The sequence below is a fragment of the Drosophila miranda genome, assembly GCF_003369915.1.
Source record: "Drosophila miranda strain MSH22 chromosome Y unlocalized genomic scaffold, D.miranda_PacBio2.1 Contig_Y2_pilon, whole genome shotgun sequence".
Taxonomy (NCBI): domain Eukaryota; kingdom Metazoa; phylum Arthropoda; class Insecta; order Diptera; family Drosophilidae; genus Drosophila; species Drosophila miranda.
The window spans coordinates 9,251,344-9,539,701 of NW_022881614.1; the positions used below are offsets into that span (position 1 = coordinate 9,251,344).

At 45.3% G+C, this 288,358-nt stretch overlaps 2 protein-coding genes and 3 pseudogenes across 2 annotated transcripts; 3 read left to right on the forward strand and 2 right to left on the reverse strand.

The window, feature by feature from the left end:
• The first annotated feature begins 2,557 nt into the window (after positions 1-2,557).
• LOC117192999 lies at positions 2,558-176,845 on the forward strand (annotated as a pseudogene).
• Positions 24,024-27,385, forward strand: LOC117192469. The gene is made up of 2 exons (XM_033397160.1): positions 24,024-25,799; positions 25,877-27,385. The coding sequence occupies exons 1-2, from the start codon at positions 24,500-24,502 to the stop codon at positions 25,891-25,893; spliced, it is 1,317 nt and encodes a 438-aa protein (XP_033253051.1). The 5' UTR covers positions 24,024-24,499; the 3' UTR covers positions 25,894-27,385.
• LOC117192470 lies at positions 53,778-54,434 on the forward strand. Its single transcript, XM_033397161.1, has 2 exons — positions 53,778-54,059; positions 54,109-54,434. Exons 1-2 carry the CDS (start codon positions 53,780-53,782, stop codon positions 54,408-54,410), a joined length of 582 nt encoding a protein of 193 aa, XP_033253052.1. The 5' UTR covers positions 53,778-53,779; the 3' UTR covers positions 54,411-54,434.
• Positions 176,846-182,918: 6,073 nt separating the features above from the next.
• LOC117193000 lies at positions 182,919-188,687 on the reverse strand (annotated as a pseudogene).
• Positions 188,688-194,724: 6,037 nt separating this feature from the next.
• Positions 194,725-198,467, reverse strand: LOC117194073 (annotated as a pseudogene).
• Positions 198,468-288,358: the final 89,891 nt, after the last annotated feature.

Sequence of the window (288,358 nt, forward strand, 5' to 3'; positions counted from 1 at the left end):
CGAAAAATCTAAGCCCCCATTCCCATTCAAAAGGGTTGAAAACATGTGGAGCCCGACGAGATGGAGGGGGACCAGCAGTTTGTGAAATATATTTTTATTGCTATTGCACACTCCCCCACAAACACGCACACGCATACGAGTAGATACACTAACAAGAAGGCGACGGCGACTCCTCGGCATTGACTTTCTTTTCTATTTCGCCATGAAAGCGCTAACAAAAACAAACCAGCAGCAACAACATGCGGAAATGGCGAAACTGTAGCATACTTTTTGTCATATTTCATTGGCTACAACGAGAACCAGACAGCAGGAGGAGCAGGAGCAGCAGGACCAGAAGCTAGAGCAGCAGCAATCCCCGACACACAGCCAGGGCAAGATCAGGATACGCATGCTGCTGCGTGTGCGGGTTCGTGTGAGAGGATGCGGGCACTTCATAAAAAACACTTTCATTACAAAAAAAAAGCAGCATGAGTGGAAAATATGAAGGCGAACAGTGGAAGAAATTCGTTTTGAGTCACTCAAAACAATTTAGGGAAATTCACAGAGAAACACCTCTAAGGGCTCGAAAGTTTGACACACATTCGATCATCTCAGTGGTTCTGTTCTTAGGTTTCGATGTTTTTCTGTTTTTTCATGAGTGTTGGATATATGTTGAAAGCTTCAAAGATCATAAACTTGGACCGCAGGAGATATTCTTTTGTGATGGTTCAGATTCTTCCTCTTTCCAAGATGGAGAATGGTTCTGGTATTTATGCTGCGCTATCGAATCATTCTATTAGTCTGAGATGCATATATTTCCTCCCATGGTGCATCCATCTGTTTGGTGTTCGGTGCTCGGACTCTCTCGACTACTTAGTACTTCGAGGGGCATTATTTCATGTGCAAAAGTCGTTGCATGTTTTGTTTGCTATTAAAAATGTCAGCAGACACGGAGTGGAGTCCGTTTTACAGCTGCCATGCCACATGCCACACTCGCCAGCGTGAAGCGCGGAGTAGGGAAGTGTGCGAGGTGGAGTACAGTACACGTTTTCAACGCCGAAATGAACTTGTACGCCATGTTTACGAGCTGATAAAAAACAGTTGACCAACACTTGTGCAAGTGGAAATTGACTTTAACCGAGGGTCAAAGCGAGGCGCAGAACAGAAGCAGCAGCAGAAGTGAATATGAGATATGCCGTGTGGCATGGGTCACGGGGCACCGGGAACGGGGAATGGCGTGTCCTCCTCCTGGGAGCTCTGTCGCTGCCACAGACTCTCGATTTGGCCTAGTTCTGGGGGTCGCAGTTAACAGCAGCCATTGCCTCTCCACAGCCATAAAAAAGCTCTCGATTGTCTCAGTGTTTATTTCGGCACAGTTTTTGGCAGGACTTTTGGAATGGACTCTCTTCGGAAAGAGCACGTTAGGCTATTAAGAGAACCGTTACAGGGACTTCGGTAGAGAGATACCCGAGTGTCTGTTAGTCTGTCTGTTAATCTGAATAACAATTCATTTGTTGGATTAACAATTTCCATAGCTAAGGGAAAAAGATTCCATTTATGAATAGTCGATTTTTTCCAGTCTTTTCTGGATTGCGTCAGTTTCCCCGTGGCTTTTTCAATAACAAGGCATGGTTGCACCTGCATTGATTGACGGATCCGCCATGCAACCGGTGGGTTTTTGATTGACGTGCTATAGGGAAAGGAAGCCAAAGCTAAACCACACTAAAGGGAGATACATGTAATATTGAAGGTAGATGGATGGCAAAGGATTTGCTAGTCAAAGATCTGCCAAATAAGGCAGATTATCCACAAATTTTGTGAGCGAAATTATAATGAATGGGTATGCCCTTATTCATAAATATACTGATTTTCTATGGAATTTATCGGCACTCATCTCAAAATTCACACCCAAGTAAATTATTGTTATTCCGTGCATCTGACATAAGCAGATGTACATTTTAGTACACATAAAAACAGCTGATTTTTAGTACAAGCTGCGCAGAAGAGAGCATCACGAGAGAGAGAGAGAGAGAGAGAGAGAGAGTCCAAAGCCACGCGAGAGATTTCTGGAGATTTTTCTCTCCCAAAAGCCGAGAGCATCCGAGAGTACAAGAGAGAGCACGGAATGCCGCAGGCTAATTTGAAATGTAAACAAGATTGGACGTTTGCCATAATTCGAGCAGCAGTTCGTCTATAATTCATATTCCCTTTGGATTTGGGATCGAACTTTGAGGGTTTGATCCATCAGAAGGTGCACCTGCAGGGCAATCCCTTGGACACCAATACTTAACCGGAAATTTCTCCCCAAAAGCCTGCTATAAAAACGCTCTACTTTGAGGGTACCACTGCTAACAGAGCTCTGTTGTCCACAGCCTCCGTTTCGTGTTGCCAGCGCATCGTGCCATGCCCTCGTCAAGTCTCGTCTCGTCTCGCTCATTCACGAAGAGTGTGCTCGGCTTTTGGGGGGCCACCACTCGGGGCACACAGCATCCGTGCTTGGGTGATGCTCTGTGGCTCTGTTCCTCTGCGGCTGTCGTTCGATGCTCGGCTCTCGGGCCCGTCCGTGCCACAGTGTGTACCATAAAAGCCGTTTCAGTGAGAGTTTGCCATCCCGCGGGTACGGTCGGAACTAACGGGACTTCCTTATCAGGTTGTATCGCGAATCGGTCGCGGGTTGTGCGTGTGGCGTGTGGCAATCTTTTTGCAAAAGAAAGATCCAGCAAGAGAATGCCCCCAAAATCTGTACAAATCAAAGCCTCACAAATAGGTTATGCCGATCCGATCGGAGAATATGTGAACAGTAGCAAGGAAATGTGGAAAACGCAGCCCTCGTAGAGAACCCCCAGAAAATCCAAAACAGAAACGTGTGCGTTTCCAGTACGTTTCAAGTGCGCCTTTAGTCGCGTCAGTGTCGCGCGCTCTCATACACAAATTGTGAGTAATGTAAGCAAAGTTCTTCGTTGTTTCGTTTTTGTAATTGTTGTTGCAACAAGCAATTTGTTGTCGCTGTCATGGTTGCTGTTGCCTCATAGTGGACGGTTTTCTAAGGGTTAAACTACAAAGAGAGTGAGAGCGCTCTAACTGCGATTGCCCACTCGGAGAACGGCGTCGTTTCATGCTAGGGCGGCGTAACCTCGTCTCCGATCACCATGAAGAGTCTTCGATTGCGTGTCGACGAAATCACAACGACAATTAGCAGTTGCAGCCGGCCGCGCTTAAACCCGTATTACCCATTACATTGTACTCTATACGCGATTACGATTAAAGTTTAAGTTGATTGAAGTCCAAATGAATAAATCTCGAATTGTCTATATCGTGTAGTACATTATTAAACGCAAAGATTCCCCAGAGCATTTCTGCTCAACATTGAAATCTCGTATCGAGGATTTCACAACATTTTTGGAGGCCCATGGGGGAACCGCGTTTAATTCGTACTATACGCATATGATTCTACCTCGTTCCGCGTTCAGTTAAATGTACAAATAAAATCATATTTTACCGGCTGCAACTGTAAACGGCAAACACAACGCAAACCAACGGTTTATCCAACAGCCGCTATCTCTCGCACGAAGCAGGGACAAAGAAGACCAGACGATAGCTCTGCGCCTGGACAGTAGCCTCACTGCCGCACACAAAAAGCAACTCAAGCCGACGGTTAGACAGCAGCCTCTCTCTCGTGCAAAGCAGAGTCCAAGAGACCAACGAGCGTTCTGTTGCTGCACATCATCTCTAGACACAAGGCCTCAACTCAACGCTCACAGTAGCACAGTTTCTGCTCTCCGCTCGGACAACACCAACAACAACGACTCGCAAGTTCTCTTAAGCTACGCTTTAAGCAAAGAGAAGCACTCCCGAGTACCAGAGTAAGTGTTTCGTACAAGGTCAAAGAGAGTGCAAAGCAAAAGCTTATTTTCAAACGCTTACAAAATTTGCAACGGTTCTTAGGTGAATTTGAGCAAAATCATCAACGTTTACTAATACTTCGATGTCCAAGTACGCATAGTTATGTGTCCAGCGAAGTGGCCTTTCGCTTTGATGAAGACTATACAACGGCATTCAGCATCATATCAGAGGCCTACGAAAATGTATGTCCAAGAGCAGCACCGGTACAGCAGAATCCGGAGCCAGCAAATCCATCCATATCATCAGTGCAATTGCCCAAGCTACCTGTACCGACATTTACAGGCAAGTTTGTGGATTGGCCGGCATTTCACGATGCATTTGTTCAACTCATCCATAACAACCAGAAACTGTCCGACGTCCAAAGGTTTCATTTCCTGAAGCAAGCTCTTCCCTCGGATCGCGACGAGGATATTCAGCAGATGGCGCTTGCGGGAAATAACTATGCAACAGCTTGGAGTCTCGTCCTCAAGCGATACGACAACAAACGGCTGCAGTTTATGTACCATATGAACGGTTTGTATGACTTGCCACAGTTGACAAAGGAGCAGTCTGCTGATATAAAACATATGCTTAATGTTGCGACGGTTTGTCTCAATGCTTTCAAGAATCTAGATGTTCAGCATTGGATGGCTCATCATCTCACTTCCAGACTGCCAAGCACGACACTGCAAGCTTGGGAGCTCCATCTCGGTAGCTCTGCCGAACTTGCCACATTTTCTCAGCTACAATCATTTCTCAACGACCGTCTCGTCAGCATCGATGTGTTCGAAAATCGAGGCCACTCCACGACGCGGACACCTGTGCCGCAGCCTGTCATTCAAAGGCATCCGAAGAAGTCAGTTGGCAACGTAACATACAAGGGCAACAGTTTCCACGCCAAGACTGCGGTTGCCGAGCACACTCGCTGCCCTCACTGTAGCGACAGTCACAATCTTCGGCATTGCCCGGACCTTTTGTCCAAGCACTGCTTTGCAAGGAAAGCCATCGTCGATCATGCAAAGGCATGCCTCAACTGTCTGAGCCGTTCCCATGCACTTTCAAAATGTACCAGTAAAAGGAACTGCACGCAGTGTGGTCAAAGACACCATACACTGCTGCACTTCCCAACTCCTGCTCAGGTGGCAACACAGCCTCACGCAGCCTCCCATAGAGCTCGTTCCGGTAACTCCTGGCAGTATACAACGAGCGACTCATCTGGCAGGGCTACACCTACGCAACTCTACGCTAGGACCCCACTTCCTTCAGAGCACTGCACAGCCTCTCCCAGTTGTTTCCAACACTAGTTCCGGTGGTCATCCACAGTCTGCAGCGACCGACTCGTCTGTGAGAACACACTCTGCGCAACTAGTCTCCGCTACGGCAACGCATCACGGACCCAGCACTGTCCTTCTGGCCACTGCCCTGGTCACAATCCACAACCCCCACACTGGCCAATCAGCTGTGTTACGTGCGTTAGTGGATTCAGGCTCGGAAGGAACCCTCATTACAGAGCACACAGTGCAGGCTCTCAACCTCAAGCGGCATCCAATTTCGGCAGAAATTGCTGGAGTTGGGACCACCTCCAAGAACAGGTGTACCTACACTACAGAATTGTCATTAAGTTCTTGTACTTCGCAGTTTTGTACTACCATTGATACTGCGTTTATACTTAAAGCGCTTACATCGCAATTACCTTCAAAATCCATCAAATTGCAGCAATGTCCTCATTTGAACGGAATAGAACTCGCCGATCCCAGGTTCTACAAACCACAACGGATTGATCTTCTGCTGGGAGCGGACGTAATCCCACAGATCCTGCTTTCAGATATCCGCAGAGGAAAGGAGAACCAACCAATTGCACAGCACACCCAGCTTGGCTGGATAGTCTTTGGTCGAGCCACTTCCACACGCTCACACGCTGTCACCATTAGATGTCACCACAACAGGCTAGAGAATCTCGTCCAGAAATTCTTCGAAATGGAGCATCTCGGTTCTGCAAAACAGCTCACACCAGAAGAGCGATGGTGCGAGGAGCATTTTAAACGAACTCACATCCGTCAACGAAACGGCAAGTATTTGGTACGGTTACCACTTAAGCGTTTGTTTGACCCTTCGCAGGTGCTAGGCAAATCACGTCAAATCGCGATTAATCGATTCCAAATGCTTCAACGAAGATTCCAAAGGCAGCCGGAGCTGCAAGCCAAATATTCGGAAGTCATGAATGAGTACTTTCAACTAGGCCAGGTGACCAAAGTAACAACCAAGGAGCAGCAGCATTGCATCATTAGCAAGGAGAATGGAATCGAGGCCACATGCTGCACCTTGCCTCATCACGCAGTATTCAAAGAGGAAAGTGTAGTAGTATATGACGCCTCCTGTAAAACGTCAAACGGAAAATCGCTCAATGACGTCCTATGCACCGGACCAGCACTCCACAACGATCTAGCCGGCGTGGTCCTGAATTGGCGTTTCCATCATTTTGTTTTTGCTGCCGACATTCAAAAGATGTATAGATGCATTGACATGAATGCAGAGGATTCGCAATATCAACGCATCTTTTGGCATGACGTACACAACCAAGTAGCTGAGTATTATCTCAACACAGTTACGTTTGGAACCGCTGCAGCTCCTTACACAGCCATTCGCGTCATACATCAACTGGCGCAGGATGAACGCGACCGATACCCACTCGCGGAAAGGGTCCTTCGACACGAAATATATACTGATGACGTACAAAGCGGAGCTTCCACTCGCGAAGGAGCATTAGAAATTCAAAATCAATTGATCGGAGCCTTACGATCAGCAGGAATGGAACTTCGAAAGTGGTCTGCGAATGACGCTTCTCGGCTACAAGACATACCTCCAGACCATTTATCTCATAAGACATTATTAGAGTTTGAGTCCCAAGATCCCGTTAAAACCTTAGGCCTCTATTGGCATCCACATCAAGACTATTTTGGGTTCAAGATAAATTTTGAAATCAGTCACGCACATACTAAACGTTCTTTACTTTCCACAGTCGCCCGACTGTACGACCCATTAGGTTTCATCACGCCCTGTGTCATGACCGCGAAGGCGATACTCAAGGACTCATGGATGGCCCGCATCAAACGCAACGATGGCAGCCTAGCACAACTGGACTGGGATGAACCGCTGCCAACCGAACTGCTTGATAGATGGTAGGGATTCATACAGAACTTGCCATATGTCGAGCAAATTCAAGTACCACGATGGCTGCGCTTCAACATCCAAGAGCTTGCGTCATTACAGCTACATGTTTTCTGCGATGGATCATCACTGGCCTATGCAGCATGTGCATATATTCGTGCAGAGCTACCAAACGGAATGATTCAAACTCATTTGCTAGCTGCACGCAGTCGAGTCACACCCACGAAACCGATCACAATTCCACGAGTCGAACTTTCGGGTGCGCTGCTGGCAGTTAAACTGGCAAAATGGATCCGGGACCAACTTCGCACTGCAGGACCACCTATAGCAACCTTCTATTGGTCAGATGCTACTATCGTTTTGTTTTGGATAAATGGAGATCCCCCCCGATGGCAAACCTTTGTGTCAAATCGCGTTGGACAGATTTTAGAGCATAGTACATCAACTCAGTGGAGACATGTACCTACTGCGATAAACCCAGCAGACTGCGCAACTCGTGGCTTAACACCACAAGAGTTAGCAGTACATCCATTATGGTGGTCTGGACCATCATGGCTACAGCAGCCGGAAAGCCAATGGCCGGCAAACGGAGTTCCCAGTCAGGACATCGACAGGACTATAATCGAGGAGAAACCATCAGTTTTGTTCCAAAATGCTGTGCAAGTCTCGGAGGCTCCAGAAGCCTTCATCCAAAACTCGTCCTCATACGACAGGTTAATATCAGACATGGCATATGTTCTACGGTTTATACATAACATTCAAGCCAAAGGGGACAAACTGTCTGGACCACTGAGTGTGCAGGAGCTCGACAGCGCTTTAATTCATCTCGCTTGCAGCATTCAACAGGAGGTCTACGCGACAGAAATATTGTTATTTGGTTGAAGGGAAACAAGGCACTATCGGGCACACACAAGCTGTGTCAATTATCCCCATTTCTAGATGACCAACAAATTCTACGAGTCAGAGGTCGACTGCGAAATGCAATGCACCTTCCAATAAGCCAGCGACAACCAATGATCATTCCCAATCATCATCATTTTACCGATCTCGTCGTGCGTAATGCCCACCGTCTCGCACTCCACGGCGGCACCGAATTAACGCTGGCCACTATTCGACACAAATTCTGGATAGTCAACGGAAAACAAACTGTCAAACGCATTCTTCGTCAATGCGTCCGATGTTTTCGTCACCGACCGAAACCAGCAGCACAATTGATGGCCGATCTTCCCCTACATAGAGTCAATCCGCCAACTCGTGCATTCATCGCCACCGGAGTGGACTATACAGGCGCGTTCGAAATTCAAGCATCCAGCTTCCGTGGACACACAAACTACAAGGCGTATATCGCAGTTTTCATCTGAAACGAGAGCTACCCACAACTGTAATACCTGCTTTAGCGGCCCGAAACGTCCAATGGCATTTTAATCCACCGCATAGTCCTAATTTCGGAGGCCTTTGGGAGGCAAATGTAAAGTCTGTCAAAACACATCTCTATCGAGCCTTTTCAGGATATAAAATGACCTACGAACAACTTGCTACCGTGCTAACACAAATTGAAGCCTGTTTAAATTCCAGGCCATTATGTCCACTAAGCGCGGAGCCGGAGGACCTAGCTGTCCTCACCCCGGCACATTTTCTTATTGGAGATTCATTATTAGCTCCGCCGGATGTAACGACAAGGGATGTTCCACTCACAGTCCAATTTCTGGAAGGACAGAAAATGATCCGGCAATTTTGGAAGCGTTGGAGTTCGGATTGGCTATCACATCTTCAAGCCCGTCCAAAGTGGCGACAAGTCAGCGATCTAGTAATTGTCAAGGATGACCGACTGCCACCCAACGAGTGGAAACTGGGAAGGATAATAGAAGTTCACCCTGGAGCTGACAGTTTAGTCAGAGTCGCAACTGTTAAAACAGCATCAGTCGTATACAAACGATCGGTCTCTAAACTATGTCGGCTACCGTTGCCACAGACCTCAGAATAATCCTACCACCGTTGCTAGCTCCATTCGACCATACATGTACCATAACGAACACTTTATTTATTCACAGAGCATTCACATGTGACATCCTTTGGTTTCTAATACTGGTCCCAGTATTGGGAGCGGCATGGACGGTTTTCTAAGGGTTAAACTACAAAGAGAGTGAGAGCGCTCTAACTGCGATTGCCCACTCGGAGAACGGCGTCGTTTCATGCTAGGGCGGCTTAACCTCGTCTCCGATCACCATGAAGAGTCTTCGTTTGCGTGTCGACGAAATCACAACGACAATTAGCAGTTGCAGCCGGCCGCGCTTAAACCCGTATTACCCATTACATTGTACTCTATACGCGATTACGATTAAAGTTTAAGTTGATTGAAGTCCAAATGAATAAATCTCGAATTGTCTATATCGTGTAGTACATTATTAAACGCAAAGATTCTCCAGAGCATTTCTGCTCAACATTGAAATCTCGTATCGAGGATTTCACAACACATAGCGTACCTCAATTCCGCAAATCAAAGCATTTAAGATCCCCCACTGTGATGATCCCTTTTGCGTCTGCGTTTCTGCGTTTCAATGAAAGTCATTTTCCAGCAACAACATCAGCGGCAGCAGCAGCGGCAGCAGCAGCAGCAGCAGCGGTCAGCGATTGAAAAGTGCACGAATCTGTGAGTGGCGTCGCTGGGATTACTCTGCGTCTCTGTGTGGGATGGGATGCGAGGTTGCTCCATAGATACTTACTACACGAGTATCTGAGGGTTTTGTGTGTTTGAGAGCAAAGCCGGCAAAGCAGATAAAAGGATTTCCATGCTGAGCTGCTCTTCTGATACCCTCTTCTCAGGTGCTATCATTTTATGATCCTATAAAGCTGATATATACTTGGGGGAGCTGTTTGAGTATCATTCTGTGCGATTTTTTTTGAATATTTACTCCCAGATGGGAGAGTTCCCTTCTGTATAATGAAAGCTATCCCAAGCAGGGTATCTACCACTCGGATCGTATAGCCTAGACTTCAGTTTTGGTTTAAGAATAGTTTTTTGCATGCTTTTGTTGCTCTTCTGGTCATAAAAATTGCACGCAAAATTTGTTATTGTTGAGCATTTGAGTTGGTATTTTCTATTATTCTATTTTTCGTGACTGTTTTCTCCAGTGTCATGTCATGCAAGCGAGCGTCCTCTTCTGCTGCTGCTGCTGCTGCCCCATGTGTCAAGTGCCATCATATTTCATGCCATTCCAAACATAAGTGCAAAATTGCTGGCCCCTGACGCTGGGCTGGAGGCTGGGCTCATAGATACAATAGTGTGGCATCAGCAGGATGTGCAAAATCTGTGAATGCGAATGAATGCGAGATGAATAATCAGATTAGGAATGCAAATTGAATGGAAATTTATTTGATATTCGAGTTAAATTCAAGGTGAAATTGCTGTGCTGGAATTGTGTGCTTTCACATTGGGATAAGTGCCAGCAGGCGATTGATGGGGCAACTAGAGCACAAGGTCATCTCATTTGCACAGATATTTTGTCGAAATTATTCGATAATTTTATGGAAAATGTGCTTTAAATATGGGTTAAATGCTTTGCATGCACAATATACCTCTTATTAAATACATGCTTTCTCTATAAACCATATAGGGACATACGACTGCTTTTTTACTCAAAACTATTTATTATTATAGTTGATTCTCACTTTTAAGATCCTCTGAACTTCACATACGAATTACTTTAATGAAGATCACTTATCCTTCTGGTTTTGTAAAATTTTAAAGGCAAAAGAAAAAGTTCAAGCGAAAATACCACCATTGATCTATTAAGACGGGACCACCACTTCAACACCACATTGAAATCCCATCGAAATTCCACATTTAACCGAACCCTAGGGCAACATTCACCATTAGAATAGCTTTAGACATGATATTTATTCCACACTGCATCCCATTACCATAGGAAATGCCTCATTAATGTTCGGTTTTCGCACACTTAGGCTCTTTATATGCTTAACTTCCCAGCAAACTTATTTGGAACGCATCTGCTGATGCACTATTGATGTGTTCGGTCAAACTCCTTTAAGGAAGAAGTATTCAAAATAGAGAGCCTACGCTCACTTTTTGTATTCACTCACCATAATTGTACTAAATTCACCACTGTATTCTCTCTCTTATGCCCAGTACTCAAACACTAAGATTTGTAATAAATAGTTATTCCCTAATACTCAACTGGATCGATCGACTTTTCTCTTTCTTGTATAGACTTTGATTCGTTTGCAGAAAAAACTAACACACCCCCATCCGTGAATTAACATTAATGCGGAAAACGCTCCGTGTACAAACATTTTTGCGCCCAACGTGGGGCATGTGTGTTATGTTAATTCTTCTGTGAGCAATTAAACTAATCGCAATCTACAAAGGCAACAATTACAACATTCGCTCGTCTCGCAGCTGCAATCGAAAGTTCCGAAAACCGTATCAGAATTGTTCGTCTAGATCGCGGGATCGTTGTCCTCGCCTTGCTCTCGCCGTTCTCGCTTAATTTTATCATTCGCTTGTCACCCACAACGCATTCAACGGCGCTTGTATCTCGGTTCGTTCGCTTTGCAGCTACCTTCTTTGGTCCATCGATCAACGCATTCTTTCTATTGGAATTCCACCGCTTCACTTTCGTTTTGCTTTCGTTGCCGCTGCTGGAACTTTTGCTTTTGCTTTCACCGTTGGATTTGTGCTCTAGCTGCTGCTGCTTGCTGCGTTTTTTTGTTGTTGTTATTTTTGGAAGCTCTAGTTCTGTGTCACCGTAATTACACTACACAACAAAATGACGACGCTCGAAGACTTAAAACGCCAACGGAGCAATATAAAACGAAATATAACTCGGATCAAATCTGTGGTAGATGCTAAATTGGAAACCCCGATATGCAATGATGAGCTTCGCTATCGGTTGAACATCTTAGAAACGTATTTCAAGAATGTTTTAAATGTCCAAGCTAATATTGAAGACCTTAGTCCGAATTATGAAGGACGGGCAGATTTGGAGGATACATACATAGCAATCAAGCTAGCCATAAAGGAAACGAGGGGGAACGTTGTGAGTTGCTGCGGAGACCGCAACTCTACAGTTATACCCGATACTAAGTCAGTATGGCTCTCCTCCGGCGGACGCCGCTAATATTAAACGACACGACAAGGAGTGCGTGCGAGAGAGACAGAAAATCAGTCTGAGCGTGACGTCTGGTGCTGCGTAGCCAGTGCAAATTGATTTGTTCCTTTTGGCTATAAAAATGATCTGATCTGATCCAGATTCAGCAATCTGATAGGTATGGTCATTATCTATGACTCTGCGTTTTTAGTTTTCTCGTATCCTCAATATTGTGGATGCAACAGATTTTCGTCCTTTGTGGGGACGGAAGGGGGTGGCGCGAAATTTTGAGATATACGTTTTGTAGTGAGATCTAACAGGAGTGCGGATACCAAATTTGGTTACTCTAGCCATAATAGTCTCTGAGATTTGTGAATATCCCCAGATTTTCATCCTTTGCGGGGGCGGAAGGGGGTGTGGCGAAATTTTGAAACAAACTCGTCTCGGTCCGATATATTAGGAGTGTGGATACCAAATTTGGTTGCTCTAGCTTTTATAGTCTCTGAGATCTAGGCGCTAATGTTTTACTCTAAGCCGCCTATGCTACGTGTGTGTTAGAGAGAGACAGGGCGAGAAAAAATGAAATTGTTTTCTTGATTCTGGCTATAATAATTATACGATCTGGTTCAGATTTTGCACTATAGAAGATATATTCATCTTCTACGATTCTGCGTTTTTAGTTTTCTCGTATCGTCGAAATTGTGGATGCCACAGATTTTCGCCCTTTGTGGGAACGGAAGTGGGCGGAGCCAATTTTTGAAATATTCTTGTAGCAGTGACATATCACAGAAGTCTGGATCCAAAACATCGTTGTTCTCGCTCTTATAGTCTTTGAGCACTAGGCGCTGAAGGGGACGGACAGACGGACAGACGGACGGACGGACAGACGGACAGACAGACATGGCTCAACCGACTCGGCTATTGATGCTGATCAAGAATATATATCCTTTATGGGGTCGGAAACGATTCCTTTTGGACGTTACACACATCCACTTTTACCACAAATCTAATATACCCCAATACTCATTTTGAGTATCGGGTATAAAAATACGTTGCAAGGAATCTGCCGACCGCTTAGCGAGCCCTGCAAACTCCAGCGGCCCAAAAAGTAGATTCGTTACAACTGGCGCCCAACGTGGGGCCTACAACGACGAATAGTAGGACAAAGGGAGAACAGATATAGACGGGAGTATGGGGAAGGGACAATGGATCCACCGGTTCAGAAAGGAGGATCTTGTCCAATGCGGCCACGTCTTCGGCGTGCGGCTGGAGGGCACAGTAGACGAGATGAGAAGAACATTCAAGGAATGTCGCCGACACCCCGGGCGGACGACAAACAGGCCGCGTACGAGCACCTGGCACCCCCACCCGGCGCAGCCGCGGCGGCGCTGTGGCGGTCTCCTGTCGAAATACAACGAGAATTGATCGCGAGTCTCTCAGTGCCGATACCGGAACGCTCGCCCACAGGGACGCCTAGCAGGTCCCGCCACCAAGGAAGGGATCGAAGCCGAGAGGCCGAAAGGGGGAGAACCGAACCAGCCACCATACGGCCGGCACACCTGGACTACGCTACAGTGGCGAAACAGGTGAGAGAGTGGTCGTTCCGTTTCGACGGGACGACGAAGCCTCTCGAGTTCTTGAAGCAGGTCGAGTGGTCCGCCGAGACGTACGGTCTGGATCTGGATCTAATCCCAAGGGCGATGCCAGAGCTGCTAAAGGGGCGGGCGCTGATGTGGTTCGTGGCGAACAACCGACAGTGGAGAACGTGGAAAGAGTTCTCGTCCAGCTTCCAGGCTTACTTTCTGCCGCGGGGATATTTTGAGAAGTTGCTGCAGGAAGGGAGGATGCGGAAACAGAAATGGGGCGAGCCATTCAAAGAGTATATGGTAGAGATGCAGACACTTATGCGACCCCTGAAATGTCCCCAAGAGGAGCAAACGGAGCTGATTCGTGAGAATAGCATGCCCGATCTGAGAGCGTATATGAGGCCACACAGGTGCAGGGATCTCGACACAATGATGGAATTGGCAGACGAGTTCGAGGCGTTGGAGAGGGACCGCCTGGAGTTCCAACGGGAGAATCCAACCGTGAAAGCCCGGGCAGCGAACCCCTTCCACAAGCCAGCCGAGACGACGGCATGTCGACGGTGCAAAGACGGCCCGCTGGATGCAGCAGCACGGGAGGAAAGGGGAGCGCGTGTCCTTATGCCGACACCGACCAACGGCAATATCGAGAACGGATATGTCAAGAATCCTGCCCAGGCGTGCCGAAGGTGTGGGAGCGCGGATCATTGGAGCCGGGAGTGCAACGCCCGACCCCTCACCTATTGCTGGAGATGCGGAAAAGTGGGCATCTCGGCATGGCAGTGCTGCAGGAAGACGGTAAACGCCCCGCGACCCACGCCGCTGAGGGCCGTGCCAGGGTCGCAAGAAACGGTCCCTCAAGCCTAGTCGGCAGGCTGACCAGCGAGGAGGAGCAGTTATCCGCAGTAGTGGAGGTCGCGGGCATGGAGCTGCAAGCAACGGTGGATACAGGAGCCACCAGCAGTTTCGTGAGCCGCGAGCTGGTGGACCGACTAAAGGGTGAAGGCTGGGAGGCGGCGGCAAGGAAAAGGGTGAGGTTGGCGGATGGCCATAGCCAGGAGGTCACGCGCCAGATTGAAACGAAGGTATGCTTTGGGAAAAAGGAGATCCCAATGGTGTTACTCGTATTGCCGGGTGTGATTGATGAATTGGTTTTAGGATGGGATTTTCTCCGCGCGGTCGGGGCAGTGGTGACCTGTGCAGGACACAGGGTGGTGATCCCTGCCCAAGATCGGGAATGAGGAGGCCAGGAAGAAAGACTGTCCGTGGCGAAGGCCGAAGCGGGGGACACTGCTCCGGAGGCCGACAACAAAACGGACACGACCCTAAGAGTGGCCGCCAGAGAGGGGTCCGCGGGCATGAGGCAGGATGAGGGGGCGAGGGAAGAGCCAGTGGAGGAATTCTTAGCCCGAGAGTTGGAGGCGTTTTCCAAAATCGAGGGGTGTCTAATGTGGCGGTGCACGCAATCACCATAAGTGACCCGCAACCGATTAAGCAAAGATATTACCCGAAGAACCCCAAAATTCAGGCCGAGATTAACCAGAAAGTGGATGAACTACTAGAAATGGGATGCATAGAGCCGTCAAAGAGCCCCTACAGTTCGCCTATAGTGATGGTAAAGAAGAAAAATGGCAAGTGGAGATTGTGCGTGGACTTTCGTCATTTAAACGCGAGGTCAATAAAGGACGCGTACCCAATGCCCAGAATCGACTACATACTCGATCAACTGCGGGAAGCGAGATTCATCAGTAGCCTGGATCTGAAGGATGGATATTGGCAGATATCCCTGGCAAAGAGCAGCCGGCCGATCACGGCGTTCACGGTGCCCGGAAAGGGGTTATACCAATGGAAGGTGATGCCGTTTGGGTTAAACTCCGCGTCGGCCACCTTTCAACGGGCTTTAGACCAAGTGATTGGGCGAGAAATGATGCCGCACTCGTTCGCGTACCAGGATGACATTGTGGTCATCGGGCGAACGGAGGAAGAACACCGAAGAAACCTGAAAGAGGTGTTTCGACGGCTGCGCATGGCTAACCTGCGGCTGAACGCAGACAAAAGCGAGTTCTTTCGGAAAGATCTGCGGTATCTGGGCCACAAGGTGACCGGCGAGGGGATATGTACAGACCCCGAGAAGGTCGCAGCCATAGCCGAACTGAAACCGCCGACAAATGTCAAGGAGCTGAGACAGTATTTGGGAGTGGCCTCATGGTACCGGCGGTTCGTGCCCGACTTCGCCACCCTCGTGCAGCCACTCACCAGGCTCCTCAAGAAGAAAACGGAATGGGTCTGGACACAGGAACGGCAGGAAGCGTTCGAGGAGGTGAAAAGACAACTAGTGGCGGACCCCGTGCTGGCGTGCCCCGACTTCTCGAAGAAGTTCATCCTGCAGACAGACGCCAGTGATTACGGGCTGGGTGCGATTCTCACGCAGGAGACGGAAAGGGGCGAACGGGTAATATCATATGCTAGCAGGACGCTAAATGGACCCGAAAGGAACTATTCGGCGACCGAGAAAGAATGTCTGGCCATTGTATGGGCCATCCGCCGGTCGAGGCCATCCTTGGAAGGATATCGCTTCAAGGTGGTCACGGACCACATGGCTCTGAAGTGGTTAAATAGCATAGAAAGTCCGTCGGGGAGAGTGGCGAGATGGGCATTAGAGCTACAGCAGTACGACTTTGAAGTCGCGTACAGGAAAGGACAGCTGAACGTGGTAGCCGACGCACTCTCCCGACAACCGTTGGAGGAACGATGCCGTCGGATAGGACATGAGGAGGGAACACAACCAGTGAGCGAGCCGCCCTGCAAGTGGTTAGAGGGCATGGTAGAAAAGATCAGAAAGGAATCCCCGAAGTACCCCGACTATGTGGAGAAGGGGGGAAACTTGTATCGGCACATTCCTCACCGGGCAGGGAGCGAAGAAGTCGCCTCGTGGAAGTTATGTGTGCCGAAATATGCCCGAGAAAGGGTTTTAAAGGAAAGCCACGATAACCCGGAAGCAGGCCACGCCGGCGGAAGGAGAACCGCGGCACGGGTGGCGGCAAGATATTACTGGCCAGGGATGTACAGGGACGTGAGGGCCTACGTGCGCAAGTGCGAACTATGTCTTCGTTTTAAGCCAAGTCAGCTACAAGCGGCAGGGGAGATGTTGACTCAGGTGCCGGAAGAACCGTGGGCAACGGTATGCGCTGACTTTGTGGGTCCTCTGCCGAGGTCGAAGCATGGGAACTCGATGCTGTTGGTGCTAGTGGATCGATTCTCAAAGTGGACCGAGTTGGTGCCGCTGAGGAAGGCCACAGCCGAGGCACTAATAAAGGCCTGTCGAGAGCGCATAATAGCCCGTTTTGGGGCGCCCAAAGTCTTCATTACGGACAATGAGGTGAAGTTTACAAGCAGGACATTTAAAAGATTCCTGGAGCAGCTAGGAGTTCGCCAACAGTTTACGGTGCCATACACGCCGCAAGAGAATCCGACAGAGCGAACGAACAGAACGGTAAAGACCATGATAGCCCAGTTCACCGAGGGCGATCAAAGGTGTTGGGACGAAAAGTGGCCGGAGCTAATGCTGGCCATGAATTCGGGAGTGTCGGATACAACGGGATATTCACCGGCGTTCGTGGTGCAAGGAAGTTAACCCCGGCTGCCAAAGGCCCTATATGACGAGGAGACGGTAGGCACGGGACAAGGCACAGAGACGCCGGATGAAAATGCGAAGAAATTAAAGGAGCTGTTTCAGTTGGTTCGACGCAACTTGGAAAGGGCAGCCCAGGATCAGGCCAGGCATTATAATCTGAGAAGGAGACCGTGGAAACCCAAAGTGGGAGAGGTCGTGTGGGCCAAACAGCACCATCTTTCCAATGCAGCGGAGGGATTTGCCGCGAAGCTGGCACCAAGGTACGAAGGGCCATACCGGATAGAGGACTTTATATCCCCAGTTAACTGCCACCTAAGAAAGGAGGGCGACAGGAAGAAGAGAACGGCACACATACGAGATCTGAAACCCCAACCCGAGGAGCGAGAGACACAGGGGCGAAGGGGAATGGCTATAATGGGTCGCCCTAGAGGGTCACGCAGGACCAGTAACGGTAGAGTGACACGCAGGACACTGGGGAAGGGTGCCGCGCAGGACACGCACGAGACTCGTCAGCACGCAGGGTGATGGACTTGTGCACTTAGATTTAAAAAAAAACGAGGGGAACGTTGTGAGTTGTTGCGGAGACCGCAACTCTACAGTTATACCCGATACTAAGTCAGTATGGCTCTCCTCCGGCAGACGCCGCTAATATTAAACGACACGACAAGGAGTTCGTGCGAGAGAGACAGAAAATCAGTCTGAGCGTGACGTCGGGGGCTGCGTAGCCAGTGCAAATTGATTTGTTCCTTTTGGCTATAAAAATGATCTGATCTAATCCAGATTCAGCAATCTGATAGATATGGTCATTATCTATGATTCTGCGTTTTTAGTTTTCTCAAATGTGCAATATTGTGGATGCAACAGATTTTCGTTTTTTGTGGGGGCGGAAAAGGGTGGGGCGGAATTCTGAGATATACGTTTTATAGTGAGATCTAACAGAAGTGCGGATACCAAATTTGATTACTCTAGCCTTAATAGTCTCTGAGATTTGTGGATGCCCCAGATTTTCGTCCTTTGCGTGTTCGGAAGGGGGTGTGGCGAAATTTGGACACAAAACGGTCAAGGTCCGATATCACAGGAGTGTGGATACCAAATTTGGTTGCTCTGGCTCTTATAGGTTCTGAGATCCTTGAACTCATATTTTGCAATTGGCCAAACCGACCATGAAACCTGTGTGTTAGAGAGAGACAGAGCGAGAAAGAATGAAATTGTTTTCTTCATTCTGGCTATAATAATTATACGATCTGGTTGAAATCTTACATTCTAAAACATATAGTCATCCTCTACAATTCTGCGTTTTTGGTTTTATCGTATCTTTAAAAATGTGGATGCCACAGATTTTCGTCCTTTGTAGGGGGGAAGTGGGCGGGGCGAAGTTTTGAAATATTTTTGTAGTAGTGACTCATCACAGAAGTCTGGATACAAAACATCGGTACTCTAGCTCTTATAGTCTTTGAGCATTAGGCGCTGAAGGGGACGGACAGACGGACAGACGGACGGACGGACAGACGGACAGACAGAAATGGCTCAATCGACTCGGCTATTGATGCTGATCAAGAATATATATACTTTATGGGGTCGGAAACGATTCCTTCTGGACGTTACACACATCCACTTTTACCACAAATTTAATATACCCCAATACTCATTTTGAGTATCAGTCTGAGGGTGACGTCGGGGCTGCGTAGCCAGTGCAAATTGATTTGTTCCTTTTGGCTATAAAAATGATCTGATCTGATCCAGATTCAGCAATCTGATAGATATGGTCATTATCTATGATTCTGCGTTTTTAGTTTTCTCGAATGTGCAATATTGTGGATGCAACAGATTTTCGTCCTTTGTGGGGGCGGAAAAGGATGGGGCGAAATTCTGAGATACAAGTTTTATAGTGAGATCTAACAGGAGTGCGGATACTAAATTTGGTTACTCTAGCCTTAATAGTCTCTGAAATTTGTGGATGCCCCAGATTTTCGTCCTTTGCGGGGCGGAAGGGGTGTGGTCAAGGTCCGATATCACAGGAGTGTGGATACCAAATTTGGTTGCTATGGCTTTTACAGGTTCTGAGATCCTTGAACTCATATTTTGCAATTGGCAAAACAGACCATGAAACCTGTGTGTTAGAGAGAGACAGAGCGAGAAAGAATGAAATTGTTTTCTTGATTCTGGCTATAATAATTATACGATCTGGTTGAGATTTTACACTCTAGAACATATAGTCATCTTCTACGATTCTGCGTTTTTGGTTTTATCGTATCCTTAAAACTGTGGATGCCACAGATTTTCGTCCTTTGTGGGAGCGGAAGTGGGCGGGGCGAAGTTTTGAAATATTTTTGTAGCAGTGACATATCACAGAAGTCTGGATCCAAAACATCGTTACTCTAGCTCTTATAGTCTTTGAGCACTAGGCGCTGAAGGGGACGGACAGACGGACGGACGGACGGACGGACAGACGGACAGACAGACAGGGCTCAATCGACTCGGCTATTGATGCTGATCAAGAATATATATACTTTATGGGGTCGGAAACGATTCCTTCTGGACGTTACTCTCATCCACTTTTACCACAAATCTAATATACCCCAATCCTCATTTTGAGTATCGGGTATAAATATAAGGTCTTTGGTGCGTATGAAAGGGTATAATAATGGAAAATGGATAGTGGAATGTTTTCGCAATTAAATATGGCTTAGGCTAGCAGGTTCACCGTCTTTTTCTTAAATGCGCACTCATGTGAGAATTTAAAAAAGGAACAGGGTCATTCGATACTTTTTCTTTTAATTTACTTAATAGAAAATGTCTATGAAATCCGAGTGTCGCTATTCACGAATCGGCGTTAAAATGTCAAATGATTCTTGTCTATTTTGAGATTACTGATTCCTGTCTGACTGCTCTAGGGTTAAGGTGTTGATTATCGCGATCATACCGATAGTTTTCAACAGCAGAATGAAAGGTTTCTCGTAGAAATTTGATAGTTATGTTCTTTGATTCTCTAATTGGTGAATATTTTCTAAATAACCCATTTGCAAATCGTTCTATCGAAGCTGAAAGTAATTTTCTCTTCACCTTTTGTTGGTATCTGAAGGCCCGCATTATGTCTGCAGCACACAAATGATGGGAAATCATTACACCACAAGAGCAAAAAATTGCTGAAAAACTACATATATAATATATGTATATATGAGCAATTTATTAATACTTTATTATACCCGATACTCAAAATGAGTATTGGGGTATATTAGATTTGTGGTAAAAGTGGATGTGTGTACCGTCCAGAAGGAATCGTTTCCGACCCCATAAAGTATATATATTCTTGATCAGCATCAATAGCCGAGTCGATTGAGCCATGTCTGTCTGTCCGTCTGTCCGTCCGTCCGTCTGTCCGTCCCCTTCAGCGCCTAGTGCTCAAAGACTATAAGAGCTAGAGCAACGATGTTTTGGATCCAGACTTCTGTGATATGTCACTGCTACAAAAATATTTCAGAACTTCGCCCCGCCCACTTCCGCCCCACAAAGGACGAAAATCTGTGGCATCCACAATTTTAAAGATACGATAAAACCAAAAACGCAGAATCGTAGAAGATGACTATATGTTCTAGAGTGTAAAATCTCAACCAGATCGTATAATTATTATAGCCAGAATAAAGAAAACAATTTCATTCTTTCTCGCTCTGTCTCTCTCTAACACACAGGTTTCATGGTCTGTTTTGCCAATTGCAAAATATGAGTTCAAGGATCTCAGAACCTATAAGAGCCAGAGCAACCAAATTTGGTATCCACACTCCTGTGATATCGGACCTTGACCATTTCGTGTCCAAATTTCGCCACACCCCCTTCCGCCCCCGCAAAGGACGAAAATCTGGGGCATCCACAAATCTCAGGGACTATTAAGGCTAGAGTAACCAAATTTAGTATCCGCACTCCTGTTAGATCTCACTATAAAACGTATATCTCAGAATTTCGCCCGACTCCCTTCCGCCCCCACAAAGGACGAAAATCTGTTGCATCCACAATATTGCACATTCGAGAAACCTAAAAACGCAAAATCATAGATAACGACCATATCTATCAGATTGCTGAATCTGGACTAGATCAGATAATTTTTATAGCCAAAAGGAACAAATCAATTTACACTGGCTACGCAGCGCCCGACGTCACGCTCAGACTGATTTTCTGTCTCTCTCGCACGCACTCTTTGTCGTGTCGTTTAATATTAGCGGCGTCTGCCGGAGGAGAGCCATACTGACTAAGTATCGGGTATAACTGTAGGGTTGCGGTGTCCGCAGCAACTCACAACGTTCCCCCTCGTTTATTCTCGATTATAACGCCTCCATGTAACATAAATTAGAAGCCACTTACATTGACAACAGGCAAAAGGTAAGGGTGTCTATTTATAACATATATCACAAAGGGCAATTTGTGTAGAAAAAAATTGATTAACAATCAGCGGAAATATTTAGTTACGTTCGATTTAAGCATCCAGTGAATGTCTTAGAGGCCACTATTTAGGGGGAATGTAGGGGGACAGAAACTAAAGAAGTGGCACTCCGGATATGCCAGTTTATTTTATAAGCAAGAATTTGAAGTCATGCGGGCCATTCTCCATGCATCTTTCTCAATCACTATCACTTTTTTCTTTGTTGCAAGAATGTGTGGTACATATACAAAAATCATGTAGTGTGCCGTGGAATCAAACCGCTAACCACTATTATTATGGAACCCACTTTCACCTTTTTTGCAATCTGATAACCGATCATTAATCGACCGCACAATACAGGGCCGGATATTCCGATTCTATTTCTCGGTCCCCAAATACGATCGTTTAATCGTAACCCAAAGACCTGCCCACGTGGAAATACAATTTTGAAGGCAATTTGAAAGTCTCTGGAGGCGTGTCCCCTACAGTCATTGTTCTCGTTTTGATGTGGAAATTATAGAAAATCTCCCTGTCTCTGAAATACAATCGAAATCGAAAGTTGCCTGGACTCCACGCTGATACCGGAAATGGTTTTCTTTTTTATCGAGCGCCTCTGTGATTTATTTGTGTTTTTATGTCCTAGTTACCCAAGTGTCAGGTTACGTTTTGAGGGATAACGACAAGGACCTTCAGATAACAAAAAAAAACGAGAGAGAACGTTGTGAGTTGCTGCGGACACCGCAACTCTACATTTATACCCGATACTTAGTCAGTATGTCTCTCCTCCGGCAGACGCCGACAATATTAAACGACACGACAAAGAGTGCGTGCGAGAGACAGAAAATCAGTCTGAGCGTGACGTCGGGCGCTGCGTAACAACTGCAAATTGATTTGTTCCTATTGGCTATAAAAATGATCCGATCTGATCCAGATTCAGGAATCTGATAGATATGGTCATTATCTATGATTCTGCGCAATTTGGTTACTCTAGCGTTAATTGTCTCTGAGATTTGTGAATATTCCCAGATTTTCGTCCATTGCGGGGGCGGAAGGGGGTGTGGCAAAATTTTGAAACAAACTCGTCTCGGTCCGATATATTAGGAGTATGGATACCAAATTTGGTTGCTCTACCTTTTATAGTCTCTGAGATCTAGGCGCTAATGTTTTACTCTAAGCAAAGCCGGCTATACTACGTGTGTGTTAGAGAGAGACAGGGCGAGAAAAAATGAAATTGTTTTCTTGATGCTGGCTCTAATAATAATACGATCCAATTCAGATTCTGTAGTCTAAAAGATATAGTCATTCTCTACGATTCTGCGTTTTTGGTTTTCTCGTATCTTTAAAATTGTGGATGCCACAGATTTTCGTACTTTGTGGGGGTGGAAGTGGGCGGGGCGAAGTTTTGAAATATTTTTGTAGCAGTGACATATCACAGAAATCTGGATCCAAAACATCGTTGCTCTAGCTCATATAGTCTTTGAGCACTAGGCGCTGAAGGGGACGGACAGACGGACGGACGGACAGACGGACAGACGGACGGACGGACAGACGGACAGACAGACATGGCTCAATCGACTCGGCTATTGATGCTGATCAAGAATATATATACTTTATGGGGTCGGAAACGATTCCTTCTGGACGTTACACACATCCACTTTTACCACAAATCTAATATAACCCAATACTCATTTTGAGTATCGGGTATAAAAAGAACGAGGGGGAACGTTGTGAGTTGCTGCGGACACCGCAACTCTACAGTTATACCCGATACTAAGTCAGTATGGCACCCTCCGTCAGACGCCGCTAATATTAAACGACACGACAAAGAGTGCGAGAGAGACAGAAAATCAGTCTGAGCGTGACGTCGGGCTCTGCGTAGCCACTGCAAATTGATTTGTTCCTATTGGCTATAAAAATGATCCGATCTGATCCAGATTCAGGAATCTGATAGATATGGTTGTTCGGTCAAACTCCTTTAAGGAACAAGTATTCAAATGACCCTCGTAAAATAGAGAGCCTACGCTCACTTTTTGTATTTACTCACCATAATTGTACTAAATTCACCACTGTATTCTCTCTCTTATGCCCAGTATTCAAGCACTAAGATTTGTAATAAATAGTTATTCCCTAATACTCAACTGGATCGATCGACTTTTCTCTTTCTTGTATAGACTTTGATTCGTTTGCAGAAAAAACTAACACACCCCCATCCGTGAATTAACATTAATGCGGAAAACGCTCCGTGTACAAACATTTTGTCGCCCAACGTGGGGCATGTGTGTTATGTTAATTCTTCTGTGAACAATTAAACTAATCGCAATCTACAAAGGCAACAATTACAACATTCGCTCGTCTCGCAGCTGCAATCGAAAGTTCCGAAAACCGTATCAGAATTGTTCGTCTAGATCGCGGGATCGTTGTCCTCGCCTTGCTCTCGCCGTTCTCGCTTAATTTTATCATTCGCTTGTCACCCACAACGCATTCAACGGCGCTTGCATTCTCGGTTCGTTCGCTTTGCAGCTACCTGCTTTGGTCCATCGATCAACGCATTCTTTCTATTGGAATTCCACCGCTTCACTTTCGTTTTGCTTTCGTTGCCGCTGCTGGAACTTTTGCTTTTGCTTTCACCGTTGGTTTTGTGCTCTAGCTGCTGCTGCTTGCTGCGTTTTTTTGTTGTTGTTATTTTTGGAAGCTCTAGTTCTGTGTCAGCGTAATTACACTACACAACAAAATGATGACGCTCGAAGACTTAAAACGCCAACGGAGCAATATAAAACGAAATATAACTCGGATCAAATCTGTGGTAGATGCTAAATCGGAAACCCCGATATGCAATAATGAGCTTCGCTATCGGTTGAACATCTTAGAAACGTATTTCAAGAATGTTTTAAATGTCCAAGCTAATATTGAAGACCTTAGTCCGAATGATGAAGGACGGGCAGATTTGGAGGATACATACATAGCAATCAAGCTAGCCATAAGGGAAAAAATGGGAGGAGATCTGAACGCCAGCATTGTTGCGCCGGACTACCACCCACCGCCAGTGAAGTCATCGTTACCAAGGTTGTCGCTACCCACTTTCGACGGAACATATGCAAACTATAAGAATTGTATTCACTCGTTCGAGCAAATTGTTGTGCGTGAGTCTGGATTGTCTAATATAGAAAAGTTTAATTATTTGCTGACCTGCCTCACGGGGCCGGCATTAGATACAATTCAGGCATTCCAGGTTACAAGCGAAAACTATCCGAAGGCCCTAGCAAAACTCAAAGGCCGTTTTGATAATCCTACTCTTATATTTTTAGAAGGTATTGAGGCATTGTTTGCACTACAACCTGTGGAAAGGTCAAACAGTCAGCAGCTTCACAGCCTAGTGGATAAGGCATCCGCTATATTAAGCTCGCTGGAGTCCATCGGCAAACCTGAGAACATTGTTCACGCTATGGTTATATATATTATAATGGAAAAGTGTGATCAGCAAACTCGGAACAAGTGGAAGGAATCGCAGGACTACAAAACTCTGCCAACCTGGCTAGCATGCACACAGCTTTTGGAACGCCACTGTCAGTTTCTCCATTCGTCTGGAAACTCGGCTGCTACTTCGTCACAACGAAAGGCTGAATCCAATAAGTCAAATCGTCATTCTAATCACCAAATAAACTCGTCGTTTGCTATCACTAATCCGTCTTGTACACTTTGTTCTAGTTCTGGCCATAAGATCTCTAATTGCGCTCAGTTCAAGGCTATGAACAGCAACCAACGGTACGACAATGCAAAACGCCTCGGTCTCTGCATCAATTGTCTTGGAAATGGTCATAGAGTGACGCAATGTTCATCGACTCATCACTCTCAGCCGCAACAGCCACCCCAATCATCAGCAGGACAATCTTCAACTACTGAACCGGTACTCCAACCAGCGCAACCCTCCTGGCAAACGGCTCATCAAGCTGCTTCACATTCTCATATGGAGATCGCAGCAGATGATCAAATTTTGTTGGCAACAGCTATGGTTTTGGTAAAGGATGCCACAGGTGAATACAAACTCGGTAGAGCGTTGCTTGATTCATGCTCTCAGGCTAATTTTGTAACCGAAACCTTTGCACAAAAGCTTCGCCTTCGTCGTGAAAAACACCACATTGGAATTCGCAGTATAGGAGACTCCCTTACTAGTTTGAAGGCTCGTACGACTACCTCTATTAAGTCACGTACTTCCGGCTATCAGCTCACTCTCCAGTTTGGAATCACATCCCATATTGCCTACCAGCCAGATAGTGAGATCGACATATCGAATTGGAACCTACCAGCTAACACTCCATTGTCTGACGAATCGTTCTATAGGACTAAACGTATTGATTTGTTACTGGGAACCGAAGCCTTCTATGGAGCTCTAGCTGTTGGCCAGATTCGCATTGGTCCAAATCTTCCCACTTTGCAGAAGACTCTTTTTGGTTGGGTTGTTGCTGGGAGATACCAGCGGCAATATAACAGACAGCCACCATTGTGCTTGGCGACTGTAGAAGAGTCGATCAGCGCTAGAATGCTCCCAAATCATCGTCGCTGTGAGGACCATTTCAGGGACACAACACATCAGGATGACAGTGGGCGGATTGTCGTTCGCTTGCCATTTCAAGAAGTTCCAAGTTGTCTAGGAAGTTCCTTCAATACAGCTCGAACTCGATTTTTTGCCATTGAGAGACGTCTCGCTCGTCTACCGGAAATTCGCTCGCAGTATATCTCGTTCATGCAGGAATATGAAAGTCTCGGCCATATGTCCCTCGTACTGAATCCTAACTTGGAAGAACCGCATTATTATATACCCCACCATTTCGTTCTGAAACCAAGCAGTACCTCGACGAAGCTCAGAGTTGTCTTTGACGCCTCTTGCCGTACAACATCTCAAAGGTCACTTAACGATCCACTTTTAGTCGGCCCTACCATTCAGGATGAGTTGTACTTGCAATTGCTGCGGTTCCGCATGCATAGGTTCGGCATCACAGCCGACGTCACAAAAATGTACAGGCAGGTACTTGTGAGTAAGAAGGATAGAAAATTCCAGTACATTTTGTGGCGAGCATCTCCAAATACGGATCTTCAAACCTACCAACTCAATACAGTGACATATGGGACTGCGTCTGCCCCATTTCTCGCAACTCGTAGTTTGCATTACTTGGCTGAGGATTGTAAGGATGCATGGCCATTAGGGGCTGCTGCTGAAAAACTGCATTTTATGTTGATGACCTTTTGTGTGGGGCTGATGATATAGATACACTCTTCAAACTAAAAACTGAAATCACATCAACTCTCGCTCGTGGTCAGTTTCCATTATGCAAGTGGCATTCAAATCATCCAGGCGTTGATGGAAGACGAATCTCCCAAGGAATTAAACATTTCAGAAAACTCAGTCAGCAGCACACTCGGCTTAACTTGGCATCAACGAAGAGATGCATGTAGTTTCACATTTAATCCAAAGGAAGTCTATCCCACTACCACAAAACGAACAATTTTGTCTACTGCGTCGTCGCTATTCGATCCAATCGGTCTGCTATCACCGTTAGTCATTGTCTCTAAGATCATTCTTCAGGAGTTGTGGCTTTTGAAACTCGACTGGGACGAGTCTGTCCCCAGAATTTAAGCCACGCATGGAGCAAGTGTTTGGAATCGCTGAATTCACTGTCGTCACTAGCGGTACCTCGTTTTTGTTTGCAGCCTGATACTAGGAGCATTCAAATACATGGATTTTGCGACGCATCGATTCGGGCATACGGCTGCTGTGTTTATGTGCGCACGGAGAATTCGCTTGGACAGGTCACAGTGAAATTGTTCACTTCTAAGTCTAGAGTAGCACCAGTGAAGAAACAGTCTCTTCCGAAGCTTGAACTATGCGGCGCACATCTACTTTCTCAGTTGTATAACAAAGTCAAGGCCATATTCAGTAAACACACTATCACATCTTATTTTTGGAGCGACTCACAGCTCGTATTGCATTGGTTGCAACAACACTCAGTCACCTTATCGACCTTTGTTGGAAATCGATTGTCCGATATTCAGGATTTAACGTCTGATGGAAAATGGCGCTATGTGCCAACACATCAAAACCCTGCTGATATTCTGTCGCGAGGCTGTAACGTGAGCGAGTTGATTAAGTCTTCATGGTTTTCGGGTCCTACGTTTCTAGTCGAAGATTCACTAAACTGGCCCGCCACTGGGGGAAAACTTGATATTGACATGGACGTGGTTAACTCGGAGAATCGGAAAAGTTTGTTTGCTGCCGTACACGAGACAAATAATATCCTCAACATCGTCGATAATATCAGCTCGTACACTCACAGTCTGCGTCTCATTGCTTGGATGATTAGGTTCATAAGGAGATGTCGGAAGCAATCGACGTTTACCACAACCTCACCGACGCCAGATGAACTTCGTTTTGCTTCACATTGCCTTATTTGGAACATTCAACAAACTCATTTTGTAGAGGACATCCGTTTACTTCAGAAGCAAAAACCATTAAAAAGCAGCTTAAAGTTTCTTACTCCCTTTTTAGAAGTCGTGAACGGATTCGAACTTATCAAGGTTGGTGGACGTTTGGAATACTCAGACCTACAAGACGGTCAAAAACATCCGTTGCTGGTGCCTAGTCAGTCCAAATTTGTATGGAACTATATTCGCCATTTGCATCTTCGGAACTATCACGCTGGACCTAAAGCCCTAGTCGCTCTCATTCGTTTGGAGTATTGGATCGTTAACGCCAGAGACTTGGCACGTAGAATTGTTCGCTCCTGTGTACACTGCGTTCGCTACAGACCGAAGCTGCTACAACAACTCATGGGCTCATTACCGCCTACGCGACTCGCTCCGGCTCGACCCTTTGAACGCTGTGGAGTTGACTTTTGTGGACCCATCAACACATATCTACGCATTCGAGGAAAGGGACCTACAAAAGCATACATAGCCGTGTTCGTTTGCCTTCTCACCAAGGCCGTTCACATCGAAGTAGTCTCTGATTTGTCAACAAAGGCGTTCTTAAACGCATTGAAACGGATGGGAGGTCGTCGCAAGCTGCCGACAGACATCTTCTGAGATAATGCCACTAACTTTGTAGGGGCATCGAATCAACTGCAGGAACTAAAAAGTTTATGTTTTTAAAGCAGACCCAAGATGAAATCTATAAATTTTGCGCATCTGACTTTATTAATTTCCATTTTATTCCCCCCAGGGCACCTCATTTTGGAGTCCTTTGGGAAGCGGCAGTCAAGAGTGCAAAGGGGCTGTTAAATCGTACGCTGGCCAACAGCAGGTTCACCTTCAAAGAGTTGAGCACTGTCGTCGTCGAGATAGAATCGATCCTCAACTCGCGCCCGCTATCGCCGCTTTCGTCAGACCCAAATGACTATAGCACTCTCACGGCTGGTCATCTCTTGGTTGGCGAATCATTGCGATCACTACCTGAAAGGTCCCTCGGGAATATCAAGCTGTCAAGTATGGACCGCTACGATGCGATTACGGCCGTCAAGCAACGGTTTTGGAAGCAATGGTCTGCTGACTATGTCAACGAATTGCGATCGCGCACGAAGTGGACAGCACCCTCAACGAACCTTACCGAGGGCACGTTGGTCATCATCCATGAGGACAACCTGCCACCGCTACGCTGGAAACTAGGCCGAGTGCAGTCTACTGTGCTTGGGAAGGATGGACATGTACGGGTGGTGCACCTCCGCACTGCAAATGGAACATGTTGCAGGCCAATACACAAGTTGGCAATTCTTCCGGTGGTTTGAAAGCAGTCCTTTCAACGGGGCCGGGATGTTCGGTCAAACTCCTTTAAGGAACAAGTATTCAAATGACCCTCGTAAAATAGAGAGCCTACGCTCACTTTTTGTATTCACTCACCATAATTGTACTAAATTCACCACTGTATTCTCTCTCTTATGCCCAGTACTCAAGCACTAAGATTTGTAATAAATAGTTATTCCCTAATACTCAACTGGATCGATCGACTTTTCTCTTTCTTGTATAGACTTTGATTCGTTTGCAGAAAAAACTAACACACCCCCATCCGTGAATTAACATTAATGCGGAAAACGCTCCGTGTACAAACATGATGCTTTAATAAATTATGAAATTCTGGAACAATAACGACAGCAATCTATAAATGAAATCGGATACAGCCAAGTAAACCGGAACTATTGGGGGAATGGAGAAAAAAGTGCAACAACGAATTAAAGTCACAAATGTGCAATAGAACTGGTGTGTTTTTAAGGTCATGGCAGCAGCTGTCTGCGTTCGAGTGATACGAGTTTTAAGCGGTGTCATATGCATGCCCTTAAAACAGTGCGAAGTATGCCATGCAACGGTTAGGTACATGCCACACAATTAGCATCCTACTGGAAGAGAGCGGGGTATTAACAGCTGGCAGGATGATGACGATGTGTGCATGACGATGGCGCCAAGTCAGGAACGCTCTGATTGCTGCCCCACTCATCCCTCTCGCCATCTCTTTGCGTCTCACTCCGGCAGTATTTTTTTAGTATTCATAAAAGTGTACTTGAACATCCCCAGGCAGTCATATGACCAGCCATGCATGTCGTTTTTTATAGGCTCACTTAGCGGCCATAAACCGCAGTAAAAAAAAGCAGCAGCAACCAGAGGAGAGTGCAGGTGCAGGAGAGAGAGTTAACTCTGCTCTGAACCCTTTTTCTTCGGTTTTCTGCGCTTCACCCTTCGACATGCCATAATAATATTGTAACTCTTTGCACTTCAAATTGCATTTTAATGCAAACACACACTTCACTTCATTACATTACGAGTACGAGAGCACAAGCTGCAGGCAAAGCGAGAGGAAAAGTGAATGGATTGGTGGGGGTGGGGAGGCTTGCATGCCGGAAATGGAAAAGAGTCGACACAGTCGACACACACAGATATTTGCTGACTTTGCAAGTTTGTAAATTGAAGTGCATGTCGATCGTCGAGCTGGTTACATGCCTCAATGGCGAAAACTGGCACAATGTGCAGCTTCGCCTTCCTTCCCCGCACACGCCATAGAAAATCACCGACCTCCCATCCCACACGTACAGGCAGCAGCAGGTTACATATACGCAGTGGGGCACACAGTCTGGCTGGCATTAGCTAGTGTGAGTCACATTTTATTGGCTGCACACAAGTTCAATATTTTTTCCCAGAGTCTAAACTGATTTGCAAAGTTTTGGCAGCAAAGTAAATGGATTTTGTCTGTATGTGAGTGGGTGTGCGACACATTAAAGATACCCAGGAGGGATGGGATGCGAGACGCCACATCCACTCAAATCCAGTCCTCTGTGGGCCATACACACTCAAAAGTTTGGCATTGATTGCCGTTAAATGAAAATTGAACAATCGACTTGAACAATGATGATGTTATCCAATCGCTTCGATTGGATTGCATTCAAGTTGATTCGAGAGCTGCCACACATTAAAGCCGACTCCTGAGAGTGGAGTGCTACTCAAAATTTTTTTTATATTTTCCAATAGTTTAAGCTCCAACGAAGAAACACAGAATTGTATATTTAATCATCTCCACGTTCCAACACAGGTTTTTGGTATATTTTTCAATCGTTTCCCCGTGATTCAATCATGGACTTGCAGTGCCAATGGCACACACATGCAGACGAGTGTTTTTCGAACAGATTTTTAGATTAGATCCAAATGTTTTCGCTCCGCATATTTTTGTGTTTATTATAAAATTGTATTTTATTTTTTTATTTACAAACTATTTACAAACACTCGCCACGGGCTTTAGGTTAGGTTAGGTTAAGGCGGTAGCCGGGAGGGGGGGGGGGGATAAGAGCCTCCCGCCCCCAAGCTCACTTGGACCTATAAAAGGTCCGCTGTGTTGCCGCATGGGCAAGTGCCCTTCGCGTTGCCCGAACCGTGAGAGCATACTACTGCAGGTTAAGGGCAGTCCCATCCGGTGGCTTGGATGTATTTGGACAAGGTCCCTGGTTTGATTTCGGACAGGTCCGAAATGTCCGTGAGGAAAGCGGACCCGAGAATACGAAGACGACGATTTCCAAAAGCTGGGCAGTGGCAGAAGAAGTGGGGGACCGATTCCTCCTCCTCCTCGTCGCGACAACTCCTGCAGAAGTCGTTATGAGGGATTGACAGTCTAGAGGCATGAGTGCCGATTTGCCAGTGTCCCGTAATGGCTCTAGTAACTGCGGAGCACTGTGCTCTGCTGAGTTTATACAGCTCTGCTGAGCGCTTCTTCGATCGATGTGGCCATATCAATATGGAGACTTTACAGGAAACGGTTTGCTGCCATCTCCTATTGGCATTTTGCTCGAACAATTCGTGCGTTAGGAGCCTGCACGTAGCCAAGGGCATCGCTACTTGCTACCTCTCCGATAGGAGAGGAATCGTAGTACCCTGCCTGGCTAGCTCGTCGGCGGTCATTTACAGTCGCTGAGTTCGACGATATTGAGCCTAGAGCTTTGATAGCTACTTGACTGTCCGAGAAGACGCACACTAAGTGCGTATCTAGAAGTAGTTTGGAGACGATCGAAATGGCCTCCTTGATGGCTTCAACCTCCGCTTGGAACACACTAAAGTGATCCGGGAGCCTGAAGAAATGACTGATGTTCAGCTCGCTGCAGTAGACTCCGCCTCCCACGCGGCCGTCTAGCTTTGAGCCATCAGTGTAGAAGTGGACCGCATTTGCAGGTCCTGGTTCGCCCATCTCCCAGTCCTCCCTAGGTGGGATTGATACCTGGAAGGACGTCGAGAGGTGATCACAAGGAATACTAGGAGTCTCATCAGGATTCCCGAGTGCCCAACCGCGGATGCTTTCCACAGTCTGGCTTCTCTCATTCTGAGGGCGGAAAGTGTTGCCACCTTCTTTCCCATGAGATCCACAGGGAGGAGGTCCAGCACAGTATCCAGGGCTTCCCCTGGAGTAGTGCGTAGCCCGCCAGTTATGCATAGCTCTGCCATGCGTTGAACTCTGCTGAGTTTATTGAGGCATGTCCTTCTGTCTAAGGCTGGCCACCATACCACCACTCCGTAGAGCATGATTGGTCGTATGATGGCGGTGTAGAGCCACAGAACTATATAGGGGGTCATTCCCCATTTTAGTCCGTAAATTCCCTCGTAAATTATTTTGAGCCAGTTAATGGCTTTATGTCCCGCGTGAATCAGTTGGGCTGGTAAAATGCCGTCTGGCCCCGCGGACTTGTAGGGTTTAAAGCTTCTGATCGCCCAGGAAATGTTCTCCTGGCTTAACAGTCTCAGGATGGCATTTGAGGCGACAGAAGAAGGCGCGAGGTAGTTGGGTCTGTTTTCATCGCAGCCAGGGAAGTGGGTATTTAGGAGAAGATTTAGCGACTCATCGCTGGACGTAGTCCACGACTGGTCGGTGTTCCTCAAGTAGCCCAGGGTGGGTGTTGTCTTCGAGAGAACTCTGCGCAAGCGTGAGGCTTCTGAGTTACTCTCGATTTCGCTGCAGAACTTACGCCAGGAGGCGCGTTTGGCTTTTCTAAGTTCTTTGTTGTAGGTTGACAGACTGGCCTTGTATTCGGCCCAGTTTTGCTCAACGTTTTCAGCCTTAGCTTTATTGAAGAGTCTCCGGGAGGCTTTCCGGAGTTCACCCAGTTTCGGATTCCACCATTCAGGTTTCTTCCGGCCTCTGTTCTTGCCAGAGGGGCATGCTTTGTCGAGCGCCTTATTGCAGGCGTCGGTAAAGATCTTAAGAAGACGAGTCGTGGCCTCCGTAGAGAGCTCCTCCTCAGATGGGGGCTCAGGGAGAACACGACAGAGGTAATCAGAGTACCGAGTCCAGTTTGTCCGCCTGATGTTCCGGAATCGGACTGGCTTCGGGACTAAGAAGGAGAAGACAATTTCCACGTACCTGTGGTCCGAGAAGGAGTGCTCTTCCAGGACCCTCCAGGATACAATGTTACGCTGTATCTCATGAGAGGCAAGCGTGAGGTCCAGGACCTCCTTGCGGTTTTTAATAATAAAGGTGGGATCACGACCCGGTTTAATAAGACCATCTGAGTGGTCAGTAAGTAACTGAAAAGGTACTCACCCCTTTCGTTTGTGTCAGTGCTTCCCCACTGACAGTGATGTGCATTGGCATCGCACCCCACAATTAGGCCGATGTCCTTGGCCGAGCAGTCTGCGATTAGAGCCCGGAGAGGCGCGTGTGGACGGGGGTCTGGTTGTTCATGCCCATGTATGCGGAGCAGATCGTCAGTGAGCGCTCCTGGCCTTCGAGGCTCACTGCGGTGTGGTCTTCATTGCTGAAATTTGGGAGCAAAAATAAGTGCAGCTCTCTTTTTGCAAGAATGCAGGTACGAATTTTACCTGCGGTTTCAGCTACGTATAGCTTGTAGTCAGAAGTCCTCAGACCGGAGACCCTGTTTCCGAGGCTCCAGGGCTCCTGAATGAGGACTATGTCGGCTCCACCCTTGGCCAGGTGGAGCAGTAGAGCAGCGCATGCTGCCTTACAATGGTGGAGGTTTATCTGCAGGAGCGTCAACGACATTCCTGAGGCTCGCCTCCACCATTGTTGCTTCTAGATCGCTGTCAGGGGACTCCGGCTCCTCCCCGACAACGATGTGGCTGAGACCTCTGGCTAGGTCTCTCTCGTCGAACGCGTAGTCGTCCAACATATCGTCCGACATCATGGACGCCGCATCCGACGCCGGGTTGTCTTCCTCGCACGAGGCCCCCTCTTTCGGGATCTCCGGCAGCTCCGGGTCTGGCTCGACCTCCGCTTGCCTGCCCTTGCGATCGGACTTGTAAGTGGATATGGTGACCTTCTTGTAGCCATAATCCACTACACCGTCCGACTTTGCGAGGAGATCAATGGATTCCTCATTTAGGACGAGGATAATCTGGCGCCTCTGCCCTTGGATATCCTCCACCTTTGCCACCTTCCAATCGGCTGTAGGAAGGTGGGGGCTGCAGACCTGCAGTAACCTGAGGATCTTCTCAGGCTGCCACCCTGCGTCCTCACACTTTGGCGGTGGTCCGCCGTTCTCCTCCAGTTCCAGTAGGAACCGGTCCTGGAGCTCGTTCTCCACCAGGTGCCACTTATCGCGAGGGACATGGCCGTCCTCGGCGCCCCTGTCCAGGACACCGATCAGGGTCCTGCCCCTCGCCACCTCAGCGAACGACCGGTTCGTGAGGTGGGTCTTCACCCGCTTGGCTTGCTGGGCTTGGCCTGGCTGATTTGCGGGGTCCTCCGCTGAGCGTTGCCGCTTGTTGGCGGCCTTAGCTGCGCCCTTTCCGGCTTTGGCTGGCTGGAACAGGGGAAGGATTGAGCAGGCCCACAGCCTCTGCTCCTTTCCTTCGGCTGACGCCTTGAAGTTCGGGTCTTCGTTGGACAGGATGAAAGCCGCTCGTCTCCTGTCCTGGTACGACGGCTTTCCACCCCGTGGTGCAGAGACGCTGCCCGCCGTGGCTCCCATGGGTTCTTCGGTCCCGGTGCGCTTACCAGCCGCGATTACGCTCTGCTTGGCAGCCACCCTGTATCCGCTTAGCCCTTGGAGCCACCCGACTTGGAAGGACCCGATTGGCTTTTCGGGCCCCCCCTCGCTGCGGCTGCTGCCTGAAGACGGTGGACCGACTCAGTCTCCTTCCCCGTCTTCTTTGGACCCGATTTCCCAGGCGCTGGTGCAGAGGGATTGGCTTGTCCCTCCGGTACTTTAAGAGGAGTACCGAGCTCCTTTGCGGTTTTGTTGGTTTTTATATTTAGAGTGTTTGACATAGTAGTTCCCACGAGTAGGCGGGAAGGGGATGGTCACCCGAGGCATAGCCCGCTTGCCCCGGGAAGCCTGATTTAAACTGGAGGTCGGCAGGTATCCAGAGTCTGCATATTATCGACCGGGCACACCCCCCGGCCATGCATCCCTCGGCATATAACAGTGTCACCTTGGATTGGGGTAATTTCACTGAGAGTTTTCTTCTCTCCGCCCGACTACCATTCGCCAGCATCCTAGCAGAGACATGACCGTGCTAGGACCTGTTTCCAGCCGCTCTCACGGGGAGAGTATAGTCGCACTTCCACCGGTGTGGAAGTGTCGCAACCCTCTGTGTCCCTGTGAGACGCAGACCGCACCGGGTATTACTAACCGGAGCGGCTTCGCCTCAGTTCCGAGTTCACAGTTGTGCGAGCCGACCCGTCATCCGTTTGTCCCCCTGTAGCACCCGATGGCTGACGGCACGGGCTTTGCTTTATTGAAATTGAAAACCATTGGCCAGTGGATTAACGACATTCCACACTCCCCAATAGAAAATTGGAACTCGAAATGGATGATTAAGTGCCGAAGCACTCGATCACTCAACCACTCGCTCAAGCGTAGGGCATGAACACCGCTCCGACCTGTGCCAAAATGTTATTTACGGCTGCGGCTTCCATTTAAAAACTATAAAAAATAAACACAAAAACACAACTTTTAGTTACGTTTCGGCACAAATAAAATTAGTAGTGCGGCGAGCTAAAAGCTATCTGTCCTTCGATAAAAATCGGAGGGGGGCCAGAAGCGAGTCAATATATCATAAAAGCATGTCGATACCTCGCAGCCTCTTCCTCGAATCTGCGTCATGTGCTGGCGGTGGTGGTGGCAGTGTAGTCGTAGTTTAGAAACAGTTTCCGATTTCCGTTTTCCTGTTTATCGTTTATTGAGTTTTTTTTGCTACGCTACACAAAGGTAAAAGCAAAATCCAGACGCCATCGAGGGAAAAGAAAAACAACGCCAAATCCAAAGAGAAATTCGTACTCGTTAGCCATAACCACATGCCACTCTTCTATCTTCACGTCCATTTCCATTCCCAATTCTACCATCATCGTCAGCGTCGTCGTCATATTGAACTTTGATGGTGGCACGTTCCTTGGGCCTGCCCCACACTCACCATGCTCCTTGCTCTTTAAAGATCTACACGCGCACGAGGATACTTTGGCACATCTTTTACCATACTGGCACGCTGAAGCCTGGCATTTCCATCTTCCCTCTTTCGTGTCTACCAGCCTGCCAGCCCGCCAGGAGGCGTGTGGCGTGTGTTGTTAGTCATTTATATGGCCCACATAAATTATAACAAATATGTACGCAGACGGCATTCCAAATGCCGATTTCTCACTGCTTTCCGCCTAGTGGATGTTATAAATAATCTTTAAATAAAAGAAGCCCCTATCCTCGGGAGCAGAATATGTTTTAAAATATTGAGGTGTACGCGTACGTGACGCTGCAGTGACGCTTCTGTGTGCGGAAACGGCCTGTGATTTGTAGATGTCAAAACGTGCGAGCAGGCTTCGCCAGGAGCCCTTTAATTAGCTTTCTGAGATGCCAGTATGCCATGTGTGTTGGGATGGTGATTGGTTAAATTTACCCAACATCTTCTGATTAGGAACAGCGTTTAATCCATCGATCAGGAATAAAATTCAGAACAAAGCTGGCAAAAAGGACTCAACCCTTTCAGCGTGTCAGGACACAATGCAAAATGGATGAACCCATTTGTTTCTGGTTTTGTTCATAGCCCAAGCAGTGACCTTCTTACCGTCTCCATTTGTTTTTATCGGATTCGGTTCTTCACGTGGCTCGAACAAAGTGAAAAAAAAAGAGTTTTTCCTCTAATAGAACACCTGTAGAAATGCAATGAAATGGCTTAAAAAACCATGACAATCCATGGGACACACAATCAATTATCTTAAAGAAATCAAGTTTCCGCCTAACTCTCCATCAATCAACGCTTTAAATCCTAATCCATGAGAAACTTACACTTATATTTTGTCAGGCATTGGTTTGTGTCGTGTTGCATTTTTTTCCATAATTGGGTTTGAAAATACTATATAAATTTAACATTTCAGTCGCATAAATATCGTGCGTTACAATTGCCATAAATTCAAGAGTGAAAACAAACAAATTAACCCAATAAAATTGTACAAAAATCACATAAATTACATTTTCCCTCTGTTATGGTTGTGGCATGGGCGAATGGGGGGAAAAGTGCAATGAATTTGCTTACAAATTTTCCAAAAACCAAAAATAGAGGCAATTAAATAAATTTCTCACAATAGGATTTCCCTCAGCAGCGACAGCAGCGACAACAAACTGCAGTTATCTGTAAAATGGAATGAAATTCTTGTTTTATTTTCGGATTTTTCATTTCGTTTTACTTTATTTATTGACATGTCAACAAATGTTGCATGACGCTCTCACCCCCTCTCTCTCTCTCTCTCTCTCTCTCTCTCTCTCTCTCTCTCTCTCGCTTTCTGTCTATCTCTAACAATCTCTCCCTATGTTCTGACTATCGCTTTCTTTCACAGCAGTTGCGATAAATAAGTTGTATACCAAATTCGCGCCAAAGAATCAGCTACAGCAAAATGTTTCCGGGACAGAGAAAAGTGTGAAGAGAAGCAGAAAGGCGTTGCCACAGAGAAACTGCAGAGGAGACACAGTACACGAACTTGGACCAGGACCCACCAAAGCCGAGCCACTGCCAACCTCAAAGCTCTTCCACAGACTGCAAAGACCACACACAGAACACAGATCGAGAGCAGGGCCATCATGGGCCAGGCCTCGCTCTTCTGCTGCCACTGCTGCTGCCTGCTGGTGTGCCTCGTCCTGGCCACGCTAAATGGCCCGGCGGCTGGAGCAACACGTGTCCGTGTCAGCTCCTCCACGACCATGACACGCAACATCGAGGAGGAGAACGGTAAGTGTTGCACAAAGAACCATCCCTCCCAGTATATCTATCTATGTTTCCAGGTCGATTTGAGCGTTGCTTTATATTGATATAGACGGGGCACTGATTTCGTTAGCTTTTCCCATAAACTGATTGTGCCTAGCGGCTGCTGCTTCCACCGCTGCCCACGTTGCGCAGTGCTCTCCACTCTTTCTCTCTCGTTCTCTCTTTCTTTTCGCGTGTGTATGTGGCTCAGTAATTTAATTTAAAGTGAAATGTTTGACTGCCATTAAGGCCGTGTGTGCGGCATGTATGTGTGTGTTCCTGACGCAACTTTTATTCAATCAACATAAAGTTTATTGTGGGTAAAGAAATTGGGTTTTGCGGATCGACAAAGCGGTGCTGCGGCCTTTGTCGTTGCATTATCGAGTAAATGGAATTTTCAGGGTTTTAAGCGTGCGGAAATTATGCCGAAAATTGTTATGGATTCGAAATTGATTTCGATTTCGCTGGTTGCGACTGCGAATCTCTCCCGATGGTTCTGGCTCGAGGCTGGTCAAAAACTTTCTTCCACTGGCCATCAAATAATAAAATTCGGCCAATAAATAAGCCCTGGGGGGGAGGGCGAGGGAGAGGCACAGGCCGAAGTTCAAGTATGAAAAAAGGGCAACAAAACTTTGCCAAGTATCCAAAAAGATGGCCAAGAAGATGGAACAATGAGCAGAGCAGAACAGAGAAGACTGCATTAGCCTGGCCAGAAGTTTTCGGTAATATACGAAGCACCCTGCCCTCTCCTGCCCACACATTTTTCGTCTCAGTTAACAGGGCGTATGACCAATCTGAGGGATCACATATACGCTCACGCATACGCCCTGTGGAACATAATTTACAGAGCAGACCAGGCCAATTCAGCGGTCCAACGCCTGCGGCCTGGGGTTGCATATTGTTTAACTTCACAGGATCCCTGGCACCACAGTCAAAAGTTTTCCGAACAGAAAGGAAGGCAAGGCTGAGACTGGGGTATTCCAGGGTATAAGGGACTTCATAAATTTAGATTTTATATGTTTTCAATTGAATTTCGTTGTTGCGCCATCAGAAACTTTTTACTTTGGCATTTCCATGTTTTCCAAGGCAACCACTTCGCATCACACGCCTCCGCTGGAGGCCTCCTCCTGCAGAAGCAGAGAGAGCCGTAGACCACTTCCTTTGGTTCTCTGCTGCTACTCTGCTCTGCTCAGCGGCCTGTGGACTGCTGAAAAAGTATTTATCGCATTTCTATGAAAACAACCTACTCAACATTTTGGCCAAAAGCTTTGGAATTATGTTTGGCTTGCCGTTCCACACATACAGGAACTCTGTGGCCGAGCAAAGTTTTCCTTTTGCACCATAGCAGGAGAGCACCGAAAGCCGCATCAGACAGCCTTATAAATACTTACTTAGAGGCATATCTGATGAGTAAAGTTTGAGCTCCCCGAAAACAGTGTAAACTTCGATTCGGCTGTCCATATCTCAAGTTTTTGAAGGCGATTTAACGCCAGATTTACCGCCAGATCTGTCTTTCATGCAGCGGAGTGAGAGAGTCAGTTGTTTTGGCCAAGGGAATTTGTTGGCTCGTCAACGGGACAGGAAAGGAGTTTTTACTGGAGTTACTTTAGGCAACGGACCTTTTATAGGTCCAAGTGAGCTTGGGGGCGGGAGGCTCTTATCCCCCCCCCCCGGCTGCCGCCTTAACCTAACCTACTTTAGGCAAAGCAATTGGTTCTTCCGCGGAACAAGTTTCGTCTTGCAAAGGGTACACGAGTACATCACAAACTCGACTGCACTGATTATACCCGATTCTCAAAATGAGTATTGGGGTATATTAGATTTGTGGTAAAAGTGGATGTGTGTAACGTCCAGAAGGAATCGTTTCCGACCCCATAAAGTATATATATTCTTGATCAGCATCAATAGCCGAGTCGATTGAGCCATGTCTATCTGTCCGTCTGTCCGTCTGTCCGTCCGTCCGTCTGTCCGTCTGTCCGTCCCCTTCAGCGCCTAGTGCTCAAAGACTATAAGAGCTAGAGCAACGATGTTTTGGACCCAGACTTCTGTGATATGTCACTGCTACAAGAATATTTCAAAACTTTGCCCCGCCCACTTCCGCCCCCACAAAGGACGAAAATCTGTGGCATCCACAATTTTAAAGATATGAAAAAACCAAAAACGCAGAATCGTAGAGAATGACCATATCTTTTAGACTGCAGAACTTGAATAAGATCGTATTATTATTATAGCCAGCATCAAGAAAACAATTTCATTCTTTCTCGCCCTGTCTCTCTCTAACACACACGTAGCATAGGCGGCTTTGCTTAGGGTAAAACATTAGCGCCTGGATCTCAGAGACTATAAAAGCTAGAGCAACCAAATTTGGTATCCACACTCCTAATATATCGGACCGAGACGAATTTGTTTCAAAATTTCGCCACACCCCCTTCCGCCCCCGCAAAGGATGAAAATCTGGGGATATTCACAAATCTCAGAGACTATTATGGCTAGAGTAACCAAATTTGGTATCCGCACTCCTGTTAGATCTCACTACAAAACGTATATCTCAAAATTTCGCGCCACCCCCTTCCGTCCCCACAAAGGACGAAAATCTGTTGCATCCACAGTATTGAGGATACGAGAAAACTAAAAAGGCAGAATCATAGATAATGATCATATCTATCAGATTGCTGAATCTGGATCAGATCAGTTAATTTTTATAGCCAAAAGGAACAAATCAATTTGCACTGGCTACGCAGCCCCCGACGTCCCGCTCAGACTGACTTTCTGTCTCTCTCGCACGCACTCTTTATCGTGTCGTTCAATATTAGCGGCGTCTGCCGGAGGAGAGCCATACTGACGTAGTATCGGGTATAACTGTGGAGTTGCGGTGTCCGCTGCAACTCACAACGTTCCCCCTCGTTTTCTTATTCAATTCTGTAGAAAGTTCTCAGGGAAAACGGTATTTCGCACTCGAATGCGTGGCTGCTTGGTAGAAATCTGTTTTTTGGGGAATTGTTCACTTGGCTCCTTATAGAAAGCCGCTTTCCTGCTTTGATAATAAGCAAATTCCTTTAAATTACTGAAGAATATAATTCTTACACTGTAGACTTTTGCAGACAAATTTAGATTAATATATTATTATAATTTTGTAATATTTATATTTATTTATACTTTTTGTATATTTATATATTAAATATACATTTTTTCGCATTTTCTTTGCATGTTCTTCATTTTAAATATTTTCCTTTGATTTTACTTAAATTTTCTTTCTTTAATATTTGTTTCCTAATTTTTTTACAGCTTTACTTTTGCTTTTGGCTGGTAAGTCGTTGACCAAGTTTTCTTTTAGCCCAAAACACGCTTTTTGTGCCCAATTCTCACCCTTCTGAGCCCCTCTTTTTAGCCAGATTATCAACATATTATTGGCGTTTGAGCCAGGGATAGCCCAAACAATTTGCACACCAAATTGACCAGGCCAACAGATGTGTCCGCCACGCCCCACGCCACCACACACTCATACACACACGCACAGGAATCAAAGCGGCTTAGTCACCGTTGAGACGAATGGATGGATGGGACAAGCCAAAGTCAAGCATCAACTTGAAGGAAACTCCCCAAAAAAAAAAGAAAACTGAACAGAAAAACAGACAAAACAACTTTCGGCTGGTCAACAATCGCCCCTCTGCTATCGCATATCCTTATATTTATGTGTGTGAGTCTGTGTATGTGTGTGTGCGTGTCCAGTTGTCCAGAAAAAACTTTCGCCTCGAATGTTGTCTCGAAAATCGTTGAAAAATCCCGATGCAGCAGCAGCAGCAGCAGCAAGGAAGCCGCCGCTTGACAGCGCGTTGAATGTCAAGATTTTCCTTGCTTTTCTTTGGCTTTTCTTTGGGCTTTGCTCTCCCTGGTCTCTGCATGTCCTCTGTCCGCTGTGTCTTGTGCCTGATATGGAGTAGCCTACTTCTGTTTCTTCTTCAAAGGAAACCACCTCACTCCATTTGCTGTGACTTTTTCCCTGTTTTCCCCCATTTTCGACCCATTTTGGTGCCTTTTCTTTGCCGTTGTTTGCCTTGGGGCCGATTTGGAAATGCGTGGACATACTTCATTCATTTCATGGCTTTGCAGAGGGACATTTATCATCGGGCCCTCGAGTGCGTCACAAAAAGGCAGCGCGCGCCATCAGCTATATTGTCGGGCTCCTCTGACCGACTGACTGACAACTATTATGCTTTGTTAATCGGCTTAGAATTCCCTACTGTTCCCTATCCCTGTCTCTGGTGCTATTTCTGAGTTTTTCGGGCCAAAAGATGTAGCCATGTGCTTGCCAGCAGATTGTCATTGCCCTATGTGTGTCCTACATCCTTCAGCCTTCGTTTACGAACATTTCTGATTGTTCATTTGCCACACACGCGCGCTAAAAACTCAGACCGCAGACAGGGCTCCTGCTTACATCCATCCATCCATCCTTCCTTCCACCTGGTAGCAAGCAGATGAGGCAAGGCTTTGTCTTTGTCGGAATGCCCCCATAACCACCACCCTCCGCCCCCCACAACCGAAATTGCGGCCTCTGTCTCTGCCCCTATGTGGTGGCTGACAGCTTAGGGCTTGGGCAAAGGAGTCCGATCCCCATTTGGCTGTGGCTGTGGCATCGAAAAAATTGTTCCGTGTGTGGGTCTCTCTGCTCCTTCGTTAGCATTCCGTGTGGAATTTGATACTTGATTATTTGTTGCCGGCCTCAAGCGTGCATAAAATATCAAAGTGGCGTCAACGTCAACTCGGTTGTGCTGGGCCCCACCTCCGACCCCGCCCCCGCCACCAAACCAAACACTCATTTTGTTGCGTATATATCTCTGGAAGAACGACATGTGTAGACATCATGTTTTGGCAGGATACACAGTGCCGGGGCCCCTGATTTTAGTTACCATTTAGTGTTGGCCGCACAATAAATAAATAAGCAGTTGTTGGTCCCCAGCTTCTTGGGGCCCCCCCTCTGTTTTGGGCCTCTGCATTATCCTTCCAACTGCCTCAGGGGCCTCTCCTGTCAGCGCTCCTTTCGTGCGTTGCGTCTCGTTTTGTATGCTAAAGAAAGGAGATCTAGATATCGACGACACAGTGGAGGAGGAAGTGCTCTTTAATTCCATGCCCAAATCTCACACGCAGAAAAAAAACACACAAAATCTCCCGCAAAACTTTTTCATGAATCTTTTGATTTTTCTTGCAAATTGTTATTGTTGTTGTTTTTGTGGCAGGATTGGATTTGCATACCTAAACTGTTATTGTTGTTGCTCAAAAGAAGTCGAATTGTGGAAAACATTTGAGCTTTGGGTAAAGAAGTGACAAGAAATCTTTGAGAAATCCAAGGGAAGTTGGGGAAATGAGCTGGGAAAACCCAAATATCTAATATTTAATACTTAAGCAATGTTTCATCTTTAAATCAAAAGATATTTTGACTTTCTCTAACAAGGATTTGTTTCGTTTTTCTTTCAATTAGCATTGAAATGGGTTCTTCCTCCGGCTATTCAGAAAATTATAAAACACAACAATGGAACCTCCGTTATACCTTAACTGAGGCCATTCCCATGATTATGCTATCCTCAATTGAAGGTGCAACATATTTCAGTACTCGTTTTATTTTTCTTTCCCCGAAGTGCAAACAAACAGGCGGAAGCTTATATTTAGCAACTTTAAGCACACACCAAAGAGGGCCGAAGCTACTCCGTAGAACCCGCCCAAAAGGCAGCACACATGCTCTTGAGATGGTGCCCGGGGCGCAGAGGGGCATTCGTCATAAGGGAGATATAACGAAATTAAAAAATTGACAAACAAAAAGTTTTCATATAAAATACAAGGCGATGGAACAGCAGCGGCAGCAATAGTGGCAGCGGCAGCCGCAGCGGCATCCATGGAAAAGTTTACCCCCAGGAAAATATATTTGTGTTTCACTTAAAGTTTCTGATAGCCGAGAAAAAAAAGGAAAAAAAGAAGTAAAATCAGCGCAAAGTTTTTCAATAAATTTATATTTATGCTAAATAAACGAGAAGGAGTCGTTTTTGTCTGATTGTCGATGAAACATAAATAAATATTGATTCAAGGTTTCAAGAGTGGCTTGCACCCTGGAACATCCCCTTGCAGGGGCTCAAAGGAAGCCAAGAAACCTGGCAATTAGTCCGTGGCAAAGCCTAGTGCTTGAGGCCTAATCATAAACGTTGAGTCCTTGGCAGCACACACACTGATAGTCGTACAGGGTACGGTACGGATAGGGACCTAGAGAAACCTTAAGGACTTAGGGACGGGCCCGAATGCCACGTGCAGCCACAGCCTCTGTGCGGAGTAACCTGCAAGTGCACATGTAAGAGGGTCCTGGCTGCACGACAGGAAGCCAGGGCAAACGCACATCCGTGCATCCGGGCGGCATCCACTCGCAATTTTCATAACAATTTGTCAGCAAAAGAATGTTCCCCGAAAATCTCATTCTCTCTCTCTCTCTCTCTCTCTCTCTCTCTCTCTCTCTCTCTCTCTCTCTCTCTCTCTCTGTCTCTGTCAAAAACCCAAATTAAAAATTGAATGGACAGTGCAGCAGGCTTTTATGTGGCAGCAGCAGGAGTCCGTCCATGCATGCTACATTTCTCGCTCTCTCTTTCTCTCCCTCTCTCTATATGCTTCTATGGTCCATTGTGGGGTTATTTCTCGAATATGCTGCAATCTGCTCGACATTCCTTGCACTTTTCTAATTGGACTAGAGAGAGCGAGTGAGTGAGAGGGCAGGCATAACAGAAAGTTAATTATATTCTGGTATATCCTGGGGTGAACGCGGGTATATTGTACTCGTGCAGATGTTGTAACTTATATGAAATCTTGGATTTCGAAAGCCAAAGAGTAGTTTTATAAGAGCAATAGCTCTATTCTTTCACCTCTTCTTTGTAGTTGTATTCCAGTGGGTGGTATGCCACTGCCTTTTCTTTCGCTTTGAATCCCCGAGGGCATTTTGAAATTTGATTAATAGAGTGCTTTCCATGTGAAGCCATTGTGGACGAGATTTTGAATGCGGAAGAGCAGAATGCAGCAGCAGCGGAGCAGGATATGGCAATCATAAACGAATGCCAACCGCGACTTTCCATCCAAGGCCACGCCCACATGTACATACATGGAAGTCTTCCCGTACTGCTTCCCGGCGCACAAAATAAAAACATCGCGAAAAACTAAAACCAACTACACTTTAAAAAAATACTACTAAAAACGAGGGGGAACGTTGTGAGTTGCTGCGGAGACCGCAACTCTACAGTTATACCCGATACTAAGTCAGTATGGCTCTCCTCCGGCAGACGCCGCTAATATTAAACGACACGACAAGGAGTGCGTGCGAGAGAGACAGAAAATCAGTCTGAGCGTGACGTCGGTCGCTGCTGATCTGATCCAGATTCAGCAATCTGATATATATGATCATTATCTATGATTCTGCGTTTTTAGTTTTCTCGTATCCTCAATATTGTGGATGCAACAGATTTTCGTCCTAAGCAAAGCCGCCTATGCTACGTGACAGGGCGAGAAAAAATGAAATTGTTTTCTTGATTCTGGCTATAATAATTATACGATCTTGTTCAGATTTTGCACTCTAGAAGATATAGTCATCTTCTACGATTCTGCGATTTTTAGTTTTCTCGTATCGTCGAAATTGTGGATGCCACAGATTTTCCCTTTGTGGGGGCGGAAGTGGGCGGGGCAAAATTTTGAAATATTCCTGTAGCAGTGACATATCACAGAAGTCTGGATCCATAACATCGTTGCTCTCGCTCTTATAGTCTTTGAGCTCTAGGCGCTGAAGGGGACGGACAGACGGACAGACGGACGGTCGGACAGACGGACAGACAGACATGGCTCAATCGACTCGGCTATTGATGCTGATCAAGAATATATATACTGTATGGGGTCGGAAACGATTCCTTCTGGACGTTACACACATCCACTTTCACCACAAATCTAATATACCCCAATACTCATTTTGAGTATCGGGTATAATAAAGAGAAACGAGGGGGAACGTTGTGAGTTGCTGCGGAGACCGCAACTCTACATTTATACCCGATACTTAGTCAGTATGGCTCTCCTCCGGCAGACGCCGCTAATATTAAACGACACGACAAAGAGTGCGTGCGAGAGAGACAGAAATCAGTCTGAGCGTGACGTCGGGCGCTGCGTAGCCACTGCAAATCGATTTCTTGCTTTTGGCTACAAAAATGATCCGATCTGATCCAGATTCAGCAATCTGATAGATATGGTCATTATGTATGATTTTGCGTTTTTAGTTTTCTCGAATGTGCAATATTGTGGATGCAACAGATTTTCGTCCTTTGTGTGGGCGGAAGGGGGTAAGGCGAAATTTTGAGATACACGTTTTATAGTTAGATCTAACAGGAGTGCGGATAACAAATTTGGTTACTCTAGCCCTAATAGTCTCTGAGATGTTTGAATATCCCCAGATTTTCGTCCTTTGCGGGGGCGGAAGGGAGTGTGGCGAAATTTTGAAACAAACTCGTCTCGGTCCGATATAATAGGAGTGTGGATACCAAATTTGGTTGCTCTAGCTTTTATAGTCTCTGAGATCTAGGCGCTAATGTTTTACTCTAAGCAAAGCCGGCTATGCTACGTGTGTGTTAGAGAGAGACAGGGCGAGAAAAAATGAAATTGTTTTCTTGATGCTGGCTTTAATAATAATACGATCTGGTTGAGATTTTACACTCTAGAACATATAGTCATCCTCTACGATTCTGCGTTTTTGGTTTTATCGTATCTTTAAAAATGTGGATGCCACAGATTTTCGTCCTTTGTGTGGGCGGAAGTGGGCGGGGCGAAGTTTTGAAATATTTTTGTAGCAGTGACATATCACAGTCTGGATATAAAACATCGTTGCTCTAGCTCTTATAGTCTTTGAGCACTAGGCGCTGAAGGGGACGGACAGACGGACAGACGGACGGACGGACAGACGGACACACGGACAGACGGACGGACGGACAGACAGACATGGCTCAATCGACTCGGCTATTGAGTCTGATCAAGAATATATATACTTTATGGGGTCGGAAACGATTCCTTCTGGACGTTACACACATCCACTTTTACCACAAATCTAATATACCCCAATACTCATTTTGAGTATCGGGTATAACAATACTCATTTTGAGTATCGGGTATAAAAAGAAAGGACCAGAACAAAGCTGAAACTAAAACAACGCGGCGACAGCAAAAAAGTTGTCAACTCTCCCTTCCCTTCTCTTCCCATCCTCCGCAACATCGCTACAAGGATAAGAAGGAGCAGCACTAAAAGGGGGAAAAGAAGGAGAAGCAGTTCCGGCTAACTGTAGGCGAAAGAGCCATTAGTGTAGTGGGTGGAAACTTTATCTGTGTGGCATGGCTCAGATTCCAGTTCGAGTTCCACTAACAGTCCAAGTCGAAGTCAAGTTACGCGCGCACTACTCTGGACCATGCCACAACCGAACCGAACAGAACAGAACACGGTCGAGTAGCCTGCCGCACAGGGGACACAGGACAAGGAACTAGAAAGAAAGGGTTGCACCATGGACCAACTGTATAGATACCCTAGGAAATTGTCTAGTATATATGATAGAATTATGGGATTCTGATTAACATTTCCTAAAACGTGTGGACCTTGTGAATGGGTAGAATATTCTTTAGAAAACGGAAGAGTTTACCTACAAATATAGAACAATATGTACATGCCACAGCTATTGAGGCTAATCAGTAATACTTCTGGCGCCAGAAACGATCCCTTCTGTGGCACTAAAACATCTCTGCACAATCGCCATACCCTCTTGTAGGGTATAAACTGGAAAACAGGGAAAAGTAGATTTCAGCTTCGGCTTCGACTTCAGCTTGAACTCCCACGGCGACCCATGGGCCAAATGATATTGCCAATGTGAAAGTGTAGAAAAATTCAGGCGGCAAGGACACCCAAGGGAGGCAAGGCACTGTGCAGGGACATGGGGGATTGGCTTGAGGGACTGAACTAGCATGTGGGCTGGATGGGGGCCTGATGAGGGCGTGGCGTGCGTTTTCTTCCAGTTAAACTGTAAGGTAAACGTACAAAATGTTAAATCAAAGCCAAACATAGGAGGCGTAACTGGTGGAACTTTCTCAACACTGGTCGTCCAGTGAGCAGACACACTCTCCTCCTGTCGTCCTCCTCTCCTTCCCTCTGTATGCTTGTACCAAGGATAAAGTTTCGCCTGCACTTTTGAAGAGTTATTTGATTGAAGGCGATTTACACAGCCACCTGGGGAAAGATGATACACAATGATATATGACAATCTCCTACACACAGTGTGTATAGTGGGGTTTTGTTTACCTGTAAGATGGGTCTAAAAGGTTTATTCTTCAAGCAGTTCAAGTGAAATCAATAAAAGGATGCCCAGAATTTACTCGGCGATTATTGCAACCTCTGTCTACCCATTAAACCGATGCCATCATATTAGAAAGCCAAAAGGTACCATTTAACAATGCTGATACAAATACTTAATGAAGTTATTTTAAAATGCCATACAAGAAAGACCAATTATTTTGGGCCTTCCATTATGCTCTATCGATCTATGACTATGAATATTTTAACATGCAACACCTAATGCGCCCTCGTAACAATGGTGCGGAGGCATTATTAATGCCCCTTCATTATGGTTTGTTTTGCAAAAAATAGTTAATCGATTAAGCAAATATTTGTCAGCACTAAAAGTGTGTACTTTTCCCACACCCTTTATCTCTCTCTTTGTCTCTACAGCCCCGCCCCTTGTGCAATCGTCGTACGGTATTTTTTTTAAGTCGCAGCGGCATATGTATTTTCTGTGTGTCATCCATTTTAATATTTCAACAAAACCAGAAATGACGTTGTAAAACCGACGCAGCTATATGTCAAATATACCGCCACACCACCACCCCCTACGTCCCGCTACGTCCTGCCCGTCCCGCTCTGTCCCTGTGTTCTACTGTCCATAGGTGTGGGTGTTTCTGTTTCTGGTTGGAGTTTTTAAAAATTTGCATGTAGATTTCATCGCATACACATGAAAATATATTTTCACAGCGGGTGGGTGGCGAGGAAAAGCGGGAAAACTGGTAGCCGCTGCTGCATTTTAATAAATTTATGATTTTATTTTGCATTTTTTCTACTTTAACCACTCGTCTCTCTCTCTCTCTCTCTCGTTTTCCTCCCTACTCCCCCAAGCCACCCAACAAATGTGTGTCATTCGCCTGACAATTTTCGAACAAAAGGCAAACTAGAGAGAGACAGAGAGAGAGATGAGAGATATCGTGGGGAGAAAAAGCACAGGGAAAGGTCCATAAATAACGAAGCATTTTACTTTGTATTTGCTGGATGAGATTTATAAATGTTCTGCTCTGTTCTTTTGTTGCTTTTTTTTTATACCCGATACTCAAAATGAGTATTGGGGTATATTAGATTTGTGGTAAAAGTGGATGTGTGTAACGTCCAGAAGGAATCGTTTCCGACCCCATAAAGTATATATATTCTTGATCAGCATCAATAGCCGAGTCGATTGAGCCCTGTCTGTCTGTCCGTCCGTCCGTCTGTCCGTCTGTCCGTCCGTCCGTCTTTCCGTCTGTCCGTCCCCTTCAGCGCCTAGTGCTCAAAGACTATAAGAGCTAGAGCAACGATGTTTTGGATCCAGACTTCTGTGATATGTCACTGCTACAAAAATGTTTCAAAACTTCGCCCCGCCCACTTCCGCCCCCACAAAGGACGAAAACCTGTGGCATCCACAATTTTAAAGATATGAGAAAACCAAAAACGCAGAATCGTAGAGAATGACCATATCTTTAAGACTGCGGAATCTGAATTGGATCGTATTATTATTATAGCCAGCATCAAGAAAACAATTTCATTTTTTCTCGCCCTGTCTCTCTCTAACACACACGTAGCATAGGCGGCTTTGCTTAGAGTAAAACATTAGCGCCTAGATCTCAGAGACTACAAAAGCTAGAGCAACCAAATTTGGTATCCACACTCCTAATCCTATCTGATCCAGATTTAGCAATCTGATAGATATGGTCATTATGTATGATTTTGCGTTTTTAGTTTTCTCGAATGTGCAATATTGTGGATGCAACAGATTTTCGTCCTTTGTGTGGGCGGAAGGGGGTAAGGCGAAATTTTGAGATACACGTTTTATAGTTAGATCTAACAGGAGTGCGGATAACAAATTTGGTTACTCTAGCCCTAATAGTCTCTGAGATGTTTGAATATCCCCAGATTTTCGTCCTTTGCGGGGGCGGAAGGGAGTGTGGCGAAATTTTGAAACAAACTCGTCTCGGTCCGATATAATAGGAGTGTGGATACCAAATTTGGTTGCTCTAGCTTTTATAGTCTCTGAGATCTAGGCGCTAATGTTTTACTCTAAGCAAAGCCGCCTATGCTACGTGTGTGTTAGAGAGAGACAGGGCGAGAAAAAATGAAATTGTTTTCTTGATGCTGGCTATAATAATAATACGATCCAATTCAGATTCTGCAATCTAAAAGATATGGTCATTCTCTACGATTCTGCGTTTTTGGTTTTCTCATATCTTTAAAATTGTGGATGCCACAGGTTTTCGTCCTTTGTGGGGGCGGAAGTGGGCGGGGCGAAGTTTTGAAATATTTTTGTAGCAGTGACATATCACAGAAGTCTGGATCCAAAACATCGTTGCTCTAGCTCTTATAGTCTTTGAGCACTAGGCGCTGAAGGGGACGGACAGACGGACGGACAGACGGACAGACAGACATGGCTCAATCGACTCGGCTTTTGATGCTGATCAAGAATATATATACTTTATGGGGTCGGAAACGATTCCTTCTGGACGTTACACACATCCACTTTTACCACAAATCTAATATACCCCAATACTCATTTTGAGTATCGGGTATAAAAATCGACTAATGAAATTGCGGTGGACTGTTGAAGCGAATTTTGTTGGGATCGGCTCTCGAGCAAACTACTAATGAAACGAAAGGATATTTCCCTGCTCCCGCAAAATCATATTCAACTCGACATTGCCAATGACGACACCATAACAGTAACAGTAACAGTAACAATGACAGTTGCAGCAGCAGCAGCAGCAACGGTTATGACAGCATACCACTAACCATTATATTAAGCGTTAGAGTCGCACAACTGCGGCTGCTGCAACATTGTGTTGCGACTCCGAACATGGCAATTGGATGTGCAATTGCCGCACGAGTACGGCGGCGGCTTTTAAATTTTAATTAACTCGAGAGTCGACTCCCGGACTCTCGGGGGCAAAAACACGGAGAGTCAAAAGCAGAAAAAGTTATTATTTATTTCATGTTATTTTGTGCTGTTTCAACGCGTCCCATAAATGCCACCCCCCCCCCCCCCCCCCCCCCCCCCCCCCCCCCCCCCCCCCCCTACAGTCAGGAGAGGATGGCCACTGACTTGGCCAGAGCAGAGTCACATAGAAAGACAGAGAGCCATGGACTGACTGCATTCTAGGCTGTTGGCCTTTTTCCTCCATGTTCATTTACTTAGGAGTATTTTCCACAGCCCCTGCATATACACACAAACACACTCACATATCGGCACTCATACAGTTGCTCGGATAAAACTTGACTGAAAATGATGTAAATTTTGCAGTAATTTTTGGTAAATTCTTGCAGCCCAGAGTCAGGTGAGACGAGATTCGACTCGTTGCCCTCGTGGTCTTTAAAGGAGAGTGGCCAGGGAGATGAGAGGCGAAAGGGGTGACTGTGGCTGGGACTGGGACTCAAAAGTTCAACTCTTGTTTCGTAGGTGGCCCGGCGGCCCCTTGTCAACGCAGCTTTTGTGTCTGTGCCTAGAATATATAATACATTTTTGGCTTTTTACGACAACAAGCCCCAACATCTCTACGTCGGTTGTCGGTTGTCCTCTCCTGCGGTCTCTGGCACATTCAAAATTTGTGCCTCCAGGCCTTCGCACACCAACATACATACACACACACACACACACACTCACAGGCAAGCGATGCCCAGGATAAGACTTTATAGTGGACCCATCGGTGCCATAGGCGCCTTGGTAGGCACTATACCGCCCGTAACACCGAGACCAGTAAGGTGTTACGTACGACCCACTGGAACCCCCCTTACGTACATTAGACTGTGGGCTGACGCCGTCGGCATTCTATGACCTGAGTAGGCAGGCTGAACCCCTGTTGAAATGGCTCATAGGTTAATGTCTCCACCACCCCCGTCTCGTTAAAACCTTGGCAGGCCTCGTTTAACGCTTCCTGGCCGTCCCACTATGGTGGTTGCGTAGGCTTGGTTGATTCATATCCCAACTAGCACCGATCTGGCTCTGAACCCTGGTGCCCATAAGGCCCAGGGTCAACCCTCGCATGGACCTCACTCCACGGAAAGACACCCATGGAATCACCACGGTTACTACGTACTGCGGCCAGGAATAACGAACTCGAGTGGAGATTCTTTTTACATGGACAACACCCCTCACACACCAAACACACAGATAGAGAAGATGACTGAGGACGCAGTCTTTGGTAGGCGCAACGCCCTTACCAGATCCCCACCACCGTCAGCACCTGCGAAAGCTCAGGGCTCGAGCATGTTCAAGCCCGGCCCGGATGGCAAAGAGAAGGAGCGACCGCACTCTGACCCATTAGAGCTGCTAAAAAACCTGGGTACTCGGGCCAATGAGCTGGTCAAGAGGATGAACGACCAGCGGCACGTGGACAACGTGATGAGAGATTTAGCCCTGAGAGTGGTAACCCTTCAGGCCCTGGTGGTCAACAATTTCGAGAAGCTGCACACCAGGACAATTGAGACCGCCACTACCGGTACCCAAACAGGGGACTGCAGACGGGCATCAGGGCGGTGTCAGAAGAACTCTGCGTGGGGGTCAGGGATCTCGACAGCCTGGTCGAGAAGGTGGACATCGCAGCAGCGATAGCTGCATCGATAGACGCCCCCAGCGTGGACACCAGCGCCATTAAAAGCCTGAGGCCATCGTTCGCTGGTACGCAACTGGCAGTTGTGTGCCTGCCGCCCGTGCAGGCAAGAGCCCTGCTCATGGTGGGGGAACTTAAAGTCAGATGGACAAGCTGTAGGATCCGGGAGCGGACAGCTCAACGACGATGCTACAGGTGTCTGGAGTTTGGGCATCTAGCAATCAGGTGCAAGAGCGCGGTGGATCGCACCGGATGCTGCCTCAGATGCGGCGTGAACGGGCACAAGGCGGCAACCTGTCAAAGCGATCCGCGGTGTTTCATCTGCACCGCTAACAACAGCAATGAGACGAACCATTATGCGGGTAGCATGAGATGTCCAGCAGCCAGGAGCGTGCCCAGCTTGCCGGCCCAATAATGAAGGTTATGCAGCTCAACCTCAACCACTGCGCTGCGGCTCAAGACCTGCTGAGCCAATCCTTAAGAGAATTGGCAATTGACCTCGCCATCCTCAGCGAGCCATATCAAACTAGGGAGTCCCCTGGGTTCATCTTGGATGACACCAAAAAGGCCGCGATATGGCTATGCGGGGCCACGCCATTGCAGCTTTCCCTCTCAAGCGCTGCTGCTGGGTTTGTGCGCGCCAAGGTCGGAGGTGTGTGGCGTCTACCTTGCCCCAAGCCTGACGCTCTCCGAGTTCGCAGGTACTCTAGACAACCTAGCGGCTGATGCTAGAGGACGTCACCCAGTAGCCATTGGAGGGGACTTCTACGCGTGGGCTGAGGAGTGGGGAAGCGTGGCGACGAATGCGAGAGGTAGAGCTCTGCTGGAGATCATTGCGCCCCTGGACATCGCGCTCCTCCACGAGGGAAACCAGCATACCTTCTCCAGAGCAGGAATAGGATCGGTCATCGACCTTACATTTGTCAGCAGCTCACTTTTTAATTCATCGGGCTGGAGCATCAGCAACATCTACACAGGGAGCGACCACAGGGCAATTATATAGGACACAGGCCAACAGACGTCTAGCGTCTAGCTATCGCGCCGAAACGCTCAATACGCTTATGTCCAACCTCACGGCGAATGGAAATGCTGAATGCATGGCCAACCATGTCATGGAGCATCTGGAGGCAGCATGCACTGCCACCATGGCGCAGAGGAAGCACTACGGTCGCCACCACCAACCTGTGTTCTGGTGGAACGAGGACATTGCCGCGCTACGCCGGGAATGCAACCAAGCTCGACGAACAAGTTGGTGACGAACAAACTTTGCGCCAAGAGGCAGGCACCCCCATCGGACCCCGACACGACAAGATCCGTCGTGGAGGAACTCTTTCCGCACAGGGCTGACCACATCGGGGATGTCCGTTGCCTCACACTGCAACCGCACAGCCAGGCACACATCGAGGAGGTGTCACTCGAGGAAGTCGAACGCACAGCCAGGAGCATCAGCCCGAACAAGGCTCCTGGGCCGGACTCTATCCCGAACAGAGCCCTCTTGCTCGCCCTCTCCACGCGTCCGGACATCTTTGCGAAGCTGCTAAATCAGTGCCTTCGGGAAGGAGTGTTCCCTGTGAGGTGGAAAATACAGAAGCTAGTGCTTATTCCCAAGCCAGGCAAGCCGCCGGGGACAGCGTCGTCGTATAGGCCTATCTGCCTGATCGACACCGCGGGTAAACTGCTTGAGAAGGTGGTTTGCGCGCGACTGGAACGCTCCATCGCGGAGGCTGGCGACCTCTCACCGCACCAATACGGCTTTCGCAAGTCCCGATCCACGATAGACGCCGTTCGCAAGGTGGTGGACATTGCCTCCGGTGCAATTGCCGGCACTCGGTGGAAAGGCGGCGGGAAAGAGTATTGCCTAGTAGTCACTCTAGACATTAAGAACGCGTTCAACACGGCGAGGTGGAGCTGCATCCTAAGGGCGCTGGAGAGTTTCGACACACCCAGGTACCTGCAGCGGATGGTACAAAGCTACTTTGAGAGAAGGCTGCTTTTGTACGACCCGCAGGCTGGCACGGAGGAATACGAGGTATCGGCAGGCGTCCCGCAGGGTTCAGTGCTTGGCCCCACTCTGTGGAACGAAATGTTTGACGGCATCTTGCGACTCAGCCTCCCCCACGGAGTACACATGGTGGGTTTTGCAGACGATGTGGCTGTCCTAGTGGTGGCAAAAGACCTGTCCGTCGTGGAAACGACCTGCAACCAAACGATAGCGCGCATTCAACAGTGGCTGGATCTGGTCGGTCTCGAACTCGCCCCCCACAAAACAGAGGCAGTGTTGGTATCCAGCCGGAAGAAAGTCGAGACGGCCAACATCTCAGTGGCAGGTACCCTGGTTTCGTCTAAGCGCGCTATCAAATACCTTGGTGTCCTGGTGGACACACGTCTCTGCTTTCAGGAGCACTTGGCCTACATGGGCACGAAGGCGGCGACCACCAACGGTGCGCTCTCGAGGCTAATGCTGAACACCCGAGGACCAAAGCAATGGCGGCGACAACTGCTAACGAGTGTCACGAGATCGGTGATGCTATATGCGGCGCCAATATGGGCAAAGGCCCTTCAAACAGCGAGCTACGCACGGGGTCTGGCAGCCACGCACCGCCTCTCTTCGATTCGGATCACCAGTGCCTTCCGAACGGTCTCGGACGAGGCAGCACACGTGATCGCGGGCATAGCACCCCTGGAATTCCTGGCGGAGGAACGGTCCACATACTACCAGGAAACACATGGCAGAGGAATGGACGCATGGCGTGCAAACAGGAGAGTCTCAGAAGGTGGCAACAGCGCTGGGACACGACCACTAAGGGGCGTTGGACCCACCAGCTTATCCCGTCCATCGACGCGTGGGTAAGCAGGAAGCACGGGCAGGTCAACTTTTACCTGACTCAGCTCCTAAGTGGTCACGGCTGCTTCCGAAGCTACCTTCATCGCTTCGGGCACGCGGACTCCGCAGAATGCTCTTGGTGCGGGCACTACGTGGAGGAGGATGCCGAGCATGCGATATTTTCGTGAGGCAGGTTCGCAGCGCAGCGCCAGCGGCTAGAAGAAGCGCTGGGTGGAGCCGTAGTCAAGCAGAGCTTGGTGCCGTGCATGCTCCTGTCCCCGGAAAACTGGGATGCGACGAGATACTTCGCGGCGACCATTATGAAGGAACTGCGCGCTGTTGAGCACCAGAAAAGAGTCCAGCTAGTCTAAACGAAGCCTGCACATGTGTGAAGCATTGCTTCACGGCCGTACCACACATGTTGGGATTGTATAGCCTAACCTTTAATATAGCTTGCTTTAAGCATAAAAAAAAAAGGCAAGCGAAACCCGACAAGAGTTGACTCAAATTGCATTTGGTGTCCGGTGTCCGGTGTCCGGAATCCCGTGTCCATGTCGGGTTCCCTGCTCAGAGCCTACAAAACCCCAGCGAGCACTTGTGTAGTGGCTGTCCCACAACATCGGTATAAGCTTTATTTTTTTAACATGTTAAAGTTGTAAGTGCTTCACAGCGGATATTTCTGTGGTTAAAGCCGACAATCAGAGCCTCGTTTGTCGATTCCTTTGAAATATGAACCGCCAAAATGTTGACACTTTTACTAATTGGTTGCCCTTGCTTCTGTGGCAAGTTTAATGAAGTTTCGTTCTGCAGAAAGTTTCCTCTGAGACCAGAAAAATTAAGCCTAAACACTGGCAACCTTTGCCCTAAAACCCTTACCAAATGTTCAAAAAATACATATGTACTCAATTTACCGATTTCTCTATTCGTTTAATTTGCAATCAAAAAAAAATTACACAAATCGAAATTAGAGACGGGACAAAGGGAATGCGCCGCCCCGCATTATCAACGTTCGACCAGAAGGCCCTTTCCATGGGGCGTGTGTGTTTGCGGGGCCTAATCTGCCAAATGCAAATGCTACATCCACACACATACAAAAATGACTGGCCCATCTGTGTTTGTGTGTGCTAGCCCACACATTTAGATACAAATTATTTATTTTAAATTGCAAAATTGTCTGTGGCCAAAAGCACTCATCCTCCATTCAGCCTTTTGGCCGTGCATTTATCGTGAATGGGAAACAAAAGGGAGTGTCTTAAGAGGCCGACATTTTAGATACCCTAACGGATGCAGTAAAGATATGGCAGATAATATATAATATCATTCCATGAGGATCATTTTTCGTATGAGTGGCGATAGAAGACTGCGTTCGGTCCAAAATGAGCACTGCTTTGCTTAGAAAAAGATAAAAACATCTGTCAAAAATGCTTACTTTTCTCCATGGAAAACATGTATAATGATACATAGTAACTCCGTTTTGGTAAGGGTATGGCACAATCCGCGCCGTTTATGGTCTTTTATGTGGCTTTATTTAATGGTCTGTTGTCTCCCGCTTTTTCTGGTTTTCTATAATTTTGTGCCGTTTTATACCCGATACTCAAAATGAGTATTGGGGTATATTAGATTTGTGGTAAAAGTGGATGTGTGTAACGTCCAGAAGTAATCGTTTCCGACCCAATAAAGTATATATATTCTTGATCAGCATCAATAGCCGAGTCGATTGAGCCATGTCTGTCTGTCCGTCTGTCCGTCCGTCCGTCTGTCCGTCCCCTTCAGCGCCTAGTGCACAAAGACTATAAGAGCTAGAGCAACGATGTTTTGGATCCAGATTTATGTGATATGTCACTGCTACAAGAATATTTCAAAACTTTTCCCCGCCCATTTTCGCCCCCACAAAGGGCAAAAATCTGTGGCATCTACAATTTCGACGATACGAGAAAACTAAAAACGCAGAATCGTAGAAGATGACTATATCTTTTAGAGTGCGAAATCTGAACCAGATCGTATACGTATTATAGCCAGAATCAGGAAATCAATTTCATTCGTTCTCGCTCTGTCTCTCTCTAACACACAGGTTTCATGGTCGGTTTTGCCAATTGCAAAATATGAGTTTAAGGATCTCAGAACCCATAAGAGCTAGAGCAACCAAATTCGGTATATACACTCCAGTGATATCGGATCTTAACCGTTTTGTGTCAAAATTTCGCCACACCCCCTTCCGCCCCCGCAAAGGACGAAAATCTGGGGCATCTACAAATCTCAGAGACTATTAAGGCTAGATTAACCAAATTTGGTATCCGCACTTCAGTTAGATCTCACTATAAAACGTATATCTCAGAATTTCGCCCCACCCCCTTCCGCCCCCACATCAGACGAAAATCTGTTGCATCCACAATATTGCACATTCGAGAAAACTAAAAACGCAAAATCATAGATAATGACCATATCTATCAGATTGTTGAATCTGGATCAGATCGGATCATTTTTGTAGTCAAAAGCAAGAAATCAATTTTCAGTGGCTACGCAGCGCCTGACGTCACGCTCAGACTGATTTTCTGTCTCTCTCGCACGCACTCTTTGTCGTGTCGTTTAATATTAGCGGCGTCTGTCGGAGGAGAGTTATACTGACTTAGTATCGGGTATAACCGTAGAGTTGCGGTGTCCGCAGCAACTCACAACGTTCCCCCTCGTTTTGAATTGTCTTGATTAGCTTTTCTTGTATTTATTTTTGCACACCCTAAGCTCCGGTTTGTTTCCTTTTTATCTCACTTTTTCTTATCTAATATCTCACAGTCACTCTGCGTTTTTATATTGAAGGATTTATTCCATTAATTAATTGTCCTTCGGGTTTCGGCACGACGCAACACTTTTATTATTCGGTGCTTTTTATACAACGTCGCCCCAGGTTGGGCGCCAATTAAATAACTGCGGTAGCGGATTGCGTTTTTAAAAAGTTTTTATTTAACTTCTAAGTTTACAGATATAGATTTAAGTTGAGGGTCACAAAGAATTCCGGGCAAAGGGTTTGCGCGATCTTAGTTTTTAGCTCGACTTTTCGGTGTCGCTTCTGGATCAAGACTGACTTGAACTTTTTGATCTTTGCATCGTCGATCCCTTTCGGGAATAGTTTTTCTATAAACATTTCAATTGATTTCGCCATCCCGAGTATTGGATTTCGTCATCCAAAGAGAGAACTGTAAAATGCCTAAAGTGCAGGATCTGCAGAAAGCCGGGTGTGAGATTGTTTATGAGAAGCCGGGTGTGGGCAAACATTGGTTTTCCATTTAGGCGAGTGTCAAAGATTGGGATTGTGGCGGGAGCCATTGAGATTGTAAATCTTAGAAATCAATTAGGCGGAGGCCCAAGATTGAAATTGTTTTCGTTTTGGAAAGCCAAAGATTGTTTACAACTCGTATAAGAGCTCAATAGAATTGGGTACGTTAACTTACACTCTAACAATTCTGCGTACACGACTAAAATTCTAAGCTATTAATACTTTGTGGGATCTTAATATCGTTTTAAAACATCTGCCAGACGTCTAGGCATTGAGTCAACCAGATTCCTGGTGTCCTCGGCAGTTATTTTGCCCCATTCCTCCAGGATAACTTCCTTCAACATGTTTTTAGATCTTATGGTGTGCTTACGAATCCTGCGATCGAGTAAATCCCATAGATGTTCTATGGGATTCAGGTCTGGGGACTAAGGAGGCGATCGAAGCTCATTTTGTACATTGTAAAGCAAACAGAACTCAACATTGTGGGCAGTATGCGTCGGATCATTGTCCTGTTGGCACCAAAAGTCGTCTTCAAGCTGTAATTTTTGGGCACTCTGCTGAAGGATTTATTTCAGAATTTGAATACAACCCCACACCATTACACCATCACTTCCATGTTTTAATGTCGGTAGTAAATGTTCTTTATCCATGGCTGTTCCGCATTTTCTCCAAAAAATTTTCTTGTCTTTTATGCCCTTGCTCTCATCTGACAAATGACCCTTTTCCAGAAGCTGGGAACCTTGGAAATGTGCTCATTCGCGAAATCCATACGCTTTCCTATTAAGTTTGTTTTTTTGAATAAAAAACAAATGGAGATAGGTTTAGAAATAAGCAAAGAATATTATAAAAAACGAGGGGAAACGTTGTGAGTTGCTGCGGACACCGCAACTCTACAGTTATACCCGATATTAAGTCAGTATGGCTCTCCTCCGGCAGACGCCGCTAATATTAAACGACACGACAAAGAGTGCGTGCGAGAGAGACAGAAAATCAGTCTGAGCGTGACGTCGGGCGCTGCGTAGCCACTGCAAATCGATTTCTTGCTTTTGGCTACAAAAATGATCCGATCTGATCCAGATTCAACAATCTGATAGATATGGTCATTATGTATGATTTTGCGTTTTTAGTTTTCTCGAATGTGCAATATTGTGGATGCAACAGATTTTCGTCCTTTGTGTGGGCGGAAGGGGGTGGGGCGAAATTTTGAGATACACGTTTTATAGTAAGAGCTAACAGGAGTGCGGATACCAAATTTGGTTACTCTAGCCTTAATAGTCTCTGCGATTTTTGAATATCCCCAGATTTTCGTCCTTTGCGGGGGCGGAAGGGGGTGTGGCGAAATTTTGAAACAAATTCGTCTCGGTCCGATATATTAGGAGTGTGGATACCAAATTTGGTTGCTCTAGCTTTTGTAGTCTCTGAGATCTAGGCGCTAATGTTTTACTCTAAGCAAAGCCGGCTATGCTACGTGTGTGTTAGAGAGAGACAGGGCGAGAAAAAATGTAATTGTTTTCTTGATGCTGGCTATAATAATAATACGATCCAATTCAGATTCCGCAGTCTTGAAGATATGGTCATTCTCTACAACTCTACGTTTTTGGCTTTCTCATATCTTTAAAATTGTGGATGCCACAGATTTTCGTCCTTTGTGGGGGCGGAAGTGGGCGGGGCGAAGTTTTGAAATATTTTTGTAGCAGTGACATATCACAGAAGTCTGGATCTAAAACATCGTTGCTCTAGCTATTATAGTCTTTGAGCACTAGGCGCTGAAGGGGACGGACAGACGGACAGACGGACGGACGGACAGACAGACAGGGCTCAATCGACTCGGCTATTGATGCTGATCAAGAATATATATACTTTATGGGGTCGGAAACGATTCCTTCTGGACGTTACACACATCCACTTTTACCACAAATCTAATATACCCCAATACTCATTTTGAGTATCGGGTATAAAAATCGACTAATGAAATTGCGGTGGACTGTTGAAGCGAATTTTGTTGGGATCGGCTCTCGAGCAAACTACTAATGAAACGAAAGGATATTTTCCTGCTCCCGCAAAATCATATTCAACTCGACATGGCCAATGACGACACCATAACAGTAACAGTAAATTCTTGCAGCCCAGAGTCAGGTGAGACGAGATTCCCCTCGTTGCCATCGTGGTCCTTAAAGGAGAGTGGCCAGGGAGATGAGAGGCGAAAGGGGTGACTGTGGCTGGGACTGGGGCTCAAAAGTTCAACTCTTGTTTCGTAGGTGGCCCGGCGGCCCCTTGTCAACGCAGCTTTTGTGTCTGTTCCTAGAATATATAACCCATTTTTGGCTTTTTACGACAACAAGCCCCAACATCGCTGCGTCGGTTGTCGGTTGTCCTCTCCTGCGGTCTCTGGCACATTCAAAATTTGTGCCTCCAGGCCTTCGCCCACCAACATACATACACACACACACACACTCACAGGCAAGCGATGCCCAGGATAAGACTTTATAGTGGACCCATCGGTGCCATAGGCGCCTTGGTAGGCACTATACCGCCCGTAACACCGAGACCAGTAAGGTGTTACGTACGACCCACTGGAACCCCCCTTACGTACATTAGACTGTGGGCTGACGCCGTCGGCATTCTATGACCTGAGTAGGCAGGCTGAACCCCTGTTGAAATGGCTCATAGGTTAATGTCTCCACCGCCCCCGTCTCGTTAAAACCTTGGCAGGCCTCGTTTAACGCTTCCTGGCCGTCCCACTATGGTGGTTGCGTAGGCTTGGTTGATTCATATCCCAACTAGCACCGATCTGGCTCTGAACCCTGGTGCCCATAAGGCCCAGGGTCAACCCTCGCATAGACCTCACTCCACGGAAAGACACCCATGGGATCACCACGGTGACTACGTACTGCGGCCAGGAATAACGAACTCGAGTGGAGATTCTTTTTACATGGACAACACCCCTCACACACCAAACACACAGATAGAGAAGATGACTGAGGACGCAGTCTTTGGTAGGCGCAACGCCCTTACCAGATCCCCACCACCGTCAGCACCTGCGAAAGCTCAGGGCCCGAGCATGTTCAAGCCCGGCCCGGATGGCAAAGAGAAGGAGCGACCGCACTCTGACCCATTAGAGCTGCTAAAAAACCTGGGTACTCGGGCCAATGAGCTGGTCAAGAGGATGAACGACCAGCGGCACGTGGACAACGTGATGAGAGATTTTGCCCTGAGAGTGGTAACCCTTCAGGCCCTGGTGGTCAACAATTTCGAGAAGCTGCACACCAGGACAATTGAGACCGCCACTACCGGTACCCAAACAGGGGACTGCAGACGGGCATCAGGGCGGTGTCAGAAGAACTCTGCGTGGGGGTCAGGGATCTCGACAGCCTGGTCGAGAAGGTGGACATCGCAGCAGCGATAGCTGCATCGATAGACGCCCCAGCGTGGACACCAGCGCCATTAAAAGCCTGAGGCCATCGTTCGCTGGTACGCAACTGGCAGTTGTGTGCCTGCCGCCCGTGCAGGCAAGAGCCCTGCTCATGGTGGGGGAACTTAAAGTCAGATGGACAAGCTGTAGGATCCGGGCGCGGACAGCTCAACGACGATGCTCCAGGTGTCTGGAGTTTGGGCATCTAGCAAGCAGGTGCAAGAGCGCGGTGGATCGCACCGGATGCTGCCTCAGATGCGGCGTGAACGGTCACAAGGCGGCAACCTGTCAAAGCGATCCGCGGTGTTTCATCTGCACCGCTAACAACAGCAATGAGACGAACCATTATGCGGGTAGCATGAGATGTCCAGCAGCCAGGAGCGTGCCCAGCTTGCCGGCCCAATAATGAAGGTTATGCAGCTCAACCTCAACCACTGCGCTGCGGCTCAAGACCTGCTGAGCCAATCCATAAGTGAATTGGCAATTGACCTCGCCATCCTCAGCGAGCCATATCAAACTAGGGAGTCCCCTGGGTTCATCTTGGATGCCACCAAAAAGGCCGCGATATGGCTATGCGGGGCCATGCCATTGCAGCTTTCCCTCTCAAGCGCTGCTGCTGGGTTTGTGCGCGCCAAGGTCGGAGGTGTGTGGATATACAGCGTCTACCTTGCCCCAAGCCTGACGCTCTCCGAGTTCGCAGGTACTCTAGACAACCTAGCGGCTGATGCTAGAGGACGTCACCCAGTAGCCATTGGAGGGGACTTCAACGCGTGGGCTGAGGAGTGGGGAAGCGTGGCGACGAATGCGAGAGGTAGAGCTCTGCTGGAGATCATTGCGCCCCTGGACATCGCGCTCCTCAACGAGGGAAACCAGCATACCTTCTCCAGAGCAGGAATAGGATCGGTCATCGACCTTACATTTGTCAGCAGCTCACTTTTTAATTCATCGGGCTGGAGCATCAGCAACATCTACACAGGGAGCGACCACAGGGCAATTATATAGGACACAGGCCAACAGACGTCTAGCGTAGAGACAGCTGCGCCCAGATGGAGATGCTATCGCGCCGAAACGCTCAATACGCTTATGTCCAACCTCCCGGCGAATGGAAATGCTGAATGCATGGCCAACCATGTCATGGAGCATCTGGAGGCAGCATGCACTGCCACAATGGCGCAGAGGAAGCGCTGTGTTCTGGTGGAACGAGGACATTGCCGCGCTACGCCGGGAATGCAACCAAGCTCGACGCCGCTACCAGCGCTCGCGCGGAAGCACTGCCTTTCCGCAATGGCAATCCACGTTTAGGGACTGCAGAAGGGCCCTCAAGGCGGCCATTAGGGGTAGCAAGCGCCAGTGCTTTCTCAAGCTATGCGACTCTGCGGAGCAGGACCCATGGGGAAGGGCGTACAAGTTGGTGACGAACAAACTTTGCGCCAAGAGGCAGGCACCCCATCGGACCCCGACACGACAAGATCCATCGTGGAGGAACTCTTTCCGCACAGGGCTGACCACATCGGGGATGTCCGTTGCCTCACACTGCAACCGCACAGCCAGGCACACATCGAGGAGGTGTCACTCGAGGAAGTCGAACGCGCAGCCAGGAGCATCAGCCCGAACAAGGCTCCTGGGCCGGACTCTATCCCGAACAGAGCCCTCTTGCTCGCCCTCTCCACGCGTCCGGACATCTTTGCGAAGCTGCTAAATCAGTGCCTTCGGGAAGGAGTGTTCCCTGTGAGGTGGAAAATACAGAAGCTAGTGCTTATTCCCAAGCCAGGCAAGCCGCCGGGGACAGCGTCGTCGTATAGGCCTATCTGCCTGATCGACACCGCGGGTAAACTGCTTGAGAAGGTGGTTTGCGCGCGGCTGGAACGCTCCATCGCGGAGGCTGGCGACCTCTCACCGCACCAATACGGCTTTCGCAAGGCCCGATCCACGATAGACGCCGTTCGCAAGGTGGTGGACATTGCCTCCGGTGCAATTGCCGGCACTCGGTGGAAAGGCGGCGGGAAAGAGTATTGCCTAGTAGTCACTCTAGACATTAAGAACGCGTTCAACACGGCGAGGTGGAGCTGCATCCTAAGGGCGCTGGAGAGTTTCGACACACCCAGGTACCTGCAGCGGATGGTACAAAGCTACTTTGAGAGAAGGCTGCTTTTGTACGACCCGCAGGCTGGCACGGAGGAATACGAGGTATCGGCTGGCGTCCCGCAGGGTTCAGTGCTTGGCCCCACTCTGTGGAACGAAATGTATGACGGCATCTTGCGACTCAGCCTCCCCCACGGAGTACACATGGTGGGTTTTGCAGACGATGTGGCTGTCCTAGTGGTGGCAAAAGACCTGTCCGTCGTGGAAACGACCTGCAACCAAACGATAGCGCGCATTCAACAGTGGCTGGACCTGGTCGGTCTCGAGCTCGCACCCCACAAAACAGAGGCAGTGTTGGTATCCAACATCTCAGTGGCAGGTACCCTGGTTTCGTCTAAGCGCGCTATCAAATACCTTGGTGTCCTGGTGGACACACGTCTCTGCTTTCGGGAGCACTTGGCCTACATGGGCACGAAGGCGGCGACCACCAACGGTGCGCTCTCGAGGCTAATGCTGAACACCCGAGGACCAAAGCAATGGCGGCGACAACTGCTAACGAGTGTCACGAGATCGGTGATGCTATATGCGGCGCCAATATGGGCAAAGGCCCTTCGAACAGCGAGCTACGCACGGGGTCTGGCAGCCACGCACCGCCTTTCTTCGATTCGGATCACCAGTGCCTTCCGAACGGTCTCGGACGAGGCAGCACACGTGATCGCGGGCATAGCACCCCTGGAATTCCTGGCGGAGGAACGGTCCACATACTACCAGGAAACACATGGCAGGTACGCATGGCGTGCAAACAGGAGACTCTCAGAAGGTGGCAACAGCGCTGGGACACGACCACTAAGGGGCGTTGGGCCACCAGCTTATCCCGTCCATCGACGCGTGGGTAAGCAGGAAGCACGGGCAGGTCAACTTTTACCTGACTCAGCTCCTAAGTGGTCACGGCTGCTTCCGAAGCTACCTTCATCGCTTCGGGCACGCGGACTCCGCAGAATGCTCTTGGTGCGGGCACTACGTGGAGGAGGATGCCGAGCATGCGATATTTTCGTGTGGCAGGTTCGCAGCGCAGCGCCAGCGGCTAGAAGAAGCGCTGGGTGGAGCCGTAGTCAAGCAGAGCTTGGTGTAAGCTTGTAAGTGCTTCACAGCGGATATTTCTGTGGTTAAAGCCGACAATCAGAGCCTCGTTTGTCGATTCCTTTGAAATATGAACCGCCAAAATGTTGACACTTTTACTAATTGGTTGCCCTTGCTTCTGTGGCAAGTTTAATAAAGTTTCGTTCTGCAGAAAGTTTCCTCTGAGACCAAAAAATTAAGCCTAAACACTGGCAACCTTTGCCCTAAAACCCTTACCAAATGTTCAAAAAATACATATGTACTCAATTTAACGATTTCTCTATTCGTTTAATTTGCAATCAGAAATAAATTTCACAAATCGAAATTAGAGACGGGAGAAAGGGAATGCGCCGCCCCGCATTGTCAACGTTCGACCAGAAGGCCCTTTTCATGGGGCGTGTGTGTTTGCGGGGCCTAATCTGCCAAATGTAATCTACATCCACACACATACAACGAGGGGGAGAGACAGAAAATCAGTCTGAGCGTGACGTCGGGCGCTGCGTAGCCACTGCAAATTGATTTCTTCCTTTTGGGTATAAAAATGATCCGATCTGATCCAGATTCAGCAATCTGATATAAATGATCATTATCTATGATTCTGCGTTTTTAGTTTTCTCAAATGTGCAATATTATGGATGCAACAGATTTTCGTTCTTTGTGTGGGCGGAAGGGGGTGGGGCGAATTTTTGAGATACACGTTTTATAGTAAGATCTAACAGGAGTGCGGATACCAAATTTGGTTACTCTAGCCTTAATAGTCTCTGAGATTTTTGAATATCCCCAGATTTTCGTTCTTTGCGGGGGCGGAAGGGGGTGTGGCGAAATTTTGAAACAAACTCGTCACGGTCCGATATATTAGGAGTGTGGATACCAAATTTGGTTGCTCTAGCTTTTGTAGTCTCTGAGATCTAGGCGCTAATGTTTTACTCTAAGCAAAGCCGGCTATGCTACGTGTGTGTTAGAGAGAGACAGGGCGAGAAAAAACGTAATTGTTTTCTTGATGCTGGCTATAATAATAATACGATCCAATTCAGATTTCGCAGTCTTGAAGATATGGTCATTCTCTACAACTCTACGTTTTTGGTTTTCTCATATCTTTAAAATTGTGGATGCAACAGATTTTCGTCCTTTGTGTGGGCGGAAGTGGGCGGGGCGAAGTTTTGAAATATTTTTGTAGCAGTGACATATCACAGAAGTCTGGATCCAAAACATCGTTGCTCTAGCTCTTATAGTCTTTGAGCACTAGGCGCTGAAGGGGACGGACAGACGGACAGACGGACGGACGGTCAGACAGACAGGGCTCAATCGACTCGGCTATTGATGCTGATAAAGAATATATATACTTTATTGGGTCGGAAACGATTCCTTCTGGACGTTACACACATCCACTTTTACCACAAATCTAATATACCCCAATACTCATTTTGAGTATCGGGTATAAAAAACCAAAAAACCACAATCTTTAAACAAAACCAATCAAAACAAAACACAAAGAAAGTGAAACTATCAGCTAAACCAAAGAAGGAAGACCCCCAGAAGACCCAGTTAAACAACAAAGAAATTTACGAAGGAAGACTTGTTCAAAGATCTGTCAGCCAAATCAAGAAGGAAGACCCGTTCGAAGATCTGTCAGCCAAACCAAGAAGGAAGGCCCTAAGAAGGACGACCCCTACCGGATAGTTCGTGAGCGAAAGTTGTTGTACTAAATATATAAGTTCAATTATGTTTAAGCCCAGCGGTGGTCAAGAATATAAAAACAAACATATAAGAAAAATTTAAGGTGGATCAACTAACTTTAGAGTTTGGAAAACTAAAAATGATTAACTCACAAACAAGGACCGATCTCACTGCAGATCTGGTCAAACAATTGATAGCACTTCAAATTTCACAAGTACAGGAGCAAATAGTAAATTTGAAACAACAAATAGAAACTAAATCCGATCAGGTATTAGATTATCAGGAAGAAACAATAGACGAGACAATAAAAGATGACACCACATTAAAGGTAATAGAATCCCTACCAATTTTCAATGGTGGATTGAACCAATACGTAGGATGGAGGGAAGCTGCAGAAATTGCAGTGAAATTATATAAGAAAGGAAGTAAGCAATATTATATTGCCTTAACAATTTTAAGAAACAAAATAACAGGACCAGCACATGACGCACTGACCAACCACGGGACAGTTTTTAATTTTGATGCCATACTTTGACGACTTGACTTTGTTTACAGTGACATGAGACCAATTTACATAATAGAACAGGAGTTAAGCGTTCTCCGACAAGGGAACCTTTCAATAATAGATTTCTATAACGAGGTTAACAAGAAAATGACCTTGCTAATAAATAAGACAATAATGACTCACGGAATGGACAGTGAAATCACAAAAGAATCAAATAAAACGAGGGGGAACGTTGTGAGTTGCTGCGGACACCGCAACTCTACGGTTATACCCGATACTAAGTCAGTATGGCTCTCCTCCGGCAGACGCCGCTAATATTAAACGACACGACAAAGAGTGCGTGCGAGAGAGACAGAAAATCAGTCTGAGCGTGACGTCGGGCGCTGCGTAGCCACTGCAAATTGATTTCTTGCTTTTGGCTACAAAAACGATCCGATCTGATCCAGATTCAGCAACCGGATAGATATGGTCATTATCTATGATTCTGCGTTTTTAGTTTTCTCGAATGTGCAATATTGTGGATGCAACAGATTTTCGTCCTTTGTGTGGGCGGAAGGGGGTGGGCGAAATTTTGAGATACACGTTTAATAGTAAGATCGAACAGGAGTGCGGATACCAAATTTGGTTACTCTAGCCTTAATAGTCTCTGAGATTTTTGAATATCCCCAGATTTTCATCCTTTGCGGGGGCGGAAGGGGGTGTGCCGAAATTTTGAAACAAACTCGTCTCGGTCCGATATATTAGGAGTGTGGATACCAAATTTGGTTGCTCTAGCTTATATAGTCTCTGAGATCTAGGCGCTAATGTTTTACTCTAAGCAACGCCGCCTATGCTACGTGTGTGTTAGAGAGAGACAGGGCGAGAAAAAATGAAATTGTTTGCTTGATGCTGGCTATAATAATAATACGATCTTATTCAAATTCTGCAGTCTTAAAGATATCGTCATTCTCTACGATTCTTTTGGTGTTTGGTTTTCTCGTATCTTTAAAATTGTGGATGCCACAGATTTTCGTCCTTTGTGGGGGCGGAAGTGGGCGGGGCAAAGTTTTGAAATATTCTTGTAGCAGTGACATATCACAGAAGTCTGGATCCAAAACATCGTTGCTCTAGCTCTTATAGTCTTTGAGCACTAGGCGCTGAAGGGGACGGACAGATGGACGGACGGACAGACGGACAGACAGACATGGCTCAATCGACTCGACTATTGATGCTGATCAAGAATATATATACTTTATTGGGTCGGAAACGATTCCTTCTGGACGTTACACACATCCACTTTTACCACAAATCTAATATACCCCAATACTCATTTTGAGTATCGGGTATAATTAGAGACAATGCCTTACGCATTTTTGTCACTGGCCTAAACGGCGGCATTGCCGAGATCCTATTTTCATTGAATCCCCCAGATTTACCGAATGCCTTGGCAAAGGTCCAGGAATTGCAATCAAATAACATTCGGGCCCAATTTGCCTACCAATTCAGTGGCCCCAGAAATTCAGGGAATAATAATTACAATACATTAAGATTCAACCAACGACAACCAAGGACTAATAGTTCACCATTTGACCAAAAAAGGGATTTTCAGAGGAATAACATGTCATGGGGACAACCCTATGGATGTAGACGAATCATTACAAATCCAGAACCGACAGAACAGCAATCAATTCAGGGGAAATAATAATAATAATAATAATAGATATTATCGGGAGAATACTAATGGTTATTATATGAGAAATAATAACAATTATAACCAAGCTCAGCATTTTAGGGCAAACGTAGTACCGAATAATCAATCTAACGCAAATCAAGCGCAGAAACGTAAACCAAATGAAACGTCGGAACAACCGGCTAATAAAGCAATGCGGATAAATAACTTTGAGGAGGACCATTTTTTAGATCAGCCCCCGAAGTAGGTCTGCCCTACTTAAAAAGAGTAGATAAAAAAATAAACAGAGAATTAAAAGTTTTAATAGATACGGGAGCAACTTCCTGTTATATAAAAAAAGGAATTTACGAAAATAAAAAAGAATTATAAATTTATAAGAAAGTTGCTACAGTAAATGGGTTTTCAATAATTAAATATTTCCATAATATAACTATTTTCAACACAAAACAAGTGTTTTACGAAATAGATGGAATGGAGGCAGATTTACTAATAGGATTTAACCTATTAAAGAAAATCGGAGCTGTTATTAATACAGGAAAGGGGACTTTAAGTTATAAAGACAATGAAGAGAAACTAATATATGACGAGGTCCTTTCTTTAAACAAAGTAACCTTTATAGAAGGAAAAACCATCCTTCCATTGAAGGAATATATAATAAAAAAATATTTTGAAGAAGGAAAAGAAATGAAAAGTGATTCAGTAAAGGTAGAAGGAAGTTTATATAGCTTGGGATCAAAAAATCCTGAGCACGCCGACGAAGAATTATCCGTCAATAGTTTGGGATTCAAATATCCTGAACCCGCCTTCGTTGAATTATCCGACACTAAAAGTTCGAATAGTTTGGGATTAAAGAATCCTGAACACGCCGTCGTTGAATTATCCGACAATGAACAATTTAAAAGCTTGGGATGCAAAAATCCTGAACGCGCCGTCGTAGAAATATCCGACATACAAAGTTATGCAAATTCTGAATTGAAAAAAATGAAATTGTATAACACAATAACCTACAAAAAGGCAAAATCTAGAAAATCTCAGAGAGAAAATGGTATCTATAATCGAAGAAGACCATGCCAATATAGATTTACAGTTACCGTTCAGAACGGATATAAAAGGAGAGATTAACACTGAACATGATAGACCGGTATATGGCAAGCAGTATCCATACGCTTATTCGGTTAACGATTTCGTTAATAACGAAATAAGTAAAATGTTAGATGAAGGTATAATCAGACCTAGTAAAAGCCCATATAATTCACCGGTAATAGTAGTACCAAAAAAGGGAGTAAATGAGGACGGAACTCCTAAACATAGATTAGTAATAGACTTTAAGAAACTTAATGAAAACACCATACCGGATAGATACCCTATGCAAGATCCTTCAGTAATCCTTGCCAATTTAGGTAAGGCAAAGTATTTCTCGGCCATTGATTTAGAGTCAGGTTTCTATCAGATTTTAATGAGGGAATCAGATATTGAAAAAACATCTTTTTCCATAAATAACGGCAAATATGAATTTCTAAGAATGCCTATGGGATTGACGAACGCTCCCAGAATTTTCCAAAGGGCAATGGACGATATACTTAGAGAACAAGTTGGGAAAACTTGTCACGTCTATATGGACGATATAATAATATTTTCAAAAACTATAGAACAACATTATAAAGATCTAATTCATATAATACAGATATTGCAAAACGCTAATATGAAAATTTCCCTAGAGAAGTCTAAATTCTTTCAATTGGAAACCAAATTTTTGGGATACATTGTTTCCCATTTGTTTCCCAAAATATCATTAAAACAGATCCAGACAAAATCTCCACAATACAAAACTATCCAATTCCTAAAAATATCAGAGAGCTACGTAGCTTCTTAGGACTAACAGGGTATTACAGAAAATTTGTCCGAAATTATGCCACAATTGCCAAACCATTAACAAAATATCTGAGTGGAGTAAATGGGAAAGTTTCACGAAGGGCATCCAAGAAAACATTAATACAGCTGGATCAACCAGCAATTGGAGCATTTAATAATTTAAAGGACAGTTTAATAGCACATATTGAATTAGTACAACCAGATTACAATAAAAAATTCACATTAACCACAGATGCATCGGACATAGCAATAGGTGCAGTTTTGTCGCAAGATGGGAATCCCATAACATTAATTTCTAAAACTTTAAGTAAAACCGAGCAATTATATGCTACTAATAAAAAGGAATTATTAGCTATTGTATGGGCATTAAAAAATTTGCGAAATTATTTATACGGAGTGAGTGGAATTGAAATACATACAGATCACCAGCCTTTGTCCTTTGCAATGTCGCACAAAAATCCAAATGTTGAAATGAAACGTTGGTATTACTTCATTGAAAGTTTCAAACCGAAAATCATTTATAAACCAGGCTCAACTAACGTAGTAGCGGACGCTTTATCTCGGATTCAAATAAATCATATGAAAGATAGTGATGCCGACCAGACAGAATCGGTATCAGATATAAGTACTCAGCATTCAGCAGAGCGTAGTTTTGAAAACGTCATTCAAGAGACTAGTAAGCCTTTAAACCAATTTAAACAGCAGCTACTATTATTGCAAGGGAGATTCACAGTTCATGAGTTAGTAAGAGTTTATGAAAATACCCGACATATTATTGAATTTGATACGGTTGACAATTTGCTAATCATTTTAAAAGAATTTATTCAGCCTAACTTAACCACAGGAATACACTGCACTTTGGAAGATTTATACCTTATCCAAAATAAGCTAAAGGAAAACTTCATAAATAAATTTCTCTTCACGAGAAAGTTCCTCCAAGATGTAGTAAATTCAGTAGATAAAGCTATAATTATAGATGAAACACATTGCAGAGCCCATAGAGGACTAGACGAAAATTACAAACAAATAACGTAGTTGTATTATTGGCCAAACCTACACAAAAAATTAAAAGAATATATAAAAAATTGTGAGATCTGTAACAAAAACAAATATCACAGACACCCTGTAAAAATTCCAATTGGTGAAGCTCCCATCCCAGCAAAAGAAGGAGATCAATTACATTTAGACATATACTATGCCCAAAACCTAACATTCATAGCTTGTATAGATTCTTATTCCAAATACTTGGTGGTCAAGGAAATTCAAAGTAAATTAAACGTTGAAAATAAGGTAATGGAAATTTTGCAACACCTTCCGTTAGCAACATCTTTAATGACTGACAACGAACCAAGCTTTACTTCAGCACAATTTAGATCATTCATACAAAGAAGTAACTTAACTATTTATTATGCTGATCCCAGACACAGCACCTCAAATGGTCAGGTAGAATGGGTACATTCCACACTAACAGAAATAGCGCGGTGCATCAAGGATGAACTAAATCTAACAGATTATTCAGAAATAATAATAAGGGCGGCACTGAAATATAACCTGACGATACATTCAACGACCAATCAAATGCCATATGACATATTGTATAACAAAATAGAGCACAAAAATAATCCAATATTACTTAAGGAAGCTCAGACCAAAATGCTTAAGCTACATAACAAAGATAGAAGAGAAAAAGATTATAAATTAGGAGAAGTAGTTTATGAAAAGAAATTCGGGGAAAGAAATAAACTTCAATCCCGATACAAAAAGCAGGTAGTTAAGGAAAATCGACCGAATAAAATTGTAATCAACAATAGAAACAGAATTATACATAAAGATAACATTAAATATTAAATATTTTTTCCATAAAATGTATGCGAATATACTTATACTGACTTTTGTTATATTGACGACTTCGGAAGTAATTGACTATACGCATAGTGACTATCTATTGCTCAAAGACGACAGAGACGTTTACACTTATGAAACATACGCCGAACTTTTCCATATTACTAATTTGAGTTTTTATAGAGAGATATGTAATTGATATAGAATCCAAATATGTCAACAAATCAATTAATTCAGACAATGAGTGGGAAATATCAATGGACTTAAGTCTATTAAAATTAATGATTTCAGAATTAGTTCCAAAACGGAATAAAAGGGGAATTAATGAATTAGGTACCATTTGGAAATGGATAGCAGGCAGCCCTGATCATGACGACTTATTGAAAATACAAAATAAAGTAAATGAATTAACTGAAAATAATAATAAACAATTTGTAATAAATTCCAAATTTTTCAAAGAAATTGAATTGCTATCAAATTCATTAAAAAATGTCATCTTCAATGAAGAAACGATACTGAGAAAGCATCGTTTAAAATTAATTACTTTTGACCTACTAAATTTAGTTGATACCATAACCCTCTTAAAAGTAAACATTTTCAATACAAAAATTTTAAATAAAAACGAAATAGAGGACATTTATAAGCATGAAAAACATCCTGTTGAACTGTCTGATCTGCTGGACATTGCAACGGTTAAAATAATTCGAAATGCTGATTTAATAATCATTTACATAAAATATCCTCAAATTAAAGATATTTGCAAGTTTTACCATGCAAGAGCCATCTCACAAAATGATGGAATGTTAGTTATAAGTGAAAAAGTTTGTAAATGTAAGGATAAATACTATTTAATGAATAATTTTAAAAGTGAAACTTTTAACAATTACGCACAAATAAATTTAAAGAAGACCTGTTTCACCAATTTACTTAATGGCTTTAAAGCCAACTGCACTAAAAAAAGGGAAAAAAAACAAAGAAATAGACATCATTCAGGATGGTGCCATATTAGTTTCAGGCAAAAATATCGTAGACAATACTACTTTGTTAGGTTCGTATCTCCATATATTCAACAACACAATTTTAATAAATAATATAACCCACATAAATGATAAGGGTAAAATTCTAAGATATATATCGCATCATAGATATAGCGATTTTGAATTAGTTGATTATATACAATCGAATGATAAGCAATTTTCTTTTGTGGACGTTGACATGCAATGACTGCATCTTTCAAGAGGCGATGCAGCTACTGCACCGTCAAGTGGCCCGTGTGACACCAGCAGAAGGCTGTTACGCGCGGATCCCAGGCAAAACGCAGCCCTCCTCCCGCCCAACCGACCGAGGGGCGCTGCCGCATGACGCGCGGTGCGTAGCCGAACCAAACGCGAACATGCAAGAAAGATAGCTATTAGACTAACATTCGAGGAAAATTAGTACTAAACTTACTAAGAAACTAAGCATGCAATCAAAGTACAAATACCACTACAGTTACTAATTAATAGAAAGGTGTGTAAGGATTAATAATTTAATAAGAGGAAGAGAATTAGTGGTGGATATAATATGGTAGAGGGAATTATAATCCGAGCATAAGACCCTAAACGGTTCATGCAAGGAATAATTCGATCTACAAAGTGGAAGGAACAACGGTATAAAATTTCTAGTCAGTCTAATAGGAATCGTGAAGTTTATGCGGCTCAACAGATCAGGGCTGTCTATGTCACCCCTGATCAAGTTGTGCATAAATATCACACCAAGCATTTTTCTACGGTTAACTAAGGATGGGAGGTTTACTAATAGTAGTCTACTAGAGTAAGATGGGAGTCTTACACCCGCATCCCAGTTAAGGCCCCGCAGAGCAAAGAGTAAAAAGTTTTTCTGTACTGATTCTATACGGTCAAGATCTTCTTTGTAATGAGGGCTCCATACACAGGAGCCGTATTCTAAGATCGGACGAACAAGCGAGGTATAGAGAGTCTTTGTTATATAGGGGTCGTCAAATTCCTTTGACCACCTCTTTATAAACCCAAGCACGCTCATGGCCTTATTTACCATGGTAGAAATGTGTTCGGAAAACTTTAACTTGGGGTCTAACATAACACCCAGATCATCCACCAGGGTAATTCTCTCAAGAGAACCACCAAATAGGGTGTAAGGAGCCAACAAAGGGCTAGAACGATGAAATGTCATAACTTTGCATTTCGAGGCATTAAGGTGTAACAAGTTTGCACAACACCATGACTGAAAGTTATTGAGATCGGATTGCAAGCGAGAATGAAATGAAATGTCCTTGTACTGGACACAGAGTTTAACATCATCCGCATACATAAGTACTCGAGAGTATGTTAATACTGAAGGTAAGTCATTAATAAAGAGTGTGAAGAGTAAGGGGCCTAGATGGCTGCCTTGTGGTACTCCCGAAGAAACCTTTACTGGGAAAGAGAGGGAGTTTTTGAAGAGGACTCTTTGAGACCTAGAACAAAGATAGCTAGAAATCCATCTCAGGAGGAAGGGCGGAAACCCTAAAAGGTCAAGTTTATGCGCTAAAAGGGAATGGTTTACAGAGTCGAATGCTTTACTAAAGTCGGTGTAAATAACATCCGTCTGTAAGTTACCTTGAAAGCCTTTAATAATGAAAGAGGTAAACTCTAACAAGTTCGTGGTGGTTGATCGCCGCCTTATAAATCCATGCTGAGTTGGAGATATAAGTGACTTGCAGAGATGTTGCAAGTGCGGAGTTAAAACCCTCTCAAACATTTTAGGAATAGCGGATAACTTTGCTATACCTCTATAATTTTTTGCATCAGACTTGCTACCTTTTTTATGGAGAGGAATTATAAACGATTCCTTCCAGATCGGGGGGAAGCAAGAAGAATCAATGGATAGGGTGAATAGTTTAAGCAAAGGTCCACACAGAGCCTCGGCGCAGTACCTGAGTACACAACCTGGAACCCCGTCTGGACCCGGTGAAAACACCGGCTTAACTAGTCGAAGATCATGAAGTAGGGAACATTCATTTAACAAGGGACTGAAAATGCCGTTCGACCTCGGTAAACCGTATGGGTACGGATGACCAGAGTAGCTTTCCTCAGAATAGGTGGTTTGGAAGAATTGGGCAAAAAGATCGGCAATTGCCTGATCATTATTTGCCGACGTATTACAAAATGATAGCGAGGATGGGTGTGCGGACGTTCTACGCTTACTGTTTACGAAGCTGTAAAACTGTTTAGGGTCCTGAGAAAAACGTATCCTGCATCGAGATAGGTAGTTCTTATAGCATTGAGCATTAAGAACTGAAAAGTTTGACCGAGCTAATACATAGCGAGAGTGAGAAGTAGGAGAACCCACTTCTTGAAATTTTTTATAAAGTCTTGATTTTAAGTTTTTTAGACTGGATAACTCTTTGGTAAACCAAGGGGGTTTTCCGGATCTAGTCGGACAAGAAAGCGGGACACAAGAATCGAAAAATGTGCCAAGAGCATTGTAAAAAATGTTTGTGCCTTTTATGATATCAGTGCACAAGTACAAAGCGGACCAATCAAAATCCCTAATGAGGTTATTAAGCTTCGCAAACTCGGCTTTACGAAAGCAGCGGACACGTTCGGGCAGCCTACTCGACCGATCCAATACAGTTGGTCCTATATCTAGCGACACCTCGAAAGTAGGGTGGTAGGCGTCTTCAGGTATAGTGAGCGGAAGGGCTCGGGTTAACAACACTATGGTCGGATCCGATACAAAGCACAGATCAAGCAATCGACCCAAGGAATTATTCACATGGTTGACTTGAGACAGGGATAGGTCAAGCAAGCCGTCAACAAAGTCATGTCGTGACATGGGCACTAGGATACTAGACTCGTTTACCGAAGACCAAACAGTTCCTGGCAAGTTGAAGTCACCAAGAACTATCATACGATCTTTATCAGATAGCGAGGAAGAAACAGCGGTTATAATGTTAATATTTTGATAATGTTAATATTTTAAATCCCCTTATAACATTAGGTAATACGGCCTTACCATTAACAACATTATTTTTAATCATTTTGATATTGATAATGTTATTTTACTTCGGCTATAAACTAACCAAATTTGTACTTATTAAGTCAATAAGAATACCGTCAGAAGAAATAGTGGAAAGCAGCATTCAAATACTGTCAGAAGAAATTAGAGCTCTATCAGAACTTCAAAATGTATCGGGACGAAACATTTAAGAATGGGGGGATTTATCGTGCCCAATTCTATTGAGCTCTTATACGAGTTGTAAACAATCTTTGGCTTTCCAAAACGAAAACAATTTCAATCTTGGGCCACCGCCTAATTGATTTCTTAGATGTACAATCTCAATGGCTCCCGCCACAATCCCAATCTTTGACACTCGCCTAAATGGAAAACCAATGTTTGCCCACACCCGGCTTCTCATAAACAATCTCACACCCGGCTTTCTGCAGATCCTGCACTTTAGGCATTTTACGGTTCTCTCTTTGGATGACGAAATCCAATACTCGGGATGGCGAAATCAATTGAAATGTTTATAGAAAAACTATTCCCGAAAGGGATCGACGATGCAAAGATCAAAAAGTTCAAGTCAGTCTTGATCCAGAAGCGACACCGAAAAGTCGAGCTAAAAACTAAGATCGCGCAAACCCTTTGCCCGGAATCCTTTGTGACCCTCAACTTAAATCTATATCTGTAAACTTAGAAGTTAAATAAAAACTTTTTAAAAACGCAATCCGCTACCGCAGTTATTAAATTTGTACGCAGACTTTTGAGGTGTCAAATTTGTCTTATGTTTTCTTTAATGATTTTTTTTTTATACCCGATACTCAAAATGAGTATTGGGGTATATTAGATTTGTGGTAAAAGTGGATGTGTGTAACGTCCAGAAGGAATCGTTTCCGACCCCATAAAGTATATATATTCTTGATCAGCATCAATAACAGAGTCCATTGAGCCCTGTCTGTCTGTCCGTCTGTCCGTCTGTCCGTCCGTCCGTCCGTCCGTCCGTCCGTCCCCTTCAGCGCCTAGTGCTCAAAGACTATAAGATCTAGAGCAACGATGTTTTGGATCCAGACATCTGTGATATGTCACTGATACAAAAATATTTCAAAACTTTGCCCCGCCCACTTCCGCCCCCACAAAGGACGAAAATCTGTGGCATCCACATTTTTAAAGATACGATAAAACCAAAAACGCAGAATCGTAGAGGATGACTATATGTTCTAGAGTATTAAATCTCAACCAGATCGTATAATTATTATAGCCAGAATCAAGAAAACAATTTCATTCTTTCTCGCTGTCTCTCTCTAACACACAGGTTTCATGGTCGGCTTTGCCAATTGCAAAATATGAGTTCAAGGATCTCAGAACCTATAAGATCCAGAGCAACCAAATTTGGTATCCACACTCCTGTGATATCGGACCTTGACCGTTTCGTGTCCAAATTTCGCCACACCCCTTTCCGCCCCCGCAAAGGACGAAAATCTGGGGCATCCACAAATCTCAGAGACTATTAAGGCAAGAGTAACCAAATTTGGTATCCGCACTTCTGTTAGATCTCACTATAAAACGTATATCTTAGAATTTCGCCCCACCCCCTTCCGCCCCCACAAAGGACGAAAATCTGTTGCATCCACAATATTGCACATTCGAGAAAACTAAAAACGCAGAATCATAGATAATGACTATATTTATCAGATTGCTGAATCTGGATCAGATCAGATCATTTTTGTAGCCAAAAGCAAGAAATCAATTTGCAGTGGCCACGCAGCGCCCGACGTCACGCTCAGACTGATTTTCTGTCTCTCTCGCACGCACTCTTTGTCGTGGGTTCAATATTAGCGGCGTCTGCCGCAGGAGAGCCATACTGACTTAGTATCGGGTATAACTGTAGAGTTGCGGTGTACGCAGCAACTCACAACGTTCCCCCTCGTTTCCTATTAAGTTTGTATTATTGAATAAAAAACAAATGTAGATAGGTTTAGAAATAAGCAAAGAATATTATAAAAAAAAAATCGTTGCCCAAAGTGCCTTATATTAGAAGTTATCCGCAACAAAACATGAAAATGTAGTTCGTTTTCTAAGTGTACGAAGAGATATGCGAGCAAGTGTATGTATCTACTTAAGTCCTACGTTTGTATGTAGCAGATTACAAACTATAGGGCATTAAGAATCTATATTATAGGGTCAACCAAGAAAATGTACTCACATTAAATTCAATAGAATGCCGTTGGTTATTTTATTAATTCTTCTTCACCCGAGTGTTTCGTATTTGCTGACATGCAAGGAGCAGTCCGAACTTACTGTTTCTGAGATTGCCGTGGAATGATCGCACATGAAGCATGATCGTACAAGCAGAATGATGAGCACGGGAGAGAGAGAGAACAACAGACTACTTCGATTTGCTGCTCTTCCAGTATGCTACTGTACGGAGGAGCTTTTGTTTTTTTCTTTTTACTCTCTAAGCTTTAATTTGAGAAGCAAAAGCTTCAGGGGAGGGAGGTAGGCAGCCGAAGCTACTATGGCCTTTGGCTTTCACTGTAAATGATATTACATCGCTGCGCTTTAAGAGAAAAGATATGAAAAAACAATTTTGAACCTCTTTGTATAAAATACCCTCCTCTACATATCCCCCAAATGGATGTTATGCTCCCGAATCAAGCGTAATTAAGGTATCCCATCTGCCTGTCAGGGAGCCAGGAGCGCCGGTGCACCACCCCCATGCTGTCGGAATCTGTTACGCCGGGGTGACCGCTTCTCGGGCCTTCCTTTGTTTGGCAAGTAGTTTCGCCCTCAAATGTCATTCAGATTAAATTTGGCGTGAAAGTAGCGTTCTAAAGTCGTACAAAATGTTGGCTGCCTCAAGATGTGGCAGAGAGAGAGAGAGATAAAGAGTTCGTGATGCTGCCTGAAATGAGCTGGAGTCTTTTGTAGCTCCCCAAGATGTGGCTCAGAGGCTGCTCTTCTTTGCTCAGCTTTTGCTCTCTCTCTCTCTCTCAGACACTCTCAACAGCAGCTCTCAGTAGTGCTCCCCAGCGAGTATTCTGTTTGCTTGTTGGTTTTTCCCCCGTTTGTTGTCCCCGTTAGAGTTAAGGTTAAATGAATCTTACGGATTTTCTATCGTTTAGCCGCTCCCTTAGTGTTGTGAGGGCAAGGATAAAACGGTTCTCGCACAAGGAAACAGACACAGACGCTTATGGGTGGCACAGAATGAGAGTGAGCGAATCTAATTGATTCGTTTCCACCTAATGATTCCTTTAAATTTCGCTTAAACTCCAAACGCCATCCTAAACCCCGAAAATCCCGCCTTGCCAAAGAAGATTTAATTTAATTTTTTTCGAATGCCGTCAGCGAGAGACAGGGCATGGCAGGGCTCTGTGGCACATCAAAGGATGTTGCCACGCAACAACCAACAGCTAACAGCCACAAAGGAATCAATGCCGTCGTTGCTCCAACTGTTGCCACATGCAAATGTGGGGCATGACTGGGGATAAAAAAACGAATACCCAAAAGAAAATTGAGGGCTACTTTATGTTTGATTGTCGTCTGCCGCCTGATACTCGTTCTGAAGGGATATTGTGTGTGTGCTGTATGTCTCTGTGGGTTTATTGTCGGCGTAAAATAAGATGAAAATATTATGTCATGGTGCTTGCAGCTCTTTCCTCTCCTTTTCCGATGGGGGATAGCCATACGCGTATCGTCGCGCCCAGCTCGTGTTCGACTCTCAAGAGGTGCCCAAACAATGACTACCAATACCCCCCGAATACGAGTATATTGCATATCCCGTATATAAATAAAATACATGGTCATGGGCAGAAACCAGCGGCGATATTTATGCTCCGCCATCGCCATCCGCCTAGCCCAGTCGCACAACAAAGACCACAAAGGAGATACATACATGCTCATACACGCACTCGTTATTCTCGCGTACTCCGGGGCGGATATTTGTACAGAGACATCCCACAAATAGGGCACCCTTTAAGACCACAAAGGAGATACATACATGCTCATACACGCACTCGTTATTCTCGCGTACTCCGGGGCGGATATTTGTACAGAGACATCCCACAAATAGGGCACCCTTTAAGCGCCCTATCCCATCCACTTGTGTGCCGACGTGCCGCTGGCCACACAATATGCCCTTCCACACCTAAGCGAAGCCGCACAAAGGCCTACTGCTGCTGCCCCGATAATCATGCTGCAATAACACCGGCGGCCACTACAAAAGTCCTGTCAACCTGTCTGTCTGTTCTTTCAACTCTACTCTGGACAAAGGCACAGGACGACAATGGAGGAGACAATTGCTTTGGGGATCCGCATCGGTAGCGGGGGCTCATGCTGCATCAATCAGAATGGAAATATTAATGGAATTCCAGCAAGCTATTTCCATATTCCTCAGATTTACTGTGTCTTGCGGTCTAACCGTTTAATCTGTGGGAAAACAGCTTTCAAAAGAAAGAACAAAAGATTCCATGGAAATATGGTTTAAAGGGAACCGAGTAACAACAAGTAAATAGTTTCGGTATTTATGGGTTATATTTAACTAGTTTTAAAGCATTTGCAACTCAAAATCATCCAACTGCTAGTCGCTCTAATGCTTAGGAAAGGAAATGCAATTCAATCAAGGAATGTTACTCTCTTTTTGAGTTTTTGGAAAGGCAAGCAGAGTTCAATCATACTCCATCAAGCAGCACTTTCTGCCAAAAGAACAGTTTCTGCACTTCTTCACTCCTCCTTTCAAAATTCTCCTAAAAAAAACAAACGCTGCGACACGCATACTAATGAAAGTCCGTCCTCTTCCGTCCAAAACGGAAGTGCGTGCCTTTAGTGTCAGTGTGTGTGTGTTTGTGTGTGTTCGGGTGAGGCACTGACGACATTAGCGCCATTTTTTCGTAATTAATGTGCGCTATATTAGTTGCCAAACACAAGCACACAGACACTCTCGTCCTTACACAGACACGCACACACACAATTGTCAGGGAAAACTTTTGCAATTTTAGTTGAAGAATTTCGCATCGCTGCCTGCTAGTAGGGGTTGGGCATGGGGCGACGAGGGCATGGCATTCATTTCCCAACAAAACACGCAAAAGGGACCCACTTTTCGAGACGGGTTTTTATACGGGGATGGGGTGTAATTAGCCAGGCCATGGAATGGGCTGCAAAGTCAAAAGAATGCCTCCTTCAGACTGTGTTGTGGTCAAAAGGTGGCAGTAGCCACTACTGCCTGCTGCTGCTGTCCTTCAAACGTGTATCTAATACACAATATTGCGGCAGGGCGATGGCGAAGGTGTGGACTGATTTAGACATCATATTTGTGGGGTATACACATACACCCTTCCCGTAAGATAGTTTTTGTAGACAATCTCGCAGGCTGGAGGAGCCTGCCCCAAGCGACGTCTGCTGCCTCGCTTTTCCCCTCGGTTTTCATGCTTTTTCCTACTGACCGACCATTTATCTCGTCGCTGGGTATTCAGAATGTTTTGTAAGTCAGTTATTTGGCTCGTTGGGCATTTAGTTTGTATCTACCCTTTCAGAGAGTGTTGTAGAGTCGACTAGATGCTTGGACCTTATTAATAAGTGGGTATTCTTGATCGAGATTAAAGATCTGCTTGCATCAGTGGCATTTGTAAGGAAATTAGTGTCTCAGCTTGGAACATATGTAACTAAATAGTTTTCATTATCCATTATCATTTCATTATCATTTCATTATCATTATTTATTTCTAAAGACAATCCAGAAAAATACAAATTCTCATTCTCATATGAAATTGCCATATTTTCCAGGGTATCTAAGGCTGTGGCTCGATCTCTCTTATCTCGTTTATCTACCGCTGGCCTTTTTATAATGTCCGTTAGCCGGTTGCTTGGTTGGTCTTTCATTCTCAGTCTTTTATCGCACTTTCTCACTCTTCTTCTCCCCCTCTCTCTTTCTCTCTTTCTCTCTCTCTCTCTCTCTCTCTCTCTCTCTCTCTGCGATTTCGCATATTTAAATGATTTGCTGCTAATGCGTCTGTTTATGTTTTATGTTGATGTTGTCTGCCTCTGTATTTGTGTGCGTCTGTTTGGCTTTATGCAATATTTATTTGTGGCACAAACATACACGCACACGACACAACACTTACATACACATACACCGCCGCCGCAGTGTTTATGTTGGCGAGTGGCATCCCCCACGCGTGCGGATTTAATTTCTATATTTCTATGCTCCGGAAGTTGACTAGACACCCGACCGACTGTGTCTATCTATATAAACATACACACATACATGCATACGAGTATGTAAATCCAGGCGAGCAGATCCATCGTTCGTTCTATGACCCCGTTTTCTGGTCTGTCAATATTTGCAGATGGGCTTTTGGGGGTCACAGTCCGGTCACATCCGAGCAGCAGTGGAGAAATACAATACGCTGGAGCCGGCCCCGATAATTGTCACTCAACTATGTTCCTTTCCACTGCAGATGGGATGGGATGGGATGGGAAAACTACACTTTAAATGCTCAATGTGGCTGCCTCATTTCACTGCGATTTATGGCCGCATTTTAGGGCCATTATCAAAATATGCTGCACATAAGAAAATCTGGTGACTTCCATTAAGAGGAAAAGGAGGCAGCACTCCCACATCCTCTATCCTCTATCCGCCCCCAGTAGTCCCACAGGACGGCGATCATAAATCAACAAGGCAAAAAGAAAACTACTTAAAGCGCCATTACAACAAATTTAAACCAATTTGAAACTCTCGTGGGGGTTGGAGGGTGACGGCGCTCTCTTCGCTCCCTGGGAAAGTTCTGCCAAAAAAAAAGGGGACCTACAGAAGGGAAAGGTCAGAAACGAATCTCTGGAAGAGCCATCTGCCTTGTTTAATAAATTTCCCCCTTAGATCGGCTATGGAAGGCTCAGCAGTAGGATGCATGTCAGATGGAACTTTTCGGCGAATCATCATCCCATTCACTCGAGGGTACATAGAAGGCAGTTTTGGGGTCTGGTTCGGACCGTGGCAACTTTTTTGATTGTCTGCTTGGAGAATTTTTCGTTTTGAAAATTTGATTAATGTTGTGCTCTGCCAACGGACGGCTATTAGCGGTGATGGCAGCCGAGGTCCTGTAACATTCTGAAGGAGATGTGTGTGTGTTTGTGTGTGTGGCAGGTCATGATTTGCGGGTCCTGGGACTTATCTTGCAACAAGCGAGCCATCAGCCGACACTTAAAACTCCATCTCCATGAGAGAGGAGAGTCCTTCGACCTGCCTTCTGCTCAGCCTTTCCCGATATTGCCTTTTAAAGTACGGGCAAAATTACTTTTCCTTTTTCCACACAGTTCAAAGCAATTTTCTTTGCTGCCTTTCTTTGCTTTCACTCTGTATTAATTATGTGTCCTGTGCACAAGTTTCCTTCAACATTTGTCTTTATTATGGGGCACGGAGACACACACGGGCTGCCTGCTACCTGGAAAGGCCATCTGTTTCGCCCCCCAGTCCCTTATTATCTTTGTTTCTGCTTTGGTGCTGCCTTTGTTTTTCTCTCTTTGTGTGCCATACATCATGTGTGCAAAATGATGTATGCATGTAAATGATGGCAACAGCGACGAAGACGGAGACGCAGAAGTGTTGCGAATTAGGCCAAGGAGAAGCATTAATAAACGCATTTAGTGGGCGAGCAGCGGAACAGCGGAGCAGGCGTATGCGCAATGCCAAAAGAAAAGGCATATAGCCATATCCACATGGGGGGGTGACGATGGTACGGGGAGTAAGCTTAGATAATCGCCAAGAACCAGAAGGAGAACCAGAAGAAGAGCCTCATGATGTGGATAGACGACACATGCAGGCTTATAATTTGCACGTGGCATATCATTTCGTGCCGCCTCCTGCCCTCTCCTCTTCATCCTGCTGCATCACTGCTGTCATGTGTGTTCTTATTGTGTCACTGAGCTTGACATACTTTCCACTTAGGAGGCAGCAGAATCAGCAGCAGCAGCAGCAGCTTTCAGCCCCTTTTTCGCAAGTTTATCATTTGCAGTCTTAGTTATGCATACTCACATAGTGCCACCCCACTTCCCCTCCCAAACTGCTCGCCTGCCTCTCTAGTTTTCTTGGGTGGAAAATCATCATCATTGTCGTGTTTTGCTCTCGAGTTGCTTGCTCAGTTTCCTCCAACGACTGCGAGGCGACATAAGTCGCAATATGTCGCCAGGCTGTTACTTTTACTTTTCTAGTTTTAAGGCTGTTATCGCTGCAGGAAAAGAGAGAGCGAGAGAGTATCATGCTTCTGGTGCATTTTCAGTGTATATCTCAAATGGCACAAGGCTTGCATCTGCGGCTAGTCTCCCCTGTGGCAGCATCCACAACAAACAAACAGACCATTATAATTAATATGGCACCCAAAGAGTTTGGGGCCACACACACACTCCCGCATAATTAACGTATAAATTACATATGGTGTGACGTTAATAATCCGGGCGTTAATAGATTTTTCCTCTCGTTTTTCCGGGGCCACCCAACTATTTACCCCATCATGTTGTGTGTTGTTTAATCAGGCAGCAACCAGCAGCCAGGAGCCAGCTGTGGCTTAAGCGGAAGTCCTGTTTCCTCCCCTTGCCCATCCGATTGCCTAAATTATCGATAATCAATGAATGAATTTGTGTGCCATTTATCGTTGTGTGCGTGTGCGTTTGTGTGTAATAATTGCTTATCTAAATAATAGAACCATTTATTTTCGCTTAATTGGATTTGGCTTTTGCTCTTTATTGTTTTCCATATACCTGCACGCAGAGAGGGGGCAGGGTAGAAAGGATAATTAAATATTCAACAGCCCCCCAGGGGTGACTTGTCCTTTTCCGGAGATCCTTATTAGGGGACAGAAAACTCATTAAAAATCCTCACTCAAAAGTCGGTCCGTGCACTGTCAAAGGATTTTGTAAGCAATTTAACTGGAAAATCATGCGACAAACTATAAACCCACCAGCCTCAACAACAGTCCACCCGCCCGCCTGCACGAGTATAGTGTTGCAAGGTCGTGTCCGACAAATAATGAGAGACTCCATCCTTTTGGGACAACAAAGAAGTGGAAGGAGAGACTAGAGAGGAGGGAATGTTGTGGAAATTTTGTCATTGGGCCCGAAAGGCATTTGAAAAGCAAACAAATAGACATTAAAGAAGAAATAGCTCAACAGTCGGAAAAATCGACTGATGGATACCCTAAAAGGGTTAAATATCTGTAGAAAAGGGAAGAGATTTGTAGTTGGTGATAGATTTATCATACGATTCTGATAAATACGGTTAAATAGACAGATAATTATATTTCTTTTAAAATTGTAGATGCCACAAGAATCCATAATTAACTTTCTGTATCTCTTTCTATCTTCCAAGTACAAAGACAATATACCCCTTGAACCAACAGCAACAATCAGTAGAGGGTCCTGGCAATATCCACAGAATCCCCTCCCATACAAGAACAAATGGCACAGAGTCGCAGCAGAAGTTGACGTTTAATTTGCCACTTTTATTAACAGCTCTCATATTAGGGACTCATTTATCAGGAGTCTCCGCTATCCGCTAGTCCTCAAGCGTCCTGTATCCTCGCTCCTGTTATTCCACACAAAAAACACCAGGGACTGTGGGGACTGGGTGGCTGGGGTGGAGGCGGATTATTGTCTGCACACAAAAACAGAGAAACAGTGTAACAGTTGTGGGAATTATTTAATTTAGACCCTGCGCCTTACCAGACCCATTGCCCATGGCCCCAGCACAGTGGAATGAATTGGGGAATCCGGCAGTGGAAATATCAAAGGTCTCTTCATGCTATTATTGTGAGCATAGGTCTCCACTCCCCGACGAGGGATCTCCCATTCAGCAGACAAGTTGTTCTTTTTTTGCACTCTCATTTCCAGAGGAACGAACCGGGAACAGGCCCAGTCGTTTGCCCCCGAAGGCAGCTCCTAAGCTATTGCCTTCAGGGCGCTAGCAGCAGCAGACTCTACTGTTAAATTAATGACAATGACTCCGGGGCGAACGCTGCTCTGTGCAGCTCTGCGGAATGGGACGTCAGCGTTCATGTACCTACTGATTGTTCAGAGCTGCTGCGTCTGCCACAGGCATTGCCGATGCCATTGCCATCGTTTTGCGCAACTTCATTAGCCATTGGGCGGGGGCTGGGTGCTGCTGTAATGTTATCGGCCCTCTCGCACGTTTGGACACGTTTGGACGGCCATTCATCATCAGCCATTCATCCACAACTGCATCCACATACCGTGCACCGCCTTCATTCAGAAGGCTTCGACTGCTGCCTAATTTGCTTCTGCGGTTGCTATCGCAACCAGATGTAACCCCAAAGACCTACCCGCTGGCCAATGGTCCCATAATTGCTAATGCCTATTGGCTAACCTGGCCAAATCGAATTGTGTGGCTTTAACTAATCGGCGTTAAGCCATTCGCCCATGTACAGCGCTGTAATTGACAATGTGAAAACTCGGGTGTGTGAAATACAAACTTGTGAAAAGGCAACAAATGAATGCAAAAGATAGGCAAGGGCAGACACTTTCTACAGATTTGTATCACATTTTGCTATTTTTTTCTTTAGAAGGAGTTAACGCTCCGAAATGTTCTAATTTTGGGGGATAATCTTTGCAGAAAGACTTGCCATCTTATAGAGCTTAGTTGAAAGAGCACGTTTCGTGTCCTGTGACCAATTGTTTCCTCGAAACGATAATGAATACCATTCTGATCAGATTTTAAGCCAGAAAATCTGTGAGAAACTTTACGAAAAAGCAATAAAATCGTTGATCTATTTATAGACTGCAGCAATAATCCATAGCAATACACTCTATCATATCGCGTACACCTTTCCCACTGCTTTAGAATACCATAAAAAAAACAGAGCTTCGATTCGAGTGGTGAGGAGGAGGGCGGGAATATACACATACATTCATAAATGCTGCATGCCCACACAGGCGTCGCATCAGCATCATGAAAATGCTCTCGCAGTTTCTCGCATGTTTATGGGTCGGACAGTGTAACAAACACATCATAAATGGGGCACAACACATATTTGATGAAATATTTATGGGGTCTTCACTTATGTAATTGTGTGCCTGAGTGTTTTTTTTTCTTTTTTTTTTCTGTATTAACTCTTAATTTTATTAAATTTTATAAGCCTGGGACTTAACTATAGCTAGACAGGGAGCTGTATTGAGTTGGAGAGACCGGCAGGAAGTTCCGGGTCTCTGCGGGACGGCCGCAAAGCAATGCTTCGCAGGGACCATGGTTCCTCCTAGCCACTCTCGTTCCTTCGGCGCTCGCACCTACGCAGCTCCTTCATGGCGCCGGCTGCAAAGTTGCTCCAGGCCGACCATACCATGGGGTCTTCCACAATCGCCTCGATCAAGTTGTTCGGCGTGAGCTGCTCGCCACAACTCCTCCCTAATAAGTGAGAAGCGCCCACATTGAAAAATGATGTGCTCAGCGTCTTCAGTGGCGTCGCCAAGGTAATGGCTGAAGCAGCCGTGTTCGCTCAGAAGCTGTGTGGAATGGAAATTGACCGCACCGTGTCGCCTGCCGATCCAATATCGGACATCCGGAATCAGGCGGTGTGTCCACCGTCCGTTATCAGAGCCGTCCCAGCGGCTTTGCCATGCTCTGAGGCTTCCTTCACGGGCCTGCTTGCGCGCGTCTCTCCTTGCCGCGCCGGCCCAGATGGCTTCGGCCACGGCCCTCTTCTCAAGCACCAGAAGGTCGATAGGTAGGACACCCGCCAGTACTAGGGCAGCGTCGTCGGATATGGTCCGAAAGCCGCAGCAGATCCGGAGCGCGCAGAGGCGATGTGTGCCTGAGTGATTTTTTCTTTTTTTCCATGGATACGCCACGGCGGGTGAGAATCTCTAAGAGACGCGACCGGCCCGTACCAGTCAACGAACTGGACTACCCCTTCGGGGCTTCCCAGCTAAACTCACCACCACGCACAGCTGCACACCTCATTCCCCGCGGGATCACCGCAAAGTATTACTTCGCGGGGATGGGTTGCCTACGTTAGGCACTCTCCTCTACGCGTCGCTCCCTTTCGCATCTTCTCAGATCGCTCTGGATGGCTATTAGGGTGTTGCTAACGCGCTGCCAGTTCTCGTCGGACTCCGTCATGAACGCCATTAGCTCCTCTGGTCGTGGGAAATACTCTGCACTTGAGCGGTACCTCGTGCAGTGGTAGATCATGTGCTCCGGATCCTCGCTCTCATTCGAACACTCAAAACACTCGGGAGTATCCTAGTGTTTGAACCTATGTAGATACTTCCTGTATCCTCCGTGACCCGTCAGGAATTGGGTGAGGTGGTAGTTCATCTCTCCGCTTCTCCGCCCTATCCATGACTCAATGTCCGGGATTAGTCTATGGGTCCATTTGTGGCCGTGTCCCATCTTGCCTGCCATTTTTCTATCGACGCCCGCCTTTCCGACGCACGGATGGTCTCTAGCGATGAATTAGTTCGCATCCCTGCGCGCGCTTCATATACATGCGTCATCTCGAGCGCTAGTATATCCACCGGTATCATGGCCGCGAGGACCAGGGCTGCGTTATCCGACACCGTCCTATATCCAGACACTACTCGAAGAGCGCAGAGCCGATATGGCACTGACATCTTTCTTCTTAGACTCATGTTGCCGGATAGGGTTGAAGACCACACCGGCGCAGCGTACAGTAGGATCGAGGCCACTACTCTCGCCAGGAGGATGCGACGGCCTGCCTTGGGTCCACCAATATTGGGGAGCATCCTTGCGAGTGCTGCCTGCATCCGGGGGGCTTTTTGACTCACGTACTCGATGTGGGCCCGGTAGTTCAGTCGGTTATCCAGCATTACGCCTAGGTACCGGATTGACTCCTGCGACTTAATAGTCGCATTACCCACGCGAAACGTCGCGTACTCCACGTTCTTCCGACTCGTGATGAGTACAACCTCCGTTTTGTGGCCAGCCAGGTCCAATCCCGCGTTTTCCATCCAGTTGGATACGATCCGGATTGCCTCGTTGGCCGTCGCCTCGACATCTCGGAGCTCTTTGGCTATACGACCAGGGCGAGATCGTCAGCGAAACCGACAAGCGTGCATCCCTGCGGTAGCTGGAGTCTCAGGACGTCGTCGTACATTATGTTCCACAGTAGAGGTCCTAAGACTGATCCCTGTGGAACTCCGGCTGTCACCCTGTAGAGCTTTGGTCCCTCCTCCGTCTCGTACCTCAGTACCCTACCCGACAGGTAGCTGGCTATTATCCGAAGCAGGTAGGTGGGAACTCCAATTCTCCCGAGCGCCTCGTTTATCCGAGACCAGTTCGCTGAGTTAAACGCGTTACGGATATCCAGGGTCACCACCGCGCAGGTCTCCTTTGTGCCAAATCTCCATCTTATTCCCTCGATCGCTCTGGATGCTATGTCGGTGACTGCCTTGATGGCGTCGACCGTTGATTTGGCCTTCCGGAATCCGTACTGGGACTCCGATAAGGCCTCCTTCTCCTGGATCACAACTTGCAGTCGGTTGTAGACGATTCTCTCCAGGGTTTTGCCGACCGTATCCAGCAAACATATTGGGCGGTATCCTGATGGTTCCTCCGGGGACTTATTTCCTTTGGGTAGAAGTATTAGCCGCTGCACTTTCCACTGCTCTGGAAACACTCCTTCCCGTAGGCATTTGTTGAACGTGTCAACAAATACTTCTGGTCTGGTGGTTGCTCCAAGCTTCAATGCCTTGTTTGGGATACCGTCCGGACCTGGTGCCTTTTTATCCCCAATTCTCCTGGTAGCCGCTATCACCTCCTCAACAGAAATCTGTTGCCACAGCTCGGAGTCTTGGCTCGAGACGCTCTCCTCCCTATACGGGTGCTGTGGGAATAGGGCCTCCACGATGCTACGAAGCAGGATCGGGCGGGTCACTTCCGGTGTTGACTGGCTCCTTATCCTCTTGGTGACGACCTTATATGCCGTCCCCCAAGGGTTGACGTCCGCCTCCTCGCATATCTGCCTGAAGCAGGCTGACTTGCTGTCCTATATGGCACGTTTAAGGGCTCTTTTCGCTGATCGGAGTTCCTCTCCCCTGGTTTCGAACTCAGGCCGACCTCGTGCTCTCTGGTAGCACCGTCTTGCTCGTAGGCAGGCTTTCCTTAGCTGGTTAACCTCCGCATTCCACCAGTAACAGGGCGCTCCTCTTCTGCAAGGCTTCCTTCTTGGCATTGCCACATCACATACCTCCTCCATGAGCTTCGCCAGTTTCTGAGCCAGGCCCTCTGCCGTTTCTCGCGCAGGGCTCCAGCTGGCGTTGCGCAGATATTCCGTGAAGGTTTCCACATCCAGGTGGTCACCCTTCCATTTAGGTCCGGTAATTTTGGCTAGCTGTCTTTTCGTTGCTGCTCCGCATTCGAAGTGGATCGCCTGGTGGTCGCTGAACGTAAACTTCTCGCTTACTCTCCACGTAGCTCCCCTATGGAGTGAGACGCTCATGAAGGTTAGGTCGATAATGGACCCTCGACCCGCCTTGAAGTAGGTTAGCTTCCTGCCATCGTTTGCGAGTATTACGTCCAAGGACGCAAATTCCTCGAGCAGACACGTGCCTCTGGCGTTGGTTTCCTTACTGCCCCACTCTACGGACCACGCATTAAAGTCTCCCGCTATTATTACGGGGGCTCTTCCGCGCGCGTCTTCCGCTATATGCGCTAGCATACCTTGGAAGCGCGCTAGGTCCCAGCTCGGCGGAGCATAGCAGCTATAGAAGGTTACCTCTCTAAGCCTCGCTCTAACAAATCCTTCGTTGGCTGCGCATATCTCCTGGGGGTGGATTTGTACGGCCCAGATGGCCGCCTTGCCGCAACTGCTGCTGGTCCAACCGCTGCCTGGTATCGCCCTGAATGGCTCGCAGATGAGCACGACTTCGGTCTTCCTCTCCCTGACTGCTTGTCTTAGGAGAGACTGAGCAGCTTCGCAATGGTTTAAGTTCAGCTGAGTACACCTCATGCTGATCTTTTAGTCAGGGCGTTCCTAAACTGGGGGCATCTACCGCTGCCGGCCACGTGCTTCCAGTCTGCGCTCGTTCCCTTGCAGAGCATGCACTGTGGTTCCAGGCTACAGTCCTTTGCCAGGTGGTTCTCCTTTCCACATCTTCTACACAGCTTGGACCTATCTACTTTGCTACTGCACTGTCGTGCCATATGCCCAAACTCGAGACATCTGAAGCATTTGGTGACGCTGATTCGCTCACGTAGTCTGCATCTTACCCAGCCTACTTTTAGGACTCCTATTTTCAGAGCCTTTTGAGCGCTCTCCGCTGGCAGCCTGATTGTGGCCGTCTGGGTTCCGCCGTATGCCTTTCTCAGGTGGATGTCATCCGCAGACAGCTCCGCCAATTCCACCTGGCTTCTCAGAGCCTCGCATATATCCTCCGTGGTGGTTATTTCGTCCAGGTCCTTGCACTCTACGGTCACCCGGTGCGACAGGCTACGGACTTCTGCGTGCTCCTTCAGCGTATTGGCTACCAGGCTTTTAAACGTCTCCGTCTCCTCTCCCGACTTGTTGAGCTGTAGAAGTAGCTCTCCTTTTTGGGTCCTCCTGATCCTGGCGACCGCATCACCGAGTCCACGCAGGGTTTCGTCCGTCCTAACCTTGCGCAGTATCTCTGCATAGGTCTTTTCACCTTTGGTGGCAATGACGAAGGCGTCTGGTCGCGTCTTGTCCGCGAGCGCTCCAGTCGGCTTTTGCGGCCTCTTCCTTCTGCGCCGGGTGGTCACCGTCAGAAATGGGGTCTCCTCCGGCTCCTTTCTCTCCCTTTCAGCGTGGGCGTCCTTTTCAACTGCTACTCCTGGTCCTCTTTTTTTTTTTTTTTTTTTTTTTTTTTTTAAGAATTGATGTCCATGCGGAACGGACAGAAGATAACAAAAGTCCAAAAAGTAACAAAAAAAATTGTTAACTAGGAACCAACAATTTTTATTTTTTTAACACAGAATTTCTGATTTTTTTTTCCGAAAATAAAAACTTAAATTTTGGATGCTCCCCACTCGAGGCCTGGGCACCTGCAGCCTGTTTCCTCTTAGGCTCCGGGAGAGGTCTGAAAATCGGTGACGTCTGAGAGGACTGGTGGGTCCTGATCACCGCCTTAGCTCCTTCGTCGTGCAGCTGGATAGCAACCAGCTCATACAGCACCCTTATGCTCTCGATCGAGTCCCGCATGGGTTGGTGTATGGATCGCCTCTTGCCATCCTCGAGCATCTCCACTAGCTGCGTGATCTCTCGTCCTAGATCGCGCAGCGCTGTGCTGCCCTGAGCTTTTTGGTGCTGCTCCGGGCCAGGGAGGGCCGGCAGCGAGGCGTCGGTCCGCTCACCAGTTGGCGTTCTCGCCATTTTTTTGCTTTTATTGAAGCCTTCTGAGTCGTTCGTCGTTATGGGTGTGATACTTTTACTCATTTTGTTGGGTCCCAACTCGTAAGCTGTTGTCCTTTTCTGTTGTACAGTCGCGTTATGATCCCATGGTTGTCTATACAAGCAGGGAGGCCATGCGAGGGTTGACTCCCGCCCTTATGGGGTCGGGAGTTCAGAGCCGGATCCGCGCTAGTCAGGAGTGACTCAACTGAGCCTGTACGTCCAATTTAATGGCTACGGAACAAGGAGCGTGCTTAGAGATTTGCCAATTTTTCACGGGACGGGGGCAGAAGCAGCATTAACCTAGCAGCCATTTCGGCGGGGTTTCATTCCGCGTACTAAAGTGCTAGAATGCTGGCTTCCGTCAGCCCTGGGGGCATCAATCCAAAAATGGGGGGTCCAGTTCCTATCCTAAGACTTTACTGGTCTCCGTCTTAGTCGCCTTCTCGTATTAGCTAGGTGTTTCACAAGTGTGTTAGACCTATCCGGGGATACCTGGCTTGTGCCGGCGGTTACGAGTTGCTTTAGTGCTCGCAGGGAGCAGAACATCCCCGTGTCTTCTTAGTCGCCTCATACGACAAGCTGTGACATGCTGTGGTGGTATTCTACTGCCCGCTCACCACACGGGTGTGTGTGCCTGAGTGTGTGTGTGTGCGTGTGTGTGTGCGGGGAGCACATATTTTCCATACATTACGCACACATTACGCTCCTTTCCTGTTGTATTTGTGTTTGTTTTACCCCGAGAGCAGCAGTAGAAATGATGTTTTTTATGCTGCAGCAAGGACTTCGGTGCGCACTTTCAGGCTTCGTATTTTTTAATATATTAGCTAGGAAAATATTATATTACGTGTATATTATGTACGATACACAGACGAAAGAGAGATGTACGAGGATATATGTAGATACGAGTATGTTTGCACAGCGGACGCCCAGTACTCCTTTTATGTGTATGTATACATATGGGAGAGAGCATGTAAATTTTATTTGTTTTTTACGAGCGCATAAATCAAAGCAAATTGTTTTTTGTGTGCATGGAAAAATATGCGAAGCGATGCTATGCTATGCGGATTGCCCCTTTCAATGGCCGGACATTTCATATTTTATGCGGTCGGCGACCCTTTTTCTGTCCAAGGCAGAGGCATATTCAATGGCAGGGAACCAAGCCCCAAACTGAGTGGTTTTCCCACATACGCGCAGAGAGTATCGTATCCCTGAAGTTCTCAGAATCGGGAAACAGAATCATAAACCGAGAGCCTATGATCAATCAAAATCCAATCAATACACATTCGCGTAGAACAAACGCCTTCGGGGGCATCATTTTTGCTATGCTCCAATTCCAATTTCATGCCCTACGCATATGTGGATCCCGCACCCGCCCATACCCCCATCCATCTTTTGTTTTTGGCCAGAATTGATTTCATTAATTTCTAATGCCATCACGAAATATATACGAACCAGAAACAACAGCCACCGACCCGGAAACAGAGAAAACAGAGCGAAGAAAAGAAAAGCATCAGCAGCCATCATCAATGGAAAGCAAAATGCGAGAATATTTATATCCGAATAAAAAAAGGAACGGAAATACAGGTCTCATCTTTCGACTAGGGTATACTCTTTATGCGGATTTGATGACTGCTTTAGGTTCCCTGGGTTCGAGTGTATCTCTATTCCATGAAATTAAGAATTATAAAATAAAATAAGATACTTTTGAAATGAAAATTTCATTTTGAAATTCCTTGTGCAGCAATTAAGAGAAAATTCGCTTGGGTTTTCCTTCTGTTCCTGCTTTCCTCTGAATACAACAAAAAAAGAAGCAGAAACAGATTAATTTCTTCATGTAATTTGTTTATTCTTTCATAATATTACACCAGTCTAGTCTTTTGCTCTTATAATAAAATTGTCTTTTGACTTTTGGCTCTCTCTCACTTGGTGGCAGCTTAAATTCATGCGTTTACATGGAGATTTCCTCCTGAAATAGTGATAGAAAGATAGTAGGGGGGGGGACATTGTTCGAGTCAGCAGCGCATTAGCCGGATGCCATTTACAGATAAAAAAGTGAAACGTAAACGGTCATGGCTTCAATGAACTCTCCACGCACACACTCACACACTCACACACACACACATGTTCCACCTGATACTCGTGTGGATACAGATACAGATAAAATCACAGACTGGCACAAAGAGACCCAGCATAAAGGCCAAAACGGGTAGAAGGGCTAAAAGAGCGGGAGAGAGAGAGAGAGAGTGAGAGAGAGAGGGCGGTAAAGGTAGGGGTAAAGGTAGGGACAAGGTCCCGCCCGCATAAAAGCTACTCTCCAAATTGAAAATGTTTATAGAAAAAGTGTTCTTCGAGTGACTTGATTTCTGCATTAAAGATACTTGGTCTCCCATGTGGGCGTGTGTGTGGGCCTGTGTGTATTTTATCCACCTGATTCCAGCAGAGTGTTTCCTCTGGGCCATAAATGCAAGAGATATCCAGAAAATGAGTATCCTATCCCACTGTATCCCTCAGATACTTATCGACTGTGTGGCAGGCATAATGTCAATGCGAAGAGGGTACACCACACGCCACATTCCACACACACATATACACACGCAATGGCCACTAAAATTTGGCAGTTAAGAATCTTTTCCCCTTTGAAAAGAGGCTTCCGCACAGGAACTGAAAGTTTTGGTAGTCTGTCAGTCAGTCGGCTACCGACTTTACTGCATTTTTATGTGGCCAAAAGGGTAGACAGGCTGGCTAGAACAGGATGTGGGATACAGGACACAGCAGCAGTTGGGCCATGTCTCCCATGGATGTAAGAGAATCAGTTATTTGACTCGTAGTTAAATGGAAAATGGAAAATACTTACGGACATGATGTCCATCTTCATCTTCGGGATTTGTGTTCTTTGGGTTGCTGTAATGAAATAAATGGGAATAAGTGTGTGTGTTGAAAGGGTTGTTTTATGCCTCGATTACAACTCGATTTACAACTCGAATATAAAGAGCGCAAGGACTCATGCAGTCGCCTCCAATTATAACACCTAGAAAATGGTAATCCAAGTGCTTTGCAAAATTAAACTAAATATAAAATTCATTTTGCACAGCAGAGGCCGATAACAAAACGATTTCTTGGTACACTTTCTCTCGGACTCGGACTCTGGACTCTGGAATCAGACTGTAGCACTTTCAATAATTGCCACTTGGGCGCGCATTAAAGCCAACTTATGCCCCCGATTGACGGGTGTTGCTGCAACAGAAGCACCGAGGCCTATCCCTCGTTTGGTTTGGTTGTTCCTTGGCCCCATCTACAACGCATAATCATTATCGTTACAGTTTATTGCACATTAAAAGTGCGACACTCCTGTCGCCCTTTACTTTTATGCCGTCCGTGGGCTGGCCATAAAACGGAAAAGGGAACAAGGAACTGAAAGAAAAGAAGGCGAAAACTGTGGTGCTGCCTTCTTGACCGTCGCCAGTAATTGTCGCCCCCAGTAGGAGCAGTAGCAGCAGCAAAGTGTTTTGTTCGAATTTTTTACACATGAATAGTTGCCAGACGGACCTCCTGCCGCTTCCAGATTTAATTTAATTGTAACTGAAAGCCCTCCATCCAGAACTCCCTCCAGGGCTTGCTTGAATTTGGAAATTTTTATTTGATTACAGTTTTTAATGCTCTCTCTGCCTCTCCCCCGCTGACGCTGAGAACAATTAGCGGAGGGGTCGTTGAATGAATGAATACCTCACTCCATGGCATTTCATACATTTTCATTTACTGTGGCCATCCTTAGATCCTTATGTGTCTTTCAATAACCCCTTTATCAAAGTAATCGTACAGAAAAGAATCCCATTCGCATATGTTTCTATACTCCCCAACCCCCAAAAACTACTTATCTATCGTTGAAAATATGATTCTTAAAAGGTATCTATAGCTTCGAAAGATTATTTCATACTGATTGTATTTCGATGGCACCATGATTTTAGCAAATTATGCAAATGTTTGCACTTATTTGAAACAACATTTTTGTTACTCATATTCAAGGGGGAGCTTTCCACTCCACTCCACACTACACCACTCCTCTGTTCTACCCCTCTGCCCATGCTGCTGCATCTGCTGCCAATATTGACAAGATTTTTATTTAAATTTCTCTGCCAATTTCTTGGCTGTGGAGTTTCCGGCAATGTCATTCCATTTCTCTGCCTCTCCTCTGGCATATCCTGTGCGCTTCTAGCTCTGTGTGCATATTTTTGTCAAATCAGCAAATGTTGCCGTTGTCAAGTGAAGGTCTGGCGCTGGCTGCTGCCATGTCTCCATGTCTCCATTCGCAGATTCCGTTTTTTTCCATCTCCAGAAGTGAAAGAAGGAGCACAGGGAGGATGGCAGTGGGGCCTGCCAGAGCAAAAGCCAATAATATGAAAGCAAATTTGCATAATAATTTTTACCAGATTTTGTGCCAGAGAGTCCTGTCCTTTCCTCTCCTCTGGGCCGTTTCGTTTCGTTTCTTTAAATTTATCTTTAAGGTATTGTTTAAAAACGGGTAATTCCCTCATAGCAAATACTATATTTATTTCCGCTTTGTGGTAAATTTTCTTTTGACCCTGTCCGCTGATTTTCAAACAAATTGAATTTAATGACGTTGTGAGGGAGCGTACGCTCCACCCACATTTTTCCGCCCATCTACTCGCCGGCATTTTCCCATTGAAGGGACCCGAACCTACTTTATTAGAATTAAGATTTTTGACTTTTCTTCGTTTTCTAGGTTTAAGCATTGACTTTTCAGTTTTAGGTTAAGGGGAGCGGACCGAGGGGTCTCTAAGCCCCACGTAGCTTATTATCTTCTTTAAAGGGGGGAAAAGTCGCGATCACGGCGGACGCCACTGGCTTTTCAGAACCAAAACCCAACAACAACGACGCCGCAACGGCCAAAGAGAGACGAGGAAAACACCTAGAACCAAAACCCAACAACAACAACGCAGCAGCGGCCAAAGAGAGACGAGGAAAACACCGAGAACCAAAACCCAACAACAACGACGCTGCAGCGGCCAAAGAGAGACGAGGAATACGCCGAGAACCAAAGCCAACAACAACGACGCAGCAGCGGCCAAATAGAGACGCGGAATACGCCGAGAACCAAACCCAACAACAACGACGCAGCAGTGGCCAAAGAGAGACGAATAATACGCCGAGAACCAAACCCAACAACAACGACGCAGCAGCGGCCAAAGAAAGGCGAGGAATACGCCGAGAACCAAACCCAACAACAACGACGCAGCAGCGGCCAAAAAGAGACGAGAAATACGCCGAGAACCAAACCCAACAACAACGACGCAGCAGCGTCCAAAGAGAGACGAGGAATACGCCGAGAACCAAACCCAACAACAACGACGCAGCAGCGGCCAAAGAGAAACGAGGAATACGCCGAGAACCAAACCCCACAATAACAACGCGGCAGCGGCCAAAGAGAGACGAGGAAAACACCGGGATCCAGCGGGCCGCCGGCATCGACGTGGCAGCGGCAGAAGAGAAACGCCGAGAACAGCGAGCCGCCGGCATCGACGCAGCAACGGCAGAGGAGAAGCGCTGAAAAGATAAGATAACAGCATCAACGCAGCAACGGCAGAAGAGGACCGCTGAGAACAGCAATCGAATCCAGCAACGACGCACCAGCAGCGGGAAAAAAAGGCGAAAGTCACCGGCGCAGCTACAGACGCCAAAAGAGAGGGGCAACAACGACGCCAGCCTTCTGCTGCAGCGAGGATGACGACGCTAGCCGCCCACGCTGACGCTGGATCGGCAGAGCCAGCAGAACGCCGGCTCTGAGCTGGGAAAACGTGGAAGGAGGGGCAATTCGATTGGGAGCAGTCGTAGGAGTCGGACGTGTTGGCGGAAACAATTCGAGTGGCTTGGAAAAAGTAAAACACGTGGCGGACCGACGCGATCAGTGACACGGGGAAGATCCTGCATCGACGCTGCGCTTATGGGGAGAAGACCCTGCATCAATACTACACTTACGGAGAGGAGATCCTGCATCTACGCTGCACCCACGGGGAAGAGGAGGCTTTCGACGAGTACAAGCGTGGGAGTTCAGGGTTAAGCGAGTCTCTAGACGTGTATACGGGCTGCTGAGCGGTGCGATAGGTAGGGAAGCAAGAAAGAATAAAGTGAAATGTAACGAATATAACAGAAACATATCCTGCCCACCAACAATCTATACACTGCCCTTCCTCACGCCTCTTTCCCGAGTCTGTGTGATTCCATCCAGTAGTTCGTAGCCCGACGGGATCCTGAGGCCGCTGTCCGGCGATTGCCTAGGCGTTCTCGGTGACACCTGTCGGCGTTCCCTCCGCATGATTGCCTCCAGTAGTTTGTGACCCCGCAGGGTCCCGAGGCCGCTATCCGACGATCGTCTAAGCGCTCCCGGTGACGCCTGTTGGTGTCTCGCCTGATCCCCGTAGTTCCCTGGGTCCCGAAGGGGCTGTCCGGCGATTGCCTAAGCCCTCTCGGCGATACCTGCCCTGTATGATAAAGACTTTCGCAGTAATGTTTAGCCCGATAGTGTCCCGTGAGTGCTATCCGGCGATTGCCCAGGCACTCTCGGCGATATGCGTCTGTATTCCCGTATTCGTAGTAATTCTTAGTTCGACAGTGTCCCGTAAGTGCTATCCGGCGATTGCCTAGGCACTCTCGGCGATGCTTGTCGATATACCCGACCCTCGTAGTAATTCTTAGGCCGACAGGGCGGGAGTACCGTCCGGCGATAGCCTAGGTACTCTCGGCGGTACTTGTCGGTATTTCCGCATAGCAAAGTCCCCCTTTCCGCGTCGTAGTAATTCCTAGGCCGACAAGGTCCCGTAAGTACCGTCCGGCGATAGCCTAGGTACTCTCGGCGATACTTGTCGGTATTTCCTCATAGCAAAGTCCCCCTTTCCGCTTCGTAGTAACTCTCAGGCCGGCGGGGTCCCGTAAGTACTGTCCGGCGATAGCCTAGGTACTCTCGGCGATATTTGTCGGTATTTCCGCATAGCAAAGTCCCCCTTTCCGCTTCGTAGTAACTCTCAGGCCGGCGGGGTCCCGTAAGTACTGTCCGGCGATAGCCTAGGTACTCTCGGCGATACCTGTCGGTATTATCGCATAGTAAAGACCTCCGTATTGATTCTGAGTTCGGTGGGGTCCTGAAGGCGCTATTCGGCGATAACCTGAGTACTCTCGGTGAAACCGACTGTCACGTCCCACACTACGATCGCTCCCGTCCGCGGGACTGCCGCCCCGTCCCCATCGTCGGTCCGAAAAACGGAGTCCCGGCAAACTATAAATATTACTGTAATTTCGACCCTGGAGTAGACTGAGATATGTACCTCAGCCCAGGATCGCTCCCTTACAGATGGCGCCCGAGCAGGGACTCCGGGATTCCGTTATGTTTTGGGGCGCAAAGTGGAACATTCGATCAAAAAAAAACGAGTAGCAGGGGAATCGGGACTGTACCATGCGCAAGCACGGCCAGTCGGAATCGTTCACGTACAGCCGAGGCTGGCTTCCATAACCTCCCTAGCCATAGCGTCAACACATGGCCGCCGCGCCAACACGAGGAGGGGAGCGCCGCGGCAGAGAAAGGGAACCGAGCCGAAGCTGGGCAGAAATCGCTAGAGAGAGAGCGAGACGTACGCGGCGAGCAGCGCGTCGTGAGCGGTAGAGGCCGAGCGAGCGTCGGAATCCTCCCGAAGACCAACCAGCCCGGCTATATATTTCGTACCCAGACCCAGAAGAGGATAGTAAATGCCCGGCCCTCAGCGCGAGCAGTCATTCAATGCCCGGTCTTCAGCGTGATCATTCGATGCCCGGCCTACAAAACGACAGCCGAGAGTAAACGCCCGGCCTTCAAAGTGATCAGTCAGCGTTCAGTCATCAACACGTGACGAGATCCAGCGCTTAAATCAACGAACCCAGCACGACCAGGACCACAAGGACAATTCCAAGGACAACGATAGCAAAGACTATTGACCGGCCTAGCAAGGATCAACAGTCAGGACAATTCCAAGGACAACGATAGCAACGACTATCAACCGGCCCAGCAAGGGTCGATCCCCAGGCTACTATAAAGACCAACGACAACCACGACCATCGACCAGGACCCCAAGCAGCAAGGACTTCAAGGACGCCTCCACTGGACAACCGTGTTAACCGTGCATACGCCGTGCTTTCGTGACTAGCCCCAAGGACTCCGGTATTCAGTGCGTTACCTTAGAAAAGATTCTACCGGAGGGTCAATACGTGATACTACCGTCGGAAACGCGAAAGACCTCGAAGTGCCAGTTCGACCACCGTGCTTCGACATGGGGGTACAATAGATTTCGTATCGGCGCAAGGACGAATTGCAGGCCATCGCCGCCGAATTCGGCCTCGGTGAAACCGGGACAGTGGACGAACTGCGCAGCCGGATCTCGGCCTTCATCTCGCGCGGCGAGCATCCGACGGCGATCGAAAAACGGATCGAAGAGCTCGGAACGGTCTTCGACAGCGCGCCCAGCCCGAGGAACCCGAGAAACACGTCCCCGTCGCCGGGATCGAGTCACCGAGAGCGGAAGGGAAGGGATCTGTGCGGAACAGCCCCTATCCATCGTAGTTCCCGAGTTCCCGAGCGCAGCTCAAGGTCCTGGATACAGTGATTCTGGCCGGCTGGAAGCCACGACCGACCGACGACATGGTGACAAGCACCGCTTCCCCGAGGAAGCCGGAACTTCGCGACCCGGAAGGGAAGAAATTTCCTTCGCCGCCCTAGCCGATAAGCTGCGCAATTGGGGTCTGAAGTTCGACGGACACTCGGATGCGCTGGCTTTCATCGAACGGTTGGAAGAAAGGGTCGACTCATATGGCGGAAGCCCAGCACAACTGCCGCGAGCCATCTCCGGGCTACTAACTGGCACGGCAGAAGGATGGTTTAGCACGTTCCAGATGCAAGGCAAGCCATGGACCGAGTTCCGGAAGGAGTTCTTGGAGTTCTTCCTACCCCCGCGATACTTTCAGCGCTTGGAAGATACGATCCGCTCCCGTCACCAACGACCCCGAGAAGCCTTTCAGGACTACTTGATCGACCTCCGACTCATGATGCAACGAGCTCAGTATATTCCAGACAGGGGGCTGGACAGGATCTACGAGAACCTTCGGCCGGAATACCAACTGTTCACCCGTAGACATGAGTTCGAGACGTTGCGAGAACTGACCCAATTGATAGTAGCGTACGAGACAACGCAAGACCGCGAACAAACCCAGCTAACGACCGCCGAAATACGAAAGCCCGAACGCCATCATACCAAGGACCCGGATTATCCACCCCACAGCATGCTCCTCCAGACGACACCGGGCCCTCCCGGAGCGCCGAGACGGCAAGCCGCGTAGTGACCCAGGATGGAGACCGGGCCTGCCGGAATTGCGGGGAGGAAGGTCATTTCAGCAGTTCATGCAGGAATCGGCGAGTGCTATTCTGTTGGGAGTGTGGCCGCCGCGGCATCCGGGCCCCGCATGGTTACTTTTAGTGACGAAAGTCCCGCGACTGCATCCGCTGCTCCTACCCACTCGACCAATCCAACAGCGACCCACCGGACGAAGCCGACGCACCCAAACCTCGACCACGCCAGACCCAGCAATGTACCAGTGACAACGCACCAGAATCCCAACCACGCCAGACCCAGCAATGTACCAGTGACAGCGCACCAGAATCCCAACCACGCCAGACCCAGCAATGTACCAGTGACAACGCACCAGAATCTCGAACCCGCCAGACCCAGCAACGTAACCATGACAACGCACCAGAATCTCGACCACGCCGCACCCAGCAATGGACCCACGACAACGCACCAGTATCTCGAACACGCCAGACCCAGCAACGCCACCTGAACCCAACCCACGATTCGATACGACCACGCCAGAATCATCAACGAAGCTACGACGGAGACGACTGCGACACCGCTGGACACACCCAGGGCCAGCCCGTCCGCCTCGAAGAACACCCAGAGCAACGAAGATTCGACGGAGACGACTGCGACACCGCTGGACACACCCAGGGCCAGTCCGTCCGCCTCGAAGAACACCCAGAGCAACGAAGATTCGACGGAGACGACTGCGACACCGCTGGACACACCCGGGGCCAGTCCGTCCGCCTCGAAGAACACCCAGAGCAACGAGGATTCGACGGAGACGACTGCGACACCGCTGGACGCACCCAGGGCCAGTCCGTCTGCCTCGAAAACCACCCAGAGTATCCCTACCAAGACAACGGAGCTAAGCCACGACCACGCCAGAACCAGCAGTAACATCAGGGCAACGTTTCTAAGTTTCGGCCACGCCAGACTCAGCAGCAATACAAGGACAACGCATTTAAGCCCGACCGAGACGGACCCGGCGGCGCTAAAAATATAACACGATCGACGCGAGCCAAATCAGAAATGCCCAGCAGTGCGGCTCAATCGGAGCGAACGACCCCACGGGAAACCAGCAGCGCTCTACACCACGACCCGCTACGCCTGGAAGACCACGGCCCCGAAGGACATGGGCGGGTCAACTCGCACCTCACCCCCCAACGAATTATCAACTCGCCCCGTTAGCCGATGCCGCGGCCGGTCGACAACGCAACCCTTTTCGAAGGTCAGACTCGACTAACCCAGTTACCGTGAACCTCGACTACAGATTCATCAAGGCAAACGAAGGAAAACTGCGAGTTTAGCCGACTTAAAGGCGTTCCACGGAGTGGACCACCCCAAGGAGAACCCAACGACGTTGGAGAGACCTGAATGACCTGCCGACTTCGCAAGGGCCACTTGCGGTAGCGCGCTACCGTCACGTTCTCGCCCCGGAAGGGGCGCGACCCACGAAACCGTAAGCTACGTATACATCGCCTTATGGGATTAGATAAGTACTACACCCAATGTAAACATCTTCTTACTCGCACCGCTCAAACAGGATAGGGGGAGGGTATAAATACTTCTAAGTTAAGACAGGCAGGTTCTAACCGATAGGCATTTTCTCCAGGGAATCGACTGGAGCTATGAAGCGTCTAAGAGACGGAAGGTAAGCTCGGCCCCTAGGGGCAAATGGTGACACAACGGGGCACCATAGCGGAGACCAGCAGCCTGAAGTCCCGGCGCCTGCCGACGAACCAACTGCAAACCGGACTCGCGGCTGGATCATTGACCCCGATGGACCATCCACCCCCCGTCAAGCCCAGTGTAGGCGGGTCGGAGAGGCGACACCTCGCCAACAGGACTGGGTTCCACAGGGCCAGCGAGCGGCAGCCTTCGACCTGGATCGACCAGCAAACCCATGGCCCGGGGACCGACGCCGAAGAAGAGGTAGAGCCCTATGGCCGCTTCGCGACCGCAGGCGTCCGCTCAGCGCCCAATCACAACGTCGCCGTCCTGAATCGCCGCTGGTTTGGGAGTTACGGGGCTGCCATCGACGACGACAACGCGACCACGGACACCGACGAGCATGAGACGATCCTGCGCGACGCTCAAAGCCCGGCGTCCACGCTGCAGGACTAAGGAAACGACACCCATTGGCTAGAGGAAACAACTGGGACTCGCCCCTCTGGGCCGACTGGAACCTGGCCAGTACGCGACGAAGACGGATCCAGGGACGGTGCTGGACCGCACTATTCGGACGTATCGAACGCAAGTGATGCAGGGGAAGGAGTACACCCCCAACGCGACGACGGAGGGTCCGACTCCGGGTCCCTCATGAGCCGGGGCTTCTCGCCCCAAGCGATCCAGCAGTGGGCACCAGCCAACCCATCGGGGTCAGATGACGTCCCGCCTCCCCTCGTAGCCGCCCACGCCGGACTACCCCCACAACGTCCCGATGAGGGAGTAGTTGACTTCGACTCCGAAGAGAGCCTCCCGCTGGAGTATGGCGAGATGGCCGACCTGCTGCAAATCCTACGACTCCACCCTACGGTAGCCGCGGTGCAGGACGACCCGGAATGGGCAGAGGCTCCCCCCGAATCGCGGACCATCCGGGACCTCATATCCATCATAACCGTATTCTTACGCGATCGCGCCTACCGACTGGGAGTCCGGCGACTGGAGGTCCATGACGGCACCTGCTTTCGCGTAAAAATTACCCGCAGCCGGGCTGTCACCGTCACTCTTCGGCACCACCGAAGTATGGAGGGGGTGTGAGGGAGCGTACGCTCCACCCACATTTTTCCGCCCATCAACTCGCCGGCATTTTCCCATTGGAGGGACCCGAACCTACTTTATTAGAATTAAGATCTTTGACTTTTTTTCGTTTTCTAGGTTTAAGCATTGACTTTTCAGTTTTAGGTTAAGGGGGAGGGGGGAATTATACGGCCCGAGTGGTCTCTAAGCCCCACGTAGCTTATAATCTTCTTTAAAGGGGGGAAAAGTCGCGATCACGGCGGACGCCACTGGCTTTTCAGAACCAAAACCCAACAACAACGACGCAGCAGCGGCCAAATAGAGACGAGGAATACGCCGAGAACCAAAGACAACAACAACGACGCAGCAGCGGCCAAAGAGAGACGAGGAATACGCCGAGAACCAAAGCCAACAACAACGACGCAGCAGCGGCCAAAGAGAGACTAGGAATACGCCGAGAACCAAACCCAACAACAACGACGCAGCAGCGGCCAAAGAGAGACGAGGAATACGCCGAGAACCAAACCCAACAACAACGACGCAGCAGCGGCCAAAGAGAAACGAGGAATACGCCGAGAACCAAACCCCACAATAACAACGCGGCAGCGGCCAAAGAGAGACGAGGAAAACACCGGGATCCAGCGAGCCGCCGGCATCGACGTGGCAGCGGCAGAAGAGAAACGCCGAGAACAGCGAGCCGCCGGTATCGACGCAGCAACGGCAGAGGAGAAGCGCTGAAAAGATAAGGTAACAGCATCAACGGCAGAAGAGGACCGCTGAGAACAGCAATCAAATCCAGCAACGACGCACCAGCAGCGGAAAAAAAGGCGAAAGTCACCGGCTCAGCTACAGACGCCGAAAGAGAGGGGCAACAACGACGCCAGCCTTCTGCCGCAGCGAGGATGACGACGCTATCCGCCCACGCTGACGCTGGATCGGCAGAGCCAGCAGAACGCCGGCTCTGAGCTGGGAAAACGTGGAAGGAGGGGCAATTCGATTGGGAGCAGTCGTAGGAGTCGGACGTGTTGGCGGAAAAAATTCGAGTGGCTTGGAAAAAGTAAAACACGTGGCGGACCGACTCCACGCCAACGCGATCAGTGACACGGGGAAGATCCTGCATCGACGCTGCGCTTACGGGGAGAAGACCCTGCATCGATACTACACTTACGGAGAGGAGATCCTGCATCTACGCTGCACCCACGGGGAAGAGGAGGCTTTCGACGAGTACAAGCGTGGGAGTTCAGGGTTAAGCGAGTCTCTAGACGTGTATACGGGCTGCTGAGCGGTGCGATAGGTAGGGAAGCAAGAAAGAATAAAGTGAAACGTAACGAATATAACAGAAACATATCCTGCCCACCAACAATCTATACACTAGGGAACCTGGAGGCCCGGGGCTTCATCTTCTCTGCCCTTCCTCACGCCTCTTTCCCTAGTCTGTGTGATTCCATCCAGTAGTTCGTAGCCCGACGGGATCCTGAGGCCGCTGTCCGGCGATTGCCTAGGCGTTCTCGGTGACACCTGTCGGCGTTCCCTCCGCATGATTGCCTCCAGTAGTTTGTGACCCCGCAGGGTCCCGAGGCCGCTATCCGACGATCGTCTAAGCGCTCCCGGTGACGCCTGTTGGTGTCTCGCCTGATCCCCGTAGTTCCCTGGGTCCCGAAGGGGCTGTCCGGCGATTGCCTAAGCCCTCTCGGCGATACCTGCCCTGTATGATAAAGACTTTCGCAGTAATGTTTTGCCCGATAGTGTCCCGCGAGTGCTATCCGGCGATTGCCTAGGCACTCTCGGCGATATGCGTCGGTATTTCGGTATTCGTAGTAATTCTTAGTTCGGCGGTATCCCGTAAGTGCTATCCGGCGATTGCCTAGGCACTCTCGGCGATGCTTGTCGATATCCCTGACCCCCGTAGTAATTCTTAGTTCGACAATGTCCCGTAAGTGCTATCCGGCGATTGCCTAGGCACTCTCGGCGATGCTTGTCGATATACCCGACCCTCGTAGTAATTCTTAGGCCGACAGGGTCCCGTAAGTACCGTCCGGCGGTAGCCTAGTTTCCTCGGCGATACTTGTCGGTGTTTCCGCATAGCAAAGTCCCCTTTTCCGCGTCGTAGTAGTTCTTAGGCTATAGCCTAGGTACTCTCGGCGATACTTGTCGGTATTATCGCATAGTAAAGACCTCCGTATTGATTCTGGGTTCGGTGGGGTCCTGAAGGCGCTATTCGGCGATAACCTGAGTGCTCTCGGTGAAACCGACTGCCACGTCCCACGCTACGATCGCTCCCGTCCGCGGGACTGCCGCCCCGTCCCCATCGTAGGTCCGAAAAACGGAGTCCCGGAAAATTATAAATATTACTGTAATTTGTAATCTGTAACAGATAGGAAGGCTGTAAATTGTGCTATAGGTTTTGTATGATAATCATGGGATTGATGTAGCCAGTGTTCTTTGGAAAAAATATCTTCAAGTGCTTTCCAACATTTAATTACTCATATTGTCCTTATTGGACAAAATTCAAAGGAAATTCACTCTCCACTTCCTCTTTCCTATCACAAAGTATATATTAAGAAACGTCTTCTAAGAACCACTCAAAAGCCACTCTTACCCGAAGCATAAATCGAATGTAATACATGTCACATTCATCGAAGGATCGATCCTGGAGTTCATTTATTCCACAGAGCCAGAGCTGGGGCCACCCTCTGGGCCATAAAAATAATTGGCTATAAATGCTCTAAAACAAGATGCTCAAAACAAGATGCCAATTGTTGGCAGAGTGAGTGGAGCAGGGAATGAGGAGCGAGGGCTTCTCCCAAGGAATAAGAAATGGAATCAACACATTGCTTTTAATTAATGGCGTGGCTCTAAGGAGGCACTCGGCAGTTACTGCTGGGGGTTTTTATGACTATTTTATTACCATCCGACTCCGACTACCATCTGTGAGTGGCATCAAATGTTTGTGTGTGTGGCAAGGTGGAAGACTGTCGCTTGTTTCAAGTGCGTTCCGTTATTTTTATACCCGATACTCAAAATGAGTATTGGGGTATATTAGATTTGTGGTAAAAGTGGATGTGTGTAACGTCCAGAAGGAATCGTTTCCGACCCCATAAAGTATATATATTCTTGATCAGCATCAATAGCCGAGTCGATTGAGCCCTGTCTGTCTGTCCGTCTGTCCGTCCGTCCGTCCGTCCGTCCGTCCGTCTGTCCGTCCGTCCGTCCGTCCCCTTCAGCGCCTAGTGCTCAAAGACTATAAGAGCTAGAGCAACGATGTTTTGGATCCAGACTTCTGTGATATGTCACTGCTACAAAAATATTTCAAAACTTCGCCCCGCCTACTTCCGCCCCCACAAAGGACGAAAATCTGTGGCATCCACATTTTTAAAGATACCATAAAACCAAAAACGCAGAATCGGTGAGGATGACCATATCTTCTACAGTGCAAAATCTGAACCAGATCGTATAATGATTATAGCCAGAATCAAGAAAACAATTTCATTCTTTCTCGCTCTGTCTCTCTCTAACACACAGGTTTCATGGTCGGTTTTGTCAATTGCAAAATATGAGTTCAAGGATCTCAAAACCTATAAGAGCCAGAGCAACCAAATTTGGTATCCACACTCCAGGGATATCGGACCTTGACCGTTTCGTGTCCAAATTTCGCCACACCCCCTTCCGCCCCCGCAAAGGACGAAAATCTGGGGCATCCACAAATCTCAGAGACTATTAAGGCTAGAGTAACTAAATTTGGTATCCGCACTTCTGGTAGATCTAACTATAAAACGTATATCTCAGAATTTCGCCCCACCCCCTTCCGCCCCCACAAAGGACGAAAATCTGTTGCATCCACAATATTGCACATTTGAGAAAACTAAAAACGCAGGATCATAGATAATGACCATATCTATCAGATTGCTGAATCTGGATCAGATCGGATCATTTTTGTAGCCAAAAGCAAGAAATCAATTTTCAGTGGCTACGCAGCGCCCGACGTCACGCTCAGACTGATTTTCTGTCTCTCTCGCACGCACTCTTTGTCGTGTGGTTCAATATTAGCGGCGTCTGCCGCAGGAGAGCCATACTGACTTAGTATCGGGTATAACTGTAGAGTTGCGGTGTCCGCAGCAACTCACAACGTTCCCCCTCGTTTATTATTATTTTATGTGCAATTAATTTTCCACACAGCAGACATGCACGCACACATGAACACGAACAGACACGCAACGACAACCTCCCCCAAAAATACGGGTGCACTTTTTGGCCAAACTAATGAGTGGCAAGCGCTGCTGACCCAGTTATGTGACAGCCACTGAAAAACATCACTATTAATGTCAGCCGTGTTGTGGCAATTAATGTCAATGGCATTTCTCTTAACTTCTCTTGATTTCTCTTAAATATTCCTGAAAGACAACTTGCCTGGAAATCTAAAAATTCCCCACTGATTTTACCCTTTCCTTCAACTCCCAACCGCAAACAGCAACCACACAAAATGCATACAAAAGCCCACCCCAAAAACACCCACAAAATATTTGCAACCTCAGCACAAAATCATGCAGGAGGATAATGGTCCACGAAATGGGGCATTTTCCGATTGATTTTTGCTGTTTAATCGGAGAGAGTGGGAGAGGGAACACAATTTACGTTCGGGCCTTGGGGCAAAAATGGTGGGTGGTGGTGGGGCAAAATCTCTAATTAGCTAATTGCTATAATTAAATGTTTTGCTAATGTTGGCATTTCGTTTAACGAGAGGATAATGTAAATTTCTGAGGGTTCCTCCCTGCTGACAGGGCCAGTGGCAGTGCAGGAGAATGTGTGGTCTCCATCCCACATCCTCCAGCATTGGAGCATTGTTATTATTGCGGTGGTCCTGCGTACCTACTGTTCTCTAGTTAATGGCAAATCGAACATATTTGCATATGAAATGAGCGAAAATCGAAACATGGCGGCAGTCAGGATCCGGACCCGTACCCGGACCCGACCCACAGCCCGCACACACAGAAAATGGTTACCCGGGCGATTTCCGGCACAGACAACACGACATTGGAAACGACTCTTTGGGCTTTCGCATGGATGTGGATGAGGTACGAAAATAAGCCACGAGGACTACCCACCCACCTTATCTGAATTGGCTTATTATTATGCAAAATCGATGGACAGGGAGCCAGGAAAAACCATTTATTATCATTATAAATTATGCATTGCATTATCGGGGATCGCTAGCCCAACTTCACGACTTAGCAGTCCACGAGTCCATGCCGCAGCGCATCGAATTTTCTATCGACTGGGAAACCGCTGCGTATGAGCCATGTAATTGAGTTCAGGAACTGCTGCCGCCGTCTGCGGCTGCTGCCAATGGATTTTAATAACTTTGTTTTCCCTCTGTTTTTCTCCCACGCAAAATGCAAATTAGTCGACAGCTTAATTTGAATAAGTCACAGATACAGATACAAACACCCCACGCAACGGATGGAAAACTCTTTGACGAGGGACTGCCAATGTCCCGAAAAAGGGTTCGAAAAGTTTTCGAAAGCACAAAATTAAGACAGTCCGAGATTCCAGCGCAAAAATCTTATAAAATTTAAATTAAAATGGGATTTAAAGGGAGTTATTTGAGGATCGAATATGGGGATACCCTCTAGGAACGGTAATAAGTGGATTTTCTATTGAAATTTTGGATTACTTCATGATCTTATTGAACAAATTTTGCAATTTCTGGGCCTAAAACGGCTGGACATAACCTTATGGTATCCATATCCAATCAAATTAGTAATAGTAATTCCCTTGTAAAGTGTATGCACAAAATTCTATTGAGAAATTCCTTTCCACTCAACAAAAGGCACCTCCCAGAAGAGGCCCCAAAATTAATGTCAACTTCAAACAGCAACCCCTATCTCTCTCTCTTTCTAGCTTTCCCTATCTTTCTTCTTATCTCTCCCTTTTCGATCTCTTGCATTGTAATATTTTTGAGGGCCGCCTCGAAAATAATAAAAAGGCAAACGAATTTTAAGTGAAGGCCAAAAATAACACACATAAATGTCACAGCCGTAGCTGAAAGGAAAGGAAATTGTTAAGAGCAAAGACTCGGAAAATAAGCCAAAGCCAAAGGAAATAACTCAAAACGAGCGGGAACGTTGTGAGTTGCTGCGGACACCGCAACTCCACATTTATACCCGATACTTAGTCAGTATGGCTCTCCTCCGGCAGACGCCGCTAATATTAAACGACACGACAAAGAGTGCGTGCGAGAGAGACAGAAAATCAGTCTGAGCGTGACGTCGGTGGCTGCGTAGCCACTGCAAATTGATTTGTTCCTATTGGCTATAAAAATCATCTGATCTGATCCAGATTCAGCAATATCATAGATACGGTCATTATCTATGATTCTGCGTTTTTAGTTTTCTCGAGTGTGCAATATTGTGGATGCAACAGATTTTCGTTCTTTGTGGAGGCGGAATGGGGTGGGGCGAAATTCTGAGATATACGTTTTATAGTGAGATCTAACAGAAGTGCGGATACCAAATTTGGTTACTCTAGCCTTAATAGTCTCTGAGATTTGTGGATGCCCCAGATTTTCGTTCTTTGCGGGGGCGGAAGGGGGTGTGGCGAAATTTGGACACGAAACGGTCAAGGTCCGATATCACAGGAGTGTGGATACCAAATTTGCTTGCTCTAGCTTTTATGGGTTCTGAGATCCTTGAATTCATATTTTGCAATTGGCAAAACCGACCATGAAACCTGTGTGTTAGAGAGAGACAGAGCGAGAAAGAATGAAATTGTTTTCTTGATTCTGGCTATAATAATTATACGATCTGGTTGAGATTTTACACTCTAGAACACATAGTCATCCACTACGATTCTGCGTTTTTGGTCTTATCGTATCTTTAAAAATGTGGATGCCACAGATTTTCGTCTTTTGTGGGGGCGGAAGTGGGCGGGGCGAAGTTTTGAAATATTCTTGTAGCAGTGACATATCACAGAAGTCTGGATCCAAAACATCGTTGCTATAGCTCTTATAGTCTTTGAGCACTAGGCGCTGAAGGGGACGGACGGACGGACGGACGGACGGACGGACGGACGGACGGACGGACGGACAGACGGACAGACAGACAGGGCTCAATCGACTCGGCTTTTGATGCTGATCAAGAATATATATACTTTATGGGGTCGGAAACGATTCCTTCTGGACGTTACACACATCCACTTTTACCACAAATGCAAAATATGAGTTCAAGGATCTCAGAACCTATAAAAGCCAGAGCAACCAAATTTGGTATCCACACTCCTGTGATATCGGACCTTGACCGTTTCGTGTCCAAATTTCGCCACAACCCCTTCCGCCCCCGCAAAGGACGAAAATCTGGGGCATCCACAAATCTCAGAGACTATTAAGGCTAGAGTAACCAAATTTGGTATCCGCACTTCTGTTAGATCTCACTATAACCCGTACATCTCAGAATTTCGCCCCACCCCCTTCCGCCCCCACAAAGGACGAAAATCTGTTGCATCCACAATATTGCAGATTCGAGAAAACTAAAATCATAGATAATGACCATATCTATCAGACTGCTGAATCTGGATCAGATCGGATCATTATTATACCCAAAAGGAACAAATCAATTTGCACTGGCTACGCAGCGCCCGACGTCACGCTCAGACTGATTTTCTGTCTCTCTCGCACGCACTCTTTGTCGTGTCGTTTAATATTAGCGGCGTCTGCCGGAGGAAAGCCATACTGACTAAGTATCGGGTATAACTGTAGAGTTGCGGTGTCCGCAGCAACTCACAACGTTCCCCCTCGTTTTGTGTGTGTCTGTGTCACAGCATCTTTCATCATTGCCTCAACATTTTTCTCATCTGTTTTCTCTATTTTTGCCTTGCAGGTCCGCCCGTTCTTTCCGAGTCCATAATGGGCACCGTCGGCCGACTTCCCTGTAACGAGACGCCGCCCATTTACGAGGATCGTGTGGCATTGGTTATCTGGTACAAGGAGGGCCTGAAGACGCCCATTTACAGGTGAGTCGTAAGAGGGTTTAAGCCCTCTTCTTTAAGCTTTTGTGTCAACTACAGGCCGTAGCCTCACACCGAACTTTGACCGCAAAAACATTTTCACACAGATACACAAACACACATACACGAATTCAGTGGGGAGTGTGGGGTGGGTTCATAAATAAACAAAATTGATTACCACAGACAACTTTTGACGCACTCAACCCGCTCGCCACTCAATTCACAAAAGCACTCGCACATAGGCACAGACAGATAGACATACGAGATACGAGAGCAGACAGACACACTTAAACACACACACAAATACAGCAAACACAGACAGATACACAACAGATGAGGCAGAAAATGACAACATTATAGGAGAGGAGAGGCAAGGCAAGAACCTGCACATGTCAGGTTTTTCATTTTCATTTTGATTTAATGTCTGCTAATTAAGGCATACGTTCCCCACTCTTTCCCGAAATGTTCACCCATCTATGCATCGTCTGGCATGGAAATTAGCATAACTAGAAAATTATACAGAGAGGCTGGAGCAGGACCACCACCCAGAAATTGATGAAAGTTTTCCCTGGAAAACGGGAGGCCAGGGGTGGCTGCTCCAAGGTTACATTTCGACAGCACAAAAACTTTTTCAATTATTCATGTCTGACATAATGGTCGGCTTCTTGTACAAGTATCTCACAGATACACACGTTCTAGTTCCATTTCCAGTTACATAGTACATCAAAACCGTGAAACTTTAATTGGATTTGTCCGCCATCAAGAGAAGAGAAGAGAAGACAGCAAGGGGCATGTGTGTGGGGCGCTGATTAGCTGATTGCCAGGCGGCGGCTAAAACTAATTGAACTTTTGGTTAGGGCAGGGCAGAGCAGGGAAGGGCAGGGCAGGGTCGTCCGGTCTTCATGGGCGGACTTCCAAGTCAAATGACTATAGCAAAAATACTCGTCTCGCAGTAATTAGCGTTGCACAACGATACGCGGCAATGGCCAACTCTGGTTGGTAATTAAAAACCACTCAGCAAGTAAATTAATCATAAAAGAAACTCCAGAAAAGCCATCGCAAGCGCCTCCCATCCTCTAGCCATTACTTTCGGGCCACATTTGGACAGAGCTCTGTACTTGGGGAGAATTTAATTTTCAGCTCGATTCCAGTCTGTCAATGCCATTGACTTTTTATTGCCCCAGCGTCAGGACAACACTGCCCTCCGCCTTTCTTCTTTCTTTCCTCGCCACTTTCTCTAGTCAAGAGCTAGCCTGCGCAAGCAGCAAGAATCAAGATTCAAGAGTCGTTCCCGCCATATGTTCATGAACAAGTCAAAATTGAAAAGCAATAAAACACAGACTCTAGCAATTGGAAAAGCTGTCATAGAAAAAAGAGAGGTGGAAAAAACCGGCCATAGAGAAGGGTAGCAGGAGAAAACTGCCATTGATATGTACAATGAACATAGATGGAAAGAGCTGCAGTTAAGATCTACTCATGTGAAAAGCGAATTTATGTGGAATTCTTAGGGGAGTGCCACCCTTTGCAGAAATTATTGACTAATTTTAGTTACCATCTGATTGCCGTTCCAATGATTAATTCACAAATTGCAAGTAAGCGAAATCTAGAATTAGCTGGCAGTGAAATCCCTCGATTAAAATTACTGTTGCCCCGGTTCATGCAGCTGAATATTACAACGATTGCTGCATAATTAACTAAGAGTATATGTTGACTGTGAAGAGAGACAGAGGCAGCTTTAAAACCCAATTAACTTGGCCACTTGGCTAAATGTTGACCTAAATCAGGTGCCTCACTTGCCGCCACACGCCACTCGCCGATGGCACTACCCCCTCGAGGCACTCGTTCGTCTCTCTCTCTGGATCGAAACTTTTTAAAACGCAAGCCAGAAATAGCCATCCAAACTTTAAGACCATTGATTGACCACCAAAATGAACTCATTACAACGCGAAATTCTCCAAATATCAATGGGAAGTTAATCAATAATCGGAAAATTCAAGCGAAAAACAATAAATGTAAATGAAGGTGCGGAAGTGCGAGGGTGGGGGTGGTGGGGGGTTATTAATTCATTGCAGAACCAATTACGAGAGGAAAAACTTTCATCAGGCCCTACCTTTTGTTTTCATTTGGAAAATTCCATTTAAAATCTCTTTCTCTCTCTCTCTCTCTCTCTCTCTCTCTCTCTCTCTCTCTGACGCTTTTGCTTCAATTTTCCTTTTTTTCAGTGTGGATACGAGGGACTCGAACTTTGCACAGGGCACCCACTGGTCAGACGAAACGTATCGGGAACGGCTGTCCTTTCACGTGGAAGGCCGTGCCGGCACGCTGAGCATCAAGTCAACAACGGAGGACGATTCGGGCGAGTACCGGTGCCGCGTAGACTTCCAGAAGAGTCCGACGCGTAACTCCAAAGTGAATTTAACAGTCATAAGTAAGTACAGTATTGAGATGCACGTACTCACCATGTTGCAGGGGTAGGCGGGGCAGGGCCTGCAGCATAAGTGAGCAGCTAATTTGTGCAGCGACATGTCCTGTGGCCAGCGACCCTTGGGCCAACCGCAGCCACCACTCAGCTCTTGCACAAACACATTAGTTACAGAAGAAGATGCCAACTGTATGTTCGGGCTGCCAACTTTTCCTCTACCCTCCAATCCCCTATGGGAGGGGGCTCTGAAAACAGCTTTTAAAGTGCAAACTTGGCCAAAAGTTGCAGCTTCCAGAGGGTAAAAGCTGGACAAAGGGAGAGCGCTGAGAAGGAATAAGTTTTGAATTGAATTTTCGTTGGCATTTCAATGGATTTTTCCCTATTTTTTGAGCTCCTTCTCTCTGTCTCGCAAGAAATTGATTCGTTGGGAAGAAAAAAAGGAGGAATTTAGAGCAAAGAATCTTCAAATCGGTACTGTTTCTTAACCCCTTTAACCCCTGTTAAGACCTTAAAAGAAAAGTCTAGACATTTGCGAGTTGAGTTGTAAATTCAAACTAAATTTTATTCTTAAAATCAGAGCCTTAAATGTGATTTGACAATGAGGTAGAAGGTACAATTTGGTAGTCTATAATTATCGTTAGACCTACGCAGAGGATACACTTTACTGAGGGTGTCTTTTTGAGTACATGCTTACATTAGTTTTATTTTAGGACCGCATTTGTTAAGTGTTTTCTCCACTTGTGTTTTGTTGTCGTATTAATGGGTTACAGATCTCTGTTTACACCAGTGCAGTCATAACTTGTCTACTTTATGTTATTTCTTTAGAGATCGGTGTTGTTACATGAGTTTATGTGTACAATAATCTATTTATATTTAAACATTCTGCAAAGGGCCGAAAGTGGCATTGTATTGACGATAATATGTTCATGTTTGAACATTCTGCAAAGGGCCGAAAGTGGCATTGTTTGGATTTGGATTATTGTGAACCTTTCTGTGTACATTTTCTTTATAGCTATAATTACAAGTACAGATAATCATTTACAGTCAATTACAGTGGGTAGGGAAGTGCTATCGTTTGCAGTTTTCGTGCTACTTTAATTCTTCTTATGGCATAGATTATTAATATTATCATTATTATGATTCCGATAATCAAGGCCGCAAGTCCAGATACATGATGGAACTTAAGTCCTTTTTTAGTCATGATGACCTTCCTTTAACAATTTTATTTCGTTTCTTAACTTATCCATTTCTTCTGTATGGTTAATTAATGGTAATGTTAATGGATTCCAAACAATTTTTGGTATTTTGCTTATATTACTTATATAAAAGGATGAAATTGGCTCGTAGCTTTCTGTTTGAATACTGTGATGAAGTACTAGTATTTTATCATCGGTTCGCACAGTACAACCATGTATTATTGTTAAAATTCCTTGTTGCGGAAGATCTATTAGGTCTTGATTTGAGTTACTACATTGAATTCTAGCATTAGTGTTTACTGGAACTTTGAAGATCCAACTAGCCTGTCTTTCTAATTCGACCCAAAATGACCTTGTCTCTGCTATCTTCCTATAAACGCAATTTGAATTACCCTTTGGTTTGAAAGGAGCTATCTCACAAGCATTATCATTGGCATTGCTCCAAGGCCAATTACCTTCGCATACTCTTCTATTCGTTTGCCATTTTTGGCATTTGTTCAAGGTAGCTTCAGTCATCGAATGATAGGAATCAATTTCGAAATTATATACTAAATACCTGGAGCTCAAATCTACCTTGACTAATTCTTGTTCATGCTCAACTGGCATTGGAATTATCCTAAACAAATGGGATGCGTGTCTACCAAACAGGGGAATCTTCACGTTCAGAATTAATTTGTTATCAACAAAAATTCCTTTCGCTGTTAATAGGCTGTAAATTTCCTTCAATTCTGTTCCTGTTCTTTTTCCTGGAAGCACCAATGTTTCTAATAAGTTATTATTTATTTTTGCTATTTCTCCCTTTAATTGTATAGGTTTTAAAATGTTTGGATTTAGTCTACCATGATTAATATCTATCAGTAGATTAATAACTGCTGATTGAATTTTATCGCACTCTTCAATCAAGGAGCTTAGTTGCTTTGTTACCATAAATAAATTTATGGATTCTTTGTACACATAGAAACTTTCCTTTAATGCTTCCGTTATGTTTTCTACTCTAGTGCTCATACTTCTAAAGTTCAAATTTATTTCCTCGCTAGTTCTTTTGAGAATATTTACCGTTGATTCTACCACCGATGTTTGTTTTTTAATTAAATCATCTAGGTTATGTAGGTTTTCTAATAAATTTTTCATATTTCCTTCCAACGTTTCCCTATCTTCGGCGTCCATTATCCCAAATAATATATGATAAAGTGAGCCCATAAACTCAAATGGTGCTCGCTTCTTTCTTTTATTATCCTGAGTCATGAAAAGTTTATTATTTTCCTCCAGGTCTGCAATTTGTCTTTCCGTATTATCTAAGACATTATTGCATTAATCTTCAAAAGTATAAAGTTTACCACACACAACACTCATTTTCCCAATCAATTCTTTCCCCTTTTTTAACATTTGGAAATACGGGTCCATGTTATAATAAACAATTAAATCCCAGGATGAGGCGACTATTTCAACATCCCCCATCGGGTCCAAATATATCGAAGTGGAACTGTTCATTTTTTCAATTGACCCGGATAACTTCTTATATAAGGCACTTTGGGCAACGATTTTTTTTTTATAATATTCTTTGCTTATTTCTAAACCTATCTACATTTGTTTTTTATTCAATAAAACAAACTTAATAGGAAACGAAGGGGAACGTTGTGAGTTGCTGCGGACACCGCAACTCTACAGTTATACCCGATACTAAGTCAGTATGGCTCTCCTCCGGCAGACGCCGCTAATATTAAACGACACGACAAAGAGTGCGTGCGAGAGAGACAGAAAATCAGTCTGAGCGTGACGTCCGGCGCTGCGTAGCCAGTGCAAATTGATTTGTTCCTTTTGGCTATAAAAATGATCTGATCTGGTCCAGATTCAGCAATCTGATAGATATGGTCGTTATCTATGATTCTGCGTTTTTAGTTTTCTCGAATATGCAATATTGTGGATGCAACAGATTTTCGTCCTTTGTGGGGGCGGAAGGGGGTGGGGCGAAATTCTGAGATATACGTTTTATAGTGAGATCTAACAGAAGTGCGGATACCAAATTTGGTTACTCTAGCCTTAATAGTCTCTGAGATTTGTGGATGCCCCAGATTTTCGTCCTTTGCGGGGGCGGAAGGGGGTGTGGCGAAATTTGGACACGAAACGGTCAAGGTCCGATATCACAGGAGTGTGGATACCAAAATTGGTTGCTCTGGCTTTTATAGGTTCTGAGATCCTTGAACTCATATTTTGCAATTGACAAAACCGACCATGAAACCTGTGTGTTAGAGAGAGACAGAGCGAGAAAGAATGAAATTGTTTTCTTGATTCTGGCTATAATCATTATGCGATCTGGTTCAGATTTTGCACTGTAAAAGATATGGTCATCCTCACCGATTCTGCGTTTTTGGTTTTATCGTATCTTTAAAAATGTGGATGCCACAGATTTTCGTCCTTTGTGGGGGCGGAAGTGGGCGGGACGAAGTTTTGAAATATTTTTGTAGCAGTGACATATCACAGAAGTCTGGATCCAAAAAATCGTTGCTCTAGATCTTATAGTCTTTGAGCACTAGGCGCTGAAGGGGACGGACGGACGGACGGACGGACGGACGGAAGGACAGACGGACAGACGGACAGACAGACAGGGCTCAATCGACTCGGCTATTGATGCTGATCAAGAATATATATACTTTATGGGGTCGGAAACGATTCCTTCTGGACGTTACACACATCCACTTTTACCACAAATCTAATGTACCCCAATACTCATTTTGAGTATCGGGTATAAGAAAAAAATCATTTTAAACGAGGGGGAACGTCTTGAGTTGCTGCGGACACCGCAACTCTACAGTTATACCCGATACTTAGTCAGTATGGCTCTCCTCCGGCAGACGCCGCTAATATTGAAGGACACGACAAAGAGTGCGTGCGAGAGAGACAGAAAATCAGTCTGAGCGTGACGTCGGGCGCTGCGTAGCCAGTGCAAATTGATTTGTTCCTTTTGGCTATAAAAATGATCTGATCTGATCCAGATTCAGCAACCTGATAGATATGACCATTATCTATGATTCTGCGTTTTTAGTTTTCTCGTATCCTCAATATTGCGGATGCAACAGATTTTCGTCCTTTGTGGGGGCGGAAGGGGGTGGGGCGAAAATTTGAGATAAACGTTTTTAAGTGAGATCTAACAGGAGTGCGGATACCAAATTTGGTTACTCTAGCCTTAATAGTCTCTGAGATTTGTGAATATCCCCAGATTTTCATCATTTGCGGGGGCGGAAGGGGGTGTGGCGAACTTTTGAAACAAACTCGTCTCGGTCCGATATATTAGGAGTGTGTATACCAAATTTGGTTGCTCTAGCTTTTGTAGTCTCTGAGATCTAGGCGCTAATGTTTTACTCTAAGCAAAGCCGCCTATGCTACGTGTGTGTTGGAGAGAGACAGGGCGAGAAAAAATGAAATTGTTTTCTTGATGCTGGCTATAATAATAATACGATCCAATTCAGATTCCGCAGTCTTAATGCCACAGATTTTCGTCCTTTGTGGGGGCGGAAGTGGGCGGGGCGAAGTTTTGAAATATTTTTGTAGCAGTGACATATCACAGAAGTCTGGATCCAAAACATCGTTGCTCTAGCTCTTATAGTCTTTGAGCACTAGGCGCTGAAGGGGACGGACAGACGGACGGACGGACGGACGGACGGACGGACAGACGGACGGACGGACGGACAGACGGACAGACGGAAAGACGGACAGACGGACAGACGGACAGACAGACAGACAGACAGGGCCCAATCGACTCGGCTATTGATGCTGATCAAGAATATATATACTTTATGGGGTCGGAAACGATTCCTTCTGGACGTTACACACATCCACTTTTACCACAAATCTAATATACCCCAATACTCATTTTGAGTATCGGGTATAAAAACATAAGACAAATTTGACACCTCAAAAGTCTGCGTACACTCTAACAATTCTGCGTACACGACTAAAATTCTAAGTTGTTAATATTTTGTGGGATCTTAATATCGTTTTAAAACATCTGCCAGACGTCTAGGCATTGAGTCAACCAGATTCCTGGTGTCCTCGGCAGTTATTTTGCCCCATTCCCCCAGGATAACTTCCTTCAACATGTTTTTAGAGCTTATGGTGTGCTTACGAATCCTGCGATCGAGTAAATCCCATAGATGTTCTATGGGCTTCAGGTCTGGGGACTAAGGAGGCGATCGAAGCTCATTTTGTACATTGTAAAGCAAACAGAGCTTAACATTGTGGGCAGTATGCGTCGGATCATTGTCCTGTTGGCAGCAAAAGTCGTCTTCAAGCTGTAATTTTTGGGCACTCTGCTGAAGGATTTATTTCAGTATTTGAATATATGGTTTGTGGTCCATTGTGGATTCTATAAAAACGAGATTTCCAACACCATTGGCCGCCATACAACCCCACACCATTACACCACCACTTCCATGTTTTACAGTCGGAAGTAAATGTTCTTTGTCCATGGCTGTTCCGCTTCTCCTCCAAATAATTGTCTTGTCTTTTATGCCCTTGCTCTTATCTGACAAATGACCCTTTTCCAGAAGCTGGGAACCTTGGAAATGTGCTCATTGGCTCATCCATACGCTTTTTCCTATTGACCCCAGATACATATGGCTTCCTGCGAGCATCTCGGCCATGATACCCCGCCCTTTTCCAAGTGCGTCGGACAGTTTCTTCAGACATAACTTTGGAGAAGCCTATATTCAAATTCTGAAATAAATCCTTCAGCAGAGTGCCCAAAAATTACAGCTTGAAGACGACTTTTGCTGCCAACAGGACAATGATCCGACGCATACTGCCCACAATGTTAAGCTCTGTTTGCTTTACAATGTACAAAATGAGCTTCGATCGCCTCCTTAGTCCCTAGACCTGAATCCCATAGAACATCTATGGGATTTACTCGATCGCAGGATTCGTAAGCACACCATAAGCTCTAAAAACATGTTAAAGGAAGTTATCCTGGAGGAATGGGGCAAAATAACTGCCGAGGACACCAGGAATCTGGTTGACTCAATGCCTAGACGTCTGGCAGATGTTTTAAAACGATATTAAGATCCCACAAAATATTAACAACTTAGAATTTTAGTCGTGTACGCAGAATTGTTAGAGTGTACGCAGACTTTTGAGGTGTCAAATTTGTCTTGTTTTTTTTAATGATTTTTTTTTCCTATTAAGTTTGTTTTATTGAATAAAAAACAAATGTAGATAGGTTTAGAAATAAGCAAAGAATATTATAAAAAAAAAATCGTTGCCCAAAGTGCCTTATATTAGAAGTTATCCGCAACTAAACGTGAAAATGTAGTTCGTTTTCTAAGTGTACGCAGAGATATGCGAGCAAGTGTATGTGTTTCAAAATGAAAAGAGATTTCGGGTTAAACTTTATAATTCGTATTTAATCTTGGTGGCTTAGCGGAAGCCGATTGCTTGCTATTGCCAGATAAACCTTATGCGAGATCGATATGCAACCAATGCGCAGAGGGGTTAGCATAGAACTAAACTATAGACGACGGCGTTAGATCAAAGTGATTGCCGAAGTGGCGGCAGCAGATCAAAGTAGTTGCCGAAGTGGCGGCGGCAGAGAGCCCCTTTAGCGGGAGAACGCAGCAGCTCTGCAGAACGTCAACGTTTTACAACATAGGCGGCTCTCTCTGCTCATACAATAATAATGTTAAAGTTACGGTTATTCTTCAGCGGCTGGCCCGAACACTATTCTTTTGTTATTTTTCTTAATTGGTTCATAGTGGAAACTGAACCTAAGCTCGTCTTTAACCGGTTCCCATTGTAGTGCTAATGACGGATTCATTCTCCTCAATGGTTAATACTTTATTTTCTTGGTCATCTCTAATGCCTTCTATAATTTCTGGGATATTTGTTATCCACTTTCTTAAGTTAAACCAAACCTTATTAAACTCCCGGGTAACTTCCTTTACATGCTTTTTAGCATCCAGTATCGTGTCGGCACCTGTCATCAGGTCGTCCATATAAAAATCATTCTTTATGAGCACCCTGGTTGCTAAGTATTCACCATAATATCGAAGATATCTTTTTGGACCCTTGGTCCAACCCACATGATATCATTTAAACTTTTATTGTTTGTGGTTTTTGCTGAAGCATCGAAAACCACCCTCAGCTTTGTCGTTAGACTGGAATCTCTTATGACTCCTTGATGGGGTAAATAATATTTCCCATCTTCTTTGGACTCTACCATATGTCCTAAGTTTTTATATTCAAGCATGAACTTTACATAATTTTCTTTTAATGTTTTATTATTGCTGAGCTTTCTTTCTAAACTATAAAATCGCGCTATAGCTTGGTGTTTTGAATCTCCTAGATCCTTTTCTTTTTTAAATGGTATTTTAACCACATACCTACCATTCTCATCTCTTCTTTTCACTTTCCAATTCCCAGAACCGCTCTAAGTCCCCAACTTCAATTGTTGTCGCCACAATAAATTTATCACCTTTTGATTTGGTGCAACCGGATATAATCCATCCGAATTCTGTATTTTGTCCAAGTAGTCCGTCTATTTTTACTACTCCGTCTTTTAAAATATGGGTATACAAATCTATCCCAATTATTACATCTACCCTACTTGGTTTGTTAAAGTTAGGGTCTGCCAACACATAATCTTGCCACTTAGTTTTATCAATATTGAAAGACTTTAATGGTAAAGCTTTCATCAATTTCGGAAGAATAATTGCTTCAATATTTAGAGGACCTTTATTATAATCACGAGTTTTTACCGATAAAGTAACTTTGTACTTTGAAGTGCAAGAGTCTGTAGATGACACTCCACTTACCTCGGTGTTCGCTCTTTTTATACCCGATACTCAAAATGAGTATTGGGGTATATTAGATTTGTGGTAAAAGTGGATGTGTGTAACGTCCAGAAGGAATCGTTTCCGACCCCATAAAGTATATATATTCTTGATCAGCATCAATAGCCGGGTCGATTGAGCCAAGTCTGTCTGTCCGCCTGTCCGTCTGTCCGACTTCTGTGATATGTCACTGCTTCAAATATATTTCAAAACTTCGCCCCGCCCACTTCCGCCCCACAAAGGACGAAAATCTGTGGCATCCACATTTTTAAAGATACGATAAAACCAAAAACGCAGAATCGTAGAGGATGACTATATGTTTTAAAATGGAAGATCTCAACCAGATCGTATAATTATTATAGCCAGAATCAAGAAAACAATTTAATTCTGTCTCTCTCTAACACACAGGTTTCATGGTCGGTTTTGCCAATTGCAAAATATGAGTTCAAGGATCTCAGAACCTATAAAAGCCAGAGCAACCAAATTTGGTATCCACACTCCTGTGATATCGGACCTTTACCGTTTCGTGTCCAAATTTCGCCACACCCCCTCCGCCCCGCAAAGGACGAAAATCTGGGGCATCCACAAATCTCAGAGACTATTAAGGCTAGAGTAACCAAATCTGTTAGATCTCACTATAAAACGTATATCTCAGAATTTCGCCCCACCCCCTTCCGCCCCCACAAAGGACGAAAATCTGTTGCATCCACAATATTGCAGATTCGAGAAAACTAAAAACGCAGAATCATAGATAACGACCATATCTATCAGATTGCTGAATCTGGACCAGATCAGATAATTTTTATAGCCAAAAGGAACAAATCAATTTGCACTGGCTACGCAGCGCCCGACGTCACGCTCAGACTGATTTTCTGTCTCTCTCGCACGCACTCTTTGTCGTGTCGTTTAGTATTAGCGGCGTCTGCCGGAGGAGAGCATACTGACTAAGTATCGGGTATAACTGTAGAGTTGCGGTGTCCGCAGCAACTCACAACGTTCCCCCTCGTTGGTACTAAGTTTAATATTTGCGCAGCTTCTTCTGAAATTATGGTACATTGCGACCCACAATCAATGAGAGCTCTAAGGTTTTGATAGCCACCATTCCTTGCCCTTACTTTTATAAGTGCTGTGGCTAAGAACGCTTGTTCTTTTGTCAAGCAAGTGTTAAAATTTTCCCTCTTTTCGTAGGGAATATGGAGCATCGTATGATGAGGTTTTTTACAAATCCCACATAAAATTTCAGAAAAGCATTTCTTATACATATCATGCCTACAGCATTTTGTGCAAAGGCGCTGTTTTTTAATAAACTGGCCTCTATCTATCGGACTCATTCCCTTAAACTTATAGCAGTGAATTATGGTATGTCCTGCCATTTTACATAACGGACAATTTTCTTTTATTTTACCATATTGCACTACTTTTTTCAACGGTTTCCACTCTTTATCCTGCGACGTGTAAAGAGAAGTGTACCGTTGTTCTAAAAATTCCATCACATCTGGCAATGCTTGGATCTCTTTTGTCCTTTTTATATGACTTTCATATAATTGTAAGGTATCTTTGTTGAATTTTTTTAACACAATGTGCGCGAAAATCACATCAACTTCTTCTGTTAAGTGTGACTTTAATTTAATTAAATGTATTGACTCGTTTATAGAATCAGAAAACCATTTAATATGTTTCGCTGAATCGTGATCTAGCATTGGTAAGTCTAGTAAACGATTCAGCTGATCCGAAAAAATTTTTCGCTTATATTCATACCGCTTGGTCAGCAATTCCCAAGCGGCATTATAATTCTCCAGCGGCCCAGTTAAAAGGTGAGCTACCATACTCCGTGCCTCACCCTTTATCGCGATTTTCAAATAATTGAATTTTAGAGATGTACTCAGACTATCTCTGTTATGAATTAATTCACAAAATATTTGTGAAAAGCCGTCCCACTCTTTTTCTTCGCCCGAGAATGTGGGTACTTCCACTTTCGGAAGATCAGGCAAATCGATATCTTCTTTTTTTACCGTTGCCCCTTTAGTATCCATGCTGTTTTCTTCAGCTATGGTTTGCATCCTAACTTCTAGGTTGCTCAACATGCTTTGAATATCAAAGTCCAACTCGACGATCTGCTCGTTGAAGCTGTCGTTTGTTTCATAGCTATGATTAAACTCCTCAATTTTTGAGCTCAGTTTTTTACTGAGGAACACAATTTTTTCCTTTCTCATTCTACACTCTCCAATTTTAGCCTGATCAAACCTCTGCATGGTTTGCTCTAAATATGTCCTTAGGTTTTCCACTATTCTGTCGATTTCCTCAGATACTTTTTCTATGCTATTGTCAATTTTGGGCTCCATGTTTTCCTTCAAAGTTCCAGTCTCCACTGGTTGTAAGTTTGTTTTTTTCTTCCTTCCCTTTCGTTAACGTTTCATTATTTTTTGACTCTACATACTTTTTATGTATGTCCTCTATATTTTTAATCATTTTTTCGTACTGCTGTCTCTTAAAGTAGTCATGATCGACTACTCCATATGTTAACAGTGCAGAATTATTGCCTGTAACTTTGTTTTTAAGGTCTTCTAACCTTTGGATTACATCGCTGGTCAAATGACCAGCTTCAATCTTTTTAATTTACTTTTACTTAATTAGGCTTAAAAACAATTTGAAATATGAGACTTAGCTGATGAATTCTGCTTCTGGTGTTGTTGTTACTGCTGCCTCTGAAGTCGCTGCTGCTGATACCGCTGTTGCTGCTGCTGGTGTTGCCTCTGCTTAAGTCGCTGTCGCTGATCTTCCTGTCGCTGCAGTTAATGTTGCTGGCACAGTGGGCACACACAAACCCATTTATATATTTCTTTTTCACAGTCACAGTTATTTGCCACTTTTTTTTCAATTCTAGCCATTAAGCACTTTCGATGTTTCGGATTATTATTTTTTTCTCTTTCGATGTTCCGGCCTCGAAAACGCCGCCGTCGCGAAAAATTTTTATTTTTCAATTACAATAGATATACATATTTCGTTATCTATTAAAATACAGCCTGTCCAGCTCGTATTTTCCAAATTATTAATTAAAACTTCCGTTTCATTTATTTTTATTTATTTTTTGTTTGTTTTATTCTCCGATCACAATAGATATACCCAGTTATCTATTAAAAATACAGCCTGTTTAGCTCGTATTTTTCCAAATTATTAATTGAAACTCTCGTTTCATTAATTTATTTTATACTCTGTTCCTTCCTATAGGAGGGAAATCAAAGTTTTTTATTTTGCTACCTTTAGCTGTCAGTGAACTAGACACTTGTTCAGTCTCAAGGAAGCTGGTTTAACTCCGTGCTCTTACCACAGGGGGGAAACAACGGAGAGTCTCGAAGGACCAAAATTTTAAGATCTTAAAAGAAAAGTCTAGACATTTGCGAGTTGAGTTGTAAATTCAAACTAAATTTTATTCTTAAAATCAGAGCCTTAAATGTGATTTGACAATGAGGTAGGAGGTACATTTTGGTAGTCTATAATTATCGTTAGACCTACGCAGAGGATACACTTTACTGAGGGTGTCTTTTTGAGTACATGCTTACATTAGTTTTATTTTAGGACCGCATTTGTTAAGTGTTTTCTCCACTTGTGTTTTGTTGTCGTATTAATGGGTTACAGATCTCTGTTTACACCAGTGCATAACTTGTCTACTTTATGTTATTTCTTTAGAGATCGGTGTTGTTACATGAGTTTATGTGTACAATAATCTATTTATATTTAAACATTCTGCAAGGGGCCGAAAGTGGCATTGTAGTGACGATAATATGTTCATGTTTGAACAACCAACAACAACCAACCAACAATTTATAATCAAATTCTAGGATGTAGTAGTGAAAATACTTTAGCAAAACTACCCTTACCCAAAAACCCTTACTCGAAAATCCCATTTTTGTGGCTATACCTTTCGTATTTCCAATTATTATACATATTAACTATTTCCATCGCAAGGGTATCCCATGCCTCGGTAGCTCTGCTCTCTTTAGCTCTCTTTCTTCTTTGGATAATTCCCTTCTATGAGGAGCCTTCGCCAATTGCAATTTCATTCCTTGTGTTTTTCTCCGGGAATGCGGGAGCCACCTGTGCACTGAGGCAGTGGCAGTGGCTGTGGCTTGCGATTTACCATTAAAATTTATATGCGTTTCCAAAGGCGTATAGTCGACGAGATATATGGCCAAAAGAGAGCAGAAGAACGGAGAGGGCCATGGACCGAATGGTCGAATATTGTTTGGTAAATAGTGGCTGCTGCTGCTTCTGCTGCCAGATGAAGCGTAAACGTGGGGCACGAGACAGGGCGTGGCGGCTGTGTTTTACCAACTACTTGAGCATGATCAACATGCCCCACACAAAACCAAGGGGCATGGAGCACGGGCAATGTGTGTGTGTGTGGCTGTGACATGTGAAGCGTAAAACCAACGCAGGATTTACAGAACTTTGTATGGAAAAAACTTTAAAGAATATTTTAGATTAAAAGTTGCCCCTTGGCCCCACTCCCAAGGTGTTTCGGAAAGTTTTTGCTGTTGCTTATGCGAGCGGAGGGGAAGTAGGGTTAGTAGAGAGCGGATTGCCCCCTGCAAATATGCCAGCAAAATGGGGGATAATCACAGGGTTAGGACACACACATAGCCAAGTGGATAAACGGTCTGAAAGAGCAGTCAAAATAATGCCAAGTGGCAAGAGCAAAACAAGCAACAACATGTCGACGTAAATGTACGGGGCTTCATCTTACGGCCCAAAAAGGAATGCAGTCAGGTGGGTCCGGGAAAAACTTTGGGTGCACTTTCCTGGAGAAATTCTGTGTCTCGTCACTAATTCCTTTACCATTTTTCGCCCCGACAGTTCCGCCCGAGTCCGTCATCATTTTGGACAGCAAGGGGGCCACCATCAAGGACCACACACTGGGGCCCTACAACGAGGGATCCGCCATTAACATTACGTGCGTGGCCATCGGCGGTAAGTCCTTTTTCAGCAGCAGCGGCGGCCACGTGTCTGTCTCTCTCTGTGGGGAAAAGTGTTGACGCTGTGACGCGCGCTTCTTGTGTCTGACAATTAAAAGTGATGAGAGCGCGCGGGCAAGCTGCAGGCGAAGGATTTTCAAATTTTCACATTTTATTTAATTTCCACACGGCTAGCTGTCTGCTGCATGCCACACATGGATACCCATCGAGACAGACACAGACAGAGAGAGAGAGAGAGGGAGAGGGGCAGACACAATGGCCCCACAAATTGCATTGAGAGCACTTGAAAATTGCTAAAAGCCAAACAAGGCAACAAATGAAACAGCGAAAGGCACTTGTGCACACACAATCACAACCATTCCACCCACTAAACCACACACACGCACACAGCCACTTCTTGCAGTTTCTGAACAAACAACAGAAAACGGAGGCATCCTCTGCTGAAATGCCAAGGAAAAGGACTCGCCAAGTCCAAGCCGTATAACAAACATATCAGTTTCTAACACGTACAAACACCACAATCACCTCCCCATCTTACCACACACTCGAAAATTCTTTCTCTCGTTCGTCGTTCGGCGTTGTCGTGCAGGTCGGCCACAGCCGAGTGTTACCTGGCTGCATGGGAATACCATCTACAAGAACGCCAGTGTGGGCCACTCCCTCTCGGAGCGGAGGGTGGGCAATGTCCTATCGCTGGCGCGCCTGGAGCGCAGGAATCTCCACATGCAGCTTACGTGTCGGGCGGAGAACAATAATTTGACAACGCCAATTATCAGCAGCGTTGTCCTCGACATGAACTGTGAGTGTGCCAGTGCCAGTTCCGGTGCCAGTGAGAGTGCCAGTAGTCCCTTAAGTCCCCCACTCTAAATCGCATTTGTGTATCTGTATCTTTCAGTGCGTCCTTTGATTGTTAAGCTGCAGGGCGGCCCCTGTCGGCGGGAAATTCTTATCAGCTGAGTTGCGTTGTCATCGGGGCACGTCCAGCGCCGACGATTACCTGGTGGAAGGGCAGCAGCCCCATGAAGAGCACCCACGAGATTGTAAGTGAACACAGAACACAATACGACCACAAGGAAGGGAAACCGAAACCTCCTCTACAGCCCCTCGAAGTCCTAGTTACGACTGGAAGGTATCCTGTTTCAAATCAGGATAGATAAAATATTTTTCTCTAAGGATTTCATTGGAAAACTCAGTTTCAACATTAAATTATTAAGCGCAAAGCCTATATGGCTTTCCTATGGATTCCTATGAATCGATATTGTCAAAATTCAATCTCCAAGTAGATTTAATCTTCTGGAATGCTTCGAATCTATCAGCGAAGTGATGCCCTTTTCAGATACTCTTCACTTGAAAGGAATTGCGTTGATTCCCATACAAAATATTCAAATAAATTCGGGAGAATTCTCCGATTCATCCTCATTCAGTTCCTGGGCATACCCTGTTCTGCTACCCTCTGTGTAATGTTTATAAACATGCAAATTTGAAATGCCTGTCAGCCCTGTTAATGGCAGGCCCGGAGCCTAAGTTTTGCTACCCTCCTGGAATGGGAGAGCCGAGCAGTACACATGCTTTTGCGGTAATTGAAGCTGGAGCTGAGGGTTGAACGGCAGTCACGTACCAGTCAACGGGGCTCCAATTAAAAGCAGCCCCCAATCTTTGCCGATGAAACGTGCCTGAACCCGTTCGACAACCCTTTCTTGGGGCCCTTTCCTTTGTCTTGACTGCTTTTAATTTTGGCTTGTGTTCTTTCCACAGGCCAATCCGGATGGAAATATGACCACCTCGGTGCTAACATTCACAACATTATCGTGAGTTTTTCGTTCTCCTGATTAATTATTAAATTTTTTCCTCGCGCTCTAGCAACTTTTTAATGAAAACGAAAGCATAAAAGCGGGCCATCGGGGGCATTGCTTTAAAAAAAAGGGAACACTGTAAAAAATAGCTGGACCACACTTTCTATAGGTTTTCATTCGATTTCCCTCGCCCGCTGCTGCTGCGGCAAGTTTTGGCAAATTAATTTCCAGCGGCGGCGAAACTTTTGCACAAAACTTGCGAAACTTTTTAACCCGCCACAAGCACCGCAAGCAGCGGCCATAGCCAGAGTCATCTTAACGCTTTTACAGTTTTCCGACCTGTTTGCACGAAATTTAAATGGCCAAAAGCACCAACGGGGCGCCATTCCAGCGAGAGGGCTGAACCGCTTCCTGTTTGCCCTGAAAGTGCGGTTTTTGCTGCCTACCTTTTTACTTTTCAGCCTGCCACCCAGCCAGCAGAATTGTGGGAGAATGTGAGATAATCGATACATAATTATACATAATACGGATAGTACCACTAAATAGTTTCATTAGAAACACATTCACAGAAGAGACTTGAATCATACATATATATGACGTACCCATAACTTATAGTGCAATTAAATACAATTACCAGCTATTCGAATTCCATCGAAATATACATCAACAAATTCATAAAAACCGGTCGATCCTCAAACACCATGACACGAGATTTGAATATCTGGAGATTACATATGTTGGAAATATATAATATGAAATATATTTATTTTAAATATGAAATATCATTTATTATCTTATGAATGTTAAAATTTAAGTAAACAAAAACTTTGGTTTTGCCAATTCCACATTTTTGAATTTGTAAATCGAAATGAAAATATTAACATTTTTAGGGTTTTTTCTCCGTGTGTGGGCGTAGCAGTCATAGTGTAGTATTTTCTGGTCTCTTTTGGCTGTTACATACCTCAACCACAGGCTCAATATACCCCGAAAACACAGCAGATATCTCTGAAGTACTGACAAACAAAGTAGCAGAAGAATGGAAAGCGTAGGGTGATGGGTGAGGGTCATGGCACTTCTACAACTTAAATGGCCGTCCAATTTGTGAGGCTTACACAATAATTACACCTTTGGCTGGGGATTCGAGGGATTCGGGAAGCGAGGACGACTTTCGTGTGTTTGGGCGCGGGCGATGGCGATTCAAAGTAATTGGCTTTGAGAGCATCAGCTGCCATGGCATCCGCTAACTCTCACTCCTTTTGGGTTTATCTTTTGCTAACGAGAGATGATTCCTGGTTTATCCCCACACAGATATCCCCGTTGTGAGCCTGGAGCTGGGCACCAACTCCCTGAATGCTACGCTGCGCGAGGGCATCGATGTCTTCTTCGAGTGCAACATCAAGTCGAATCCGTGGATCTACAAAGTCAGTTGGCGGCACAATGTAAGTGGAAATGAGGGAGATATCCGATTTCGCCAATAAGTAGATGGAATATTGGTATTTCTCAAGTGCTGTTGCGACTACAACATGAACATGCTTTGAACAGTAATTTTTAAATAAAACGAGCGGGAACGTTGTGAGTTGCTGCGGACACCGCAACTCCACATTTATACCCGATACTTAGTCAGTATGGCTCTCCTCCGGCAGACGCCGCTAATATTAAACGACACGACAAAGAGTGCGTGCGAGAGAGACAGAAAATCAGTCTGAGCGTGACGTCGGTGGCTGCGTAGCCACTGCAAATTGATTTGTTCCTATTGGCTATAAAAATCATCTGATCTGATCCAGATTCAGCAATATCATAGATATGGTCATTATCTATGATTCTGAGTTTTAAGTTTTCTCGAATGTGCAATATTGTGGATGCAACAGATTTTCGTTCTTTGTGGAGGCGGAAGGGGGTGGGGCGAAATTCTGAGATATACGTTTGATAGTGAGATCTAACAGAAGTGCGGATACCAAATTTGGTTACTCTAGCCTTAATAGTCTCTGAGATTTGTGGATGCCCCAGATTTTCGTCCTTTGCGGGGGCGGAAGGGGGTGTGGCGAAATTTGGACACGAAACGGTCAAGGTCCGATATCTAAGGAGTGTGGATACCAAATTTGGTTGCTCTAGCTTTTATGGGTTCTGAGATCCTTGAACTCATATTTTGCAATTGGCAAAACCGACCATGAAACCTGTGTGTTAGAGAGAGACAGAGCGAGAAAGAATGAAATTGTTTTCTTGATTCTGGCTATAATAATTATACGATCTGGTTGAGATTTTACACTCTAGAACACATGGTCATCCAGTACGATTCTGCGTTTTTGGTCTTATCGTATCTTTAAAAATGTGGATGCCACAGATTTTCGTCTTTTGTGGGGGCCGAAGTGGGCGGGGCGAAGTTTTGAAATATTTTTGTAGCAGTGACATATCACAGAAGTCTGGATCCAAAACATCGTTGCTATAGCTCTTATAGTCTTTGAGCACTAGGCGCTGAAGGGGACGGACGGACGGACGGACGGACGGACGGACGGACGGACGGACAGACGGACAGACAGACAGGGCTCAATCGACTCGGCTTTTGATGCTGATCAAGAATATATATACTTTATGGGGTCGGAAACGATTCCTTCTTACACACAAATCGAATATACCACAATACTCATTTTGAGTATCGGGTATAAAAAATGACACGTTTTCTATGGAATAAATCGAATGAAAAGAGGAAATAAACTGTGCGGCTCATTCACTGAATAATCATCTGCGGAAAACTTTTCCTTTTTTGTGGCTGCCTTAAACACCATATTATTATTGTAATTCTCATTATATTTCCCCCATAAATTATCTTCTGCTGGGGGCTGGATCTGTAATTGTTGCATATTTCACATGTTGCATAATTGCCACAAAAATTGAATTCTAAAACGAAAATTGAATGCCACCCACACCGGCACATATACATAATTTGTTACTAAATTATCCCCCGCACTTGGGAAATTTATGCAGCCGGATGCGTAATTTATTCCGGCTTCCTCAATCAGCCGCACGGCCACTGCCACTGCCGTTGCTAGGGCATGCATCGTTCAACCGTTCAATGTTCAACGTATGCGGGGTGCCACATACCACATAAAAGTGTTATTAGCCTGAGAAATTAAATTTATTTCAATTCCCGGCAGTTATCCGTAAATTGAATTTCGATTTCACATTTTGCACATTTTCAATTTGCGCTTTCCATTATCCCGACTAAAATTTCTCCTCGCTTTTTGCCTTCGTTTCTCCCCCAGGGCGCCATCCTAGCCAACAATCCCGCCGAAGGCAAAGCCGTGTCCAACCAGAGTTTGGTGCTGCAGAACGCCAGCCGGGCCCGCAGCGGCATCTACACCTGTGTGGGGAGCAACCGGGAGGGCGACGGCGACAGCAATCCCGTCCAGCTGGGCATACGATGTGAGTAGTCGCAGTCCCCGAAGGACTGGAGTGAATTAATTAAAGGCCCGAACAAAGTGTTAATTTGCATAACATCTTAATCAAAAAGGAATTGCCATTTTTATACCCGATACTCAAAATGAGTGTTGGGGTATATTAGATTTGTGGTAAAAGTGGATGTGTGTAACGTCCAGAAGGAATCGTTTCCGACCCCATAAAGTATATATATTCTTGATCAGCATCAAAACCGAGTCGATTGAGCCCTGTCTGTCTGACCGTCCGTCCGTCTGTCCGTCTTTCCGTCCGTCCGTCTGTCCGTCCCCTTCAGCGCCTAGTGCTCAAAGACTATAAGAGCTAGAGCAACTATGTTTTGGATCCAGACTTCTGTGATATGTCACTGTTACAAAAATATTTCAAAACTTCGCCCCGCCCACTTCCGCCCCCACAAAGGATGAAAATCTGTGGCATCCACAATTATAAAGATATGAAAAAACCAAAAACGCAGAATCGTAGAGGATGACTATATGTTCTAGAGTGTAAAATCTCAACCAGATCGTATAATTATTATAGCCAGAATCAAGAAAACAATTTCATTCTTTCTCGCTCTGTCTCTCTCTAACACACAGGTTTCATGGTCGGTTTTGCCAATTGCAAAATATGAGTTCAAGAATCTCAGAACCCATAAGAGCTAGAGCAACAAAATTTGGTATCCACATTCCTGTGATATCGGACCTTGACCATTTCGCCATACCCCCTTCCGCCCCCGCAAAGGACGAAAATCTGGGGCATCCACAAATCTCAGAGACTATTAACGCTAGAGTAACCAAATATAGTATCCGCACTCCTGTTACATCTCACTATAAAACGTATATCTCAAAATTTCGCCCCACCCTCTTCCGCCCACACAAAAGACGAAAATCTGTTGCATCCACAATATTGCAGATTCAAGAAAACTAAAAACGCAGAATCATAGATAACGATCATATCTATCAGATTGCTTAATCTGGATCAGATCGGATCATTTTTATACCCAAAAGGAACAAATCAATTTGCACTGGCTACGCAGCGCCCGACGCTCAGACTGATTTTCTGTCTCTCTCGCACGCACTCTTTGTCGTGTCGTTCAATATTAGCGGCGTCTGCCGGAGGAGAGCCATACTGACTAAGTATCGGGTTTAACTGTAGAGTTGCGGTTTCCGCAGCAACTAACAACGTTCCCCCTCGTTGTGATTGCAATTTGTAGCAAACACGTTGCACAATGCAATTACATCACAGTCGAGAGACTTGTCTGACTTATCCTATATCTTTTTGCTTGTCAGGGACGACAAATTGCATCGGATAAATAAAATAAATCAATTAGATGGCATACCAGTTGTCCGCAGTTGGCCAGAATGTTGTTGTTGAAACAATTCCTTTAAATATTTAATGCCATCCCAGAAGCAAAAGCAGAATCAACTTCTGGATCTCTCTGGTTGCAGCCGTCGAATGTTTTGCTTTAATTATGCAAATTTCTTGCCAATTCAATATCATCTTTCGACTCCTGTACCTTTTTGCAGTTGCACCTGTCTTCCGTGGCGGCCAGAGGACAACTTACAGCTCCGGGCGCCACGAGACGGTGAAGGTGGCCTGCGAGATCGATGCCAATCCCATGGAGGCCACCTACGTGTGGAAGTTTCATGCCAGCCAGGGCGAAACCGTGGACATACCCGCCTCCCAGGTGGCCGTGGACAGGGGCAGGAGCATCGCCCACTACACGCCCATGACGGAGAATGTAAGTGCCACATCCGCATTTCCCCAACCCCTCTTGTACTTTTAGGGGTCATATAAATCAGCCCTTCGCTGGGGTAGAGAGTGGAGGCGGACACATAATTTTCCAAACGAGTTGCGGTTTTGAATTTTCAATTAAGACTGAAGAGACGAGTGTCGCTATCGGCCATCGGCCAACGGTGTTGCATGTTTTATTTTGCATGCATAAATAAAGCCAACGAAATGCATTGTCACTCAACCGGCACTACGGCTACCTGCTCCTGCTCATCTGTGTCCTTCTTTGCTTTTCCAGGACTACGGAACACTGTTGTGTTGGGCCACCAACGATATTGGCGATCAAAGCGACCCCTGCGTGTACACAATAATCCCTGCAGGTGAGTGTTGCATCCCTCTTCTTGGGGAACGGGGGTAAGGGAGTGCCATCCGCATTTCATTTTGGTTCTGTTTTTTCTTATGCCTTTGTTATTCCTGGGGGGATGACTCCCTTCTGTGCTTATTTGCCGATGACTTTGGCACTTTTGGCCATTTTGGAACTCCTGGTCCTCCGTCCGGGATTAGACGGGAGCTAATAATCGAAATAATTGTTGGATTTTCTGCTCTCTTTTTATACCCGATACTCAAAATGAGTATTGGGGTATATTAGATTTGTGGTAAAAGTGGTAAAGTATATATATTCTTGATCAGCATCAATAGCCGAGTCGATTGAGCCCTGTCTGTCTGTCCGTCTGTCCGTCTGGCCGTCCGTCCGTCTGTCCGTCCCCTTCAGCGCCTAGTGCTCAAAGACTATAAGAGCTAGAGCAACGATGTTTTGGATCCAGACTTCTGTGATATGTCACTGCTACAAAAATATTTCAAAACTTCGCCCCGCCCACTTCGGCCCCCACAAAGGATGAAAATCTGTGGCATCCACAATTATAAAGATATGAAAAAACCAAAAACGCAGAATCGTAGAGGATGACTATATGTTCTAGAGTGTAAAATCTCAACCAGATCGTATAATTATTATAGCCAGAATCAAGAAAACAATTTCATTCTTTCTCGCTCTGTCTCTCTCTAACACACAGGTTTCATGGTCGGCTTTGCCAAATGCAAAATATGAGTTCAAGGATCTCAGAACCTATAAGAGCCAGAGCAACCAAATTTGGTATCCACACTCCTGTGATATCGGACCTTGACCGTTTCGTGTCCAAATTTCGCCACACCCCCTTCCGCCCCCGCAAAGGACGAAAATCTGGGGCATCCACAAATCTCAGAGACTATTAAGGCTAGAGTAACCAAATTTGGTATCCGCACTCCTGTTAGATCTTACTATAAAACGTGTATCTCAAAATTTCGCCCCACCCCCTTTCGCCCACACAATCTGTTGCATCCACAATATTGCAGATTCGAGAAAACTAAAAGCGCAGAATCATAGATAATGACCATATCTATCAGACTGCTGAATCTGGATCAGATCGGATTATTTTTATACCCAAAAGGAACAAATCAATTAGCACTGGCTACGCAGCGCCCGACGTCACGCTCAGACTGATTTTCTGTCTCTCTCGCTCGTTCTTTATGTCTTCTTCTTCCCTTTCCCTATTTTGGCTTATTCTGTGGCATGCTTTCCAGTCAGAATCACATTTACAAATTTCTATCAGGGTCGCAGGCCCACAACCACCGCGATGGCCACCACCAGCGACTGCATATGCGATGAGGAGGAGTTCCTTGGAGTGGGGAAGGGCAAGGTCTTGGGCCACGATGCGGGCACTGCAGTGCAGGAGCAGGATGAGGAGGAGGCAGAAGGTAGCGGTGGCACCTATTTCTCAATTATATTTTATTAAATCTAATTTCAGTTATTATTTTTATTATTTTCACTTTATTCAGTAGTTTTATTAATTTCTTGTATGTATATTTCTTATCATTATTTATTTGAATATATTTTTATTTTACTGCACTTTTATAATATGAAATTTTTTATAGTTTTGTGATGTACCTATTTCAGTCTGAGGTAAGCTCAGTCCCGTCCAGGGGTTAATCCACAATACATTTTTAGAAATGTGATGGAACCTTAAGGGCATCGTCAGGGGGGCGGCCTGTCGTAGAGAGGTGGATCAGGGCTAGAATGGGCGTCGCTCGTCGTGTGTGCGAAACGACTGTATGGACTCGGGGCGGGGCGGCGTCGGTGCCTCGGCTAATTGGGGTGAACTTACGCAATCGGGTGTTTTTACCTTAATAATTTGACACTTTATTGTATTTCTTAGCGGTTTAAATGAACTTATTTTAAATTGGGCGCCGATGTCTTCTGGTGAGTTCCGGGTACCGCGTCTGTACTCCGGGTCGAGTCTCTCCGTACCCCGACCGTACTGTGAGCCGGGTTTCTGCGTAAGTCTTGGTATCACGACCGTACTGTGAGCCGGGTTTCTGCGTAAGTCCCTCTTTGGTTCGGGTCGGCGGGTTTGACAGATGCACTTCCGCGTCGGGGTGCACTTTGCCGTTCTTGGTGATTGTTGCAGATTTTGGCGGCGCCGACTTTCCTCCGTCGATGAACCCGGAAGGCCGCACTCGGCCGATGGCTTGGCTTGGAGTGGGGGAAAGCTCGCGTGACCTGATGTCTTTGGTCATCGTTCTGGAGTTGGCGCGTGTTGATCGTAGGTTGCTTGCGGAGGGGGCGCTGGTTGTGGGGTGCGGTGCGATGCGCTCATTATAGGTCGGGGGACGGATTGTATCGAAACCTTTTATGTTTTGTGGGGTGGTCGTGAGCGTTACGTTACTTCTCTCGCTGGCGTCAGCGCTGTTCGATTACTTGGTGGTCGCGCGGTTCGTTGCGCTTGCATTCTCGGAAGTATTATGCCATCGGGCTCGTTTTTGCCGGTGCTGTCTTTTGACCGGGTGTCCCGGGTTTCGCTGACTCAGTGGCGCCGTGGTTGGGGCGTCGGGTTGAGGTCTCGTTGCTTTCTTCGTGGATGTCAGCATTCTCGAGTGGGTCAGTGGGTTCTTCGGACTCGTGATCGTGGAACTCTCTCAGGTCGTTGATATTTGCGGTTTTGTGTTTCCGGCTTTCGCAGTGTTGTAATTTGGCGATGTTTGGCGATGGAAAACTCTTTACCCGGTAGGGGCCGTCGAACTTCGGGGCTAGCTTTGCCGCAAAGCCCTCGGCGGCGTTTGAGAGGTGGTTTTGCGTAGTGGTACCAGTGATCCGACGGCGGGGCGCCATAGTCGCCGGCGGAGGTTGTAATGTCTCCCTTGTTCTTGACTGGCTCTCTGGATGTTGTTCCGGACGATGGCGAATAATTCTTTCAGCCTCGTCGCTTTGCTGGTGGCCGTCTCTGGCGTACTTCCTGTCCCGGGCGTGACTTCGTCGTAGAGGGCGCCGGGGAGTCGGGGCTCTCTTCCTTGCAGGAGGAAGGCGGGGCTGAATCCTGTCGTCTCGGAGACGCTGGAGGTGATCGACATTGTCATCTCGGGTAGGAGCTCGTCCCATGTATTCTGGTGGTCGTCGACGAACTGGGCGATCATCGTTTTCACAGTCCGATTGGCTCTCTCCGTCGGGTTTTCTTGGGGCAATACGGGGCTGTGTGTTGCAGCTCCACGCCTGCGCTTCGCATGAATGTTCTGAACGATCGGCTGGTGAACTGGGTTCCGTTGTCGCAGACGAATAGTTTCGGTACGCCGAAGCTGCTCAGTATTCGTTCTCTGAAGGCTCGTTCGAGGTTCGCTGTTGTCGCTTTCTTGAGGGGTACCAGTTCGACCCACTTGGAGAAAGTGTCGAAGAATACCAGTAAGATGGTGCTCCCGTGCTTGGACCGTGATAATGGTCCGACGAAATCGGCACACAGGGTGGCGAAGGGTTCTTCGGCTTTACGTGTGAGCATCCTGCCCACGGCCTTGCGCTGCGTGGCTTTGAACTTCTGACAGCTTACACAGCCCTGCACGTACCGTCGCACGTCTCTGTGTAGTCCTGGCCAGTAGTATCGTTGTGTTGTCCTCAGGATTGTTTTTCGGACGCCAAGGTGTCCTGCCGTTGGTTCGTCGTGGCATTCGCGGAGTACTCTCGTCCGGCCGTTTTTGGGCACGCATAGTTTCCACGGTATGTGGTCGTCGTCGTCGGCTCCGTGTCCTAGGTAGCGGTATAGCTGCCCATTTTCGTACGTGTAGTCTGGGTACTTCTGGGGTTCGTCTTGGACTTGTTGGATCCTTTGTTTAAGCCAGGTGCATGGTGTGTCGTCTTCCTCAATGCGGGAGAGGGTCTCCAGTGGTTGTCTTGACAGTGCGACTGCGACTACGTTCTGGTTGCCGGCCCGATAGTGCACGTCGTATTGGTATTGCTGTAGTTCGAGCGCCCATCTTGCTACTCTACCGTAAGGGCTCTCGAGGGTATTCAGCCACTTTAGTGCGAGATGATCGGTGATGACGTCGAATTGGTAGCCTTCGAGATAGCATCGCAGTTTTTGGATCGCCCAGATGACGGCGAGGCATTCCTTGTCGGTGGCCGAGTAGTTTTCTTCTGCCTTGTTGAGGCGTCGACTGACGTATGCGATGACCCGCTCTTTCCCTTCGATCTCTTGGGTGAGGACCGAGCCTACTCCAAGGTTGCTTGCGTCCGTCTGCAGGGAAAATTTGACGTTAAAGTCTGGGCAAGCGAGTACCGGTGCGGTGGTGAGCAGTGTTTTCAGCTCGTCGAAGCCGTCTTGTTGTTCTTGACCCCATGTCCATGCTTTCCCTTTCTTCAGCAGCAGTGACATTGGTTGGACTACGGTGGCAAAGTTTGGGACAAATCTGCGGTACCACCCGGCCATGCCTACGCATTGTCGTAGCTCCTTCAGGTTGGTCGACGGCCTCGGATCCTTTACGGCTGCGATTTTGTCGGGGTCCGTGTGGATCCCTTCTTCGCTGATCACGTGGCCCAGGTATTTTATCCGGCGCTGGAAGCAGGCGCACTTGTCCCTGTTGACCCGCAGGTTTGCCTTCCGCAGTCGTGCGAAAACTTCTTTTACGTTGTTCAGGTGTTCCTGGAAGCTTTTCCCGACGATGACGATGTCGTCGAGATATGCGAACGCGAATGGTTCCATGTCTGCACCGATAACGGCGTCGAGGGTCCGTTGAAACGTGGCTCCCGCGGAGTGTAAGCCGAAAGGCACTACTTTCCATTGGTATAATCCTCGGCCGGGTACCGTGAATGCCGTGGCTTCCCGGCTGTCGCGGGCCATTGGTATCTGCCAATATCCGTTTTTCAGGTCGAGGGTCGGAGTCGCTCTAGTATGTAGTTGATCGGGAAGTACCGTTTTTTTATGGGTCGGTTGTCCCTCATGACGATGGTGTGTTCCGTCAGATCCGTCGTCCCTCGGAGGCCCGCGAGTGCTGGCAGTTCCTCGTCTAGGAATTTCCGTATTTTCGGCGCGATGTCGGGAGGCCATGGGTCGGAGATTCGTTCCGAATCGTCCTCGGGTGGGTCGTCGATTCCTGGGTGGCAAGTGTGGTCGGGGTTCTCGGTGAGGATTGTTGTGTCGAATGCGCTTGGTGGTTCGACTTCGCGAGTGTGTTCGCTTATGCTGGCGACGATGGCGGGTGCCTCGATCATGAGGGGGCTCGTGTGTGTCCTGGGGGGTGCTCGCGCGACGTTGTACTCTGCGTGACGAACGAACGGGCGGGTCTCGGTGGCGATCGTAGCGTTTGACCGACGGCTAGTTTGGGCGGTGAGGTTCACCGACATGGCTCCAGGCGTGGTGCTGGGCCGCATGCCGGCGCCGTACGAGGTATTGCCCGGGAGGCGTTCCATGATGTCGGGGACGATCGATGGCGCGTCGGCTCCAGGTGCGTCGGGGTTCCGATGGGTGCTTCGTGTGGCAGCGATCGCCTTTCCCGGTTCCTGCCTGAGAGGACGCGGGAGTAGCGGGTCGGTCGGTGTCGTAGGGGTCGTTTTCGCGTCGAGGGCGGTGTCGACGCGTTCGTGGGCCGGGGTGGCGGTCGGAGGTGGTACCTCGAGCGCCTGGCTACTGCGTGGCGGCTGTCGTTGCTGGGGCCGGGTTGTCTTCTGGAGGGGCGTCCTGGGTTCTTTTCCCTTCGTTGGTGGAACCGCGTCGGTGCCCTCGGGAGACCGGCTCGCTTTCTTCGTGGCTTTGCTTAGTTTTGGTTTTCTCGGAGTGGGCCTGGGGCTAGTGTGCTTCGTCGTGGCCGTGGGTTCTGTGTTCCTTGTTCCTTGTGTTCTTGTCTCGTGTCGTGGCGGGGAATTCATTGGCGGCGAAAGTCTCGAGTTCGTGGGTCCGTGGGCGTGTACTTGGCTGGCGGTGATAATCGGCGTGTTTGGGATGGGGCGTTGGGAGCCTTGGAGCTGGAGGCGTGTGGCGCCACATTGTATTGTGGTTTCAATGGCGCACAGCCATCATAGGGATGGCTTGCTCTACCATATTGGGTAGTACCAAGAGTGGCATTTGTATCTCTTGTTCGTCTAGTTTGACGCGCGCTAGCAAGATCTGAGTTATCTCGCGAGCCGAGCCGTCTGCTAGGCGCATGCGGCTGGCAGGTCGTTGTCGCAGCCGAGTTTGCGGGCGAGGTCGGCGTTGATGAAGCTTCGGGACGCCCCGATGTCGACCGTGCTTCCGCGCGCCGTCCTCCGATGGATACTCTCGAACTCTGTGGCCAACATTGTTAATTGCGTCAGACTTCTCAGTTCGTGCCTTCGCACGTACAGCTGGTACGCCGGGAGGGTGTTGTCATAGATCCGGCTAAGTTCCTTGGCTTCGTCGTACCCGGCGTGGTGCATGAGCAACCGGAGCTCGATGACGAAGTCCTTGAATGGTTCGCCCACCGCTTGTTTGCGGTCCCTGATCTGGTCTTCCAATTGCTCGAAGTACCGGGGAGGCAGGAAAAAGGCTAGGAATTCCTGGCGAAAATCAGCCCAAGAGGCGCTCTGGAGTCGGCTGGTGCGGAACCAACGGTTGGCTCGGTCGGTGAGGAGCTCTGCCATGGCTCGCGGCACGTAGTTCCAGTAGTTCGACGAACGACAGTTTGTCGTCCTGCCCGTCGAAGTGGATTCCCCACTTTCGAATCCGTTCCGCCATCTGTGCGGCGTGACTGTAGTAATGACCGTCCGTGGGGCCACTGCCTCCTGCTGTCGGCAAGATCCTTCTCATGGGCAAAGGCCTTGGCTCCGGGGGCGGGGGCTTCGGTAGATCTTCGACGGTTATCGATGTCGGTGAGGTGCTGACTTTGCCCTCCATGACTCCTGGAACTTGTAGGCTGAGTTTGGGGTCCGTCTTTCGCTTCTCTGTTAGTGCTGAGATGCCGGGCTGGGGCGATCTGGCTCGTCCTGGCGATCTGGCGTACTGCCGCTCGAGCTCTGCCAACCTGACCCAGGCGTCGTGTTCGAGGGGCCCGGCGACTAGTTCGGCGAAATTTATCCGCAAATCTTCCACGTTACCCTCGCGGCTGAATCCGAATTCCTCCACGAAGGACTCCAGCTCCTCCCGGCGGCGTTTTTGTATCCAGCCGGTACTCACCCCTGGGTTGGCGACGAATTCTCCAGGGTTATACCCACTGGGCTGTTCCTCTATATGGGATTCCATCGCTTCGATTGTGACTCGAGTTGGCTGTTTCGCTGGGCTTGCGCTTTTCCTTCACAAGGGCACTGTGTCGAGCTTCGCGGCCGACGCTTCGAATTTCTTCTCGGGATGACGGCACTGTTCCCGTTTCTCTGTCGCTGTGTTGCGCTTTCGTCTGCTCGTTGCGCAACTCTTGCCGTTGGTATTGTGCCAGGTCGGGGTTTTCTTTGAGTCGTTTTCTTTTGTTCTTCTCTAGTGGCCGTGGGGTTTTATTCCACGAACCCTCGCTGACGTTCCCTCGGGTCCCTGCTCGGGCGCCACTTGTGATGTACCTACTTCAGGCTGAGGTAAGGTCAGTCCCGTCCAGGGGTCAATCCACAAGAAATTTTTAGAAATGTGATGGAACCTTAAGGGCGGCGTCAGGGGGGCGGCCTGTCGTAGAGAGGTGGATCAGGGCTAGAATGGGCGTCGCTCGTCGTGTGTGCAAGACGACTGTATGGACTCGGGGCGGGGCGGCGTCGGTGCCTCGGCTAATTGGGGTGAACTTACGCAATCGGGTGTTTTTACCTTCATAATTTGACACTTTATTGTATTTCTTAGCGGTTTAAATGAACTTATTTTAAATTGGGCGCCGATGTCTTCTGGTGAGTTCCGGGTACCGCGTCTGTACTCCGGGTCGAGTCTCTCCGTACCCCGACCGTACTGTGAGCCGGGTTTCTGCGTAAGTCTTGGTAGCACGACCGTACTGTGAGCCGGGTTTCTGCGTAAGTCCCTCTTTGGTTCTCGTCGCCGTCTTTTTATAGGCCCGTATTGCTGGGTCGGCGGGTTTGACAGATGCACTTCCGCGTCGGGGTGCACTTTGCCGTTCTTGGTGATTGTTGCAGATTTTGGCGGCGCCGACTTTCCTCCGTCGATGAACCCGGAAGGCCGCACTCGGCCGATGGCTTGGCTTGGAGTGGGGGAAAGCTCGCGTGACCTGATGTCTTTGGTCAGTGTTCTGGAGTTGGCGCGTGTTGATCGGTGGTTGCTTGCGGAGGGGGCGCTGGTTGTGGGGTGCGTTGCGATGCGCTCATTATAGGTCGGGGGACGGATTGTATCGAAACCTTTTAGGTTCGTTACAGTTTTTTACTTTTGAATGTTGCTTTCTTGAGTATTTTTCCTCTGCATGGAATCTGTATAATTTTCATTTAAACACACACACATAAATCCGGTGTTGAAGCGGGTTTTATTATTTTCTTTACCGCATCATTCCACTTTCCGTATCGTTCCGTCCATTGTTTTTCCATCTAGAAATGCTTCACACTGTGGGACTGTGGGACACCGAGACACAAATTAGTAACCTGAACACTGGTGGGGCTTACAGTGGACCCTCATACGAGAGTAGGGCACACATGCAGCTCATTAAAGCGACACTAAATTTGAGGCACGTGCGGCTGGAACTGGCAATAACAGATATCTATATGCGGCAGAGCCAGGAACCAAGAATGGAATGTAGTTAGCAGCTCATAAAACAATGCCAGGACGAAGGGGCAGAGACAGAGAGAGAGGCAGGGACAGACATAGGAAAACAAGAAAGAACAACATTAGTGCCCGAAGCTGAAGATACTCTACTTCTATTAGTATATTAGCATACGAATAGATATACCCCTTAGAGATGTAACATGCCTCACAAACAGTTCGAAAATAGGTTATAGCCTTTCTGAAAGAGCACTCCAGCAGGAGAGGAAAAGAAAAGAGTGTTCCGAGGGAGGGAGCACAACAATATAAAGAAATATGTATCCCGCGCTCATCCTACCATCTCTGGGGCTCTCTTTCGCCCTCTTTTTTTCTCTCTTCCATTTTATCGCACACCCGCACCGCAGACCTGTCGCTGGACCCGTCATCGAGGACATCCGGCCTTTCCTGGGCATCCTAGCGGGCATTGTGGGCAGCGTGTTCCTGGTGGCACTCATCATTGTGATTGTGGTGCGAGTGCGTGGTTCAATGGGACGCGATCGCAATAATTACTCGCATCCAGGCAGCGGAGGAGGAGGTGGCACTGGCAGTGGCGCTACCGGCAGTGGGGTAATCGGAGGTCCTGGTGGCACCACCGCCAATGGCAATGGCAGTCTGGGCCTCCTCGCGAGCAACAATAATGGAAGTCTGGGCATCGGCGGCACCCTTGCGCACAATGGCGGAAAATCAGTGCAGGATATGCATCGCATCGGCAGGGACACCTGCCACGTGACGAGCAGTCTGGATAGCATTGACAAGAATCCGGACATCATACCGCAAGGTGGGTTGGGTGAGTTCCACAGGTGCCCTGTGCCCCCATCGTCAATGGTCTCTAGCCTTCTCTCTCTCTCTCTTGTCTCTCTGCCATCCCATTTCTCTTGCAACAGATGGCCACGACGTGGACGATGAGTGGACAACGAAGGGTCACAGTCGCGCCTATGCCACGGCTGCCCTGGCCGAACAGAACGCCGTCATTACCTCCAGCACCTATGATCAACTGATGCCCACGTATGCGGTGGTCGACAAGAAGACCGGGGGCCCGCCTCCCGGCCATGGCCCCTATATAAAGTATAATACGCTTATACCCGTTAGCAAAATGGGCGCTTACGCCAATGAACATCAGCAGCAGCAACAGCAGCATCCACATCCGCACCAGCATCAGCACCAGCTTCAGGGAGTGCCGCAGCAAGAGAAGGTACGAGCCCACGAGCCCCTAATCCGCTCTTAGTCGGCGTACCTTTTAACCCGTACCACATGTGGCAGAGACTCATCTTAATTTATGACCCAATGAACGGCACAGGTTGGAACCCATCCCTCTCCTGAGGAGGGGTTGGGGTTTGGTTTCGGGTCTCGGGTTAAGTGGTTTTTATAGCCAGTTTATTGTTTAAGCCACAATTGATGGGCAGCCGAATTCAATGGCATGCTTTGCTGATTGAAGTTGCCCCAAAAAACACTGAAAGAACTAGGTTTCATTGGAAATGAATAGCAAAATGTATATGTATCAGTATTTATTTTCCATATATATTTCTCTTTAGAAGCTGCTGTCATTTCAATGGCAGAACGCAGAAGAAATATTTCCAAAGAACCTTGAAAAAATGCTCCCTGAAGGTCGCCCAGAGAAAAGACAACAACAAAATAATATTCAGAGAAACACAGAGAAGTAGAGAAAAAGAGAGCGAAAAAACTTTAATTTGAAAATCATCCGCCCACACTTACACGCCCAGTGGGAGCTTCCAAGTCAGCATCAGCTCCAGGAGCAAGCGCCACAGCTGCAGCAATATAAATTTTCCATTTGCGAATTTAATAAAAATAAGTTGCAGGTGGACAGCAGAAGCAGTAGAGGCAGCAGCAGCAACGGACTCCAAAGCAGAAATGGGTACAAGGAAAACCAGAGAAAACGCTAAGGAGCCAAGGGATGCGCGCATCCTGATGTGCCTTGTGTGTGGCTCTGGCTCCGGTCTGGCCCTGGGTCTGGTTCAGCTGCTTCTGCTCCAAAATGCAATAAGCGGCCAAGTGTTGAGGTTGGAAAGGAAAGGATGGGATGGCAGGACTTGGACCTGCGAATGTGGCAAGGGAAAGCCAGGAGTAGGAGTGGGAGTGGGGACAGTGTTGGTTAGCTGTTGAAGGCAGACACATTACAAACAGGCGCTGCATATGGGGCGTTTCCCCGGAAAAACACTGGCAAACATCACTTCAAGTGAAGCCGATCGAAAACTGTAGTAATTATCTTTTAAAGCCAAAAGCAGGAAAGCGGGATAGTGGGAATTCAATGCTGCGGACAGTCGTATTGATACGAGACCTTACCACCTGACAATTATCCAACTGATTGACGTACCACACGTACTCGTATCTCAATCTATATCTATATCCTCTCGTTTTTCCAGACTGAACTAAGCTACAGCGATTTGACAGCTCCGAGGGTGGGCAGTGCCGTGGGCGTCCAGCGTTTGGCACCGTACTGCAGCGCCACATTGGGCAGGCCAGGCCGGGGTCAGACGGAGCTGAAGCGGGCCGAACCGAATATCTACTCGCAGGTAAATGTCATGAAGATACTGGCCGACCTCCAGGCGGCCACAGCGACCGGTGGCAGCTATGTGGCCGGGGCTGTGGTGGACAATGTGGGCGGCCGAGGTGGCGCCTTCTGCTCCTCGGCTCTCTACCTACAAGGCTATGCCACGCATGTGTAAGGGTTAGAGAGGGATCTGCCTCTTAAATGATATGTTTTTTTATACCCGATACTCAAAATGAGTATTGGGGTATATTAGATTTGTGGTAAAAGTGGATGTGTGTAACGTCCAGAAGGAATCGTTTCCGACCCCATAAAGTATACACACTTGATCATAATAATAGGTACACGTTGAAGCTTTTCATTAATAATTAATTTTGTTGTACTTTAAGTGTTGAAAACAAAATTTTTTTTGGTATGTTTTATTTGTCAATGTATTGCAGTTCCATGACAAAAAAATGAAAGAGGGAAACCGCCGAATAACAGAGTTTTAAGCGAAATTGCGAGTTGACATCACATTTTGGCTGATCAAAATAATAGGTACAGTGTCAGTAAATTTTGAATATCAAGTGAATAATTTGGAAATTCTTGGCTTTTTGGAAATTAAACATCCATTTCATTTAACTACAGTCTAAATATAAACAAATAATTTTTCTTTTCTTACAAGAATAGGCCGAAAGTCTTATTGTACAGCCCAATTGGCTCTTAGTCTGAAAAAAGAAGGCCAATCTCTTCGGGCCATTGCCAAATTAATGAAAAGGTCTCATAATTTTGTTGAAATGCTTTAAAAATAAAAACCTAGTCAGGAAACTCACGGAAAGCCACAGAAAACAACCATAACACTTGACCACTACAAACTTTTCTTTGAGGAGTAAGGACCCATTTAAGTCGTCAAAGGCTATTGCACTAGAAGTTAGTGGTCCAACGATCCGTAGACGGCTACAACAAGCCAGCCTTCCAAGGAGAATAGAAAGAAAGGTACCACTTGCGCGTCAAAAAAATTTAACCATGGGGCAAACTTTTGCTAAAGCTCATAAAGACTGCGCAGGATGCACCGGAGAGAAAAAGTGGAGAAGCCTTTTATGGAGCGACGAAACTAAAATAAATTTATTAGGGAATGAATGTGAAAGCAATGTAGGAAGCCCTAAACAAAAGAATTTTGATCCATGTTTCATAAAAAAAAATTTTCAAACATGGAGGTGCCAGTTAAAGATATGGGGCTGCTCATCCTGGTACGGCGTAGGTCCATTTTTCCTGACAACGAACAGAATGGACGCTGACGCAATACAAACCCAGATTGCAGACAGTTATTCTACCTTATGCTGAAGAAAACATGAGTTTCCATTGGGTATTTAAGTAATATAACGACCCAAGGCACACATCCAAGCTTTTGACCAAATTTTTTGAGGACCAAACAACAGACGTTTTAAAGTGTCTTCTTAAATTTTCCGACTTAAATCCAATCGAAAACTTGTGGGGAGATTTACGAAACAAAATTAGCTAAGTTTTGATTTTCAAATAATCAAAAATTATGCGAGCGCGTCCAAAAATTGTGGTATGAGACACCTGCCAGACGCTTATTAAAAGTACGCCAAAAATAATTATAAAGGTGACAAAAAATAAAGGTGGATACATCGGATATTAACTATTAAATAACATTTAGGCAACAAAAAAATAATAATAATCAGTTAACAAACTTTTTTCATAACAATACTTGAAGTGTACCTATTATTTTGAGCAGCCTGACATTGACTTTGAAGTACAAATGGATCTATTTTCTTTTATAACATTATCTTATAATTGTTGAAGAATGACCATCTCTAGCAATGCACGCATGTATTGACAGACATATGAGTATGTAGACGTATGTATGAGTGAGAGACGTAACGAAGCGACGTTCTCTTATCTCCCTTTTTGTTCTCCCTTTCGTTTCGGTCTATATCTGCCTGCGAGCAGAGCATTTATTAGTCAGAAATAAACCTTACATATGAATGGTTGCGTTTTTACTTTTCGGTACAAGAACTTCCCTTGCAACGGCAGCGAAATTCTGTCCAACAGGTTATGGGCCCAGGTTCGGATTTTGTAAATTAAAAGTAAAGTGATTGTTTTAGTTACGAACTATTAACTTCGGTGTGACTCAGAGACTAAACGATAATCAGCAATGAGCGGGATGTATCAAATAGACAAATTAGAGGAGGGAAATTATGACTCCTGGTGTATTCAAATGCGGTCTGTGTTGGTGCACGCTGAATTGTGGATTGTGGCATCTGGTGACCTGCTACCAACGAATGTTCCCGAAGGTGTGAATTGGCAGGCCAAGGATGAAAAGGCGCTGGCCATGATCACATTGAGTGTGAAAACTTCATAGTTGGGATATATTAAAAATTGCAGTAAGTCGTCCGAAGCATGGAACAAATTAAAGAGTGTTCATCAACCAAGTGGACCTGTACGAAAGGTTCAACTGTACAAGAAATTGCTAAGCAAGAGCATGGACGAAAGGCAAAGCATTTCAAGCTACATTAATGAGTTCGTGGATATTCTTGATGGCCTTGGGTCAGTAGGAATCGAGCTAAATGATGAACTACGCTCAATTGTTTTGTTGTCAAGCCTTCCAGAACAATTCGAAAATTTCGTTGTCGCCATAGAGACGCGCGACAGTCTGCCGACTTTCGATGTTCTATGCGTAAAACTGAAGGAAGAAGGCGAACGAAAGGGAAACACAGAAGATCAAAAGGAATACGCAAAGGCAAAGGCGTTGGACGCAGATAATTTGAAAAAGAGTATGTGGTGTTTGGATAGTGGTGCCACAAGCCACATGTGTTGTGAGAAACAGTTATTCACAAAGTTCGAGAAACACACAGAAATGATTGGTCTGGCTGACTCCGGTTTCCTAAAAGCTGAAGGAAATGGGGAAGTAGAGCTGAAGACAGAGATATGCACGCTGCTGTTAAAGAATGTTCTCTATGTGCCCGAAATGAATGGAAATTATTTCTCGGTGAGCAGCGCTGTACAGAATAAATGTTTCGTCACTTTTGGACAAGAATATGCACGAGTTATCCAAAATGGCGAATGCATTGTAAAGGCGAACAGAGTTGGAAACTTGTATATGTTTCGAGGAAAACAAAACAACTGTTTTGCGGCGGTTAAGGCTGATGGTGCCCTGTGGCATAAACGGTACGGCCACTTGAACATCAGTAGTATGAAAGATTTGATCAGCAAAGGAATGGTGCGCGGCATTGAAAATATGGTTTTCCCGGCGAATATGAATTGCAAAACATGTATGGTCAGCAAGATTCATGCGCAACCATTTCCTGTTGCAACCACCAGTAGAGCTCAAGATATATTGGAACTAGTTCATGCAGATGTGTGCGGGCCCTTTGGCACACAGTCGCTTGCTGGATCAAAGTATTTTCTAACCTTCATCGATGACAAATCAAGGCGTATATTTGTGTATTTCCTGCGGACAAAGGATGAAGTCTTCCAGAAGTTCGGCGAGTTTAAAACCCTGGTTGAACGGCAAACCGGGAAAAAGTCTCAAATGTATCCGGAGCGACAATGGCGGTGAATTTGTCAACAAATCGTTTGATGAATTTCTGAAAACTAATGGGATTGAGAGGCAGCTAAAAGTGGCGTTGCTGAGAGGGCAAACCGCACTCTGGTGGAAATGTCAAGATGTATGCTGGTCCAGTCAGGATTAGGCGAATCCTTGTGGGCTGAGGCAGTCAACGCAGCTGTGTATGTACGGAATCGATCACCGACCAAGGCGCTGACCAGTATGACGCCTATGGAAGCGTGGACTGGTAAGAAACCTTTTGTTGGTCATCTAAAGGTTTTTGGCTCCGTTGCAGTAGCTTTGGACAAGGGTCCAAGGAAGAGTAAACTTCAACCAAAAGGCAAAGAATATCGCATGATTGGATATTCAGTAGCGGCTAAGGGCTATCGACTGTATGACCCTGTGTCTCATCAGGTGATTGAGAGGCGAGATGTTCTCTTTGACGAGATCCAAGACGACAAGGATACAGTCACATTCGAACTTCCGAAGGCAGAAGTTAGCATGCAGTCAGGCGGCGATACTGATGACATTGACAGCAGCGGTGGAGACAGCAGCCATGGTGCAAGCGTTGACGGGGAGAATCCCAGTAGCAGCGGTACTGATGGGTACGAGAGCGCAACAGAAAAGGTTGAGTCAGATGAGCCAGCTCCTCGCGTTGGACCTGGCAGACCAAGGCTGATTCGGACCGGCAAACCTGGCCGTCCGAGAAAGGAGTACAACATTCTTGGTGCTCTGGTTGCCAGCGACGTAAAGATTCCAGTATCCTACGAGGAGGCGTTGATCAGTATTCATGCATCACATTGGTCCGAAGCGATGCAACGCGAATATGAGGCATTAATGGCAAACGAGACATGGCAGTTGGCAGACTTACCGGCAGGACAACGAGCAGTTGGATGCAAATGGGTATATAGCCTGAAACGCGACAAAGATGGTCAAATCGAACGATTCAAGGCGCGGCTGGTGGCAAAAGGTTGCTCCCAGCAGTACGGCATAAACTATGCGGAAACATTTTCTCCAGTCTGCAGACTGGAGAGCGTGCGATTTATTCTTGCGCTAGCAGCAGAATTTAAATTATATGTCAACCAAATGGATGTATGTACGGCATACCTCAACAGTGACCTGAGCGATACGGTGTACATGAAGCAACCACAAGGGTACATTGATCGAGCTTATCCAGCGAAGGCTATGCTGCTTAAAAAGGCAATATATGGATTGAAGCAGTCAGGAAGGGAATGGAATTCGAAGCTGAATGGCGTCCTGACTAATCTGGGTTTTGTTTCCTGTGACAACGAGCCGTGCCTCTACCAGCAGAGAGGGAAAGGTAACTTATCGTTAATCTTGGTATATGTTGACGATTTACTTATAGCATGTCAGTCCAAAGAGGACATGCTCGGTATCAAATCGGCTATTTCAAATGCGTTCGAATGTATCGACAAAGGTGTTCCAGAGCTGTTTTTAAGCATGGAGGTGCACCGTGAAGGTGAGCTTGGGCCTATCACCATAGGCCACTCGCAATACATCAAGGAACTATTGCAAGCTCACGACATGGACAAATGTAGACCAGTGGCTACTCCGTTGGATGCGGGGTTCCAGGTGGATTGTACTAATGAGCAGTGTCAAAAGGTCCTGTCATGTATCAATCCATGATTGGTGAGCTGATGTGGATGCACCGGAGAGAAAAAGTGGAGAATCCCTTTATGGAGCGACAAAACTAAAATAAATTTATTAGGGAATGAATGTGAAAGCAATGTAGGAAGCCCTAAACAAAAGAATTTTGATCCATGTTTCATAAAAAAAAATTTTCAAACATGGAGGTGCCAGTTAAAGATATGGGGCTGCTCATCCTGGTACGGCGTAGGTCCATTTTTCCTGACAACGAACAGAATGGACGCTGACGCAATACAAACCCAGATTGCAGACAGTTATTCTACCTTATGCTGAAGAAAACATGAGTTTCCATTGGGTATTTAAGTAATATAACGACCCAAGGCACACATCCAAGCTTTTGACCAAATTTTTTGAGGACCAAACAACAGACGTTTTAAAGTGTCTTCTTAAGTTTTCCGACTTAAATCCAATCGAAAACTTGTGGGGAGATTTACGAAACAAAATTAGCTAAGTTTTGATTTTCAAATAATCAAAAATTATGCGAGGGCGTCCAAAAATTGTGGTATGAGACACCTGCCAGACGCTTATTAAAAGTACGCCAAAAATAATTATAAAGGTGACAAAAAATAAAGGTGGATACATCGGATATTAACTATTAAATAACATTTAGGCAACAAAAAAATAATAATAATCAGTTAACAAACTTTTTTCATAACAATACTTGAAGTGTACCTATTATTTTGAGCAGCCTGACATTGACTTTGAAGTACAAATGGATCTATTTTCTTTTATAACATTATCTTATAATTGTTGAAGAATGACCATCTCTAGCAATGCACGCATGTATTGACAGACATATGAGTATGTAGACGTATGTATGAGTGAGAGACGTATCTCCCTTTTTGTTCTCCCTTTCGTTTCGGTCTCTATCTGCCTGCGAGCAGAGCATTTATTAGTCACAAATAAACCTTACATATGAATGGTTGCGTTTTTACTTTTCGGTACAAGAACTTCCCTTGCAACGGCAGCGAAATTCTGTCCAACAGGTTATGGGCCCAGGTTCGGATTTTGTAAATTAAAAGTAAAGTGATTGTTTTAGTTACGAACTATTAACATCGGTGTGACTCAGAGACTAAACGATAATCAGCAATGAGCGGGATGTATCAAATAGACAAATTAGAGGAGGGAAATTATGACTCCTGGTGTATTCAAATGCGGTCTGTGTTGGTGCACGCTGAATTGTGGAGTGTGGCATCTGGTGACCTGCTACCAACGAATGTTCCCGAAGGTGTGAATTGGCAGGCCAAGGATGAAAAGGCGCTGGCCATGATCACATTGAGTGTGAAAACTTCATAGTTGGGATATATTAAAAATTGCAGTAAGTCGTCCGAAGCATGGAACAAATTAAAGAGTGTTCATCAACCAAGTGGACCTGTACGAAAGGTTCAACTGTACAAGAAATTGCTAAGCAAGCGCATGGACGAAAGGCAAAGCATTTCAAGCTACATTAATGAGTTCGTGGATATTCTTGATGGCCTTGGGTCAGTAGGAATCGAGCTAAATGATGAACTGCGCTCAATTGTTTTGTTGTCAAGCCTTCCAGAACAATTCGAAAATTTCGTTGTCGCCATAGAGACGCGCGACAGTCTGCCGACTTTCGATGTTCTATGCGTAAAACTGAAGGAAGAAGGCGAACGAAAGGGAAACACAGAAGATCAAAAGGAATACGCAAAGGCATATACCGCAGTACATAAGCCGGCCGCGCACAGAGCGCTAAAGAAGAGAAACAATACAATGATATGTTTCAAGTGTGGTGAGCGCGGGCATATGAAGGCTCAGTGTAAGAAGGAAAGGGCAGCAAGAGTGGAGAACAAGCAGTGCAGTCTATTAAATGCGTTGGACGCAGATAATTTGAAAAAGAGTATGTGGTGTTTGGATAGTGGTGCCACAAGCCACATGTGTTGTGAGAAACAGTTATTCACAAAGTTCGAGAAACACACAGAAATGATTGGTCTGGCTGACTCCGGTTTCCTAAAAGCTGAAGGAAAAGGGGAAGTAGAGCTGAAGACAGAGATATGCACGCTGCTGTTAAAGAATGTTCTCTATGTGCCCGAAATGAATGGAAATTATTTCTCGGTGAGCAGCGCTGTACAGAATAAATGTTTCGTCACTTTTGGACAAGAATATGCACGAGTTATCCAAAATGGCGAATGCATTGTAAAGGCGAACAGAGTTGGAAACTTGTATATGTTTCGAGGAAAACAAAACAACTGTTTTGCGGCGGTTAAGGCTGATGGTGCCCTGTGGCATAAACGGTACGGCCACTTGAACATCAGTAGTATGAAAGATTTGATCAGCAAAGGAATGGTGCGCGGCATTGAAAATATGGTTTTCCCGGCGAATATGAATTGCAAAACATGTATGGTCAGCAAGATTCATGCGCAACCATTTCCTGTTGCAACCACCAGTAGAGCTCAAGATATATTGGAACTAGTTCATGCAGATGTGTGCGGGCCCTTTGGCACACAGTCGCTTGCTGGATCAAAGTATTTTCTAACCTTCATCGATGACAAATCAAGGCGTATATTTGTGTATTTCCTGCGGACAAAGGATGAAGTCTTCCAGAAGTTCGTCGAGTTCAAAACCCTGGTTGAACGGCAAACGGGAAAAAGTCTCAAATGTATCCGGAGCGACAATGGCGGTGAATTTGTCAACAAATCGTTTGATGAATTTCTGAAAACTAATGGGATTGAGAGGCAGCTGACAGTGGCGTACACCCCACAGCAAAACGGTGTTGCTGAGAGGGCAAACCGCACTCTGGTGGAAATGTCAAGATGTATGCTGGTCCAGTCAGGATTAGGCGAATCCTTGTGGGCTGAGGCAGTCAACGCAGCTGTGTATGTACGGAATCGATCACCGACCAAGGCGCTGACCAGTATGTCGCCTATGGAAGCGTGGACTGGTAAGAAACCTTTTGTTGGTCATCTAAAGGTTTTTGGCTCCGTTGCAGTAGCTTTGGACAAGGGTTCAAGGAAGAGTAAACTTCAACCAAAAGGCAAAGAATATCGCATGATTGGATTTTCAGTAGCGGCTAAGGGCTATCGACTGTATGACCCTGTGTCTCATCAGGTGATTGAGAGGCGAGATGTTCTCTTTGACGAGATCCAAGACGACAAGGATACAGTCACATTCGAACTTCCGAAGGCAGAAGTTAGCATGCAGTCAGGCGGCGATACTGATGACATTGACAGCAGCGGTGGAGACAGCAGCCATGGTGCAAGCGTTGACGGGGAGAATCCCAGTAGCAGCGGTACTGATGGGTACGAGAGCGCAACAGAAAAGGTTGAGTCAGATGAGCCAGCTCCTCGCGTTGGACCTGGCAGACCAAGGCTGATTCGGACCGGCAAACCTGGCCGTCCGAGAAAGGAGTACAACATTCTTGGTGCTCTGGTTGCCAGCGACGTAAAGATTCCAGTATCCTACGAGGAGGCGTTGATCAGTATTCATGCATCACATTGGTCCGAAGCGATGCAACGCGAATATGAGGCATTAATGGCAAACGGGACATGGCAGTTGGCAGACTTACCGGCAGGACAACGAGCAGTTGGATGCAAATGGGTATATAGCCTGAAACGCGACAAAGATGGTCAAATCGAACGATTCAAGGCGCGGCTGGTGGCAAAAGGTTGCTCCCAGCAGTACGGCATAAACTATGCGGAAACATTTTCTCCAGTCTGCAGACTGGAGAGCGTGCGATTTATTCTTGCGCTAGCAGCAGAATTTAAATTATATGTCAACCAAATGGATGTATGTACGGCATACCTCAACAGTGACCTGAGCGATACGGTGTACATGAAGCAACCACAAGGGTACATTGATCGAGCTTATCCAGCGAAGGCTATGCTGCTTAAAAAGGCAATATATGGATTGAAGCAGTCAGGAAGGGAATGGAATTCGAAGCTGAATGGCGTCCTGACTAATCTGGGTTTTGTTTCCTGTGACAACGAGCCGTGCCTCTACCAGCAGAGAGGGAAAGGTAACTTATCGTTAATCTTGGTATATGTTGACGATTTACTTATAGCATGTCAGTCCAAAGAGGTCATGCTCGGTATCAAATCGGCTATTTCAAATGCGTTCGAATGTATCGACAAAGGTGTTCCAGAGCTGTTTTTAAGCATGGAGGTGCACCGTGAAGGTGAGCTTGGGCCTATCACCATAGGCCACTCGCAATACATCAAGGAACTATTGCAAGCTCACGACATAGACAAATGTAGACCAGTGGCTACTCCGTTGGATGCGGGGTTCCAGGTGGATTGTACTAATAAGCAGTTTCAAAAGGTTGATCCTGTCATGTATCAATCCATGATTGGTGAGCTGATGTGGCTGGCACTCACAACCAGACCGGACATTTTGCATTCAGCTGCAAAGTTGGCCCAGAGGAACAAAGATCCGCACGCAGAGCATCTGGCTGGTGTGAAGCACGTTCTGAAGTACTTGGCAGCGACGATGAACTTCAAACTACACTACAAAGGGTGTCACCAGCCACTTACTGGATATGTGGATGCGGATTGGGGCGGAGATCGAACTAACCGGAAGTCGTATACGGGCTATGTTTATTTTTTGGCAGGTGGCCCAATTTCTTGGCGATCTGAGAAACAACGCAGCGTGGCACTTAGCAGCACGGAGACAGAATACATGGCACTGTCGGCTGCGTGTAAGGAGTCCATATTCTTACGTCGCTTAATCATTGAAATTGGCTGTGGAGATGAAGCTACCTCAACTACCTTATATGGCGATAATCTGAGCACACAAGAGCTGGCTAGGAACCCAGTGCATCACTCAAGGACCAAGCATATTGATATTAGATATCACTTTGTACGACAGATTGTAGAAGAAGGTCAAGTTAAGTTAAAGTATGCTAGTACAACAGATATGATTGCAGATATCTTGACCAAGAATCTCCCTAAGAGAAAGCATGTCGAATTTACAAAATTGTTAAGTTTAAATTGAGTTAAATGGAAGCATGCACGCATTGAGGAAGGGTGTTGAAGAATGACCATCTCTAGCAATGCACGCATGTATTGACAGACATATGAGTATGTAGACGTATGTATGAGTGAGAGACGTAACGAAGCGACGTTCTCTTATCTCCCTTTTTGTTCTCCCTTTCGTTTCGGTCTCTATCTGCCTGCGAGCAGAGCATTTATTAGTCACAAATAAACCTTACATATGAATCGTTGCGTTTTTACTTTTCGGTACAAGAACTTCCCTTGCAACGGCAGCGAAATTCTGTCCAACAATAATATAATCAAGTTTATTTGATTGAAAACAAATACTTAAGGAATAATTGAGAACTAATTTTAAGTTTAATATATTGCATAAAACCGTTTTCTGTTATGTTAAAGTTTCGTTAATGTGTGTACCTATTATTATGATCCAGTGTCCAGCTGGACATACGATGTGAGAAGTCGCAGTCCCCGAAGGACTGGAGTGAATTAATTAAAGGCCCGAACAAAGTGTTAATTTGCATAACATCTTAATCAAAAAGGAATTGCCATTTTTATACCCGATACTCAAAATGAGTATTGGGGTATATTAGATTTGTGGTAAAAGTGGATGTGTGTAACGTCCAGAAGGAATCGTTTCCGACCCCATAAAGTATATATATTCTTGATCAGCATCAATAGCCGAGTCGATTGAGCCCTGTCTGTCTGACCGTCCGTCCGTCTGTCCGTCCCCTTCAGCGCCTAGTGCTCAAAGACTATAAGAGCTAGAGCAACGTTGTTTTGGATCCAGACTTCTGTGATATGTCACTGCTACAAAAATATTTCAAAACTTCGCCCCGCCCACTTCCGCCCCCACAAAAGACGAAAATCTGTGGCATCCACATTTTTAAAGATACGATAAAACCAAAAACGCAGAATCGTAGAGGATGACTATATGTTCTAGAGTGTAAAATCTCAACCAGATCGTATAATTATTATAGCCAGAATCAAGAAAACAATTTCATTCTTTCTCGCTCTGTCTCTCTCTAACACACAAGTTTCATGGTCGGTTTTGCCAATTTCAAGATATGTGTTCAAGGATCTCAGAACCTATAAGAGCCAGAGCAACCAAATTTGGTATCCACACTCCTGTGATATCGGACCTTGACCGTTTCGTGTCCAAATTTCGCCACACCCCCTTCCGCCCCCGCAAAGGACGAAAATCTGGGGCATCCACAAATCTCAGAGACTATTAAGGCTAGAGTAACCAAATTTGGTGTCCGCACTTCTGTTAGATCTCACTATAAAACGTATATCTCAGAATTTCGCCTCACCCCCTTCCGCCACCACAAAGAACGAAAATCTGTTGCATCCACAATATTGCACATTCGAGAAAACTAAAAACGCAGAATCATAGATAACGACCATATCTATCAGATTGCTGAATCTGGATCAGATCGGATCATTTTTATAGCCAAAAGGAACAAATCAATTTGCACTGGCTACGCAGCGCCCGACGTCACGCTCAGACTGATTTTCTGTCTCTCTCGCACGCACTCTTTGTCGTGTCGTTTAAGATTAGCGGCGTCTGCCGGAGGAGAGCCATACTGATTTAGTATCGGGTATAACTGTAGAGTTGCGGTGTCCGCAGCAACTCACAACGTTCCACCTCGTTGTGTGTATTTTCGTTTAATAAACTTGAAGAGACCCTGGGATTCAAGAGTGTTTCCGTTTTTGTTCGGTTGCTGTGGCAAGTCCAATCTGAGGCAGCAGCTGCAAGTGCGAGGACTTTTAATTACTTTTTACACAAAAGAGTCATAAGAAGAGAAAGGACCCTTCGGTAATCCATCAGATGCAACCCGAGACTGTGGCACAGACAGAGACACTCGTGGCAAATCAATAGAACGACAGCTGACACATGCCCCAAAGAGAGAAAAAAGAGAATGCAATGCCAGCAGCAGCAGCATCAGAAATATTCCTGAAAATTACGCATACGCACGGGTGTACGATACGGAATTGAAGAGAAAGCAGAGGAGGATTCTATTAAGGCAGAGTGATTCTGTTCAGGAGCTTAGGAGTGCAAAGGCAGAAGCTGTAATTCTGACAGATCTGTCAGATGATGAATGGGTAGGAACTAAACAGTTTAGAGCTTGAGGTATCTGTACGTTTATTTTTGTGTGCCTGAAACTCTCCGCAAGTTATGTTCCAATTGTCCAGCAAGGTTTTACAGAATATTCTTTGTCCTGTTTTCCTGCTTTCCTGCTTCCCCAGCTCACCCTACAATTATCGTAATGACTCAAATTATGGCCACAAGGTTCAATTGGCAGCACATGCACTTAAGTGGAACTTTCAGACATGGACCCGCAACAGGAGCACTACAGAACCTGCGAGGGTACAACAGTCCTAGGACAACCATTTCCACCTAATGACATTTTTTGGCTTTATTGTCATTTATTGGAGAGTTTTACACGACATGCAGGAGTTTTGCCAACAGCAGTTTCCAACCACCCCCTTTCTGCTGTTGGCCGTTTGATTTTGACCCTTATTTTTATTGGCAATTATTTTAAATTCGATTAGGTAGTCTGTTGGTTCTGTTGGGTTAGAGTTTTTAGCACAGATTACTTTGTCATTAAGAGTGTGAGTAACCAGAAATTTAGTTAAAATTAACTTAAAGTTGAATGTTTGGCAGGAAAATCTATTTAGAGGAAATATTTCGCAACATTTCATCGATATGTACAGAAGTGGAAAACTCGTTCGATATACAAAAAAAATCGGCCAAATTATATAGAATACCTAGGTCTTTAAGAGGTTTAGTTTCGAAATATCCTTCAAGTGCAACAAACTATAATCATAGTTATTAATGATGCTGCAAGTTTTTTCAAGTTCAATCCAATGAATGAGCAAATCTAGACCAAAGACATACCTTAATAGAACCGTAAAGGTGTCTACAATGTATTGCCTGTCGATTTTGTCTGAAATGTTTACCAATTTGGTAACAACAATTTGTTCGGCCTTCATTGTTAGAGATATTTATAAATAAATTTAATTTCATTAAAAGCCATCTCATCGAGAGCGTTCAGGGAAGGACATAATTCTGCCTCCGTAAGTGGGGTATAAGCATGCCGTATGGCAATATTTTTTTTTATTATTGTAGTACCTTGCCGCAAACAGGGAGGCAGGGTCAGAGGGGCACCACCGCAGAGTTGACGCTGGCCACAATATTGTATATGCGTGTGGCTAGCCACACACAGGAGTAAACAGCGAAGCAGAGGCTCCGCGAGAGTGGGCCTCGCTTTTCATTTCACCCCGTGACTAACCCTTGGGCCATATGTATATGAATCATCACATGACTAAAACCTCATTACCACTCTCTCCACACCACTCTCCTGCCCACACAGATCGATCTGGCACACCATCCCATGCCCATGTCCTCCACCAGCCCGATGTTCGCCACGAACAGCACCATCACCGGAGTCACCATGTCACATCTATCACAAATGGCCACCTTCTCGCCGACGCCGCCGCCGCCCATCTTCACACACAGCGTGAAGACCGCCACTGGCGAAGGTGGACTTCTCCAACCGGTGACCTGCATGGGTCTTGTGGCAGCCACATCTTCGGGAGCGGGACAACAGCAACAGCACCAGACAACGGCAAATAACGGAAACGGAAGCATTGTCGGCGTCAATGTGGGCATGAGCCTTTATGGCAGCGATGTGGTAAGTGGCAGTTTGATGTACTCGTACTGTCGGAACTTGTCGAGGACTCCTTGCTGCTCCTTCCCCGGCTGCCCGCCCCTTGATGATAGCAACACTCTCTCTTAATGTCCAAAACGTTGAAAGCATCAATATGCAAAGTGGATTTTCGGTGGCAAGGATTTTGAAGCAGGAAGTAGCAAGCAGGAAAGCATTTATCTTTGGCCCGATTTTGTTTTCGTTCTTTCGCCTTATAAATGGGGCAGCCGCTGGGGGAGAAAATGGCTTTTTGCGGTTCGCCTGATAAAAACCTGGCTAATAGAAAGGGCAGGGGAAATTAAAGGGTACTCGTATTCCCCTCTCAGATTATTTTCATTCCTTCCCCCCAAACCCAAAAGTCCCATACAACTCCACTTTGTCTCCCGGTATATCTTCCATTACAATCGATTGGCCAGTGGAAGTCCAGTGGCCCTCGATAGCAGAGCATCGGCAGGCGCCCATGGATCAACAGATGACTCAAATTCCAGGATTCATCCGCTCATCCACTCCCTGACAATGCAATTTTCTGGCAATCCATAACCCTTGATCCCCTTTTGCACAGATAACTTGAAACTCTGTCGAAAAAAGAACCGACGAAAATTCATTCATTCGGAGTTCCGAGTTCGGTAAATGACCTCGGAATGTGCCACAGAAATGACAGCCGCAGAACAATAAAAAAAATATAATAATAATAACAGAAAATTCTTTGGCTCTCTTTTTCCCTGGGTTTTTCTCTCTTTCACGCGCTTTGTCTCTCTCATTCATTGTCTCTGTCAGTCGCGCTTTATAAATATGCCATTATGTGTACTCTTGGCCCAGCGCAATGCGATTCCAACAGCTCCTGGTCCTCATCCTGGTCGGGGTCCTGGCTTTGGCATTGCATTACCCCCTTAAGAAATAACTTTAGACTCGACACTGAAATACCTGGTACATTGTGGATTGAAGTGACCTTAAACGACTCTTTTCTGCACCATCCAAAAAAAAAAGAGATAAGCGATATTTGGACTCGCAAAGTTTTTCATCTGCCTGAATACCCTGAAATAGTGTTGTGTTGCTCATGAGTGAGTGAACAAAAAAGAGTTGTTCACTTAAGTGAGCAACTGAACATGTTCCTTCCAAGCTGTTCTTTGTTGTTCACTTGTTCTTTGTTGTTCACTTGTTCTTTTTTGCTCACTTGTTCTTTGTTGTTCACTTGTTCATTTTTGTTCACTTGTTCTTTACTCACTTTTTGCGCAATTTTGCTCCTCAAAGGGCATTTTGCGATCTGTCAGCTGTTGCTCATATTTGCGTTTACTTCACACTTTTTGTATTACCGGCAAAGCTGTTTACTCTTTCAAATATTCTGTATGTCGAAAGAGTAGTGATTCGAAAGTATAGTGAAATTTGGAACCATCTGTGCATGAATAGTAAACAACTGAGTGAGCAAGTCAGCAACTGAGCAAGTGAGCAACAGAGCAACTGAGCAAGTGAGCAACTGAGCAAGTGAGTAACTGAGCAATCTAAGAGAGCAAGTGAGCAATATGAGTGAGTTGACTCACTTACTAAAAAAGAACAAGTGAACATGTTCACCAAAATTAGCAATGTTTACCCAACACTACCCTGAAATACATAGGGTACAATAAAACTTTACGCATTTTTACAACAATTCCATGCCAAAAGAACACTGCGGTGTGGCGACTTTTGACTCTAATGATTGCAATTATTATGACCCGAATAGCAGGGCCAGCAAAACGCAAATGAACAGTAGAGACAAAAAACCAAACGAATCTACCAGGACAATGTTTTATTTAACTTTTTTCCTCCCATTTCTTGAGCTTTTCTCCTGCCACCCAAAAGGGCAGGACACGCTGTTGACGCTGTTGGCCCGCGGCACTGGTTGTGTTTTGGCCATTTGTTTCTTCGTTTCACGTTTGGCTTTTGATTACACTGTAAAAACTGTGCAAATATTGCATATATTTAAGGTTTATCTTCGGGTCTGGCTGTTTCTCTCAGTGTATGTTCGAATGATGTGCGCCTCGTTAATTTCTGAAGGAGACGGGCTCTTTAGTGTTTCATTTGTGTTGTTTATGCCTGTCCTGCCCGTCATCTTCTATCTGTCCTGTCTGTGGCTTTGCTATGCCTTGCCATAATCGCTTAAGCATCTATGTAGGAAACGAAGGAAAGAGAGAGACACGAAGCGGTCGTGTTTTCGTCGTGTCGTCGGGATAGACCAGTAATCGGCTCTGAGAGAGCCGATAGCAACAGAGAGAGATCAGTCAGTTGTCAGTTCAGCCACGCATCAGACGTACACGAATATAATTAGTCACAAACATACTTGTAAAACTTGGCGCTGCTATAATTTTAAGTCCAACATACTTATCAAATAAATGTTACTCGTTGCCATCAAGCAACTTAAACTACTACAAATTGGGGGCTCGTCCGAAAATAAGCCCAAGACAACAACATTTACAAGTGAGATTTGTGCGTGTATTAGGAAATTTTGGCGAACACGAGGAGGCGAACACACAAGGAGACAAGCGGCGCAGATACGACAATCTGAGCGCGTTCGTTCCAAAGAGAGCAGAAGCGACAAAACGACGGCAGACGGCAGCAAACACAGCAAGAATCAAAACCTTCGTTGTTGTTGTTGTGCATTGCGTCTGAGAGGCTAGAGCTACAAGGAGACAAGCGGCACAGAGACGACAATCTGAGTGCGTTCGTTCCAAAGAGAGCAGAAGCGACAAAACGACGGCAGACGGCAGCAAACACAGCAAGAATCAAAACCTTCGTTGTTGTTGTTGTTCATTGCGTCTGAGAGGCTAGAGCTACAAGGAGACAAGCGGCACAGAGACGACAATCTGAGTGCGTTCGTTCCAAAGAGAGCAGAAGCGACAAAACGACGGCAGACGGCAGCAAACACAGCAAGAATCAAAACCTTCGTTGTTGTTGTTGTGCATTGCGTCTGAGAGGCTAGAGCTACAAGGAGACAAGCGGCACAGAGACGACAATCTGAGTGCGTTCGTTCCAAAGGAAGCAGAAGCGACAAAACGACGGCAGCAAACGGCAAGAATCAAAGAACATTGATTGTTGTTGTGTTGCACTGCGTCGGACGGAGACTACAACTACAAGAAGAGACAAGCAGAAAGGAGACGACCATTTTGTAACAGCAGAAGCAGTGACGATTCGGGAAGCGACAACGAGTTAACGGCGAACAGCGAGAGCAAGGCAAGGCAACAAAGAGAGGACGGCAACAGCGACATCGACAGGCAAGCGAGATCTGGATGTGGTGGTGTGTGTGCGTCAAATTTGGAGTCTGGAAAGTTCTGCGCAGAAGCGAGAGTTAACAAGGGTAAACCCATAGTAAGGTGAGCGTTAACAGAGAAGCGATCGTTAACAGTGACGACTTTAAAGGCGTTTTCGGAGTCGATGTTAATAAGGAGTAATAAGGTTGTTTAAGTTGATTTAATTACATTTTCTTAGATATAAGCTAATATCAATTATTTTGTATTTAAATCGTCACGATGCAAGTTGAAGAGATAATGACACTGAGAGTCGCAGATTTGCGAGAGAAGTTAAGAGAGCTTGCGTTGCAGACGACGGGACGAAAGCGCGATTTGCAATATAGACTATTAATACATCACGGCTTTCCAGTTGAGGATGAAGAAGAGTCAGAGAATGAGTCCGTAGTAACAGCAGTGGATGATACCGTAGCAGTTCAACCAGGTACTTGGCTTACGCTAAAAGACGTGGAAGGTAGTGTGTCACAATTTTCTGGTTCTAATAACCCCGACATCAATCAATGGATTGAGGAATTAGAAGAATGCGCAGCTACTGTTCAATGGAGTCAATTACAATTATTCATTTATGCCAAGCAGTTGTTAGTTGGTGCAGCAAAATCTTTCGCTCGTAGTTTGCGTGATATTCGTAACTGAAATTCGTTGAAGGCAGCTCTGTTGGATGAGTTTAGTGTTAAACTGTCGTCCGTAGAAGTACATAGAATGTTGCAAAAGCGCCAGCAGAAAAAAGGAGAGTCGTTGCATGAGTTTTTGTATGCGTTAATGGAGATAGCCAAGCCAATTAAACTAGATGATGAGAGTTTAATCGAATATTTTGTGGATGGTATACCAGACGCTAGGGAAAGTAAGGCAATGCTGTACCAAGCTAGAAACTTAAAGGAGCTTAAATTTCAGATCGATGTTTACCAGAAAGCTAGAGGCGGATCCAAGCCGATGAGTAAGAATTGGCCGCTGAGTAATAAAAGTGAAAGGGTCGATGGCAGAGAATTTTAGGAAATGTTTTAAGTGTGGAGACAAATCGCATTTGAGGATTGTCCCAAAAATGATTTTTGTTGTTTCAAATGTGGCCAACCAGGACACCGTGCTGCAAGCTGTAATGTCAAGGTCGAAACCAGACAAGAAAAGATATCGAATACGAACATTATTCGAGATAAGGAAGTCGTTGATAAGCCGTCAGGTATTTTCACTCCATCAGGTTTGGAATTAAAGGATATTAAGTACGCGAATTTGGTATTCCAAGGTTTGATTGATACTGGAGCAGATTTGTGTTTAATTCGCAGGACGGTATTTTTGAAATTTGGAAATCTTGAACTGATCGGCCAGGAGAAATGTTTAACAGGTATTGGAGATAGTCAAGTTGTAACTTTTGGTAGCTTTTCGATACCAGTGAAAATCGATTAGATTGAAATGGAGGTAGAATTTCATGTCATTCCAGACGAGGATATTGGTTTTGAAGCCATTTTAGAAAGGACTATTCTGGATCATGTGGACATGCAAGTTTCTAAGACAGGAACAAGATTTGTTCGTAGAGTTTGGGGCGAGGATAAAGATAAGAAACTTGATCAGGTAGCATCGTCCTCATGCGTGGAATTGTTTAATGAATATAAAGGCATTTGCATGTAAAGTATTGTCGAAGATAAGAAGGAGTTTACAATTGATGTTGGTCATCTCAGTGAAGCACATGCTAGAGAGGTTAGGGGTATGGTAGGAAAGTACCAACCTCAGAGAAATGTAGAAGCGCCGATAAAAATGAAAATTGTATTAGTGGATGAGATACCAGTTTTCCAGCATCCGAGACGATTACCGTTGTGTGAACAGGAAATCGTGGACAAGCAAGTGGAAGAGTGGCTGGCTCAGAAGATTATAAAGCCAAGTACATCGGAGTATGCATCACCAGTAGTGTTGGTACCCAAAAAGAACGGTAGCAAGAGACTATGCTGTGATTACCGAAAGCTGAATGAGAAAATAGTTCGCGATAACTTTCCAATGTCACATATGGATACAGTGTTGGAGAAACTGCAGGGTGCAAAGTATTTCACCACGTTGGATTTAACGAATGGTTTTTTCCATGTGCCTGTAGAAGTCGAGTCTCAAAAATATACGTCTTTTGTGACTCAGAATGGTCAGTTCGAATTTTTATATGTACCATTTGGAATTTAAAATTCTCCAGCGGTGTTTACCAGATTTATAATGGCTGTGTTGAGAGATTTGGTAAAGAATAATGAAGCAGCAGTCTATATGGATGACGTTATTATTTGTAGTCAAGATATAGAAGAGGGTTTGTTAAAGTTGAGAAAAGTACTGAAGATAGCGGAAATGAATGGGCTACGTATAAATTGGAGAAAGTGTCAGCTGATACGACAAAAGGTTAATTTTCTGGGGTATATAATAGAAAAGAATACGATAAGACCAAGTGATGAGAAGACCAGGGCAGTCGAAAAGTTCCCAGTGCCAGTTGATAAAAAAGCAGTGCAGCGTTTCATAGGATTGACTTCTTATTTCCGAAAGTTTATTGAGGGTTATGCTGTAATTGCAAAACCATTGACAGATCTGCTGCGGAAGGATGTTAAATTTGAATTTAAGGAGATACATCAGGTTGCGTTTGAACAACTAAAGGTAGCATTGATTAGTAGACCTGTTTTAGAAATGTACAACCCGAAATTGGAGACAGAAATCCATCCTGATGCATCAAAGTGGGGGTATGGAGCCGTGTTACTGCAAAAGAGTTTGGAAGACAGCCAATTCCATCCAGTTCAATATATGAGCCGTAGGACTAAGCCATGTGAAAAGAAATATCCTGCTTATGACCTTGAGGTTCTGGCAATTATCGAAGCTTTAGCGAAATGGCGTGTATACGTTTTGGGTATAAAGTTCAAAATTGTCACAGATTGTAATGCATTTACAACGACGATCAAAAAGAAAGAGGTTCCTTTGAGAGTAGCACGTTGGGCCATGTACCTACAAGATTTTAATTATGTTATAGAACATCGCTCAGGAACGAAGATGAGGCACGTTGACGCGTTGAGTCGTGTATCTTGTTTTATGGTGACCGAAAGTATAGCTCATCTTTTGAAAGAAGCTCAGCTAACCGACGATTGGGTTAAGGCTGTTAAAAGTATTGTGGAGGACAAGGAATATGAGGATTATAATATTCAGAATCAGAGCTTAAGGCCTCAGTAGCTATAGCTCCAACTTCTGTTAATATTTAGTTTTAACTGGCTATTAGCATTATTTAATAATAATAACATTCAGAATCAGATTTTGTTTAAGGATCCGGATAAGGAGCTTATCGTAGTACCAGCTCAGTTGGAAAATGAGATTATATCAATAGCACATAAGCAAGGACATTTTTCAGTTAAAAAGACACAAGATATCATTGAAAAGTCGTATTATATTCCGAAGTTAAAAGACCTAGTATGCAGCGTAATAAATAGTTGTGTCGAGTGTATCATTGTCAATGAAAAGACAGGAAAACGTGAGGGTTATTTGCAACCAATAGACAAGGGTGATAGGCCGTTACAAACGTATCACATTAATCACGTTGGACTAATGGAAATGACTAAAAAACAGTACAATTATATACTGGTTGTCGTTGATGGATTTTCTAAGTTTGTTTGGTTATATTCTACACGTAGTACAGGCGTTGAAGAGGTCGTTAAGTGTTTGGAAATTCAGGGGACTAGTTTTGGTAATCCGAACAGAATAGTGACGGATAGGGGTGCAGCGTTTATGTCCAATTTGTTTCGTGAATATTGTGAGAGAGAGAAAATACAGCATTTAATGATTGCCACAGGCGTTCCACGTGGGAATGGTCAAGTCGAAAGGATGCACAAGATAATGGTGCCTATGTTGTCGAAATTGTGTCAGGGTAATTCCGATAGTTGGTATAAGCATCTAGGAAAAGTACAGCAAATGAACATCAGTGTTGAGCCGCGAAGTACCAAGGTAACACCTTTCAAGATATTGACTGGGCTAGACATGCGTATAGGAATGGATCCAAAAATAAAAACTCTTTTCGTATCTTTCGTAGTGATCAGACGTGTTTTTGTTTTGCGCTCCGCATTTTTTCCTTTTGTTTTGAATAAACAGCCGGTGTTTTCCTAGCTAAATTCTAAATTTACTTCCTAACCAGACGACAATCTGGAAACCTATTCTATTACGCGAGTGCATGCCTTTTGATTTGTGTTAAAACATTATTTAACTTTTTATTTTTCGGCGTCGGCTTGTGCTTGTGCTTGTGTTTGTGTTGTTGCAGTGAGTGAGTACGCATTACATTGCATTGCAGTCCGCTCTCGTCTGGTAGCTTTTGTTGTTTTATCACTCTCTCGCTATCACCTCAACTTCAATAACTGTTCTTTCTCTCTCGCTCTTTAAACTTTCTGAGCAATAGCGCTCTCTGCTTAGTAGCTCTCGCTATAACCGCTCTCCACTCTGCTCTCTTTTTTTTACCAATTCCGCTTTGAGCGTTGTCTGGCACATTGGTCTGATACCAATTTGTTTTGCAAACAATAGTATATATATAAATAAATAATAAAATAAAATGGAATACGCTGTGGTCTGTGCCAAAAAAAGCTGTAAGAAGCAGATCACCCACGATCAGCCGAATGTCTCCTGCTGGCTCTGCGACAGCGTAGTGCACGCAAAATGCGCTGGATTTTCTGGCCTCGTGAGTGATGCTATAGCCAAACGTAATGGCTTGCATTACAGTTGCGAGGCATGCCGTGCGGTGGAGAAAGACATGGTGGCTTTCATGAGGCAGACGCGGAGTGGCTTTAAGGAGCTGACCGTTGGTTTTAAAAACCAATACGATCGGCTCCTAGCCATGGAGGCTCAGTTTAGCGGTTTAAAACTGCTGAATGAGTCTCCGAGGCGCAAAAAGGTCACTCCGCGGGATCTGCAATTGCCAACCGTCACTCAGCCGTGCGCCGCCGAAAAACTGACTCCGACCACTCCAAGTGTGCAGCAGTTGATCTCGTTTGCCACTCCAAGGGCAACGACAGCTGCTGGCGACGCAGATTCGGTAGCCGAATTCATCGCCTCGGAGAATGTGCAGCCAAGTACGTCTGCAGCGTCCGTGTCCGTGGTGTCCGCAAGTTCGCTAGTTGTCCCGTCTATACCGATCCCACCAGTAAATAGACGTTCCGGACCTCCGGATATTGCCACCACAGGTACTAGGCCTGTGGTGACTAAACCACTGGTGGGAGTCCCACCAAAACGACAAGTTTTTGTTTCACGGCTGGCCCCTGACCTCACATCTAATGATGTAATTGCTTTTATTCAAAGCAAAATAAAAGCCGTGGGTTTAAAGGTGGAGAAATTTAACTTCTCTTATGCCAGGGAGATAGCCTCGTTTAAGATAAGCATCTCCCCAACTCAATTTGACACCATTTGCTCCGCCAAATTTTGGCCGGAGCATTTGGTGGTGAAGGAGTTTAAGGCTAAGAAGAAGAATAGGCCCCCATATCCCTTCCAAACCTTTCCAGTGTGCCACCCTCAACCTCAACCTCAACTTCCTCTTCCTCAACTTCCCGTCTTGCTTCCACCTTTCCAAAAAACTAACTTCTCTTTTAGTAACCTATCAGAATGTAAGAGGCTTGCGTGGTAAGCTCAGCATTCTTTTCCGGGATAGTGTTGCATTTGCTTCCCACGTTATTGTGTTTACTGAAACCTGGTTAAAGCCGGACATTCTTAGTTCCGAGGTTTTGGCAGGTCGGTACACAACTTTTAGAAAGGACCGTTCGTCTCGTTCGTCTCTACCCATACGGTTTACCGAGGTCGAACGGCATTTTCAGTCCCTTGTTAAATGAATGTTCCCTACTTCATGATCTTCGACTAGTTAAGCCGGTGTTTTCACCGGGTCCAGACGGGGTTCAAGGTTGTGTACACAGGTACTGCGCCGAGGCTCTGTGTGGACCTTTGCTTAAACTATTCACCCTATCCATTGATTCTTCATGCTTCCCCCCGATCTGGAAGGAATCGTTTATAATTCCTCTCCATAAAAAGGTAGCAAGTCTGATGCAAAAAATTATAGAGGTATAGCAAAGTTATCCGCTATTCCTAAAATGTTTGAGAGGTTTTTAACTCCGCACTTGCAACATCTCTGCAAGTCACTTATATCTCCAACTCAGCATGGATTTATAAGGCGGCGATCAACCACCACGAACTTGTTAGAGTTTACCTCTTTCATTATTAAAGGCTTTCAAGGTAACTTACAGACGGATGTTATTTACACCGACTTTAGTAAAGCATTCGACTCTGTAAACCATTCCCTTTTAGCGCATAAACTTGACCTTTTAGGGTTTCCGCCCAACCTCCTGAGATGGATTTCTAGCTATCTTTGTTCTAGGTCTCAAAGAGTCCTCTTCAAAAACTCCCTCTCTTTCCCAGTAAAGGTTTCTTCGGGAGTACCACAAGGCAGCCATCTAGGCCCCTTACTCTTCACACTCTTTATTAATGACTTACCTTCAGTATTAACATACTCTCGAGTACTTATGTATGCGGATGATGTTAAACTCTGTGTCCAGTACAAGGACATTTCATTTCATTCTCGCTTGCAATCCGATCTCAATAACTTTCAGTCATGGTGTTGTGCAAACTTGTTACACCTTAATGCCTCGAAATGCAAAGTTATGACATTTCATCGTTCTAGCCCTTTGTTGGCTCCTTACACCCTATTTGGTGGTTCTCTTGAGAGAATTACCCTGGTGGATGATCTGGGTGTTATGTTAGACCCCAAGTTAAAGTTTTCCGAACACATTTCTACCATGGTAAATAAGGCCATGAGCGTGCTTGGGTTTATAAAGAGGTGGTCAAAGGAATTTGACGACCCCTATATAACAAAGACTCTCTATACCTCGCTTGTTCGTCCGATCTTAGAATACGGCTCCTGTGTATGGTGCCCTCAGTACAAAGTACACCAGGACCGTATTGAATCAGTACAGAAAAACTTTTTACTCTTTGCTCTGCGGGGCCTTAACTGGGATGCGGGTGTAAGACTCCCATCTTACTCTAGTAGACTACTATTAGTAAACCTCCCATCCTTAGTTAACCGTAGAAAAATGCTTGGTGTGATATTTATGCACAACTTGATCAGGGGTGACATAGACAGCCCTGATCTGTTGAGCCGCATAAACTTCACGATTCCTATTAGACTGACTAGAAATTTTATACCGTTGTTCCTTCCACTTTGTAGATCGAATTATTCCTTGCATGAACCGTTTAGGGTCTTATGCTCGGATTATAATTCCCTCTACCATATTATATCCACCACTAATTCTCTTCCTCTTATTAAATTATTAATCCTTACACACCTTTCTATTAATTAGTAACTGTAGTGGTATTTGTACTTTGATTGCATGCTTAGTTTCTTAGTAAGTTTAGTACTAGGTTAGGTTAGGTTAAGGCGGTAGCCGGGAGGGGGGGGATAAGAGCCTCCCGCCCCCAAGCTCACTTGGACCTATAAAAGGTTCGTTGTGTTGCCGCATGGGCATGTGCCCCTTCGCGTTGCCCGAACCGTGAGAGCATACTACTGCAGGTTAAGGGCAGTCCCATACGGTGGCTTGGATGTATTTGGACAAGGTCCCTGGTTTGATTACGGACAGGTCCGAAATGTCCGTGAGGAACGCGGCCCCGAGAATTCGAAGACGACGATTTCCAAGGGCTGGGCAGTGGCAGAAGAAGTGGGGGACCGATTCCTCCTCCTCCTCGTCGCGACAACTCCTGCAGAAGTCGTTATGAGGGATTGACAGTCTAGAGGCGTGAGTGCCGATCTGCCAGTGTCCCGTAATGGCTCTAGTAACTGCAGAGCACTGTGCTCTGCTGAGTTTATACAGCTCTGCTGAGCGCTTCTTCGATCGATATGGCCATATCAATCTTGAGACTTTACAGGAAACGGTTTGCTGCCATCTCCTATTGGCATTTTGCTCGAACAATTCGTGCTTTAGGAGCCTGCACGTAGCCAAGGGCATCGCTACTTGCTCCCTCTCCGGTAGGAGAGGAATCGTAGTACCCTGCCTGGCTAGCTCGTCGGCGGCGTCATTACCCTCGATGTCCCTGTGGCCGGGGACCCATATAAGGAAGAGATCTAACTGCTCTGCGATCTCGTGCAGAGACCTGCGGCAGTCATTTACAGTCGCTGAGTTCGACGATATTGAGCCTAGAGCTTTGATAGCTGCTTGGCTGTCCGAGAAGACGCACACTAAGTGCGTATCTAGAAGTAATTTGGAGACGATCGAAATGGCCTCCTTGATGGCTTCAACCTCCGCTTGGAACACACTACAGTGATCCGGGAGCCTGAAGCAATGACTGATGTTCAGCTCGCTGCAGTAGACTCCGCCTCCCACGCGGCCGTCTAGCTTTGAGCCATCAGTGTAGAAGTGGACCGCATTTGCAGGTCCTGGTTCGCCCATCTCCCAGTCCTCCCTAGATGGGATTGATACCTGGAAGGGCGTCGAGAGGTGATCACTTGGGATACAGTAATCTGTCCTCTCTGGTAATTGCGGGAGTCTCATCAGGATTCCCGAGTGCCCAACCGCGGATGCTTTCCACAGTCTGGCTTCTCTCATTCTGAGGGCGGAAAGTGTTGCCACCTTCTTTCCCATGAGATCCACAGGGAGGAGGTCCAGCACAGTATCCAGGGCTTCCCCTGGAGTAGTGCGTAGCCCGCCAGTTATGCATAGCTCTGCCATGCGTTGAACTCTGCTGAGTTTATTGAGGCATGTCCTTCTGTCCAAGGCTGGCCACCATACCACCACTCCATAGAGCATGATTGGTCGTATGATGGCGGTGTAGAGCCACCGATTCCCATTTTAGTCCGATGGCTTTCCTGCAAGTATAGAGGGCCACTGTGGCCTTCTTTACTCTATCCTCTATGCTCAATTTCCAATCGAGCTTTCTTTCGAGGATTAGGCCAAGATACTTGGCGTTGTTGCTGAAGACTAGCGTTTCCCCACATAGTCTTGGGGGAATCAGTACCGGAACTTTGTACTTCCTAGTGAAAAGCACCAGTTCCGTTTTAGACGGGTTGACGCCTAACCCGCATTTGTCTGCCCATTTCGACATTTTCGTGAGAGTACTTGTCATGCACTCACACAATGTCTGCGGAAATTTTCCGGAGAATGCTATGGCAACATCGTCCGCGTACGCCACCACACGGCAGCCACCCCCCTCTATCTCCCGCAGCAGTGTGTTCACTGCCACGTTCCATAGGAGGGGCGAGAGGACTCCGCCCTGCGGTGTGCCTCTGCTGACAAATCTGGTACACGTTGACGTCCCCAGTGATGCCTCAACCGTCCTGCATTGTAGCATCTGATCGATCAGGCTCACCGTCCTGGAGTCAACGCCCAGATCCGTCAGTGCGCCCGTGATGGCGGTCGGAAGGATGTTGTTAAAGGCGCCTTCTATGTCGAGGAAGGCTACTAGGGTGTACTCCTTAAAATTAAGGGATGCTTCGATGATCGATGTGATCGAGTGTAGGGCCGTTTCGGTGGATCTTAGTTTAGTTTAGTTTAGTACTAATTTTCCTCGAATGTTAGTCTAATAGCTATCTTTCTTGCATGTTCGCGTTTGGTTCGGCTACGCGCCGCGCGTCATGCGGCAGCGCCCCTCGGTCGGTTGGGCGGGAGGAGGGCTGCGTTTTGCCTGGGATCCGCGCGTAACAGCCTTCTGCTGGTGTCACACGGGCCACTTGACGGTGCAGTAACTGCATCGCCTCTTAAAAGATGCAGTCATTGCATGTCAACGTCCACACAAAAAAAAAAAAAAAAGAAATATTGGAAGAATCACTTATCGAAGAGTTGAACAAGGACCACGAAAAAATTAGAAAGGAAGTAGTTGAAAACATTGCACGGTTACAGCAGGAAAACAAGAAGTGTTTTGACTTAAAAAGGAAACTGGATAGACACTATGAGGTTAATGAGCTAGTAGCTATCAAGCGTACTCAGTATGGTACTGGATTAAAGCTAAAAGGAAAGTATCTAGGGCCGTATAAGGTGGTTAGGGTAAAGAATCATGGAAGGTACGAAGTCGAGAAGATTGGGGATACTAAGGGTCCCTATAAGACCTCTACAGTTTCAGAATATATAAAAACCTTGGCTAGACCCATCCGAGGCAAATGGTCCGTCAGGACAGCCGAATGTAGGAAACGAAGGAAAGAGAGAGACACGAAGCGGTCGTGTTTTCGTCGTGTCGTCAGGATAGACCAGTAATCGGCTCTGAGAGAGCCGATAGCAAGAGAGAGAGATCAGTCAGTTGTCAGTTCAGCCACGCATCAGACGTACACGCATATAATTAGTCACAAACATACTTGTAAAACTTGGCGCTGTTATAATATTAAGTCAAACATACTTATCAAATAAATGTTACTCGTTGCCATCAAGCAACTTAAACTACTACATCTATATCCATGTCTTTCAGGGCAAGCCGCAGCTGCTGAAGACCGTGCCCGAGGAGATGCACCATCAGCTGAATAGCGAGGATGTCCTGATCGCCCAGGATCGTAATCATGGCACCGGGACACGCTTCTGACGCTAAACATTAAGGAGTGGAAAGAGTGCAGGAGCATCAGCTGATCGAAGAGGTTCCCAGTGAAGATCTGAGGCTACATCGGGAGAGGATAATCGTACCCCAAAGGATCATCGGAAGGTCAGCAAATCAAAAGAAAAGTCGGGAATCGGGGAAATAATTGGTAAACAAATTGACTATAAGTTGAATGTGATGGAGGAAGGATTGAGAGGATGATTTTAAAGGAGTCCGAGTACTGGATGAATGGTTAATGGATGGAAGAACCTAGAACCTAGTTAGGGCACTTTTTAAGGGGCACAGTAGATGGATTGTGAGGATAAAAAGGAGAGCTGAAACCTGTAAAAAGATAACAATAAATACATTTTGCATGAAACAGAAAGCAGAAAACGGAAGCCAGAATGGGATTCCCCACTTAGTCCAGTAAGATGTCGTGTAAATTATGGAATACAATTAACATTTATAGCTATAATTATGGCTAAAAATTAATAAACATTTTGTAGCAGAGCAGACTGCACTGCAGGAACGCAAAACTGAATGGTTAATATATTTTTAAAGAAAAGAACAGCAGCTTAAAGCGGCAGGAAAACGCGGAAAAACTTTTAGTAAAGTAAATCAATTCACGAATGTTGTTTACCTTTTGGTTCGTACTCCCAGAGAACCCCCAGATACATCCTCATTATCCCCTCTTATGCTTGTAACTAAGGCATAAGACAACATACACTTACCAGACAGATAAATCAAATCCGAATAGATCTAAGACCCTTCCCCCTCTAGATTAGGTCAAATTGTAATTAAAAGAATCGTCAAAGAGAATTTAAAGAAAAACTAGTCTTAAGAAAAGGGGAGCCTCCCGAAGGAGCAGCAAATTCCAGTTTGCATTTTATACGTAAAGGAAAAACGAAAATCGAACTTAGTTTAAGCTACTTATACTAGTACTAAACACTAAATGGAGATATGAAAACATACATTTAAATTAAACAATAAAATGGATAAAAAATAAAATCTAAAATGCCAAGCAGCTGCATGTAAAATATTTAACTGACAATGTAATAAGTTTTAGGCTAAAGTTAATAACAATTAAACCTAATAAAATGTATGAAACAAAACGAAGTAAAATTGTGACACTTTAGAGCTGGGTTTGGGGTCACATTCTATAATTTTAGGATCCGAAAAGCCTCGTATCGGGAAAGATTCACTGCCACAGACGCATCTTGTTGCCGAGGAATCCGATTTTTCATTAAGATGCCATTCATTATTGACGCGTTGGGGGTTTAAACATGACCAAGGCAAAGACAAAGATGAATCTGAAGCGAGGTTTTGGTTGGCTCTTGCACAAACGAACAGTGTGGTCCAGCAAATTCTATCAGTTCGATCATCAGAGAACTGCATTAAGTATGCTCGAACCTGCTGGATACCCTGCAAAAAGCGGGACATCGAGATCTTATGTTCCGACATGCTCCAGCCAACACTTAATGGTCAGGTAGTGAGTGACTATGTTCTGTTACCATCCAAAATTTAACTAGAGTTCATTTCTATTCTCCACTTATTTAACTTCAAAGTTAAGTGACCCCAAAATGGAACGAGGGTCCACTAGATTTCAGCTTTTTTGGCCGGTAGAGGAATGCCTTCTGGCAGCAACAACAGTGAGGAGGAGGAGAAAACATTTGCTGGGACACCGAACAATCAAATATTGCACACTGATGTTCACGAACATGGCAGCAGGAAGAAGGGCAGGAATTGTAACAGGAGCCAGGCAATGGGGCGGGAGGGACTGCGGATTGTTGCCTTGTAGCGCAGCAATCGGGTAAATATTGACAGGCCGCGTGAGCAAACCCACGGAAACGGAAGTCAAGCTGAGCGACTAACCGCAAAGGAATAACAGTACCAGCCGCTTCGAGGACATCCAGGACATCGAGGACAGCGACGACATCCAGGATAGCCCGCGATATCCACTAACCATGGCACCGAGCATGGCCGATACTTCGTTCAAAAACTCTGTCACAGAGAGAGATGCGGCATGGCATGTAAATTTTGTATGCGGTAGCACTTAACACCATTTTCGCTTAAGCAATGAAAACAGGAAGCAATACAAGTGAGGGCCCCCCTCGAAAGAGGCGACAGGCGATCCAAGGAGCCGCAGGAGTCACAGATCATAGTCCTGCCACTATCAGCAGTTATGAAACGCCTACCACCCAAAGTAAATTATGCAAATTTTGACCGTTCGACTCGTCGACGACTTGTACATTTTGGAGCAGCTTCAAGGGAGGTGGTCCTGCTACCTCCTTCGTGGTCCTGTTTAGATTTCCCATCCAGATATGCCACATGTATACCTATGTATATACCTATGCATTTATCTGTGTGTGTGCTTGTGTGTGTGAACCACAAATATTTGCCACGCGATTTTGCTCCTGCCGGAAGGAGCTGTCGAGTGTCAGGCAACAAGACCACACCCCACCCAAAGGGAGGGCGTGAGGCAGAGCGATAGAGCGGCAGAGAGTGGCAGAGTGGCGTTTACTCACCAAATTGAAATCCATTAATCAAAATACACCACATAAACTATAAATAAGCTGTTTATGCTCCTGGAGAGACATTCCTGCTCCAGCCTCCATCTCTGCGTTGTGTTGCCCCATCAATCAGGCGGCGCACCGCCGTACGGTGTACGGTACAGCAATTAAGCGACACAAAAGTCACACCGGAAATGGAAATGAAAATGCCAGCAGCCGCGCCAATGTATTTGCTGATGACATAAAAATTGCATTCAATTGCAGTTCTAAATCGTAAAAACTCGTAAATATTCAATATTCGATTAAAATGTAAAAGTAGAGGGAAGAGGGAATCCGGAATGAATGTTAAAGGCAACACAACAATGGAGAGGATGAAACATTGAATGAAACACTTAAGAGAAAATGTTACTCCTTTCTCCAATGCTCGTTTTTCCATAGTTTTCATTTTTTATTTTTAAAGCCTCGAATCGAAGAACAATCAATATCCATCAATCAGCGATGAATGATGGATCAATGATGAAAAGTTCATGTATTCATGCAACATTTGGTTTTAATTGATTGTCGGGAATGACAAACGAGTTTTCTCCCCGCAACGATTTGCTTGATTTATGCCCGCGGGAGGCTAATAAAACGCTGTTACTGCCGCCGTCCAGGAAATACAACAAAAATTGCGTGCAATTAATGGAAATTCTTCTCCTTGTGACGTTACTCTCTTAAGCCGCCATTAATGCACAGTCGCTCGTCTGTCTGTCAGAAGCGTGCGGCTGCACTGCAGTTTGTCTGATTTATAAGCCAACACTTACAGCAGTAAAGACAGGGAACAGAGAAGAGGGAACCCGCCAAACCCACAACGAGAACCGTCTGAACCGCTGAAACATTTTCTTACCACTGATTTATTTACATTTAAGCAATTTCGTCGCCATCGTTGTGAAGTTTTCGCAGACGGAAACGTGCAGCATTGCAACCGGAAATTGGCAACAAAAAGGAGCGAGATGGGGCCTGGAACTGAAACTCTGGCAAGGCCTCCATTTACCATTCACGTGCTCCCTCGCTGAGGGGGGGATGGAGGTCCAGAGAAGATTAATGTCGGCGCTTTTATTGTTTGGTCAGTCGTTCCCTACCCCCACACTCCCCTTTTGGAAGGGAGCGTATTCTGAAATTTATATCGTAAATAAAAGTGACAATGAAAATAAAGAAAAGTTTTACTGTGAAGAGGTTGCCTGCGGACAGATGTAAAGAAAAAACTACATACGTATATGAAAAGTAAACATAACTTTTGATGTGAGTGAAGACTGTCTTGATAGTCAAATCCATTTGATCGCATAAGAGATGAAGATTATTGGATTTTGTGTATTATCGGTGTGGGCTACCATTCATATCCAGGTTTTAGCTTTGACAGCCGTAGAAAGAGTGCTAGAGCTATATTCATCTTAAAGTAATGGAAAGGAATTACATTTGACAAATTTCCGCCAATTTCACTACAAAATTAAACACTGATACGCATTCGCATTTTGCATTCAACTCTGGCCACACCGCACTGTAATGTGTAACAAATCTACGCAAACAACACTGTGACACACGGCTAGAGAGGAGGTGGGGCAGGATGTGGGGACACATTTAAAAAGGTTAAATAAATTGCTGGATCCAAACATATGCCTACGGGCCATAAATATTTGGGATGCCAAAGCAAACAGAGAGAGAGAAAAAAAGGGTTAAACGGTGAAGTGGAGAGAGAGGAGTCCTCCCGCAAAGGGTAACAAATACGTGTATCCATTTACATAGAAAGTACCTGGCGGCGCACATTTCCTGCCACTCTGCCACGACTGCCACACGCACCGTTTCCGCCTCTGGTTAAAATGGCGTCGTCAAAACAACATTATGTAAACTCGAGACGAGGTCGTGGGGGCGTTGCCAACCGCCAACCGGAAGTATATATAAAACTCCCACAAATACACCGAAAAATATACACACAAACATACACAGAGAAAGGGAGAGATACTCAGTGAAGCACAGTGCGTATACGCAATAAACATACAAATTTTGAAAAGCGTCGCTGCCAGTGATTTCCCTTTTGGGACCAGGGCCCTCCACCTACCTTGCTTTATGCCCCAGAGGTTGCAAATTATTTTTTTAGTACTTTATTCAATGCGCATTAGGCGCACAGCACAGGATTCCTGCTTCTGCTGCTGATCGCTCCTTTTCTCCTCCTTTCTCAAATGTAAATTTAGTGAAAGATGCGTGAACGCGTTGAACCCTCAACTCACTTTGCGGCAAGAGAACTACCAACTAATGTGGCCACTTCTCTTACGGGAGAGATACTTAATTTACATATGCTTTACATTCTTTATGGCTTAGTGGAGGGTTTTCCGGTGAGTGTTTAACGATTATGGATAGTTTATGGCTGAGTATTCATTAGGCAAAAAGCTGTACGATGAAGTGTGAAGGCTATGAATGGGGAAGGAACTGTAACTATGTCAATACAGATACATTTTCCCTTATTTCAATGGAATTGTGTTAAGCACTCAAGAAATCTGAATACTCGAATATTTTTAGCAATTTTCTATAATTTTCTTGCAGTTTAAAAGATTCTTTCTCTCCCATTAAAATCCAATTAGTGCTATTTAGTTCTAACATTTATTTGCACTTATTCTGGCTTCTTTTATTTTATTTGCGGTCTGCCAAATTAAATATTGAGTACTGTGCAAACAAATTACAATTTCTTTCTCTCCCATTAAAATCCAATTAGTGCTATTTAGTTCTAACATTTATTTGCACTTATTCTGGCTTCTTTTCTTTTATTTGCGGTCTGCCAAATTAAATATTGAGTACTGTGCAAACTAATTATAGTTTTGAATGAAACATCTGCGGAAATTGAGTATTAATATATATTGAATTATTATTTGGTACGATTGCATGGCCCATCCATTAAAGGTGGACAATCCCCGTCCCGTCCCGTACTGTCCTTTCAGGGTTTAAGTTTTCCCTTTGACAAAATTTATGCACAACTTTTCAGGGAAGCACCAAAGGGAAAAGTCTTTAAATTACAAAAAGAGAGAAACAGAGGTTTTAAGACTATAATTACTGGGTAGGAAAATGTTTTTGCAATTATGAGACATTTGCATGAATACTCAAACCCCTTCTGCTACTGGGAGGCTGGGAGGCAATTACAAGGGCGTGGAAAATTATATAGCGCCCGGCCAAAAGTTTTCCCAAAATTCCAGAGCCTTCTCTAATTGGTTTTTGATTTTGTTTCGTCTTTCCTGTGTAGAGGAAAAATTTCCTATAAAAAGTGGGTTCATTGAGGAGTACATTTCTTGAGCTCGAGCCCTGGCTGACACATGCCTAAAATTTTGGTTCATATAACAAAATTAACCCTCAAGTGTCGTCGTGGCAAGACCAGTGTGTGTGCAGTCGACTGTTAAGTTCTCTACACTCTCCACACTCCACACTCCGCACTTCTCCGTCTTTCTTCTTTTGTAAAGTTGAGTACGCTAATATATCACTTTGTCGTTTCAAAAATTACTTTGGCTCTCACCTAACCTTGCATCATGCCACTTCACACCGTTCTCTACACTTTTGTGCACTCCACTATACAATCTATACACTTCTCCACTCTGCCATCCTCATCTTTACACCTCCCTCTCTCCCTCTCTTTCTCTCTCTCCCTCTCTCTGTCTCTCCCTCTCTCTATAACCCTTAGCCTGTTCTTGGTTCTTGCACTCAACTGAGTTTTTAGCTTCGCTGCCTCATGCCGCTGTATTCTGCATGCATCATGTATGTATGAGCTATGTGTGAAACCAAAAACCAAGTACAGTCCTGCCACAAGCTAGAAAGAGAGGGTCAAAAACCGATACTGCGGTTTCCTCACTGGTCTGGTCCTCGGCACGCTATCTCTCTCCGACACGATTCGGCATTAAATTTGCAGTAACAAAAATTGTCGTTTACGGTGAGGGAAAGGTACAAAGGGCGCACACTAGAAGCCCCGGCTCAAAGACAACAAATAAATTGAATTGAGTCGAGATGAGATGAGACGGGACGAGATGCTGTTGAAATGAGAATGCGATTCAGATGCATCAGAGGAACGGAGGTGGAAATAAGGTCCAAAGATAATGAGGCAATGCACTGAATATACGAATACAGAGAGAGAACGGTGCACACATGCAGTTCATGCAACTCAATTGTTCAAAGTGACCGTCACGATAATTAGATATTGATTCCAGTGGTCGAAGAAGTATTAGTAATGAAACTTGGAGCTTTGGAAGGTACATTCGCGTTATTGTTGGACGGAACTAGGGCGTTCTACTGGGAGGAGAACGACCTTTACAACAGGCCTTTTAAGGACCCCGCGGGCAGTAAGGATATCTACCACACGGACTCTGTCGTCAGCGCCGGGATACACGGACTGGACTCTCCCGAGCCGCCATTCATGGGAGGGCAGGTTGTCTTCTTTGACGACAACCATATCCCCAACCTGGAGGTTTGGCGTCTGCCACTTAGTGCGCTTGTGGAGCTCTTTGAGGTATTCCTCTTTCCACCGCTGACAAAACTGTTGGGTGAGCGCCTTTAAATGCTGCCATCGATTGATTATTGATTTAAGGTCACCCTTTATTTCGGGTTCGGCCGTGGACATCAAGGGTCCCGCGGTAAGGAAGTGCCCGGGAGAAAGGGCCAGCAACTCAGTTGGATCTTCGGACATCGGCGAGAGCGGCCTGGAATTAAGGCATGCTTCGATCTTTGCGAGAAGCGTGGAAAGCTCTTCGAAAGTGTACTTCCGAGTGGACGTGGCTTTGTAAAAGAGAGTTTTGAAACTCTTCACCCCGGCTTCCCACAGACCTCCCATGTGTGGAGCTCCTGGTGGGATAAAACGCCACGAAACCCGGTGATGGCTGTACGCATCAGTAATCGAGCCCTTGAATGCTTCTAGGAAGTCACGGGAAAGCACCTTGGCGGCACCAACGAAAGTTTTGCCATTGTCGGAGTGAATGCGCTGCGGACACCCTCGTCGTGCGACGAAACGAGCGAACGCTGCAAGAAATTTCTCGGTCGTGAGATCCGACGTGGGCTCCAAATGGATCGCCTTCGTGGAAAAACACACGAACACACACACATACCCCTTGGTTATCAGGCACGCTCTGCCTGTGTAATTCCGTATTTCGAAGGGACCCGCGTAGTCAATTCCGATGTGCGTGAACGGTCTGGAAAAGGAGGTTCGTTCCGTAGGAAGATCACCCATCATTTGGGCTTGCAACTTCTGTCTGTGGATGACGCATACCTTGCAGGAGTTTACCACCCCTTTCATGAGTTTCTGAACCTTGGGAATCCAGAACTTGGATCGGATAAGTCGCACCATTAGTTGGTTCCCGCCATGAAGAGTTATCCGGTGGGTGAATTGCGCGAGAAGGCGGGATAGCCGGCAGCGGTACGGCAGAATAATGGGATGCCGTTCGTCGTACTTCAGAAAGGTAGAAGTTGCGATACGGCCACATGCTCTTATGAGCCCATGTTGGTCTAGGAACGGGTTGAAATTCAGGATAGAACTTGACCTTGGCACTGGCCGCTTCTCGCTTAGGCAGTGATGTGCTGGGGAGTATTCCCTGCGCTGAGTCTCTAGGATAAGAGTGCGCTCAGCTTCGGTAATGTCTTCGCTTGCAAGGTGGTCCTCTTGTCCGGTGACCAGCTTCCGGCAGCGTTTTGTGAAGCGAAGGACATAAGCACGGACTCGCAGGGCTCTCTCCAGATTGGAGAACCGATCGAGGAAGTCTTCGGATGGGCTCGGTGCAAAATGAACCTTCAGAGCACGTTGCTCGAGGGTTATCACGGGATCGTCCCCGCCTTGGGCTGGCCATTGATGACGGGGCCCTTGCAACCACGCTGGTCCGTGCCACCAGAGTTGGTTCTCGACGAGCTCCTGTAAGGATACGCCCCTGCTGGCGAGGTCGGCGGGATTTTGTGTGGACGGAACGTGACCGCAATTCTCGACCCCGGTGGCTTGCGAAATTCTGGTCACTCGGTTGGCCACGAAGGTAGCCCAGTGGCAAGCAGGCTTTTTCAGCCAGGACAGGACTATAGCGGAATCTGTCCAGAAGTAACAGGTTGTAGGTGCGCTTGGCATATTTGGCAGGATAGCCGTCGCCATTTCGGACAGCAGCACGGCGCCGCACAGCTCTAACCGGGGGAGCGATACAGTCTTAACGGGTGCGACTCGTGTTTTCGCGGTAAGCAACTGCACCTTGACCAGGTGGTCAGTCTCGATGCGTACGTAGATCGCCGCACCGTACGCCTTTTCGGACGCATCGCAAAATCCGTGATGCTCGACCCTTACAGCTGGTTCGGAGCCAATCCACCTTGGAATGCGGATCTGATCGAGAGCGGAGTAGCTCCGCAGAAAACTCTGCCAGCGCTGACGCATCTCGGTCGGAAGATCTTCGTCCCATCCCACTTCTTGCAACCAGATCTCTTGCATAAAGATCTTTGACCGGACAATGAAAGGCGCCAACCAGCCCGCAGGGTCGAACAACCTTGCTATCTGGGAAAGCACCGCTCGCTTGGTGTTGGATGCCGTAGATGCCAGTTCTGGCGGAACGAAGAAGAAATCGTCTGTTGTCGCCTTCCAGCGAATTCCGAGAGTCTTGGCTGTGCGTTCTGCCTCGAGTTCAAGGAAGTCGGTGTGAAGGAGATGGTCATTCGGAATGGTAGTCAGGATATCCTTGTGGTTGGACGTCCATTTTCTCAGTGGAAACCCGGCAGAACTCAGGGCGGGCTGTAACTCGCGGATAGCTAGTTGAGCCTCAGTGGGAGAGTCTGCTCCCGCTAGGACGTCGTCGACATACATACAGGACCGAATGATGTGACTGGCTCTTGGGAATCGGGACTGGACATCGTCTGCAAGCTGTTGCAACACCCGGATGGCGAGAAAGGGAGCACAATTGACTCCAAAGGTGACAGTTTGCAACTCATAGTCGCGTATCTCGCCCTCCTTGTTGCGAAACAAAATTCGCTGGAAGGGGGTGTGCTTCGGATCTACCCAAATCTGCCGATACATCTTGGTGATGTCAGCATTGAAGACGTACCGGTAGTAGCGCCACTTCAGGATCTGAAGGGTTAAGTCGGACTGGAGAACAGGGCCGGGGTGCAGAAGGTCATTCAAGCTGATACCGTTAGTCGACGGGCTGGATGGTGGTGCTATCAGGCTTGAAGACAGCGTGGTGCGGCAGGTAGTAGGTTGAGGACCCATGAGTCGGAAGAACTTCTGCTCTAGGTATTCTTGGATTACGGTGTCGTACTGCTCCTGTAGGGGACTGTTTCTTTTCAAGCGATTTTCGTTTCTTAGGAACTGGGCCAGCGCGGTTGACCTTGAATACCCCAGATCTGATCCGAGATGATCTGGGTCGCGAAACGGTAACGTGACGACGTATTTCCCGCTTGGCGTTCTTGACGTAGTTCGGAGGAAATTTCTTTCGCAGTACGAATCCGATTCACTTTCTATTTTAGTAGGAATGTCCTCCACCTCCCAAAACTTTGTGAGGAGTTTGTCTAACGGAGTCTCTAGCTCGGTGGAAATTTGCGTGGAGAAGGATGCGACCCTGCCTTGTACCGTGTTTGGCACTGGGCCTGTAAGAACCCATCCGAAAATGGTCTCCTGTCCGAGGAGAGATCCACAGATGTTCGTCTGTGAGCCGCTCAAGAGGATACATGGAAGGATGTCGGCACCAATCAGGACATCTATTTGTGAGCTTGCGTAAAATGTCGGGTCTGCCCATGGCAGGTTCGGCAAGTCTCGCAACGAGTGTTGCGGGATCGGATGGGAGGGAAGGCTGCCTGATAGTTCCGGCAGGACATAGGCTGTGGCGTCCAAGTGTAAGCCCGGCTTAGTCGGGGTGCGGATGGAAAAATGGCAGAGCTTCTTGGACTGAGCGGATATGGTCTGATTGAGGCCCGAGACCTGTGCCTGGGCGAGTCGGAATGGCAACTTAATGATCTGGAAGAGACGTTCCGTAATGAACGTCGCCTCGGAGCCCGGGTCGATTAGAGCGCGGGCGCGAAAGTTTGTCCCCAAGTGGCAAATATTAATAATAGCCGTGCCCAGGAGTACCGCCCTCTTGCCGGAGGCGAAATAGTTCTGAACGCTAGGCTGAGCTTCGGCAGGAGTCGGAAGTGGTACGGAGTTGGGCGGATTGGCTGGAAACTGGAGTGCCACGGTGCAGCAGCGTATGATGCCGGTCTCCACACGTGTTGCAGTTGTGGGCGCTTTGGCATTCACGAATCTGGTGACCTCTTGCGAAACAGTTTAAGCAAAGCATTTTTTGCTAAATATAGCTGGAGCGAGCATCAGGTCTCATCTGAAGGAATTGAGGGCATACCCGGATCGGATGGTTCTCTTTGGAGCAAAGATCACACGTTCTCCGCTTCGGATCCACAGTTGTTCCGAACGAGTGCTCCCGCCTTGCAACAGGGCTCCCTTGGGAACGGAATGGGTTGAGATTGCCCTTTGAACTCTCTGACATGGGTAGACTCGCCCTGGAGTGGGCCTGAGTCTCCATGCCTGGATGGCCATCCTCGGTCACCTCGAGAGACAGGTACCGCTCTGCCAGGAGCTTGTCCATAGCGTGCCAGGTGGGAATTTCGGACTTGTGTGTCACGGACTGCTCCCAAAGCTCCAAAGTCGCTTTCGGCAACTTCGCGGATATGAGGTACACTAACACTCCGTCAGCGAAAATGCTGTCTGTGGAGACCTCGGAGTGGTTGAGTGTCGTAAGGCACTTGTGGACGGCCCTCTGAAGCTCTTTTAGCGCTGCAGCTGACTCGGTGCGGATTTGGGGCAGACTGAAAAGGATCTTCAGCTGGGCTTTGAGTATCAGCCTCTTGTTTTGGAAACGCTCACGGAGGGCGCTCCATGCGGACGCGAACCCTTCGTTCGTGAGTGGAGCCTGTGCCACTATGTCGTGGGCCTCACCGCTTGTTTTTTTTTTGAGGTGGAACAGTTTTTCTCCTGGAGCCAACCTCGGGTTCTCTATATATATGGCGGTGAACAGGTCTCGGAACGTGGGCCACTGCTGGTAGTCCCCACTGAAAACATCAGTGTCACATGGAGGAAGACGGCAACCGCCGGAAGTCGGCACTTGAATGGCCAGTTGAGGCGTGTGAGGGACAGTCGGGGGTTCGAGCTGATCGTTCAGTTCGGCAAGGCATTGCGCGTAGACCGCGTAGCAGTCATCGTACATCCCCTGGACGTCAGCTGCCCCCTCTGGATCTACTTCCGTTATCGCCTCCACACAGGCCTCGAACTCCGCGTCCACCTTCGCCCACAGGCTTCGGAGTTGATCTCGATGGACTTGGGAGAGCGAGCGGGTTGGTGTGCTAGCATCTGGAGCGCTGAGCTTCTGGTCGAAGCGTGTCAGTCTGCTTGCAGCCAAGGCAAACTTAGACCGTGCGGAACTGGCGACCGATTGGGCCATAGTGCTCGGAACCGTGCGAGGGACGACCAAGGGGAGCAACAAGGCCTCAAAGGCATGTGGTGTGTGAGCCCTGGACGTGGTCGGACCTCGCTCAGCTGGGGCCGGACGGGAAGCTGTGGGCGTAGTGATTGAGCCGTTGGAGCTGGGTGGATGGGTCAAACTCAGCGAACTCCCCCGCCTAAACTTCTTGCGAGATTTCTTCTCACCAGTGGGCATGGTTGGCTGATGGATTTGCGATAGCGCGTATCAGAGTCGCAAAGCAGGTGACCGGAAATGGAGAAGTGGAAGTTGTGAGCGACGAACCGTGGTTATGTGGCCTTGGCGGGATTTATCGCGAGTATTTATATAGTAGAAGTCGGGCACCGTGGCCGGAATATATAAATATAAAATACTACGATCAAATAAAAAACAAAGGGCCAACCAAGAGCGACTAATAAGGATGAGCAATGATATGGATGCACAAGGTACCCCTATATAGAGTCGGTTGCAAACGAATGTTGAAAACAATATACCCTCGGAGTGCTCGGTAGCGCTACACTTGGCGTTCCGTTACGGTCAAGCGCGGAACCGAAAAATATTCTCCCACCAACAACAGCGCAAGCAAACGGTGGAGAAGCGAAAGCGAAAGGAAAAACGAAACGAATGCACCGCTGCTGCTGCTTGTATGTGTGTGCGTATGGATGTAAGTGCTATGTACCGTGGCTTGGGTTGACGACCCAACTTTTTGGCGAGATGTAAAACAACGGTTAAAACGGTGGATGACCGTTTTATATGCAATATGTATAATTTTAAAATGCGTACGTATGTATGTATATGTAAGATAAATATATATGTGGTGCCGTATGTATGGATCGTGTCTTATTTTTGTTGGCAATATAATTAGTTAAATACGGAGACGCAGTGATTTATTTTCTCTATTTATAAAACCGAAAACCGATGGAGCGTTGAGCATGGAAAAAAAAACAACAAACCAATTGCAAGCATATGAATTTATGATTGTTGTGCATATGTCAGCAACCAAAGCTCAGCTGGTAGCTGGGAGAGGTAGGAATATATACACTGGATCGGAGGTTGACCGCAGGAGCTTGCTCGGATCAAATTAAACCTTTGGAGAAGTAGGTGGCCACAACCGTTGGCAGAACGAAGTATGGTTTAATTTGGAGCTAGAGCGAGAACTGAATACATATGTATGTACATATGTATGCCACGGGTACTCGGACTGGGATGGAAAACTCGCACAAAATCACTGCACTGGTGTTGGGCTTACTTATCTTGAACTTAGAGCGATCCGCCGATGCTGGCTGGGGTAAGCTTCTCCTTATGGGGAAGGCGAAGATCCGGCTCGAAGGACCAATGTTTGTAGGAGGGCGGATCACCGGAGCGGCTTTCCAGCGACGAGTGGGAAAATATCCAAAAGAAGAAGTCAGAGTTGTTCCAATAAATATGTTCCTTGTATTTCTGTATATATGTATGTGGACTGTAGGTGCGCGTGTGTGCACGACGACAGCTTGTAGCGGGGTGGGAAACGTAACTAAAACTAGGCCTTACGATCTATGCTCCATGATGGCTTGAGCGCCGGGTGGATCGTGGGTCGTAAAGTCTCCCGAGCGCCCCTCCGAGCGCGCGAGAGCGAGTTGAGACCGGAGCGCACGAAGTTGGCACAGTGCGCGGCAATCGTCTGCTGCTGGCCTGAACAGTGTCGTTCACGGAAGATAATCAAAAAGTATTTTTAGCCGGCGGTAAATCACTTATTGCTGAAGGGCATGGTAAAGTTCGGTGATAGATCCGTTACGCTGGAAAAGGTTATCTTGGTACCAGATTTGCAGTACAATTTTATATCGGTCACAAAACTATTAAAACATGGAAAAAAAGTTGTGTTTGAGAAAAATAAAGCGATGATTGTTGAAAACGGATAAATAGTTATAAAGGCACATCTGGAAAATGGATTGTTTATGGTTCGGGACAATCAGGAAAAGTGTATGAACATTGTAAATGTTGAGGCAGATGCATTCAAATGGCACAATAGGTTCGGCCATGTACATTTTGACGCATTAAAGGAAATGGTTAACAAGGAGATGGTAATAGGTCTCAAGGGCATATACAAGCCAAAACAAGTGTGTGCAGCATGCGCAAAAAGTAAAATTTGCGTGCAACCATTTCAATCGAGCACAAACAGGTCAAAGGGCGTTCTAGACTTAATACATCATGATGTATGCGGTCCAATGCAAAAGCAGTCAATGGGAGGCAATCGATATTTCGCCAAATTTATTGATGATTGTTCAAGATATGTATCAGTAAGTTTCCTAAAAACCAAAGATCAGGTTTTCGAGTCTTTTAAAGAATTTAAAAGTCAAGTTGAGTGCCAAACTGGGAGAAATGTCAAGGTTTTACGAAGCGACAATGGCCGAGAATACATATCAAACGTTTTTGATAATTACCTAAACCAAAATGGAATAAAGCGAAACTTAACAGTGCCATATACACCTCAACAAAACGGAGTTGCAGAAAGGGCCAACAGAACATTGGTAGAAATGGCAAGAAGTATGCTGCTGCATGCTGGGTTAAGTGAATGCTATTAGGCAGAAGCGATTCGAGCTGCCACGTATTTGCGAAATAGAGTGGCAAGCAGCTGCTTGAGCGGGGGGACACCTTTTGAAATATGGACATGTAGAAAGCCAGTGGTATCGCATTTCAGAGTTTTTGGCTCAGTAGCGTTAGCTCTAGATAAAACAAAGAAATCAAAGTTCGCACAGAAAGGCTTAGAGTATATAATGGTGCGCTAATCGGATACGGCCAAAGCATACCGTTTGGTCAGTAAAGAAACCAGGAAACTCGTAGAGAGTAGGGATGTCATTTTTGTAGAACCTGAAGGGGGCATGTTCCAATGGCATGGCATCAATTGAGGTTCAACAAAACCAGGACTCTGAACCCGAAATGGATAGCGAGCAATTTAAAGATCCAGAAAAATGAGCCAGAAAATCAGGAGAAGATTAGGTCTAGTAATGACATTCTTGTAATTCCAGAACCAATAAGAGGACCAGGACGCCCAACCATAGTACGGACGGGCAAACCAGGACGACCAAGGAAGCAGTATCATATGCTCAATGCGATACTGGCAGCAGACGTACAAGTTCCACAAAACTACGCACAAGCTGAACGGTCTACTGAAGGCGAGATATGGAAAGCATCAATGAAGGACGAGTACGAATCTCTCGTGAAGAACGGCACGTAGTCACTTACTAAATTGCCTAGCGGGAAAAAGTCCGTTGGATGCAGATGGGTTTACGCAGTTAAGTCCAATCCGGATGGAAGCGTGAACAGGCTCAAATCACGTCTGGTGGCGAAAGGTTGTAGCCAACGCTACGGGATCGACTACAAGGAAACATTTGCACCAGTTGTACGCCACGCAACTATCAGGTTGATAATTGCACTTGCAGTCGAACATGGTCTCCACCTACATCAAATGGATGTTGTCACGGCGTATCTCAACGGCGAATTGGAAGATGAGGTTTTTATGAGACAACCTGAGGGCTTCATCAGCGAAGTTCACCCAAATCACGTTTTGAGGCTTCACAAAAGTATATATGGCCTAAAACAATCAGGAAGAGTGTGGAACTCTACGTTGGATGCAACGCTGAGACGCATTGGTTTTATACCGACTGTCAACGAACCCTGTCTGTATTGTAAGCCAGGTAAAAGTATGTGTCTAATAGCTGTCTACGTAGATAACATTATTTTGGCGTGTAAGGACCTAGATGATATATCTGATATCAAGATAAAGATCGCAGCAGAATTTGATGAGGTTGACATCGGGTCTATGCAATACTTTTTAGGTATTGAGGTGAAACGTGAAGGCAGTACAGGTGCGATTTCAATCAGCCAACGGAAGTATATTAGAGAGTTGCTCGAAGAGTACAATTTGAAAGATTGTCGACAGACGTCCACGCCTCTTGAAGCTGGTTACCAGGTGGCATGCAACAAAGAGGACTGCCGCAGGGTCGACATCACATCGTTCCAAAAGCTAATTGGAGAGTTATCTTATCTTGCTGTTATGACTCGTCCGGACATTGCGCATTCGGTGAACAAATTAGCACAACGTAACAAGGATCCTCATTCCGAGCATGAAGCGGCAGCCAAGCACATCCTTCGATATTTGGCAAAAACTATCGACTGGGAGATATGCTACACAAAGCAAGGAAAGGCAATTGAGTGTTTTGTTGATGCAGATTGGGCAAGTGATATGACGAACCGAAAGTCATTCACTGGCTATGTATGCATGTTGGCAGGAGGAGCGGTTTCTTGGGAGTCAAGAAAGCAATCGACGGTTGCCCTCAGTTCCACGGAGGCAGAGTACATAGCCTTATCATCTGCAGCAAAAGAGGCGATATACTTTCGCAGCCTACTGATTGACTTGAAGCTGATGTCCAAGGAGTCAGCTATTCAGATGTACGGCGACAACATTGGAGCACAGCAGCTTGCTAGAAACTCCATGTTTCATGCACGTACAAAGCACATCGACGTCAAGATACATCATATTCGAGAGGTTCTCAAGAGAGGTGAAGTCAACATTGCGTATCTGCCAACCGATGAGATGATAGCAGATGTCCTCACAAAGAACTTAGCCAAGGTTAAGCACCATAAATTTGTATTCGCATTTGGTTTAAAAGATCGTTTATAAGTGCTTGACATGTTATTGAATATTAGTTAAGTATATTTAAAGTTTGTAAACATGCGTTGTGTTGAGGAGGAGTGTTCAAAGTGACCGCCACGATAATTAGATATTGATCTCTAACAACACTGCGCATGTGCCCTGCTGCATATCGATGTTCTCATATCGATGTTCTCATATCGATATTCTTCTTTCGGCGTCTGTCTCTTGCGTATGTTACTCGGAAGCACATATAATTCTGTATACTGATCTTCTGCTGTCTTACAAATAAAATAACTTAAACATCAATCCACAATCGCATAAAACTCAAGGTTTCGCCACCAATTAATCATTATTTCTTACCTCTTATAAGTACATCCGAATATGCACAAATATCAATTGCATTTTGAAGACGGCAGCTCTGAAAGAATGGAAAACGGCTTTCTCGATGCTACCTCTGTTTTCAGGATATATAACATATATATGTTTAGAGAAACTTTTCTTTGATATCTTTTGTTTAGAGAAATGTTATATATCCCATGGTTTTAAACATTTTTGTTCTACTAACATCTCTATTTAAAGGTTGTTTGTAGGAGGGCGGATCACCCGAGCGGCTTTCCAGCGACGAGTGGGAAAATATCCATAAGAAGAAGTCAGAGTTGTTCCAATAAATATGTATGTTCCTTGTATTTCTGTATATATGTAGGTTGTAGGTGCGCGTATGTGCACGACGACAGCTTGTAGCGGGGTGGGAAACGTAACTAAACTAGGCCTTACGATCTATGCTCCCTGATGGCTTGAGCGCCGGGTGGATCGTGGGTCGTAAAGTCTCCCGAGCGCCCCTCCGAGCGCGCGAGAGCGAGTTGAGACCGGAGCGCACGAAGTTGGCACAGTGCGCGGCGATCATCTGCTGCTGGCCTGAACATCCTCCCCCCCCCTGCAGGATGCAAAGCCCAACCGGCGTCTATGGCTGTGTGCATGCACCGGATACGATCCATCCGAACACCGTGCTCTGGGCCACAGGAAGGCCGTCCTTGCGTGCCAGGAACCCGGGTTGGATCACTTTCGGGTAGACGTCGGCGCCTAAGACCAGAGAGATGGTGGCTGGTCGATGGAATTGCGCATCTGCGAGCTTCAGATCGTCAAATCGAGGTCGGATCGGCATGCGGATGCGCAAACGGGGCTCGACCTTCAGGATGGCTTCCAGTCGGAAGTCGCCCGTCTTGGTACGAATGACCGCGGTGCACACCTTCTCGTTGCCGACGCGCGTATTAGGTATCTTGAAGGCGGAGGCCAATGAGTCGTCAATGCAGCTCACCGGCGTGCATGGGTCGATGAGCGCGCCCGTTTCGAAATCCTTCGAGCCCGTATCCAGGACCACCAGAGCCGTCGGGAGGATATTGAGGCTCCTATGTTGTAGAAGGGAGCTTACGGAGGAGACTCGAAAACGATGAGGTCGCGGTTCCTACGACCGGTCGGCTGACGGGCCGACGAGGACGGCGCTCGGCGTGAGCCGGCGTAGATGGCGGCGGTGCAGCCGGGTCTGGACGGGCTGGGCGACGAGGGCGGCGTCCGGCGTGGGCCGATGTAGCTGTCGACTGTATTCGCGAGGCTGAGCGGGCTGGACAGCGAGGCGCGGATATGTGGAGTAGCGTGTGGTGGTTCTTGCCACACACCCTGCACAGCCCGCCACTGAGGCAGTCCTTCCCGGAGTGCTGGTGCGCCAGGCAGTTGGCGCAGTATTTGTTTCTCAGGACGGCTCGGAGCCTCTTCTCAGGGCTCAGGCGCAGAAACACATGGCAGGTCCGTAGCGGGTGTATTCCTGAGCAGACTCGGCAACGGTAGGTGCCTCTACCCCGTGGACGCCGGCTCTTCCCGGTGCGGTTGGCGCGTGAGCGTGGGGCCATGTCTGGATACGATGAACTAGGAGGAAGGAAAGTGGTCGAAGAAGTATTAGTAATGAAACTTGGAGCTTTGGAAGGTACATTCGCGTTATTGTTGGACGGAGCTAGGGCGTTCTACTGGGACGAGAACGACCTTTACAACAGGCCTTTTAAGGACCCCGCGTAAGGATATCTACCACACGGACTCTATCGTCAGCGCCGGGATACACGGACTGGAATCTCCCGAGCCGCCATTCATTGGAGGGCAGGTTGTCTTCTTTGACGACAACCATATCCCCAACCTGGAGGTTTGGCGTCGGCGTCTGCCACTTAGTGCGCTTAGCTCTTTGAGGTATTCCTCTTTCCACCGCTGGCAAAACTGTTGGGTGAGCGCCTTTAAATGCTGCCATCGATTGATTATTGATTTAAGGTCACCCTTTATTTCGGGTTCGGCCGTGGACATCAAGGGTCCCCCAGTAAGGAAGTGCCCGGGAGTAAGGGCCAGCAACTCAGTTGGATCTTCGGACATCGGCGAGAGCGGCCTGGAATTAAGGCATGCTTCGATCTTTGCGAGAAGCGTGGAAAGCTCTTCGAAAGTGACCTTCCGAGTGGACGTGGCTTTGTAAAAGAGAGTTTTGAAACTCTTCACCCCGGCTTCCCACAGACCTCCCATGTGTGGAGCTCCTGGTGGGATAAAACGCCACGAAACCCGGTGATGACTGTACGCATCAGTAATCGAGCCCTTGAATGCTTCTAGGAAGTCACGGGAAAGCACCTTGGCGGCACCAACGAAAGTTTTGCCATTGTCGGAGTGAATGCGCTGCGGACACCCTCGTCGTGCGACGAAACCAGCGAACGCTGCAAGAAATTTCTCGGTCGTGAGATCCGACGTGGGCTCCAAATGGATCGCCTTCGTGGAAAAACACACGAACACACACACATACCCCTTGGTTATCAGGCACGCTCTGCCTGTGTAATTCCGTATTTCGAAGGGACCCGCGTAGTCAATTCCGGTGTGCGTGAACGGTCTGGAAAAGGACGTTCGTTCCGTAGGAAGATCACCCATCATTTGGGCTTGCAACTTCTGTCTGTGGATGACGCATACCTTGCAGGAGTTTACCACCCCTTTCATGAGTTTCTGAACCTTGGGAATCCAGAACTTGGATCGGATAAGTCGCACCATTAGTTGGTTCCCGCCATGAAGAGTTATCCGGTGGGTGAATTGCGCGAGAAGGCGGGATAGCCGGCAGCGGTACGGCAGAATAATGGGATGCCGTTCGTCGTACTTCAGAAAGGTAGAAGTTGCGATACGGCCACATGCTCTTATGAGCCCATGTTGGTCTAGGAACGGGTTCAAATTCAGGATAGAACTTGACCTTGGCACTGGCCGCTTCTCGCTTAGGCAGTGATGCTCTTGGGAGTATTCCCTGCGCTGAGTCTCTAGGATAAGAGTGCGCTCAGCTTCGGTAATGTCTTCGCTTGCAAGGTGGTCCTCTTGTCCGGTGACCAGCTTCCGGCAGCGTTTTGTGAAGCGAAGGACATAAGCACGGACTCGCAGGGCTCTCTCCAGATTGGAGAACCGATCGAGGAAGTCTTCGGATGGGCTCGGTGCAAAATGAACCTTCAGAGCACGTTGCTCGAGGGTTATCACGGGATCGTCCCCGCCTTGGGCTGGCCATTGATGCCGGGGCCCTTGCAACCACGCTGGTCCGTGCCGTAAGGATACGCCCCTGCTGGCGAGGTCGGCGGGATTTTGTGCGGACGGAACGTGACCCCAATTCTCGACCGCGGTGGCTTGCGAAATTCTGGTCACTCGGTTGGCCACGAAGTTAGTCCAGTGGCAAGCAGGCTTTTTCAGCCAGGACAGGAATATAGCGGAATCTGTCCAGAAGTAACAGGTTGTAGGTGCGCTTGGCATATTTGGCAGGGTAGCCGTCGCCATTTCGGACAGCAGCACGGCGCCGCACAGCTCTAACCGGGGGAGCGATACAGTCTTAACGGGTGCGACTCGTGTTTTCGCGGTGAGCAACTGCACCTTGAACAGGTGGTCAGTCTCGATGCGTACGTAGATCGCCGCACCGTACGCCTTTTCGGACACATCGCAAAATCCGTGATGCTCGACCCTTACAGATGGTTCGGAGCCAATCCACCTTGGAATGCGGATCTGGTCAAGAGCGGAGTAGCTCCGCAGAAATTTCTGCCAGCGCTGACGCATCTCGGTCGGAAGATCTTCGTCCCATCCCACTTCTTGCAACCAGATCTCTTGCATGAAGATCTTTGACCGGACAATGAAAGGCGACAACCAGCCCGCAGGGTCGAACAACCTTGCTATCTGGGAAAGCACCGCTCGCTTGGTGTTGGATGCCGTAGATGCCAGTTCTGGCGGAACGAAGAAGAAATCGTCTGTTGTCGCCTTCCAGCGAATTCCGAGAGTCTTGGCTGTGCGTTCTGCCTCGAGTTCAAGGAAGTCGGTGTGAAGGAGATGGTCATTCGGAATGGTAGTCAGGATGTCCTTGTGGTTGGACGTCCATTTTCTCAGTGGAAGCCCGGCAGAACTCAGGGCGGCCTGTAACTCGCGGATAGCTAGTTGAGCCTCAGTGGGAGAGTCTGCTCCCGCTAGGACGTCGTCGACATACATACAGGACCGAATGATGTGACTGGCTCTCGGGAATCGGGACTGGACATCGTCCGCAATCCGTTGCAACACCCGGATGGCGAGAAAGGGAGCACAATTGACTCCAAAGGTGACAGTTTGCAACTCATAGTCGCGTATCTCGCCCTCCTTGTTGCGAAACAATATTCGCTGGAAGGGGGTGTGCTTCGGATCTACCCAAATCTGCCGATACATCTTGGTGATGTCAGCATTGAAGACGTACCGGTAGTAGCGCCACTTCAGGATCTGAAGGGTTAAGTCGGACTGGAGAACAGGGCCGGGGTGTAGAAGGTCATTCAAGCTGATACCGCTAGTCGACGGGCTGGATGCGTTAAATACAACGCGGACTTTCGTGGTGGTGCTATCAGGCTTGAAGACAGCGTGGTGCGGCAGGTAGTAGGTTGAGGACCCATGAGTCGGAAGAACTTCTGCTCTAGGTATTCTTGGATCACGGTGTCGTACTGCTCTTGTAGGGGACTGTTTCTTTTCAAGCGATTTTCGTTTCTTAGGAACTGGGCCAGCGCGGTTGCCCTTGAATACCCCAGATCTGATCCGAGATGATCTGGGTCGCGAAACGGTAACGTGACGACGTATTTCCCGCTTGGCGTTCTTGACGTAGTTCGGAGGAAATTTCTTGCGCAGTACGAATCCGATTCACTTTCTATTTTAGTAGGAATGTCCTCCACCTCCCAAAACTTTGTGAGGAGTTTGTCTAACGGAGTCTCTAGCTCGGTGGAAATTTGCGTGGAGAAGGATGCGACCCTGCCTTGTACCGTGTTTGGCACTGGGCCTGTAAGAACCCATCCGAAAATGGTCTCCTGTCCGAGGAGAGATCCACAGATGTTCGTCTGTGAGCCGCTCAAGAGGATACATGGAAGGATGTCGGCACCAATCAGGACATCTATTTGTGAGCTTGCGTAAAATGTCGGGTCTGCCCATGGCAGGTTCGGCAAGGCTCGCAACGAGTGTTGCGGGATCGGATGGGAGGGAAGGCTGCCTGATAGTTCCGGCAGGACATAGGCTGTGGCGACCAAGTGTAAGCCCGGCTTAGTCGGGGAGCGGATGGAAAAATGGCAGAGCTTCTTGGACTGAGCGGATATGGTCTGATTGAGGCCCGAGACCTGTGCCTGGGCGAGTCGGAATGGCAACTTAATGATCTGGAAGAGACGTTCCGTAATGAACGTCGCCTCGGAGCCCGGGTCGATTAGAGCGCGGGCGCGAAAGTTTATCCCCAAGTGGCAAATATTAATAATAGCCGTGCCCAGGAGTACCGCCCTCTTGCCGGAGGCGAAATAGTTCTGAACGCTAGGCTGAGCTTCGGTAGGAGTCGGAAGTGGTACGGAGTTGGGCACGGATTGGCTGGAAACTGGAGTGCCACGGTGCAGCAGCGTATGATGCCGGTCTCCACACGTGTTGCAGTTGTGGGCGCTTTGGCATTCACGAATCTGGTGACCTCTTGCGAAACAGTTTAAGCAAAGCATTTTTTGCTTAATATAGCTGGAGCGAGCATCAGGTCTCATCTGAAGGAATTGAGGGCATACCCGGATCGGATGGTTCTCTTTGGAGCAAAGATCACACGTTCTCCGCTTTGGATCCACAGTTGTTCCGAACGAGTAAACCCGCCTTGCAACAGGGCTCCATTGGGAACGGAATGGGTTGGGATTGCCCTTTGAACTCTCTGACATGGAGTGGGCCTGAGTCTCCATGCCTGGATGGCCATCCTCGGTCACCTCGAGAGACAGGTACCGCTCCGCCAGGAACTTGTCCATAGCGTGCCAGGTGGGAATTTCGGACTTGTGTGTCACGGACTGCTCCCACTGCTGGTAGTCCCCACTGAAAACTTCAGTGTCACATGGAGGAAGACGGCAACCGCCGGAAGTCGGCACTTGAATGGCCAGTTGAGGCGTGTGAGGGACAGTCGGGGGTTCGAGCTGATCGTTCAGTTCGGCAAGGCATTGCGCGTAGACCGCGTAGCAGTCATCGTACATCCCCTGTGTAGCGTGCAGGTGTGGGATAGCTGTCGTTTACCCATACTAGTATGAAGAGATTTCGTGTGCACCTCTAGCTATGCTCTGACTAAGCTCGCCGGATTGTCGGGGTTCGTTCTACTCTCTCCTATCACATACTGACACACACTCGCATAATGTTTTAGGTGCACATTTAAAAATAATAAAATAATAATAAAAAAAAAAAAGAAGAACCAAACATAAAACTAACAACAGAATCCAGGTTTAACCGGAGCCAGGAATTGGTTATGGGACTAACAAGTTGGTTGTGGAAAGTGTGGACATACTTATCAATTACTCTACTCAAATGATGAGAAACTCCGGTGTTAGTGAGTATCTCTATCTTCTCTACCCTCCCGACCTATGCTATACAGGTAACCTGACCGTATAGACCCTTGAATAACGTTAAACAGTTATCATCCCACCACTTCGATCATGCCTTTCTGAGGGCGGAGTGCTGAATTTAGAACATATTAGGGTTGTACTTCAAAATCAATATCATTATATATATATATTTCAATAAATCCCCAATCATATAACTAAATTCTTGGGGGGGGGGTTTTCTTAACTTATAATTAAATCCATTTTTGTTGTGTCTCGATAGCTTAATATATTAGTAAGGAATTGCGAAGAAATATTAAGAAAAATAAAGATTTAAAAATGACCATCATATATGGGTAACAGATTCTAAAGGGGTGAGAGGTACCAATACATTATGGTTACGGATTTATAAAGGGAATATCTCAGCTCAGTGCACATATGTACTTGTTCTTATTTACAAACTCACAGCGCTTTTGGTAGGCTAGTACCGCTTTTTCCATTCGTGATCGTTGAGCTCAATGATGACGTTGGTGCATAATTCTAAGGAAAGGAAAAGATATTTAATACGAGTATATGTGCACATGAGCGTACTAGAGTGTACTGCTTTGTAATCTCAAGGAAAATTAATGTTGCTCACATACCCATTAGTTTCCAAAAACCATTATGTTGGCTGTGTTACATAACTAACTATAAAACTGTATACATCGTGTGACGAAAGAGAATGGTTTTTAGCCTGGCACATGAAATCTAGAGGAAAAAGGGGCTTGTGTTACATCCACGAGTAACTATGGTCCTCTATTGCCGTGATCGAGAGACATGTCAGCCAGGCTGAGTAGGACTGCGCCTCCGGAAGAATCCAACAATAATGCAATCAATTCGAGTTCATTATTGGGTGTCGCTGGCGCAGCTAAATCACTTGAAGATGGGGTAAATTAACTCCTTAGCTGGGCTTCAGGTTGCCGATCAAATTTGACGTCGGTCTGCGGACTACACTCTCATTGGAGGCTCGATAAACGGGTGGCGTCAACGGCGCCAAAAACAAGGGTCCGGAGGCGCCTCTTGGTTTTCGCCGTGCATCCACACGGTTGTTGAGGCTTTCGACGGACAACGTCAAGCTGCAGGTTTCGCTGCTCGGTGCCTCCCGCGGGTTTACTACTTGTCTTATCAATCCACCGGCAACACTCCTCTCATAGACCACACCGTATATGCACTCCTATGCGACTGATGATCGCACGAGCGGTACCGTGGCTACGGGCCGCCGTCCTATAACACAAATTCATATATATATATTTTACCACGAACACTTTCCAAATTAATCACGGACATACCAGCTATGTTTTCTTTTCTTTACACTGCTTTCCTGGTTAATTACTCCTGATTCTGGGTCTTTATTGAACTCGGTTCACGAGGTATGGCGTAGTTGCCCGAACTGTTCGTTGGCTAAATATATATATATATATATTTATTTATTCCCGAGTATAGCACAAACACGTCCGCTTTAATCAATCGATTCTTTGTCAATACTCCAGCCCAACTTCTGCAAGTTCAGCCAAGCGGTACCGAACCAAAAGCTCGAAGATCGGATGATATTTGGGGAATTTTAACTGCATAATCGGATGATCTTAGGAACTTTAACTGCATAATCGGATGATGTTGGGAATTTAAACTGCATAATCGGATGATCTTTCGCCCATTTGAGCGAACTTTTGGGCAAGCTTTTAATCTATGCTCTCCCTACGCTACGCTACTCTCTTGGGTCAAGGTAAACGTGACGTCTTTCGCTTAAATGCGTGCGCTGCGCGCCGACTCTCTTTAGAAAGCTTTTCGGAAAGCTTGCAGCTTACGATCCACTTTCGGAGTTACTATGTCTCTGCACTTTTAAGCATTACCAAAAGAAAACTATGCTTATCCGTGATGTTCTACACTCGTTCCCTTAATTCGGCCCCTACACCACAGTTGAAGACGTAATTGTTCTCACAATGAGACTTAAACTGAAGAAGGCCATTTACTAAGGTTTAAGCTGAATATCTTTCAAGTGATAGACTCCTAAGTTTTTCTTATCTTCGCTAGCTAATTGGTAATACATTGTCCCCACTCGGCGAATAACCTTGGCTGATATAAACACAGGCGCCAGCTTAGCGCTGAACTTTTTTAAAGCGTTGCTCTGACAAAAATTCCGGGCATACACGACGTCTCCGACTTTAAGTTGACGGACCCGGCTACGTAAGTTGTATGTCCTCGCATTCTGCTCGTGTGATTCAGCTACCTTTTGTTGGGCGGCTTGTCGACATACTTGTACTACATTTGGATATTCGACTCTGGTGTCATCCGATAGGAGATTTAGTCGTCTAAGTAGTTCATAATCCTTTCCGTTAAGAATCATATTCTGCCCAAAAGCAAGAAAATATGGCGAATACCCTGTGCTTCTATGGATATTGGCTCGTAACGCTGCACTAATTTCAGGTAACTTGTTGTCCCAATTAGTATGATCTTTGCCGACGTACGCTCTTATAGCCGCTAACACGGATCGGTTTAACCGTTCACTGGCATTGGCTTGCGGTGAATATATGGCAGTGCAGCGGTGAGTTACCCCGAATCTGGTAAGAAATGACTTGAAATTCCCAGAGACAAACTGCGAACCATTATCGGTAAGTATAGTCTCAGGGACCCCGAAAGTACTAAATAACATATTTTCTAGGAAGTCACACACTTTACTTGAGGTAAACTTTTTGAGCGGACATAAGAAATGAAATTTGGTGTTGTGATCTACAATTATTAAGATACCAATATTCCCTTGCTTGGAACGCGGATACGGGCCCAACAAATCTAGATAAAGCTTTTGAAAAGGTCTTTCTGAAATCATTGGCTTACCCATTGGTGGTCTTAGCACGACATTAGCACTTTTGGTCTGGCGACAAACGTCGCATTTTGATACATAGGCTCGTATTTGTGTAACCATTTTTGGCCAAAACAAGTACCTTTTCACCTTTTCAACGGTTTTCCCAATACCACTGTGGGAAGCGTCTGGGGGGTCATGAGCCCTGGAAATTATATCGCTGGTAAGGCTTGATGGAATCCAAAGCTTCCAAGTTTGTTTATCTGCTATCACGTCCCCTGAAGATGGTTCGGTTCTTTTATACACCAAATTATCGTCAATTTTCAAATCGGGTAACTTAAGTTGATTAAGCCTTATGTGTTCTATTAGATCCATGTATTCGTTCGATTTAAACTCTGTATAAGTAAGGTCGACTATGGGTCCGTTGCCGTTCAGCTCTCTTACCTCGGGTTCATCTTGGCGTGACAACGCGTCGGCCACTACGTTTTCGGACCCTTTTCGATGTGATATTTGAAAATTAAATCCCTGTAATTTTATAGCCCAGCGGGCCAAGCGACCTGACAAATCTTTTTGCCTCATAAGCCATTGTAGGGACGCATGGTCCGTTATAACTTGGAAATCCTGTCCTTCTACGTAAGCTCTAAACTTCTTTATTCCTTTAATCACTGCCAAGCACTCGAGTTCAGTGACCGAATAGTTTCGTTGCGCCTTGGAAAGTTTCTCGGACATGAACGCTATAGGTAATTCTATCCCTTCCTCGTTTAATTGAGCTAGTACGCAGCCCAAACCAAAGGTGCTTGCGTCACATATTAACAAAAAGGGTTTCTTAAAATCGGAGGTGGCTAGGATTGGAGCAGATGTTAAGCAGGATTTGAGTTTATTGAAAGCTTCTTCAGCTGATGCGTTCCACTTAAGTGGTTGATGCTTTTTTAGTAGTTCCGTTAAGGGGTAGCTGACGGTGGCATAGTTATCGACAAAGCGTCTGTACCATCCAGCAAGTCCTAGAAATCTCCTTATCTGTTTCACCGTTTTTGGGATCGGGAACTCCATTATGGATTTTATTTTCCCCGGATCTGTCTTTAACTGACCATAACCTATTATGAACCCCAGATATTTAATCTCCCGTATACAAAAGTTTGACTTGGCTATATTAATCGTGAGATTTGCCTTACGCAAATGCATCGCTACCTCTTGTAACAGCACCAAGTGTGAATCAAAGTCATCTGAGAGCACCAGTAAATCGTCCAAATAGACAAAAACCCGATTCCTGAGGTGTGCAGGTATCACCTGATCCATAAGTCGGCACAACGTTTGAGCGGCATTAGTTAAGCCAAACGGCATTACCTTATACTGGTAAAACGGCCTATTGGGAATGGTAAAAGCTGTATAGTGCCGAGATTTTTCTTCCAAAGGAATCTGCCAGTATGCGTGTTTCATGTCAAGTCCCGTTATGTATTTGGCTGGTGGTAATCTACTAAGAATGCCATCAATATGTGGTAAAGGGTAGGCATCTTTGCGAGTGTTCTTATTAATTTCTCGAGAATCTAAACATAATCGATTTTTCGTACCTTTCTTAACTAAAACGCAATTGCTACTCCAGGAGCTATTCGATTCCTCGATCACGTCTAATGCCAGCATTTTCTCCACTTCGTCAAACATTAACTTTTCCTTCGCGGGTGAAATCGGCCAATGGCGTTGTTTGACTGGTCTATCGGGTACCATTTCGATCGTGTGTTGGATAGCTTTCGTACGTCCTAATCCTTCCCTTTCAAACGAAGGAAACGAATGGATCACGGATTCTAGTCTAACCTTTTGGTCTTTGCTTAGATCGTGTACTGGCGGGGATTCCGAAGCCCTGGTTTCATTTTCTACGTCTAATTCTTGTACCACCGATCTATCCGTTAAAAGTCTTGCTACAAGACCGAATTCTATCCAGAAATCAAGCCCCAAATTCACATTTTGTTTCAAGGCGGGTATTATGAAAAATTCTATCTCCTTAGTATGATCGCGAAAAGTTATGGGAACTGTAATTTTCGCTACTACCTTACAAGATTCATTATTGGCCGTTCGAATATTTCCGGAGCATTTCTTTGCCTTGGCGTGTTGCGCGAACGACTTAGCGGCTTCACTTCCAAGACAGCTTATCGTCGCCCCCGAATCTAGCAAGGCCATGAAGTTTTGTTCTTCTATGCTTAGTTCTATAAATAATCTGTTATCGGAGCTCAAAAGGACCGACGAGACAAGTCTTTTTCGCACCTTCTTTACCTTGGTCCAGAATTGCCTTAATCGTATGGTCGAGCGTTTTGGTTGATACTTTAATTCTAGCTTATCTGAACGGGAACTTTCACCATCTATATCTATCTCCTCCGTCTGGGTTTGTGCCTCTACAAGGGACCTATTAGAATGAATTTTTGGACAATCCGGGTTGGAGGTGTTTTCTTGGAAAGTTTGCTCTTTCATTCTGTCATCATTGCCGGATGCGTCAGAATGGTGTTGGATTGCGCATCCCGCGGCGTAGCTCGGAGATACTCTCTTCTTCGAGTTCTTCTTCCTCACTCTGAATTTCTGATACGTGAGGTCTAGTTACCCTGTTTCTCTGTAAAAAGTTGCCAGCATCTTTACAGAAGTGTTCATCCTTTTTAACTTCCTCCCTCAACTCACTTCTATTCTGTATTTTTAAATGCAAAAGCTCATATCGCAGAGCACTTTTCGCATTCCGCTTAAGAATATCGATCAGCTTGAGTTCGCTTATCTCGCGTGAAAGTCGTGCCACTAACTTCTCAATGTCTGACTGAAAATCTTCGAAGGATTCGTTGTCCTTCTGTTGACGTTTCCGTATCATTTCCCAAAGGTCAAAATCATCTTTCTGATCGTCGAATCTTTGCCTAAACGCTGTACAGAACGATGACCAGGAGTATTGGTGGTTTCTTCGATGAAAATCCCAGAACCAATCGCTGGCTTTACCTGTGAAAAGCAGATGCAGATTGTCGCAAAGTAACTGGTCATCATTCCCAGAGTCTGTCCTGTAAGAGCACGAACGCGATATAGAAATTCTTCTACGTGCAGTGCGTCTCGAGAACCATCAAATTTAAGACGCCAGCTTAGTAGGATATTTGCCGCTTTTGCCGGTGCTACATTTCCGGCTGTTTGACTACTCCTAGGAGTTCTTCCTTGGGAATCGCCTCTAACCATGTAACTATCATTGTCTACGTCTCGTCTAACATTACTGTGTGACTCTGAGGGACCTCCGTTACCCGTAGCAGCCGCTGCGGCTAAATTCATATTGGAAAACTGGGCCTGTATAGTTTGTTCGATGGAAGTTTTTATGAACGAACTAAGGTTTTCCATCATAGATTTCTCCTGATTTTGCATGACCGAATGGATGTAATTCGTAAGGTTTTCAGGTTGAGCGTTACTAAGTGACCTATTTCCGTTGCTACTAATCGACTGTCGACTCTCGGATAAATATTGATCTAAACTAGCTTGATACCTTGTTTGCATTCCTCGTTTAGGGGTTGCTCCTCGCCCTCGACATCGGCTGTTTGTTCTCCCTTTTCTACGTAATAAGGTTGGATCTAGTTGTACCGTCCCATTGTCTTCGTTTCCCCGAACATTAGGTGGTATGGAGCCAGAGCTTAGGTGTAATTCTGCTGCTAGAGTATTATTTTCGTAACGCAGTCTACCAGGTTCGCATTCCGACTTGCACACTGGACAAGACTTTTCGCTTTTCAAATGTTCGCATGCGCACGTATTATGAAATCGGTGGTGACAAGGCGTGGTAGCTATTAACTGATCTTGCCGCAAATTTCCCTGGCAAATAATGCAAAGCGAGTCTGGATTGATCAATGCCGAAGCTAAATTTTCATTACTTCGGTGGACCGCCATGATTTGTATGAATTTCTTAATAAAAAAAATAATAATGAAAATAAAATTATGAAACTAATATGCAAATATGAGTTAACGAATATGGAATTTACTTAATATGTTCGCCCTCTCCAGGCATGATCTAGGTGGTCTACCACTAACTGTACGTTTCGATTTGAATAGTTGAGTAATTAAGTTGTGTATGTTGGCCAGTTCTATTACCAGTTTTGAAGGTATAAGTCCGGATAATGGACAGTCTCTACTTATCATAAGTAGAAGATCGTGATTCCTAAAATCTGCGACTTTTTCCTAACCCAACTAGAATTTGATAAGGGAATCTCTACAGCCAAGCTCAAGATAATTTAATGAATATAACTTTGAGTCGGGGTATCCGTCTTTTGAATAACTCCCGCAGTTCCCTAAATCAACATCTTTAGCTATCTCGTTGGTGGAGTCCTATATCGTGATATCAGTATATTGTAACTACCTATATAAGCTAGTCCATCCGGAGGAAGAGACAACAGATTATACACAGGTCGACTTTTCCAACCATGAAAAATAGTCGTAGGTTCCGTATGCAACAGCTGTCGTACTCCCACCCGAAGAGATCTATCAGTATAGTATTACCAGAGAATTATTGTTTTGGATGGAATATAGAGCTATGGTGGAGCCTAGCCCCAGAATGACATGCCATGGGTACTAAAGTTAAGTACCAACTTTACGAGAGATCATGTCCCTTCGGGCCCCACGTTGGGCGCCAATTATGTAGCGTGCAGGTGTGGGATAGCTGTCGTTTACCCATACTAGTATGAAGAGATTTCGTGTGCACCTCTAGCTATGCTCTGACTAAGCTCGCCGGATTGTCGGGGTTCGTTCTACTCTCTCCTATCACATACTGACACACACTCGCATAATGTTTTAGGTGCACATTTAAAAATAATAAAATAATAATAAAAAAAAAAAGAAGAACCAAACATAAAACTAACAACAGAATCCAGGTTTAACCGGAGCCAGGAATTGGTTATGGGACTAACAAGTTGGTTGTGGAAAGTGTGGACATACTTATCAATTACTCTACTCAAATGATGAGAAACTCCGGTGTTAGTGAGTATCTCTATCTTCTCTACCCTCCCGACCTATGCTATACAGGTAACCTGACCGTATAGACCCTTGAATAACGTTAAACAGTTATCATCCCACCACTTCGATCATGCCTTTCTGAGGGCGGAGTGCTGAATTTAGAACATATTAGGGTTGTACTTCAAAATCAATATCATTATATATATATATTTCAATAAATCCCCAATCATATAACTAAATTCTTGGGGGGGGGGTTTTCTTAACTTATAATTAAATCCATTTTTGTTGTGTCTCGATAGCTTAATATATTAGTAAGGAATTGCGAAGAAATATTAAGAAAAATAAAGATTTAAAAATGACCATCATATATGGGTAACAGATTCTAAAGGGGTGAGAGGAACCAATACATTATGGTTACGGATTTATAAAGGGAATATCAATAGAAAATTACATGTAACACTCAGGTTACTTCCCAGCTCAGTGCACATATGTACTTGTTCTTATTTACAAACTCACAGCGCTTTTGGTAGGCTAGTACCGCTTTTTCCATTCGTGATCGTTGAGCTCAATGATGACGTTGGTGCATAATTCTAAGGAAAGGAAAAGATATTTAATACGAGTATATGTGCACATGAGCGTACTAGAGTGTACTGCTTTGTAATCTCAAGGAAAATTAATGTTGCTCACATACCCATTAGTTTCCAAAAACCATTATGTTGGCTGTGTTACATAACTAACTATAAAACTGTATACATCGTGTGACGAAAGAGAATGGTTTTTAGCCTGGCACATGAAATCTAGAGGAAAAAGGGGCTTGTGTTACATCCACGAGTAACTATGGTCCTCTATTGCCGTGATCGAGAGACATGTCAGCCAGGCTGAGTAGGACTGCGCCTCCGGAAGAATCCAACAATAATGCAATCAATTCGAGTTCATTATTGGGTGTCGCTGGCGCAGCTAAATCACTTGAAGATGGGGTAAATTAACTCCTTAGCTGGGCTTCAGGTTGCCGATCAAATTTGACGTCGGTCTGCGGACTACACTCTCATTGGAGGCTCGATAAACGGGTGGCGTCAACGGCGCCAAAAATAAGGGTCCGGAGGCGCCTCTTGGTTTTCGCCGTGCATCCACACGGTTGTTGAGGCTTTCGACGGACAACGTCAAGCTGCAGGTTTCGCTGCTCGGTGCCTCCCGCGGGTTTACTACTTGTCTTATCAATCCACCGGCAACACTCCTCTCATAGACCACACCGTATATGCACTCCTATGCGACTGATGATCGCACGAGCGGTACCGTGGCTACGGGCCGCCGTCCTATAACACAAATTCATATATATATATTTTACCACGAACACTTTCCAAATTAATCACGGACATACCAGCTATGTTTTCTTTTCTTTACACTGCTTTCCTGGTTAATTACTCCTGATTCTGGGTCTTTATTGAACTCGGTTCACGAGGTATGGCGTAGTTGCCCGAACTGTTCGTTGGCTAAATATATATATATATATATTTATTTATTCCCGAGTATAGCACAAACACGTCCGCTTTAATCAATCGATTCTTTGTAAATACTCCAGCCCAACTTCTGCAAGTTCAGCCAAGCGGTACCGAACCAAAAGCTCGAAGATCGGATGATATTTGGCGAATTTTAACTGCATAATCGGATGATCTTAGGAACTTTAACTGCATAATCGGATGATGTTGGGAATTTAAACTGCATAATCGGATGATCTTTCGCCCATTGGAGCGAACTTTTGGGCAAGCTTTTAATCTATGCTCTCCCTACGCTACGCTACTCTCTTGGGTCAAGGTAAACGTGACGTCTTTCGCTTAAATGCGTTCGCTGCGCGCCGACTCTCTTTAGAAAGCTTTTCGGAAAGCTTGCAGCTTACGATCCACTTTCGGAGTTACTATGTCTCTGCACTTTTAAGCATTACCAAAAGAAAACTATGCTTATCCGTGATGTTCTACACTCGTTCCCTTAATTCGGCCCCTACACCTGGACGTCAGCTGCCCCCTCTGGATCTACTTCCGTTATCGCCTACACACAGGCCTCGAACTCCGCGTCCACCTTCGCACACAGGCTTCGGAGTTGATCTCGATGGACTTGGGAGAGAGAGCGGGTTGGTGTGCTAGCATCTGTAGCGCTGAGCTTCTGGTCGAAGCGTGTCAGTCTGCTTGCAGCCAAGGCAAACTTAGACCGTGCGGAACTGGCGACCGATTGGGCCATAGTGCTCGTAACCGTGCGAGGGACGACCGAGGGGAGCAACAAGGCCTCAAAGGCATGTGGTGTGTGAGCCCTAGACGTGGTCGGACCTCGCTCAGCTGGGGCCGGACGGGAAGCTGTGGGCGTAGTGATTGAGCCGTTGGAGCTGGGTTGGCTGATGGATTTGCGATAACGCGTATCAGAGTCGCAAAGCAGGTGAGCGGAAATGGAGAAGTGGAAGTTGTGAACGACGAACAGTGGTTATGTGGCCTTGGCGGCATTTATCGCGAGTATCTATATAGTAGAAGTCGGGCACCGTGGCCGGAATATATAAATATAAAATACGACGATCAAATAAAAAACAAAGGGCCAACCAAGAGCGACTAATGAGGATGAGCAATGATATGGATGCACAAGGTACCCCTATATAGAGTCGGTTGCAAAACGAATGTTGAAAACAATATACCCTCGAAGTGCTGGGTAGCGCTTCACTTGGCGTTCCGTTACGGTCAAGCGCGGCACCGAAAAATATTCTCCCACCAACAACAGCGCAAGCAAACGGTGGAGAAGCGAAAGCGAAAGGAAAAACGAAACGAATGCACCGCTGCTGCTGCTTGTATGTGTGTGCGTATGGAGTGAGTGCTATGTACCGTGGCTTGGGTTGACGACCCAACTTTTTGGCGAGATGTAAAACAACGGTTAAAACGGTGGATGACCGTTTTATATGCAATATGTATAATTTAAAATGCGTACGTTTGTATGTATATGTAAGATAAATATATATGTGGTGCCGTATGTATGGATCGTGTCTTATTTTTGTTGGCAATATAATTAGTTAAATACGGAGACGCAGTGATTTATTGTATTTATTTATAAAACCGAAAACCGATGGAACGTTGAGCATGGAAAAAAAAACAACAAAGTAATTGCAAGCATATGAATTTATGATTGTTGTCAGCCGCTTGGAAAAACTCGCACAAAATCACTGCACTGGTGTTGGGCTTACTTATCTTGAACTTAGAGCGATCCGCCAATGCTGGCTGGGGTAAGCTTCTCCTTATGGGGAAGGCGAAGATCCGGCTCGAAGGACCAATGTTTGTAGGAGGGCGGATCACCGGAGCGGCTTTCCAGCGACGAGTGGGAAAATATCCAAAAGAAGAAGTCAGAGTTGTTCCAATAAATATGTTCCTTGTATTTCTGTATATATGTATGTAGGTTGTAGGTGCGCGTATGTGCACGACGACAGCTTGTAGCGGGGTGGGAAACGTAACTAAATTAGGCCTTACGATCTATGCTCCCTGATGGCTTGAGCGCCGGGTGGATCGTGGGTCGTAAAGTCTCCCGAGCGCCCCTCCGAGCGCGCGAGAGCGAGTTGAGACCGGAGCGCACGAAGTTGGCACAGTGCGCGGCGATCATCTGCTGCTGGCCTGAACAAAGGTAAACAAATACGTTAGGAATGATTCTAGGGTTTTCTCTATATGTTCCCCTCAAACGCAATACCAATTAAGTGAATATAAAACTCCAATTACAAATCAAGGTTTATCTTAAGAGCCTTAAAGACCCACTAAACTTCATTGGCAGATAGAGAATTTCTCCTTGGTGCATGCTGTAGCAATTTGGCAAATCAACTAGAGTTCAAGCGCCAACACCCAGGGCTCTCGGAAAATCACTTTTCCAAGACTTTAAAATGCAGCCAGCGGTTTGTTTATTTATTTTACCTTTACTTTTCCAACACACACACGAACAGCAGCAACAGAAGCAGCAGCAGCAGAGAGAAAGAGAGAGCCATTTCTGGCACCTTTTTGATTATAATTTACGACTAAATGTTGCTGTTGCTCTTGCTGTTGTTGTAAAGTTTTACCTGGGGAAAAGCTATGGCGGCTGGGAATGGGAGTTACTTCTTCATATTGCAAACACATTTTCCACTGCCAAAAGGTTTCACAAGGATTTGTTAGAGAGTATGTGTTCGGAAGGTGTGGTATTGGTGTGTCGGGGAGCGTGGAGTGTGGCGCTGGTGGCAAAAGTAACTTTTAAAAGGCAAGCAAAAAGTTGCTGCCTTTTCCTGGCTCCTTGTTATTTTACTTTTTGCAGCACCAGGTATACCGCACTTCCCACCTGTCTTTCCCTGCCCCTCTACCCCTCTGTAATTTCTGTGAATCTCTCTTTCAATTGTACTACATTTTATAAGAATTTAAAGTAAATGCAGCAGCAGAAGCAGCAGCAGAAGTTGATGCGACACATAGGCAAAGGAATGTTTCTGTTGCACGATGCATTTTCTACGGCAATATTAAGCTTTCTTCCGATGCTCGGACAATGCTATTCAGTTTTCATTTCCCCAAAAAAGCATCGGCGGAAAACGTTACGTGTAGCAGTAATAGCATCAGAAGCAGGAGTGGCAGCATCAGCCGGGCATAATTTCTGCTCATTAAGCGTAAATGCAATGCTGACCCACATAGGCAATTGACTGCACTTGCAAGTAGCCTTGCATCCAGGAGCAAGAGAGTACCACTCCTGCTTCCAGCTACAGCTGCAGATCCTGCTGCTGCCCCTTCTCCTGCCTCCTCGTCTTCGTCATGTACTGCCTGGCTGGGCAAACGGATTCACGCTGGAATAAATGCCTTTTACTGTTTTGGTATGCAAACTTTTTCGCACTCAAATTGCAGTGGTAGGAGCAGAAGTAGCACCAGTAGCAGGAGTAGCAGACCTGCAGCAGCAGCAGCAGTGGCAGTGGCAGCAACAACTAGAACGAAACTGCAACTTTCACACGACGCTCCACTCTCCTCTTCGTTTTCTGCCCTTTTGCCTGGTTGCACATTTGAATGCCTCAAAATGTTTGCTGTTTTGTTGCCCCGGTTGCAAGCTACAAGAAAGCTACAATTCTCTCGCTAGCTAGCACCCCTTCTCAATGTCCCTCTCGCGCTCTTCCCTTTTTATTCAATGCCTCTGTTTTCTATTTTCGATACCCTATCAAAGGATATGCAGAGTCTTATGAGCAGGGTATGATGGAAAACCGATGGAAATCTTCACTCCTCAATCGGTTGTGTTTTCCTCAAAATATTTCCCTAATATTACAATGAGAACCTACTTTTCAAGTTTTTACAGGGTATTTCCCGTTACAGTTCGCCTTTCGTTTTTGGTTTCTGTTGGATATTTTCTGGCTACATTTTTGTCACAGGAAAAGGAGATGCCGATTGTCCCTGCAACCCCTGCACTCTCTGGCCTCTGGCGACCCTCCTTGACTCGAATGAATTGCAATGAAATTTTGAGGATCGCCTTTTCCTCTATGACTATGGCCATGGCAACGAGTGCAGCAGCAGAGCCAGCAGGGCGAGGCATAGGAGTAGTTTTGGCTGCCACCCAGCCTGCCAGCCTTTCATCCTGCCTTCCTGCCATCCTTCCATCCCGCTGCCAGGCAGTCACCAGTCGTCGTCAGAAGGGTAACTTTTGTTGCGGCCTGGCGAAAGGCCAAAACGGATGTTTGGTGTTTGGAATCGAGCTGCTGCTGGAAACAACTCCCTTCCCACCCCATCCCATCCCGTCTCGTCCCGGAGCTGCAGTCGCATCTGTTGTGAGGGAATGCCTGGCATATGCAGAGCTCTGGCCAGAGAGCGACAGAGCGGCCGGCAGATGTAATGAATTTTGAGGTCATTCTCTGCTAATTTCCCAAGGAAGAAGCAAAAGCGAAGAAAGACTCCCCCAATTCCCGACACCTCCCACTTGTTCCACTCCTACGTTAAAGCTATTAACATGACTTTATTAACACTCAATTTGTGGTCTGGAAAGAGAGTCCATGGAGTATCTGCAACATTTTCATTCCGTTTTATTTAATTGTAAAACGGGGAAAACCCGCCAACACAAAAAGCCATACGAAAAGAGTGCAAAACTGTGGAAAATTATAGACATGCCGGCATTTGTTTAAATACCCCCACACCCCACACATCTCTCTCCACGCGGCAACTCCGGCAGGAATCCCCAGGAATATGCCACAGAAAATTGGCCACCAAACACCGCTGGAAAACCCCATAAACCTCAGACAGCCTTGGGAGTGGGAGTCGGGCGTTTTTCGGTTGCATGGACTGCGGCGGCCGCTGTGCTGCTACTGCTGTTGCATGTTTTTACTGTTACTGTTTTTCCAGATTTTAACGCCACTCAGATTGTGGCCATGACATCGAAGATGCTTCTCGTTTGTTGCCTGTCTGTTGGTAAAATGGCAGAAACTATCATTTGAACTATTTGTATTTACTTTTCTCAGGATCAATACGATGCGCTTCCCACCAATAATTTTCCCAATACTAATACCAATACCAATAATTTGCCACGTCCGTTATCATCTGAAGAAAAGTGGTGGAGATAAATGTGTCCTTTTCTTGCTTCTTTGTTTCCGAACTCTTCAGGAAATTATGAGTAATTATAATTATCTTGCCCTTTTAGTATTTTTCACTTTTTACCATTTTCCTCTTTGTTTTATGAAGCACTTTCAATCCATTTTGCACGTTAATTACACAGGAAACAGAGGTTTTGCAGAGGGGAAACTAAACACAGAAATGGTCAAGTAGGCGGGCGAAGAGCCCCACAAAAATCTGTCGGGGCACAATCCATTACCCCTTCATCCCCCCCATCCTTGCTTTGTCCATTCATTTTCCGAATTTTGAGTGCTGCTGCTGCACAAACAGTAGAATACAAACAACAGCCAAAAATTATACACAAAATTGGGGACTAAAAAATTTATTAAATTGGGGGCTACAAAAGGAAATGCCATTCTCCCCCCTCTCTATCTCTCTCTCTCTCACACTCTCACTCCCTCTCTCTCTTTTGTGTTTCTAGGGAGAAGAAGGTGGAAAAAGTTGACAACTTCATTTACAACATTTGAGTTGACTTTGCCTCCCAATGGCAATGGTGCCTCTCCTTCTGCTGCCAGCGGTACTCCTTCTGGCATTGTTGAGGCGCCTCGCACCTACTTAATTTTTAATTAAAGCAAACAAAGGCGGAGACAGAGAGAGAGGGGGCTGGGGGTTAAGGCATATATCAAGTGACAAAAACCGTAAAACGAAACGTGCAAATAAAATGCGGACTGTGTAAAATGGGCTCCAACAAATAAAAAACAGTAGAGAAGCCAAAAATAATGGTGTGCGGGGAGGGATTGGCAAGGCAGATCGCAGTGGGGTCATTATCTCTTTCGCTTTTGCGGGGGGTCTTTTGGCCTTTGATGTTTTGCATCCCTGCTGGCAAATTTGCATATCATGATATCGCCATCCAATGAAAACTTTCACTTTGTCTGCTCTCAACAAATATCTTCACTAAAATTTCAGGGAGACAGAATTCTCTTCTTCAGGGATGCAGCTTAGAGCGGGGGCTTTAATGATGGTTTAATGCATTCGCAATTAATTCTCAACAAAAGCGCTTAAATTTATCCTTTAGTGTTTTGTGCCTTGCAGTAATTAAAGCCCTCGTCCTGCCCATAAATGCATTTATTAATTCATTCAAATAATACAAAAAAAAACTAATTTAAAAAAAAATACAAAACAAATCGACAAAGCGGTAGGCCACTCAAAATACGGGGTCCATTTCCATCAATTGGGAGAATTTACAAAATTATTAAAAACTGATTTTCAAACATAAATAGAGATATATATTATGGGGTATTAAATTGTATATTGCATCTCCAATTGCTAATAAGTTTAGCAGCAGCAGCCGCAACTGTAAAAAATGTAAAAAAATAAGGTGAATACTACGCGTCGAATCATAATTAAATACAAATAATAAATAAATAATGTAGCGTGCAGGTGTGGGATAGCTGTCGTTTTCCCATACTAGTATGAAGAGATTTCGTGTGCACCTCTAGCTATGCTCTGACTAAGCTCGCCAGATTGTCGGGGTTCGTTCTACTCTCTCCTATCACATACTGACACACACTCGCATAATGTTTTAGGTGCACATTTAAAAATTAAAACGAGGGGGAACGTTGTTAGTTGCTGCGGACACCGCAACTCTACGGTTATACCCGATACTAAGTCAGTATGGCTCTCCTCCGGCAGACGCCGCTAATATTAAACGACACGACAAGGAGTGCGTGCGAGAGAGACAGAAAATCAGTCTGAGCGTGACGTCGGGTGCGGCGTAGCCAGTGCAAATTGATTTGATCCTTTTGGCTATAAAAATGATCTGATCTGATCCAGATTTAGCAATCTAAAATATATAATCATTATCTATGATTCTGCGTTTCTAGTTTTCTCGTATCCTCAATATTGTGGATGCCAAAGATTTTCGCCCTTTGTGGGGGCGGAAGTGGGCTGGGCAAAGTTTTGAAATATTCTTGTAGCAGTGACATATCACAGAAGTCTGGACCCAAAACATCGTTGCTCTCGCTCTTATAGTCTTTGAGCACTAGGCGCTGAAGGGGACGGACAGACGGACGGACGGACAGACGGACAGACGGACAGACAGACATGGCTCAATCGACTCGGCTATTGATGCTGATCAAGAATATATATACTTTATGGGGTCGGAAACGATTCCTTTTGGACGTTACACACATCCACTTTTACCACAAATCTAATATACCCCAATACTCATTTTGAGTATCGGGTATAACAACGGAATCCAGGTTTAACCGGAGCAAGGAATTGGTTATGGGACTGGACGGTTTTCTAAGGGTTAAACTACAAAGAGAGTGAGAGCGCTCTAACTGCGATTGCCCACTCGGAGAACAGCGTCGTTTCATGCTAGGGCGGCGTAACCTCGTTTCCGATCACCATGAAGAGTCTTCGTTTGCGTTTCGACGAAATCACAACGACAATTAGCAGTTGCAGCCGGCCGCGCTTAAACCCGTTCCCCCCATGGGCCACCAAAAATGTTGTGAAATCCTCGATACGAGATTTCAATGTTGGGCAGAAATGCTCTGGGGAATATTTGCGTTTAATAATGTACTACACGATATAGACAATTAGAGATTTATTCATTTGGACTTCAATCAACTTAAACTTTAATCTTAATCGCGTATAGAGTACAATGTAATGGGTAATACGGGTTTAAGCGCGGCCGGCTGCAACTGCTAATTGTCGTTGTGATTTCGTCGAAACGCAAACGAAGACTCTTCATGGTGATCGGAAACGAGGTTACGCCGCCCTAGCATGAAACGACGCCGTTCTCCGAGTGGGCAATCGCAGTTAGAGCGCTCTCACTCTCTTTGTAGTTTAACCCTTAGAAAACCGTCCATGCCGCCCCCAATACTGGGACCAGTATAAGAAACCAAAGGATGTCACATGTGAATGCTCTGTGAATAAATAAAGTGTTCGTTATGGTACATGTATGGTCGAATAGAGCTAGCAACGGTGGTAGGATTATTCTGAGGTCTGTGGCAACGGTAGCCGACATAGTTTAGAGACCGATCGTTTGTATACGCCTGATGCTGTTTTAACAGTTGCGACTCTGACTAAACTGTCAGCTCCAGGGTGAACTTCTATTAACCTTCCCAGTTTCCACTCGTTGGGTGGCAGTCGGTCATCCTTGACAATTACTAGATCGCTGACTTGTAGATTGTCGGTTTCATGTCGCCACTTTGGACGGGCGAGAAGATGTGATAGCCAACCCGAACTCCAACGTTTCCAAAATTGCCGGATCATTTTCTGTCCTTCCAGAAATTGGACTGTGAGTGGAACATCCCTTGTCGTTACATCCGGCGGTGCTAATAATGAATCTCCAATAAGAAAATGTGCCGGGGTGAGGACAGCTAGGTCCTCCGGCTCTGCGCTTAGTGGACATAATGGCCTGGAATTTAAACAGGCTTCAATTTGTGTTAGCACGGTAGCAAGTTGTTCGTAGGTCATTTTATATCCTGAAAAGGCTCGATAGAGATGTGTTTTGACAGACTTTACATTTGCCTCCCAAAGGCCTCCGAAACTAGGACTATGCGGTGGATTAAAATGCCATTGGACGTTTCGGGCCGCTAAAGCAGGTATTACAGTTGTGGGTAGCTCTCGTTTCAAACGTATTTGCCAGGTTTGAAGAGCCCGGTCGGCACCAATGAAGTTCGTGCCGCAGTCGCTATACATGTGTTGACAGTAGCCCCGACGTTGTAGGGCCATGAGAAAGTGTTCGGTGGTTAAGCCCGTGACCGCTTCAAGATGAATTGCCTTTGTAGCCAAACAGATGAAAACTGCGATATACGCCTTGTAGTTTGTGTGTCCACGGAATCTGGATGCTTGAATTTCGAACGCGCCTGTATAGTCCACTCCGGTGGCGATGAATGCACGAGTTGGCGGATTGACTCTATGTAGGGGAAGATCGGCCATCAATTGTGCTGCTGGTTTCGGTCGGTGACGAAAACATCGGACGCATTGTCGAAGAATGCGTTTGACAGTTTGTTTTCCGTTGACTATCCAGAATTTGTGTCGAATAGTGGCCAGCGTTAATTCGGTGCCGCCGTGGAGTGCGAGACGGTGGGCATTACGCACGACGAGATCGGTAAAATGATGATGATTGGGAATGATCATTGGTTGTCGCTGGCTTATCGGAAGGTGCATTGCATTTCGCAGTCGACCTCTGACTCGTAGAATTTGTTGGTCATCTAGAAATGGGGATAATTGACACAGCTTGTGTGTGCCCGATAGTGCCTTGTTTCCCTTCAACCTCCATATCTCTGTCGCGTAGACCTCCTGTTGAATGCTGCGAACGAGATGAATTAAAGCGTTGTCGAGCTCCTGCACACTCAGTGGTCCAGACAGTTTGTCCCCTTTGGCTTGAATGAATGGCTTGAACCGTAGAACATATGCCATGACTGATATTAACCTGTCGTATGAGGACGAGTTTTGGGTGAAGGCTTCTGGAGCCTCCGAGACTTGCACAGCATTTTGGAACAAAACTGACGGTTTCTCCTCGATTATAGTCCTGTCGATGTCCTGACTGGGAACTCCGTTTGCCGGCCATTGGCTTTCCGGCTGCTGTAGCCATGATGGTCCAGACCACCATAATGGATGTACTGCTAACTCTTGTGGTGTTAAGCCACGAGTTGCGCAGTCCGCTGGGTTTACCGCAGTAGGTACATGTCTCCACTGAGTTGATGTACTATGCTCCAAAATCTGTCCAACGCGATTTGACACAAAGGTTTGCCATCGGTGGGGATCTCCATTTATCCAAAACAAAACGATAGTAGCATCTGACCAATAGAAGGTTGCCATAGGTGGTCCTGCAGTGCGAAGTTGGTCCCGGATCCATTTGGCCAGTTTAACTGCCAGCAGCGCACCCGAAAGTTCGACTCGTGGAATTGTGATCGGTTTCGTGGGTGTGACTCGACTGCGTGCAGCTAGCAAATGAGTTTGAATCATTCCGTTTGGTAGCTCTGCACGAATATATGCACATGCTGCATACGCCAGTGATGATCCATCGCAGAAAACATGTAGCTGTAATGACGCAAGCTCGTGGATGTTGAAGCGCAGCCATCGTGGTACTTGAATTTGCTCGACATATGGCAAGTTCTGTATGAATCCCTGCCATCTATCAAGCAGTTCGGTTGGCAGCGGTTCATCCCAGTCCAGTTGTGCTAGGCTGCCATCGTTGCGTTTGATGCGGGCCATCCATGAGTCCTTGAGTATCGCCTTCGCGGTCATGACACAGGGCGTGATGAAACCTAATGGGTCGTACAGTCGGGCGACTGTGGAAAGTAAAGAACGTTTAGTATGTGCGTGACTGATTTCAAAATTTATCTTGAACCCAAAATAGTCTTGATGTGGATGCCAATAGAGGCCTAAGGTTTTAACGGGATCTTGCTACTCAAACTCTAATAATGTCTTATGAGATAAATGGTCTGGAGGTATCTCTTGTAGCAGAGAAGCGTCATTCGCAGACCACTTTCGAAGCTCCATTCCTGCTGATCGTAAGGCTCCGATCAATTGATTTTGAATTTCTAATGCTCCTTCGCGAGTGGAAGCTCCGCTTTGTACGTCGTCCACGTATATTTCGTGTCGAAGGACCCTTTCCGCGAGTGGGTATCGGTCTCGTTCATCCTGCGCCAGTTGATGTATGACGCGAATGGCTGTGTAAGGAGCTGAAGCGGTTCCAAACGTAACTGTGTTGAGATAATACTCAGCTACTTGGTTGTGTTCGTCATGCCAAAAGATGCGTTGATATTGCGAATCCTCTGCATTCATGTCAATGCATCTATACATCTTTTGGATGTCGGCAGCAAAAACAAAACGATGGAAACGCCAATTCAGGACCACGCCGGCTAGATCGTTTTGGAGCGCTGGTCCGGTGCATAGGACGTCATTGAGCGATTTTCCGTTTGACGTTTTACAGGAGGCGTCATATACTACTCTAACCTTAGTAGTGACACTTTCCTCTTTGAATACTGCGTGATGAGGCAAGGTGCAACATGTGGACTCGATTCCATTCTCCTTGCTAATGATGCAATGCTGCTGCTCCTTGGTTGTTACTTTGGTCACCTGGCCTAGTTGAAAGTACTCCTTCATGACTTCCGAATATTTGGCTTGCAGCTCCGGCTGCCTTTGGAATCTTCGTTGAAGCATTTGGAATCGATTAATCGCGATTTGACGTGATTTGCCTAGCACCTGCGAAGGGTCAAACAAACGCTTAAGTGGTAACCGTACCAAATACTTGCCGTTTCGTTGACGGATGTGAGTTCGTTTAAAATGCTCCTCGCACCATCGCTCTTCTGGTGTGAGCTGTTTTGCAGAACCGAGATGCTCCATTTCGAAGAATTTCTGGACGAGATTCTCTAGCCTGTTGTGGTGACATCTAATGTTGACAGCGTGTGAGCGTGTGGAAGTGGTTCGACCAAAGACTATCCAGCCCAGCTGGGTGTGCTGTGCAATTGGTTGGTTCTCCTTTCCTCTGCGGATATCTGAAAGCAGGATCTGTGGGATTACGTCCGCTCCCAGCAGAAGATCAATCCGTTGTGATTTGTAGAACCTGGGATCGGCGAGTTCTATTCCGTTCAAATGAGGACATTGCTGCAATTTGATGGATTTTGAAGGTAATTGCGATGTAAGCGTTTTAAGTATAAACGCAGTATCAATGGTAGTACAAAACTGCGAGGTACAAGAACTTAATGACAATTCTGTAGTGTAGGTACACCAGTTCTTGGAGGTGGTCCCAACTCCAGCAATTTCTGCCGAAATTGGATGCCGCTTGAGGTTAAGAGCCTGCACTGTGTGCTCTGTAATGAGGGTTCCTTCCGAGCCTGAATCCACTAACGCACGTACCACAGCTAATTGGCCAGTGTGGGGGTTGTGGATTGTGACCAGGGCAGTGGCCAGAAGGACAGTGCTGGGTCCGTGATGCGTTGCCGTAGCGGAGACTAGTTGCGCAGAGTGTGTTCTCACAGACGAGTCGGTCGCTGCAGACTGTGGATGACCACCGGAACTAGTGTTGGGAACAACTCGGAGAGGCTGTGCAGTGCTCTGAGTAGGAAGTGGGGTCCTAGCGTAGAGTTGCGTAGGTGTAGCCCTGCCAGATGAGTCGCTCGTTGTATACTGCCAGGAGTTACCGGAACGAGCGCTATGGAAGGCTGCGTGAGGCTGTGTTGCCACCTGAGCAGGAGTTGGGAGGTGCAGCAGTGTATGGTGTCTTTGACCACACTGCGTGCAGTTCCTTTTACTGGTACATTTTGAAAGTGCATGGGAACGGCTCAGACAGTTGAGGCATGCCTTTGCATGATCGACGATGGCTTTCCTTGCAAAGCAGTCCTTGGACAAAAGGTCCGGGCAATGCCGAAGATTGTGACTGTCGCTACAGTAAGGGCAGCGAGTGTGTTCGGCAACCGCAGTCTTGGCGTGGAAACTGTTGCCCTTGTATGTTACGTTGCCAACTGACTTCTTCGGGTGCCTTTGATTGACAGGCTGCGGTACAGGTGTCCGCGTCGTGGAGTGGCCTCGATTTTCGAACACATCGATGCTGACGAGACGGTCGTTGAGAAATGATTGTAGCTGAGAAAATGTGGCAAGTTCGGCAGAGCTACCGAGATGGAGCTCCCAAGCTTGCAGTGTCGTGCTTGGCAGTCTGGAAGTGAGATGATGAGCCATCCAATGCTGAACATCTAGATTCTTGAAAGCATTGAGACAAACCGTCGCAACATTAAGCATATGTTTTATATCAGCAGACTGCTCCTTTGTCAACTGTGGCAAGTCATACAAACCGTTCAAACCATAAACTGCAGCCGTTTGTTGTCGTATCGCTTGAGGACGAGACTCCAAGCTGTTGCATAGTTATTTCCCGCAAGCGCCATCTGCTGAATATCCTCGTCGCGATCCGAGGGAAGAGCTTGCTTCAGGAAATGAAACCTTTGGACGTCGGACAGTTTCTGGTTGTTATGGAGGAGTTGAACAAATGCATCGTGAAATGCCGGCCAATCCACAAACTTGCCTGTAAATGTCGGTACAGGTAGCTTGGGCAATTGCACTGATGATACAGATGGATTTGCTGGCTCCGGATTCTGCTGTACCGGTGGTGCTCTTGGACATACATTTTCGTAGGCCTCTGATATGATGCTGAATGCCGTTGTATAGTCTTCATCAAAGCGAAAGGCCACTTCGCTGGACACATAACTATGCGTACTTGGACATCGAAGTATTAGTAAACGTTGATGATTTTGCTCAAATTCACCTAAGAACCGTTGCAAAGTTTGTAAGCGCGTTTGAAAATAAGCTTTTGTTTTCCGATCTGCGCCATCCTTTCTGAAATTACGCACCGTTTGATTAACCCTCGCAATGAGATTTGTCTGAATAACACTGAGATTGTCGATCTCCACCTGAGGATCGGCTTCGAGGTCGTGGGACTCGGCTGTTGACATGTTGCTGTTATATGTGTATGTACCTTTCTCACCCTTAGTTGCACTCTCTTTGACCTTGTACAAAATACCCACAACGAAACACTTACTCTGGTACTCGGGAGTGCTTCTCTTTGCTTAAAGCGTAGCTTAAGAGAACTTGCGAGTCGTTGTTGTTGGTGTTGTCCGAGCGGAGAGCAGAAACTGTGCTACTGTGAGCGTTGAGTTGAGGCCTTGTGTCTAGAGATGATGTGCAGCAACAGAACGCTCGTTGGTCTCTTGGACTCTGCTTTGCACGAGAGAGAGGCTGCTGTCTAACCGTCGGCTTGTTTTGTTGTTGTGTGCTACTGTCCAGGCGCAGAGCTATCGTCTGGTCTTCTTTGTCCCTGCTTCGTGCGAGAGATAGCGGCTGTTGGATAAACCGTTGGATTGCGTTGTGTTTGCCGTTTACAGTTGCAGCCGGTAAAATATGATTTTATTTGTACATTTAACTGAACGCGGAACGAGGTAGAATCATATGCGTATAGTACGAATTAAACGCGGTTCCCCTTATGGGCCACCAAAAATGTTGTGAAATCCTCGATACGAGATTTCAATGTTGAGCAGAAATGCTCTGGGGAATATTTGCGTTTAATAATGTACTACACGATATAGACAATTAGAGATTTATTCATTTGGACTTCAATCAACTTAAACTTTAATCTTAATCGCGTATAGAGTACAATGTAATGTGTAATACGGGCTTAAGCGCGGCCGGCTGCAACTGCTAATTGTCGTTGTGATTTCGTCGAAACGCAAACGAAGACTCTTCATGGTGATCGGAAACGAGGTTACGCCGCCCTAGCATGAAACGACGCCGTTCTCCGAGTGGGCAATCGCAGTTAGAGCGCTCTCACTCTCTTTGTAGTTTAACCCTTAGAAAACCGTATAGGGACTAACAAGTTGGTTGTGGAAAGTGTGGACATACTTATCAATTACTCTACTCAAATGATGAGAAACTCCGGTGTTAGTGAGAATCTCTATCTACTCTACCCTCCCAACCTATGCTATACAGGTAACCTGACCTTATAGACCCTTGAATAACGTTAAACAGTTATCATCCCACCACTTCGATTATGCCTTTCTGAGGACGGACTCCTGAATTTAGAACATATTATGATTGTACTTCAAAATCAATATCATTATATATATATTTCAATAAATCCCTAATCATATAATTAAATTCTTGCAGGGGGGTTTTTTTAACTTATAATTAAATTCATTTTTTTTCTGTGTCTCGATAGCTTAATATATATGTAAAGAATTGAGAAGAAATATTAGGAAAAATAAAGATTTAAAAATGACCATCATATATGGTTAACAGATTCTAAAGGGGTGAGAGGTACCAATACATTATGGTTACGGATATATAAAGGTGATATCAATAGAAATCGAGGGGGAACGTTGTGAGTTGCTGCGGACACCGCAACTCTACGGTTATACCCGATACTAAGTCAGTATGGCTCTCCTCCGACAGACGCCGCTAATATTAAACGACACGACAAAGAGTGCGTGCGAGAGAGACAGAAAATCAGTCTGAGCGTGACGTCGGGCGCTGCGTAGCCACTGCAAATCGATTTGTTCCTATTGGCTATAAAAATGATCTGATCTGATCCAGATTTAGCAATCTGATAGATATGGTCATTATCTATGATTCTGCGTTTTTAGTTTTCTCGAATGTGCAATATTGTGGATGCAACAGATTTTCGTTCTTTGTGTGGGCGGAAGGGGGTGGGGCGAAATTTTGAGATACACGTTTTATAGATCTAACAGGAGTGCGGATACCAAATTTGGTTACTCTAGACTTAATAGTCTCTGAGATTTTTGAATATCCCCAGATTTTCGTCCTTTGCGGGGGCGGAAGGGGGTGTGGCGAAATTTTGAAACAAACTCGTCTCGGTCCAATATATTGGGAGTGTGGATACCAAATTTGGTTGCTCTAGCTTTTGTAGTCTCTGAGATCTAGGCGCTAATGTTTTACTCTAAGCAAAGCCGGCTCTGCTACGTGTGTGTTAGAGAGAGACAGGGCGAGAAAGAATGAAATTGTTTTCTTGATGCTGGCTATAATAATAATACGATCTTATTCAAATTCTGCAGTCTTAAAGATATGGCCATTCTCTACGATTCTGCGTTTTTGGTGTTCTCGTATCTTTAAAATTGTGGATGCCACAGATTTTCGCCCTTTGTAGGGGCGGAAGTGGGCGGGGCAAAGTTTTGAAATATTTTTGTAGCAGTGACATATCACAGAAGTCTGGATCCAAAACATCGTTGCTCTAGCTCTTATAGTCTTTGAGCACTAGGCGCTGAAGGGGACGGACAGACGGACGGACAGACAGACAGGGCTCAATCGACTCGGCTATTGATGCTGATCAAGAATATATATAGTTTATGGGGTCGGAAACGATTCCTTCTGGACGTTACACACATCCACTTTTACCACAAATCTAATATACCCCAATACTCATTTTGAGTATCGGGTATAATTAATGTTGCTCTCATACCCATTAGTTTCCAAAAACCATTATGTTTGCTGGGTTACATAACTAACTATAAAACTGTATACATCGTGTGACGAAAGAGAATGGTTTTAGCCTGGCACATGAAATCTAAAGGAACGAGGGGGAACGTTGTGAGTTGCTGCGGACACCGCAACTCTACAGTTATACCCGCTCTCCTCCGGCAGACGCCGCTATAGAGCTATGGTGGAGCCTAGCCCCAGAATGACATGCCTCTGGTACTAAAGATAAGTACCAACTTTACGAGAGATCATGTCCCTTCGGCCCCACGTTGGGCGCCAATTATGTAGCGTGCAGGTGTGGGATAGCTGTCGTTTACCCATACTAGTATGAAGAGATTTCGTGTGCACCTCTAGCTATGCTTTGACTAAGCTCGCCGGATTGTCGGGGTTCGTTCTACTCTCTCCTATCACATACTGACACACACTCGCATAATGTTTTAGGTGCACATTTAAAAATTAAAAAAAAAAGAAGAACCAAACATAAAACTAACAACAGAATCCAGGTTTAACCAGAGCAAGGAATTGGTTATGGGACTAACAAGTTGGTTGTGGAAAGTGTGGACATACTTATCAATTACTCTACTCAAATGATGAGAAACTCCGGTGTTAGTGAGAATCTCTATCTTCTCTACCCTCCCAACCTATGCTATACAGGTAACCTGACCGTATAAACCCTTGAATAACGTTAAACAGTTATCATCCCACCACTTCGATCATGCCTTTCTGAGGACGGACTCCTGAATTTAGAACATATTATGATTGTACTTCAAAATCAATATCTGTTCGGGCCAGCCGCTGAAGAATAACCGTAACTTTAACATTATTATTGTATGAGCAGATAGAGCCGCCTATGTTGTAAAACGTTGACGTTCTGCAGAGCTGCTGCGCTCTCCCGCTAAAGGGGCTCTCTGCCGCCGCCACTTCGGCAACTACTTTGATCTGCTGCCGCCACTTCGGCAATCACTTTGATCTAACGCCGTCGTCTATAGTTTAGTTCTATGCTAACCCCTCTGCGCATTGGTTGCATATCGATCTCGCATAAAGTTTATCTGGCAATAGCAAGCAATCGGCTTCCGCTTAGCCACCAAGATGAAATACGAATTATAAGGTTTAACCCAAAATCTCTTTTCATTTTTGAAACACATAGGTGCCAAAAAAGCTTGGCATCTCAAACATTGGTGACCCCCGACGTGATATAAAACCATTTCCTGTTCCCGTTCCGTTAAAACACTTATTATTTATACAATATTTTGTTTTTGGGTAGTTTAACTACCAACAAATACATTTGGGTGCACGTTGAAAAACAGTTTAAAGTGCAAATTCAGTGAGAGTGCGGCTGGAATATTTATAGACAAATTCCGGTACTTTAAGCGTCGAATCTCTCATTCTCTGCGCAGCTGCAGCCGCGGTTCTTGACTTTTCGTGTCTTGCATTCTCGCTCTCGCGTCTATACATCGTCGCTTAAGCGGTATTTCATTTTCCGTTGTTGTGTCGAATTGCACAACGGTTAACATGGACAACGATCCGAATACAGGCGCGGGCGGAAATATTGTGGTGGCTGATTCCAGACTGAGTCTGTATAAGCGTAAAAGTCAGTCATTATATGATCGATTGCACAGGCTTGGCGAATCCTTTGCGGGGAATAAAATCGATAAGCTGACCGCCGCGGAAGTCGAGGTGCGCCTTGATATGTTGGCAGAAATTCGAGAGGAATTTAATAAGGCCCATAATGAGTTGGAGGCTCTCGATCAAAACGAGATTGGGAGTGAGCTGCGCGAAATCTTCGATACTCTTTTCATATCGTTGAAAGCTGAGTTGCTGGCTGCTGTTGAAGTAAGCCAGTCACACGCCGCTGCCCATTCTACGACTCTGCCAAGCCATTCCGGACATAGTACCATCATCATGGCTCACAAGCAGCGACTTCCTGAGCTGAAGGTGCCTAAATTTTCTGGTGGTTACGTCGAGTTCTCGGATTTTATAGCAAGGTTCAAATCGGTGATTGAAGCGGATGCGGATCTCAGTGACATCGAGAAATTCCAGCACCTTCGCTCTTGCCTCGCTGATGCGGCTTTGGATTCGGTTCGATCGTTAGAGCTCTCCAGTGCCAATTATCGTGCGGCTCTGGATATACTTAATAAACGCTTTAATAACAAAAGACTTGTTTTCCAGGCACACATCAAGAAGATTCTTGGGCTAAAGAGGGTAGACTCGCCTTCTGCTAAAAGGCTTCGGGAGTTTTCGGATGCAGTCAATTTACACATGCGAGCGTTGCAGACATTGGGAACTGCTGAGGAGATTTCAGGATTCATGGTCATCAACATGCTGCTGCAGAAGTTGGATTCGAAGACGCAAACCAAATGGGAGGAGCACACATCGTCGGATGCTATACCTACCGCAGAGGAATTCTTCGAATTCTTGCAGCAACGCTGCCAGAAAATGGAGCGGTTGGAATATGCTACTGCGACACACGCTACTAGCGATCAGGTGGGAAAAAACCATTCCTATACGCAGGTTAAGAAAACGTTTGTAGCTTGCCACTCAGCGGGCCATGGAATATACTCGTGCAAGATATTCGGAAATCTCTCACCGCTGCTGCGCCACAAAGAAGTGAAGAAGCTTTCCCAATGCTTCATTGCAATTTCCTAAAGCCGGGGCACCGGACCCGCGCATGCAACAGTGGAAAATGTCGAGTATGCGGCGGTAGGCATCGTAGTTTGTTGCACTTCGATAGTATACAGCCCACAACACAAGGCTGCCCAGGTATTACTCGTCCCGATCTGGCCGTTCAACCGGACACTCTTTCCGTTGCTCAAAATTCTGCTAGCAGCTCGTCTCTACCTTCGTCTACCTCTCTTGCTGCCCAAGGTCTTCACTCTGATGTCGTGCTTCTGGCTACAGCCGTGGTTCCCGTAAAGAATTGGTCTGGCGTTTTAGTTCCTTGTCGTGCCATCTTAGATTCAGGATCGCAGCTGCATCTCGTCACATCCAGGTTTGCCCAGCAGCTTCAGCTTAGGAGAACTCAATCGTCTGCACTTGTGTCTGGGCTGGGCGATACCAGCGTTTCTACTGAGGGATCCACCATAAGCATTTGTATGCATTCTCGCACCTCTGCTTACACAACTACACTTACTGCTCTCATCGCCGCCACGATTACCGATTCTCAAACAAGTATGACAGTAAATGTATCCGATTGGCGTATTCCATCTAACATTCAGCTCGCTGATCCTGCATTTTTCAATCCTCAACGGGTTGATCTTCTCATTGGTGCGAGCGTTTTTTATGATCTCCTCTGCGTAGGGCAAATCAAACTCACCGATGGACTGCCTCTTCTGCAGAAGACCCGGCTTGGGTGGATCGTATCTGGCGGTGGACAGAAGGTATCAAGCTCGGCGCTTTTGGCTACGCACAATTGTCCAGATTCGATAGCTGAGATGGAAGCAAGGTTGGATAAAACTCTTCGTATGTTTTGGGAAGTCGAGAATTGTGTGGAGGCTGGGCTGAATACCAAAGAAGAAGACGATTATGAAGCACATTTCGTAAGCCACCTTTCACGGTTGCCATCCGGGGAGTATGCAGTTCGTCTGCCGCTAACTAACAATACTGATCGTTTAGGAGAATCTTATGCTCAGGCTTATCGACGGTTCATCAGTCTGGAGCGAAAACTGGAGCGTAATCCTACACTCAAGGAGCGGTATTCCACCTTTATGAGGGAGTACATTGATTTGCATCATATGCACCAGTCCTACCCTCTTGGCTCAGCTGCTCTGCGGCAGGAGTTTTACGTGGATGACCTTATTTCGGGCGGTAATTCGGTCGCACAGGTCATGGACAAGATGCACCAAACATCAGCTTTACTGTCCCGTGGTAATTTTAGACTTAGGAAATGGTGCTCCAGTCACCAGGAAGTACTTGAGGGAACCCCTGAAGATGACATAGAGAAGTTCCTAAAGTTTAATGATGGAAGCGACATTGCCAAAACTCTCGGCTTAGCGTGGGACCCTGCTTCGGATCAGCTGCTTTTTGCCTTGTCCGCACTGGACACAAACTCAAAGCCATCAAAGCGGTCGCTTTTATTTACGATTGCGCGGTTCTACGACCCTCTTGGATTGATAAATCCAGTCATTGTCAGGTGCAAAATCTTCCTTCAGCAGCTTTGGAGAGAAAATTTGGATTTGGATGAAAGCCTACCCTCAGCGTTGCATTCAACTTGGATGGACTTGAGAAATAGTTTGGCAAGCATTTCTCGGATCTCATTTCCTCGCTTGGTTCTTCGTTCTAGTGTGGCTACACGTAAAGAAGTTCACGGATTCTGTGATGCCAGCTTAGAAGCATATGGCGCTTGCGTGTATGTCGTGTCCAGGGAGCCCAGTCTTTGAGCCACGTTTTGTGCTCAAAGTCGCGAGTGGCGCCGCTAAAGACTATATCGATTCCTAAGCTGGAATTAAGTGGAGCCCATTTGCTTGCGAAAATCATGCAGAATGTAAAGGACATGGGAATCTTTACAGGTCGGTTCTATTGCTGGTCGGATTCGTCAACAGCATTATCTTGGATTAGGGACGAGCCAGCTAAATTTCAAGTTTTCGTGGCATATCGAGTGGCATCAATTCAGGAGTTGACGGCAGCCATGGAATGGCGCTATGTTCCCACATCGTTAAATCCTGCTGATATTCTCGCGAGAGGCTCGCTTCCCAACCATCTTATCCAGTCAGAGCTATGGTTTCACGGCCCATCCTTTTTGCTAGGCTCCAAGGATAAGTGGCCGTCACGTCTCGCAAATTTGCGAATTCATTCTTTCGCATGCAGCGCACATTCGCCTACATGCATAAATTTATACATCGTCTTAGGCATCCAGGACTCACCGTTTCTGATATTCGGCAAGGAACGCATCTTCTAATTCGACACATTCAGCTGGCAAATTTGTGAATGGTCAAGTCATGAAATCCAGTTCTATTAGTTCGCTCAACCCGTTCATCGATCATTCTGGACTACTTAGAGTTGGAGGTCGTCTTGGCAACTCATCGCTAGGATTTGACGCTCAGCACCCGCTCATTCTGCCAAAGGGACATTCCATTACCTTTGCGCTGATAAGATATTATCATGAAAGAAACCTCCATGCCGGACCTCGCGCCTTGCTATCCAAAATTCGGCTGGAATATTGGCCCATTGGAGGTGTTAAGGCAGTGTCAAGGGTCGTCAGCAGATGTGTGAGATGCTTCAGGACTAGGCCGCGCATGGTCGAACACATCATGGGAGACCTACCTAAGGAACGTTTGGAAGGATCTCGAGCTTTTGAAGTCACTGGAGTAGATTACTGTGGACCTTTTTTCTACCGATCAGAAATCCGCACGAGGCCTCCGATCAAGTGCTACATTAGCGTATTCATCTGTTTCACTTCTAAGGCTATACACATGGAGCTCGTAAAGGATTTGACCACCGCATCGTTTCTAGGCGCACTAAAGCGTTTTACTTCCACTCGAGGAAGGCCAAGTCAAATTTGGTCGGACAATGCGACAAACTTCGTTGGGGCCAAGAACGAGCTTCTGGAGCTAAAGAAGCTTTGTCTGAGCGAACCGCATATGAAGGAGGTCCACGAATCCTGCTTGGCTGACTCGATCGACTGGCGTTTCATCCCACCTCGCTCTCCGCATTTTGGCGGGTTGTGGGAAGCGGCCGTGAAGACCGCAAAATATCACCTGTACCGCTCAGTTGGACCATCTGTGCTTAGCTTCGACGAGCTGCTCACTCTGATCTGTCAGATCACTGCAATTGTTAGCTCTCGCCCTTTGCTCTCGCTTTCAGAAAATCCTGATGACTTAGACGTTTTGACTCCTGCTCATCTGCTTTTAGGCGGCCCCCATGAACAAATCCTCGAGCCTGACCTAACGAAGCTGAACTACAATCGTCTGGATGGCTGGCAGCGGGTCACCCAACGACAACAAATATTTTGGAGCCGTTGGCGCGAAGAGTATCTCACTCTTTTGCAAGAGCGCGCGAAGTGGCGTACCCCCGCGCAAAACATCTGCAAGAACGACCTCGTTCTGGTGAAGGACGAAAATCTTCCTCCAATGCGTTGGCCACTGGCTAGAGTGGTCGATGTCATTTTGGGCAAGGACGGAGTGTGTCGCGTCGCTGACCTGAAGACATCCTCAGGAAACATCAGGAGGGCCGTCACTCGGCTATGTTTGCTGCCCCTTAAGGAATCTGTTGAGAGACTAGCTCCCAACGGGGGGAGTATGTTCGGGCCAGCCGCTGAAGAATAACGGTAACTTTAACATTATTATTGTATGAGCAGAGAGAGCCGCCTATGTTGTAAAACGTTGACGTTCTGCGGAGCTGCTGCTGCGCTCTCCCGCTAAAGGGGCTCTCTGCCGCCGCCACTTCGGCAACTACTTTGATCTGCTGCCGCCACTTCGGCAATCACTTTGATCTAACGCCGTCGTCTATAGTTTAGTTCTATGCTAACCCCTCTGCGCATTGGTTGCATATCGATCTCGCATAAAGTTTATCTGGCAATAGCAAGCAATCGGCTTCCGCTAAGCCACCAAGATTAAATACGAATTATAAGGTTTAACCCAAAATATCTTTTCATTTTTGAAACACATAGGTGCCAAAAAAGCTTGGCATCTCAAACAATATCGTTATATATATTTCAATAAATCCCTAATCATATAATTAAATTCTTGGAGGGGGGTTTTCTTAGCTTATAATTAAATTCATTTTTTTGCTGTGTCTCGATAGCTTAATATATATGTAAAGAATTGAGAAGAAATATTAGGAAAAATAAAGATTTAAAAATGACCATCATATTTGGGTAACAGATTCTAAAGGGGTGAGAGGTACCAATACATTATGGTTACGGATATATAAAGGTGATATCAATAGAAAAATATATGTAACACGCAGGTTACTTCCCAGCTCAGTGCATATATATACTTCTTCTTATTTACAAACTCACAGCGCTTTTGGTAGGCTAGTACCGTTTATTCCATCCGTGATCGTTGAGCTCAATGATGACGTTCTTTTCTAAGGAAAAGAAAAGATATTTAATACGAGTATATATGCACGTGAACGTACTAGAGTGTACTGCTTTGTAATCTCAAGAAAAATTAATGTTGCTCTCATACCCATTAGTTTCCAAAAACCATTATGTTGGCTGGGCTACACAACTAACTATAAAACTGTATACATCGTGTGACGAAAGAGAATGGTTTTAGCCTGGCACATGAAATCTAAAGGAAAAAGGGGCGTGTGTTACATCAACGAGTAACTACGATCCTCTATTGACGTGGTCGAGAGACATGTCAGCCAGGCTGAGTAGGACTGCGCCGCCGGAAGTATCCAACAATAATGCAATCAATTCGAGTTCATTATTGGGTGTCGCTGGCGCAGCTAAATCAGTTGACGATGGGGTACATTAGCTCCTTAGCTTGACTTCAGGTTGCCGATCCGATTCGACGTCGGTCTGCGGACTACACTTTCATTGGAGGCTCGATAACGGGTGGCATCAATGACGCCAAAAATAAAGTTCCGGAGGCGCCTCTTGGTTTTCGCCGTGCATCCACACGGTTGTTGAGGCTTTCGACAGACAACGCCAAGCTGCAGGTCTCGCTGTTCGGTGTTTTCCCGCGGGTTCACTACTTGTCTTTTCGATCCGCCCCACAACTCTCGTAGACCACACCGTATATGCACTCCTATGCAACTGATGATCGCACGAGCAGTACCGTGGCTACGGGCCGCCGTCCTATAACACAAATTCTTATATATATATATTACCACGAACACTTTCCAAACTAATCACGGACATACCAGCTAGGTTTTTCTTTACACTGCTTTCCTGGGTAAATCTCCTGATTCTCGGTCTTAATTGAAACTCAACTCAAGAGGTATGGCGTAGATGCCAGAACTGTTCGTTGGCTGAATATATATATATATATATATATATATATATATATATATATTTATTTATTTCCGAGTAAACACGTCCGCTTTAATCAATCGATTCTCAGTCAATAACTCCAGCCCAACTTCTGCAAGCTCAACTTCTAAGCGGTACCGAACCAAAAGCTCGAAGATCGGATGATATTTGGAAACTTTAACTGCATAATCGGATGATCTTAGGAACTTTAACTGCATAATCGGATGATCTTTCGCCCAATTGAGCGAAATTTTGGTCATGCTTTTAATCTATGCTCTCCCTACGCTACGATCCACTTTCGAAGTTACTATGTATCTTAGTGTTGGGTAAACATTGCTCATTTTGGTGAACATGTTCACTTGTTCCTTTTTAGTAAGTGAGTCAACTCACTCATATTGCTCACTTGCTCTCTTAGATTGCTCAGTTACTCACTTGCTCAGTTGCTCACTTGCTCAGTTGCTCACTTGCTCAGTTGCTCACTATTCATGAACAGATGGTTCCAAATTTCAATATACTTTCGAATTAGCGACATACTGAATTTTTGAAAGAGTAAACAGCTTTGCCGGTAATACAAAAAGTGTGAAGTAAACGCAAATATGAGCAAAAGCTGCCAGATCGCAATATGCCCTTTGAGGAGCAAAATTGCGCAAAAAGTGAGTAGAGAACAAGTGAACAACAAAGAACAAGTGAGCAAAAAAGAACAAGTGAACAACAAAGAACAAGTGAACAACAAAGAACAGCTTGGAAGGAACATGTTCAGTTGCTCACTTAAGTGAACAACTCTTTTTTGTTCACTCACTCATGAGCAACACAACACTAATGTATCTGCACTTTTAAGCATTACCAAAAGAAAACTGTGCTTATCCGTGATGTTCCATACTCTTTCCCTAAATTCGGCCCCTACAATAATTATATTCATTGGCAGATGATCCAATTGGAATGACTCTACTATTGTAAACACCTAAATTATCTCCTGGTCTTCAATAACAGGCATTTCGAGGGGTCCTTTGATGGAAAATGTGGATACTACAGAGTACGCCCATCGGATATAAGCTACTTATAGTTTGGTTGGTATTCATAGTCTGTACATTATCTATAGATCGCTCTGCGTCCCCCAAAACTCCGCCGAGACGCTGTTCTTTTTTTAATTTTCTCTCCTACCGAATAAGTAAGATTTTCTGCAAACACCCTCGTGTCTATTCCTTCAAATGCTAAAGAAAATAGATCTTTATAAATAATTACAATCTCCTTTTTAACAGTACTCTAGTAAATCAACATTTTATAAACACTTTTAAGGACCTAATCGATTAATCGTGTTGTTTTTTAGATACATATATATACAGGAAGTTGAGAAAATGATATATCCATGAATGACATTTCCCTTGAAATTGCTTTTTTGATGTACACTCACACAAATAGCTAATTATCCATACGCCATGTTGTGCCCTAAAAATATCCAGCTGAATGCTGAATAGAGCGACAGGCACGCATGTCCCAGATAAAGATGGAGATTAAACTAGCGAGAGAACGTGAGAGAGAGAGCCAGCAGACGCGTCGCAGTCACGGCCGCAGTGCATGGAAATTAAATGGCGTGCCATTTCCGTGCCGTGACTGTTATTTCCGTTTCCTGTATTTTTACAAATCACAAAGTATAACCAGAAATACATGCAGAGCAGGCAGCAAGACACTCTGCTTCTGTTCTGTGCTCTTTTCTTTTTATACCCGATATTCAAAATGAGTATTGGGGTATATTAGATTTGTGGTAAAAGTGGATGTATGTAACGTCCAGAAGGAATCGTTTCCGACCCCATAAAGTATATATATTCTTGATCAGCATCAATAGCCGAGTCGATTGAGCCATGTCTGTCTGTCCGTCTGTCCGTCCGTCCGTCTGTCCGTCTGTCCGTCCCCTTCAGCGCCTAGTGCCCAAAGACTATAAGAGCTAGAACAACGGTGTTTTGGATCCAGACTTCTGTGATATGTCACTGCTACAAAAATATTTCAAAACTTCGCCCCGCCCATTTCCGCCCCCACAAAGGACGAAAATCTATGGCATCCACATTTTTAAAGATACGATAAAACTAAAAATATAAAGGTGATATCAATAGAAAAATATATGTAACACGCAGGTTACTTCCCAGCTCAGTGCATATATATACTTGTTCTTATTTACAAACTCACAGCGCTTTTGGTAGGCTAGTACCGTTTATTCCATCCGTGATCGTTGAGCTCAATGATGACGTTGGTGTATACTTCTAAGGAAAAGAAAAGATATTTAATACGAGTATATATGCACGTGAACGTACTAGAGTGTACTGCTTTGTAATCTCAAGAAAAATTAATGTTGCTCTCATACCCATTAGTTTCCAAAAACCATTATGTTGGCTGGGTTACATAACTAACTATAAAACTGTATACATCGTGTGACGAAAGAGAATGGTTTTAGCCTGGCACATGAAATCTAAAGGAAAAAGGGGCGTGTGTTACATCAACGAGTAACTACGATCCTCTATTGACGTGGTCGAGAGACATGTCAGCCAGGCTGAGTAGGACTGCGCCGCCGGAAGTATCCAACAATAATGCAATCAATACGAGTTCATTATTGGGTGTCGCTGGCGCAGCTAAATCAGTTGACGATGGGGTACATTAGCTCCTTAGCTTGACTTCAGGTTGCCGATCCGATTCGACGTCGGTCTGCGGACTACACTTTCATTGGAGGCTCGATAACGGGTGGCATCAATGACGCCAAAATTAAAGTTCCGGAGGCGCCTCTTGGTTTTCGCCGTGCATCCACACGGTTGTTGAGGCTTTCGACAGACAACGCCAAGCTGCAGGTCTCGCTGTTCGGTGTTTTCCCGCGGGTTCACTACTTGTCTTTTCGATCCGCCCCACAACTCTGGTAGACCACACCGTATATGCACTCCTATGCAACTGATGATCGCACGAGCAGTACCGTGGCTACGGGCCGCCGTCCTATAACACAAATTCTTATATATATATATTACCACGAACACTTTCCAAACTAATCACGGACATACCAGCTAGGTTTTTCTTTACACTGCTTTCCTGGGTAAATCTCCTGATTCTCGGTCTTAATTTAAACTCAACTCAAGAGGTATGGCGTAGATGCCAGAACTGTTCGTTGGCTGAATATATATATATATATATATATATATTTATTTATTCCCGAGTAAACACGTCCGCTTTAATCAATCGATTCTCAGTCAATAACTCTAGCCCAACTTCTGCAAGTTCAGCTAAGCGGTACCGAACCAAAAGCTCGAAGATCGGATGATATTTGGAAACTTTAACTGCATAATCGGATGATCTTAGGAACTTTAACTGCATAATCGGATGATCTTTCGCCCAATTGAGCGAAATTTTGGTCAAGCTTTTAATCTATGCTCTCCCTACGCTACGCTACTCTCTTGGGTCAAGGTAAATGTGACGTCTTTCGCTTAAATGCGTGCGCTGCGCGCCGACTCTCTTTAGAAATCTTTTCGGAAAGCTTGCAGCTTACGATCCACTTTCGAAGTTACTATGTATCTAAGTGTTGGGTAAACATTGCTCATTTTGGTGAACATGTTCACTTGTTTCTTTTTAGTAAGTGAGTCAACTCACTCATATTGCTCACTTGCTCTCTTAGATTGCTCAGTTACTCACTTGCTCAGTTGCTCACTTGCTCAGTTGCTCACTTGCTCAGTTGCTCACTTGCTCAGTTGCTCACTATTCATGAACAGATGGTTCCAAATTTCAATATACTTTCGAATTAGCGACATACTGAATTTTTGAAAGAGTAAACAGCTTTGCCGGTAATACAAAAAGTGTGAAGTAAACGCAAATATGAGCAAAAGCTGCCAGATCGCAATATGCCCTTTGAGGAGCAAAATTGCGCAAAAAGTGAGTAGAGAACAAGTGAACAACAAAAAACAAGTGAGCAAAAAAGAACAAGTGAACAACAAAGAACAAGTGAACAACAAAGAACAGCTTGGAAGAAACATGTTCAGTTGCTCACTTAAGTGAACAACTCTTTTTTGTTCACTCACTCATGAGCAACACAACACTAATGTATCTGCCCTTTTAAGCATTACCAAAAGAAAACTGTGCTTATCCGTGATGTTCCATACTCTTTCCCTAAATTCGGCCCCTACAATAATTATATTCATTGGCAGATGATCCAATTGGAATGACTCTACTATTGTAAACACCTAAATTATCTCCTGGTCTTCAATAACAGGCATTTCGAGGGGTCCTTTGATGGAAAATGTGGATACTACAGAGTACGCCCATCGGATATAAGCTACTTATAGTTTGGTTGGTATTCATAGTCTGTACATTATCTATAGATCGCTCTGCGTCCCCCAAAACTCCGCCGAGACGCTGTTCTTTTTTTAATTTTCTCTCCTACCGAATAAGTAAGATTTTCTGCAAACACCCTCGTGTCTATTCCTTCAAATGCTAAAAAAAATAGATCTTTATAAATAATTACAATCTCCTTTTTAACAGTACTCTAGTAAATCAACATTTTATAAACACTTTTAAGGACCTAATCAATTAATCGTGTTGTTTTTTAGATACATATATATACAGGAAGTTGAGAAAATGATATATCCATGAATGACATTTCCCTTGAAATTGCTTTTTTGATGTACACTCACACAAATAGCTAATTATCCATACGCCATGTTGTGCCCTAAAAATATCCAGCTGAATGCTGAATAGAGCGACAGGCACGCATGTCCCAGATAAAGATGGAGATTAAACTAGCGAGAGAACGTGAGAGAGAGAGCCAGCAGACGCGTCGCAGTCACGGCCGCAGTGCATGGAAATTAAATGGCGTGCCATTTCCGTGCCGTGACTGTTATTTCCGTTTCCTGTATTTTTACAAATCACAAAGTATAACCAGAAATACATGCAGAGCAGGCAGCAAGACACTCTGCTTCTGTTCTGTGCTCTTTTCTTCTTATACCCGATATTCAAAATGAGTATTGGGGTATATTAGATTTGTGGTAAAAGTGGATGTGTGTAACGTCCAGAAGGAATCGTTTCCGACCCCATAAAGTATATAGTGACATATCCATAATTCCCCACATCCCATACACATTATGTTTTTGTACAATTCATCCACCCCATCCACACAAGTAACAGGACCCCACTCAAGAATCAATAACTGTTTCTTCCCATACTCCAAGCTAGGGCCCCCCATAATATAAACAATGGACCACATTGTTTCATCAACATTAGAATCACGCCACTCTCGAGAAATCGATTCTTTAGAATCACGCCACTCATGAGGACCAATCAAAGCTAGACATAAAACCAAGGAGTATCACATTCCTAGCTCCGTCATGTAATGCAACACCGATCGCCAGCAGTGGATGCCTTTCATCAAAGCCGACGCATCCCCAAATATCGATCCAGGCACGTACGCCACCGACACGAAGATGCAGCCGAGGAAAGCAACGCCCGAAGCCAGAGTCGGGAGTGTCAAGAGAAGGGCTCATGGAAACTAGCCAGCAGCAGAGAGATCAGTTCCGTTTGAGACAAGCAGACCCAAAGTCAAGTCGGGGAATTCATTTAAATCTTGTGACATAAAGATATTTAAGTTGTAAAATAAAAGTCTTTTTTTAAAAAACTTAAAATCGAGTTGCGGATATTTAACTGGTGCAGTCGGTAGGATTTCGTTTAAAATTAACTCCTATCTTTCGGTAATGGTCAGCTTGTGTAATTTCTAATTACTGTGATCACGTAATCCCGGAATCGTTAATAAAATTGTGAAATCCGCCAAAGAACCTATGTGTTACGAGCACATACGATTTGCAAAACTAAAATTAAGTGAACTGAAGTAAGCGGAGATAGTGATCCACCAAGAACAGTGAAACACTAAATACAAAATCAAAAAACTTACAAGTGAACCAAAATAAAGTTAAAAACTACTGAAAACAAAACAAAACCCAATCAACACCAACAACATGGCGTTACCACCACTATCATTGAGCGAAATCCAATTGAACCAGGCACTGCTGTCGATCAGACAAATACCTGCCTATGACGGTTCATCTGGACAGCTAAGCTCATTAACAAACGAATCGAATATGTATGCGGATTATATCCAACTGAAGATCTTCGCCAACAAAGGATCCTATTTGGAGCGACCGAGATCCAACTGTCAGGAGAGGCACAACGCATATCGCAAATGATACAACCCAACACGTGGCTCGAACTGAAGACGGCGCTGATCAACGAGTTCAAAAATCACACACCATATGAAGAACTCTTACGACAACTATACACCACCAGATTCAACGGCAGTCTTCGTAAGTTTATAGAAGAATTAGAGATAAAAGCATTATTAATAAACAATAAGCTAAACTTAGAAAACATTCCAGAAAATAATGTCATTTATAAAAACGCTTTGAACAACACAATTAAAGATGTCGTTACTCGAAAACTTCCTGACAGAATGTTCATGACCTTAGCAAGAAAAGATATTACCACATTGTCTAATCTTAAGAAGGCAGCACAAGAAGAAGGATTGTACGAAGCTAGTACAACAGATTCAGGTACAAATAAAGATCAATCGAAATCGTCTCAATCAAATCGAAAGAATGTTGGAAACTATTATCCAAATTATAATACTACTAACTATCACAATCAAACTCAGAGTTCATCTGGAACAGGTCAGACTTATCGAACAAATCAAAATCAAAATTCCCAAAATCCTGGATTATACAATGAGTTCAAAAATTCCTTGAATCAAGGTAGGGCTCAGAATCCATTCAATCAGCAAATATCTCAAAACCAAGCTAGTGGCCAGAGTGGCCAACCGAAGATGGACGTAAATTTTCATCAAGCCGCCTCGGAAGAAACCGAGGAGGACCCTATATAAACATTACCATTAATAAAAGAATATTAAGGTGTATCGCTGACTCGGGATCATCGATCAACATCATGAAAGAAAATTATACAGATTCCGAGATAAAAGACGATAACCTTACGGTCCATACCATCAATGGACCTGTCCGTTTAACTAAGAGTATAATGAGGAATGCGAACAAAACATGTCCGTCCGTACAAAAGTTCTACATACATAACTTTTCCGAAAATTATGATATTTTATTAGGAAGAGAATACTTGATGGCAAGTAAAGCCGTCATCGATTACAGAAATGACACTGTAACACTAGGAGCTAGGTCGTACCCAATCATTCAGAGTGGAGAAGCTATTGAAGCCGGCAAGACCGCACAGAAGTGCACTGATCCCTCTACAAAAGAAGAGAAGATCGCACCTAAGTGCCTTGACCCATCTCCAGAGGGAGATCAATACTTCGCTTCCGCTCTAGACAGTGAATTAAGGGAATGTAATCAATTAAGATTGGAACACTTAAACGACGAAGAGAGGGAAGAGTTAAAGAAGGTCTTATATGAGTTTAAGGATGTGCAGTACAGAGAAGGTGACAATTTGACTTTCACAAGTACAATCAAGCACGAGATCAAAACTCAACATGAAGACCCGGTCTACAGACGACCATACAAATATGCCCAGATACATGATCAGGAGGTAAACCAGCAAATCAAAGATATGATCAGGCAGGGAATAATTCGAAAGTCGAATTCTCATTACTGCTCGCCCATATCTATGATTCCGAAGAAGATAGATGCTTCAGGAAAGCAAAAATATCGAATGGTAGTAGACTATAGAAGTCTAAATGAAATAACAGTTAAGGACAAATTCCCAACTCCACGAATGGATGAAATCCTAGACAAACTAGGTAAATGTCAGTATTTTACGACAATCGATTTAGCAAAAGGTTTCCATCAAATACCCATGGAACCTAGCTCAATCCCCAAAACTGCGTTCTCCACTAAGCATGGACATGACGAGTTCACTCGTATGCCCTTTGGGCTAACCACTGCCCCAGCTACCTTCCAAAGATGTATGAACAATCTGCTAGAAGAGTTAATCTTCAAAGATTGCTTTGTATACTTAGATGACATCATTATATTTTCCACTTCATTGGAAGAACACTTGTTGTCACTAAGGAGAGTATTTGGAAAGTTGAGAGACGCCAACTTGAAGCTACAAATGGATTAATGTGAATTCATGAAAAAAGAAACTGAATTCCTAGGTCATGTAGTCACTACTGAAGCAATAGTACCAAATCCAGGCAAAATCTCTGCCATTGTCAAATTTCCAATACCAGAAACGACTAAACAAATAAAGTCATTCTTAGGTCTGTGCGGGTTCTACAGGAAATTCATTCATAATTTTGCAAACATAGCAAAACCCATGACACTCAAACTAAAGAAAGGAGCTGTCATAGACCCCAAGGAAGAAAAGTACGTCGAGGCATTTGAGAGACTAAAAGTACTCATCACCTCAGACCCTATGCTTGCGTTCCCAGACTTTGACAAAATGTTCACGGTAACAACCGACGCTAGTAACATAGCATTGGGAGCGGTTTTGTCACAAGAACACAAACCGATCTGCTACGCTAGCAGAACCCTAAATGAACATGAAATAAACTATTCAGCCATCGAAAAGGAATTATTAGCGATCGTATGGGCAACCAAGTATTTCCGTTCATACCTGTTCGGTAGAACATTCGAGATACAAAGCGATCATAAACCCTTGATTTGGTTGAACAACCTCAAGGAGCCAAATATGAAATTACAAAGGTGGAAAATAAAACTGAATGAGTTTGATTTTAAAATGAAATATCTACCAGGCAAAGAAAATCATGTAGCTGATGCCTTATCAAGGGTAAAGATTAATGAAAATCTCCTTGGAGAAGCTTCCAGTAGCGTTGGTGCAACTGTACATAGCGCACATGAAGACAATCTAAATCACATTGCTATCACGGAAAGACCAATTAACTATTACAATCGGCAAATTGAGCTAATAAAAGGCAATGAAGATAAGGTAGAAACAATGCGTTATTTTCACAAGCTAATCATCAACATCACGTATAAGGAAATGCCTAACACCTTAGCGAAGGATATAATAAAGGAATATCTATGCACCAAAAAGAGCGCATTATATTTCCATAACGAAATAGATTTTCCTCCATTCAAAAAAGCCCATTTAGAAATCATTAATTCTAACAATATAACTAAAGCTATTAAATCAAGCACGAAACTCCTAGATATTCAGAATTACGCTGAATTTAAAGAAACCATATTAAAGAATCATAAAGGCTTACTCCATCCATGGATAGAGAAAACCGTCAATTGGTTTAGGGGAAAATACTATTACCCGGATTATCAAAAACTAATCGAAAACATCATAAACGAATGTCCTACTTGTAATATTGCCAAAACAGAGCATAGAAATACGAAGTTGGCATTCGAAACTACACCGAAAATACTGAACATCAGAGAGAAATACGTCATAGATTTCTATATGGTTGGTAACCAACAGTTCCTATCATGTATTGACGTATACTCGAAGTTTGCCACTCTTGTAGAAGTAGAAAGTCGTGACTGGTTAGAAGCAAAAAGAGCCATCATGAAAGTTTTTAACGAGATGGGCAAACCAATTGAAATCAAAGCCGATAAAGATTCAGCTTTTATGTGCAGAGCATTGCAAGCATGGCTGAATGCGGAAAACGTCAAAATAGAGATCACTTCCAGCAAAAATGGAATATCTGACGTAGAAAGATTTCATAAAACAGTAAATGAAAAATTAAGAATAATATCTAGCGAGGATAACCCAGAAGAAAGATTCACGAAGTTTGAATTAATTCTTTATACTTATAATCATAAAACCAAACATAATACCACAAATAGGACACCAGCTGATATATTCATTTATGCAGGCTCACCTGATTATGACACCCAACTAAATAAAGTGAATAAAATCACTCAATTAAATAAAAACCGCATAGAGTATGAAGTAGATACCCGCTATAAGCTATCACCTCTAGTTAAGTCTAAGGTAACAAATCCTTTCAAAAGGACGGGCGAAATTAGACAGGTAGACGAAAAACATTATGAAGAAAAGAATAGGGGTAGGAAAATAACTCGTTATAAATCAAAATGAAGAAAAAGACAGGAATCAACAAATAGAAATTTTGATATTCAATCTACAACATTTCACAGAATATATCGAAGATATAGAACTAGGTATGCAATTAACTAGGCTCGGTATATTTAATCCAAAATTATTAAAACAAGACTACCTGGAACAAATAAATTCTGAGAAAATACTAAATATAAAAACCTCCACATGGCTATAATCCGATACCAACGAAATTCTAATAATTTCCAACATTCCCAAAGACATTACAAAAGTACCAATCTATAAAATCGTTCCGTATCCAGACGAATTAAATAACATGTTAACAGATATGACATACGACAAGTACTACATAAAAAACGAGGGGGAACGTTGTGAGTTGCTGCGAAGACCGCAACTCTACGGTTATACCCGATACTAAGTCAGTATGGCTCTCCTCCGGCAGACGCCGCTAATATTAAACGACACGACAAAGAGTGCGTGCGAGAGAGACAGAAAATCAGTCTGAGCGTGACGTCGGGGGCTGCGTAGCCAGTGCAAATTGATTTGTTCCTATTGGCTATAAAAATGATCTGATCTGATCCAGATTCAGCAATCTGATAGATATGGTCATTATCTATGATTCTGCGTTTTTAGTTTTCTCGAATGTGCAATATTGTGGATGCAACAGATTTTCGTCTTTTGTGGGGGCGGAAAGGGGTGGGGCGAAATTCTGAGATATACGTTTTGTAGTGAGATCTAACAGAAGTGAGATCTAACAGATTTGGTTACTCTAGCCTTAATAGTCTCTGAGATTTGTGGATGCCCCAGATTTTCGTCCTTTGCGGGGGCGGAAGGGTGTGTGGCGAAAGTTGGACACGAAACGGTCAAGGTCCGATATCACAGGAGTGTGGATACTAAATTTGGTTGCTCTGGCTCTTATAGGTTCTGAGATCCTTGAACTCATATTTTGCAATTGGCAAAACCGACTATGAAACCTGTGTATTAGAGAGAGACAGAGCGAGAAAGAATGAAATTGTTTTCTTGATTCTGGCTGTAATAATTATACGATCTGGTTGAGATTTTACACTCTAGAACATGTAGTTATCCTCTACGATTCTGCGTTTTTGGTTTTATCGTATCCTTAAAAATGTAGATGCCACAGATTTTCGTCTTTTGTGGGGGCGGAAGTGGGCGGGGCGAAGAAATGAAATATTTTTGTAGCAGTGACATATCACAGAAGTCTGGATCCAAAACATCGTTGCTCTAGCTCTTATAGTCTTTGAGCACTAGGCGCTGAAGGGGACGGACGGACAGACGGACAGACAGACAGGGCTCAATCGACTCGGCTATTGATGCTGATCAAGAATATATATACTTTATGGGGTCGGAAACGATTCCTTCTGGACGTTACACACATCCACTTTTACCACAAATCTAATATACCCCAATACTCATTTTGAGTATCGGGTATAATGAAGAAGTATTTGTTAAAGAAACTAGATTGAAAACCAATGACAATTGTATAAAAGGAATTTTAATGCAAATTCCCACTAAATGTCCATATTCCAAAACTTTTCAAAACTTTCAAATAAACTTTATTGAACCCACTAATCACATGGAATCTTCCAAAAACAACGCTAAACCAGAATTGTGTAAACCAAGAAATCATAGCGGAAGGAAATACCATTATAAAAATCTACAACTGTTCAATATAATTAAATGAATTTACAATATCAAACACATTGTTAGATTTTGCCCAGAATGTTTATGTCAACAACAACATAACTAAAATAAAACCACTGTCGTATGTCCAAACTAATGAAATAATTATGCAATACACCAAATATAGTAACCTATTACAAATAAGTCTACTTATTTCATTTGTCATAATTATATTAGTACTACTAAGTTATGTAGCTGTTAAATTTAAGAAAACTTCTAAAAGAGTCACGGTTAAATGTATTAACCCTATAATAGAAGCAGAAGAGGAACCAACCTCAGCCACCGCACTTGACACCCCGTCACTATACCCGAGGTTAATCGCCTAGGGACAGGCTAATAACAAACGTTGGGGGAGTGACATATCCATAATTGTCCACATCCCATACACATTATGTTTATGTACAATTCATCCACCCCATCCACACACGTAACAGGACCCCACTCAAGAATCAATAACTGTTTCTTCCCATACTCCAAGCTAGGGCCCCCCATAATATAAACAATGGACCACATTGTTTCATCAACATTAGAATCACGCCACTCTCGAGAAATCGATTCTTTAGAATCACGCCACTCATGAGGACCAATCAAAGCTAGACATAAAACCAAGGAGCATCACATTCCTAGCTCCGTCATGTAATTCAACACCGATCGCCAGCAGTGGATGCCTTTCATCAAAGCCGACGCATCCCCAAATATCGATCCAGGCACGTACGCCACCGACACGAAGATGCAGCCGAGGAAAGCAACGCCCGAAGCCAGAGTCGGGAGTTCCAAGAGAATGGCTCATGGAAACTAGCCAGCAGCAGAGAGATCAGTTCCTTTTGAGACAAGCAGACCCAAAGTCAAGTCGGGAATTCATTTAAATCTTGTGACATAAAGATATTTAAGTTGTAAAATAAAAGTCTTTTTTTAAAATACTTAAAATCGAGTTGCAGATATTTAACTATATATATTCTTGATCAGCATCAATAGCCGAGTCGATTGAGCCATGTCTGTCTGTCCGTCTGTCCGTCCCCTTCAGCGCCTAGTGCTCAAAGACTATAAGAGCTAAAACAACGATGTTTTGGATCCAGACTTCTGTGATACACACAGGTTTCATGGTCGGTTTTGCCAATTGCATAATATGAGTTCAAGGATTTTAGAACCTATAAGAGCCAGAGCAACCAAATTTGGTATCCACACTCCTGTGATATCGGACCTTGACCGTTTCGTGTCCAAATTTCGCCACACCCCCTTCCGCCCACGCAAAGGACGAAAATCTGGGGCATCCACAAATCTCAGAGACTATTAAGGCTAGAGTAACCAAATTTGGTATCCGCACTTCTGTTAGATCTCACTATAAAACGTATATCTCAGAATTTCGCCCCACCCTCTTCCGCCCCCACAAAGAACGAAAATCTGTTGCATATGCAAAACGCAGAATCATAGATAACGACCATACCTATCAGATTGCTGAATCTGGACCAGATCAGATAATTATACCCGATACTCAAAATGAGTATTGGGGTATATTAGATTTGTGGTAAAAGTGGATTTGTGTAACGTCCAGAAGTAATCGTTTCCGACCCCATAAAGTATATATATTCTTGATCAGCATCAATAGCCGAGTCGATTGAGCCCTGTCTGTCTGTCCGTCTGTCCGTCCGTCCGTCTGTCCGTCTGTCCGTCCCCTTCAGCGCCTAGTGCCCAAAGACTATAAGAGCTAGAGCAACGATGTTTTGGATCCAGACTTCTGTGATATGTCACTGCTACAAAAATATTTCAAAACTTCGCCCCGCCCACTTCCGCCCCCACAAAAGACGAAAATCTGTGGCATCCACATTTTTAAAGATACGATAAAGCCAAAAACGCAGAATCGTAGAGGATGACTATATGTTTTAGAATGTAAGATCTCAACCAGATCGGATAATTATAATAGCCAGAATCAAGAAAACAATTTCATTCTTTCTCGCTCTGTCTCTCTCTAACACACAGGTTTCATGGTCGGTTTTGCCAATTGCAAAATATGAGTTCAAGGATCTCAGAACCTATAAGAGCCAGAGCAACCAAATTTGGTATCCACACTCCTGTGATATCGGACCTTGACCGTTTCGTGTCCAAATTTCGACACACCCCCTTCCGCCCCAGCAAAGGACGAAAAACAGGGGCATCCACAAATCTCAGAGACTATTAAGGCTAGAGTAACCAAATTTGGTATCCGCACTCCTGTTAGATCTTACTATAAAACGTATATCTCAGAATTTCGCCCCACCCCCTTCCGCCACCACAAAGAACGAAAATCTGTTGCATCCACAATATTGCACATTCGAGAAAACTAAAAACGCAGAATCATAGATAACGACCATATCTATCAGATTGCTGAATCTGTACCAGATCAGATAATTATACCCGATACTCAAAATGAGTATTGGGTTATATTAGATTTGTGGTAAAAGTGGATGTGTGTAACGTCTAGAAGGAATCGTTTCCGACCCCATAAAGTATATATATTCTTGATCAGCATCAATAGCCGAATCGATTGAGCCCTGTCTGTCTGTCCGTCTGTCCGTCCGTCCGTCCGTCCGTCCGTCCATCCGTCCGTCCGTCCGTCCGTCCGTCCGTCCCCTTCAGCGCCTAGTGCTCAAAGACTATATAAGACTATAAGACTATATAAGAGCTAGAGCAACGATGTTTTGGATCCAGACTTCTGCTACAAAAATATTTCAAAACTTCGCCCCGCCCACTTCCGCACCCCCAAAAGACGAAAATCTGTGGCATCTACATTTTTAAAGATAGTATAAAACTAAAAACGCAGAATCGTAGAGATGACTATATCTTCTAGAGTGCAAAATCTGAACCAGATCGTATAGTTATTATAGCCAGAATCAAGAAAACAATTTCATTCTTTCTCGCTCTGTCTCTCTCTAACACACAGGTTTCATGGTCGGCTTTGCCAATTGCAAAATATGAGTTCAAGGATCTCAGAACCTATAAGAGCCAGAGCAACCAAATTTGGTATCCACACTCCTGTGATATCGGACATTGACCGTTTCGTGTCCAAATTTCGCCACACCCCCTTCCGCCCACGCAAAGGACGAAAATCTGGGGCATCCACAAATCTCAGAGACTATTAAGGCTAGAGTAACCAAATTTGGTATCCGCACTTCTGTTAGATCTCACTATAAAACGTATATCTCAGAATTTCGCCCCACCCCCTTCCGCCACCCCAAAGAACGAAAATCTGTTGCATCCACAATATTGCACGTTCGAGAAAACTAAAAACGCAGAATCATAGATAACGACCATATCTATCAGATTGCTGAATCTGGACCAGATCAGATAATTATACCCGATACTCAAAATGAGTATTGGGGTATATTAGATTTGTGGTAAAAGTGGATGTGTGTAACGTCCAGAAGGAATCGTTTCCGAACCCATAAAGTATATATATTCTTGATCAGCATCAATAGGCGAGTCGATTGAGCCCTGTCTGTCTGTCCGTCTGTTCGTCCGTCCGTCTGTCCGTCCGTCCGTCTGTCCGTCCCCTTCAGCGCCTAGTGATATCGGACCTTGACCGTTTCGTGTCCAAATTTCGCCACACCCCCTTCCGCCCACGAAAAGGACGAAAATCTGGGGCATCCACAAATCTCAGAGACTATTAAGGCTAGAGTAACCAAATTTGGTGTCCGCACTTCTGTTAGATCTCACTATAAAACGTATATCTCAGAATTTCGCCCCACCCCCTTCCGCCACCACAAAGAACGAAAATCTGTTGCATCCACAATATTGCACATTCGAGAAAACTAAAAACGCAGAACCATAGATAACGACCATATCTATCAGATTGCTGAATCTGGACCAGATCAGATAATTATACCCGATACTCAAAATGTGTATTGGGTTATATTAGATTTGTGGTAAAAGTGGATGTGTGTAACGTCCAGAAGGAATCGTTTCCGACCCCATAAAGTATATATATTCTTGATCAGCATCAATAGCCGAATCGATTGAGCCCTGTCTGTCTGTCCGTCTGTCCGTCCGTCCGTCCGTCCGTCCATCCGTCCGTCCGTCCGTCCGTCCGTCCGTCCCCTTCAGCGCCTAGTGCTCAAAGACTATAAGAGCTAGAGCAACGATGTTTTGGATCCAGACTTCTGTGATATGTTACTGCTACAAAAATATTTCAAAACTTCGCCCCGCCCACTTCCGCACCCCCAAAAGACGATAATCTGTGGCATCTACATTTTTAAAGATAGTATAAAACTAAAAATGCAGAATCGTAGAGATGACTATATCTTCTAGAGTGCAAAATCTGAACCAGATCGTATAGTTATTATAGCCAGAATCAAGAAAACAATTTTATTCTTTCTCGCTCTGTCTCTCTCTAACACACAGGTTTCATGGTATGTTTTGCCAATTGCAAAATATGAGTTCAAGGATCTCAACCTATAAGAGCCAGAGCAACCAAATTTGGTATCCACACTCCTGTGATATCGGACCTTGACCGTTTCGTGTCCAAATTTCGCCACACCCCCTTCCGCCTACGCAAAGGACGAAAATCTGGGGCATCCACAAATCTCAGAGACTATTAAGGCTAGAGTAACCAAATTTGGTATCCGCACTTCTGTTAGATCTCACAATAAAACGTATATCTCAGAATTTGGCCCACCCTCTTCCGCCCCCACAAAGAACGAAAATCTGTTGCATATACAATATTGCACATTCGAGAAAACTAAAAATGCAGAATCATAGATAGCGACCATACCTATCAGATTGCTGAATCTGGACCAGATCAGATAATTATACCCGATACTCAAAATGAGTATTGGGGTATATTAGATTTGTGGTAAAAGTGGATGTGTGTAACGTCCAGAAGGAATCGTTTCCGACCCCATAAAGTATATATATTCTTGATCAGCATCAATAGCCGAGTCGATTGAGCCCTGTCTGTCTGTCCGTCTGTCCGTCCGTCCGTCTGTCCGTCTGTCCGTCCCCTTCAGCGCCTAGTGCTCAGACTATAAGAGCTAGAGCAACGATGTTTTGGATCCAGACTTCTGTGATATTTCACTGCTACAAAAATATTTCAAAACTTCGCCCCGCCCACTTCCGCCCCCACAAAGGACGAAAATCTGTGGCATCCACATTTTTAAAGATACGATAAAACCAAAAGCGCAGAGTCGTAGAGGATGCCTATATGTTCTAGAGTGTAAAATCTCAACCAGATCGTATAATTATTATAGCCAGAATCAAGAAAACAATTTCATTCTTTCTCGCTCTGTCTCTCTCTAACACACAGGTTTCATGGTCGGTTTTGCCAATTGCAAAATATGAGTTCAAGGATTTTAGAACCTATAAGAGCCAGAGCAACCAAATTTGGTATCCACTCTCCTGTGATATCGGACCTTGACCGTTTCGTGTCCAAATTTCGCCACACCCCCTTCCGCCCACGCAAAGGACGAAAATCTGGGGCATCCACAAATCTCAGAGACTATTAAGGCTAGAGTAACCAAATTTGGTATCCGCACTTCTGTTAGATCTCACTATAAAACGTATATCTCAGAATTTCGCCCCACCCCCTTCCGCCCCCACAAAGAACGAAAACCTGTTGCATCCACAATATTGCACATTCGAGAAAACTAAAAACGCAGAATCATAGATAACGACCATATCTATCAGATTGCTGAATCTGGACCAGATCAGATAATTATACCCGATACTCAAAATGAGTATTGGGGTATATTAGATTTGTGGTAAAAGTGGAAGTGTGTAACGTCCAGAAGGAATCGTTTCCGACCCCATAAAGTATATATATTCTTGATCAGCATCAATAGCCGAATCGATTGAGCCCTGTCTGTCTGTCCGTCTGTCCGTCCGTCCGTCCGTCCGTCTGTCCGTCCGTCCGTCTGTCCGTCTGTCCGTCCCCTTCAGCGCCTAGTGCTCAGAGACTATAAGAGCTCGAGCAACAATGTTTTGGATCCAGACTTCTGTGTTATTTCACTGCTACAAAAATATTTCAAAACTTCGCCCCGCCCACTTCCGCCCCCACAAAGGACGAAAATCTGTGGCATCCACATTTTGAAAGATACGATAAAACCAAAAGCGCAGAGTCGTAGAGGATGACTATATGTTCTAGAGTGTAAAATCTCAACCAGATCGTATAATTATTATAGCCAGAATCAAGAAAACAATTTCATTCTTTCTCGCTCTGTCTCTCTCTAACACACAGGTTTCATGGTCGGTTTTGCCAAATGCAAAATATGAGTTCAAGGATTTTAGAACCTATAAGAGCCAGAGCAACCAAATTTGGTATCCACACTCCTGTGATATCGGTCCTTGCCCGTTTCGTGTCCAAATTTCGCCACACCCCCTTCCGCCCACGCAAAGGACGAAAATCTGGGGCATCCACAAATCTCAGATACTATTAAGGCTAGAGTAACCAAATTTGGTGTCCGCACTTCTGTTAGATCTCACTATAAAACGTATATCTAAGAATTTCACCCCACCACCTTCCGCCCCCACAAAGAACGAAAATCTGTTGCATCCACAATATTGCACATTCGAGAAAACTAAAAGCGCAGAATCATAGATAACGACCATATCTATCAGATTGCTGAATCTGGACCAGATCTGGACCAGATCAGATTCAGCAATCTGATAGAACATATAGTCATCCTCTACGACTCTGCGCTTTTGGTTTTATCGGGGGCGGAAGTGGGCGGGGCGAAGTTTTGAAATATTTTTGTAGCAGTGACATATCACAGAAGTCTGGATCCAAAACATCGTTGCTCTAGCTCTTATAGTCTTTGAGCTCTAGGCGCTGAAGGGGACGTACAGACGGACGGACAGACGGACAGACAGACAGGGCTCAATCGACTCGGCTATTGATGCTGATCAAGAATATATATACTTTATGGGGTCGGAAACGATTCCTTCTGGACGTTACACACATCCACTTTTACCACAAATCTAATATACCCCAATACTCATTTTGAGTATCGGGTATAATTATCTGATCTGGTCCAGATTCAGCAATCTGATAGGTATGGTCGTTATCTATGATTCTGCGTTTTTAGTTTTCTCGAATGTGCAATATTGTGGATGCAACAGATTTTCGTTCTTTGTGGGGGCGGAAGAGGGTGGGGCGAAATTCTGAGATATACGTATTATAGTGAGATCTAACAGAAGTGCGGATACCAAATTTGGTTACTCTAGCCTTAATAGTCTCTGAGATTTGTGGATGCCCCAAATTTTCGTCCTTTGCGTGGGCGGAAGGGGGTGTGGCGAAATTTGGACACGAAACGGTCAAGGTCCGATATCACAGGAGTGTGGATACCAAATTTGGTTGCTCTGGCTCTTATAGGTTCTGAGATCCTTGAACTCATATTTTGAAATTGGCAAAACATACCATGAAACCTGTTTGTTAGAGAGAGACAGAGCGAGAAAGAATGAAATTGTTTTCTTGATTCTGGCTATAATAACTATACGATCTGGTTCAGATTTTGCACTCTAAAAGATATAGTCATCTTCTACGATTCTGCGTTTTTAGTTTTATACTATCTTTAAAAATGTAGATGCCACAGATTTTCGTCGTTTGTGGGGGCGGAAGTGGGCGGGGCGAAGTTTTGAAATATTTTTGTAGCAGTAACATATCACAGAAGTCTGGATCCAAAACATCGTTGCTCTAGCTCTTATAGTCTTTGAGCACTAGGCGCTGAAGGGGACGGACGGACGGACGGAGGGACGGACGGATGGACGGACGGACGGACGGACGGACGGACAGACGGACAGACAGACAGGGCTCAATCGACTCGGCTATTGATGCTGATCAAGAATATATATACTTTATGGGGTCGGAAACGATTCCTTCTGAACGTTCCACACATCCACTTTTACCACAAATCTAATATAACCCAATACTCATTTTGAGTATCGGGTATAATTATCTGATCTGGTCCAGATTCAGCAATCTGATAGATATGGTCGTTATCTATGATTCTGCGTTTTTAGTTTTCTCGAATGTGCAATATTGTGGATGCAACAGATTTTCGTTCTTTGTGGCGGCGGAAGGGGGTGAGGCGAAATTCTGAGATATACGTTTTATAGTGAGATCTAACAGAAGTGCGGACACCAAATTTGGTTACTCTAGCCTTAATAGTCTCTGAGATTTGTGGATGCCCCAGATTTTCGTCCTTTGCGTGGGCGGAAGGGGGTGTGGCGAAAATTGGACACGAAACGGTCAAGTTCCGATATCACAGGAGTGTGGATACCAAATTTGGTTGCTCTGGCTCTTATAGGTTCTAAAATCCTTGAACTCATATTTTGCAATTGGCAAAACCGACCATGAAACCTGTGTGTTAGAGAGAGACAGAGCGAGAAAGAATGAAATTGTTTTCTTGATTCTGGCTATAATAATTATACGATCTGGCTGAGATTTTACACTCTAGAACATATAGTCATCCTCTACGACTCTGCGCTTTTGGTTTTATCGTATCTTTAAAAATGTGGATGCCACAGATTTTCGTCCTTTGTGGGGGCGGAAGTGGGCGAAGCGAAGTTTTGAAATATTTTTGTAGCAGTGACATATCACAGAAGTCTGGATCCAAAACATCGTTGCTCTAGCTCTTATAGTCTTTGAGCACTAGGCGCTGAAGGGGACGGACAGACGGACGGACGAACAGACGGACAGACGGACGGACGAACAGACGGACGGACAGGCAGGGCTCAATCGACTCGGCTATTGATGCTGATCAAGAATATATATACTTTATGGGGTCGGAAACGATTCCTTCTGGACGTTACACACATCCACTTTTACCACAAATCTAATATACTCCAATACTCATTTTGAGTATCGGGTATAATTATCTGATCTGGTCCAGATTCAGCAATCTGATAGATATGGTCGTTATCTATGATTCTGCGTTTTTAGTTTTCTCGAATGTGCAATATTGTGGATGCAACAGATTTTCGTTCTTTGTGTGGGCGGAAGGGGGTGGGGCGAAATTCTGAGATATACGTTTTATAGTGAGATCTAACAGAAGTGCGGACACCAAATTTGGTTACTCTAGCCTTAATAGTCTCTGAGATTTGTGGATGCCCCAGATTTTCGTCCTTTGCGTGGGCGGAAGGGGGTGTGGCGAAATTTGGACACGAAACGGTCAAGATCCGATATCACAGGAGAGTGGATACCAAATTTGGTTGCTCTGGCTCTTATAGGTTCTGAGATCCTTGAACTCATATTTTGCAAATAACAAAACCGACCATGAAACCTGTGTGTTAGAGAGAGACAGAGCGAGAAAGAATGAAATTGTTTTCTTGATTCTGGCTATAATAACTATACGATCTGGTTCAGATTTTGCACTCTAGACGATATAGTCATCTTCTACGATTCTGCGTTTTTAGTTTTATACTATCTTTAAAAATGTAGATGCCACAGATTTTCGTCCTTTGTGGGGGCAGAAGTAGGCGGGGCGAAGTTTTGAAATATTTTTGTAGCAGTGACATATCACAGAAGTCTGGATACAAAACATCGTTGCTCTAGCTCTTATAGTCTTTGAGCACTAGGCGCTGAAGGGGACGGACAGGCGGACAGACGGACGGACGGACAGACGGACATACGGACGGACGAACAGACGGACAGACAGACAGGGCTCAATCGACTCGGCTATTGATGCTGATCAAGAATATATATACTTTATGGGGTCGGAAACGATTCCTTCTGGACGTTACACACATCCACTTTTACCACAAATCTAATATACCCCAATACTCATTTTGAGTATCGGGTATAATTATCTGATCTGGTCCAGATTCAGCAATCTGATAGATATGGTCGTTATCTATGATTCTGCGTTTTTAGTTTTCTCGAATGTGCAATATTGTGGATGCAACAGATTTTCGTTCTTTGTGGTGGCGGAAGGGGGTGGGGCGAAATTCTGAGATATACGTTTTATAGTGAGATCTAACAGAAGTGCGGATACCAAATTTGGTTACTCTAGCCTTAATAGTCTCTGAGATTTGTGGATGCCCCAGATTTTCGTCCTTTGCGTGGGCGGAAGGGGGTGTGGCGAAATTTGGACACGAAACGGTCAAGGTCCGATATCACAGGAGTGTGGATACCAAATTTGGTTGCTCTGGCTCTTATAGGTTCTAAAATCCTTGAACTCATATTTTGCATCTAGCTCTTATAGTCGTTGATCACTAGGCGCTGAAGGGGACGCACAGACGGACAGATGGACGGACGGACAGACGGACAGACGGACAGGGCTCAATCGACTCGGCTATTGATGCTGATCAAGAATATATATACTTTATGGGGTCGGAAACGATTCCTTCTGGACGTTACACACATCCACTTTTACCACAAATCTAATATACCCCAATACTCATTTTGAGTATCGGGTATAATTATCTGATCTGGTCCAGATTCAGCAATCTGATAGATATGGTCGTTATCTATGATTCTGCGTTTTTAGTTTTCTCGAATGTGCAATATTGTGGATGCAACAGATTTTCGTTCTTTGTGGCGGCGGAAGGGGGTGAGGCGAAATTCTGAGATATACGTTTTATAGTGAGATCTAACAGAAGTGCGGACACCAAATTTGGTTACTCTAGCCTTAATAGTCTCTGAGATTTGTGGATGCCCCAGATTTTCGTCCTTTGCGTGGGCGGAAGGGGGTGTGGCGAAAATTGGACACGAAACGGTCAAGTTCCGATATCACAGGAGTGTGGATACCAAATTTGGTTGCTCTGGCTCTTATAGGTTCTAAAATCCTTGAACTCATATTTTGCAATTGGCAAAACCGACCATGAAACCTGTGTGTTAGAGAGAGACAGAGCGAGAAAGAATGAAATTGTTTTCTTGATTCTGGCTATAATAATTATACGATCTGGCTGAGATTTTACACTCTAGAACATATAGTCATCCTCTACGACTCTGCGCTTTTGGTTTTATCGTATCTTTAAAAATGTGGATGCCACAGATTTTCGTCCTTTGTGGGGGCGGAAGTGGGCGAAGCGAAGTTTTGAAATATTTTTGTAGCAGTGACATATCACAGAAGTCTGGATCCAAAACATCGTTGCTCTAGCTCTTATAGTCTTTGAGCACTAGGCGCTGAAGGGGACGGACAGACGGACGGACGAACAGACGGACAGACGGACGGACGAACAGACGGACGGACAGGCAGGGCTCAATCGACTCGGCTATTGATGCTGATCAAGAATATATATACTTTATGGGGTCGGAAACGATTCCTTCTGGACGTTACACACATCCACTTTTACCACAAATCTAATATACTCCAATACTCATTTTGAGTATCGGGTATAATTATCTGATCTGGTCCAGATTCAGCAATCTGATAGATATGGTCGTTATCTATGATTCTGCGTTTTTAGTTTTCTCGAATGTGCAATATTGTGGATGCAACAGATTTTCGTTCTTTGTGTGGGCGGAAGGGGGTGGGGCGAAATTCTGAGATATACGTTTTATAGTGAGATCTAACAGAAGTGCGGACACCAAATTTGGTTACTCTAGCCTTAATAGTCTCTGAGATTTGTGGATGCCCCAGATTTTCGTCCTTTGCGTGGGCGGAAGGGGGTGTGGCGAAATTTGGACACGAAACGGTCAAGATCCGATATCACAGGAGAGTGGATACCAAATTTGGTTGCTCTGGCTCTTATAGGTTCTGAGATCCTTGAACTCATATTTTGCAAATAACAAAACCGACCATGAAACCTGTGTGTTAGAGAGAGACAGAGCGAGAAAGAATGAAATTGTTTTCTTGATTCTGGCTATAATAACTATACGATCTGGTTCAGATTTTGCACTCTAGACGATATAGTCATCTTCTACGATTCTGCGTTTTTAGTTTTATACTATCTTTAAAAATGTAGATGCCACAGATTTTCGTCCTTTGTGGGGCAGAAGTAGGCGGGGCGAAGTTTTGAAATATTTTTGTAGCAGTGACATATCACAGAAGTCTGGATACAAAACATCGTTGCTCTAGCTCTTATAGTCTTTGAGCACTAGGCGCTGAAGGGGACGGACAGGCGGACAGACGGACGGACGGACAGACGGACATACGGACGGACGAACAGACGGACAGACAGACAGGGCTCAATCGACTCGGCTATTGATGCTGATCAAGAATATATATACTTTATGGGGTCGGAAACGATTCCTTCTGGACGTTACACACATCCACTTTTACCACAAATCTAATATACCCCAATACTCATTTTGAGTATCGGGTATAATTATCTGATCTGGTCCCGATTCAGCAATCTGATAGATATGGTCGTTATCTATGATTCTGCGTTTTTAGTTTTCTCGAATGTGCAATATTGTGGATGCAACAGATTTTCGTTCTTTGTGGTGGCGGAAGGGGGTGGGGCGAAATTCTGAGATATACGTTTTATAGTGAGATCTAACAGAAGTGCGGATACCAAATTTGGTTACTCTAGCCTTAATAGTCTCTGAGATTTGTGGATGCCCCAGATTTTCGTCCTTTGCGTGGGCGGAAGGGGGTGTGGCGAAATTTGGACACGAAACGGTCAAGGTCCGATATCACAGGAGTGTGGATACCAAATTTGGTTGCTCTGGCTCTTATAGGTTCTAAAATCCTTGAACTCATATTTTGCATCTAGCTCTTATAGTCGTTGATCACTAGGCGCTGAAGGGGACGCACAGACGGACAGATGGACGGACGGACAGACGGACAGACGGACAGGGCTCAATCGACTCGGCTATTGATGCTGATCAAGAATATATATACTTTATGGGGTCGGAAACGATTCCTTCTGGACGTTACACACATCCACTTTTACCACAAATCTAATATACCCCAATACTCATTTTGAGTATCGGGTATAATTATCTGATCTGGTCCAGATTCAGCAATCTGATAGATATGGTCGTTATCTATGATTCTGCGTTTTTAGTTTTCTCGAATGTGCAATATTGTGGATGCAACAGATTTTCGTTCTTTGTGGGGGAGGAAGGGGGTGGGGCGAAATTCTTAGATATACGTTTTATAGTGAGATCTAACAGAAGTGCGGATACCAAATTTGGTTACTCTAGCCTTAATAGTCTCTGAGATTTGTGGATGCCCCAGATTTTCGTCCTTTGCGTGGGCGGAAGGGGGTGTGGCGAAATTTGGACACGAAACGGTCAAGATCCGATATCACAGGAGAGTGGATACCAAATTTGGTTGCTCTGGCTCTTATAGGTTCTGAGATCCTTGAACTCATATTTTGCAATTGGCAAAACCGACCATGAAACCTGTGTGTTAGAGAGAGACAGAGCGAGAAAGAATGAAATTGTTTTCTTGATTCTGGATATAATAACTATACGATCTGGTTCAGATTTTGCACTCTAGAAGATATAGTTATCTTCTACGATTCTGCGTTTTTAGTTTTATCGTATCTTTAAAAATGTGGATGCCACAGATTTTCGTCCTTTGTGGGGGCGGAAGTGGGCGGGGCGAAGTTTTGAAATATTTTTGTAGCAGTGACATATCACAGAAATCTGGATCCAAAACACCGTTGCTCTAGCTCTTATAGTCTTTGAGCGCTAGGCGCTGAAGGGTACGGACAGACGGACAGACGGACGGACGGACAGACGGACAGACAGACAGGGCTCAATCGACTCGGCTATTGATGCTGATCAAGAATATATATACTTCATGGGGTCGTAAACGATTCCTTCTGGACGTTACACACATCCACTTTTACCACAAATCTAATATACCCCAATACTCATTTTAAGTATCGGGTATAATTATCTGATCAGGTCCAGATTCAGCAATCTGATAGGTATGGTCGTTATCTATGATTCTGCGTTTTTAGTTTTCTCGAATGTGCAATATTGTGGATGCAACAGATTTTCGTTCTTTGTGGGGGCGGAAGAGGGTGGGGCGAAATTCTGAGATATACGTTTTATAGTGAGATCTAACAGAAGTGCGGATTCCAAATTTGGTTACTCTAGCCTTAATAGTCTCTGAGATTTGTGGATGCCCCAGATTTTCGTCCTTTGCGTGGGCGGAAGGGGGTGTGGCGAAATTTGGACACGAAACGGTCAAGATCCGATATCACAGGAGTGTGGATACCAAATTTGGTTGCTCTGGCTCTTATAGGTTCTGAGATCCTTGAACTCATATTTTGCAATTGGCAAAACCGACCATGAAACCTGTGTGTTAGAGAGAGACAGAGCGAGAAAGAATGAAATTGTTTTCTTGATTCTGGCTATAATAACTATACGATCTGGTTCAGATTTTTCACTCTAGAAGATATAGTCATCTTCTACGATGCTGCGTTTTTAGTTTTATACTATCTTTAAAAATGTAGATGCCACAGATTTTCGTTCTTTGTGGGGGCAGAAGTGGGCGGGGCGAAGTTTTGAAATATTTTTGTAGCAGTGACATATCACAGAAGTCTGGACCCAAAACATCGTTGCTCTCGCTCTTATAGTCTTTGAGCACTAGGCGCTGAAGGGGACGGACAGACGGACAGACGGACGGACGGACAGACGGACATACGGACGGACGAACAGACAGACAGACAGACAGGGCTCAATCGACTCGGCTATTGATGCTGATCAAGAATATATATACTTTATGGGGTCGGAAACGATTCCTTCTGGACGTTACACACATCCACTTTTACCACAAATCTAATATACCCCAATACTCATTTTGAGTATCGGGTATAATTATCTGATGATTTCTTGGTTTACACAATTCTGGTTAAGCGTTGTTTTTGGAAGATTTCATGTGATAAGTGGGTTCAATAAAGTTTATTTGAAAGTTTTGAAAAGTTTTGGAATATGGACATTTAGTGGGAATTTGCATTAAAATTCCTTTTATACAATTGTCATTGGTTTTCAATCTAGTTTCTTTAACAAATACTTCTTCATTTTTTATGTAGTACTTGTCCGTCAGTCCGTCCGTCCGTCCGTCCGTCTGTCCGTCCGTCCGTCTGTCCGTCTGTCTGTCCCCTTCAGCGCCTAGTGCTCAAAGACTATAAGAGCTAGAGCAACGATGTTTTGGATCCAGACTTTTGTGATATGTCACTGCTACAAAAATATTTCAAAACTTCGCGCTGCCCACTTCCGCCCCCACAAAGGACGAAAACCTGTGGCATCCACATTTTTAAAGATACGATAAAACCAAAAGCGCAGAGTCGTAGAGGACGACTATATGTTCTAGAGTGTAAAATCTCAACCAGATCGTATAATTATTATAGCCAGAATCAAGAAAACAATTTCATTCTTTCTCGCTCTGTCTCTCTCTAACACACAGGTTTCATGGTCGGTTTTGCCAATTGCAAAATATGAGTTCAAGGATTTTAGAACCTATAAGAGCCAGAGCAACCAAATTTGGTATCCACACTCCTGTGATATCGGACCTTGACCGTTTCGTGTCCAAATTTCGCCACACCCCCTTCCGCCCACGCAAAGGACGAAAATCTGGGGCATCCACAAATCTCAGAGACTATTAAGGCTAGAGTAACCAAATTTGGTATCCGCACTTCTGTTAGATCTCACTATAAAACGTATATCTCAGAATTTCGCCCCACCCCCTTCCGCCCCCACAAAGAACGAAAATCTGTTGCATCCACAATATTGCACATTCGAGAAAACTAAAAACGCAGAATCATAGATAACGACCATATCTATCAGATTGCTGAATCTGGACCAGATCAGATAATTTTACCCGATACTCAAAATGAGTATTGGGGTATATTAGGTTTGTGATAAAAGTGGATGTGTGTAACGTCCAGAAGGAATCGTTTCCGACCCCATAAAGTATATATATTCTTGATCAGCATCAATAGCCGAATCGATTGAGCCCTGTCTGTCTGTCCGTCTGTCCGTCCGTCCGTCCGTCCATCCGACCGTCCGTCCGTCCCCTTCAGCGCCTAGTGCTCAAAGACTATAAGAGCTAGAGCAACGATGTTTTGGATCCAGACTTCTGTGATATGTCACTGCTACAAAAATATTTCAAAACTTCGCCCCGCCCACTTCCGCCTCCACAAAGGACGAAAATCTGTGGCATCTACATTTTTAAAGATAGTATAAAACTAAAAGCGCAGAATCGTAGAAGATGACTATATCTTCTAGAGTGCAAAATCTGAACCAGATCGTATAGTTATTATAGCCAGCATCAAGAAAACAATTTCATTTTTTCTCGCCCTGTCTCTCTCCAACACACACGTAGCATAGGCGGCTTTGCTTAGAGTAAAACATTAGCGCCTAGATCTCAGAGACTACAAAAGCTAGAGCAACCAAATTTGGTATCCACACTCCTAATATATCGGACCGAGACGAGTTTGTTTCAAAATTTCGCCACACCCCCTTCCGCCCCCGCAAAGGACCCAAATCTGGGGATGTTCAAAAATCTCAGAGACTATTAAGGCTAGAGTAACAAGCGTCTGCCGGAGGAGAGCCATACTGACTTAGTATCGGGTATAACCGTAGAGTTGCGGTGTCCGCAGCAACTCACAACGTTCCCCCTCGTTTTTCTTCGATTTAATATTCAATAAACACTGATATATAAAAGAGTCTATTTCATTCGATGGCTGGCATCTAGTTCTGATAAATCTCATCGGATTCTCATTATCATGGCACAACCGGCAGCTTGACGATAAAAGCAACAGCGGCAGTAGCGGTAGCGGCAGAGGAGACTCTACTTATAGTCCGATTCTAGTTAGCGTAAAAAGTTGCCTTCTCAAGCTCGTACTGAAACAGCCGCACATCGGAATGAAATAGACTCTTTTATATATCAGTGTTTATTGAAGAAACACCTCGAAGAAAAAACGTGGTGGAACGTTGTGAGTTGCTGCGGACACCGCAACTCTACAGTTATACCCGATACTAAGTCAGTATGGCTCTCTCCGGCAGACGCCGCTAATATTGAACGACACGACAAAGATTGCGTGCGAGAGAGACAGAAAATCAGTCTGAGCGTGACGTCGGGGGCTGCGTAGCCACTGCAAATTGATTTGTTCCTATTGGCGATACAAATGATCTGATCTGATCCAGATTCAGCAATCTGATAGATATGGTCATTATCTATGATTCTGCGTTTTTAGTTTTCTCGAATGTGCAATATTGTGGATGCAATAGATTTTTGTTCTTTGTGTGGGCGGAAGGGGGTGGGGCGAAATTTAGACACAAAACGGTCAAGGTCCGATATCACAGGAGTGTGGATACCAAATTTGGTTGCTCTGGCTCTTTTAGGTTCTGAGATCCTTGAACTCATATTTTGCAATTGGCAAAACCGACCATGAAACCTGTGTGTTAGAGAGAGACAGAGCGAGAAAGAATGAAATTGTTTTCTTGATTCTGGCTATAATAATTGTACGATCTGGTTGAGATCCTACTTTCTAAAACATATAATCATCCTCTACGATTCTACGTTTTTGGTTTTATCGTATCTTTAAAAATGTGGATGCCACAGATTTTCGTCCTTTGTGGGGGCGGAAGTGGGCGGGGCGAAGTTTTGAAATATTTTTGTAGCAGTGACATATCACAGAAGTCTGGATACAAAACATCGTTGCTCTAGCTCTTATAGTCTTTGAGCACTAGGCGCTGAAGGGGACGGACATACGGACATACGGACAGACGGACGGACGGACAGACGGGCAGAAGAACAGACGGACAGACAGACATGGCTCAATCGACTCGGCTATTGATGCTGATCAAGAATATATATACTTTATGGGTTCGGAAACGATTCCTTCTGGACGTTACACACATCCACTTTTACCACAAATCTAATATACCCCAATACTCATTTTGAGTATCGGGTATAAAAATGAAAACCGAGGCAAAGAAAACGAAAAGCATGAAAAGCATTGAAAACTTCAGTTGGCAGCGACAGAGACAACGTGTGCGGGTCGAGACGACGTGTCGCGAAATGAGCGCGAGAAATCACTGACAAGGCGAGAAAGTGAGATGGCGATACGTGGGCGAGAGCACGCGGGTGCAAAGGGTCAAAAGGTGTCTACGCATCTCCCCCATTGTGTAATGGCGGATGGGGATTAGCCTTTGACTTTTAAAAGTGAATTGTAAGCGTGTCAAAGCATGGTGAAAGGATAAGACCATGGGATTATAGCAGCACCAACCCAAGAGACGGAGTCAGAGAGGGAGTTAGGCAATCAGGGATACATACATAAATGTATGTACATAAATGTGGTGTTTACACGGCCTGCCCCCTCCCCTAATAGGCAGGCCTCATATCATTCGAAAGGGTCTGTCAAATTCATTAAAATCCTCATCGATTTCCCAATCAAATCACATTTGGACATTTTATTTGCATTTTCTTTAATAATTTTTATATAAATTACATAAATTGCAATACAGAATATGCAGAGTAGAGTGCGCGAACAAAGGTCTGAAAATAGACCTTATTCAGTTCGAAACCATACTGATTCCAACTGATGATTGTATACAAATTTTGGCCTTTCTATAGTAATGTCGGGCACTGTTCAACAGCCCCGATACGCTCATTATTGCATTTTGAATATGCTTATTAATTTATCCCAGAACAGGCGTCACGTCCCAATATATGAAATAAAATCAATAAAATGAATATTATTTACCTTTTTAGCCAGCAATTTGAAAATTTCTGTAATCAAATAATATCCTAGTAAATACTATTGCAATATTACCTCAAGTAAATAAAATCTCATTTGTTGGACTATAAGAATTGCAACCAAAATTAAGGCACAACTTAAAGATGGCACCTTGAGGAGGGGCCAGAAAGTAGGCATCAAGGATAGCTGGAACTATGATCGATATGGACTACGAATCATTACACACTTTATGACGTTCGTCATGCGTGGGACAAGAACTGTAGAGAATTCCATATCTAGAGTGTGTTTGAGGGCGTGAGGCAAGTAAATTGTGCAATTAATTGCATTGACAGGCATTCTGAAACCCTTACGCTTAACACATACTGACAGGTCGCCCCCATAAATGCCCAGCAGCAGCGCTCCAGTAAAACACCAGTCCAGCAGAGAAGTGGCCCAAAATCAGAAACGGTAATGGCCCTCTCTATCTCACTCCTCTCTGTCTGCTTGTCTCTCTCTATCTGTAAATGTAAATGATGTTTTTTCTGGTAAAGTGTTACAATTAGAGCCTCAGTTATGGTTTTTTCCAGCATAGAAGCTACAAACAGCAGCAGGCGCCTCAATCAGGGAGCCCCTCCGGGACTAAGTCGTTGATTTGCATATTTTCCATTTATCTGGATACTACTCTTGTTTCTTTCAGTGTAGGCAACGCTACCCATTCAGAGCTACGAGAATGCTGCTGTGGAGAATCCTGCTTGGCCATCGCTTGTCAGGATCGCAGCTTTGTCTTTGATTGAATTAAATGGCTTCGCCTTGTGGCTGGTGTTCGTACTGGTGTTGGTCCTGCGGCTCCACAGCTCCGTTTGCTTCTGTTACTGCTCCTTCTGCCCCCGCCGTTAGTCATGTCCCGATGCCATTTCCTGTCCTGTCGCAATCGCTGCGTGCTTGGCCAATGTACGCATTCATTCAATTTGGCTCCCCTACCAACCTACCAGAATGTGCGCGGGGCGGACTCGAAGTATTTGGCCAGAACCTATAAGCCAGAGCGAGGTACAGAGAGAAAGAGAGAGAGAAGAGAGAAACGCGGGGCGTGGCAGAAAATAAAACCACAAAAACAAAAACGGAAAATTCTTACAAAAAACAAAACGGTGGCCAGCTACTGTTGCACGACACGTTTTTCACCGCTCGCTATATTTTGCCATTCACAGGGGCAATCGGAATGCCGTTCACACATGTACATCTAAAAAAAAAATAAAATTCAGCATTTGTGTTTAAGCATCCGGGGAAAATACATCGGGTCACCGAGCTCTGACAGTTTTCCCGCTGGCCGTTTAAGCCTTTTGACAAAAGCTTTTTACGCCCCATTGGGGGGCATGACCATCAGCAACAACAACAGCAGCAACAGCATCATAAGGAGGCTATTTGAATTTTTATGAAACTGACAATACGACATCGATCATTGGGGCTTCACAGCACGCAGCAGCAGGAGCAGCAGCATCAACTGCAACAGTGACAGGAAGGGGGGATGCAGAGTGCAGACTGCAGAGTGGAGAGTGGATGCCGGGATGCTGAACACACGATGCTGTCAACATTCACCGCAGCTATACAGCAGTACATTTGTCCGTTTTTTACTGTCCGTGAACTGGTACTGCCAATGCGGCGGCTATATATATATTTATCTATACGTATCCGTGGCCCAGAGTAATTATTCGCACTCGCATTGGCCGCAGTTTCCTTTTTTCGGCGCTTTTCTTTTGTTCATCGCTTCTGGCTATTCTGTCTCTGATTTTGTTTTTCCTTTTAGAGAACTGCATTTAATGTTGATTTTTTTTCAGTAATTTCATTGCAACTGCAGTCCCCTAACCCTTCTGCATATATCCTGCTATATCCTCTACACGATTATATGTTTATTCCCACATGATTTATGGCCACAATTGATGGACTCTCTTTTGGCATGCGGGCACTCTGTCAAGCCACACACACACACACACACACACGCGTGGATCAGTGAAGCAGTAGCGGCTCATTAGGTTGATGGAACGAACGCTGAAATGTATACTACACTTTATTGCTTATCCCCAGACACGCAGTAGGCACCTTTCTTCTTTCCTTCACTCGACCTAAAGTTCAAGCCAGAGGCGAGCTGTCTCCTTATCCAGTCACTCCGCTCTCCCTCTCACTCCCTTTCGAGCACACACACACACACACACGCACATGCATATTCAATTGGACAAGCGCGTGTAATTGACCCAAATTGTGATGAAATTGCGCCAGAGGGGCACTTTGGAACCGAATGCCACACAAAACACACAGAACCCGGAAACAGAGACAGAGACAGCATAACAGGCCTTCCAAAGTACAAGGGAAATCAAAATCAAAAGTTGGGAAACGAAGAGCTTTCTTAAATAGCCGTAGCTTTACATACACCTACAAATGCACCGATTTCCAAAGTTGAATGGGATTTTTTTAAGAAACAAAAACGTTTTCCTATATTCTATTGCTTTTCCATGATACAGTGATCCATTATGTAAGGTTTAGCAAAAAGAAAACTCTGTTTCTGTTTAGACACTTTTGCGAGTACTTAAATGCTTTCTTTTTATTGCAAATCTCTCAACTTAATCGGAATACCCTGCTCTTATAAGGTATAATAAGGAAGAATTCTGTATGCTGTGTGCAGTGCCACTTTCGGGGATGTTTGCTGATGGTAGTCTGGCATGGTGCGATTGCACAAAAAAAACGAGGTGGAACGTTGTGAGTTGCTGCGGACACCGCAACTCTACAGTTATACCCGATACTAAGTCAGTATGGCTCTCTCCGGCCGCTAATATTGAACGACACGACAAAGAGTGCGTGCGAGAGAGACAGAAATTCAGTCTGAGCGTGACGTCGGGGTCTGCGTAGCCACTGCAAATTGATTTGTTCCTTTTGGCTACAAAAATGATCCGATTTGATCCAGATTCAGCAATCTGATAGGTATGGTCATTATCTATGATTCTGCGTTTTTAGTTTTCTCGAATGTGCAATATTGTGGATGCAACAGATTTTCGTCCTTTGTGTGGGCGGAAGGGGGTGGGCGAAATTTTGAGATATACGTTTAATAGTAAGATCGAACAGGAGTGCGGATACCAAATTTGGTTACTCTAGCCTTAATAGTCTCTGAGATTTTTGAATATCCCCAGATTTTCGTCCTTTGCGGGGGCGGAAGGGGGTGTGGCGAAATTTTGAAACAAACTCGTCTCGGTCCGATATATTAGGAGTGTGGATACCAAATTTGGTTGCTCTAGCTTTTGTAGTCTCTGAGATCTAGTCGCTAATGTTTTACTCTAAGCAAAGCCGCCTATGCTACGTGTGTGTTAGAGAGAGACAGGGCGAGAAAAAATGAAATTGTTTTCTTGATGCTGGCTATAATAATAATACGATCCAATTCAGATTCCGCTGCCTTAAAGATATGGTCATTCTCTACAATTCTACGTTTTTGGTTTTCTCATATCTTTAAAATTGTGGATGCCACAGATTTTCGTCCTTTGTGGGGCGGAAGTGGGCGTGGCGAAGTTTTGAAATATTTTTGTAGCAGTGACATATCACAGAAGTCTGGATCCAAAACATCGTTGCTCTAGCTCTTATAGTCTTTGAGCACTAGGCGCTGAAGGGGACGGACAGACGGACAGACGGACGGACGGACAGACGGACAGACAGACATGGCTCAATCGACTCGGCTATTGATGCTGATCAAGAATATATATACTTTATGGGGTCGGAAACGATTCCTTCTGGACGTTACACACATCCACTTTTACCACAAATCTAATATACCCCAATACTCATTTTGAGTATCGGGTATAAAAAGAAAGAAAGGAATAAAAAGGAATCACATTTTGGCCAACATCACACTTAATTAGCACAGGTTATCGTTCCGTCTCTATATGTCTGTGTGATCCCGCGTGTGTGTGTGTGTGTGTATGCCACGCCCCTTTGGGTGCCATTTGGAAAATTTCGCATGCACATGGCGCAGACATTTGAAAAACGGCTAAAAAGCGACCATGGCGATAGCTATGGCTATGGCTATGGCTACGGCTATGGCGATGCCGAGATAGGGAAAACCCCCGTAAAATGCAAACTCCCAAGCACGGAAAAACTGCAACGCGACTAGATTTGGGAGAGTGGTAGAATGGTAGAGGGGGAAACACAGGGGCCAGACACGTAACCCCTTTAGCTGGTGTCAAAGGCAACATACAAATTCGAAGCTCCAGCAGTAGCAGCAGCAGTAACAACGGCAGGAGCAATCGAAAAAAAAAATTCAAATGATGCGGCGATTGGGCCCCATAAATTATGCAGCACGCGGTGGTTGCTGCAATCTGATGCCCTTCTGGCCCCATTCCCCAGAACACGCTGCCACCGCCTCCACCGAGAAGGACTCCACTGCTTTCAATTTGTGACTCCCTTTGCTCTGCTGCTGGTGCTGCTGGGGCACTGTTGCAACTTCATTTGCTATTGGATCCGTGAAGCTTAGCCATGGCTTTGTTGCTGCCCGCTGGAATTTGGGAACAACGGCAGCTCAATCAACAATCCGCCGCGTATCAGAGGCGGCACTAGCCAAAGGCAATCAAGCGTTCAGCTTTTCGGTCCCACGCCGAGTATTTTCGGGGAATGCGTCACAGATATGCGTACTACGTCGGGGGCTGCCCATAAAGAAAATTTTCCCATTCAGGGACTAATTAAATGTCACTCTGCCTTAATGCGCCCTCACTTTCCCCATCGCTGCTCGTCCATGGCTCCCACTCGAGGCTACTCGGCGGAAATATGATTAAAACTAATACCAATTATCGGAGGGCGCTACGACAACGCTCGGCACAGACCGGCAAAGGAGTCTGTGTCAGCGATGCCAGAGTGTCAAGGGAGCAGGGGCGCAGGCAGAAGGTGTTCACTCAATAGATAGGATCATTCCATCTATCAATCTTTTATTTGCACCACTTCAACTTCACCCCTTTTTAAGCTTTTCTTTGACTACGCCCCTGTCCACCTTTGGAGCGCACTCTTCTGTCTTCTGCTATCGCCAGTTCTTTGCGACCCGACCCCCTTTAAACAACGTCTTCATTAGCCAGAACTTTAGACACTATCTCTCTCTCTCTTTCTCTATTGCTATCTGTCTTTCTCCTTTATCACCCAGAATGAAGGAGAAGGAAGGACCAGTAAAGGAAACTAATAATTAACACTTTTTACTGCCAAGAGTCGATAATTGAATTACAGAGTGCAGTCAGTGGCACATCAACCCACACTCCGCCCCTTTTCCAGCTTGGCAATTTCTTTGGTTATGCTTCAAGGCTGAACTTCCGCTTCGTTCTTCAGTTTCTCCTTCAGCGTCATCAGCATTTCTACTCCCCTCTACTGTTCGTCGTTCGTTTAGCAGCTGCCAGAAAAATATTCGCAAATGCAATCGCTTATAAACCCAACAACAAAACGAATTGGGTGAAGACTAACAGTAACAATATAAAAGCACTAACAACAACAAAAGCGACGCGACTACGAAGGCAAAAGGGTAAAATTCAAATGCAGTCGCCAGCAACAAAAAAAGAAATAAACGAGGGGAACGTTGTGAGTTGCTGCGGACACCGCAACTCTACAGTTATACCCGATACTTAGTCAGTATGGCTCTCCTCCGGCAGACGCCGCTAATATTAAACGACACGACAAAGAGTGCGTGCGAGAGAGACAGAAAATCAGTCTGAGCGTGACGTCGGGCGCTGCGTAGCCAGTGCAAATTGATTTGTTCATTTTGGGTGTAAAATGATCCGATCTGATCCAGATTCAGCAGTCTGATAGATATGGTCATTATCTATGATTTTAGTTTTCTCGAATCTGCAATATTGTGGATGCAACAGATTTTCGTCCTTTGTGGGGGCAGAAGGGGGTGGGGCGAAATTCTGAGATATACGTTTTATAGTGAGATCTAACAGAAGTGCGGATACCAAATTTGGTTACTCTAGCCTTTATAGTCTCTGAGATTTGTGGATGCCCCAGATTTTCGTCCTTTGCGCGGGCAGAAGGGGGTGTTCGGAGCAGAACCCAGCCGATTAGCTGCTTGCCAAATAGCACCTAATTCTTGGCCCTCAGCCGCTTATTTTGTTTGTTACTTATGTCTATGTCACTCATTTGTTTGTTAAAGCTTTGCGCTTGCTTGCCCTGCTAAACGCTCTCTGCCAGCTCGCTCTTCGCTATCTCCGCTTTGCGTCTGCCTACCGACGTCGGCCGAGCGAAGCTGCGCTTTGCGATCGGAGCGGCAATGTAAAGGGCAGGCAAGCCACACTTGCAATTTGGATGTCACGCATTAAAGAACATATCGTAATTTTATTTCTGCGCCGAGTTTTATTTAATTCGAAATAATTAGTCGGCCGATTGGGGATAAAAAACATTATCTCCACATAAAATTTGGTGACCCCGACGTGATCTCTGAGTTGCAGTGTCAATTAATAATCATTCGCGATCGACATTCGTTAGCCCTAGCAAATTTTCGGCGGTTAAGCACAATTCGGTGCTAAAACACACTTACATACACCTACATACACGCATTGCTGGCTATTAATTTCTCTGTCGCGACAATTCGGTCAGTGCAGTGCGGTAGGCAGTGCAGCGAACTCACTAATACACACAAGCGGAGTACAAAGCGGAATCGGACAGCTCGCACAGCCGCACAGCTAAAGGCATTAGCTGTAATCCCTTTGCTTTCGGTTCCCACGTTTATACGTATACAGGGTGTCTTTTTCGGTCGTGCTGAGTGACTCTTTTAAAACCTCAACATGGCAGCACCTGAGCCTACCAATGTCGCGAACGCAGCAATGCCGAGTGATGTAGATTTCTACAAGCACAAGGCCGAGTCCATCGCGCGCCAACTAAAGGCCATGGATCGCTTTCTCACCAAGGGAGAGCTTGCCGAGTTAGATGAGGCAGAACTTCAAGCTCGCTATGAGCATATCGAGCGAATGAATGCGGATTTCGATGCCGCTCAAACGAGCCTTGAAAGGCTGGATTTCCTGCAGTTAGCCCATGATGCCCGGCTGGACTTTTCGAATGTTTATGTCAAGGTTAGGTCCAGGCTGTCGCGGGAGTTGATGGCTGCTCGCACGGTAAATGTTGCCAATTCAACGGCTCGGCATACTCTCGAGGGGAATTCGTCGTTGTTCGCCTATAATAGTATAGGCCGTTCTCGAATGCCCGAGTTGCAGCTTCCGCGATTCGGTGGGAGCTACATGGATTGGCCAGAATTCCACGCGATGTTTTCGACAATGGTGCACAAAGACCATCGTATACCAATCATCGAAAAATTCCAATATCTTCGTGGATGTCTAGATGGTGCTGCGCTGGATACGATTCGTTCCTTGGAACTTTCTGAGGAGAATTACGACAAGGCGTTGAATTTACTAATGTTGCGATTCGATAATAAACTGTTACATTTTCAGGCACACGTCAAGGCTATTTTCGGGCTGCAAGGGGTGGAGAAGGGCTCGGCTATCGGCTTGCGCGCGCTCAGCGATAAAATCAATTCGCACTTGCGTGCACGTCAGACCTTGGCGACCCCGCAGGAGATTTCCGATGGGTTGCTGATCTTCATCATAGGCACGAAATTGGACCACAAGACCAAGGAGAAATGGGAAGAGAACTTGCCGACGTCAGGATTGCCTCGGTGGTCAAGCATGGCCTCATTCTTGGAGGCAAGATGTCGGATGCTGGAAAATTTGGGATTTGGGATCTCCCAGCAGGTGGGAGAAAGTAAACCTAGCACCCTAATCACCTTTATTAACGATCATAATAGCTCAACATGCAAGTATTGCAAATCCTCCGATCACTACATATCCCGATGCCAGGCATTTATAGATCTCCCTGTTTTTTCTCGATACAAGGAGGTGAAGAAGCGCCATTTATGTCTAAACTGCCTCAACAAAGGCCATTCATTGCAACGCTGCAAGTCAGGGGCATGTAGAAATTGCCAAGCCAAGCATCACACACTGCTCCACATGCAGTCGGGCGCTGACGCTGAGTTGCCGTCGCCGAGCACGGAATCGACCCAGCATGATCCTGCAAGTGCCCTACTGCAATCGTATATGTCAGGGGCCGTTTTGGATCGCTTATTCCATGTCGTGCCATTTTAGATTCCGCTTCTCAGGTTAACTTTATAACATCGAGACTCGCCAATCAGCTGCAGTCAGATCCTCACCCGTCTCACGTTAAAATCGCCGGTATTGGAGAGTCAATTCTACCATCCAGCAAGGCTGTGGACATCATCCTGCAATCTCAAGACGAAAGCTATCGCGGTTTCCTCTCTGCAATTATCACTGCCTCAATCACAGGAATGCAGCCTAACTTCGGCCTAGACGCAAAGGATTGGCCAATGCCAAATAATCTAAAACTGGCTGATCCTAATTTCGCCAAGCCCCAGCGTGTCGATCTGTTGATAGGTGCTGGTTTGTTTTTCGATCTAATGTGCGTTGGACAGATTCGACTGTCAGACCAATTGCCAACATTGCAGAAGACGAAACTTGGCTGGATAGTGTCAGGAAGTATTAAAAACTCTGAGAAAGCCCGTGCGGCGCTAGCAGCCGTTGAAGATCCCCCTGTCATCTCCGCTTGCGAGACTAATTTGTGCGATATTGTAAGGCGGTTTTGGGAAGTCGATGGAGATTATTCGCCCTCATCAATTTCGGAGGAAGATGTTCATTGCGAACAGCATTTCGTCACAAACTGCATTCGCCTAGAGTCCGGAGCTTACTCCGTGCGTTTGCCAACCAAATTCAGTCTAGAGGAATTAGGAGAATCGTATCAGCAGGCGCTACGTAGATTTCTCAATTTGGAGAGGAAGCTAGCAAAAAATGCACAGCTTAAGGCAAAATATATGGGGTTTCTTCAGGAGTATCGTGATTTAGGACACATGTCGCCAGCTTCGCGGCAGTCAGACCTCCCGCAGTACTTCTTGCCTCACCATTGCGTCCACAAGCAGGATAGTACAACCACCAAATTACGCGTAGTGTTCGATGGATCTGCCAAAACAGCGTCTGGAGTATCACTGAATGATGCGCTTATGGCTGGACCCACCATCCAACCTAAAATTCTGATAACTCTGCTTCGTTTCCGCTTTTTTAAAGTCGCCTTGTGTGGCGATATCTGCAAAATGTACCGCTGTGTACGCGTTTCCCATCCCGATACGCACGTGCAGTGCATCCTATGGCGCAATGACCCGAAGGAGGAGATTCAGGTGTTCAAGTTGGAGACTGTTACTTACGGAACCAAACCTGCCGCTTTCTTAGCAATTCGTGCTATGCATCAATTGGCAAATGATGAAGAGTTGCGTTTTCCGCTTGGCGCTGATGTTGTTCGAAGAGATTTCTATGTCGATGATCTCATATCTGGAGGGGACAGCATTGATTCTGTCATCAAGATTCGTCAGCAGGTAAAGGAGCTACTTTCGAAAGGATGTTTTCCCATACGTAAATGGTGTTCCAATGAACCCGCTGCTTTGGAAGGCGTATCGAAGGCGGATCGCGAAAAGTTCCTTACCTTTCATGACGGGACTGAAGTAACCAAGGCGCTTGGTCTAGTTTGGGATCCCACCACGGACAATCTTCTGTCACGTCGGAACCGCTGCAGGCCCAATGTCGAAGCGTTCGGTCCTGTCTACACTAGCTAGGTTCTACGATCCTCTAGGGCTCATCTCTCCCATCATCACAAAAGCTTAAATATTTATGCAGTCGCTATGGAACGAAAGCCTAAAATTGAATTGGGACGAAAGCCTGCCCCTGGATCTACATACGACTTGGATTGAGCTGACTTCGCAGTTGTCGATGGTTAAAAACTTTAAGTTTCCACGTTACGTGCTTCGGCAGCAAGCCAGATTAGAAATGCACGCGTTTTGTGATGCGAGCCAAGCAGCATATGGCGCCTGTGTATACATGCGTTCGGAAGCTCTTTGCATTGTGCAAAGTCATCTCTTATGCTCTAAATCCAGAGTCGCGCCCTTGAAAAGTATGACTATCCCCAAGCTTGAGCTGTCCGCTGCCCTCGTATTAGCCGAACTAGTGTCCACCATAGTTAAGGGATTATCAGCTCCATGCCAAATACATTGCTGGTCGGATTCGTACATAGCCCTTGCCTGGATTCGAGAATCACCATTGAATTTTAATATATTTGTTTCTAATCGAGTTCAGCGGATTCAGGAGCTCACCGCTGGAATGACTTGGCATCACGTGCCCACAAAGTTGAATCCTGCCGACATCATATCACGTGGAGCCACGCCCGCTGAACTAATGGATAGCAGCCTTTGGATCTCTGGACCACCATTCTTGCGTCTTGAGAGCTCAGAGTGGCCTGCAGGCTTGCAATTGCCGACCGATGTACCAGAACGTCGTCATGCAGCACTGGTTGTTTCAAACGAAAGGGATGTATCGTACGATTGCAAATTTCAAAACTCATTCGGATCCATGCAGCGCGTCTTTGCTTACATATATCGATTCTACATTCTCAAGGACAAAGGCATAGCGCGGTCGAAGGGTCAACTTACCGTAATCGACATCAAAAATGGTACGCATTTGCTCATAAGGGCAATACAGCAGCAACAATTTTCGGAAGAGATAAGGGCCCTCTCCAGCAAACAGGCCCTACCCCCAAAAAGCACGATGGCCTCACTGAATCCATTTCTGGATAGCTTTGGATTGCTGCTTTTTGGAGGCCGCCTCCAAAATGCCGAATTGGACTACGACACGAAGCACCCGATCCTGCTTCCTAAGGGACATCCTGTCACTGTCTCTATTATTATCTTCTTTCACGAAAGGTTTCTCCACGCAGGAGCTCAAGGATTGCTCGGACTGCTTCGGCAAAAATTCTGGCCTATTGGTGGACGCAAATATGTTGCGGGAATCATTCGCAAATGTGTTAGATGCTTTCGTTTGAAGCCAGTGCTGAGGGAACATATCATGGGAAACTTGCCTGCGGATCGCGTAAGGACTAATCCAGCATTCCACACAACGGGCGTTGATTTTTGCGGACCCTTTTATCACAAGTCGGAAGTCAGAAGCAGGCCTCCTATCAAATGTTACATCGCTGTATGCTTTAGCACCAAAGCAACTCATTTGGAAGTCGTTCGGGATCTATCTACAGAATCCTTTCTGGCAGCATTAAGGCGTTTTATAAGTCTACGTCCCAAACCTCGAATCATCTGGTCAGACAACGCTACAAATTTTGTAGGAGCAAAAAATTAGCTTTTGGAGCTTCGGCAAATGTTCCTCAGCGATCCTCATACGTCGGCTGTGTCACATCTCTGCGTTTCTAGTGGAATCGACTGGAAATTCATCCCCCCTCGCTCACCTCATTTTGGGGGTTTGTGGGAGGCGGCTGTTAAAGCAGCTAAATATCATTTTCATCGCATCGTCGGGACCTACATTTTTACTCTTGATGAAATTCAGACCTTGGCTAGTGAAATCTCTGCTTTGTTAAATTCCCGTCCGCTTTATGCAATTACAGAAAGTCCCGATGATCTAGATGTGCTCACGCCAAACCACTTTCTCAATGGAGCCCCGAAAGCTGCATTCGACGAGCTGCGCATCTCCGGGTCAACCTACTTAGTCGATGGCAGCGGCTGTGTCAAATGAAGCAGGCGTTTTGGAGAAAATGGAGCACGGCGTATCTTTCGATTCTTCAGGAGCGGAGCAAGTGGCGGTCATCGTCTCCAAACATCAAGCTAGGAGCGCTCGTCATGATCAAGGAGGAAACGCTGTCACCATTAAGGTGGCCGTTTGGCCGCATTGAGAGCGTCATCCCAGGAAAAGATGGAACCATCAGAGTAGCCGTCATCCGCACTCAAAAAGGCCTTTTCAAGAGGGCCGTTGGAAAAATAGCGGTTCTGCCCCTTCAGGATGGATCTGTTGAAAGCCTTTGCCTTCCAACGGGGGGTGAATGTTCGGAGCAGAACCCAGCCGATTAGCTGCTTGCCAAATAGCACCTAATTCTTCGGCCCTCAGCCGCTTATTTTGTTTGGTACTTATGTCTATGTCACTCATTTGTTTGTTAAAGCTCTGCGCTTGCTTGCCCTGCTAAACGCTCTCTGCCAGCTCGCTCTTCGCTATCTCCGCTTTGCGTCTGCCTACCGACGTCGGCCGAGCGAAGCTGCGCTTAGCGATCGGAGCGGCAATGTAAAGGGCAGGCAATCCACACTTGCAATTTGGATGTCACGCATTAAAGAACATATCGTAATTTTATTTCTGCGCCGAGTTTTATTTAATTCGAAATAATTAGTCGGCCGATTGGGGATAAAAAACATTATCTCCACAGAGATCACTTCCAGCAAAAATGGAATATCTGACGTAGAAAGATTTCATAAAACAGTAAATGAAAAATTAAGAATAATATCTAGCGAGGATAACCCAGAAGATAGATTCACGAAGTTTGAATTAATTCTTTATACTTATAATCATAAAACCAAACATAATACCACAAATAGGACACCAGCTGATAAATTCATTTATGCAGGCTCACCTGATTATGACACCCAACTAAATAAAGTGAATAAAATCACTCAATTAAATAAAAACCGCATAGAGTATGAAGTAGATACCCGCTATAAACTATCACCTCTAGTTAAGTCTAAGGTAACAAATCCTTTCAAAAGGACGGGCGAAATAAGACAGGTAGACGAAAAACATTATGAAGAAAAGAATAGGGGTAGGAAAATAACTCATTATAAATCAAAATTCAAGAAAAAGAAATCTAATAGAAGCAAATATAATAATTCCAGAGAAACCGAGGAAGTTAATGGAATCGGCGAACTTCAACACAATTAAAATCCTCATCTTCCTCATAATTACCATCGTAATAGCACAGGGCCAAAACATAGAAATAAATTCTATAAAATCCCAAAACGGATATATGATATTCAAAACTGGATCGATTAACATTACCATTATCTAACTGTTAATGTAACTAAAACCGAAGAACTATACCAAAATTTATTAATGCAAGCCACTAAATTCCAGGACATAATCCAAATAAAATATCTAGTAGACAAATTGCAAAGAGAAATGAACGGGCTAAAAATAACCAAAAGAAATAAAAGAGGCCTAATCAATATAGTAGGAACAGCCTACAAATATCTCTTTGGAACACTAGATCAGGAAGATAAAGTCGATTTGGAACAAAAAATAGAAAATTTAGCCAGCCATAGCATTCAAATGAATGAACTAAATTTGGTAATAGATGCAGTTAATAGCGGAATAAACGTTATGAAGAAAAAGACAGGAATCAACAAATAGAAATTTTGATATTTAATCTACAACATTTCACAGAATATATCGAAGACATAGAACTAGGTATGCAATTAACTAGGCTCGGTATATTTAATCCAAAATTATTAAAACAAGACTACCTGGAACAAATAAATTCTGAGAAAATACTAAATATAAAAACCTCCACATGGCTAAAGTCCGATATCAACGAAATTCTAATAATTTCCAACATTCCCAAAGACATTACAAAAGTACCAATCTATAAAATCGTTCCGTATCCAGACGAATTAAATAACATGTTAACAGATATGACATACGACAAGTGCTACATAAAAAATGAAGAAGTAATTTTTAAAGAAACTAGATTGAAAACCAATGAGAATTGTATAAAAGGAATTTTAATGCAAATTCCCACTAAATGTCCATATTCCAATACTTTTCAAAACTTTCAAATAAACTTTATTGAACCCAATATACTAATCACATGGAATCTTCCAAAAACAACGCTAAACCAGAATTGTGTAAACCAAGAAATCATAGCGGAAGGAAATACCATTATAAAAATCTACAACTGTTCAATCCAATTAAATGAATTTACAATATCAAACACAATGTTAGATTTTGCCCAGAATGTTTATGTCAACAACAACATAACTAAAATAAAACCACTGTCGTATGTCCAAACTAATGAAATAATTATGCAATACACCAAATATAGTAACCTATTACAAATAAGTCTACTAATTTCATTTGTCATAATTATATTAGTACTACTAAGTTATGTAGCTGTTAAATTTAAGAAAACTTCTAAAAGAGTCACGGTTAAATGTATTAACCCTATAATAGAAGCAGAAGAGGAACCAACCTCAACCTCACCGCACTTGACACCCCGTCACTATACCCGAGGGTAATCGCCTAGGGACAGGCTAATAACAAACGTTGGGGGAGTGACATATCCATAATTCCCCACATCCCATACACATTATGTTTATGTACAATTCATCCACCCCATCCACACAAGTAACAGGACCCCACTCAAGAATCAATAACTGTTTCTTCCCATACTCCAAGCTAGGGCCCCCCATAATATAAACAATGGACGACATTGTTTCATCAACATTAGAATCACGCCACTCTCGAGAAATCGATTCTTTAGAATCACGCCACTCATGAGGACCAATCAAAGCTAGACATAAAACCAAGGAGTATCTCATTCCTAGCTCCGTCATGTAATGCAACACCGATCGCCAGCAGTGGATGCCTTTCAACAAAGCCGACGCATCCCCAAATATCGATCCAGGCACGTACGCCACCGACCACGAAGATGCAGCCGAGGAAAGCAACGCCCGAAGCCAGAGTCGGGAGTTCCAAGAGAAGGGCTCATGGAAACTAGCCAGCAACCAATCTGGTGACATAAAGAAATTAAGTACCAAAAATAAAATCTTTTTTAAAAACTAAATTTCGAGTTGCGGATATTTAACTATATATATATATATATATATATATAGTTAAATAAGCGACACTTCAGTTTAAGTTTTATAAAAGGTTTTATTCTTTCACTTAAACTTAGCGTACATTGGTTAGTTATTTCCCCGACGATGACTGAGGTCTGATGTCTTGAACGGAATTAACTTTGGTTGAATTCTCCGACGGTGTCGCGATTGACGTTTGTCTTGAACAGAACTGTGTTGGCTTCTTAGATGCAGACTATTTATATTATGATGCTCGGGTTGGGATTCGGATTTGGATTCGGAGGCGTTGGCTTCGACTTCGGCTTCGGAGATGGAGTACGTGACTCGATCGATATGTGGGAAAGGCGGCTTTTGATGAAAGGCTTCCGCTGCGTATGAGCGGTGTTGCATTACTTGGGGGTGGCTGAGAATAGGGCCTCTGATTGGTCAGCTAGGATGGTGTGATTCTTGAGAATCGATTAGTAATTGATCTCTGAAGAGTGGCGTGATTTTGGTGCGGCTGGATTCTAGTGCGGCATCTATTGTTTTATGTTCAACTTCCAGTTTAGGGTGTTTGTTAACATTGCCTGCAATCGGCTACGCGTGGTCCATTTCGAGCGTGAGATTGTTTATGAGGGTTCGAAGCTGAGGGTGTCGTATTGATTATAGTATTGTGGGTGCAGGGTAATAGACATAGACAAGGGTATGCGGAGCATGGACTATAGATATGTCACTCCCCCATTGTTAGATTTAAGCCTGTCCTCAGGCGATTATCCTTGGATATAGTTCAGGTGCGTCTAAAACTGTGCCTGCTGGGGATTCTTCGTCTTCGTCTAAGGGTGTTTCTATGTGCGGGTCGGTTTTTAGGCTTATTGCTTTTACTTAGATTAAACAATTTGTAGCTTAATCCTATTATGATTATGACAAATAGTAGTATTAAGCTTACATGTAATACATTATTTAATCGCGTATTTTCTATTACGATTTCTTTGGTTTGCAAATAAGACAATGGTTTAATTTTTGTTACGTTATTGTTGATGTAGATGCTTTGTGCAAATTCTGGTATGGAGTTGGATATTAAGAATTCGTTTAACTGTACACTGCAATTATGTATTTTTATTAATGCGTTACCTTCTACTTTTATTTCTTGGCCTAGGCAATCTTGGTTTAATATGGTTTTTGGTAATTTCCAAGTTAACAATATATTGGGTTCTATGAAACTTATTTGAAAGTTTTGGTGTGCTTTGGTGTATGGACATTTTGTTTCTACTTGTTTGACTATTCCTGAAATACATTCGTCATTTATTTTTCGTTTTGATTCTTTTTCATATACCTCGTTTTCTAGAACGTAATAATTGTTTTGCGTTAGGTCAGTGAGGATGTTATTATCTTCATCTGGATATGGGACAATTTTAAGTATAGGAATATATCTGATCTCTCGTGGGATGTTGGAAATTATTAGTATTTCGTTAGTGTCTGATTTCAACCAGGTAGATGTTTTGATATTTAATAATTCCTCTGAATCGATGTGTTTCAGGTAATCCTGCCTCAATAATTTTGGATTAAAGATCCCTAATCTTGTTAGCTGCATGCCTAATTCAATATCCTCTATGTACTCTGTAAAATGTTGAAGGTTAAATATTAATATCTCTAGTTGCTTATTTCTATCATTATCCTTGCTTAATTTATTGACAACTTCTATGCCATAATTTACTGCTTGGATTACTAAGTTTAATTCGTTAGCTTGAACACTGTGGCTAGCCATATTGTTTATTTTCCCTTCTAATTCGACTTTATCATCTTGATCTAATGTTCCAAATAGATATTTATATACTGTGCCTACTGCATTTATAAGGCGTCTTTTGTTTCTTTTGGCTATTTTGATGCCGTTGAATTCACGTTGCAATTTCTCGACTAAATATTGAACTTGGATTTCGTTATTAAATTGGGTTGCCTGTTCTAGTAAACTCTGATATGTTTCATCTGTTCTTGTTATATTAATTGTTAGATAATGGTATTCATAATTAATGGGTATGTTAATGGTATTTGTTTTGAATATGAGATATCCATTCCTTGAGTTGATGGGATCTATCTCTATATTCTGTCCGGAAGACTGTAGGACGGTGAACATTAGTAAGATTATAATCTTAATCATGTTGTAGCTCCGGATTCCCAGTACTCTCTTCGGGTACTCTGCAATTATCGTATTTACTTTTATTAGATTTTTTCTTTCTTTTGAATTTCGTTTAATAGTGTGTGATTTTCCTCCCTCTATTTTTCTCTTCAAAGTGCTTTTCGTCTACCTGCCTAATTTCCCCTGTTCTTTTGAACGGGTTTGTTTTTTTTTGTTTTCACTAGGGGTGCATTCTTGTAGCGTGTGTCTACTTCAAAGTCGATTCTATCGTTATTCAAATGATTGATCTTCCTAACTTTATTCAGTTGGGTGTTATAATCTGGTAGTCCGGCGTACAGGAAGATATCGGCTGGGGATCTTTTTTTAGTATTATGAACCGTTTTATGGTTATAAGTGTGAGCTTGTTTTCTATGTTATCCTCACTTGAAATGATTCTTAATTTTTCATTGATCGTTTTATGTAGTCGTTCTACATCAGAAACTCCGTTTTTACTGGTAGTGATTTCGATTTTCACATTTTCCGCATTCAACCATGCTTGCAATGCTGCGTACATAAAGGCTGAATCTTTGTCGGCTTTAATTCCCTGTGGCTGGCCCATTTCGTTAAAGACTTTTATGATGGCTCTCTTGGTTTCTAACCAGTCACGACTCTTAACTTCTATAAGGGTAGCGAATTTAGAATATACATCAATGCATGATAGGAATTGTTGATTGCCTACCAAATAGAAATCCATGACATACTTTTCTCTGATATTTTGTATTTCAGGGGTGATTTCGAAGGTTAGATTGGTGTTACGCTGCTCTGTTTTAGCAACGTTGCACGTAGGACATTCATTGATAATATTTTGGATTAACTTTTGATAATCGGGGTAGTAGAATTTTCCTTCAAACCAATTAGTGGTCTTTTCGATACCTGGGTGAAGTAGCTCTTTATGATTCTTCAATATTTGTTCTTTGAATTCGGAGTAGTTCAGAATATTTATGAGTTTGGTACTGGATTTAATCAGTTTAGTAAAGTGATTTGGAATGCCAGGAATGCCCTTTGGAACAGTGGGAAGTCTACTTCGTTATGGAAATATAGTGCACTCTTTTTGGTACACACATATTGCTTTATTATATCTTTTGCTAATGATTCTGTCATTTCGGTATATGTGATTTTTATCAGTATCTTGTAGAAATAGTGGGATGTTTCTACCTTATCCTCATTACCTTTAATCAGTTCTATTTGCCTATTATAGTAATTGATTGGTCTCTCTGTAAGTGGAATATAATTTGTATTATCTTCTTGCGCGCTATGGACCGTTGCACAATCACTATTAATGGTTTCCCCGAGTAGGTTTTCGTTAATCTTTACTCTTGATAGCGCATCGGCTACATGGTTCTCCTTTCCGGGTAAATATTTTATTTTGAAGTCAAACTCGTTTAATTTGATCTTGCCGACGTATTACAAAATGATAGCGAGGATGGGTGTGCGGACGTTCTACGCTTACTGTTTACTTGTGTGGACGTTGACATGCAATGACTGCATCTTTCAAGAGGCGTCAAGTGCACCGTCAAGTGGCCCGTGTGGCCCCAGGCAAAACGCAGCCCTCCTCCCGCCCAACCGACCGAGGGGCGCTGCCGCATGACGCGCGGTGCGTAGCCGAACCAAACGCGAACATGCAAGAAAGATAGCTATTAGACTAACATTCGAGGAAAATTAGTACTAAACTTACTAAGAAACTAAGCATGCAATCAAAGTACAAATACCACTACAGTTACTAATTAATAGAAAGGTGTGTAAGGATTAATAATTTAATAAGAGGAAGAGAATTAGTGGTGGATATAATATGGTAGAGGGAATTATAATCCGAGCATAAGACCCTAAACGGTTCATGCAAGGAATAATTCGATCTACAAAGTGGAAGGAACAACGGTATAAAATTTCAAGTCAGTCTAATAGGAATCGTGAAGTTTATGCGGCTCAACAGATCAGGGCTGTCTATGTCACCCCTGATCAAGTTGTGCATAAATATCACACCAAGCATTTTTCTACGGTTAACTAAGGATGGGAGGTTTACTAATAGTAGTCTACTAGAGTAAGATGGGAGTCTTACACCCGCATCCCAGTTAAGGCCCCGCAGAGCAAAGAGTAAAAAGTTTTTCTGTACTGATTCTATACGGTCCTGGTGTACTTTGTACTGAGGGCACCATACACAGGAGCCGTATTCTAAGATCGGACGAACAAGCGAGGTATAGAGAGTCTTTGTTATATAGGGGTCGTCAAATTCCTTTGACCACCTCTTTATAAACCCAAGCACGCCCATGGCCTTATTTACCATGGTAGAAATGTGTTCGGAAAACTTTAACTTGGGGTCTAACATAACACCCAGATCATCCACCAGGGTAATTCTCTCAAGAGAACCACCGAATAGGGTGTAGGGAGCCAACAAAGGGCTAGAACGATGAAATGTCATAACTTTGCATTTCGAGGCATTAAGGTGTAACAAGTACAACACCATGACTGAAAGTTATTGAGATCGGATTGCAAGCGAGAATGAAATAAAATGTCCTTGTACTGGACACAGAGTTTAACATCATCCGCATACATAAGTACTCGAGAGTATGTTAATACTGAAGGTAAGTCATTAATAAAGAGTGTGAAGAGTAAGGGGCCTAGATGGCTGCCTTGTGGTACTCCCGAAGAAACCTTTACTGGTAAAGAGAGGGAGTTTTTGAAGAGGACTCTTTGAGACCTAGAACAAAGATAGCTAGAAATCCATCTCAGGAGGTTGGGCGGAAACCCTAAAAGGTCAAGTTTATGCGCTAAAAGGGAATGGTTTACAGAGTCGAATGCTTTACTAAAGTCGGTGTAAATAACATCCGTCTGTAAGTTACATTGAAAGCCTTTAATAATGAAAGAGGTAAACTCTAACAAGTTCGTGGTGGTTGATCGTGCTGAGTTGGAGATATAAGTGACTTGCAGAGATGTTGCAAGTGCGGAGTTAAAACCTTCTCAAACATTTTAGGAATAGCGGATAACTTTGCTATACCTCTATAATTTTTTGCATCAGACTTGCTACCTTTTTTATGGAGAGGAATTATAAACGATTCCTTCCAGATCGGGGGAAGCAAGAAGAATCAATGGACAGGTTGAATAGTTTAAGCAAAGGTACCTGAGTACACAACCTGGAACCCCGTCTGGACCCGGTGAAAACACCGGCCTAACTAGTCGAAGATCATGAAGTAGGGAACATTCATTTAACAAGGGACTGAAAATGCCGTTCGACCTCGGTAAACCGTATGGGTACGGATGACCAGAGTAGCTTTCGTCAGAATAGGTGGTTTGGAAGAATTGGGCAAAAAGATCGGCAATTGCCTGATCATTATTTGCCGACGTATTACAAAATGATAGCGAGGATGGGTGTGCGGACGTTCTACGCTTACTGTTTACGAAGCTGTAAAACTGTTTAGGGTCCTGGGAAAAACGTATCCTGCATCGAGATAGGTAGTTCTTATAGCATTGAGCATTAAGAACTGAAAAGTTTGACCGAGCTAATACATAGCGAGAGTGAGAAGTAGGAGAACCCACTTCTTGAAATTTTTTATAAAGTCTTGATTTTAAGTTTTTTAGACTGGATAACTCTTTGGTAAACCAAGGGGGTTTTCCAGATCTAGTCGGACAAGAAAGCGGGACACAAGAATCGAAAAATGTGCCAAGAGCATTGTAAAAAATGTTTGTGCCTTTTATGATATCAGTGCACAAGTACAAAGCGGACCAATCAAAATCCCTAATGAGGTTATTAAGCTTCGCAAACTCGGCTTTACGAAAGCAGCGGACACGTTCGGGCAGCCTACTCGACCGATCCAATACAGTTGGTCCTATATCTAGCGACACCTAGAAAGTAGGGTGGTAGGCGTCTTAAGGTATAGTGAGCGGAAGGGCTCGGGTTAACAACACTATGGTCGGATCCGATACAAAGCACAGATCAAGAAATCGACCCAAGGAATTTTTCACATGGTTGACTTGAGACAGGGATAGGTCAAGCAAGCCGTAAACAAAGTCATGTCGTGACATGGGCACTAGGATACTAGACTCGTGTACCGAAGACCAAACAGTTCCTGGCAAGTTGAAGTCACCAAGAACTATCATACGATCTTTATCAGAAAGCGAGGAAGAAACAGCGGTTAAAGCGGAAAAGTGCTGCTCATAAATTGAAATATCCGAAGAAGGTGGGATATACGAGCAAGTAATGAATATAGCGAAAGCGGGAAGAATCAGTTTTACACACAGGAATTCCAGTTCCTGTTGAACTTGGACTGTGAAGTGTTCCGACGTGAAGTAAGAGTCCACTGCAATTAGAACCCCACCTGCACGTCGAGACGAACGGTCCTTTCTAAAAGTTGTGTACCGACCTGCCAAAACCTCGGAACTAAGAATGTCCGGCTTTAACCAGGTTTCAGTAAACACAATAACGTGGGAAGCAAATACAACACTATCCCGGAAAAGAATGCTGAGCTTACTACGCAAGCCTCTTACATTCTGATAGGTTACTAAAAGAGAAGTTAGTTTTTTGGAAAGGTGGAAGCAAGACGGGAAGTTGAGGAAGATGAAGTTGAGGTTGAGGGTGGCACACTGGAAAGACTTGGAAGGGATATGGGGGGCCTATTCTTCTTCTTAGCCTTAAACTCCTTCACCACCAAATGCTCCGGCCAAAATTTGGCGGAGCAAATGGTGTCAAATTGAGTTGGGGAGATGCTAATCTTAAACGAGGCTATCTCCCTGGCATAAGAGAAGTTAAATTTCTCCACCTTAAACCACGGCTTTTATTTTGCTTTGAATAAAAGCAATTACATCATTAGATGTGAGGTCAGGGCCAGCCGTGAAACAAAAACTTGTCGTTTTGGTGGGACTCCCACCAGTGGTTTAGTCACCACAGGCCTAGTACATGTGGTGGCAATATCCGGAGGTCCGGAACGTCTATTTACTGGTGGGATCGGGATAGACGGGACAACTAGCGAACTTGCGGACACCACGGACACGGACGCTGCAGACGTACTTGGCTGCACATTCTCCGAGGCGATGAATTCGGCTACCGAATCTGCGTCGCCAGCAGCTGTCGTTGCCCTTGGAGTGGCAAACGAGATCAACTGCTGCACACTTGGAGTGGTCGGAGTCAGTTTTTCGGCGGCGCACGGCTGAGTGACGGTTGGCAATTGCAGATCCCGCGGAGTGACCTTTTTGCGCCTCGGAGACTCATTCAGCAGTTTTAAACCGCTAAACTGAGCCTCCATGGCTAGGAGCCGATCGTATTGGTTTTTAAAACCAACGGTCAGCTCCTTAAAGACACTCCGCGTCTGCCTCATGAAAGCTACCATGTCTTTCTCCACCGCACGGCATGCCTCGCAACTGTAATGCAAGCCATTACGTTTGGCTATAGCATCACTCACCAGGCCAGAAAATCCAGCGCATTTTGCGTGCACTACGCTGTCGCAGAGCCAGCAGGGGACATTCGGCTGATCGTGGGTGATCTGCTTCTTGCAGGTTTTTTTGGCACAGACCACAGCGTATTCCATTTTATTATTATTTATTTACAATTACTTGCAAAACAAACTGGTATCAGTCCAATGACACAATTACAATTTACAATTATTTGCAAAACGAATTGGTATCAGTCCAATGTGCCAGACAACGCTCAAAGCGGAATTGGTAACAGAGAATTGGCTACTAAACAGAGAGCGCTATTGCTCAGAAAGTTTAAAGAGCGAGAGAGAAAAACAGTTATTGAAGTTGAGGTGATAGCGAGAGAGTGATAAAACAACAAAAGCTACCAGACGAGAGCGGACTGCAATGCAATACTCACTCACTGCAACAACACACAAACACAAGCCGACGCCGAAAAATAAAAAGATAAATAATGTTTTAACACAAATTAAAAGGCATGCACTCGCGTAAATGAATAGGTTTCCAGAATGTTGTCTGGTTAGAAAGTATAATTAGAATTTAGTTGGGAAAACACCGGCTGTTTATTCAAAACAAAAGGAAAAAAATGCGGAGCGCACATCGAACATGAACATCGACAACATTGATCACATTGGCTGTGCTATCCTGAACTTTAGAGTCATGGTTACCCATCTTGATATCTAAATTGAAATCTACTCATGAAATGGATCTGTTTGGTTCTTTCTTTATTAATTTTTTTTCTCTGCATGTACATACATGTAAGATTAATAATAATGTATCGTTTATTAATAGTGTTTTTCGAAAAAGAGTACAAAGTGTATGATTTAAGATGTGCAATTAATGAGTCTGTTCTTCCGACTTTTTGTTTAACTTTCTGCTTCTACTTCCAACAACCGACTCCCGTATCGATAACCCCTTCTCGGTTAGGTCTTTTAAACATCGGTTAAGTCTGGTTATATCGGTTAGGTCTTATCGATGGTATCTTAAGTTCAAATGTTAATTTAGATGGGATAGTGCTAACTTCTTGATACACTGTCCTTTACATTCGGCCCTCCTGCTCATCTTCATCTGTCCCAGATGATAATATATCATCGTTCTCTGAGACAAAACGCCATAGCTTCATATTGTCACTGCTCGTTGCTGTGATATTTGGCCCCTCGACTTGAGCAACCTTTCTGATTCCCAACAGGTAGTGACGAAACTTATTGAGTGCGAGGTATGCAGCTTTGACCTCCAAATAGTAACTGTGACGTTTGGACTCGGCTTGTGTAGTCTTTTTACTCCAATAGTAAATCGGGTGGAAATTGCCATCAAACTGCTGCAACAAAACTGCTCCGAAACCTTCTTTGGATGCATCCGTGTGGAGTTCCGTTGGCGCTTCTCGTGAGTATAAATGTAATACAGGTGCGATTACAAGCAGATTCTTTAAGGTTTGTAGCGATTGTTGCTCTGCTTCGCCAATGTTGAAAACTGCTTACTTCCTGAGTAGATTCGTGAGCGGCCGGGCAACTTGTGCATAGCCAGGGATGAACTTTCTGAAAAAGCCTGTGAGTCCCAGAAATGCTTGAACTGCTTTAATGTCTTTAGGCGTAGCAAACCGACTGACAGCTGCTGTCTTCTCTTTGCCGGGCCAGATTCTCCCGTCCTCAATGATATGGCCCAGAAAGCTAATGCGTGGCTGCATGAAGCTACATTTCTTCCACTTGATCTTTAGGCCAAACTGCGCAGCTGTCTCCAGGACCAACTTTGTCTTCCTCATGCATACCTCGGGCGACGCGGCGTAAACAATTATGTCGTCCATATAAAGCTGCATAATGTCAGAGTTGATTAATTCTTGAAAAATATAGCTTACGAACCGAATGAACGCAGCTGGCGAGTTCTTGAATCCGAAAGGCGCTTTATTAAACTCGAATAATCCCTCCTTTGTAACAAAGGCCGTATACGACTTGCTTTGCTCTTCCATAGGCACATGGAAAAATCCGTTTTCAAGGTCCATTATGGTAAACCACTTTGCCGACTGCAGCTTTTCCAAGACTTCCTCCATGATCGGGACTGGGAAGCAGTCCAGCAATACCATGCTGTTTAACTTCCTGTAGTCTACGCAAACTCTAAGTGTACCATCTTTTTTCTTCACGACGACAACTCTGCTCGCTACATTTGAAGACGACTTGCGCACGATTCCTTGCTCGATCCATTCTTCGACTTGCTTCTTTACGGCACTGGCTTCGTCTGTTGATAAACGACTCGGTGAGTGATGAAACGGCTTGATTACTCCGTCGGGAACTATCTTCAGTTGGATTGGAGACTGCTTTGCAACTTCTGTGGGCATTTGGTAACTGTTTCTTATCATCTGTTCAACGTCTTTTCGATATTGCGGCGGAGCTACAAAGGATGACTCTTCAGTTACATTATATATAAGAGCATGCTCATCTGTTGGCACAGGATCTGCGTCATGCTTCAAAAACGTGTATCCTTGCATATCAGCGACGAAACGGAACTTTTTAATGAAATCATGCCCCAAAAGTGCGTCGAAATCAATCTGGCTACTGGGGACTACTAAAAACTTCTGTGTGGTCTGCAACTTATCCACGGTAACTTCTGCATTAAAGTATCCAACAGGCTTTGTTGATATCTGACCCAGACCGCGCAACATAGTTGTGCACTTCAAAAGTTTAACGTTTTTCATGGTCTTCAACATACTCTCTTTGATTATGGTTACATCTGACCCTGTATCCACAAGACAGTCAACAACAATGCCGTTTATTTGAATTTTTTTCATGCGACTGCGATCCAAAATGACGCGAACTTTATCAACTTTATCAGCTTCATAAGGACAGTTACGCGAAATGTGACCATTCTGATTGCACTTAAAACACTTCGTTTCGGCTTTGCAGTCTTTGCGTTTGTGTTCTCCTGATCCACAGTTATAGCAATATTCTTTTTTACCGCTTTGCCCACTTTGCTGCTTGAAACTCGTTTTATGCTGTTCGTTATTGCCCTTCTTCTCCGATATGTTCAAACGATCATAGATATCGAACTCTTCTTTCAAGGCCCTGAAGGTCTTACAGCGATACATGGCATACTTATACTCGTTTCTTATGTCCAGACCGTTCACAATATGGCTTATAACAGCCGCGTGTTCAACATGTCCGACTGCTGCTATTTTTCTCATCTGCAGCAAGTACTCGTGCATCGACTCACTACTCTTCCTCTTTCTTTCTTGCAGCAGCTTATGAATGTCTGCACTGTTATAGCTACATGTGAATTCATCCAAGCTTTTCAAGGAAAAGCTTAGCTGCACCGGTCATTTTTCCTCTGGCCTGCACATACTTTCGCTTTTC

Excerpts from the sequence above, each read along its gene's own strand:
- LOC117192469 (XM_033397160.1), top strand. The coding sequence starts at position 24,500 with ATGATGACGCTCGAAGACTTAAAACGCCAACGGAGCAATATAAAACGA.
- LOC117192470 (XM_033397161.1), top strand. The coding sequence starts at position 53,780 with ATGTCCAGCAGCCAGGAGCGTGCCCAGCTTGCCGGCCCAATAATGAAG. Across the intron at positions 54,060-54,108 it reads TGTGCGCGCCAAGGTCGGAG|GTACTCTAGACAACCTAGCG; the intron begins GTGTGTGGCGTC and ends CCGAGTTCGCAG.